A 288,358-nucleotide genomic window follows, 5' to 3' on the forward strand; every position below is an offset into this window, starting at 1 on the left:
ATAGTGCTGTCCTGCTGTGCAGCAAAGAACAATACATAGTTCCTATCCATGTGAAAAGGCTAAGTTTACTTTTTGTAATGAACACAATGCTAAGGGAGTTAGTACATGTTGTAAGAACTCTTGAGGGGCGCCTGGGTGGCTCAGTTGATTAAGCGTCTGCCTTCGGCTCAGGTCATGATCCCAGAGTCCTGGGATCCAGCCCCATGTTGGGTTCTCTCTCTCCCTCTGCCTGCCGCTCCCTCTGCTTGTGCGCGTGCTCTCTCTTTTCCGTCTGTCAAATAAATAAATAAAATCGTTTTAAAAAGAAGAAAGAACTCTTGAAATAAAGGTGTTCTCTAAATACAGACTGCCCCCCTTCTGGGTACATAGGACTGATGATAGAGCACTGTGGGTAAGAAAGAGCCTGGAGTGGGACACCTGTGTGACCTTGGACAAATCACTTAATTTCTCTGTGCCTTAGTTTCCTAATCTGTAAAACAGGGGTGATAACAGGACCTACTTAGAATTATTGTGAGCTCTAAATTTATTAATTATGAAAGGTAGTAGAACAGCACCTGGCACGTGGTAAGCTATATATTAGTATTAATTTTTGGTGGTAATTATTTGTGTTTCTTTTGTAGATTGCCTATTCCCCATTTCTCTCTTTTTTTCTCCTCTTGATTTATAAAAGCTTCTTTACTTTAGATACTTTGACCCTTTCTCTTGGAAGTAGATTTTATCATTTGCCTTTTAATCTCTTTGTTATACTTTGTCATACAGAAATATTAAAACTTTATTGTAAGTTTTATTAATATATCTTTGATAGCTTCTAGATTTTTACATCATGCTTGGTAAGGGCTCTCCCAATAATTATAAAAATATTTCTTGTATTTCCTTGTACTTTTATAGTTTGTTTTTTTTTTTTTTTAGGTTACGATCTTTAATTTTACCTTTGATTCCCTTTTGCTTATGGTGCCAGGTGGGTGCAAACCTTTTTGTGCATGTGGTTCTGAAGATTTTATTATTTATACAGACGTTTATCTTTTGTTGGCTACCTGGTAGCACAGAAATTGCATGTAATCAAATCTCTGACTTGTTCCTAATAATAACATGTTAGCAGTCACAAGAATGTTTATTCAAAGTTGAATATGAATTTTGAGCACATATATCCATCTCTTTTAGGTTGAAACAGATTGAGACAATTTTTAAATACCAGTAACAGGTACTCACATGTATGCACTTAACAAATACCAACATTTTGCTAACTTTCTCTAAGTTGCCTTTCTGTTGTAGAAACTTAGCAAATTTATATACGTTTTTAAATTGCTTTCACTTACTGTATAACAATTTACTACATTAGAGTGACTCCTAATTGTTATGGCAGAGACACCATATGCCATCCCGATCTTGTAGCTTCCTATACTTGACCCCCACATGCCCATACAGCCTTGAGTAACTCCAGAAGTGTAGGCATTATGCCAAGATAAAAAGGGTTTTGTTTTAGTGAGTTCCAAAAAGCTGTATTATCTCTTTTATTTGAAGATGTGGAGAGGAAAAACATTTTTATTTAAAACATTCAGTCTTGGGGTGCTTGGGTGTCTCATTCGGTTAAGCGTCGGACTGTTGGTTTCGGCTCAGGTCATGTCTCATGGATCAGAGGATCGGGCCCTGCATAGGGCGTCTTGCTCAGCAGAGTCTGCTTGAAGATTCTCTCCCTCTGACCTACCGCCACTCACTCTCTCTCCCTCTCAAATGAATAAATAAATCATAAAAAAACCCAAACATTCAGTCTTCTCAATAAGTTTATGAGTGAAATGTTCCTTTTCCTACTTTACAGCTCAGAAAATTGTGGCTCAGAAAGATTAAGTGATTTCCAAAGTCATAACTGGCAGAGCTGGGTTTTAAACTCTGGTGTAATGCTAATGCACTTAATCATTATCTCTTTCCCAGGAAATAATAACTGGTCATTTTGGTTCAAAATCATTTATTTATTTAGTTTGTCAAGTGTGGAATATTGACAAGTATTGGTTATCACATTGGTTGTGTGATTTGGGACAGGTCATTTGACTTCTGGGTGCTAATAGCTTGCATGGTAAATTATTAGATTCAACTAGGTGGTTCCTAAGGTTCATTGGGGTTCCTCAGAACTGAGTGTTTACCTCTTTATATTGTGCCTCGTCCTCCTTACTCCTTGCAGCTATTGCCTTTTTTAGTTTTTTTTTTTTTAAGATTTATTTATTTTAGTGAGAGAGAGAGCACATGCAGGGGGAGGGGCATAGGGAGAGGGAGAGAGAGAATCTCAAGCAGGCTCCATTCTCAGTGTGGAGCCTGACATGGGGCTCGATCTCACAAGCCGGAGATCATGACCCCAGCCAAAACCAAGAGTCAGACACTTAACTGACTGAGCCATCTAGGAGCACCCCCCGCCTTTTTTTCTTATATGGATTATAGCCTTGCTTTGCAATTTCAAACTTAAGGGATTCATGATTGAATCACAAGTCCTTTACTAAAAAAAAACCACACACATAATAATTTGGGTGCTTAGTGGGTGCTGCCATCTTGTGTCTACCATTTTATGAGACAAAAAGTTAAAAATTAGAAAAATTAAATTGAAGTATTTTTTGTTTTTGTTTTTTATGAAAATTAAACAAAACAGTTATTTGATTTAGTGGCTTAGCAGCCTCGATGAAATAGAGAGGACGGTGTCAGAAGACAACTTGGACATTTGTTGATCCCTCCTCTTATCTCTTAGTCAGTGAAATTGAGATGTGAAAACTAATGTGAATCTATATCAGGGTTCTAAATTATTATATTTCAAATTAGTTTTTGAAGAGCTAGTATAAGATGTGAATGGTTCTGTGATGCATGGTTGGCAATATTATCTCTTGGTGCTTACACCATTCTATATTCAGTTGTTTCACCTTAGAACTGTACTGATCTGTTTATTGACAACAGCACTGTCAAAGGAAAATGGAAAAGCTATGTAGGATTTTTAGAGCTGTTTATTTACTATAATATATTCATTTGCACCAGAGAAACATAAAATGAAACTGACTTTGAAAACAGATGACACTGAAAGAATTTTGGCATTTCAGGTGTCTTTGAAAATGGTCATTCTACCCTTCATAGACATTTGCTTTTAACAGACCAATGTGGGTTTCTTTGAAGATGTTAAATGACTTATTACAGCCTTTTGTTCTTTTGTACTCTTAAAAATCTAGAGTGTGATCATTATTCACAACTTCAGTCTTCCCTTAAGTCCATAGAGTTGTAGCTCTGGAAGAAAACTCTTCTTGGTAGTTAAGCATTCTCGGTCACAATCTTAGGCAAACCTTTTTTTCCTTTATCTATAAAATAAACAGTAATCTCCCTTACAACACTGACCACATACTAAATTCTTACTGTATGTTAGTTCCCTTTTTTCTTCTCCCCTCTGCTTTTACTGATAAATTCTCTGTATGCCCTGAGTGACTTCAGGCTCACAAAATACATGTCATAACTAAGCATTCTGACTTGTTTAGGACAAGAAAATAATAAATTCACCAACAGTAGCATTTTTAATTTCTAAATACTATGTAGTGTTCCATTTCTCTTGGCTATTTTGTTAAAATATTTCCTTTTGTTTTAATTTTAGGCCACTGAAAGGTATGATATATTTGATCCACAACAGTCCTCAGCCCAGGAACTTACAGTGGTGACAAGGACATGGGACTCCTCCTGCCAGATTCCAGATGGTTCAGTACACTTGACATCCTGGCTGACAACTGCGAAAAAGAACCTTGGATTACTTTATTTTATTTTTGTGGGACACCACAATCCCAGTTCCATAGGATACGTCAGGTAACCTGTCTGAACACTTGAGAAAAACACATCCCTTTTTCTTTCAAAATCTTACAAATAACAAGGAACCAGAGTACTTTAAGAAATGCCCTATCTCTTAATAACCTTATTGTTTTGAGAATGAGCCAATTAACTCTGGTATGGAATATAATTAAGGAAGACTTTTAAATTCAGTTTAGTCTACCTGTGACTTTAGAATCTATTTCTCCCTCTTTTTTTTTGTTTTTAAACCTTTTCAGATTGTTTATGGACTTCTGAAATTTGTGTTTAGATATTTTTTGTTCTTCTGTTTAGATATTGTTATTATGTTAAGTGATACATTGTGGCAATCATTTCACAGTATATGCGAGTATCGAATCATTATGTCATGTACCTTGAACTTACACATTGTTATATGTCAATTATATCTCAAGCTAGGAAAAAATATAAGTTGTTGACATCAAGTTCTCCTTTTCAGCATCACATTTCTCACAGGATCTAAATTGATACCTGTCCCTCATACATTCCTATCTCATACCCAGTATAAAGTCCCTAGTGTTTTCTTAACCTCACTAAAGATATGAAATATATTAGCATCCTATGGATTTGATTTCCTCAGTGTCTGGTAATACATGTTGTTAGGCACTGAATCACATTAGTCAGGAGAGTTTTCAATGCTTGATTCCTAATGCAGACTATTAATGCACATTCCCAACTGTATTTGGTATATAATGTTGCTGTTTATTATTTTTTTAATTATTTCCTTTTGGAATTGAAAGAAAATTTAAGAATTTTAGAACTTTAGGAATAAGTGAAGACTATAATACAAATACATTTTTCTTACAGGATGATACTCCTGAAATCCTTTTAGAAAAAAAAGATTTCTCATATCATCTAAATATGTATTTTTTATAACTCTGCAACCATTATCTTTTACTTTGATATGGCTCACTCCTTAATGTTTAAGACCCTTTAAAAGTGAAATGTACGGGTACCTGGGTGGCTCAGTCGGCTAAGTGTCTGCCTTTGGCTCAGGTCATGATGGGATTGAGCCCCGTATCGGGCTCCCTGCTCAGTGGGGGGTCTGCTTCTCCTTCTCCCTCTCCCTCTGCCTACTGCTACCCCTGCTTGTGCTCGCTGTCAAATAAATAAAAATCTTAAAAAAAAAAAAAGTGATATGTAAATCAGAATTACCTGGTATCCTTATTATAGCTCGTATCTCGTTGTATTATGCTTTTTTAAATTTGTATATGTCTGCCACTAAGCTCTGTACTCTTTGAAAGCAGGAATTTTGCTTCTACCTGTGTAAACTCAACATTATTCCTGGACCATAGAAGGCACTTAGTCAATATTGTACAGTACCCGAATTTAAGAAATGTTTCAAACTGAATTTAAATTTTTTTCCTTTCTTGCTAAGGCTTCAAGTTCCCTGTAGAATTCTAAAATAACCTTTGCTGATGAGGATGTCTGATACTGTTACTGTAAAAAATGAAACTGAAACAATGAAGGATTTGGAGGCAGAAGTGAAAGATACAACCAGAGTTGAAAATCTTATCAAATCAGAAAACTATGGGAAGATTTTGGCAGAGAAGAATGAACGTTGTATTGACAACAATATTGATTTGCAGGTAAACAGGATTTTCTCTCTGGCTACAAATACTAAATACTCAAGATAGAGTTATACTCTTTATACCAAACTCACTTTCAGAATTCTAAAAGGTTAAGTTGACCCTTTGGGACATGTTGACCAGCTGGATTTTTAGCGGTCTGGATTAGCTTGTTGAGTGTAGCTCTTTGAATTGCTTATATCTTTGATTTGCTTTGTATTTACTTGTAATGTAATTGCTTTTATTTGTATGTGGCCAATATGTTTTTTATTGGCTTTCTACTTTTTCATACCATTCTGCACCTGTTAGTGTCGTGAGAGTTCAGAGTCTAACCTAAGAGCCCTTAAAAGAGAGCAGAATAAGCATTGAAAACTATAATTCTCTTGGCAAAAACAACCCTCCAGGGAAGCAATCATCCATGACTAAGAAAAGTGGTTGGTGGGGAAAAAAGAAGTCACTTGAGGCTTTTGTCACTACACATATATGATGACAGAATTAACCGTGGAGAAGGCTTTTAATTCCAGGCATAGATGGAAATTGATGAGTTGGTCAACAGATTCAAGATAGGTAAAAAATTATTTCAGGTAGTACATACATTCACTTCTAAGTGTTCCAGTTATCTTCTTGCTATAAAAGACATTACTGCAAAACAAAGGGTTAATAATTTTTAAACACCATTTTATTTTTTAATATTACATGATTTATGAGTCCAAAAGAATAAGGCCTTGGCTTACTGAACTTTCTATTGCACAAGGCATCAAAAGTGGTTTTTGCTAGTATTTAACTGACAGATGGGCTGGCGTGGAAGGTCCAAACTGTTTCACCCACATATCTGGCACCTTGGTAGGAACAGCAGAAATGTCGTCTCAGCTGGAACTGGGAGCGCCTACCTATGGCCCTTCCAGCATGGGAGGCCCAGGGTAGTTAGACTTACCGTGTGACAACTCAGGGCGTCACAGAAACAGTGTTCCAAAAGCCAAGCACAGCTGCAAGCGTTCTTTTGACCTAGGCTAAGAAGTCCCAGAATGTCTCTTCCACTGTTGTCTTTTTTTTTTTTTTTTAATTTATTCATTTGAGACACAGAGATAGAGAGAGAGTGCATGAACAGGGGGAGAGGCAGAGGGAGAGGGAGAAGCAGGCTTCCCGCTGAGCCAGGAGCCGGATGTGGGGCTCGATCCCAGGACCCTGGGATCATGACCTGAGCCGAAGGCAGATGCTTAACCGACTGAGCCACCCAGGCGCCCCCCACTGTTGTCTTTTGATGACATGTGTCAGTAAAGTTAATCCAGATTTAAGGGAAGGGGAATTAGAGCCTGCTTCTCAGTAGGAAAGACCTTTAATCTGCCACAAAAAACTTACCTTAAAATACTATTTTTAACTCATTTGTTTTAGTTTAGCCCTATGGATAAAGAATTCTACCTTTGGAGAAAATATTTTATCATTACTCTATCATTCTTAATACATCCTGGAGATCTTGAGGGGTACATGAGGGCTACTTTGTTTTGTTTGTTTTATAAGTAAAGAAGATACTTTTGAAGGTTATTTCATACCTTCGTTCAGTCAAAAACTTTGTTTATTCCCCAGTATATGCCAGAAATGTGTTAGAAAATGAAAGCAACTCACGCAGCTATAAAAAAGCATTTAGGCCCCACTTATTAAGTATAGTCAAGTGGTAATTACCTAAGAAATTGGGAGAAATCACATACTTTTCCTAGGCATTTTTAGTAATAGCACTTTTTAAAACAAAAAATTGCCAAGCCTGCAGTCACTATACTTGGTGATGGCAGTATGCCAATATCCTGATTGAATCAGAGAAAATCTGCTAAAATTCTATTTTATTCATGATTGAAATAGTAGAAGATTTCATTTTAGTCCCCTTTTTACACCTAATGTTCACTCTTCTAGGTCATGCTTATAAACAAGCGATTAATTTGGATTACTGCATTTCCAACTGTGTCTATTGTGTTGCCCTTGGCAATAAGCACAAGAGCATTCTGATGATGACTATCGAATCATGGCCCAATTGTTGATATTATAGGAAAATTTCATGCATTACCCAAACGCTTATTGAAGGCCTATTCTATGTCAAGGAAATACTATAGTAAGCAAAAATGGCATGGTCTCTGATACCATATTCCATATAGCATCGTGACTGTAAAAGTTAGGAAGAGGAACAAAGAGAACATGAGAATTCATTTAATCCATTGAATGCTATATTCACAGTTTATTCAAACATTTATTAAGAATTTACTATGTGTGAGAATATTAACTCTGCTTGGAACAACTGTGTTAAGAGAATAGAATCTTGTTAACAAGAATCTGGCTAATACGAAGTTACCTTTTAACTTAATACGGAATTACTCTTTATGAAATGCCTTTCTTCTAACATACTAGTAGACAGTTCATCTTTCTTTGGTACCTCTAAGATACTGCCTAAAGATTTAATTGTAGTAGCAACTATTATTAGGGGCACCTGGGTGGCTCATTCGGTTAAGTGTGCAACTCCTGATCTCAGCTCAGGTCTTGCGTTTGAGCCCCACGTTCATGGGCTCGAAAATAGCAGCTGTTTTTACTCAAATTTAGGTGTATGTGCGAACTAACATAGGTTTCCCATTAAGAATTTTGAATAAACCAATATATTCTCTACTTTCTTCTGTATCATTTTGAAAGTGAACTACCATGAATAAACTTATGTCCAGTTGTCTTGCTTCAGCACAGTAATACTTGAAGTGACCTAGGAAAATGAAAATGTTTTCCTCAACAATCATACATTTTATCCATTTCCAAGTCTTAATTTCCTGGCCATCCCCTTAGTATTTTATTTAGAAAAAGTCTTTTTTTTTTGAAAGATATTTATTTATTTATTTGAGAGAGAGAAAGCAAGAGACAGAGCACAGAGCACAAGTGGAGAGGAAGGGGCGGAGGGAGAGGAAGAAGCACACTCCCCGCTGAGCAGGGAGCCCAATGCAGGGCTCCATCCCAGGACCCTGGGATCATGACTTGAGTCGAAAGCAGACATTTATCCTACTGAGCCACCTAGGCGCCCCTAGAAAAAGTCATTTTTAAATGAAGGGATATATTAGCTTCTTTAATACTATGAAGAAATCTTACGATTTTCTACTATCTGTTAAAGATAGCATTTACATGAAAAATTTCATCCAACTAGGGAGAAGCCAGCAAACATTGGACATCACAGTGGATCATTACAAGTAGAGACTCTCTCATAGAGCTCCTTAACCTTTGCTTTTATACATAGTTCTACTTGCATGATTCTCTACTTTTAAAAAATTTTAGTTGTGTTTTTTATTCAAAGTTTTGCTTCAGGTTATAATCTTTTACAGAATTTTAAGGATTACTTCCTTAAGAATACTTTAGTGCTAATTCAAGCAATCTGTGTGCATTAATATCGAGAAGTTAACTTACCCATGTAATTGCTGTGGAGTTGCTCTGAACTATTGATTATGGTCCCAAATAATTGTGCATAATTTTTGCTTAGTAACTTTTCTACTGCCACATGCTAGTCCTATTGCAAATCTTAAGTTGCATATTGGACTTTCTATGGTTATGAAGTATTTAGAAGATAGAGGTGATGAGGAGCCAAGTTTCTAAATTTTGTTTGACTACAACTAATATGTAATATGGGGTGAATGGTGGGGGCAGGGGAGGAAGTGTTTGCTTTGGTTTTCTTTGTATAACTAATTTATGTGACGTCTGGTGTTTGGTTTTTCTCAGCCATAGAATTTTCAGATTAAATTTAGGGTAAATTAATTGTGTTGATTTTTTGCAATAATTTATTTGAAATGTAAAATTAGGAATCTTGTACTCTGCTTACTTACTAATGGGTCATACTCAACTTTCCCATTCTTATACAGTTGTATCTTTTTACTTGACAAATGTTTTGCCTAGGTGTATTCATCCGTGTACATGTGTATGTAAACACGATCCAAAACATATTTTAGAGCAATTTAAACAATGGTCTCTCGACAAACTATTTATTGAACAATAGGATGGCCAATTCAGTTTGTGTTGGTTACCTTTGTTGTGGAGGAAATAACCGATTTTTGTGAACAACTAGGCCTTTATGTGCCAAAGTGCATGAACAGCTTCTGATATATATGAGTGAATTTTCCAGACACAGAATCAGTTGAAGTAGGTGTTTAGTATATTCTCAGTTTCTGTAGCAGGCCCTTTGATAATCAAGATGAGACTCTTACATCTTGTATCACCTAGTTAGTTCCAATGCATATCTTTAAAAAGGGGATGATGGGGCATGTAAGAGACAAGAAAGCAATGGCAAGCTAATAAGGTTATCAGAAAAATTCAAGGTATAGGTAATACCAATCCTTCTCCACTTTTCCAAAAAATTACAGAGAAGAAAACTCTTCCGAACTTATTCTGTTTTTTAACAAATGGTGACTGGGACAGCTGGATATCCACATGCAAAAGAAGGAGGTTGGAGCTTTACCTAATGCTGTATATAAAAATTAACACAAAATGAATGAAAGACCTAAACTTAAGAGCTAAAATATGAAACTCTTAGAAGAAACAGGGGGAAAGCATCATGACATTGGATTTGGCAATGATTTCTTAAATATGACACCAAAGGGACCAGCCAAGAGGGCTTTTTCAGTTCCTAACTGACCGTACCTCCAAGACACCCCAGTCCCCAGGGATGCCTTCTACAATCTGCATATCTGAGAGAGAACAGGCCATGGAGCTGGGGCTGCCAGACCTGTTAAAAGTTGACAACTTTAAGGAGGTCAAAGGATAAATACTACAGAACCACAGAACATACTGAACAAGGTGTGGGTTGATATCCCCAAGATTCTGCATCTCAACAACCTCCCAGCTGATGCCAGCATTGGCTGTTGACAGGCTAATGGGCTGTACTTTGAACAGTGAGGACATAAGATGCCTAAGAGAAAAGCAACAACACTAATAAAGGAAAACAACCATTAAGCTATGGAAGCTACGCCAACCAAATGATTAGTCACAGCAGACTCCTTGACCCTTGGGTGTTTCCAGCAAAAACACACACAGCCCAGAGCAGTGATACACTGATCATGGCCCCACAGACAACAGGAGGAAAGCCACTAGGCTGGTTCAGTATTACCAAAGAGGGAATGTGGCATTCTCAAGAAAAGAGTCGAAGCTGAGATCTGAGACAAGACTGTATTAGTCTTCTGGTGCCAGACCCAATACCTGGGAACTTGAAAGTATGTGTTTGGGTTCAGAGTGGATGGGTTTCCTTTTGAAAACCATGGACCTCCTGAAAACCTTAAGAACTTGGGGAAGAAATCCTTGGAGGAGAGGTGCCCTCTGTTAATCCCATTGACATTTCTTCCCAAAAAAGATCCTGAGTTGGCAAGAGAAGCTCAAAGTAATGACCCATCATTTTGGAGTTAAATTCATTAAACTCAAAGATTCAGAGCTAAAGTTTCCAAAGTTCAACTGAGCACTCCTTCCGTTTTCCAGATACCTACGCCAATGGAAATGAATTACACAGGGTCACCTGGGGAGCCAGTGGCATAATTGAGACTCGCCTCTAGCCTTCTACCTCCATTTGTTTTTTCCAGAGCAGTGATACCTCATTTTTGCCCAACTACCCTAAAAGCAGCATCTGTGTTTCAGTGCATTTTCCAGCAAACTCAGGCTCTTTTTGCCGAGTCTTGTAGATGTTACAACATTGCAAAAATGAGGACACTCCAGGGGGCATCCCTGTCGGAGGCTTTGACTTGCTTCCTAATTTGTGAGACTTGTCTGATGAGAGTCAGATAAGATAGGGTGTTCTCAAGATGGATGGGTTTTAGAAAGGGAAAATAAAATGCTAAACTCACATGCATACATGCCACAGATTGGCTCAGGAAAGGTATTCAGCATCTCTATCAGGCTGATGAGGGGAGACTAGGGACAGATGAATCTTGCTTTAACATGATTCTTGCCATAAGTAGCTTTTCTCAGCTGAAAACTACCATGGAGCCTTATTCCAGGATGGCTAATCAAGATTTGTTAGGCAGTGTTGACCTTGAGTTAGAAGTGGTTTGAAGACCATCTTGCTGTGTGCCCTGAACCACCTTGCTTTCTTTACTGAGGGGCTCTACTAGTCCATGAAAGGTGCCAACACAGATGACTCCACCCTAATCAGGATCATGGTCACTGAAGATTGATCTTGTACAAATAAAACAGATGTTCAGTCAGGTGTTTCAGAAGACTGTAGGCACAGTGATTGCAAGTGACACTAGTGGAGATTACTAAAGTCTCCCTCTGGCCTTTGTGGGCCAGTAGGAGGTATTTTTTAAATGAATGAAGCCATTCAAAGATTATTCTTCAAAGCAGCGACTGACCCCGTGCAGCAAGATCAATTATCACCTAACCAAAAGAGCTTGTTACTAAGGGCTGTGTCAGAGTAATGTGCTTGGTTTGCACCTGTAGTTATTGCCTTAATTCCAATGTTAATTTTTCTCCATATACAATCAATGTAAAGCCATATCTCATGGCATTTATAAAGCATAATTCTCACTGGTCTTACTCTAATCAGAGTATCAAAGGGAATATAAATCAAATCTCTAAAAGGGGGAGGGGAATTAACTTGGGACAAAACATTGGATTTAGCAATGACTTCTTGGATATGACACCAAAGGCCCAGGTAACAAAAGAAAAAAAGACAAATTGGACTTCATGAAGATTCTTTTAAAGTGTGCATTAAAAGCCATTGTCAACAGAGTAAAAAGGCAATGGCAACCCATAGGAGGAAACAGTTGTAAATCGTGTATCTGACAAGTGATTAATAACCAGAATATATAAAGAATTCCTAAAAACACAACTATGAAACGACTGTATTCAAAAATGGGCAAAGGACTTGAATAGACATTTCGCTAAAGAAGATCTGTGAATGGCCAATAAGTACATGAAAAGATACACATCATCATTAATCATTAGGGAAAAGCAAATCAAAACTACAGTGAGATACTACCTCACACACCCATTAGGATGGATATCAAAAACCAAAAACAAGTGTTGGCAGAGATGTGGAGGAATTGAAACCTTGTACACTCTTGGTGGGAATTTAAAATGGGACAGCCATTATGGAAAACAGTATAGCAGTTCTTCAAAAAATTAAAAATAGCATTACCATATAGCCTAGCAATTCTACTTTTAAGTATATAACCCCAAAAAAACTGAAAGCAGAATTTTGAATATATATTTGTATGCCCTTATTCTTAGCAACATTACTCACAATAGTTGAAACATTGAATCAACCCAAATGCATCCATCAACATATGAACGGATGAGCACACTTTGGTGTATACATACAATAGAATATTACTCAGCCTTAGAAAGGAAGGAAATTCTGCAGTATGCTATAACATGGATAAATCTTGAGGTCATTATGCTAAATGAAATAACCCAATCACAAAAGGCAAATACTGTATGATTCTACTTACATGAAGTACTTCAAATAGAACATTAAGACAAAGAAGAATGGTGGTTGCCAGGGACTGTGGGGAGAGGAGAATGGGAGTTATATATAATTAGGTATAGAGTTTCAGTTTTACAAGATGAAAAAAATTATGGATGTGGATGGTAGTGATGGTTGTACAACATTATAAATGTATTTAATACTACTGAACTGTATACTTAATTGTTAAGATGGTAAATTTTGTGTGTATTTTTCTGGTTAAAAAAATGGGAAAAAGTTAAAGCATGCTTTAAGTAATAAGATACATTTTTTAAGAAATTGTATTCCTATTACAGCCAAATCTGGCTGCCAAATTGATACCAAAATATAAAACAAAGACTATTTACTTTAATAAACAGAACTTGTTTTCTCTGCTTTGTTCTTGTGTATATATTATGTAATTTCAGTTCTTTGCTATTTGAAGTGAAATTATAACTGATTTTTATTGAGTAATGCCACTTTGGCAGGTTATAATCTACTTATGTAGTAGTGTATTAGTTTTCTGTTGCAGCATAGCATATACTATAAACTTAGATGCTTAAAAGAACATCCCCTTGTCAACTCACAGTTCTGTAGATTAGAAGCTAAGTTGGGCTCAGCCAAGTTCTTTGTCTAGGGTTTCACAACGCCAAAATCCAAGGTGTTGGCCAGGCTGGGCCCTCATCTGAAGACTTGGGAGAAGAATTTGCTTCCAAGCTCATTCCAGTTGCTGGCATAACTTAGTTCCTCACAGCTAGCTGTAAGTCTGAGATCCACGTTTCCTGACTGACTTCTCAGCCAAGGGCCACTCTGCTCCTAGAGCCTGCCTACAGTCCTCCCACGGCCTCTCCATCTTGGCAGCCAGCAATGGTGTGTCATTTCCTTCTCACCCTTTATTTCTGACTTGCCTTTCTGCTCCCAACTAAAGTAAACTTTCGACTTTTAAAGGGCTCTCCTGATTGGATCAGACCCAACTGAGTTATCTCTATATCTTAACATCAATTTATTTGGGATTTTAATTACATCTATAAAACCCCCTTCACAGCCTTACTTATACTTAGATTGGAGTTTGATTAAATAATCAGGGGATGGGAGTTTGGGGAAGCCATCTTTAGTGTTCTCTCTGCCACAGAGAGTATTTGATCCACAAGAAGGTTTTTTATAGGTCTGATGTAAAGTGTACTAGACTGAGGTTCTGAAGGTCTTGGGTTCTGCTTGACTGTTTAGTAATTCTGAACTTGGACTATGAGATTCTTGAGACCAGAACTGTCTTACTTATCTGTGTAGCCCCAGTGCCTGGCAGTGTCTTGTATATAAGCAGGAACTCAGAACATGTTAATTAAATGAAGTCACACTGAGATAATTTTACCTCTCTATTTTCTTTTCATCTTCATTGTCATTAGAGGTTCCTACAGAATTAAAACTGAGCTGGTGAATGCATGTATAAGTCTGTGAAAACTATAAATCATTACTATAGGAGTAACATACAGTACCCTCACTTAATTTTTTTTTTTTTTTAAGTTAAATCTTATGGCTAGTGAGCAGAAGTAGGACATTGGTCTTCTGACAGGCTAGATTCCTAACCTTTAATAACCTATTACATATATATAGTGCTTTAGGTTTTACAAAACCCCTTTTTTAAATCTGCCTTTTAATGAACCTATTCAAGAGCCTTGAAAACTAGTACAAATACTATGAGCTTTTATACAGATGAGAATAAACTGAAAAATTTGACCAGGATCACCTACTTATAAGCAAAGCTAGAGATTTAAATTCAATCCTCCTGCACAGGAAATACAGCTTGTATTTGCCAATTCCTCATCTCTTTTATTTTAAAATTTTTTAATAGAAAGTTTTATACCCCTGATATTTAGAATTATAAGGAATGACCGAGGATGGGAGTAAGTTACAAATTCTTTTTTCTTCTAATGCCTTGGAACTCATTTACTTTTGTGCATTTTCTAGTATTCATCTTTTGATTTCTCCCACCTTTTTGCCTGTAAGCCCTCACTCCATTATGTAGCATAACTTTTTAAATTGGGGGGTTTAGACTGTTAGAAATCCTCTTGACCAAATTAAAGAAAGTAAATGGGAACAGAGGACAGTCCTGACATGTAGAAGCTCTCGTAGGGAGCACTGATGTGTGCATCTGAATGCACTTACGTGCTGCTTCCTTCTCTGTAAGACATGGAAAGTAATTTTTCTTTATTTTATCTATTTTCCTTTTGTTGTCACTGCTAAATTTGTAGTATGCATAATCCAGGGACAAAATCCCCAAAATACAATGCTGCTTATCTTTCAAGAACTTTGGGCACAAAATGGGGGACAGGACACACTGTTACTGCAGATTCTCATTTCTGTTGGTTTTACAGAAGGCTTTCGTGGATGTTAGAATGAAATGGTGGCTTTTTTTCATAGGTCAAGCATGCTAATCTAGATATTAAGGACTTTTTTTTTTAATGTTTCATGTTTGGTACCAAGCTAGCTTCTTGCTTTTAATATGTATGAATGATAGATACCTGTCTGGTATTGGGGTTAGAGAGGTAGATTGGAGGTGGTAAAGTGTGTTTAAAACCTATCTGGCTCTATTTCACAGACACTTCAGCTGCTTTCCCAAACCAAAACCTGGTATCACAAACTACAGCTGGTTGCCCCAGCAGGTGTCCCAGTCATGTGATTGACAATCTTACAGTCATGCTGAATGAACATGCACATTGTAACTCTGCCCTCTTTTCTTCATTTCTGCTTCACTGTCTTACCCTAGACCAGGCAAATAGGATTCCATCACTAATAAACTGGTGGTGAACTTCTTACAGTGTTGAAAAGACGCCATAGATAGATGGTTGTACTCTGACTCGATGTGCATTTGAAACATTCTTCTTAATAAGTTTGGAACTTTTCTAAGTGCAGCTACTTAAAATGCCTCAGGGTTTTGTGTGTGTGTGTGTGTGTGTGTGTGTTTCCTAATCTTAAAGTATCATGTGTTATAAAATAACTTAAGAAGTGTATTTGATTTTGGTACTACCTAAGTTACCTTACAAGTTCCATTTAGCTCAGTTAACATGAGAATTGTGGCCATTTGCTGACTTAAAGAAAATACCAACCCACAGAATGATTTTAGAGAATCTTCCGCAAGTGTACTTCTGGGAGGAATCAATACTTTTTTACTTAAAACCAACTTTGATTTCCTCATTTCCAGTACTTTGTGCAGGTAGTTTCTCTGTGGTTTAGGATTATGAATTAAGCAACAAACTCTCTGTTTCGGTATGATATTTAATACAAATCTTTCTTGTGTGTTCAGCGGCCATTGCAGTCATTTGGACAGACAGGAAAAAGGTCTAAGGTATAGTAAATATTTTGTGCTGGCATGCCAAGGGCCTTCCTTCATGCTTGATGAATTCTTGTTTTCATACAGCACTGCATTCAGTTTAGTTTTGTCATATTTTGTTTGGGGCAGAAAGCTTATTTTGTTTTATTTGGGATTTTTGTCTTGCCTAGTCGCTTTTGTGCATTGCTTTTATATCTTTAATGGTTCTCTATAGAGAAAATGGCTTTCTTACCATTCTTTGGGTTTTGAAATTAGAATTAGTCCCATTCTTGCTATTGCTACAGTTTTCGAAACTGCAGTTATTTGTTTTCACTTTTAACAAAGGGTTTTGTGATATTTAATGATATATTTAACTTGTACATTTCACCTACTTTTATACATGGCAGAAACTATAAAGAAACTTTCTAAGAAACTCTAGGGGGCTTTTGGATATGCCCTAGATTTGTGAAATGTAGTGTTAATTTTAAATACTTTTCTTTAGTCAAGCTCAAAGTTAAAGCTAGTTCGGAGCCTTGCAGTGTGTGAAGAATCTCCACCACCCCCTACAGCAGAGATATCACAGGAGAACCAGGTAAAAAAAAACAAAAACAAAAACAAAACAAAACAAAATTGTTATTTAAAGACATGGTGCAGTAACCTGCTTCCTGGAGAATACTTTTTCATAAGGTTAAATAAAAGTTGTATATGCATGTGTGTGCATTATGTATGTGTTTTCATTCGTTTGTTTTATTTTTAATGAGTGAAACTGATTTCATAATACTTGCTACTGAAGATACACATGAAAAGGTGGAAAAACCTTATTACTTCAATCTAAGGCTTAGTGCAGTAGCTTCTCTCTGGAAAAATGTAGGGATTATATACTTAACTGGGAATATGACTTTAAGGGATTATAAATTATTATTGAAAAGTTATAAAATATTAAAGTAGTACTTAGACTGAATGTAATTGTGGTGAAATTTACCCTTTTGATTTTGGCTTTTATAAATTTGTTAAACACTTACTGCTTGTGTGTGAAGAGGAGAGACTACCCAAGACTTTGGCTTGATGTATTATTTTACTTATTAACCTGAATGCATGGTGAAGCCAGTTTTCTAGTTAGGTTGGCTGTAATAGTTTAATACTTCTAATTTCTCTTCTGTTTGTGCTTGTAAAATACTGAACAACTGAGGTTCAAGCAAATGGTTCAGTTTGCCTTTTGTATTCTTTTTAATGCTATGGCTTTACTTTTCTAATAATCTCAGCTATGCTTTGATCTTTGTCTCATGTTACCTTTGGACATTTATAGATAAATATTTTAGGACCCTCTACCAATGCTTTTATCAAGTGTGATAATTTTGCCTGTTTGTGCTTTGTTCTACTTCTTAAGGATATATCATGTCTGATATCCCCTTACATCCCAATAATCCATTTTCAAAGAACTAAAGCAGCTTCATGGTTATTTAAGAAACTATGACTAAAAAGAGGAAGGAAAAAAATGACCATGGCAGGTTGTACATCTTTTTTTTTTAAATAAATGCCAATTGTACATTTATTCAAAAAAAGACTGTTGTGCTTTACCTTGATTTAGAAGCTTATACCCTCAAAACCCACCTATAGATACTGAAGATAGTTGTCACATATTTAGAATGTGTTGGGTTCTTTAAAAATACTTCACTTCTTTGTTTCCAAAATACAAGAAAAGGAAGGTTTTGAAAATAAATTATTTATTGTCAATGAAGAATATATACAAATTCGTTTCCTTTGAAATTTGTTCAAGTGTCAGGAACATGGGGTTCAAAATTTGTGATTTTTATTTAAAATTTAACTACATGGTTAGAAGATAACTGTATATTCTATAAAGTAGATACACTTTAGTAATAAAATAATGGACTTTCTAGCAAGAAGCTGAAATATAATCAAAATACTTTATTAAGAATTATTGCCTGGAGAACATTTTTAAATGTTAACCTTTGGCTTTTACATGGTTGTTGACAAGGCTGAAGAGTTATGGCACCCTTTGGAAGAAATGAATGAAATTTTTTTTTAATAGCAATTTTAAAAGTTATATTGTACAAGTCAGAGTAAACAGTACACCTCTACAAGGTGGAGCAGTGGATATTGTAACGTTTTTTGAAAATTCATTTCTTCATTCCGCTGTCCAAAATGTTTCATCATCTTAGCCTCATGGAATTAATCCAAGGATATTGAGAAAATGAGAAGGGTCAGGCATTCATAAGACTGTTAATATGGAAAAAGTACATACTTTTTGAGAAAAAGTGTAATGTGATCTTAGGTCTTATTCAGTACATTTTAACCTGATCTGAAAAATATTAGAGGGAAAATTCTCACAGTGCTACATAAATATGCCTAGTGAAAATTTATATGAGAAAAAATATCAGGATTGTATGTTGTATATTAATACATATATTATTGATCAGAGATAATAATTTTTGTGTTTATATAAAGTTCAAAAAGCTGAGTTTATAGCATGTGAAAAATGAATAAGGTATTTATGCCAGAGTTCAGTATTCCACTTAATAGGTTCTTTCTCAGTTTCTCTTGGATACAATAAATTTTTTCTTTTCAGATAATAATCCATTATTATTCTTTCTGAGCAAAAGATATTCCTTTTAGTAGAAAGTTGTCTTCTTCCAAGCCTTGAGTTAACTAAATTGCACCTGAACAGGAATTAGAAAATGAACTATTTCTCATGAAATGTGGTAGTATCTAATTCTTGGCAGTAGAGACACTTTCCAACTAATAATGCCTGCTTCAGAATGTGATTTTTGAGGAATTAATTTGGAATAAAACTCATTATTCAAAAGATTGAGAGGCAATTAAAAGAGAAATGTCACTTGTGTCTGATGAGAGCTTATGAGAGGCAAGTGACCTCAATAACAGATTTCAATGACAGAGTGAAGAGTAAAGGAGTTACAGCTTCCTATGGAGATGTTGCTATCCTTCCAGTTATTTATAGTCAGAAGAGTTCATTTAAAAGGACTACTGAGTTTAAAATATGTCTCATTTGCTACTAAAAACAAGGCCTCAGTACCAACCGAAAACAAGGCCTCAATGTATGAAGCCTACTGGATTTTTAAATACATTTCATCTTGATAAAATAATTTAGTATCTGTAATTAAAATGTAGGGCTTTGGGAAGGGAATTTAGCAATGAAATTTGATAATGGAAGTTCCTTTTAGTGAAGGTCTGAATGTGAAATCTTTTCTTCCAACCTGTATTCCATAGATTATTCTTGAGTAGGAGTAGAATTTATAAGTCAGGAAAACTTCTGTAATATTCTACTTCTGAAACATAGTTCTGGGATTCGTTTTTAAGTATCTGTTTTACATTTAGGAATAGAATAAGGAAAGCTTAGAAAACGAGTTATAATGAGAAAAATGACTTACCAGTTGATGAATATATGAAGTTGTTTAATATATGAAGTTTAGTAAGCAAGATAAAGGAAGGGCATAAAGCAAGTATTCCATCATTCTAATAAAAATTGCCATGCAGAGCTTTTGCCCTGTATTCTAAGTACAAATTTGAACTGAAGTAGAATGGGAAGCAGAAGTAAAAGGAGATAAAAATAGCAGTCACCAACCCTATAGGAAAAAATACATACATATATATATATATGATCTGAAATTCTGCCAAATATTATTTCAAAAAAATTATGTGGGGGGAAAAAAAGGTTAATAAAATTCTTGTGGTTTCAAGTTCAACTCCTGAAATTTATATCCCCTTTGATGTTGACTTATTAGACCTATTTCCACCACAGCTATCGCCCAGAAAAGTGAAGTAATTATCTGATCAGAGTTTTTCATCACTAAAGAATAGTATCATTTAGTCTACAAATAGATCATACCTCTAGCATTAGTAGAACTGGTCTGGAAGTGATTCTACCTTTATAACTTTGCCTGAATAAACAGAGCAATGTGATTTGATTTTTTTTTTTTTTTTTTTTTTTTGCCTTTTTAGGTTATGTGAATTCATTTCCAACAATTTCTTTGGGTTCTGAAATTATATGTAATGACACTATTTTTGAAATGGAATGTAGAATTCCTTCTCCTTTTCAGTTTTATAGAATGTGATCACTTCACAGTTAAATATTACATATCCAGGAGGAAAACAATCTTGTTTGAAACCTTTCTAAAACTTTGTGGTGATTGAAGGAGGAACAGTAATGTGTAAATCATAAATTAAAGATAATCAGTTGTGTGGATTTGGTTTTGGAAAGTTTTACTTACATTTTTATGTTAAGAGAATGGAGGAGTATGAGATAATAATGGATACTCAAAAAATTATTTTTTAAGTATTGACTTGTCATTTGTTCGTATTGTCATAATTGATGATAATTATTTCTTTGTTTGGCTGTGGCTTCTCCAGTACAAAAATAGGTTAAGAAGACCTTGCTTCTGACTCTCTAGGGGTTTCATAAGTAGATATCTTCAGAGTAATGTGGAAAATACTTACGTTCTCTGAAGTAATTTTGAGGATATGTTTCAATTGATATATTCAACTCAAAACATTGTTACTGTCTAGACTTAGATAAAAATAAAAATATTAAGTTGTATTCCAGTTTGAAGAATCTAATTGGATAACATAAAAACTGTGTCCCTTTCCTCCTATACAGTTTTGTGTTACTCAAGAAATAAAATGTATGGTATTAACTAAATTGCTTTATATTTTCATTTATAACTGATTTTGCCTTCCAACAGGAGAAAATTCAGATCCAGTTAACGCAATCATTTGAAAAAGAGGAGAAGCCCTCAAAAGATGAAGCAGAAAAAGAAAAAGCCAGTGATAAGTTGCCCAGAAAAATGTTATCAAGAGGTTTGCGATTTATTTCTGTTTTCAAACAAAATTTTAATTTTAATATCAATAATTCCATCCTTTACCCCCAGAAAAATTAAAAATAGTATATCTGTAGTAAAAATGCTAACAGAACAGACTGAAGGGATGATTAAATATTTGTTCATCTGGGCAAAATGGCAACACAAATCTGAACATCAGTAAGATGCTTCAGCCAAAAAACTGCAACATACACCAGAATCACTGAGGCAGGTAACTGTCTTGACCTCTTATTGGTCTCATAATGGAATACTGGAATCACTATAATTTGAATACTTGATTCCGCTAAAAATAATACTACTCTTTAATTCTTTATGATACAACGATCTGATGCCAAAATATTCAGTATCCAGTAAGAATATTCTTGGAAACCCAGAATGTTTATCTTTCATAATCAGTTTCAAGGAACTCCACCATCATCTAGCATTGCAAGTCAATAAAAATGCTTCTTTGATTTATAAACCCAGTTACATTGGCTGGTATTATAAACAGCATAAGTATATTACATTTAGGGGGAAGAACTTAAATATGCAAAACTATGCATGCGTAGTCTGAAAAACTATTTTGAAAGCAAGCCTTTGGTGATAGACTTGATCAAATCTAATTAAATATTCTTTCAGAACTAGAATTCCTACCTAACTCCAAATTATTGCCTCTACGTATATTCATAACTGAACTAAGCTGTCTTAATTTGCACTAATTGTAGATGATTTAACTCATTCTAATTTTTCACTCAAGGAGGCATTTTTAATCACGAGAATTGTGTGTATATAAAAGGGTCTTTAAAGAATTTAGAGTAAATTAAACTGGCACATATGAGAAAAAATTTTAAGAACATGCATGTACATGCAGTTATATAAATCGATGTCATGTTTATTATATGGGAATAGAAAGCTTGTGGTCATCTGAGTTCATCATAAATTCCCTTTTCCTAATTTGTCAGTTTTTTTCCCATGTGGGGCATCTCATTTAAGATTATGCATCATGTGTGAAAGGGAAAGGGATTTGTTTTCAAACAGCTTTATACTGGGTTTTTGTGTTGTTGTTTTTTAGATTCCAGTCAAGAATACACTGATTCAACTGGCATAGATCTACATGAATTTTTAGTAAATACATTAAAAAACAATCCCAGGTAAAAATTAAATTTATAAGGTTTACATTGCTTAGAGTACCATAATTTTGCTATGTTTGTTTTCATTACTGAGTTAGAATATTAGAATAAGATTACAGTGTTTGAAGAACACCAGAAACATTTTAGTTTCTTAGGGCTAAGATGTTGTTGGTCTACTATATGAACATGTATAAATAGTTCTTTGCATTATTCATGTCCCATGATATAAAAATAACTCATCCTTTTTGTAGGAATTTTTGGAAATACAGAATCACCAAGATATTTTGGCTCTTAATTGAGGTAGAGAGGTAATCATGAATCATGGAAAAGAAAAAGAAAAAACTTCCCTTGTAATAATACTCTCAACCACATAAGAACTTGGTGTATTCATTTATAATGGTTTTTGAACTTAGCTAAATGCAGAATTTTTGTTCCTTCTCAGGTGTTAACCTTCAACCCATAGATTTTTAAGGTCCTTATGTGGGTCACTGTGAAACCCTTTGTATTGCCATGGTACTAATAAATAGACTCTAACTTTCTGGTAGGTCATTGACCCCTTTGTGGCATTCTCCCCACAAAAAGGCTTATCTACAAAATACACGTCCATGGGGTAGAAGACTCCAAGGTTGAGAATCCCTCTTCTAGATGTTAGCTTCCTGGAGTGATAGTTTTTTAACATACACTAAAATGAAAGTAAAACAGTTTCTTTGGGTATATGCACATGGAAGAAAACAGGAATAATTCTCTTTAGTCTCACTGAGGCTTATGTCATGCTTCAAGATAATCTTTATTTTCATTCAGGATTTATTGTAGTCAGTATCATCTGGGTTTTCTATTTTACATTTAACATAAATGCCAAAAAGAGAACCACCAAAATGAAAAGTGGTCTCCTTGTAAAAAGGGCTGAAGGAATATATAGTATGGAGTGAGGAAGAAGATAAGACAAGTCTACATAACTTCTTCAGTTCAAGTTTATTCCTCAGTGGTCCCAATAGAACAATTAATTCATTAGTTCATTAAACGAGCATTTACTGAGCATCTGTCATGTTCCAAACATTGTGCTAAAAAATAGTAGATATAAAGATAAAGAAGATATAATCTCTACCCTAAAGTATTCACCATTTCTGAGCTAGAAAAAAAGACATGATATATAATTGAAATAGAATTGAGGTGTGGGGAGCCTGGTTCTGCCGCTCCGACTGCTTGTGTACTCTCTCTCTCCCTGTCAAATAAATACAGAAAATTTTTTTAAAAAACAAAAGAGAATTGATGTTGTTCAAGAAGTTTTTGGAGTTTTATAAAAATCCAGGGAGGAGGCCTCAACCTCGTTTTGAAAGGATATGGGAAGACTTCACTGAAAATGTATGCCTGAGCTGAGCCTTGAATTCACAGTGCTTTAAGTAGAAGCTCTCCGTATAGAGAAGCATGAGAAAGGCATTCTAGATTAAGTAGAAGCTCTCCGTATAGAGAAGCATGAAAAAGGCATTCTAGAAAGGCATTCTAGGCAATGCGTCTACACATGCATTGACAAGATACAGTAGTGTGTGAGTAGTATACTTCCTTTCTCACACACTACTGTGCGGGATTGTACATTCTGGCTCCAGCAGGGAGGCATATAGCAGGTGATTCTAGAAAGTGATGGGGAAGGTGTTGGTAAGGTATGAAGACAGCCCGTTTCCATTTGTCCTTGACCTAAGATTGTACCAACATTATGGGGTGGTGAGTCCCAGTGAGTGTGGAGTGCTACTGGGAAGCCAAGGATGCTAAAAAAGATCTTTAAGACAGTAAGGAACAGTGAAAAATAGTCTTTTTTGAAATGTCAATAGTGTACCATTTAAGTACTGAGTTTGACATGCTAAATTGAAGAATAATTAATGGATTTTGTATAGGGTAATGCCATAATCAGATGTGCATTTTAGAAAGATTACTTTGGCAGTGAGGGACCAATACCACAAACAAGGAGTGTGGCTAGGAGACCATAGGGAAGAAAAGAGAAAGATACTTAGCAAGTACCATGGTAGTGGTGTGATATGGTAGAACAGAATAGCTACTAGGTTTCTGGCTAGGCTGACAGCCCCATTAACTGCGAAAGTGGGTAAGGAGCAGGCCTGAATGGAATAGGGCATGTTCTGTTATAAATAAGTATAGTTTGAGGTGCCTGATGAAAAATCAGGAGATGAGATCTGTCCAAAATTAAAAAGCTCTGGTTTTCAAGTAAATGGGCTTGACTCAAGTAATAGATTTGGGAGTCACTAGTAGAGATGGAGCTTGAGAAGGATGTGTTTGCCCTGAGAGATGGATTAAATGACAAGGATAAAATTCTGTGGAAAGACAGCATAAACAAGGTAGATGAGAAAGGAAGAGACTTAAGTCTTAAAAGCAGAACAATCATGAGAACATTTGTCTTAGCTGGGGCAGGGAGTGGCGGCCTGGGTGACTCATTCGTTAAGCATCTGACTCTTGATTTCTGTTCAGGTCATGATCTCAAGGTCACGAGGTTGAGCCCCTCGTCAGACTCCACCCTGGTTTTGAAGCCTGCTTGAGATTCTATCTCTTTCTCCCTCTCCTGCTGTCGTTCCCCGCTCCTCCCCCCCCACCCTCTTTTTCTGTCTCAAGAAAAATGAAGTTAGCCAGGGGGTCAGAAGCCAGGAGCTGTTTCATGAAAGATAAAATAACACAGGGACTTGAAAATAGAAGTACCAAAATCAGCCTACTAGGTTGAGAAATTAGGAAATTGCTGGCTATTTTAATAAATTGTTCCATTTGCGGTGGGATGGTGGAAACCAGAACTCAGCGGGTTGAGGAATAAGGGGGAAGGTAGAAAACGCGTAGCTAATTTCCATGAAACAAAATAGGATGCTAGAAAGGCAGAATTTTTCTTTGCACTGAACCTGTAGGAGAGACCTTGGTAGGGACAACAATTAGAAGTCTATTTTTATACATCCCAAAATATCTTTCTATTGTAAGTTCTCTGTTTTCTTCTACAAATGCAAAAATTTTAAAGTTATCTGCATATATATTTTTAAGTATACAATTTAATGGTTTTATTATACCCACAGATATATGTAGCCATCACTACAGTCAATTTTAGAATTTTTTCATCTTTCCAAAAACAAACCATGTATTCTTTAGCTCTCATCTTCCTATGCTCTGAGCTCTAATCTACTTTATATCTCTATAGATTTTCCTGTTTTGGATATCTCATAGGAATGAAATCATGTGTATGTGGTCTTTTGTGGACTGGCTTCATTCACGTAGCATAATATTTTCAGGTTTCCTCCATGTTGTAGCATGTATCAGTACTTTATTTTTTTTCTGTGTATGCATTTATATTTGAATAAACGTAAGTGAATAATTCATGTAATGGCTAGTGTATAAGTTATTACTAATGTCAGTGTGGTTTAGAAAGTTGTAGCAAGGGCGCCTGGGTGGCTCAGTTGGTTGGGCGACTGCCTTCGGCTCAGGTCATGATCCTGGAGACCTGGGATCGAGTCCCACATCGGGCTCCCTGCTCGGCAGGGAGTCTGCTTCTCCCTCTGACCCTCCTCCCTCTCATGCTCTCTGTCTCAAATAAATAAATAAATAAAATCTTTAAAAAAAAAAAAAAAAAGACTTTTAGAAAGTTGTAGCAAATGTTAAATTTTTGTGAGAAATAAAATTTGCTTAATTAATGACTCAGTGTTCTCTCAATGAAACACACAATTATTATTGCCAGATGTACATGGTACAAAAGTAGTAGTAAGTATGACAGGTTTCCAGTAAAACTTTCAAGATTCAATATTGCTCAGAGAGTTCTGCTAGATTTTAAGCAGATTTATTTTTAGTAATATAAAAATTCAATGTTTCATTTCAAAATTTTTCTTCTGATCATAAAATTTTTATCTTATTCTTAGCCAAATAAATAAACTTAGCTCCAAATGTAAAATAATTTATCAGTAATTCTTATTGCAAAAAGTATTTGCAGAGGCTATGTTAACTAGTCATTGCTGAATTAGAACCTAAGAACCTAAAATTGACTTTGATAGAAATTATACTCAGTGACATGATCTTCTACCTATTTTTGTATTGATTTTATACCATTTTGTGTAAATTCCATGTGTAGTAAAGAAATATGGATAATACAGGCAACTGTGTTACATAACTAATGGAGGGGAGAAACTTTTGGATTAATCCTGAGAATGGGTATTTTAAAAGTAATTTGGTTTGCTCTGGGGAATGTCATATAATAGTTCTGTTTTAATTTCTAAAATTGCTTTTATTGGAAGTAATGTTTATTTTATTTATTTACTGTAAATGTTTGGCCAGGCTCATGTGGATATTGGGAAAGGGGGTGGTCAGATAGAGGCATTATTGTTTTCTGGGTTTTTTTTTATTTGCCACTGATATTACCAGCTGTGTACAGTTTCTCTAAAGTTATTTCTGGTATAATGGCTAGAACACTGATAACTAAAAGATTTTTTCCCCTTCATTTTAACCTTAGGTAATAGCTTATTGATTGGTTTGATTGAGATCCCTGTTCTTCTTATTTTTAAAATAATAGACAGCATACAGGGGCACCTGGGTGGCTCAGTCGTTAAGCGTCTGCCTTCTGCTCAGGTCATGATCCCAGGGTCCTGGGATCGAGCCCCGCATCGGGCTCCCTGCTCTGCGGGAAGCCTGTTTCTCCCTCTCCCTCTCCCCCTGCTTGTGATCCTGCTCTCACTGTGTCTCTCTCTGTCAAATAAATAAATAAAATCTTTAATAAAATAAAATAAAATAAAATAATAGCATACATTGGTTCCCTTTAAAAGAGTGTACAATAATTTCAATAAGTATGCCCACTTTTAGGTTCATGTGCTAAAAACCTTATGCCTTGGGAAAAGTATTTTGTGCACCTGTTAGTTTGAGTCCTGTATGCAGTGCTTCTCTAAAGGGTTATCAGTTTTTTAACTTACAGTCATTACCAAAATATCTAACCTTGATTACATATTACAGGAAACATATACTAAGCTGTAGTGGATAAAAGGCAGGAAGTATAAATCTTAAGAATTTAGGAAGATTACCAGCCTTATTTTTCTAATAAGTTATACTTCTTAGTAACTAAGAGTTTAGTAAACTAAGCAGGGAGGCTTAGTTTAAATAGTATGTGGTCCAGATAATGATAAAAAATGCTCTGCAAGACATCCAAACAGCCAACAGACATTTGAAAAAGTGCTCAACATCACTCAGCATCAGGGAAATACAACTCAAAACCTCAGTGAGATACCACCGGACACCAGTCAAAATGGCTAAAATGAACAAGTCAGGAAACGGCAGTTGTTGGCGAGGATGTGGAGAAAGGGGAACCCTCCTACACTGTTGGTGGGAATGCAAGCTGGTGCAGCCACTCTGGAAAACAGTATGGAGGTTCCTCAAAAAGTTGAAAATAGAGCTACCCTATGACCCAGCAATTGCACTACTGGGTATTTACCCCAAAGATACAAATGTAGTGATTCGAAGGGGCACATGCACCCCAATGTTTGTAGAAGCAATGTCCACAATAGCCAAATTATGGAAAGAGCCTAGATGTCCATCAACAGATGAATGGATAAATAAGATGTGGTGTATACACGCACACGCGCACACACACACACACACAATGGAATATTATGCAGCCATCAAAAAATGAAATCTTGCCATTTGCAACGACATGGTTGGAACTAGAGGGTATTATGCTAAGCGAATTAAGTCAATCAGAGAGAGAAGTATCATATGATCTCACTAATATGAGGAATTTGAGAAACAAGACAGAGGATGATAGGGGAAGGGAGGGAAAAATGAAACAAGACGAAACCAGAGAGGGAGACAAACCATAAGAGACTCTTAATCTCAGGAAACAAACTGAGGGTTGCTGGAGTGGAGGGGGGTGGGAGAGATGGGGTGGTTGGGTGATGGACATTGGGGAGGGTATGTACTATGGTGGGCGCTATGAATTATGTAAGACTGATGAATCACAGACCTGTACCCCTGAAACAAATAATACATTACATGTTAATAAAAAAAAATCCTCTGCAATCCATAGATCTACATGTGAAAGAAAAAAAGAAGCCTGAATTTTTATTAGTAGCTAGTAAAATTGTTAGAATTTTTTCTTTCATGGAGACAACAGTAATTTCTTTTCAGTAGCAATATATTCACTGAAGAACATTTCACAGATCTTTTGCCCACTGTTCAAAAACAGAAAACCATTTTTTTTTTCTATCTTGTATGATACAAGTATTCTTAACCTGGCTTCCCTCCCCCCCCCCCCCCCCCCCCGCCCACCACTCCCATTTGCATGGTAAATGTTTTTCCATCCCTTCACTTTCAATCTGCATATGTCTCTAGGTCTGAAATTTGTAGATAGTATATAGATGGATCATCTTTTTTTAATCCATTCATTCACCCTATATCTTTTGATTGAAGCATTTAGTCCATTTAAAGTAATTATTGGTAAGTGTGTACTTATAGCCATTTTGTTACTTGTTTTCTGGTTGTTTTATAGTTCTCTGTTCTTTTCTTCTTCTCTTGGCTCTCTTCCCTTGTGGTCTGATGAGTTTCTTCAGTGTTATCCTTTCTCTTTTTATGTGTGCATCTATTTTAGGTTTTTGATTTGTGGTTACTGTTATGTTCGTGTATAACATACGTATAGCAGTCTATATGAAGTTGATGGTTGCTTAAGTTTTAACTACGTTAAAAGCACAAAACTTTTACTTCCCTCCCCCATGTTTTATATATATATGATACCACATTTTACATCCTTTTATTTTGTGTACCCCTTGCCTGATTTTTATAGATATAATTTATTTTACCACTTGTGTATTTTAACCTCCATATTGGCTTTATTAGTGATTAATCTACTACCTTTATTATAGGTTTGCACTTACCTGTGAAACAGAAGACCAACTTGAAAGTACTATTTCATGAATGCTTAATGAATTGCCTGCCTCAGATTCCTTTTTTTTTTTTTTAACAATAAGTATATAAAATACATCAGGAAAGTTAGAATTATTTCATCTCAATATACATTGTACTCAAAAGGTTAAATGAAAAGAGGGTCTTATAGTTACATAAATTGGTCCTTTTGTCGGGAGGAGCCATCTGAAGTAAACCTTCCCAACCGCCCCAAAAAACTTCGGGGAAAAAATGTTAAAAGACTTTATGAGTGAAATAATTTGATTAATAGATTCCGTGCGGATACATTTGTTGAGCTCCTCTATATAGTCCAAATAAGTATACAATGACAATTGTGATAAATGCTTTTAAAGAAAAGTGTGAAAGAAACAGATTCTAAGAAAGAATATAGAAAGTTGTTCTAGGCAAAGGAAACAGCATGTTCAAGTAACCAGAGACAGGAAGAAGCTTGGCAAGTACAGAGATAAGCCAAAATGGTAAGAGTTTTGTGATTAAGGGGCAGAAGATGAGGCTGAAGAGGTAGATAAATGTAGGCCCCATTACAGATACTTATTTTTAACCTAAGAGCAGTGGGAAGCCTATGATAAATATTTAACCAAGGCAATAACATGTGGTCACATGTGTGTTTTTAGAAGATGGTTATGGATGTTCCAGGTAGAATAGATAAGGAGGGAACAAGGGAAGACACAGAGAAACAATAGACGACGGTTCTAGTAGTCAAGCCAGAGATCCTGCTTGCTTGGATCCAGGGTAGCAGCAGTGAGAAAAAGAAGAAAAATAGAAGGCAGATAAAATTTGCAGTAGTAATTAACTGCATAGGAGGATTAGAAAAAGGATTATAGCAGGCCACAGATGCTTCTAGTACAGTATGCTGGGTGAAAGAAAGTGCCACTTACTGAGATGAGGAATACTAAAGGTAAACCAGGCTTGGGGCAGAATTGAATGTTGCTAGAATTTGTGTTAAAGTGTAATCCGGTTTTCAGCTTTGGGTTTAAAGTCACCAGGTAGACATGTTTTTCTCTTGAGTTTTCAACTAATGTATAAATATATATATATATCAAATATTACTCGGTTTTTATGAGACTTCCTTGCAACTAGAGGGAGGGTCAAACTCAGGGCTGATGTATAGTATAGACTTTCAGGCAGCTTAAGCAGGAGCACCACATCCTCTGTCCTATTAGAGTTAGAGGATTCTACTCTGTATTGTTTATTTGAGAGGGAAACATTAAACTTCAGCCTAGTTTTCTTGATCTCTAAAAATTCAGGGACGGAACTGAATGATCTGTAAAGCTACTTCTAGTTTGAAGATTCTCAGAGTGTTTGTTTGTTTCACATGCACACGAAATTCCCAGTGAGCACAAAAACACTCATTTGAGCCATGTCCTTGGTATGTGAGCAAGGTGGTCCTTTTGGGAGTAGTGATACCGTTAATATTCATTACAGCATATGTGCGTTAAATAGGACCCTAGTGGTCTAAAGGAGCACATGCAGGTTCTCCCTAGAGTCCTTATTTATTTTTCATATTGGAAGCCTTGAGTTCATTTTTATTTTTATGGCAAAAATTTCCAAAGTCTTAAAAATGTATGATGCAAGTTTACAGAATGATTTGAAAAGGCTTCTCCTTCTGAGTTAGAATTAGTAATGTAATTCATACTTCTCTGCTATAATTCCATCTGTATACTAGCATTAGATTCCCACAGGAGTATTCCTGTTATTACTGGCATTGCATGTTCTTTAGAGTACTGTTTCTATAGAGTTCAGGATAACAAAGTCATGAGCCTAACTAAAGATGTCTGTTCCTGCTATTTCTCAGCTTTATTAAGGAAGTAAAGATTAATATGCTCTTATTATCCATGTATCTACAGAACAGACTCCAACATAGTGATACTTAGCAGATCAAAATATATCTGTTTTAAGAATGGCCACATGTTGGTAATTGTTGAAGTTGGGTAAAGGCTACATTAAAATTCATTACACGGTTCTCCGTACATTTGTGTATGTGTGAAATTTTCCATAATAAAAAATTAAACTAAAAAAAGTAATCTCTTATTTTTTTCTAAACATTACTTTTTTAGAAATCATGTATATATTCTGGCATCAAGTTTGTGATATTCCTCAAAAATGCAGTTTTTAGGGAAAAATTTAGCCATAATAATTCAGTATTTATGATTATTTCAGTGTTAAGTTTTATATATGAGTCTTCATATTTTGTTTCAGGGACAGAATGATGCTGTTGAAATTGGAACAAGAAATTTTAGATTTCATTGGTAATAATGAGTAAGTCCTGACATTTAACAAGAAAACAAATTGTCATCATAGTTCTCCCTGACTTACTAAATTAGTTTTTCTTCTACTTCTAGGTCTCCACGTAAAAAATTTCCCCCAATGACATCTTACCATAGGATGCTATTACACAGAGTAGCTGCTTACTTTGGATTAGACCACAATGTTGATCAGAGTGGGAAGTCTGTCATAGTAAACAAAACTAGTAATACAAGAATGTAAGTATCAACAAATGTAGGCATTTGTTAAGTATGTATGTGACCATACTTCATCTTTCTACAGCACCTTTCATCCGAGGTTTTCCACGTTTTAGCAGCCTAATTAAGCGTTATGACAACCTTATGTAATAGGGCCAAAAAATACATAAAATGTATTGTAGCACACTAGATACAAAATGAACCAGTCTAGACTAAAATAAGGCAATCGATAAGGACTGGTTTAAAAGCGCAAAAACAAAAAAACTTGAGAAGTCCTAATGTTTGAAAACCATTCACTTGGATTTTTTAGTTAATGTAATTCAGAAAGCTGTGGCCAACTTTAAGCAAATTTGGGGTTTTTTGCTTGTTTTTTTAATTCAAGTTAATACAGTGTAAAAAAAATCTTTTTAAGGCAGATTTTGACACCCTCACATTCAATTAATCTGCCGTCATGTTACCATCCTTTCAACCTCTAGTTTTGCATCTTTATCCCACAAATCTCAAGAAGGTGGGACTGTTGATTAATACAGTATTATCCATAATGTTGTATCCCCCTTCTGAGCTATGTATAATTGACTGAGGTAAAGTTTTTAAGGAGTTAAGAGGAGCCATTTGCTTTAAAAAGTGATAGCCTTATAGTGTTGCTGAATTATATCATCAGTGTTGGTATTTGGAAGCAAAAGGCCCAATGCAGAGGTACCTAAAATTTTAACATGTACCTCTTCTGCCTATTTGTAAAACTAATCCTAAAGCACCTAGTTGATTTCAGCTAATATTTATACTTTGATGGTAATCTGCTTATCGGGAGCATTTTCTATATCAATTTCATATGTGGCAGCAGTGGGTCTGTGGTAATGAGCAGCAGTCAGCTTCAGACGACATAGATAATGCTAAAATTAAGTATTTTTCTGCTTTTCTTGAAGCTATGTTTCTCTTAGGGTCTTATCTATGAACTATTCAATTTGCATGGTTGTATTTAATTCACTTACATCCCTTCTGTTATAATGGCCTTTACTCTTACAGCTGCCATATTGTTTACTGGAACAAAGTTGGTTTTCTTCCATTTCATATGGTGTTTTGTCAACTAAATATATAACAGTGGTGGAACCTAGTATTTTTAAATTTTTGTTCCTACAATTAAAATTAGTGAAGATAGATGTCTTTGAAAAGGATCTTGTCTTTCTTTAGAGATTATATTTTACCTACTGCAAATGTGAATCTGATTTAATTTTCCTCTACTTGTCCCTTACTCTTAAAAATATCCTCATCAATTAGTTTTTGCCCAATTCGTTATATCATAGCTCAAGTAACCATAAGACTTGAGCTGAATTGAAGGTGAATAGAACTCTAATTCATTTAGCCAATACCTTTCAACATTACTCAGAGCTGCTGGATACCCAACCACATGTACATTAGCAGGCATTTTGTCTAACATTTCGACTGATGACTCTAAGGTTTTCGATACAGTGTAACCTCAGTTATTTGAATGCTATGAATGGTGTCAGAAAGCTTTAGGATTCTCTTTATCAAAGTCATCAAAAGTTGAGCTAAACACAGATGTTCATGATGTACTTAAAGAAGAATGGATCAGTAGTGTAATTATAACTAGACATTCAGATCATTGAAGTTACACTGTATTCTTATTTTATATCTTCTGAAATATGAAGAAGGTTGTAAATCAGAAAACCTTAGAGATCTGCTCCACATTGAATAAATGCAAACTTACCTTTTCCTCATAGGCAAATTACCCGCTCCAGCCTTGAACCAGTGGTGTTGTGGATGTCAACAACCCGGTGTCCACTGGGGTGTCTCAATGGAGCGGGAAGTTGGCGATTGCAGGGCAGTAATATCAGGCATCTATAAAAGAAAGAGGTAAGACAGTCTTAAGGTTAGCTGAAATGCCTGCCAATGCTATTTGGTGTGGGAATCCAGCTGCTTTAGAAAAGTTACCAGGCCTTAGGTCAAACATTATAGTTGACGTTGGAATAAGAATCTCTCACCCAAGTATAGACTCCTTCAAGAAGAAAATATGACTTTGAACAGCTACAAAAATAGTTGATAAAAGTAAGCAGGGTAATCATGTGACAGAAATAACATACTGCCATCTTCAGAACTAAATAGATAATCTTTCAAACTCCTACTAAAGAAAGCAGTCTTTTCCTCCTCATTTTGGTCATGAAATTGTTTTTACTCTTTTTATTGTTCTTCCTAGTTATGTACATAGCTCTGTGTGGAGATCTGCTCTTGTTTCACTTATCTGAGTATATTTTAAAGTAGAGATTTCTTCAGCTTACTTAGATAATTCTTATTTTTAAATCTCCTTTTGCATAATTTGACAGGATGTAGAAACAGTACTTTAAAAATTCACTAGGTTAAAACAAATATTCAGAAGAGTTACTTGAATATTATGTATAATATATATATGGTCACGTTTGCTGAAGATATCATTACTTAGGTTTATTTGGTTTAGATATTTACTTGGAATATTCACAATACATTATGTCCCTATATAATACATATTTAAACTACATGTAAAAATCTACTCGGGTTCGGTTAGACTTCTTTGTGCCTCTAAATATATTTTTATGTATCATGTATTTCAAAAGAATAATTCCAATTTTATAATAAGATGTTATTAAGTCACAAGAGTATTAAATAAATTAATTTGTTGAAGCTGACAATATATTTTAGAAAGTGAAGTTTTACATCATTTTAGTTTTCCACAGAACATAACCTTATGTCTGTCTTCTGGATCTCATTAGAACTTGAAACATTTCTATAGAGGAAAGACCATTCAGCCATTGTTATGATTTCATAATTATTCCTTAAGGTCCAAAACTTTAATGAAGTTTTAACCTCCAAAAAAAGAACTATTTTTTAACCTGTTCCGAGTAATATAAAACAAAGATGTACCCTGCTATAATTAAGAATTCTTGGTAACTTGGTAGCATTTTGAATTAGCCTCCTAGGTTTTAGGTAATTCAAACACAAAATATTTTATTACTTTAAATTATGTCACACCAAACCAGGTACTGTAAGAATATAACATAAGATGAAGTATTATATACTTTTTTCTTTCTCCTGGAATTTTTTCTTAGATTTAGAGGAGGAAATGCAAAAAGGATAAATAGACTTTGAGTATGACGTACCAGCACTCCAACTCAGCCATGCGCTTGCCCTTGACCCTGGACAGTTGCTTAAGTCATTTTACCCTTAGTTTTTTTTAGTATTATTTATAATAATAACAAACTTCTGTTGAGTATTTCCTGTTTTAAGTGCTGTTCATCTATTAATTCATTTCCTTTTCAGAGCAAGCCTATGAAGTGAGTATATTATAATTCAGTTTATAAATGAGGAAACTAGGGAACAGAAAGGTTAAGTAACTTGTGCACATCCTGAAGCAACTAAAGTGGTAAAGCTGAATATTTGAACCCAAGCAGTCTGATTACAGAGCCCACAGTGTATTTTTCATAATGGCCTTTCAATCGTAACATAAGGTGGTTAATATTTTCTCATAAGATTATTATGAAGAGTGAATGAGATAACACAAGTATTAATTATTAGTGGCACTAGCGAGTGGGAATTTTTTATTGCTTTTGATTACATAAAATATTATATTTAACTTTACTGTAAATAATGTGTACTATCTCTTCTGTTCCCGTGGGGTTTTTTTAGACCTGATCAGAAATTCAATGAACATATTAAGGATGATAAAGGTGAAGATTTTCAGAAACGATATATCCTCAAGAGAGATAACTCCAGCTTTGACAAAGATGATAATCAGGTAATCTGTGACAGTTGCAGCTTTTTTCTAGGTCCAGGACTTATACCAGTAGATCATTTTCCCAAGAATTAATTGTCCTTGTTTCTTTAGATGAGAATACGTTTGAAAGACGACAGAAGAAGCAAATCTATAGAAGAAAGGGAAGAAGAGTACCAGAGAGCTAGAGACCGAATATTTTCCCAAGATGTATGTACTGACTTAGATTTAGATCTCACTGTTAGGATATATACTAATTGCATTACAGGAATTCATTCCTTCTATCATCTATTGATCATTTATTTGTAACCATATTTGTTATGTATAAAGTCACTTATTAGAAATATTGAGATCTCTCTTGTTCATATTAATGATTTAATAGCTTATAAAATGCTACATTGCAGCAGTTAGATAAATATTTCAAATGTTGCGTGCAGATAACCTACAGGAGCAGTATATCAGACTGAGTATATAGTTTGTGTAATTTTTTTTTCTTCCAGACCTCTCACAGACTTGAGATTTTAAGAGCATTGGTCATAGTCTACAAAATCATGTACTCTAAATTCTTCTCGGTAGTAGACTTTTCTCGATAAGTAACGTGTTTCTTCTTTTAAAATAAAACTAATTAGGGGCAGCTGGGTACCTTCGTCAATTAAGAGTCAGTCTCTTGATCTAGGCTCAGGTCTTGATCTCAAGGTTGTGAGTTCAAGCTCCGCATTGGCTCTACACTGGGTGTGGCACCTACTTTTAAAAAAACAAATAAATAAAACTAATTAATTTTTAGATTATATTTGTTTTCTATTTTTAAGTGATTATATGAAAAATCTTTCAAGTGGCTAATTATTTTATACATGTATTTGAGAAGAGATTCAGTTTCGTTTTACCTGTGTCTATTAAGTACCCATTCTGTACAGTACTAGGTATTATTCAAAGACATATGAATGCATGTAATTTGTGTTAACACTGCCAGAGATAAAAATTTCCTCAATATTAAAAAAAAGAGTAACATTAAAATCTAAACTATCAGTTAATATTCATACAAACCTTACTGAGCACCAGTAGTAAGTGGTGTGCATACCCAACAAATATCAACGACAGAGTTGAGATTTTAGCCCAGGTCTGCTGCACTCAGAGCCTAAACTAGATGTATTTGTCTCTCTAGTTTATAAAGTCTCTACGCCAATAAATAGCCAGGTAATGACAATATGGTGTATGATTTGTGCAGAGACATGACAGTAAAATAAAGGACACAGCTGAGAAGCACCACAAACCAGAACTGAGGCGTGAGGGGGAGAGTTAGCTTCCAAGAGGAGACCTAAAGGAACCCTCTAAGTAGAGGGTCAGTATTTGCAGAGGCCCAGAGATAAAGGAGAACTTGACAGATAAGGAATTAAAAGATTCAGAGAAGCTGGACTATAGCCTAGGTGACAGAGGAAGTGAGGAAAGTTTAGATTAGAGAAATAAGCAGGAAGCAGATGACTTGACCATGAAAGCTGGTTAAGGTGGTTGGGCTTTTAGTTAGAGCAGGAGTCAGCAAACTTTTTCTGTAAAGGGCCAGATAATTAGTATTTTAGGCTTTTAGAGCCATGCAGTCTTTATTGCAACAACTCACATCTGCCTTTTTAATGTGAGAGCAGACCTAGAAAATACATAAATGAATGGGCATGGGTATGTGCCAGTAAAACTTTTATTTGCAAAAACAGGTGGCTGACCAGTTTGCTGACCCCTGTGCTAGAACATGAGGGAGCTATTAAGGAGGAAAGAGGTGTGATCAGATTGACATTTTAGAGAGACTGCTGTGGCTTCTGTTGTTTAAACTGGATGAAAGGGGCAAAAACTGGTAGCGGAAAACTAGTTAGAAGACTGTCGTAATAATAGAAGGAAAAATGGTGGTTGCCTGAGCTAGGTTAATAGCATTAGAAGAGTTTGGCTATGATCTGCATTGAGGTAGAGCTGCTTGTTCATTGCTACAGCCACAGCCAAAGCACAGGTGATGAAACTATTTGTTGAGTGAATGAGGTAGAATCTACAGATTGGTGTATACCTTCAATATATAATCATGAAAATGAGTTCACTTGTTTGGAAGAGAATATTTGAATTTCAAATGAATCTGTACCACAAAAATGAATGGCTTCAAGATGTGTATCTGTTAAAAGAATGCATGTATCTCTAAGCCAGAAATAATTTCATTATTATTTATTTTGCATCCTAATCACCATTTTGGATTTTGTGGGCAGGGTGGGTGATACTTTTTAAATATTATTATATATGATTTTGATTGTCATCATTGGTTTACAGATGCATGATGTATTTGACAAAAGCTCAACTTTTTATATCTATTCTTTCTTTCTAGTCCCTGTGTTCCCAAGAGAATTATATTATTGACAAAAGGTGAGGGAATTTATAACGTTCATTTGTTAACTATCTGACTGATGCTAATAAAAATTAAAATGTCTTATTAAAATGCCAACAGAATCCAAGACGAGGATGCTAGTAGTACCCAGCAGAGGCGTCAGATATTTAGGTATTGGAAGCATGTTTTCATGCTATATTGAAAAATCAAAGCATTTTCTTCTCTATTCTTTCCCCTTTTGTTCCTGTTAGCTTCTTAAAGTTGTATTTCTAAATTACAGAGTTAATAAAGATGCTTCAGGGAGGTCAACAAATAGCCATCAAAGCAGCACTGAGAATGAGCTGAAGTATTCTGAACCACGACCCTGGAGCAGCACAGATTCTGACAGTTCTCTCCGAAACTTCAAGCCTGCTGTAACTAAAGCCAGCAGCTTCAGTGGAATCTCAGTCCTGACAAGAGGTGATAGTTCTGGAAGCAGCAAAAGCATAGGCAGGCTTTCAAAAACAGGTATAAGTATTTGTCTACAGCTGTGCAATCAACTGTTGTCTTACCCATTAATCATGTGGCTTTTGCAGTTATCCTAACATATAAAATTCTTACCAGCAGTGCATTGAGCACCTCCACAGTACTTAAGAGGTAATATATGTATCAACATTAAGACTCATTCTCTGTTGGAGAGAGACTTACAAACATCAATTAAAGTAAAAATTCTCTGTTGTGACATAAACTTAATCAAGTTAGTTCAGTAAAATGTCGTCTCTTATTTGAGTCCCCAGAGGTGGTTGGAAATTTTTCATTGCTTATTTATAATTGGAAGGCCTCATTTCTCACCCAGGATTATTTAACATTGATTGCATTTTCAGCTAATACTATCAATTATTGATTGCATTTTTCATGATAAAGTCCTTCATTTGCTATTCAAAACATCAATAAAATTGTCAAGAAGTTTCTCAGGAATTTTAAACTAAGGAAAAATAATGTGATGTAATTATTGTGAGTGAGTAAAAATTTTAGTAACATCCTCATTTTCCTAGTTTCTTTGCTTTTACAGTGCCTGACATTTAGGCTCATACATTTTCTCTTCACCTTCACCAACTGGGTTCAGTACTAGAGAAGCTCACGTCTCTCTTAGAATCCTTATAGATCTTTATTTTTATCCCAAAATAAGCATTGAAAGTTAGCAGAAATGGCTGTCTTTAGCTTATTTGGGTTAGCCTAGACATACGGTATTATACAGGTAACAATCAAAGGGAGAGATTTGAAGGTAGCCGAGTATTTATTTTTTAAACCTTATCTATTAGTCAGTGCTTTAAATTGTTAAGGCTTATGAATTGCACTTGTCACCTTTTCAGCTTATAATATGGATATTAAAAATGTCTTAGTGTGTATGATAGAATATTGCTAGAGATAGGTAGATTTTATTAATATAAAAAATATGCATGTGTACAAGATATGCATTTATTTGGAAAATGGCCACTCAGTCATCACAACAGAAAAAAATTATTTATGAGAATGTTACTTAGGCACATACTGCTGAATAAAAACATTTAAGATCATCTACTGTTTTTAATTTGTATTCAGAGATGAAAAGAAACATCGCCTCTTTTAATAGGGAAAAATTATTTTTGATAGAGTTTTTATCAGTAGTCATTTGGCACAATTTAAAATAGAAGTTATCCTTCAGAAGGCAAATCTGTATAGTGTATCATATTTGTTGATTTCATTCATTAAAGATTAATTCTCCATCCCAGAGTCAACTCTTATTCAAAACCTAATTAACTTTATACATTTTCAAAATCTTTTCCTTTCTTTGTCTTATTTATTATCCACTTTCAGCTATTATCCTGAAAGTCAGTGACATTTTCAGTCTCTGGGTAATAGAAAAGGAAATAAGATTGCAGGAATGAAAACAGCTAAAAATAAATTATCAAATTTACTAAGTTTAGTGAAAATAAATTTTAAACTGATGCTAATCTAAGTACTTAGATTATTTTTCATGCTGTCTTTGTCCCTTGATATAAAAAAATGCGAAGTTGACTTTACCTTATAGGAAGATGCTATGATTATGAGCTTAAAATGGAATTCTGCGGTGAAACTTCACAGTTGTTTCTCTTGATAGAGAATTTATCATTTTTGTTATCTCCTACACTATTCTTAATCTTTCTGTGTTCTTATAGATAAGGGGTTTCTGATATAAGAGGTTTTGGGCATTTGGCTGTGCTATGTTCTTTTTCCTGGGGGAAAATTATAATCTGTATATTCCTAAGTATTAATCTAAAAAGGTAAAATGTACATAACCTTGTGCTTTGGGGAATGTGGGTAATGTGCTTTTTGTGGCTGTCTGTGGCTGGTGGTATTATAAACTTGCTTAAGTTGCATGCTTTGGCTATGATATCTCTGATAACTTATGTGATCAGTTTGCTGTATTAAACTTGTTCATGATGGGGAGGGGAAGCAAAATTACACAGTAAATCAAAAATACCCAATGCTTTTATGTGGTAACCGCATGTTATGCAATGTGAATTTTATTGTTACGTATTTAAAACCTGCGTTTTTATATGAGGTTTAAAAAATCCATATTTTTCATTACTCCTCCCCTAGGTTCTGAGTCTTCTGGTAGTGTAGGGTCATCTACGGGCTCTCTTTCTCACATCCAGCAGCCTCTTCCAGGTACAGCTCTCAGCCAGTCTTCTCATGGCGCACCTGTCGTCTATCCAACTGTCAGCACTCATAGCTCTCTTTCCTTTGATGGTGGCCTAAATGGGCAAGTCGCATCTCCTAGCACTAGCTTCTTTTTGCTTCCCTTGGAAGCGGCAGGCATACCACCTGGCAGTATTCTGATCAACCCACAAACAGGTTGGTATCCAGAAAAAGGTGTTTATTTCAGTTGAGATAGCAGGAGTTATTGAAAATTAAAGAATGTACTAAATGTATTATTTGTATATGTGTTGTCAGCTTTTTATTTTTCATGAGTAATTAGCATTTTCCCTAGAACTTTAATAAAACATTTCTGCTAGAAAATGTTCTAAGACATATTTATATCAGAAAGTATTTTTCTCTTTGTAACATCCAGATGTCATCTTTTAGGCCAAATAATGGCCTAACCATAATTGAAAAAAACAGTTCATTTCCTAGAAATAAGACAAACACCATTGAAAGAACTTTATTTGATTTAAAAAAATAAAAATTATCCTGGGGAAAATAGTATGCGTTTCATGAGGAGGGAGAAAGTAAGCAGCTCTTACTCATTATAGAATGAAGGAAAAAGAACCTATAAGTAATTTTTCTCCTGAATATGGTAATTGTTTTCTCCTGAGGAAAAGGTAAGGGACTTATTATTAGAAAAAGGAACTAGGTAGTCTTTATGAATTAATATTGAAGACACCTATTCTTTCAGTTAGGTAATAATTCTCATTTATTCAGCATTTACTATGTGTCATATAATGTGTTAGGTGCTTTAAATACATTATTTATAATCATTATAGCAACCCTATTAGGTAGGTGAAGTCCTCATTTACAGATAAGGAAACTGAACCTCAGAGACTCAGAAACTGTAGTCATAATATGTTTCATTATGCATGCAGTATGAGCAAATATGGAAAACATGATCTTTTGAAAGATCACATGAAGTCTTGGTCTCTATTCACAGTATTATAGTCCAATAATTTTGTGAGATAATGAGAACAATCTTATACATCATTTGATAACCTTCCTTAGAAATTCTCACACTTAACTGATGTGGTCACATCAGTACAGTAGTAGCTGGGCAAGGTAGGTACAGGTGGGAGTATCAGGGTCTCTGTGTGCTCCTGAACCTTTCCTTTTGTTCGTTGTAGAGAAGACCATGGCTTGGAACTCGTTACCTTCAGATTTCTTTGCATCTCTTTTTTAAGATAAAGTGTTGAGACTATTGTTTCTATTATAAGCATTGAATAACTGACTATTCAGAAATTCAGTTTTTGCTTAATAACCATTATCTTACTATCCTTCAGATCTATTATATTACTAAACTTCTTGTTTTCCTGAAGCAGGATATAAGATGACTTAATTTACTGTTTACTATTATTTTTCATTCAAAACATCTTAGTTAATGAGTTTTTGATAATATGAAAGGTTTAACTGAATAGGAAATGATAGAGTGAGCAACTGATCAACCTGAAATTGAATTGTAGTCTTAATGTGTCCAAAAGTGATCTCTTTGCTTTTTGAGAACACCATGACAACACATCCAACTTTTTTCAGACAATCCTTAAGTTACTTTTAAAACATGCTTCCACCCAAATCTTCTCCACCATTTTTTTTCATAATTATTTAACCATCAATAAATACCCAGTATGACTTGAATTTGAAGGAATTTGTCCTCTTGGTATCATTGGAGCAGTATATTCTTCTCTCCCCACAATTATTTTATTTTATTCTATGTCGTAAGTTCCAAAAAAAAATGGCGTGGGGATTTATCATGGAAGAAAGGATATTATGAAAACAATTTTAAGAACTGTTTTTCAGTCAGATTTCTCTTTCTTCTGTATTCCTTCCATTCTACATGGATATATCATAGTGTATTTCACATAGTCCTTTTTGTTTGTTTGTTTTGTTTTGTTTTTAAGATTTTATTTATTTATTTGACAGAGACAGACAGGGAGAGAGGGAACACAAGCAGGGAGATTAAGAGAGGGAGAAGTAGGCTTCCTGCTGAGCAGGGAGCCCAATGCAGGACTCGATCCCAGGACCCTGGGATCATGACCTAAGCCAAAGGCAGATGCTTAATGACTGAGCCACCCAGGCACCCCGTTTTCTTTTTTTTTTTTTAAATAATATACTATATAGGATAAGGAAAAATACTAATTTTTGTGAATTTATTTACATATGCGTTGAAAAAAAAGTCTGGAAGAAGGTATCTAAATTGTTAACTATAAGATTGTTTTCTTTTGATCTCTATTTTTTGGTTATTTTCCCACAATAAAAATATTACTTTCTATAATAAAAAAAAAAGTTGTTTAGAATGTATGTATAGAAAAGAGAATAGAATTTATTTACTTGGGCATTTAAGATAACCCCCGTAATTAGTAAGCAATAACAACAAGCCACAGAATCAATACAAAAGTTTTCTCTCTTACCTATGAATCAAGCTCACTGGAATTAAAAAGAAATTATTTTAGAAAAAATTATAAAATAAGGACTCTGCCATCGAGTCCATGATTTGAAATTTGAAGCTATCAACCATTTTTAATTTTCATCCAGTGTTAATTTCACTACTCAAGTATATGCAGTGTGGTCTATAAATTAGCTCTTTCTCACCACCTAATACAGGCTAATTAGTAATATTCCAGTTATCCCAAAGTCAAGAATTTTTTCTTAAAACTGAATTGTGTTACAACACTACAGGACCACAATCCTATACCTGAGTCCCTGGAGCAAAAGATATGTTTCGGGATTCAGAGGTTTTCGAAAAACACTACATATTATTAAGTAACTTCAGTAGGTTTTGGAGCAACACCCCCATAGTAAAATGCTGCGGCACAGTTTTCAAATATTTACACTAAGTGAGAAAAAGAGTATTAAAATAACCTCTTGCAAGGTCAGACTTTGTTTCCCCTGCTGAGTAAATCTTTTGGTTTTCAAAACTTGGGTCTTTAGGATTGTGAATAAGGATTATAGACATGTGTTGTAAATTATTCATAGAATGAACTATGTTCGATCTCTATTGTTAAAGTATTTTTTCCCCTCCTCTTTTAATTTTTCAGGTCAGCCCTTCATAAACCCAGATGGAAGTCCAGTTGTGTATAATCCTCCTATGACTCAACAACCAGTTAGAACCCAAGTGCCTGGACCTCCACAACCACCTTTGCCACCTCCACCACCTCAACAACAAGCAGCTAATCACATTTTCTCACAGGTGCACATATCCATGATTACATAATGCTAAGTTCATCTGCTTTTGCATATTTGGGACTAAACTCACTAATTATAATTGGGTAGCCCAAGTATTTCTTAGAACTTTAATATTCTGTACCAGTGACGTCCCATTCCCTGCTTGTAGGAAGAAAGGTTAATTTCACAGGATTTTCAGCTAATAAATATAGAATGTATATTGGAAAGAAGGAAATTTTGTGTGTTATGAGCCTATGTGGTGAGTATGTTCTCCCTATTCTACAACAGCAAGAAATGGAGAAAAGGAATAAAAAAAAAAAAAAACAACTAAGACTATCCCGCTGAGCAAAGTAAGTTCCTCTAAGGTTCAACAGATCAAGAAGATAGAAGAAACTGAGTTGAGTTGCTCAAGTTCTGCAGGTTACCCTCCATCCCACCTACCCTATGAAAGAGAGAGGCAAAAACATTCTGAATTAGAATTCGCAGAAGCACTCTTAGCAGTGTCTTGAATTTGTATAAATGTTTAGAGTTTACACATACACTTTCACCTTTTTCCCCTATAGATGTGTTACTCATCCTTGGGGAACCTGATTATACCAGTGTAAATTCTTTTATTTTATTCTATCTTTTAAAGGTTGTGTAACATCTCAAAGACAGTTTGTACAGTTAGTTACACCTCTTTTTCCCCATAAGACTATCTAAATATTCCACTGGTGAGAACTTGCAGAATACTTTCTGATGATATATGAAAGAAGTATGGTGAGAAACTTGAACTGGAGAAATTTCATTAGTTTTGCTCACAAGTTATATCGTTTGTATTGCAAGGGTGAAGAACATATGAGCAGTTTGATAAGATTATCAAATATTTTGAAAGTTTTGTAGGTAATTGTACCTCTGGCAATTAAAACTCCTAATAGGCAAGGCAGCTTATATAAAGTAGAAGGATTTCTAGGTTTCTGCTGTGCTTCTAAGACAGTACAAATACATGTAGAGGAAGTTGCCTAAACCTGTTTCCAAAGACTCCTGTATCTGCTTCGCAGCCCCATTTAATTACAAACTCTCAGGTACACGTTAGACTACGTAAAACTCCCTCTCTGGCCTTCTGTGCCTTGCCTTCATTCGGTTTGGTCCTAAAGTGTTTTTCCTTCATCGTGCTGTCACGTAATTGTCTTTGTAGTGCTATGTATTTCACCAGGAGCTTTATAGTCCTGATTTTCATTTCATTCAATGGAAATAATGTTTGTCTGGCAGCTTCAAAAAAGTCTAAAGCGTTTATCTGTGGTTATATATTTCAGATTATTATCTCTTAGAAATAGTTTTGTCTGATTCACAGATGAGACAATCCTAAATGAAGGTGTAGACAGCTTACTTTAGAAATAGAGCCTTAATGGACTGTAATTTGAAATCTTGGGATATGTGTCAAACTTCATGGCTGATTTTCCTGGTATTGCCTCAGGTGTTTCAGGTAATTCACCATCAGATACCAGGAGAGAGTATTGACGAACAAATGATACTCAGTAACCATTTTTTGCACTGAGATAATCCATCCATGAAGTTTCAAATAACCAAACAAAATAATACTGTGATTTCCAAAGCCTTCAGATGGGCTACATGTCTTAAAATCAATCACTTCAAGTGGTTGTTGTTTTGCAGCCAGTTGCAATTTAAGTAGGGAAAGGAAGTGCTAAGGCTTTTTCTTTTCTAAGTGGTGTCAGAATTTCACCTTGATCAACCAGTGTTCTCGCCCACATTTGTCTCATTACAACTTGACACTCTGGGAGACGTTAATTCATACCATTGGTGCTCATAGGACTCCCCTTTCTTTTATCCCCCAGCAGTCTAAAGCTTTTGTTTCATCTGACACTTACATAGTAGGTCAAGATGTCTGGAAGAAAGTTATGTCTTAATGGTTGTCTGACTTAATAACAGATCGAATAGCCTGTACTTTGGAAATTCTAGAGCTGCTGTACCTCATTTAAAGGTATGTGGTATGTGCTGCCATCCATTAGGAAGCTTGCTAATTGCTGATCAAGAGGTTAGTGAGGGACCAGTAGCTCTATAGATCTTTCAGCTTTTACCTTTTGTAGTACTTTTACTTTAATTTTAGATTTTTTGTGGGATTCTGATCTAAGACTTTCACTTTTTAGAAACTCTGGCATTGATTTTGTGGTAGAAGTGCAACTCATCATTACACATCTTAGTTGCCAGAACAATTTCTCTGTATTTAGATTATTTCCTGGGCAGTCTTATTCAGTTCATTTATTTTGCATTTGTAAAGTATTCTAGAAAATACTGTCCAGAGGGAGATTCATGAATGTACATTTTAACCAAAAGTAAGAGTTTTCACTGGACAAAATTACCTGGGTTCCTCCGGTGTTTGCTTTACCTGACTGTCTACAGGTCACTTATCTTAGCCTGATTGCCACCTGTAATGTGGATGACCAGAGTCTTTAAGCCGTATGCCTATTACCCCTTAGGAATAAACTAGATAATATAAATGCAAGACTGGGAAACTAAATCAGATGCCAGTGTTAGCCTGCGGATGACCAGCTGTGTACTCCTTAAGGTTTAGAAATGATTAAATCTTTTTTCATTTTTTTATAACACCTGTTTTTGATTGTCCCTGGGAAACATAAAACTTATTTTATTTTCCTGAAATGCAGGAGTATTTCATTACCAAAAAAAATTTCAAGTAACTAATTTTTTAGCTCCTGGCATCTACTCTCTCGATAAAAATTTTTAGTTGCAAGAAAAATGTGTTTATCTTCCTTGTGTAAAAGAGATATGTTTGTGCGTGTGTGTGTGTGTGTGTGTGTGTGTGTGTGTGTGTGTGTGTGGTTCTTTAGGTTGTTATTCTTAATGGTACCCACAGTATATTTTTCTTTAAAAATTGCAAAAAATTCAGGCACTTCGGTCCCCAAAGAGTGTTTAATCATGCCTTATCAAATAGAGAGGGTAATTGGCATACATATTGTGTAAGTTTTTATTGTCTGATAAGGAGTGAAGTTTTCTTTTATTATCTAGTGTCATAATGCTAAACAGAGCAACTCCTCCATCAAACGAGGAAGTAAGAATGAGTGGTTTTGCTTTTACTGACTTAACCTGGGGACTTTGGTTAGATAATAGGATTTGAAATGTCTAAATTACCTGTTTCTGTGAATCTAAGAGAGAAATATTTTTATGAAAAAATTACTGTATATTAAAGCATAGGTATTTTTAAAAAATTTTTACTATGCAGTTTCTTCATTTAGCATCATTTTTGTTGTTTCCTATATCATTGTATAAGATGACTTTATAAATGTAGTTATAAACTATTGCCAAAAAACTGTAACTTTCCATTTTATGCAACTCTTGTAACATTTTATTCTGACATTAACATTGTTTGCCAACCTGTTATTCCTTAGCCTGTTCGTCCTCTGCAGTCCTCTTCACAGCCTGTTCAGTACTCTACAGCCCCTTACCCATCCCCGCTCCTGCCAGTCTCACCCACCCAGCAATATTCCGTGGTACTATATCTCTATTCACCTCCTGCATTGTTTCTGTGGGCTGATGTGTGATGGATGCTCATGAATGTGATTAATGTGATACGAACTTCTGTGATTATTTAAAGTCTTGGACACATATATACTGAAAAGGTGTTTTTGACCTGTATTAGAAATAATTTAATCTCTACTGTATAATATTGGTTATATTTGCATATTACCATGATTATATAAGTCCAAATCTTTTCCTGCCTTTTCATAATGAAATGATTTTCAGGTTGAGTATTCTAGTCCTAAGATAGTTTAGCTACTTTTCTCACTGAGGTCAGTGCTATCTTTGCAATCCTGGAGTGGCAGGTTTCATCTGGGTTTAAGGCTTTCTGTTCTTTCCCCAATACCTGGGTCCATTAGACTACATACCAGTTATTAGGGTGAATTGGACCTTACAGCTACATAAGACATTATGTATATTTCCAAAGAAGATCCCTAGATATTTAATCTGTGACTGTAAAGAAGTGATAACCACCTTCAATCCAAAGTATGCCCTAAATTATACTTCTCAGTAAGAGCTTAGAAGCACCAGTGCCGTGTATTCTCTGTGTAACCTTCTCTAGTTACTAGTGACTTCTCTAATAACCATGTAAAGTACTTCCTGCTTAGTGCCTAACATGAAATCAGTATTCAGTAAGTTGTTACTTTCCTTCCCTTGAAATGAGTCTCAGCCTAATACACTTTTCCCAGTGATGCTGTTATTTTGCCAGACTATATGGCATCACATTTTGACATTACTTTTCAAGTTAAAATGTAAGCTATATCTTAAAGTCACTTGACACTTTTTAGAAGCGTTTTCTTTAATTGGGAGTGTTTTTGTTTTGAGCTGGCGGCAACCTTATTTAACAGCATCTGCTCTGAATGATTTTCAAAAATGACTTCCAGTCTGAAAAAAATAAAATTTTGCCGGCATTGAGAAGATTGAAAGCATCATTAAGAATAGCATAATAGCCTCAAAAATGTTTTGAAAAATGGTGGATAATTGGAATAAGAAAATGACTTTTTTTTTTTTTTGAGATGACTCTGATGGTGGTGTATAGTTAAAATATTTGGCCAGATTACTATGTAATTACAGCTAATAAGTATATTTTGGTACATTTTTCCCTTTTGAAAGTATTCACTGAATTAGGCTCATAGTGCTAGAGTATGTCAGAGCAGCACTGGAAGAGTAAAAAAACCACATATTTTCAGTCATTGAATCAGGTTCCCCTTTTCGATCCCTTGTCTTCTCCGTAGCCATAATGTACTTTGCAAAAACCAGCAGACTGTGGAAATTGCAGACATGTCAACTTTGAACTGACAACTCAATTGCCACAATTTTTTAAGTAACTTTTTCCAAAATTCTCCTCTTAACAAATTGTGATATATATTGTTGCCAATCTGTGTCTCTTTGGGAGCAAGGGGATACCATTTTAACCCCATTTTTATCATTTCAGTGATATTGTCTAGACCAGTCAGAACTGGTCCTTATGCTGTTGAGTCAGAGAAAACATTTGTCAGATGGCATGTAAATCATAACCCTCTCGTGGCTGGACACCATTGCCTGCTCACCAAGTAGCAAAAGCAGTAGGAAACTGTCATTTGGATTAAATTTGTGTTAACATCTGACTTTAAGAAGAGACTGAAAAACACTAGGGAAGAATGGAATTTATGGCCAAATTATTTTTGAGAGATTAGAAGACTGGGGTGGATAGATTTTATATATTTATTTCATTTCTACTAGTATATTCAACAGGTATGCTAAGATATACAGAGGTCATAGAAGCAGAATCTTGCCTTTTAGGAAGAGAGGTAAAGAGTGTAAATTAGTACCATGCCTTGCTAGTTACCTGGTCCTTGAGGTCTCTTCAGAAAATGTTAACTGTATAATATAAATATGTCCAGTTTCACTTCCACATCCTAATGTGCCTTTAATCGTCATTTAAATAAGTGTCTTTTCATTTTCTATTGTGAAATGTTGTTACATCCTACTCTTCTGCATGCTATGCACTCTACTAGATACACTTTATAAATAATTTGTAATGACAGCATTGTAATATTCCTACTTTCCTGCCTTAGAGTTCTAATTTTATTGAAGCTGTTCTATTAAGTCATATCTGTTGTAGATGTATGATATCCATAATGCATACTACTGCAAATCATCTTAAAATATATGAAGTGGGGGTTTTTCAATAAGCTTGGTTGATAAGATTTTGGTAAGTATGTATGGAAGGCTTACTGATTTCTGACTTTTCCCTTTTTTAGCCGGACAACCTTGGGTCTCAGTTTAGCCACATGAGTCTTGCCCGCCAGCCATCTGCAGATGGTTCTGACCCTCATGCCACCATGTTCCAGTCCACTGTTGTTCTTCAGTCCCCACAGCAGTCTGGTTATATCATGACGGCAGCCCCTCCACCACCGCCACCGCCACCGCCGCCACCTCCCCCCCCTCCCCTGCCACCCGGGCAGCCAGTCCCTACTGCTGGCTATTCTGCCTCTGGCCATCCTGTCAGCCAGCCTGTGCTGCAGCAGCAGGGATATATTCAGCAGCCCTCACCACAGGTACGGTGCTTTTTCATCTTTTCTCTCCCGTGGAAACCTCTTCATTTAAGATCAGTTTAACCCTAACTAGAGAGCTTACTTTTAATTTCATGTGGAGAGAATTTGTGACAATGTCTAAACAAAGCTGGTCATCATCTTCCCTTCTCTGGAGATTCTCAAATATATGCTAGACAACCACATGACTGGTAGACACTTCAGTTGGCTGGATGGTTAAAAATATGCGACCTTTGGGTTTCCTCTTGACTGATTTGTTTTAATTGGCTTAAGAGAAACACAATAAGGTAAATACACTGTAAAAATAAAATGATGCATTTCAGGAAGAAGTAGGTTAATTTAGGGAGAATTAATAACATTGTAATACTAATAAAGCTTTATTGTTATTTCTCTACATTTACTTAGATATTCCTTAATTTTTCTCAACAGTATTTTGTAGTTTTCATTATATAAATATTGCATATATTTTATTAAATATATCTCTAAGTATGTAATGTTTTTAAATGCTTCGTGGGGTGCCTGGGTACTCAGTCGGTTAAGCATCTGCCTTTAGCTCAGGTCATGATCTCAGGGTCCTGGGATTGAGCCCTGCATCAGGATCCCTGCTCAGCAAGGAATCTGCTTCTCCCTCTCTCACTCTGACCCTTCTCCCCTCCCCCCCACTTGCACATGCTCTCGCTTTCTCTCAAATAAAGAAAATCCTTAAAAAAAAAAAGCTTAGTATTCTAAAGGAGATTATTTTAAAATTTCATTTTCTATTCATTTGCTCATATGTAGAAATAAGGTTGATTTTTGTATATTGATCTTGTATCCTGTAGACTTTCTAAATTTAATTATTCTAATACTTTTTTCATAGACTGCTTAGGATTTTCCAATACATATGCCTTTTATTCCTTTTTCTTGCCTTATTGAATTACCTATGAGCGCTGATGTTGAATATACACACAACACAACAGGGAGAAGTGAAATCCCTAGAATTCATTTATTAACTTAAAGCCAAATTTTGAAAGTACATATTCTTCCTTGTTTCCAGTCTTAGGAAAAGCATTTGGTCTTTCATCATTAACTATGATATTATCTGTGAGTTTTTTGCCCTCTATCAGGTTGAGAAAATTCTCTTAGTTTGGTGAGAGTCTTTACCATGAATTGAGTATTAAATCTTATGAAATCTCCTTTTCTGCATCTGTTGAGATGATCATGTGATTTTTCCCTTTTATTCTATTTATACAGTGAATTACTGTGACTTTTGAATGTTAAGTTAATCCTTTCATTTTGAGACTACACTCCCACTTAGTCATGATAGAATATCTTTTTATATATTGCTGGATTCATCTTGCTTATATTTTCTTAGGGATTTTTGCATGCATGTTCATAATGGTTATTGGTCTGTAGTTTGTGTGTAATGTCTTTTTCAGGTTGTAGTATCAAGATGGCAGTGATACTGGCTTCAAATGAATGGGATATTGTTGCCTGCTTCATTTCCTAAAGCAGTTGGTGTAGGATTCTTCTTAACATCCTTCTTAAATATTTGCTAGAATTCACTAATGCATCTGGACTTGGAGTTTTTTGTGGTGAAGATTTTAAAATTACAGAGTCAATTTTTTAGTGGATATAGAGCTAATCCAATTTCCTATTCCTTCTTGGATTGAATTTTTTAGTTTTTATCAATTTAATTATCACATTTATTGGCAAAAGGTCAGTCATGATATCCCCTTATTATAATTTTAGTATCTTAAGGATCTCTAATGGTGTGGCGCCTGGGTGGCTCAGTCGTTAAGCGTCTGCCTTCGGCTCAGGTCATGATCTCAGGGTCCTGGGATGGAGCCCCGCATCGGGCTCCCTGCTCAGCGAGAGCCTGCTTCTCCCTCTCCCTCTGCCTGCCGCTCTGCCTGCTTGTGCTGTCTCTCTCTGTCAAATAAATAAATTAAATCTTAAAAAAAAAGAAAAGAATTTGTATTCTATCATTTTAGTGTTTTGTGATTTCTTTTGGTTTTGAGATAAAGTTCACATAACATAAAATTAACCATTTCAAAGTGAGCAATTCAGTGACATTTAGTACATACACAGTGTTTTCCAACAATCACCTCTCTCTAGTTCCAAAACATTTTATTTTTATCACCCCAAAAGAAAACTCTACTCATTAGGCATTTACTACCTATTCGCCCCAGCCCCCAGCCCCTGGCAACCACCAGTCTGCATTCTGTCTCCAAGGATTTGCCTGTTTTGGATACTTCATATTAATGGACTCATGCAATATTGTTACCCTTTGTGTATGGTTTCTTTAGCTTAACATGTTTGATGGTTAATCCACGTTGTAGCATGTATCAGTACCTCATTCCTTCTCCTTCTTTTGTCCGAATAATATACCATTGTATGAATATACCACCATTTGTTCATTCCACCTTTTGCCCATTGTAAACAGTGCTGTTATGAACATGTAGGTACATGTTTTTATTCAGATACCCACTTTCATTTATTTGGGTATATACATAGGAATAAAATTGCTGAATTATATGGTATATCTATGTTTAACTTTTTGAGAAATCGCCAGCCTGTTTTCCACAGTGTCATTTTATATTCCCGTCTGCAATGTATAGAGAGGTTCCTGTTTCTCCACATTTTGACAAAGTAACACTTATTATTTACCTTTTTAAAAGTTGTTATTATTATCTCAGCTATCCTAGTGATGTGAAGTGGGTATTTCATTGTGGTTTTGACTTGTATTTCCCTAATGATTGGTGGTGTTGATCATCTGTTCATGTACTTGTTGGCTGTTGTCTGTCTTCTTTGGAGAAATGTCTCTTTTAAGTCCTTTGCCAATTTTTTCAGGAGATTGTCTTTTTGTTGTTCAGTTGTAAGAGTTCTTTATATATACTATATACTAGACCGTCATCAGGTGTGTGATTTGCAAATATGTTCACCTGTTCTGTTGATTGTCTTTTGACTTTTTGATAATGTGCCTAATGTACAAAAATTTAACTTTGATGAAATCCATTTTATCTCTTTTCATTTTACTGCTCATTGCTTTTCTAGTCATATCTAAGAATCCATTGCCAAATCCAAAGTCATGAAGATTTTATCCTTATGTTCTCTTTTAAGAGTTTTGTGGTCTTTAGCTCCAATAATTAGATCTTTTATCCATTTTGAGTTAATTTTTGCATATGATAATGAGGCATAACCGTCCAACGTCATTCTTTTGCATGTGTGTAGCTATCTGTTCTGGCATCATTTGTTGAAGCATTCTTTTCCCACTGAATGATTTTGGTACCTTTGTCAAATATCAGTTAACCATAAATGTAAGAGTTTATTTCTGCACTCTCAGTTTATGCTATTCTCTCTGTTTCCACTTTTATGCCAGTACTACCCTATTATATTACTATATCTTTCTGGTAAGTTTTAAAATCAGGGATTGTGAGTGTTCCAACTGTTCTTTTTCAAGATTGCTTTGACTATTTGCCTATATGGCTTGCGATTCCATGTAAATTTGATGGTTGGCTTTTCCATTTCTGCAAAAGAGGCCATTAAAATTTTGATAGAGATTGCATTGAATCTGTGGATTGCTTTGGATATTACTACATCTTAATATTAAATCTTCCAGTCTTAATGAACATGGGATGTCTTTCCATTTACTTAGGTCATCTTTAATTTCTTTCATATTTTACTGTTTCTTGCATTTAGTATTCTCTAAGTATTAGTTGAGCCGATGTGGTTGATTCGTGTCTTTCAGATCTTTTATCCAGTTCTACCAATAAGTGATAGTGGATTTGTCTATTTCTCCCTTAAATTCTGCCAGTTTTTTTAATAATATTGAAACCTATATTAAGCGATTTATATTTATCATTTCTACCTGATATATTGACTCCTATCATTATGAAATGTTTTTCTCTCTCTAGTACTGTTTCTTGTCTTAAAACCTATTTTATCTGACTTTAATATAGTGACTTCAGCATTTTTGATGAGCATTTAAGTGGTATGCCTTTTCCATCCTCTAATTTGTGACCTTAATATTTAAAGTCTGTCTTTTGCATATAGTTATATAGTTCATCTTTGCTGTTCTATCTAGTCTCATTGGACTGTCTAGTCCTCTTAGCTTAAATAGATCTATTGACATGGTTAGAGGTAGGTATGCCACATTGCTATTTGTTTTCCATTTGTTCTATCTCTGTTTTATTCCTATATGCCTCCTATCCTACCTTTTGTATTATTTGAACTCCTCTAGTGTTCTAATTTATTTTTTCTTTGGCCTTTTTACTACAGTCCTTTAAATCTCATGTTTGTATAGTTTCTTTAGGGATATGATCTGTATCTTTAGGTTATTACTATCTATTCCAAGTTCATATGAAACTGCAAGTAAAATATAGTAGTCATATTGACAGTATAATTTTATTTACCTTCCATTGTTTGTGCTGTTGTCATATACATTGCATGTGTATACATTATAAATAAAATATATCGTGGTTATGGGAGGCTGGGTGGCTCAGTTGGTTAAGCGACTGCCTTCAGCTCAGGTCATGATCCCGGAGTCCCTGGATCGAGTCCCGCATCGGGCTCCCTGCTCAGTGGGCAGTCTGCTTCTCCCTCTGACCCTCCCCCCTCTCATGTGCTCTCTCTCATTCTCTCTCTCACAAATAAATAAATAAAATCTTTAAAAAAAAAATACATATATATATATATATATATATACACCGTGGTTACGAATTTTGCCTTAAACAATGATGTCTTTTTTTTAATTAAGTGGGAGAACAGTGTATACTCTTATTTATACACATACTGAAAAGTATAATAATAGATTAAGATCTGAAATTAGGACATATCTATTGCTTGCTGATACCTCCAGGAACAATTAAGGGATCACAAATGTATTGCATCTAATGGTTCAAAAACAGAAGAATGTTAACAGTAAATTTAGGAGATTCTTGGCTTATAACTGATCTAGAAATTCTGTATTCAACTGGTTTCCAGATGAAATAGGCACTCTTTAAGATGTCTACAGATGTCTCTTCTTTTAGAAGTAACCCGATTGGAAGACAGAACCTGAAAGAGCTTATGAAGCTAATAAAGTTAATTTACCACAAACTTCTACATCACTGAATTGATTGTTTATTCCTTATTCCAAACTAGGTCAGATTACTTTAAGAGAAATGCACAACTGATATAAATAGCTCTGGAAGGAAATAGAATTAAGCTAGTCTTACTGGGTTTTTCCCCAGCTTTATTAAGATATAATTGACAAATAAGATTTGTATTGGCATTTTAATTTACATTAGAAGTATGAGAAAAAGAATGAAACCAGCGCAACTGTGTATTAGTGTGAGAATAGATAGATAGGCTGATTTATACAATGACTGCAGTTCAGCATTCAGATTGAATGAGCATGAGTGTACATGTTTCAACCAAGATAAGTCTCGAAAAAGAATGTTAATTGCAAAATAAGTTGCATGGAGTTTTATGTAGTAGAGTACCATAAATGTAAATTTTTTAAATCCTCAACAATTTTCTTTACGGAATCATATATACCAACTATAGGATAATGGTTTTTCTGTTGAACATAGGGCAAAAGAATGTTGGAGTGAGCCCTTAGCTATTTTAATAGTGTTTGGTTTTATAAAAGAGGGAGAAAAATCTGAAACAATTATGCCCCAAAACTTTAAACCTATTAAATCTAATTGATGGGCATATTTGTAGGTGTCTTTTGTTACATATACTGCATGCTTGAAATTTTTAAAAAATTTTTCAGTTTAAGCTAAGAAAATTTTTTTTTAGATGGCATTAAAAAAAAGAATTACTCATTACACTCTGTTGTTCCTCAGAGAAGACATTTCTATTGCAAGTGAAATGGACTTTTTTTTCTTTCAATACTTACCCTAGATGCCAGCCTGTTACTGTGCTCCAGGCCACTATCACTCCAGTCAACCTCAGTACCGCCCAGTCCCTTCTGTCCATTACAATTCACATCTAAACCAACCACTGCCACAGCCTGCACAGCAGACAGGTGAGTAATATTTCTGAGGCTATGATCTCTTAGCTACAGATACTGCTTTTTTCATTCTGCTTTATTTCAGTCTTACCATTAAGATATTGCCACACTCTGCCTGTCAGGGGTCTCAGATATGATCCATATGAATATACAAACCACTGAGATTGAAAGAGTGGGCAAATCTTAGCACCTGCCAGAAAATAACTCTTGCCAGGTTTATATGGTAAAGTGTTTAGAGAAGACTGTACCAGGTCAAGCATAGTGGTGAGCAGCTGCATGTTGCTCCCTGCCATTGTAGTAAAGCCTCCTTTGGGGACCAATAATCCACCTCTGTTAACAACAAAAGAGAGACGAGGCAAGCTACGATGTCTCCTGAACAGCTAACTAGAAGCAAGGACCCAAGTGACCCAACTTTGAGAATTTAGCCTGGTGAAGATGTTTTGATGTCTTGGTCTCAGTATGCTTTTAAAAGGAATGATGTCCTTAAATATCTTTTTTGTGTTTTGTTTTTCGGTTTGCTGGTTGTATAGTGAAAGGTATTTTTAAACCAAATGCAATCTAATACTAGGCATATCTCATATGTTAAAACTCAAAAGATTCTTTTCCTTTTGCCCCTCTTAAATTTTCTTTAAGCTTTCAGTGAAAACTGCTGTGACCTCAGTGGAAAAAACGATCTTGACTGAATTCATTTCTTTCTGTGCTTCCCACCTAGATTTGTATTTCTGCCCTAGATGTGTAGTAAGGTACTTTTCAGCCTTCCATACCTCTAGCGGTTGAAGCGGAATGTTTATTGGTATCTTTGAGGCCTTTTTAGCTGGTTGTCACTGTTGGAGGCTCTCACACTATATCAGCATGACTCACTGAGGCCACAAAACCCTCCACTTAGGCAGTTTCTTGCTCTTGATATTATGTGCAAGTCTTAAGGGGAGCCACAGTTTTAGGAGAAAGATGCCTGCACCAGGCAATCTGAAGAGAAGTATTCTTGCTTCTCCCCACTTGAGCAGTCTTCGGTGATCATTGTGACTCACCAACTTCCTTAACCAGAGAGGATTCTTACTTATCACCCGTGTAGGGGAACTTTCAGGTTCTTAATCCATTGTTCCTAGGAGTCATCTTACACTTAGTATAAGGTCTTCCCTTTTTTGTGGCAAATGTTCTTCCAAAGGATATTGAGTACAAACATTGTTCATTTTAGCCAACTTAGAATTTGTCTTCTGTCTTAGTTGTGACTCCCTTTAGTTCAAGTTTTCGTGAAGTTTGATAATACAGTCCGCTTCAAATTAGTACATGCTCTAATTTTGAAAGTCATCAAAAGTTGTTCTTTATATGAGAATATTCATTGTGACACTGTTCATTCATTAACTTTAAACACATTGTTGTTTTATTCTAATAAAAATTATTTTCTGAGTTTTCCTGGGCCACAGTGACTGATGTTTCATATTGTTTTGTCTTGATTTTTTTTCTTTCAAAATTATAATACAGACTATAGTTAATGTCATGATAACAAAAAAGAAATTTACCTTTACTCTCCCAATTCAAATATCTTCTGTGTGACTTCGTTTAATTGAGGCAAGCAGAGATCCTTTGTCTATATTTGTTTGAGCTTATTAGTTTCATTCTTTTCCATTGCTAAACTTTTATTCCTCTGCATTGTCAAACTGCCTACAGAATGAAAACTTTCAATCACAGGCTGGACCAGTGTGCTTTTACAAATGCATCTCAGCAAAAATATTCCCACATAATGGAAAACAACTGAATATGCCACTCCTCCCAGTTGAAGGCCAAAATATCTATGTTATAGGTAGTAGGTGTTTTTATCATCAGTTACTTTAATTGTGGATTTTTTTCTAATGCTAATTATGGTGAGAAGGAAGGAAACGAAAGTAAGTTAGATTGCATCCATATAGAACAGGCACAGAAAAAAGTACATCTGAATAGTTTTTGACATTATGTTTAACTCTTAAAGTCATCACAATATAACTTGTTATATAAAATTTGTCCTTCCAGTTATTTTATGCACTTTGCTCTCAGTTTACAAGCGTAAGTTAGTTGAATATCATTCAGTGTGAAGAAAAAAAAGAGAAATTAGTCCTCAAAGCATCCTTACCTGAAAGGGAAAGGAATGTTATGTCAGTAAGTACAATAGCAAATTCCTCTTTAAAGAAAAGTTCATAGTGCCAGTGGCAAGTATTGTGTTGGTAATTTTAACCTTTTAATGGAATTAGTAGTATTTTAACTACTAAAAAAGTTATCATCTAAAAATTTGTAGTTAGCTGATGGTTATTTTTTATGTTAAAGCATATAGAAAAGTGTGCATTTATGTTTGTGTATATCCTAATAGAAAAGTAAAATGCAGTGGGAAATGGACAAGGCAGTTTTTTCTGACTTTTTTTTAACAGATTTATAGCAATTTCTCCTTCCATAATTTACGTTTTGATATGTACACATCATACTTTTGTATTTCATTTTTTTATTCTTTTCCTATATTTCCTTATATACATTCCACCATCCCAGTCTGATTAAAATTAGAAATAATTTGTTAATGTCTCTTACATTTTTGTTTCTTGTCAAACAACATTAAGTGAAGAAACATATTTTCTTTTATTACATAAAAGGGTAAAACTAATTGTTCAACCAAATAATGAAAACAATAAATTTGGAACAGTTCTTCACTGGGGCACAAATAAATAATTTTTAAATGTTTGTATGTGAATTTAAAGAAATTGTCCCCTAACTTAACAAATCCAATCGAATTAAGTGGTTTTTGGGGTTTTGGGAGTTTTGTTTTTTGGGGTTTTTTGTTTGTTTGTTTTTACCTATTGAATTAAGTATTCTTAAACCAGGGGATATGGCAAGAGAAATAAAAGATTTTCTGTTATTTTCCTTTTTGGCGGCAGGAAGAAGGTTGGGGAGATATCTCAAGGATAAAATGCTTTGGTCTTCTATCCCACATGCGTGTCAGAGGTTCACAATAGTTATTGATCCCCTTAACAACAAACCTCTCATCTCTTATGGGACTTGAATTGAAAACAGTGCTAACCCTGTTGCTGAGGAATGAATATATGTATCTTGTGTTATGAATATGAGACTGTCATGGTCATTCAAAACAAGGTTAAGTCAACCCCAGTCAACAGAAGCAGAAGAAATTCTGGCTACGTGAGGATTTTCAGACAATGGAATGTATAGTGTGAAAGAAAACAAAATAGGAGTAAAATCCTGACAGCCCTTTTTCATTTTTAACTGGTATTAGATCTATCACTTAAAGCTTCTGGGTTTCAATTTACTTGCTTGCAAATTAAGGGAGGTTTACTGTATAGTCTATTGAAGTCTCTGTGTACTCTAAAATTCCATGATTCTGGTTTCTATCTTATGTGAGACCCCTTTAGTTCAGAAAGGTAGAATATTGGAAGACTGGTTTGCAATAGCTTAGTGACTTAATGTCAATAACTGGAGTCACACAAACAACTATTTCAAAAGATACGGTTATTTGCCACTTACAATAGTAAGGATTTATTAGCTTAACCCTTTATCATAAACTTTACCGCTTGAATACTATAAAGTATACTACATGTAAGGAGCTTGATATAAAGAAACCGTTCCTGCACATAGTACTTATAGCAAAGATTTTGGGTTTATGCGGCCCTGGCTGTTTTCTGTGTAGCTGCTTTCATTCTTATGACTCTTTTTTGAAAGGTTTGCAGCTTTACCATATATGTTTAATATTTTGCAATAATTGGCCTTGTTGCTGAGCTGTTGGATTCGGGGCCGTAGCACTGTCTGAGAGGTTTACATTTCTCACAGTGAACCGGTCTCTTTTTCAGCTGCTTCCTGGCTTCTTTTTACTCAGGTTTCCACTGCTTTTTTTCTTTCTTTTTTTTTTTTAAATGCTGTATTAAGGTATTAATATTTGCTTATATTTTCCATATAATGCCTTTTAATCATGCATCATACTCAGAAATAGGGATTTGAATTTAAATGACAACTTTGTCTTAATATAATTTACCTTTTAAAAATTTGTGAAAGCTATTGCTTTAATTTCTCTTCCAAAGCAGATTTGAATGACAGATTCAGTTTGGTTTATAGCTTTTCTTAAAAATCTAATGTCTTAAGCATGCCAAACTCATTAGCAAAAGTCTATTGCTACATAACTTTTAAGGAATATTAGTGTGCATTAATGAATGCCATCTAATGGACCTAAGACACCTAAAAGCATCTGAAACTACTTTGGCTCTGACCAAGGATAGAATTCAATTTTTTTCCCCAAACTGTGATATTTTATGCATGTGGGAAGCAAAATGACTTTGTAAAATGAAATGTCATTTTAGTTTTGCTGCCAGTTGATAAATGCAAAGAATATCAATGCATTATATCATCAGTGTTAGCTTTTCAGGTAACTCAAACTATGTGGTTCCAATTAAGCTTCGTTACCAGCAGACTATAGTAGGTTCCTGATGAACCACACCATAGAAGGAACATTTTAGGATAAACAATCTGTAACACGTGGAGAATATTGGCAGCATTGCAGAACACAAATTTAAAGTTGACTTGGTATAAAAGCAAGGAAGAAATTGATATATTGGATAAGCATCAGAGGGATGATATTAACAGGGGACTTAGCTGTGTTAAATAGGGACAAAGTTAGTTTCTTTACTGGCATCTTTTGACTCAAGTAAGAGGAATTTTGTAATGATGTTACTTCGTGATGGCCCTGGTTATCCTTGTTTTTTTCATTGATTCTATGAGCTTTTCTGAGTATTGTGTAACCAGCACAGATTCAGACATTGTGTAATACCTACAAATCCACCTATTTCCCTTTTCCCTTCTCCATTAACCTGCCGCCACTGAAACTTGGAGCCAAAAGTATCTGGTAAGTACCCACAGATTTCCTTGAGCTGTACAGACTCTTCCATAGGGTCATCATTTAAATAGCCACGAGTTATAACCACTACGTGGCTGTTTTTATTAGATTCGATTTTTTGTGTTTGTGTTTATGTTTATTTCAGGCACAGAAATAGTGGAGCAGAAGGTGATACAGGAGAAAGAATAGTGAAGGTGTGCTGGTGTTTGTGTCTTCTTCTAAATGCACCAAAGATGCTATCCTTAGTTGAACTTGCCTGCTCACTAAAAATGTGCTGCAGGTGTGTAAGACAGACCAGGATTACAAACTTGAGGCTTTGAGGATTTGGAAACAGTTCATCTAAATTGCACTGTAGATACCTAGTTACATATAAACTTAGAGTTGGCAAAAATGGCTTATCAAAACAAAAACAAATCTCCCCTCACACTGCTTCTGCTATACAAGTTTAGTCTTGAAAAACTTAAATGAAATCACCTTAGATTTAGGGCTGTTCTGACAAAGCAGTTCTTCGGTTCTTTTTATTATCTTTCTTATTATATCTAATTCGTATTACTAAGAATGCTTTCCTTTAACACAGATGCTGTTCAGGTCACCTGCATAAAGTAAAATGAGCCTGTTAAAGCCTGTGCAATACTTTTCTGCTGAGCACTGTGTTTCCTTCTTGCTCTCTTCTCTGTTGAAGTGAGAGAGAGTTAAAAATAGAATATTCTTTGGAGCCCTCCAGGGAAGTGCCTAAGCCATCAATTTATATTGTCCTAGTTCTCTTTGCTTGCAGAATTGATTGTACTCTTCTCTGAAAGTGCTGGAAGAAATGGGGTAATATTGCAGCAGTGCAGTCCTTTAACAAAGGAGAATGACATTGTTAAGTAACACCTATGTTGAGATCTGGAGGTTTTTTTTCTGTTGTTTGGTATCACTTTTATTGGCATTGCTTACTTTACAAAATACATGTTTTCCCACAATATTGACACAAATTTCTACAGATGATATAGATCCTATTTTCCTCTGACTTCCAGGTTAAACCTAGATAGATCGAAGGAATGATTTGTGTTTTTTTTTAATTTCTGATATATTGAAACACTTATTATTAAAGGAAGAATAATTTAGGTGTAGCCAAGTTGGTGATATATTGCGTGTTAGAATACTGGAAATACTCTTAGAATTTTTTTTTCTTCTTCCAAGTTTTTATTTAAATTCCAGCTAGTTAACATAGAGTGCTATATTAGCTTCAGGAATAGAATTTAGTGATTCATCACTTACATACAACACCTGGTGCTCACCACAACAAGTGCCCTCCTTAATACCCGTCACCTATTTTTTTTTTAAAGTTTATTTATCTAAGTCATCTCTACACCCAACGTGGAGCTGGAACTTACAACCCCGAGACCAAGAGTCACATGCTCTTCTGACTGAGCCAGCCAGGTGCCTCTACCCAGTCACCTATTTAACCCATCCCCCTGTCCACCTCCCCTCCAGCAACCTAATGATACTTTTCATTCTCTAGGAATCTACTTCCTCTTTCCAGGTCTTCGGCTTTCTCCCTCTTTTCGAGATCACTATTTTTTTTTTACTCATACTTGGCAGTCTTCAAACTATACCATCTAAACTATCAGAACTGTGTCCCTTCCCTTCCTTTTAGACTGAATAATTAGATAATGAACTTGAACCACAGTGCCACTTCTCTACTGCCACTCTGTAACAGTTGACACTTAGCAGCCTGAGATTCCTTTGCTTAAACACAGGTTCAGAGGAATTTGTGAGTAACTTGAACAGTTCTTTTAAATGTAAATTTTATTTACCAAGTGTGCATAAAGTGAGGCATACTTGTGATTAGATGATCCTTTATATTATGTTGCTAATAAATTATTAATGACTTTGTCTTGCATAGACAGTGGTAAGGTTCTCATCTTTAATTTGATTAGTAGAATGATGTGGTGGATTTTTCTGTTTTTAGTGCTTTTGAACTGAATATTTCTAGTTTTCCCTGTGGTTATAGTAACTTTAACCAACATAATTCCCATGGTCTTACGTCACCCAAAAAAGTCGATTAATCTTTTTTCCAACTTTTTTTTATTTTTATTTAAGTAATCTCTACACCCAACATGGGGCTCGAACTCACGACCCCAAGAACAAGAGTCACACATTCTTCTGACTGAGCTAGCCAGGTGCCCCAGTCTTTTTGCAACTTTTAATATCCTGCTCTTTAGAGAATACACTCCAAAATTAGATACTTTTGGGGTGCCTGGGTGGTTTAGTAGGTTAAGCGTCTGCCTTCGGCTCAGGTCATGATCCCAGAGTCCTGGATCGAGTCCCACATCAGGGTCCCAGCTCAGCAGGGAGTCTCCTTCTCCCTCTCCCTCTGCCAGACACTTTCCCTGCTTGTGCGCACTCTCACTCTCTCTCTCTCTGACCAATAAATAAAATCTTTTAAAAAAATTACCTACTTTTCAACTAGTTACTAGGTTGTGGGTTTTTTGTTGTCATTATTGGAATGAGTGGTCTGGCATCTCATTGTGACTTCTAGAAAAAGGTTTGGGCACCTGTCCAAATTACCCTAGAATTCACCTCCTGAGGTGCTAGTCATACAGAGTATCAAATGTTAAATGATAACTTTTTTTTCAGCCATAACAGGCTTAGAGTTAAGAGTCCTTAAGCCCTGGCAGCTTCCTGCCCAGTGGGGTTCATACCTGGTGAGTTTTCCTGCCTCAAATATAAACGTGAATGTAAAGCTACTCTGTATAGAAAAAAAAATCATTGCTTCACAAGCACTTAAGACTTAACCCATGATACAGAACATTGCCCTTTGTACACAGGCATCCAGGTTAAAGCTAGCTTTGCCCCACCAGGTAGAGTCTGATTTCTTGGCAAAACAAGTCAACTTTGCAGAGAAGAGATCCAGATAATGAAAATTCTGTTAAATCTTGTGTGGATTCATCTGAGATATAGAAACAGTATACATTTTGAGCAAAGTCAGCCTTTGAAGCAAAATAGCAAAGCTAAACCCCAACAAGAAACATTGAAGATTGGCATGAAAATACTTAGGTTGAGAGACACAGATCAAGGGACATGAACCTGAAACATGTCACCATTTGAGCCTCTTTTTCCTCTTCCAACTGTTTCATGTACATGTGAGATCTAATTATAATAAGGCAAGGAAGTGTAATCTTGAAATACAGGAGGTCACAAACCACGCACCTTGAGAGTAATGGGCAAAACAAGTAAAGAAGAGTCCCTCCCAAGGAGAGGACATTATGGGCTGATCGTTTAAACTCTTTGATATATGGTCTTTTTTTTTTAGCTCCAAGTTCATATAACTACCATCTGCACCAACTGTTCAGCAACTTTTCACTCTGATTCCTATTTTGGATAACCATATTTATACATACAATCTTAAATTCAAATGAAAAAGGTTCCCTTGTTGTTTGACTATTTGCAATAATTTTTTTCCTATAATTAAACTTATCTTGAGACAAGTATTTTAAACTACAGTAAAAGTCTTCATTAACCAAAATACTAAAAAAATGGAAGGAGACTGTAATACTGCTTATTTGAGCAGTATTACTCTAATACTCTTTCTACTTCAACATTTGTCCCTGAGAAAAGTAAATTTTAGAATCAGACTACTTTGTGAAAATCCCAGCTACAACACTTACGAGGAGGTAACCTTGGGCAATGTGGTGTGAACCTCTCTGTGCTTTTGTTTCTTCATCTCACTTCATATATAAAGTGCTTAGAACAGTGCCCAAAACCTAGTAAATGTCATGTAATGTTAGCTACTAATGTTACTTTGTGGTACCATAAAAAAAAAAAAAGGAACATTATGTAGTATCCTAAATGAAAAGGCATAGGAATTTTGGGCTAAATTTGTGTTTGGTCTGAATTCCAGAGTGGCCAGAGGAAACCGACATAGTTTGTTCTAAAATATTTAGTCTTTTTGTCTTGTTAGCTTCTTAACATATGCCCTTTCCTTAAAGTACAACAGAGTTCACATCAATTGACTTCTTTTCTCATCCTTGAATTGTTAACTTGAGGTCTAAATATGTTCTAAGAAAATTTACTTAAATAGTTCCTTCCCATTTTTTTTGTTTTGTTTTGTTTTTATTTAAATTCAATTAACATATAGTGTATTATTAGTTTCAGAGGTAGAGGTCAATGATGCGTCAGGCTTATATAACACCCAGTGCTCATTATATCACATGTCCTCCTTAATGCCCATCACCCAGTTACCCCAGCCCCCCAGCCCCCCAGCCCCCTTCCCTCCAGCAACCCTCAGTTTGTTTCCTATGAATAAGAGTCTCTTACGGTTTGTCTTCCTCTCTGATTTTGTCTTGTTTTATTTTTCCCTCCCTTCCCGTATGATCCTGTTTTGTTTCTTAAATTCCACATTTGAGTGAGATCATATGGTAATTGTCTTCCTCTGATTGACTTCCCATCATTTCTAAAAATTTCTGTTAATCTATCTATCCATAGCTATGGAAACATTACATGGAAAAGGTTTTAAAACAGTATGTGTGCCATTTCTATAAATAGTGTAAGTGGATATTTGTATTATATCTGAGCATAGAAATAGGGCTATCTATATATACATGTAAATTGTGATTATGAATAATTGTTTTACAAAAATGGATTTTTCTGTAGTGGCTTTTTCCTTTTTTGTATTTTCCAAATGTTCTACTATGAAAACCTATAGTATAATCAAGTAAGGCTTTTTTTAAGAGATGTTTTAAATGTCCAGACTTATTCAGAAATATTGAAATAAAACCTTTGTTTCAAGCTTTATGTATTAAATGTAAACTAAAACAGTTTGGTGTTACTCCTTATCAAGTAAACACTTCGAGATTAATGACATGAAATCTGCATTTCAGCTGCAGTGCAGATTCTAAGGAGAGGATTTATGAGTGACCCAAGAATTCATGAATTCACTGAGGTGCTTTGTAATCATGCGGTCAAGTTTCATTTTAATGAAAGGGCAATTTAATGTGTTTAACCGTATTTTAAACATGTTACCTTAAAACTTAAGTTCAGCTTTTGCTTACAGAGCCATTTGCTGAACATGAAGAGTGAAAAATGCCATTCTCGGGGCGCCTGGGTGGCTCAGTCGTTAAGCGTCTGCCTTCAGCTCAGGTCATGATCCCAGGGCCCTGGGATCGAGCCCCGCATCGGGCTCCCTGCTCGGCGGGAAGCCTGCTTCTCCCTCTCCCACTCCCCCTGCTTGTGTTCCCTCTCTCGCTGTGCCTCTCTCTGTCAAATAAATAAATAAAATCTTTAAAAAAAAAAAAAAAAAAAAAAAAAAAAAAAAAGAAAAATGCCATTCTCGGTCGGCCTGTCAGCATGCATAGTAAGCTTCTGGTTTCATGTAGAAGCATATATTATTTTGATTCTCTATTAAGAATATGTTTTTCTCTATTATCTATTCAGTGAGTATAATATTGAATGCCTGCTTACTGGCTTAGCCCTGCAATAGCTGATACAGGTTTCTTTGTTTTTAATGGGGGTGGGGAAGGGAGATGTTAAAGTTTCTAACCTTACTCTTAAAAAGCACACCATTTAATTTTTTGTTTTTTAAGGCATACATCATGAGAGAACAATTAAAGAGATCAATTTTATATTACCTGTACAGTGGAGTTTCTTTAAGTATAATTAACATACAATGTTGTTAGTTTCAAGTGTACAATATAATCATTCAGCAATTCTGTACATTACTCAGTGTTCATCAGGATACCTATACTCCTAATCCCCTTCACCTGTTTCACTCATTCCTGCCAACCACCTCCCCTTTCATAACAACCTGTTTATTCTTTTTATTTAAGAGTCTGGGTTTTTTTTCAATCTTTCTGTTTGTTCCTTTGTTTTGTTTTCCAAATTCCAAATATGAGTGAAATTATATGGTATCTGTCTTTCTCTAGGTGTATCCATGTTGTAGCAAATAGCAGATTTCATTATTTTTTATGGCTGAGTAATAGTCCATGGTGTACATATATTATACCACATCTTCTTTATCCACTCATCTATCAGTGGACCCTTGGATTGCCTCCATATCTTGGCTATTGTAAGTAATCCTGCAGTAAACATAGAGGTGCATATATCTTTTTGAATTATTGTTTTCATTTTCTTCGGGTAAATACCCAGTAGTGGAATTACTGGATCATATGGTAATTCTGTTTTTAATTTTTTGAAGAACCTCCATGCTGTTTTCCACAATGGCTGCACTGGTTAATATTCCTCCCAACAGTGCACAAGGGTTCCTTTTTCTCTACATTCTCACCAACCCTTGTTATTTCCTGTGTTTTTTGATTTTAGCCATTCTGACAGGTATAAGGTGATATCTCATTGTGGTTTTGATTTGTATTTCCCTGATGATGAGTGATGTTGAGCATCTTTTCATGTGTCTGTTGGCCATCTGTATGTCTTCTTTAGCGAAATGTCTGTTCATGTGCTCTGCCATTTTTTAATTGGATTATTTGAGGGTTCTTGTTGTTGACTTGTGTAAGTTCTTTGTATATTTTGGATATTAACCGCTTACCGGATATATCATTTGCAAATATCTTTTCCCATTCAGTAGGTTACTTTTTTGTTTTGTTGATGGTTTATTTTGCTGTGCAGAAGCTTTTTAGTTTGGTATAGTCCCAATTGTTTAATTTTGCTATTTCTCTTACCCAAGGAGACCTATCTAGAGAAATGTTTCTAAGGCAATGTCAAAGAAGAAATTACTGCCTGGGGGGCGCCTGACTCAGTCAGTAGCGCATGTGACTTTTGATCCCAGGGTCGTGAATTCAGGCCCCCTGTTGGCTGTAGAAATTACTTTTAAAAAATGAGTAAGCTGGGGTGCCTGGGTGGCTCAGTTGGTTAAGCAACTGCCTTCGGCTCAGGTCATGATCCTGGAGTCCTAGGATTGAGTCCCACATTGGGCTCCCAGCTTAGCAGGGAGCCTGCTTCTCCCTCTGACTCTCTCCCCTCTCATGCTGTTTCTCTCTCTCTCTCTCTCAAATAAATAAATAAAATCTTAAAATAAAAAATGAATAAGTAAACTCTTAAAACTAAATTACTGCATATGTTTTTTTCCAGGATTTTTATGATTTCATGTCTCACACTTAACGACTCTAATTCATTTTGAGTTTATTTGTATATGGTGTAAGAAAATGGTCCTGTTTCATTCTTCTGCATGTAGTTGCCCAGTTTTCCCAGGACCATTTGTTGAAGAAACTTTTTCCCATTGTATGTTCTTGTCTCCTTTGTCATAAATTAATTGACCATATAAATATTTATTTATGGGCTTTCTATTCTGTTCTGTTGATGCATGTGTCTCTCTGTGTGCCAGTACCATACTATTTTGATTACTACAGATTTATACTGTAGTTCGAAATCTAGGAATGTGATACCTCCAGCTTTGTTCTTTTTCAAGGTTGTTTTGTCTATTCAGGGTCTTCTCTGGTTCCATACAAATTTTTGGATTGTTTGTTCTAGTTCAGTAAAAAATGTTTTAGGTAGTATAGACATTTTAACAATATTGATTCTTCTAATCCATGAGCATGGAATATCTTTCCATTTGTTTGTGTCATCTTTGATTTCTCTTACTAATGTTTGGTAGTTTCAAAGTACCTTCTTGATTAAATTTACTCCTAGGTATTTTATTCTTGATGCAATTACAAGTGAGATTGTTTTCTTAATTTCTCTTTCTGCTACTTTATTATTAGTGTATAGTAATGCAACAGATTTCTGTATGTTAATTTTGTATCCTGTGTCCTTACTAAACTCATTTATCATTTCTAGTAGTTTTTTGGTGGAATTTTCAGGGTTTTCTATATATAATATTATGTCATCTCCAATAGTGAAATTTTTACTTCATCCTTTCCAATTTGGATGACTTTTATTTCTTGTCTGATTACTGGGGCTAGGGCTTCCAGTACTTTGTTGAATAAGAGTAGTGAGAGTAAACATCCTTGTCGTGTTCCTGCTCTTAGAGGAAAAGCTCTTTTTCACCACTGAGTATGACATTAGCTGCGGGTTTTTTGTATGTGGGCTTTATTATATATGTTTGTTCCCTCTAAACCTACTTTGTTGAGGGTTTTGGTTTTTTTTTTAAGATTTTTATTTATTTATTTGACAGAGCAAAAGAGCACAAGCAGGGGGAGCAGCAGAGGGAGAGGGAGAAGGATGCCCCCACTGAGCAAGGAGCCTGATGCAGGGCCCCATACCAGGACCCCAGGATTATGACTGGAGCTGAAGGCAGATGCTTAACCATCTGAGCCCCCAGGCGCCCCTGTTGAGGGTTTTTATCATGAATGGATGTTGTCCTTTATCAAATGCTTTTTCTGCATCTACTGAGATGATGATGTGGTTTTATCCTTTCTCTTGTTAATGTGATGTATCACATTGATTGATTCACAAATATTGAACCACGCTTGCATCCCTGGAATAAATTTCACTGCTACACTGGTGAATGATTTTTTTTAATGTATTGTTGGATTTGGTTTACTAATTTTTTTTTTAAGATTTTATTTATTTATTTGAGAGAGAGAATGAGAGAGAGCATGAGAGGGGGGAGGGTCAGAGGGAGAAGCAGACTCCCTGCCGAGCAGGGAGCCCGATGCGGGACTCGATCCCGGGACTCCAGGATCATGACCTGAGCCGAAGGCAGTCACTTAACCAACTGAGCCACCCAGGCACCCTGGTTTACTAATATTTTGTTGAGAATTTTTGCATCTGTGTTCATCAGAGATATTGGCCAGTAGTTTTCCTTTTTTGTAGTGTATCTGGTTTTGGTATCAGAGTAGTTCTGGCCTCATACAATGAACTTAGAAGCTTTCCTTCCTTTTCTCTTTTTTTTGGAATAGTTTGAGAATAGGTATTAACTTTTCTTTAAATGTTTGATAGAGGGGCACCTGGGTGGCTCAGTTGGTTAAGCGACTGCCTTTGGCTCAGGTCATGATTCCAGGGTCCTGGGATCGAGCCCTGCATTGTGCTCCCTGCTCAGCGGGAAGCCTGCTTCTCCCTCTTCCACTCACCGCTGTTTGTGTTCCCTCTCTCGCTGTCTCTCTCTCTCTCTCTCTGTCTGTCAATTAAATAAATAAATAAAATCTTTAAAAATAAATAAATAAATGTTTGATAGAGGTCACCCAGGTGGCTCAGTCAGTTAGACTTCTGCCTTCAGCTCAGGTCATGATCCCAGGGTTCTGGGATTAAGTCCTGCATCGGGCTCCCTCCTCAGCAGGGAGTCTTCTCCCTTTACCCCTCCCCCCTGCTTGTGATCTCTCACACTCTCTTTCTCTCGCTCTCAAATAAATAAGTAAAAACTTTTAAAATAAATAAAGTTTGATAGAATTCCTCTGTGAAGCCATCTGGTCCTAGACTTCTGTTTTGGGGCAGCTTTTGGATTGCTGATTCAATTTCATTGCTAGTAATTGAGAGATTCAGATTTTCTATTTCTTCCTAATTTCATTTTGGAAGATTATATGTTTCTAGGAATGTATCCATTCTTTCCAGATTGTCCCAGTTTGTGGCATATAATTTTTTATAATACTCTTTTATAATCCTTTGTATTTCTGTGGCTGTCAGCTATTTCTCCTCCTTCATTTCTGATTTTATTTAAGTCCTTTCTCTTTGTATCTGTCTCTCTCTTGGTCTTTATGAATCTGGGTAATGGTTTGTCTGTTCAGAGAATCAGCTCCTGGTTTCATTGATCTGTTCTGTTGTGTTTTTAGTCTCTATTTCATTTATTTCTGCTCTAAAATTTATTATTTCCTTCCTTCTACTGGCTTTGGGCTTTGTTCTTTTCCTGGCTCCTTTAGGTCTAAGATTAGGTTGTTTATTTGAAAATTTTCTTGCTTCTTGAGGTAGGCTTGTATTGCTGTAAACTTCTCTGTTAGAACAGTTTTTGCTGCATCCCAAGGATTTTGGACCATTGTGTTTTCATTTTCATTTGTCTCCATGTATTTTTTGATATCCTCTTTGATTTCTTGGTTGAGCCATCCATTGTTTAGTAGCATGTTATTTAGCTTCCATGTATTCGTATTCTTTTCAGATTTTTTCTTGTAATTGATCTCTATTTTCATACCATGTAGTCAGAAAAGATGCATGATATGTTTTCAATTATTTTCAGTTTACTGAAATTTGTTTTGTGGCATAACAAGTGATGTTCTGGAGACTGTTTCATGTGCATTTGAATGTATGTTACACTGTTTTTTGAAAGAATATTCTGAATATATCTGATAGGTCCACCTGATCCAATGTGTCATTCACAGCCACTGCTTCCTTGTTTTCTGTTTGGATGATCTATCCATTGATTGATGATCTATCCATCATGATCTATCCATTGATTATCCATGTAACATTGGAGTGTTACAGTCCCATACTATTATTGTATTACTATCAATTTCTTCTTTGATGTCTCTTAATAGTTACTTTATGTTAATTTAAGTATTCCCGTGTTGGGTGCATAAATATTTACAATTGTTATATCCTGTTGTTAGATTGTTCCCTTTATCATTATGTAGTATCCTTCTTTGTCTCTTGTTATAGTCTTTGTTTTAAAGACTATCTTGTCTTAGGTAAGTATTGCTTCCCCAGCTTTCTTTTCACTTCCATTTGCATGGTAAATGTTTTTGTATCCCTTAACTTTCAACCTGCATGATTATTTAGGTCTGAAGTAAGACTTTTTTAGACATCACATACGTGGGTCTTGCCTTTTTTTTTTTTTAAGATTTTATTTACTCGTTTGTCAGAGAGAGAGCAAAAGCAGGTAGAGTGGCAGGTTGAGGGAGAAGCAGGCTCCCTGCTAAGCAAGGAGACTGATGCGGGACTTGATGCCAGGACCCTGGGGTCGTGACCTGAGCCAAAGGCAGATGCTTAACCACCTGAGCCACCCAGGCATCCCAGGGTCTTGCTTCTTTTATCCATTCATTCACCGTATGTCTTTTAGTTGCTACATTTAGTCTATTTACATTCAAAGTAGTTATTGATGGGTATATATTTACTGCTATTTTGTTAACTTGTTTTATGGTTGTTTTTGTAGTTCTCTTTTCCTTTCTTCTGCTCTCTTCCATTGTGGTTTGCTGGCTTTCTCCAGTGAAATGCTTAGATTCCTTTCTCTTTATTTTGTGTATCTATTGCAGATTTTTGATTTGTGGTTACCATTAGGTTCATATGTAACATCTTATGTATTAGCCGTTTATATTACATTGATGTCAATTTAACTTTGAACCTGTTGTAAGAGAACAAATTTATAATCTCCTCCAACCCACAATCTATGTATATGATGTCATATCTTACATCGTTTTATTTTGTGGATCCCTTAAACGCTTTTTATAGATATAATTTAATGTACTGCTTTTGTGCTTTAACCTCTGTAATGATTTTATAAATGATTAATCCACCACTTTTATTGTGTTTGTATTTACATATGAAATTTTATTCTTTCATAATGTTGTTACTCCTGATTATGGCCTTCTTTCCACTCAAAGAGTTCCCTTTAATTTCTCTTGTAAGTCTGGTTTAATGGTGGTGAAGTCCTTTAACTTTTGTTTGCCTAAAAAACTCTCTCTTTCTATTCTGAATGATAATCTTGCCAGTCATAGTGTTCTTGTTGGTGGTTTCTTTCAGTACTTTGAGGTATATCATATTACTCTGGCTTGCAAAGTTTCTGCTGAAAAATCAGCTTATTGTCTTCTGCGATTTTCCTCCTAAGTAACTGTTTTCTTTTCTGTTGCTGCTTTTTAAATTCTCTCATTATCACTGCTTATAATTACTAAGTATCTTGGTGTGGACCTCCTTGGGTTGATTTTGTTGGAGGCCCTCTGTGTCTTCTGGATTTGGATGCCTGTTTCTTTCATCAGATTCAGGAATTTTTCAGCTATTATTTCTTCAAATAAATTTTCTGCCTCCTTTTCTCTCTCATTTCTTTCTGGGATCCCAATAATGGAAATGTTATTACACTTGATGATGTTGCTGAGCTCCCTTAACCTATTCTCATTTTTTATTATTATTTTTTCTTTTTGGTTTTCATTACCCTGCCTTCTAGATTAGTGGTCTGTTTTTCTGCATCCTCTAATCTGCTGATTCCTTCTAGTATATTTTTCATTTCAGTTACCGAATTCTTCATTCTGACTGGTTTTTTGTTTGTTTTTTTTTTCTCTTTGTTGAAGTTCTCATTGAGTTTGTCCATTTTTTTCCCCAAGTCCAGTTAGTATCTTTGTATCATTACAAAGTATCATTACTTTGAATTATTTATCCAGGCATATTGCTGATCTCAGTTTCATTTAGCTCTTTTTTTTTGCAATTTTTGTCCTGTTCTTTCATTTGGGACATATTCTTGTCTCCTCATTTTGTCTAACTCTCTGTGTTTGTTTCTGTGTATTAGGAAAGTCAGCTATGTCTACTGATCTTGAAAGTAGTGGCCTTAGGAAGACGGGTGGTGCCCTGTAGCACAATGTTTCCTGTTGATCTGAACCCGGTTCTTCAGGGTGTCTCCTCCATGGGTTGCGTGTGCGCTGCTACTGTATCTGAGCCACATTTGCCTTCAGTCCTCTTAACTGCAGTGGCCCACCTTGCATGCTGTGGACAGGATTTAGTCCCTGTGCTGTTTAGGGCCACTGTGGGCCTGTAGTTGGGCAGTGTCAGCAGTCAGACCAGATGCCTGCCCTCATCCAGTTCACTGGGTCTACAGTAGCACTGCCCTGCAGGGTCCCCTGAGAGGCTTTTGTAGGTAGGTGGGGCCAGCAGTCAGACCAGATGCCTACCCCAATTTGTCTGGCATGGCTGCAGTGATCCCAAACTGCACAGCTCTCTTCCTGTGCTGCCACTTGAGAGCTTTTTGTTGGTGGATGTGATTGGCAGTCAGATCAGCTGTCTGCCCCCAGTCCATCTGCTGGGGCTGCAGTGGAACTAGTTTGTGTGGTTATCTTGCCCTCTCCCCAGGACAGGAGTCACTTTGGAGTGCCTCCCATCCCTGTCCACGCTGCTTGCAGGATGTGATGCAGCAGGTGCCACGTAGGAGGGTTACTTACAGCTTTTAAAACATCTGGAAATAAGGCAGTGAACAAAATTATGTTAATAAGAGCTTCTTAGGAAATATATTTTCTTTTAAAGTGCTTGACATTCTTGTTTTTAATAGCTCCACTATTGTTTTAAGAATATGCTACCAGGGGCGCCTGGGTGGCTCAGTCCTTAAGCGTCTGCCTTCAGCTCAGGTCATGATCCCAGGGTCCTGGGATAGAGCCCCGCGTCGGGCTCCCTGCTCCACGGGGAGCCTGCTTCTCCCTCTCCCACTCCCCCTGCTTGTGTTCCCTCTCTCGCTGTCTCTGTCAAATAAATAAAATCTTTAAAAAAAAAGAATATGCTACCAGTGTATTTATGCTACTTCTGAATGAAGTACTAACATTTAGTCATTGTTCTATTTTCCAAGTCTTTCAAATCTAGAACTTCGTGTTCTCACAACTCTTCTACTTCTACTTTTCCCCACAGGTATTATTCATTTTATACTTTTTTCTGACTTTTTTTTTCCCGTAAGTCCAAGCTCAGATGTCTACCTCTGTCAGGATTAATTTCTGCCTCCTGCTTTCATAAGTCCTATTTATACTACTATTCTAATATGGTGTCAGGGCTAAGCATACCTAATTCAAAGATAGGGACCTTATTCATCTTTATATCACCCGCCAGTCATATCCTGGGTTTACAGCCTACTACCCTCTGTTACAAATGATGAGGTGCTGGAGTCACATGTTTTAGATTTCGTGTTATGTTGTCACATTTTGAAAATGTGCATGATGTTTGTGTGGAGATACCCTGTGACATGGATATTGATTGAGATTAGGTTGCATTAGGGAATCTAAAATACCATTGGAAACTTACTGATGCAAATTCCATAACGCAGTATTCTCTGACATGGAGTCTATAACTATTTATTGAGAGTTTTCGCTGTCAGATGTTTTTTCATAAGAGAGAATTTTTAGGCTGGGAGGCTCCAATGTGAATCTCCAAAAATTAGTGAATTTAAATAAAGGAAATCGGAGCCACATCTGTCCATAAATTGGCATTTTTTTCCAAAGTTGTATTTCAAGATAACATAACTTTGAAAGTATTTTGAATAAACTAAAAAGTAGTATGAGAAATAGTTGAAGTTCCTTGGGGGGATGTGACTATATAAGTCAAGGTATTTGAAGTCAGGTTATGTTGCAGCAAATTCTGCCAGGTTTCTACATTTTTCTTGTCAATTGTAGTGGACTATATTCTTACAAGACCATTGTAAGTTACTTTTCCAGTCTATAAAGAGCTGAGCCCAAATTCTGACACTGCGGTCTATGCTTCTGTATGTGTATATTCTGAGGTAATATTTCCAACACAAGAAAAGGTTGTATCTTCACTTCCCATTTCCATTCCTGCCCTTTATGTTCCTAGGAGTGGAAATGTGTCAATGTATGCTTTGATGGTGTTTGGAATTTAGAGCATGAATTTGAAGTACATGTGATTTGATAAACTGAAAAGAGGATTGACTGTTAATTGTTAGACTAAAGGGCAAGAAATAAGCTTCCCCTTGTCCTTTATCTGCCTACAAGTTTTAAGTATTACAGAAAATTCATTCACAGAGAAGTTGAGAAAATAGCATATTATCAATCACTTCATTACTGACTAGGATTAGAATATAAATTTTTTGTACAAAGTTAGATTACTCAGAAGTCATTTGTAACATGGCCATAAAGCACTGTTGCCATAGAAATAGCATAATTTTACAAAACCTTTCACTTTTAACTAGTTCACTATAACTGGATTTTTACTTTTTTGGTGTTAATATGTTGATTAGTTAACAAATATGCTTTGTATTTCTATCTTTAGAGAAGGTTAATGCTAGATTTTATTCAATTATTTAGTCATTGAGCAGAATCATTGAGGCTGAAAGGCAACTGCAGTGATGCTGTTGTCTATAGTCAAATACCTGAGATGCGATCTTTGCCATTTCTGTTGCTTTAGGGATTAATAAGGATAGAAATGAAAACTGCTATTTATAGGATAGTGAAATATATTTATGGTATTACCAGAGAAATCATTTCACTGACGTTTAGTTGTGGGAGTTTGTATAGGCAATACTATAGTTTGGTTCATCTTTGTGGAAACTTTTTAAATACCCTGAAGCTGGATGGTTAGTTATTTTTATCTGGTTTCTTTTAAAAAAGAAAAAAATGATTTCTGGTAACTTCTAGTAATTTACGTAAGTTTTGAGATAGTTGGTTTACCTAAAGGAATCTTCTTGGGCTCAAGAAGCAAAACCACTTCCTATTTTCTTTTTTTTTTTTTTAATACAATTCTTATTCACTACTCAAAGCTTATCATTGTGGTTATTTAAGTAACTGATGAATTCACTTGGTAAAAGTAAATGTATACTCTTAATTTACTACTTAAGTTACTAATAGTGCCTTTAGTTTAGAGAAGAGTTGTCCCTTAGGTGTCTGATTTGTGACTGCAGTCAAAGTATTTAATCTCTTTCATGATCTGTTTCTCTGTCAAGTGACCTTAATAATATAATAAGGAAATAATCTAAAAATTTGCTAAGTGACTCCATTTTCCTTGTGCCCTTGACACATTCCTAGTATAAGGATTCCTATTTTAGTATGACAACCATTCTATAAAAGCGATTCTCCTCTCTCCTACTTTTGGTCTTCAGAAGGGCCAGCTTCCTTGGCATGCACCCTCTGATGTAACACAGGGTCCTGTGTTTGGTTTAATGTTCTGCTATTACCAACTCAAAATTCTCAATAATTTTTAACAAGCACCCCTGCATTTTCCTCTTGCCCAGGGACCAGGAATTATGTAACCAGTACTGATCCTCAGACACTAGTTGTCGTAACAGATTGTAATATACACTGAAAAGTAATTGTCTGTAAACCAAGCCTGTGACCATATAAATTGCCTCAACTATAAAGGAAATCTTTGTACACAAATTTTATTTGAATGTATTTTAAGCGGAGAAAAATATAGCTGGGAGTTACCTATGCAGTAAACCCTTTAAATGTTAGCTCTCATAATAGAGGGTTTTTAAGATTTGCTATTTTAACAGAATTTTGTCATTTCAAAACACAAAAGTATTTGTTTAAAACACAAAACATTCTATTAGATGAAGAAGAATAAATTCAAAGCAGGGTTTAACTCACTGTGCCATTACAGGTTATCAAGTTATACCCAACCACCAGCAAAACTACCAAGGACTAGTTGGAGTTCAGCAACCCCAGAGTCAGAGCCTAGTTGGTGGCCAACCCAGCAGCATTGGAAATCAGATCCAAGGAGTAGTCATCCCATATCCTTCAGTGCCATCATACCAGGTATGTGGTCACTATTGCCATCTTTGGATGGAGGAGATTTTGAATAAATAAAATGTATAGCCACAGTTCATCTCCTCTCTTTTTTTTATATAGGGAAAATGCTTTTGTGATGTATAACTTTATAGTCTTAAGAGTTTTATTAGTTACAGCAGCTTTGTTTTATCCTCATTGTATTGCTTTATTCATTCACTTTTTCAATTTTTATAAATAATTAAATGTGAACTACAATGTTAACCACATTGGTAGTAGCAAGTAAATTTTGTTTGGCATTGTCTGTGTTTCCAACGATATAAGTATATAATAAGCAAGTATCTTATTCAGTTCTTCAGCTTCTTAGAAAGTCTCTTTTGAGGAAAGAGTGGAATGAGAGGGAAAATAATGGTAGAGGTAGGTACCTAAAAGAGTGAGGTAGAGTACAAACTATAAATCAGTGTTTACGGAATAGAGAAGAATGTTAAGTTTTCCATGCTGGAACTCATCTTTTTCCCCACCTCACTCCCAGAAAAGAATGGCATATCATGTATTTAAAATGTTGTGGATTTTAATCTGTAGTTCTAAAGTAGAAGTATCTATTGTTTTATAAATAAATCAAATATATCTAGTATAATACGGCACATTTTCAGAAATTTGTTTTACCCTTCCTTCATCTTTCTGAATAACTTGCAAGTGACTTTATTAGCCTCATGGTTTTCCGTAGCTGAGCCTAATGTTAAAAAATCAAAGACCATTTTCATTCATCTCAACAAGGTAAAGACAATCTAGTTAGGAAGATAAATGTACATATAAACAAGTTGATGATAGTGCACAGACCCATAACTAAAAGGATTATGCAGTAGAGCCATGAACAGATTAGGAACTTATATGTAGAAGTTCTCTGGAAAGACAAAAACCTTTAACTAGCTCTTAAAAGAAAATTATGGGCATAAATTGGTTAAGAAGAAATCTTGGGGATGGGGAAGGATATGAGTAAAGGTGCTAGCATATTTCATATAATTCCAGAGATTTTAAATTGAAATTAAATGTAAACTATGGAATTGTCAAGGACTAGTGAGCACTAAGATATATTTAGGAAATATATATATATATATGTCTAGTTTTCTAGCTTCTTGATAATAGAAAGCAACTAAGGAAAAAAGAAAAGATTAATCACAGATCTGTACCTCTGAAACAAATAATGCAATATATGTTAAGAAAAAAAAAGAAGAAGAAGAAGAAGAAGATAGCAGGAAGTGAAGAATGAAGGGGGGGAAATCGGAGGGGGAGACAAACCATTAGAGACGATGGACTCTGAAAAACAACCTGAGGGTTCTAGAGGGGAGGGGGTGAGGAGATGGGTTAGCCTGGTGATGGGTATTAAAGAGGGCACGTTCTGCATGGAGCACTCGGTGTTATGCACAAACAATGAATCATGGAACACTACATCAAAAACTAATGATGTAATGTATGGTGATTAACATAACAATAAAAAAATTTTTTAAAAAGATTAATCATAAAACTAGGTTTTACATCTTTATTTTCTCTCCCATCCCCATGCTTCTTCCTTATCCTCTGTGCTTGAGCCCAGGCACATGGGACTGCCCATTCCCTTCTTCTCCATAGATAGACATTAGAGAGAATCAATACCAGGCCAGGAACTCTCTCCTGTCAAGGACCTTGGTTGTGCTACCTAACCCAGTACATTGAGCACCTGTTAGATGTCTAGGCACTGTGCAAATAAGATCTGCCCTTTACCTCTAGGGGCTCACAGTCTAGTGCAAGTAATACAATTTTTAAATAAATTACAGACTTGTTAGTGTAGTTTTTGGGTTTGTTTAAGCTAGATACTGGAAATGTGTCAGAGCTAAGACAGTAATTACAATTTCTATAGCATACTTTTTTATAAGTTATAAATCATTTCTCAAGGTATTTTATATAATCCTCATACTGGGTAAAAGACTAGGAGAAGGATAGCCCTGAAGAGCAATTAGAGCCTGCTTTATATTCCTGCTACCTCTGGTAGAGAGACTGAGTGGGAATAAAGTGCTGTCCAAAAAATAAGTCAGAAAAATCATCTGTCCTCAGTAGACTGTATTTGGTGGCCACGTGTCTCAAATACTGTTCCCTCTCTTTTGCTACTTTAATTTTTCTTTACCACTAGTTGTAGATCTGTTCTATAGTTTAAATCATCTAGATTGAACTGTGTTGTTTTCCCTGGATCTGCTTTGAGTATATATTAACTTAGATACAATCAGAAATAATAATCTTAGAATGTTATACTCCCTTAATAGGCAAAAACACTGATATATATTATGTTATACAGAGTTGGATAAATCAAACCAGTAGCTTTCTCTGCAATAATTGAGCCAAATTGAAAGTAATTAAGGGATTACTGTGTATTTTGAAAAGACTAGTTTGCATTTCAGAAGTTAATCACCTTCTAAATCATGGAAGCCACGTATAGAGAATAATGAAATGGTTAAAGAGCTGAAGCTCTGGAGCCAGAGGGCATAGTATCAGATCTTAACTTCCCTACTTACTGGCTATACACCCTTGGGCAAGTTACTTAACCCCAATTTCCCCACCTATAAAACGGGGGTGATAAAAGTACCTTCTTAAGGTTATTAGGAAGACTTAATATTATATAACACACATAAAGTTATTAGAACAGAACCTGATGCATGGTGGTAAATAAATACTTAGTAATGTTAATTTGCATTATCATCACTATTACTACTATAATTGCTACTGCTGTTGCTAACATCATCATCATCATAACCGTCAGAAGCTTTTATATTGGCCTTATTTACCAAAATCAGTATAATCCACCTGTAATGTTGTGGCACAAGAACCCATTACAACAGAACAACAACAACAGAAGAGTCCATTGTGTCTGTGGTTTCTATTTTAGAAACCAGAGACCTGAAAAATCCATTGTGCTCATGTGGGTTCTATGTAGATAGTATAGAAAACAGAACTGAAAGATACACTGTTCACCAGACGTCTACTCTGCTAGATCCTGCAAGTAGAGATTACAGTGGAGATAATGCCTCCCACGAGATGGAGGTAGCATCTCATTTTTTCACATAAGGAGCTGTTGGGTCTCACAATAGTTAAGTCATTTGCCTAATGTCACATAGATAGCTAAAGGATGAAACCAATACCACATCTAGATATCTTAAGCTCTAAAACTCACACATTCTGATCCAGTTTATCTCACTGGTGCCCTACCTGCGTTTTATTTAGCTCTGTCTGAGATGTACTGTATTATTTACTCTTTCCACGTCAAATGATCATCCTTATTTGGAAACCATTTCTTTTTAAAACAACTTTTACTTAAGGTTGTAAGTCACGTTTCATTTTTATAATCTAATGCATCTAGCCTATTGTTTAGTTGATAAATGCTAGCCAAAAACAAAAGCTGGCTGAAAAGGGCAGAAATAAAGTGGTAGTACTGTGGCTAACTTATCATGACTATTGGCAGTTTAGCTTATTCTTAAATGTTGATATTGGAAAAGTTTATGGAGGCTGGAGACATTATCATTTGCAAGGTTTTGAAGAACGTTTTTCCCTTTAAATTGTCTTTCAAATTCTAGGTTTCACTGCCTCAGAGTTCTCAAGGAATTGCCCATCAGACTTATCAACAGCCTATTATGTTCCCTAATCAGTCTAATCAAGGATCTATGCCCACAACAGGAATGCCAGTTTACTATAGTGTCATTCCGCCTGGCCAACAAAATAATTTAAGGTGAGTACAACTAAGAAACCTAATCTTATAGCTGCTCATTGTTTATCAGGATTATGATCTGTTACTAATTTTAAAATTGATTAAGGAGCATGACCTGAAATCATTATCTAATATAGAATAGAAAAAGTAGGATACAGTCTCCTTTTCTCATAGTTTTTCTAACAAAGTCAGGATAAGCCAGACATTTCATATGTAACCTAAAGAAGAGTCACATCTTCTCTCATTTGCCTAAAAGCAGACCATTCTCCTCTTAGCCAGATGGAATAGTAGTTGGCCATGGACCCTGGAGTTGGAGCATTTACTATTTAAGATTTTTGTAGGAGTTGGGGGAGAATATAACCTCAGCAACAGAATTTCTTGCTAAAATTTTTCAGGCTCTAGGGAGCTCAGTTTTCATCAGTAAGAAGAAGGAGACATATAGGAGAAGCAAATGATAGTAGCTCTATATAAAAGCAAGTCATGAAGCTACTTCTTTAGCTACTTCAACTTGGAAGAGCAGAAGCTCTTCTGATAAGCCGAATGTGATACAGAGTAATCTTCCTTTGAATTGGGTAACTTTAGTCCATTATTCAGAAAGTATTACAGGGGCTCAGTTCAGTTAAGCATCTGCCTTCAGCTTAGGTCATCATCTCAGGGTCCTGGGATCAAACCCCATGTTGGGCTCTCTGCTCAGCAGGGAGTCTGCTTTTCCCTCTCACTTTCCCTCTGTTCTCTCTCTCTCAAATAAATAAAATCTTAAAAAAAAGAAAAAGAAAGAAAGAAAACAAAATATTACAGTCTTTCATTATTTCATGACATCCCTGTAAGGTTGCCAGAGGGACTACAGTGCTCTTTTTAAGAAAGAGGACCTATGTTCTAATTGCTGATAAGAGGTTGGCACTGGTTATGGTTACAGATAATGGTATTTAGGGGTGAGAAAGTGATTGACAGACTTGCTTCATTGAATCTACTTGGGAGAATGGAAACTTGGCTCTCATTTTATTTGTTATCAAACACACACACACACACACACAGGAACTCACATATTTCCTCAGCCTTGATTCTCATTTTATTTGTTGTCACACACGCACACAGGACTCAACATACTTCCTTGCCCTTCCCAGCTCTGTGGTTTCACAGATTGAAGAGGCCCAGGCTTTTTAAACAGTGAGTTGGTTGTGAATCATAGGCAACTTTGGAGTTTTAAATTCTAATGAGCCCAGCTCTTTAAAGGTAGAGGGACTACACAATGAAAATAGAAATGTGTACTGTGTTAAATTTCCCATTTGTTGTTTAAGTTTAAAATCTCTAAATAAGGGGAAGATACTCCCAATCTGAACCTCTTTTTCCAATTTAGGTAAATTTGAGGTCTGTAATGCCAGTTCAGGTTCAGAAGTGTCAGAAGCAGAATTCTGTGCTAAAGCAGGTGAAATAGATGGTGTGAAAATGGCTGGGTTATCTGCTTCTTGAACCAAAGTATAACCTTTTATCTGAGAGAAAATTACCAAAGAAATCATTCCAGTGTAGAACAGAGGCTAAGAGAAGTTGGTATTAATTCAGTGACTTGTTCAAGATCAAAAACACCTGTTTTTATAAGTTAACTTATGTAGACCTACCCCATGCTGGGTAGAGGAGCTTTCTTAAAGGAAGATCAAGCCTAAAACGACCTATATAAAATGACTTAGACTTTAAACTTTCCCGTGTTTGTTATATTTATCAATACCTTAAACAGAAACAATTTTGTCCCCTTGATTTGCAAGAGAACTGACCCCAGGAGTGTGTGTAGAGGTGAGAGCACAGCTTTGTCCTGTCCCCCCACATTCAACTTTAAGTATGACAGCAGGATCTAAAAGCTGTCATAACTACACTTTGGAAAGAACCATACCAACTTTTAGTCCCTGGGCCTGCTTCTGCAAGAAAATAAAAATTTGGTGAGCTAGCCTTGGCTGGAGGAATAGCTTGGAAGCCCAGCAATTAAATGAGAAGTGAGATTCCCCTCCAACTTGAATCTTGAGAAAAAGTTTTGGGAATTACTCACAGGTTAGGGCTATGACCTAAGTGAGTCAAAGAAATTTGAAATAAGCTAGCTGTTACTTGACAGTAGAGATTGTTACTATGTAACAAACTAGCATTGATCTCTTCCAACTACCAATTGCCAGTGTGAGAAATGGAATGAATGAGTTGCACATAAAGCAAGAATGTATATTCTGGGGTGCCTGGGTGGCTCAGTTGGTTAATCAGGTCATGGTCCCAGGGTCCTGGGATTGAGTCCCATGTTGGGTTCCTTGCTCAGCAGGGAGCCTGCTTCTCCCTCTGCCTCTGCCCCTCCCCCTGCTCGTGCTCTGTCTCTCTCTGTCTCTCTGACAAACAGATAAAATCTTTGGAGGAAAAAAAAAGAATGTGTATCCTGTCAGACTTGTATTCTGGTACCTTTTATGCTAGTTATTAGGTAGGAATACAAGTTATACAGAATTAATTAAGGATACCTTTGAGTGAAAACCATTTCTAATTAATGTTATTTTTCAAAATATAACAGCATTTCTTACAGAAAATGTTGTTTCTGATTCTGGGCAATATTTAATAAGCAAATTGCCATAATATTTCAGATTTCCAACTTAAAAATCAACTGTTGGCATTTATTAACCAGATCATTACTATCCAAGGGTCAATACTAGAGAGACCATTCCTTCATAAATCTAGATTTACTAGCTTGTATAAATTATATTTTATCTTACATATTCCACTGTGTTTACATGCAGAGCAGAGGTTTGTCTGAATATTCCAGCATCTAGAACAGGGCCCAGTCCAGGACAGAAGCTTGGTAAATGCATACTGAATGAACACACTTCCTTAGTGGTAAAGGCCAACTTACACATATGTGTTGGTACATATATGTTATTCATTCTTGTTTATGTAGTATTATTGGCCTTAATATTATTATTTTGTTTCTGTAACCTCTCTATACTTTTTAAATTTTTCATTTTTTTACTACAAAATAAATTATGCTTGTTGACACAAGTTAAACAATCAAGACAAAATTGTGTAAAAACAAAGCTAATCATCATGCCCCACTCTGCCCTCACCTCCAGGTAACCAGTGTTCATATGATAGTATGTGCATTCTGTCACATTAGCCTCCTGACCAAACAAACATATACACATATAAAATACACATATACTGAAATTAGGTGGTAAATTCTAATGAAATAGACATTATCTTGCATTTTTTCTTTAATAGTGTATTGTGAATATCAGATTAGTAAAATTCCATCTAAGACATTCTCGTTTTATGTGTGGTTTTTTTCCTCATTTCTTCACAAACATAATTTTACATAAATGAAATCATGTCATACGAGCAGTTTTCTATTGTTCTAACCTCCTTCTCTCCCCCGACCCTTTCAGTGAAATCATTCCCCATATACACACATGCTGGGTAACCCATGTTTCTATCCTGGTTTATATCCTTCCTCACTTTCCTCCTTGTACCTAATCACATGCTAACATAAATAATAGGTATGGAGACACAATTAAGATTAACACAGACCCAAAATGGAATTTATAAATAATTTTAAATATGAAATGTCTACAGCTTGGGTTTTTTTTAATACACAACCATATGATGTTTGAAATATGATGAGAGAATTTAATCTTTCAAATTTAGTATTACAAATGATACAGTAGTTTTTTTCCTGTAGCTTCATTTGTTTATTTTATGACACTGTGCTTGTAACCTCTGCCATTTTCTCAGGAGTCCAAATGTATGCATTATTCCTTGAGGCTCTTCATCTTGGAATCTAACTGATTTGATATCAGGTTATGAAATGGTCTAACAGGTACTTTTTTAAATAACTGAATCCTGTGCCTTTAGTCATTAATTGATGGGGGAGCATGATATGGTTAGAAAGAAGATGAGCTTTGGAATCAAACAAAACCTGACTTCAAGCCTTTGTGACTTTAGGCAAGTTACTTAGTCTTTTTGCACTTTGGTTTTCTCATTTGTAAAATAAGAACACCTTATAGGATTGGTGTGAGGAATTCCATGTGTAGGACTTTGTGTATGAAAATTATTCTAAAATATAGGGCGCCTGGGTGTCTCGGTTGGGCAACTGCCTTCAGCTCGAGTCATGATCCTGGAGTCCTGGGATGGAGTCCCGCATCGGACTCCCCGCTCGGCGGGGAGTCTGCTTCTCCCTCTGACCCTACCCCCTCTCATGCTCTCTCTGTCTCATTCTTTCTCTCTCAAATAAATAGACTCTTTAAATAAATAAATAAATAAAATATATACTTGCCTGTGTCCTTAAGTAGAGGACACTAAAAATAGTTAAACTTTTTATTGCTGATTCGGAGCCATAATCCTGAGCATGTTGGAGATATTTTCATTTACATTCTGAACTTAGGGTCTTTCTTTGTCAGTTATTGTCAGTGTAAGTGCTCTAAATCCGCAGTGGAGTTACCAGAACTAAGTTTTTAAAAAGAAAGGCTGTGAGTCAGATGCTGGAGGGCTCTACTTTGAAAAAAGGTTGTGATATCTTTGAGGAATTTGTGACTTCTGTTTTAATAGTTCCATGCCTTTACTGCTTACCTGGTTCAGAGCTCTCTTCCCCTTCATTGTGGTGGCTGCACACTTCCCTGAAAAGCAGTAAGAAAGCTGGAAGAAACCATAGAATATCATTAGTCTTTCCTTGAAGCAGAAAGTATTTTTGAGTGTTGTTCCCATGTAGACTAAATATAGTAAAATGTTCATTTGTTTTCCGAATTATTTGTGTTTTCTGTGTGAACAGAATTTACATATTTGTTCTTTTCTGGTAATGCCAAGTCAAGACTTCTTAAAAGACACTCCATTTTGTAGATTTAAAAAAATTTATCTCTATTTACTTCACTGAATTTCAAACCTGTATTTTTGCCAAAACATTAAGCTGAGGAAAGAAAAAATATATTACATTATCTCTTCAGAGTCACTTACATAAAGAGAGATCTGTAAAGTTGATCACATTGTGGATTTGTATTTGCAAATTTGTGTATTCCCTATAATTTATTTGTAATCCCAAAATAGATATTTGCAGGCTTTTTCAGTCATTTGCGGATATGCAGAGAACAGTGAAAAATTTGAGTCACCCGACGAACACATTCTCAGCTGAGGTCAAACAAGTTGACACTCCTCCTCCTTACTTCAGTTCTCATACTGTAAATATTCTTTTCAGCCTGTTTGGTGCCACAGTTTTGGCATTTTTGTGCTATTATTTGGTGATGTTGCTGCTTAAAATGGCCCCCAAGCATAGTACTGAAGTTCTAGTGTTCCTAATCACAAGAAGGCTGTGTGACGTGTCTTATGGAGTAAATATGTATGTTCTGGCATTAATTATATTGTTGCTAGCCATCAGATTAATGTTAAGGAATCAACAATGTGGCATATCCAGAAAAAGGAAAAAGAAATTCACCAGTCTGTAGGTTGAGATCGCTCCAGAAAATGCTAAAGTAACATCTAAAGTGCGTGATCAAGCTATGGAAAGGATGGAAAAGCAGATAAATTTGTGGATTTCTGGGCTGACAAGCAATAAAAAAAAACATAGAGACAACATTGTTCTAAGGCCAAAACCAAAGAGATTTATGGTCAAATTACTCTGGGTCAGGAAAATGTTAAAGCCTTCTCAAGTAACGTTTCATTATAAAGAAATACCGCATTTAATTAATTATTGTAAGGAATCTATATTAAATAAAATATCTTTAAACAGAAACACATAAAAACAGGTTATGTATTGAACAGTTGATGAAGATGTTGTGACCAGAGGCTCTCAGTAACCTAACCCTGTATTTCCTGTAGGGACAATGGCTCGGTATTTGCTAATTCAGTGTTCGTATGACTTTTAGAACATAATTGTCAGGAATAACAAGAACCAACTACATCTTATGCCTCATACTGTGTTAGGTACCATAAACGCATGCAGAATGCAATAGTAATATAGAGTTCATATTGTTACTGAGTTTTAATTATTACTACTGCTAAAGCCTACTTAATCTTAGTAAAGCATGATGGTCAAGTAAAGACTATAAAATTTGACAAATCTGTAGCCTTTATTTTTCAGGACACTAAAAAGTTTGCTTTCCTCTCTAATGCCAAAGACTCAATCCAGCAAGAATTCATACATTTAGATAAGGAAGAACGATAGGACATAATCCTTGTCCTTAGAGAGCTATAATTTTTTATGGAAAGCTAAATTTATACATAAGGAACAAGAAGAAAGTCATACAGAATGCATATAAGGAAGGGATAATTAGGGGCACTTGGGTGGCGCAGTCGGTTAAGCTTCAGCCTTGGGCTCATGTTAGGATCCCAGAGTCCTGGGATGGAGCCCCACATCAGGCTGCTTGCTCAGCGGGGAGTCTGCTTCTCCCTTTCCCTCTACCCTTCCCTGCTGCTCATGTTCTCTCTCTCTCAAATATATAAATAAAATCTTTTAAAAAGGGGTGGGGGGCGCCTGGGTGGCTCAGTTGGTTAAGCGACTGCCTTTGGCTCAGGTCATGATCCTGGAGTCCCGGGATCGAGTCCCACATCAGGCTCCCTGCTCAGCAGGGAGTCTGCTTCTCCCTCTGACCCTCCTCCCTCTCATGCTCTCTGTCTCTCATTGTCTCTCTCGCAAATAAATAAAATCTTAAAAAAAAAAAATTTTTAAAGGGGGGAAAGGGATAATTTGAGAGTATTAAAATATGTATAGATACTAAGCATTTTGCTAACCAAATGGTATATAACCATATTATCATTTGAGCCCTACCTATCTGGTCAACATTTCTTCACCTTCAGTTTCATTCCATCTAAAATGGTGTTTTTATTCCAGAAAGCTTACAAATGCTGATAAAACCTTTCTTCCAAAATTTTTTCTTGTCTAAACATTTTACTTTTCTAGACGCTTGTCCTCAGAGTGTCCTCTGAAAAGAATAAGAATGTGTGTTTGTTTTTATTTTACATATAGACTATGAAACACGAAAAGGTTAACCATAGAATTTAACCTAAAGGCCTTAACTCTTGGGCCCTGATTTGTAGCACCCTACCTTGTTAACTATCTACTCGTGATTCCTAATCTTATCAGCATGTTAGAATCACTTAGAGGGCTCTGTTAAAAGTGCTGGTCATAATCCCTAGTTCTCCACATTCTCCTTTCACTGGCATGGGCCTGCTCTTAAGCCTGAACATAATTTTTTTGAAGCCTTCAGGCAACAAGAGCTAAGACCCATTCACCTACACCTAACCAGCCCTTCTTATCTTTATCCATAGACGTGAGCTGTGTGTAGCCATAACCCAGTAATATTTTACACATTTGCAAGAAAATTATGTCTGTCACTATTTATTTGCAAACTTTCATCCAAGACCCAATGTTTGAAGATAAAACTGTGTAAATTACCCCATACCAACAAGTATACTCAGTTTTAGATGGGAAGTATATGTTAAACTCTGAGCTTACAAGGTCCTCATCCAAACATTCTTTAAGTTTTTACTAAATGGACTGTAATGAGCTTCATTCCGTTACCAGATTATAAGAAGAGAAGATTTCTGTAAAAACAATAAGTGAGACTTTGTTTTAAAAATGTCTTCCTTAGCTTGAGTTGCTTAGCAACTTCTTCTTTTTTTTTTTTTTTTCTTTTTTTTTGGGGAGAGACTCCTTATGCGGAAAAATAGAATTTGAATTATTATTTTTACTTCCCGCTCAGCCTTCCAGTTATCACTGAGGCTACTTTGTGTTTAGATTAGATTGTGTTGTTATGTATACTGTGAAGATTTGGCATAGCCTGATATACGTTACATGTCTTGTCACTTTCAGCAAGCCATATAGTGGTCAGAGAAACTAGTTTTACAACTAATCATAGGATTTCTGTCCGTTTTTGGTATAGAGAGAAAATTAATTCCATTCCTACAGTGTCTTCAAAAGTGGCAAGCTAGTTGGATAAATCTTCAGAATGCCCTCATTTTTGGTGGGTTTTTTCCTCCTGTTTTACCTTTCATTTTTCATTTTTATCTTGAAACTCAAAAGGAGAATATATACCTTTGTTTTTGATCTGTCATCTCAAAGGGTTAGCATACACAGAGAGAAACTTGAAGAGATTGTAACCTCTATTTTTCAGAACTTGCTATAAAAATGCTTCACAGTATCTTTATGAAATGATGAAAAAGAAAACCTACTTTTAAGTCTTTTCCCTTTTTCCTCCCCACAGTATATTTTTCCCCATTTTTATCTTCTGCTATTCCTGTGGTATCCCCTTTGTCCTACTTCTGGAACCTGTCTTGGATTAATTTTATTTCTCCTAAACTTCTGGTTTTGCATTTTAATTTTTTCATTTGCCTCAGCCATCCTTTGAAGTAACTGTCAATAACAAAGTGGCAATCTGAGCCATACCTTTTAGTGAAGTTTTGCTTTTGTTGTTATTAACAAGGAAGTTAACACCTAGCCGAGAGAAATAAAATGGAATAAGAAAATGACTTTTGGAGCTAAAACATTGTCTTTCCATAACATTCATTTTCTCTTCACTGAATATAAAATCTTCTTACTATTTTTGGAAGCATGAATTTATTGCAAATTCATTAGTAAACTAAATTTTACTGACATAAATGATGTTAAATGGGAAGGAAAGAGGGTGCTATAGCTATTTGATTTTTTGTGAATTCACCAAAATGACTGATAGTAGTAATATTTTAGATTAAAATAATAGTACTTCATAGGTACTTAAAGAATTGGGAGGAGTGGTAACCTTTCATGCAAAAATCTCTTCATTTTATACATAAGTAAACTGACCATACTTGTGGCCCTCCCTCCTCTCAGTGGGTATCTGTCAACAACAGAAAATATTTCTTCTACATCTGTATTTTGTCTTTAAAACAGTCTTTTCTCTATTTCTCATTATATATGATACATAGTCATTGTAGAAAATTTGAAAATATAGAAGAATTACAAAGTGTGAAAAAGGAAATCGACTACAGTCTCAGTACCCAGAAATAATTACTGTTAAATTTTGGTGCAGGAGCACCTGGGTGGCTCATTCAGTTGAGTGTCTGCCTTTGGCTCAGGTCATGATCTCCGGGTTCTGGGATCAAGCCCCACATTGGGCTCCCTGCTCGGTGGGGAGTCTGCTTCTCCCTCTACCTACCCACCCCCACTTTGTGTGCTCTCTCTCTCTTTCACTCTCTCAAATAAATAAATAAAATCTTAAAAAAAAATTTTGGGGTGCACTTCTCAAGTCATTTTTCAGTGCACACATAATATGTAAACTTTATTGGGAATTAAATGTTTTAAACATTGTATTTTCTGTATTTTTAATTGTATTATTCATCAGCTCTGGTTTAAAAATTAAACCATATAAAAATACAAAGTAAAATTTTAAAACTCTCCCTTACCCATTGCCCTTTGTGCAAAGCAATTACTATTCACCAAAATAATCACCATTTAGACTTTGGTATGTACTTTCTAACACTTTTACTACTTTTAAGTAGACATGTAAAATAGTTGTGGTTTGAAAAGAGAGCATCACCGTTTTTGTTTTTGAGGTAAAGAGATTAGGAATGTTTTTGTTTGTTTTTACTGTGAATTTTTTTTGCATATGTGGGATTATTTAAATGTTTTATTCTGCAGCTTGTTTTTTTCATTAAATGTTGCTTTTGAACATCTTTCCAGAGAGTATTTGAATTTTTCTTTTTAGGTTAGAATGGAGAGAAACCAGCTTGTAAGAGGTCAGACTAAGGAATTTGTGTTTTAGACTTTTAATAATAGCAAAAAATGTGGTTTCTGAAGTATGAAATTGATGTGATAATGTGTTTGTTTTTGTTTGTTTGTTTTTTAATTAGTTCATAGCAATTGTTGAGATACATTTGAATTCAGCAGAGACCACAAGCATCAAGTAGCAGGATCCCTGGTTGTGGTGGTCCCAGTAGGAAAGGGATACATTTAGGTGGCCCTTTGAAAGAAGGTACAAATATTTGGTGATATTGTAAGTGAGGATTAAAGAAAAAAATTCAGATATCTTGATGGAAAATGTTTCACTAGCAACAATAGAATGCTAGGGTTGGAGATTAGTGTAATTATTATTTGAATATCGTTTACTTAAAAATACCTACTAGAGGGGCACCTGGGTGGCTCAGTTGGTTAAGCATCTGCCTTTGGCTTAGGTCGTGATCCCAGGGTCATGGGATCGAGCCCCACATTGGGCTCCCTGTTTGAGGGGAAGCCTGCTTTTCCCTCTCCCATTCCCCCTGCTTGTGTTCCTGCTCTCGCTCTCTCTCTCTCTCTCTGTCAGATGAATAAATAAAATATTAAAAAATAATAATAATAACCTACTAGATCTAGGGTCAACAGACTTTTCTGTAACAGGCCAGAAAGGAAATACTTTAGGTTTTAAAGGCAAGAATATAAAATTGTGGATACTATTTTAGGTATTTATATAATAATAGAGACAATAAATTTCCAGGGGCGCCTGGGTGGCTCAGTCGTTAAGCATCTGCCTTCGGCTCAGGTCGTGATCCCAGTGTCCTGTGATGGAGCCCCACATTGGGCTCCCTGCTCAGCGGGAAGCCTGCTTTTCCCTCTCCCACTCCCCCTGCTTGTGTTCCTGCTCTCGCTCTCTCTCTCTCTGTCAAATAAATAAATAAAATCTTTAAAAAAAACAAAAGAAATTTCCAGGGGCACCTTGGTGGCTCAGTAGGTTAAGCATCCAACTCTTGATTTTGGCTCAGGTCATGATCTCAAGGTCCTGAGATCGAGCCCCACATCAGGCTCCCCACTTAACAGGGAGTCTGCTTGTCTCCTCCCCTTGTTCGTGTGCTCGCATGCTCTTTCTCTCTCTCTCAAATAAATAAATATTTTAAATCAATAAATTTCCAAAGAAATTTTATTGACAATTCAAAATATAGCAATAATTGAGCATAGTGTTTTCTTTTTTAATACAGGCCTATTAATGAGAATAGAATTACTTTAGGTAGGGAGATAGCATTTCATTTAATTGGGGCTCAAAGTGAGTGTTCTCTATCATCAAATTGATTGCAAATATTTATCAGTAAACACCATTCTTGGCATGTGGGCTGTTCAGAAGCAGACATTGGGTCATAATTGGCCCAGTGGCCATAGTTCACCAGTACCTATACTAGATGATTAATAGCCAGCAAAAAAGACCAACAGGAAGTGGTCTGACATGAAGGCTGATCATATAGGAAAAGAGGGAAAGAGAAGCCAACATACAAGGAGATTTCAAAGATTAACAGTCAGGTGTTGCTGGGGAGCATGAAAACCATTAAGAGGGAAAGACATTGGCTGTAAGAACCTGGAAGGTCTGCAACCTTCCAGAAGGTATGTAGTAGATTAGAGAACTCTGAAAAGGAAATGACAAGTTTAGACAGTTCATGAAGTCTTGTGTGTGAAGGGTCCAGAGTATTTATTCAAAAATAGATACTACTTTTTTGAAAGATAGAAAGGAAAGAACTTTTATATAAAGGAAAAATTCAGATTAAAAAGTATATTTTTTAAACATTAGGGGAAAAGAAAATCTCTTAATCTCCCCTATCTACTTTTTGAATCATTAGATTTTCACTACTTGTTTCGCCATGTACATTTTAAGTTTTTCCAAACTGTTTCTAAATATCCACAGTGACATTCTGCACAGCCCAAGATTTTGAATGGCTTTCCATTTTATTTGGTATTTTTCCAGGCCATGGGTAACCTAGATAACATGCAGTCCCCTGAAATAGACCAAGTTTAGGAGGCAGAAGAGGTTTGTCTCGGAATGCCCATCTGGCCCCATGTATTTTATATTGCCAATAATTCCGGTGGCTTGGGAGTGTGCTGACTTTGTATTTTACTTACTGCTGTTGGGAACAATATGTGGCAAGTTGATGAAATGATCTTAAAAATCTACATCCTCTTGTCTTCCATTTCTAGCCAAGATAGGGTGTTAGGGACTGAATTTATCCTCCTACCTTAACTTAAAAACCAGAGAAATATATGAAACAAGTTTTCTTTAAACAGGGAAGGACTTATAAACCCTGAGAGAAGAACATAAAATGAGTCATCAGTGCCCCAGCTTGCTACCTTGAGAGAGTTTCCCAGCTACCACACAGGGAGGGGTCCCCAAGAGAGCCTCTCTCTAAATTAAGGAGATGAGGTTAGGAGTGCAAGGAAGCCAAGGTGGCTGGAGTTTACAGGGCAGAGTGCTGAAGAGAAGAGGCTACCAAGAAAAAGCTGTGGAGATCTACAGAGGGACACTTTTGAGTCTAGTTGATTTCTGCCTGGTGCTTGTATGTGCAAAAACCATACAGGGCCAGGAACAGGACAGTCCCTGGAACTCACACAAGGACAGGAATAGTTTATAGTCCTAGCAGCCAGAATATAAAAACCTCATAATATATGAGGCATTGAGTAGAGGACCTAAAAGGATGTTATCTCAGTAGTGGGGGAACATTAGTCCTGGATTATAGGCTGCTCTGGTCATGCCTAAAGAAAAGAAGGACTCAAAAGGATTAATTTGTTTCTAGATAACTGTGACCCAGAACAAAGCTCAAAAGTACTGTTAAAAAATACAAGAATACCCAACACTCAACAAGGTTAAATTTGCAATGCCTGCCATCCAACCAGAAATTACCAAGTATGGAAAGAAATAGGAAACTAAGGCCAATCATGAGGAGAGAAAACAGTTAATTAAAACTGATTGTGAAACAATGTAAATATAAAATTCAGAGAGAGAAAAAAGATGGGAGAAAAAATGAATAGAGCAGCAGTGCTTTTCAAGGGGCCTAATACTTGTGTAATTGGCATCCTCAAAAGAGAGAAAAGGAGAGAACAAAAAAAATTTGAATAAGTCATGGATGAAGTTTTTTTAAATTTGATGAAAATTATAAACCCACAGTTTCAAAAAGTTCAACAATCTCCAAGCAAAAGAAGCCTGAAGGAAAAAACTTCTAGAAAAATGGTACAGAGAATATTGTAAAAGCAGCCAGAGAAAAAAAGACATTAGATATAAAGGAACAAAGGTAAGAATGGCAGCACACTTCTTGCTCGAAACAATACAAGCTGGAACACAGTGTCACACATCTTTATTTGAAGTAGTGAAAGAAAAAATCTAGAATTTTGTACCAGTAAATATGTTTTTCAGAAACAAAGGTGAAATGAAGACTATTTCAAATGTACAAAAATGGAATTAATAATCACCAGCTACTTCCACTGCAAGAAATGTTAAAGGAAGTCTTTCAGATAGAAAGAAAACTGTATCTGGTGGAAACTGGCCCTGTACAAAAGAATAAAAATTAAAAGTCAAGCAGTACACTGCTCAAAAAATCAAATATCTTAGAAAGGACTTGTGGAGAATATATCAAGAGTCCTCAAACCTCGGTCAAAACAAAAACACACCTTGGGAAGCAGTTTGTTTAAAAAGTTAAACTTAAAACTTGCTGTGTGACCCAACTATTCCACTTCTAGGTATTTAACCAAGAGAAATGAAAACTGGGACCAACCCAAATGTCCAGCAACATCTGAATGGATAAACAATTTGTGTTATATTCATCAATGGCATATTATTTAGCAAATAAAAGAATGAACTGTTGATATATACAACAACATGGATGAATCTCATAATTATCCTGAGTGAAGAAAAGCCAGACAAAGGTATATACCATATGATTCCATTTATATAAAACTCTAGAAAATGCACCCTAATATTTTTGGTGACAGAAAGCGGATCAGTGTTTGGCCAGGGAGTGGTTAAGGGGGAGTTGAGGGGGACGAAAGGAGGGAGGTACTACAATGAGGCATAATGCAATTTTGGGGGTTAGTGAAGGTTTCATGGTATATACATATGTCAGAACTCATTAAATAATACACATTGTGTGCAGTTTATTTTCTGTTCAGTTAGTACCTCCATAAAGCTATAAAAAAATGATCTTGGTCTCCTTTTCTAAAAGTTTGAGCGAAGACTAGTTTTATTTAAAACCTACAGTCAGTTCAGTGTCTGTCCAACTCTTGATTTCATCAGCTCGGGTCATGATCTCAGCATTGTGAGATTAAGCCCTGCATTGGGCCCTGCAGTCAGCAGATGGTCTGCTGGAGATTCTCTTTCTCCCCCTCCCTCTGCATCCCCCCCACCCCGTTCACACACTTTCTCTCTCTCTCAAATAAATAAATCTTTAACAAAAAATATAAAAAAATAAAATGAAGAGAAAAGCTGCAAAACCAAGAAATCTTTAAAATCGAGTTTTTAAGGAAACGTAAATACTGCAGAGCAGTTAACAGAGGCATAAAAGTAGACTCACAATAATTAATTTTAAAACCTTTTACAGAATCATTTTGAAGATGAATTTTTTTAAAGATATTTATTAGAGAGAGCATGGGGGTGGGGCAAAGGGAGAGGGTGAAGCAGACTCCCCACTGAGCAGGGAGCCCAATGTGGGCATTTATGCAGAAAACAAACATAGAGAGAAACTAAACATCTTGTGATATTGAAGATGTGCATACCTAACTGTGGTTTAGCAGTTTTGCTACTAGGTTTATACCTTAAAATAGAAGTCATCAGAATCCCACAGATCAAATATGATGCACAAGCTAAGAATGGTTTTAAAATTTTTTTTATAATTTTTTAATTTAAATTCAGTTAATTAACATATAATGTATTATTGGTTTCAGAGGTAGAGGTCAGTGATTCATCAGTCTTACATAATCCCCAATGCTCCTTACATCATGTGCTCTCATTGTCCAGCACCCAGCCACCCCATCCTCCTTGGTTTTTAAATTTTAAAGGATAATTTTAAAAATGAAAGAAGACTAGGCAATGGAGACCATACATATCCCATAGAGCCTAAATATGTATACTGGCTGGTCCTTTACAAAAAAATTTTCCAGCTTCTGCCTTAAAACCTTAACAGATATGTACCAGAGACCTGTACATGAGTGTTTGTAGCAGCAACCCAAATAGAATGGATAAATGTCTTTTGGTGTATTCATTCAGAGAACAGCCATACAACAGTTAGAGGTGCATGTTAGGGGAGGTTTGGGGACTACTAAGATATTAGTGATGTTTTGTTTCTTTATTTGAATGGCGGTTCAATTTATAATTCTTTGAACTGTATAACGTATTTCTGGCCATTCTTGTCATATAAATATTTCAAACCCCAAAAAAGGTAATAAAAGCACTTGAAGAGGGACTTAACTATGTGGAAAGACTCTAGGAGTTAAAAACCAAGTGAATGAGAGGAGAGGAAGAAATAGAGACAGCTTTTGAGGAGGATTGTTTTCATAAAAAGGAACATTGAATTTCGATCTTACATGGGAAGGGAAAAGGAGGTCAGGAAAGAATGTCCTTTTCTTAATTGGAAAAAGAAGTGTTACTATGTTGAAGGGAAAGAGAGTAGAAAGATTTGTCACTATAGGAGGAGGGGGGAGTTGTAAGGTCCCCAAAGAGGGGGTGAGCCAACATTCAAATGTAAGTATGTAAGCCTTAGCTAAGAATGCAGAGGATTTACATATGGTAATAGAGGAAAAGCCAAGTACACAAGTTAAGATATTGGTAGGGGGTAGGTGCAGTAAGGAGTTTATGAAAATTCTTTTCTCATGGCTTTGTTTTTTTCACTGATTTAAGATATGAAGTATATTGTCAAAGAGTAGACGAATACTGTAAAGTGTTTTAATGTAAAGATCCAGTATGGTAATATTAAGACATTTCAAAAGGAAAGCAGCAAGATGTGAGGAAATGTGACAATTATGTCTGATAAAAGTTTATTATATAAAATACTTTTGTCACTTCTGTATGTTCTAGAATAAGAACAGTGAGACTTGACAAACAAAAACTAATAGTAAATTATCACATGAGAAAATGTTTACTCTCACCAGCAATCTAAGAAATGAGAATTTAAGGCAACTTTAAACAGTGTTATACATAAAGACAAATATTGCTGGTTGCTAGGCATATGAAAAGCCCACTTTTCTATAAATCAGTCTGATGACATTTAACAGAACACAAAATTGCTATACTTGTTTATTCTGTAATTCTATCTCTAAAAGTTTACCACATATATAATCCACTCATAAAATTAAAATTGCTGCAAGACAAGTTACAACAGTGCTGTTATTAATAAGAAAATCTAACAAAAAAGATGCAAAAGAAATATATGGAGTGGCATTGTCATAACATTGTACGGTGACAGATCTACGCTTGTGGTGACGTAGCATAACATACACAGAAGGGGAATCACTGTGTTGTGTATCTGGAACTAACAGAACAGTCTGTCACCTATACTTCAATTTGAAAGGGGTTTTTTTTAAGTCTAAAAGAAATATGGAATAATTTTTGATAGTTTATTTTTTTTAAAACCTTTTATTTATTTATTTGAGAGGCAGCAAGAGAGCACAAGTGGGGAGAGGGGCAGAGGGAGAAGCAGACTCCCTGCTGAGCAGGGAGCCTGACCTGGGGCCTCAACCCGGGACTCCCGGACTCTGGGATCATGAGCCACCTGGGCCCCCTGAATAGTTTATTTTTTTTAAAGATTTATTTATTTATTTTGAGAGAGAGAGAATCTCAAGCAGACTCCACAATGAGCATGGAGCCTGAGACAGGCTCTATCCCAGGACCTTGAGATCATGACTTAAGCCAAAACCAAGAGCCAGACACTCAACCAACTGCACCACACAGGCACCCTGGCTTTTGAATAAACTATCAATTTCCTATTTTTCTGCTAGGCCGATTAAGTTTGGTTTAAATTTATAGGGGCGCACCTGGCTGGTTCAGTCGCTAGAGTGTGCAACTCTTAATTTCAGGGTTATGAGTTTAAGCCCCACGTTGGGCATGAAGTCTACTTTAAAAAAAAAAAAACTATAATGAAATTTGCTTCGTTGATACACATGGTGTATGTCAGACATTGGTACCAATGGGTTTCAAAGTGTTTGTTCTTTGTTAACTGCTTTAAACTTTTTTTTTTTCAAGATTTTATTTATTTGTCAGAGGGATAGAGCACAAGCAGGGGGAGCGGCAGGCAAAGGGAGAAGCAGGCTCCCCACTGAGCAAGGAGCCCAATGCAGGACTTGATCCCAGGACCCCGGGATCATGACCTGAGCTGAAAGCAGACGCTTAACAACTGAGCCACCCAGCATCCCAATGTGATAGAACTTCTTTGTGAATAATTTTATATATATATATATGTACACACACACACACCATTTTTGTCCATTCTACCATTTCCTTACTTATCTTTGTTTGCAACAGTATTATTGAGATAAAATCACATACTGTATAATTCAGCTACTCAAAATGTAGTTTTTAGTATATTCACAGATATGTACCCATCACCACAGTCAATTTTAGAACCTTTTCATCTCTTCAAAAAGAAACCCTGAGGTGGGAAAAAAGCAAGTGTCCATCAGCAGATTAGTGAATAAACAAAATGTGGGGTATTCCATACTATGGAATATTATTCAGCCTTAAAAGGAAGGAAATTCAGACATGCTGCATCATGGATATATCTTAAAGACATTATGCTATATGAAATAAGCCAGTTACAAAAAGACAAGTATTGTATGATTCCACTTATATGAGGTAACTAGAGTAGTCATATTCACAGAATGGTGGTTCCATGGGCTGGGGAAAGGAGTGGGGAGCTGGTGTTTACTGGGTACAGTTTCAGTTTGGCAAGATAAAAAGAATTCTGGAGATGGATGGTGGTAATGATTGTACAATAATGTGAATATACTTGGGGCGCCTGGGTGGCTCAGATGGTTAAGCATTTGCCTTCGGCTCAGGTCATGATCCCAGGGTCCTGGGATCGAGCCCCACATCGGGCACCTGGCTCAGCGGGGAGCCTGCTTCTCCTTCTCCCTCTGCCCCTCTCCCTGCTCATGCTCTCTCCCTCTGTATCTCTGTGTCTCAAATGAGTAAATATAATCTTTAAAAAAATAATAATAACGTGAATATACTTAATGACACTGACCTACACACTTAAAAATGGCAAATTGTAAGTTATGTGTATTTCACCACAATTAAATGTTTTAATGTGAATATACTGATGAAAATATAAAGGAAATAAACTCTACTCTTTAGCTATCACCGTTTAATACCACCACCACCATCATTTCCCAGCCACTAATCTACTTTCTGTCTCTATAGATTTCCCTGTTATGGACATTTCATATGAATGGAATCGTAGGTAGTCTTTTGTGATAAGCTACTTATATTCGGCATAATGTTTTTAAGGTTCTTCTATGTTAGCATATATCAGTAGTTCGCTACTTTTATAGATGAATAATATTCCATTGTATGGATCTACCACATTGTGCTTATCCATTTGTCAGTTGAAGGACATTAGGGTTGGTTCCACACAGTACTGCCATAAACATTAGTTTGTAAGTTTTTGTGTGGGCATATGTTTTCATATTTCTCGGGTATATACCTAGGAGTGGAATCACTGGATCATGGTGACTTTGTTTAATTATTTGAGGAACTGCCAGACTTTCCAAAGCAGCCACACCATTTTAAATTCCCTTAAGCAATGCATGAGTGATTTAATTTCTCCACATCCTTGCCAATACTTGTTAATTATTTGACTTGTTTATTATAGCCCTTCTAGTAATGTCTCATTGTGATTTTGATACTGATTTCCCTGATGACTAAGATATTGAATATCTCTTCATGTGCTCATTAGCCATTTGTACATCCTCCTTGGAATATGTCTGTTCAGATCCTTTGCCCAGTATAATTGGGTTATATGTCTCTTTATTATTGAATTGTAAGAGTTCTTCCTGTATTCTGATAAAAGTCCCTTAGCAGATGTATGACTTAAAATTTTTTCTCCCATTTTGTCGGTTGTCTTTTCACTTTATTCATGTAGTCCTTTCAAATACAAAAGTATTTAACTTTGATGTTCAGTTTATCTATTTTTCTATTGTTGCTCATTCTTTTGGTGTCGTATCAAATAATTACTAACTCCCAAGATCACAAAGATTCCTGTCTATATTTTCTTCTAAAAATTTTATAGTCTTAGCTCTGACATTTAAATCTTTGATCCATTTTTAGTTAATTTTTTTATATGGTAAGAGACTAGACCTAACTACAGTCTTTTGCACATGGCTGTCTAGTTGCCCCAGCACCATTTGTTGAAAAGACTATTCTTCTCCCATTGAATGGTCTTGGAACACTTAACAAAAGTCAGATGATTGGGGCGCCTATGTAGCTCAGTCCGTTAAATGTCTGCTTTCGACTCAGGTCATGATCTTAGGGTCCTGGGATCAAGCCCAACGTTGGGCTCCCTGCTCAGCAGGGAATCTGCTTGTCCCTCTCCCTCTGCACCTCCCCCATTCTTGTGCTCTCTTGCACAGATGCTCTCTCTCAAATAAGTAAAATCTTTTTTAAAAGATCAGATAATCATAGATGTCTGGGTTTATTTCTGAATACTCTTCTATTAATCAATATGTCTATCCTGTGCCAGTGCCGCACTGTATTGATGAAATTTGAAATTAGGATATGTGAGTCCTCCCAACTTTGATCTTTATCAAGATTGTTTTGGCTATTCTGGGTCTTTTGCAATTTTATATGAACTTTACAATCAGCTTGTCAGTTTCCATAAAGAAGTCAGCTGGGATTCTGGTGAGAATTGCATTGAATCTGTAAATTAATTTGAAGTATTGACGTCTTAACTATGTTAAGTCTTCCATTCCATGAATATGGGATGTTTTCCAGTTATTTAGATCTTTTATTTGTTTTAACAATGTTCCTGAGTTTTCAGTCAATTTTATATTTCTTTTCTTAAGCGTATACCTAAGTATTTCATTTTTTTAATGATACTGTAATGGAATTGCTTTAATTTTATTTTGCTCATTCATTGGAAATGTATAGAAATACAATTTATTTTTGTATATATTGTATTTTGTATGTATTTTTATTTTGTATTGATCTTGTATTGTACAACCTTGTTGAACTGATTGACTAGTTATAATACTTCTTCAGTGGATTTTTTAGGATTTTCCATATATAAGATCATATCATCTGTGAAAATAATAATTTTGCTTCTTCATTTTCAACCTGGATGCCTTTTCTTTTCTTGCCTAATTTCTCTGTCTAGAACCTCAGCACAATGTTCAGTACAATAATGAGAGCAAACATCCTTGTTTATGAATTTAGCAGGAGAGCACCCATTCTTTCACCTTAAGTATGATGTTAGCTGTGGATTTTTTATTGATACTCTATGTCAAGTTGAGATAATTCTCTTCTATTCCTAGTTTGTTGAATATTTTTATTATGGAAGAGTATTAGATTTTGTCAAATACATTTTCTGCACCTACTGAGATCATGTGATTTTTGTTTTTTATTCTGTTGATATGATATATTACATTAATAGATTTTTCAGATACAAAATGGCCCTGGCATTCCTGGGGTAAATCCTATTCAGTCTTAGTATATAATTATTTTCATGTGTTGCTGGGTTCACTTGCTAGTATAGTATATTAAGGATTTTTGCATGTATATTCACAAGAAATATCAGTCTGTTGTTTTCTTGTGATACTTTTGTCTGACTTTAGTATGGGGTAATACTAGCCCTATAAGAGTTGGAAAGTGTTCTATTTTTTGGAAGATTGTATGAGGAAGTGTTAATTTAAATGTTTGATGGAATTCACTGTTGAAGGCTTCTATGCTGGAACTTTTGTGTTTATAAGTTGCTTTTTGATTACTACTTCAGTCTCTTGATTTGTTTTAGGTCTATTCAGATTATGTCTCCTTGAGTTCATTTTGGTAGTTACATATTTCTAGGAATTTGATCTAATCTGTTGGTATACAGTTTTTCAGTGTTCCTTTATTATGCTTTTTATTTCTATAGAGTCAGTAATATCCCCTCTTTGTTTCTGATTCTAATAATTTGGGTTTTCTCTTTTTTTTCTTTGTCAGTCTAACAAAAAGTTTGTCAGTTTTGTTGATATTTTCAGTGAACCATATTTGGGATTTGATTTTTTTCCTGTTTTTCTTTTCTGTATTTTATTTCCATTGTAATCTTTATTATTTACTTTCTTCCACTTGCTTTAGGTTTGGTTTGCTCTTTCCCCTTCCCCTCATTTCTTTTTTTTTTTTTTTAAGATTTTATTTATTTATTTGAGAGAGAGAGAATGAGAGAGAGCAAGCACATGAGAGGGGGGAGGGTCAGAGGGAGAAGCAGACTCCCTGCCGAGCAGGGAGCCCGATGCGGGACTCAATCCAGGGACTCCAGGGTCATGACCCGAGCCGAAGGCAGTCGCTTAACCAACCGAGCCACCCAGGCGCCCCTCCCCTCATGTCTTAAGATGGAAATGTAGGTTACTGCTTTGAAATCATTCTTTCTTGAAATAGGCATTTGCATTTCCCTCTAAGCACTGCTTTAGTTCTCTCCTTTAGTATGTTGTATCTTCATTGTCATTCATCTCAAAGTATTTTCTGGTTACCCTTTTGATTTCTTCTTTGATCCATTGGTTATTTAGGGTTGCATTGCTTAATTTTCACTCATTTGTGTTCCCAGTTTTTTCCTATTGATTTCTTTTTATTTTTCCTATTGATTTCTAATCTCATTCCATTGTGGTTGGAGAACATACTTTGTATGGTTTCTATCCTTTAAAATTTTTGAGGTTTGTTTCATTGCCTAGTATATGGTCTGTCCTGCAGAATGTTCTGTGTGCACTTGAAAATTATTGTGTATTCTGTTGTCATTGGATTGAGGGTTCTGTAGATGTCTTCTAGGTCTGGTTGGTTTATAGTTTTATCCAAGTCTTCTCTTTCTTTATTAATCTTCTGTGTTATTATTTTATCCATTATTGAAAGTGGGCCATTGCATTCTTCACATGTTATTATGGATTGTCTATTTCTCCCTTCATTTCATCAGTGTTTGTTTCATGTATTTTGGTGCTCCTTTATTAGGGGCTGATATGTTTATAACTGTTACATTGTCCAACTTACACTTTTTCATTATGAAATCTTTATCTCTCAAAACGTTTTTTGTTTTAAATTAAGTCCATCTTATATTAATATATAATCACTCCAACTTTCTCATGGTCACTGTTTGCATGATATATCTTTTTCCATCCTTTTATTCCTGTGTGTCTCCTATAGACAGTGTATGATCATTTTTTTAATTCTTATGACAATCTCTGTCTTTTGATTGAATTCTTTAATCCATTCACATTTAATGTTATTGATGTAATTGACTTATGTCTACCATTTTGCTTTGGTTTTCTCTTTCTCATGTGTTTTATTTCTCCATTTCTACTTTTCCTGCTTTATTTGCATTAAGTGAATATTTCCTAATGTCACTTTTTCTTTAATGTTTTTTTTTTACTTTTTTAGCATTTTTTAGTGATTTTTCTAGGATTTACCATATACATCTTAACGTATCCAAATCAACTTCTTATTTATACTAGCTTAATTGTAGCGTCACATAGAAAAAAGTACCCGTTCTAATTATCACGTTCCCATCTATAGGCATTTCCTTATCCCACTGTAGATTTGCTCCTACCTATTTCCTTTGTGCTATTATTGACAGATATATTACATTTCTATATGCTATGGGCCCAACATTATATATATATATATTCTTTTATACAGTTTTTTTTTTTAAATCAACTAGGAGAAAGGAAGTAAAATATGCATTTCTCCTGTCTTGTACAATCACATAATTTCCCGTACTGGTTATATCCATCCACTTAGGCTGCCATAACAAAATACCGTAGACTACTTGGCTTAAAAACAGAAACGTATTTTCTCACTGTTCTGGAGACTGGAAGTCCAAGATTGATTAAAGTACCAACAGGGTTGATTCTCCCCTTGGGCTGTCAGCAGCTGCCTTCTTGCTGTGTGCTCACATAGCCTTTCCTAAGTATGTGCAAGCAGAGAGAGTGAGAAGAAACTCTCTAATGTCTCTTCTTAAAAGAATACTAACCCCGTTGGACCAGGACCCCACCCACACGACCTCATCTAACTCTAATTACTTCTCAAAGGCCTCACCTCCCAATACCATCACATTGGAGTTAGGGCTTCAACATGTGAATGTGAGGAGGGGCAAACATTCAGTCCATGATCCTGGTACTCTTTATCATTTTATGTATATTCTAATTAGTATTTACTGTAAGGTGTGTCTGGCAGCAACAAATTCTCTCAGTTTTTATTTACTAGGGAAAGTTTTTATTTTGCCTTCATGTTTGAAAGAATAGCTTTGCTGGATATAGGAGTCTTGGTTGACAGTTTTTTCTCTTTGACCACTCTGAATGTGTTATCCTACTTCCTTCTGGCCTCCCTCCCATCTGCTGAAAAGTCAGCTGTTAATCTTAATGGGGTTTCATTATAAGTAGCTAGTCATTTTTTTTCCTTGCTATTTGTCTTTGATTTTCAGCATTTTTATTATGATGTCTCTTTGGATCTTTTTGCCTTTATCCTGTTTAGAGTTCATTGAGGTTCCTGATGAATAAGTCATTGTTTTTCAATAAATTTGGCATATTTCCAGCCATTATTTCTTGGATTTTTTTTTTCTCTTTCTCTCCTCTGATAATCCCATTATACATGTGTTGGTGTACTTGATGATGTCTCACATTTCTTTGAGGCTCTTTTTTCTCTTTGTTCTTCTTCTCTTGGTTCTTCAGCTTGCATGATCTATCTGTTCACTTATTCTTTCTCTTGCCAGTTCACATCTACTGTTGAGCCCTTCTGGTGAATTTTTTATTTTAACTGTTTTTCAATGCCATAATTTCCATTTGGTTCTTTTTTATAATTTCTTTGTCTTTATTAATATTCTCTGTTTGTTAATGTGATATTGTCACCATTTTTTCTTCCTTAAACATGGTTTCCTTTGGTTCTATGAACTTGCTTCTAATGATTACTTTATGGTCTTTTTCTGATGAATGTGTGAAAAATCTGTTCTTTTTTGTAGAAACTGTCTGTTCCCTGCTTTTATCTAATGTATAAGTCATACTTTCCTGTTTCTTTGCATGCCCTGTATTTTTTTTTCAATTATTAGATGATATATTTTAGCAACTTTGGGTACTTGACATTTAATTTTTTTCATCTTTTTTTTTTTTTTTTTAGTCTAAAGTAAGCTCCATGCCCAGCAGAGTCCAGTGCAGGGCTTGAGCTCACAACCCTGAGATGAGATCAAGAGTCGGACATTTAACCAACTGAGCCATCTAGGCACCCCTGTTGTTTATTTGTTTAGTGACTTACTGGATCATTTTAGTGAAGTCTCTTTTACTTTCTCCCACCCCCAATGTTCAGCCTCTGATCTTCCTCAAGAAGGGAAAGCTTTGGGTATTCTCACTGTCATTCTAGGATGACAATGTTTTTAGGACTGTCTTCCTCTCTCCCTTAGAACACCCAACTGTTAAACTCTACTAACTGCCAGCTCGCTGCTCTGTTGTTTTTAACAATGCCCTGGTGCATAAATTGCTCTACAAAGTAATCCTATCAAAATCTGGCTCCTTTGAAGGTAAAGTGTCTGGGGTCAGTGTTTGATTTTTATTCTGATCTCAAGAGGACTCCTTCCAGCCCTTTTTTCACCTGATGCCCTCCTGCAAACTAGCAGGCCTACAGTTTAGCCTGAATCTCCCAGTTGTCTTTACCACAACCTCTGCTGTTCTTGACTGCACATGTAGGCTTGAACTTCTTCCCCTTCTGTTGCAATTAAGATAGTTCTTTTGGGAGGAAATTAGGTGCTGTTTTATGGTGTTTACTCCTCAGAAAAATCTCTGAGTGAGAGCTCTGGATCTGGAGATGTGGACAATCATAAGCTTCTTTCAGAATCACACCCTAACTCCCCATGAGCTGAATATTTGGTGGAGAGTGAGGGAACCACAACCTAGGGTCCTCAGCTTACCTCTCCTGGCATGGAATCACCATTTAAGGAGCTGGGGCAAGAGTGATCATGCCAGGGCCCAGTACTTGCTCAACATGTCATACCCACAGTAGACCCTCAGTTCTACAAATGGAGGTTGGGGGAATAGGAGTTTCCACCTCTCAACCTCACTCACACTGGACTTAGCTTCAGCACAGGTATTTGAGGGCAAGATGAGAAAGCTGACATACCACTCCTCCTTGGAAGAAAGCCCTCCATCTGGGTGCTTCAAGGAGAAGGAGCTCTCTGTTCTTGGCTGCAGCTGTCTGGAGTAGTCTATCTCTCACTAAACTGGGGGGGCAAGGGGGAGCAGTCTTGGTTCAAATAGCAGACTAACCTTTCTTGCCAAATTTTTGTAGATGTTCTTAAGATGTTTCTTATTTACTAGTCATCCTTAGAACCATTTCCAGAGGCTTTAAGTGGTTGCTTTTTTTATAGTTTCACCAGTTCCACTAGGGAGCAGTTTAACAGAATTGCTGTCATGCCAGAAATCAGTTTCTAATAGGTGAAATACTGATTTAAAAAATATGAAATTACACTATTCTGGCATCCCATCTTTTGAAATTATATTTAAAAGATTTGATGAAGCTGTTTGAGGAACAGGATCCATGTTCCTTAGCTTATCCCTATAGGTGTATAACCATCATCCTCAGTGTCAATGGCAATATTATGGTGTCACACTAAGAGCAGATTTAATAAGTAGCTAAATTATTTCCAGAAAGAGCAACTTAAGATCAACTATAATAAAGCTAAAATTACTGCTTGGCCTATGTTTTCTACCACTTCACTGAGCTACTGAAGTGATGTATCCAACAGGTCAAGTAACACAGCTGCTTAATGATAGCAGGTTCATCCTAGTGAGTTGGTCAGAATATGGTTCTTCTCAAAATCAGTCATTCTCCCAAGAGCACCAGAGATATATTTATGGTTGATTGTGTTTGATAATAGCTGCCCTTACAGTGCTCAAGCCAAAGACATTTTTATGTGAAATATTATAGTGGACTTTTGGCTCTCGTGCCAGTAATTGAAAAATTCAAAGTTCATTTGTAAGGAAAATGTTAGCCCTTACTACAGGTACTTTTGCAGCCTACCTGTTTATTTAATGGGAAATAATCCTGTCATAAGGCCAGTTTTCCACCCCAGTCCCTCAGTTTCATAGTAAAATATGAACTGTGTCTCATATCGAAAGACTGGATTCTTCTATAATTAACTACATGCTTTAAATTCATCATAGAACATAGTTATGATATGTCTGTAATCCAGCACCCGCCAGAGGCTTAAATGCTTCCTGCTTTTATCATCCTGGCAGAGTTTTATCATCTGGGTTCACCGTTTTGTCTTAGCTGCCAAGAAACACAAAGCTAGATTCAGTGCTCAATGAAAGCAACAATTTTATCTCAGGTGGCCTTATCCCATCTTTGTTTTATTTGTCTTTTAAATATTTTCTTTTCTGTTTTTTAGTCTATTGAGTTTTTAGAAATAGTTTACATTTGGGAATAGGTAAGCTGTAAATGAGTATTTGTATAAATATGAACATTTAACCAGAAAGCTAAGGAAAATTGGCCATTCGCATTTAAGGGAAAACCTAAAATATTGTACCGTAAAAATTTTATTTGATATTTATTTTTAATTGAGCATGTAGTTTGGTCAGATTCTAATTAGTTGAGAGTTTTATTTATGTTGTCCTAAGTAAGTACCATCATCACAAAAATATATAAGCAAAAAGGTTATAAGGCCAAAAACTAATATTTTCTTCTAGACACAGCAAGCTCAGCTGAGCGGCTGACCCTCAAATGAATTGAAGGTTTATGTTGCAGAGGATCAGTGTTAACGGTCTCCATCCAGATGGCCTCACTCTGACATTTGCTGAGGAGTTCTGAGGAGATTCAGATCAGTCACTGAAATTAAATCCCTAAAACAACATTTAAACGTCAAACTTTCCAGGCAGTTTTCATTGGATATTTTTAGTGTTTATTTTTTATACTTATATAATGTATGCATGCCTTTTTGGAAAATACCAAATAGTATAAATTGTCAAGAATCAGCTATATTCCCACAACCCTAAGTTGACTGTTACTGTCACATTCATATTTTTCCTTTGTCTTTTTTCTGTTCATATAGTTTGAAAAGAACATATAGTTTGGGCACCTGGGTGGCTCAGTCCGTTGAGTGTCCGACAATTGATTTTGGCTCAGGTCATGATCTTGGGGTCATGGGATCAAGCCCCTTGTTGGGCTCCGAGCTCACAACAGAGTCTGCTTGTCCTTCTCGCTCCCCATTTGTACCTCCCCCTGCTCACACCCTCCCTCTCTCTCTCTCAAATAAATAAATCTTTAAAAAAAAAAAAAAAAGAACATACAGGTTGTATTCATCTTTTTCACTTTATTGAACCACTTAGTGAGCAATCTGAATTTCTTTCTTGGCATAGAGTCCTTAGAGGGAAATTAGTAAGTTAAAAAATATGTCTGTTTTTAAGGTCCTTAAGTGCATTTTGACAAAATCTTCCTTTGATTTACAATCCTTGTAGGTACTGACTTGTTTTTGTTGTTTTCATGTTTCATAAAGACGTATCTCATTTTAATTCGGTTCTTTGGTCATTAATGAAGATGTACATTTTTGCATTTGACTATTTGTATTTTGAATTATTTGGCCAAGTCTTTCCTCATATTTGGTAAGGTAAAGATTAATCACACATTTACTGAAGAGAGAGCTGAAGTTCAAAGACATACTACAAATAAATGGAGTTTGAACTCAAACCCATGCTGCCCTCTGACACCCAGATCCATGGTGCTTTCCACTGTATCAAGTATTAAATGTCAAAAGCCATTAAAATAGAGAGCAATGTAATATCACTTGAATTTGCAAGAATATCCAATGAGTATATCTTAATAAGAATTAATTTCCACTCATAGTGTATCAAATAGATTACCATGATCTAATCAAAGAGGCATCAGGAGTACTCCTTAAAAGGACTGTTTTAAGCATTCATAAATGGTTATAGGACACTTTTTTTAAAAAAAAGATTTTTATTTATTTATTTGAGAGAGAGAGAATGAGAGACAGAGAGCATGAGAGGGAGGAGGGTCAGAGGGAGAAGCAGACTCCCTGCCAAGCAGGGAGCCCGACGCAGGACTCGATCCTGGGACTCCAGGATCATGACCTGAGCCGAAGGCAGTCGCTTAACCAACTGAGCCACCCAGGCGCCCGGTTATAGGACACTTTTTAAAATTCTTCATACTTTGGTAGACTACAGTAGGTTTCTGATTTTTAAGAATACATAATGTGTTTATCATTTTTCCCATTATGGCTTTGATTCCAAAATACAGTAAGAATGCAAAAACAAATGACTAGAGGAAAGAGGAATTTTTACCTATGAATTATCGTGGAACATTGTAGGAATAAGATGCACATTATAGAAAACCCAGAAGAAGAAACCTTTCAGATACTTACATCATTTATCAATCTCTGCTGATCCCATAGACGCAATTTTCCAGCAATTTGACCTGGCTGTACCAAAGAATGGGAAGGGACAGCTCCTAAAAAATAATAGCAAAACAATTGGTGTAAGTGGCAAGGCCAATTTTTGTTAAAATGAACTCTAATACCTTTGAAAGTTGATATTATTAGTTTTAATTTACATTCATGGTTTTCAGGAAGCTTGGGACCAAATGGATTCATGGGACTGATGTTTTATTTTCCTGTTCAGTGGTAGTGTCTGAACTTCAAGAACTAGGAGTGGTGTTTTGCTTCAAAGTCCCCTTTCTGGGACGCCTGGCTTGGCTCAGTTGGTTGAGCATTTGCCTTCGGCTCAGGTCATGATCCCAGCGTCCTGGACCGAGTCCCACGTCGGGCTCCCTGCTCGGCAGAGAATCTGCTACTCCCTCTCCCTCTTCTTGTGCTCTCTCTCTCTGTCAAATAAATAAATAAAAGTCTTTAAAATAAAATGAAAAATTAAAAGTACCCTTTCTGTTTATACCCTGTCTTCTAAAGGAAAAATTTTTGAAATTACTACAAAACGGTTTTTCCTTTTTGATATATTATTTAAATATTTGTATTTTTAAAGTGAGAGTGTTATTTAAAAAGCTGACTCTTTTGCTTTTCTTTTTCTTTCTAACCTATTCTAGTTCTGCCTTTGTAAAAGACAAAATAGATGGTAATTGAAAATAGACCATTTAAGAAATTTAAGAGAGAGATTCATTGCCCAGTCTATATCCCTGGAAGTGTCTCCATGTCTTTTGGAGGAGATCAGTTAGTCTTGGAACTCGGTTTTATAATTCATTTACCTAAGGGATAATCTAGGACTAGAAAACCAATTTATACTAACTATATAAAACTAAAGCCCACTACAGTGGTAAAGGGAATGGCAATTTGCAGTTTAGTAGTTTGGGATAGATCACTCATCTCAGTGGCCTGAATATTCTTATTCCGATTCTGGGTGGCTTCCTGTCACTCGGGTGCTTCAAAACTTGGATAAGCCATTAGAAGGTGCTTAGTGAACAAGACCAGGGTGAGGGGTCCTGTACGGCCCAAGGGGACATGTATCCCAGTTAGAACAGAACCTAAAAATCCTTCCATCCTGTGGTGAAATTTTCTGTTCTCCTGGTAGCAGCATGTTTACAAACCATGTCTTGGGCTGTGTTATTTCCACAGCTTAGCTAAGACTCATAATGCATCCCAATCATAATTAATATCAATTTCAGGAAGTACTGTTTTTACATTTTGTCATACGGTCCCAAATCACCTCTTGTGAAATCCTCCCTTTACAGCCCTTTCTTTTTCCTTTTTATTGAACCACAATGAGTTACTGCCACTGAAAAACAATAAAACTTTATGAATTTTTAGTAATTGGAGAATTGTCAGCCTAATTTAGAGAAACATTTTTAACTTTTTATTATAGAAATTCTTCAGTGCACATAAATGTAAAGTGCACTGAACCCCCACGTACCCGTAACTTCTACAGTTATTAACTAATGACCCATCTGTTTTCCTCTAAAGCTCTATTTCACCCTCGTCCCATATGATTTTAAATAAATTCAGATATCATGGCATTTCAATCATGAGTATTTCAGTTTAGGAATCCCTAAAAGTTGTTTTTTTGGTTTTTTTTTACCCACAGAACTACACTTCTTCATGTTAAAAATTGTAATAGTTAACTTCTTAGTTATATCAAATATCTAGTTAGCATTTTTATTTCCAACTACCCTACAAATATTGCTTATGTTTTTACACATTTGTCTTTTTGAGTGTCCCATAGTGTGAATTTTACTGATTGTGTCATGGTGTTGAACACATCTTCCTATAGTCTTTATAATAATTCAGTAGTTGGATCTAACATATTTTAATGCAAAAAGTTGTTAAAGCTAGACTAAGAAATTACACTATGTAAGGAAAGTTTTTTTAAATGATGAAAAAAGACTGGTAACTAATGGGGTTTTATATATAAATTAAGACTGATTACTTGAGGGGTGCCTGGCTGGCTCAGTCAGTGGAGCATGCAGTTCTTGATGTTGGAGTTGTGAGTTCAAGCCCCACATTAGGTGTAGAGATTACTTAAAAAAAAAAAAAAAAAAAAAAAATTCTGATCACTTGAGAATTCTCAGAAAGAACTAATAGTATCACTCTCTAATTTGAAACTGTTTTCCTCAGGACGCCTGGGTGACTCAGTAGTTAAGTGTCTGCCTTCGGCTCAGGTCATGATCCCAGGGTCCTGGGATCAAGCCCCGCATCGGGCTCTCTGCTCCGTGGGAAGCCTGCTTCTCCTTCTCCCACTCCCCCTGCTTGTGTTCCCTCTCTCGCTGTCAAATAAATAAATAAAATCTTAAAAAAAAAAAAAAAAAGGAAAGAAACTATATTCCTCAAAGAATTTGCTAAACAGAGAAAACTTTAAAGACATGTTGTGACAGATTCCATGTTAGTTTGAGTCTCAAAGATTAACTTGAAAAATAAAGAAGGGTGCCTGGGTGACTCAGTCTGTTAAGCATCTGCCTTCAGCTCAGGTCATGATCCTGGGGTCCTGGGATCGAGTCCCATGTGGGGCTCCCTGCTCGGCAGGGAGTCTACTTCTCCCTCTGCCTCTCCCCTCTACTCCTGCTCTCTCTCTTTCTCAAATAAATAAAATCTTTTTAAAAAGAAAAATCCAGGAAAAACTGAATAGTTTTATACTAGCAGCCTTTAATTTTGTCAGTATTTATGTTAGAATATGTCAGAATTATGTTTTACTATTTCCTTTATTCTTAGTACATATTTTAAGCAATAAAACAGGGGCACCTGGGTGGCTCAGTTGGCTAAGCATCTGCCTTCAGCTCAGGTCATGATCTCAGGATCCTGGGATCAAGGCCCAAGTTGGGCTCCCTGCTGAGCAGGGAGTCTCCTTCTCCATCTCCCTCTGCTGATCTCCCTGCTTGTGTGCTCTCTCTCTCTCTCTGTCAAATAAATAAATCTTTTTTTAAAAAAGGCAGTAAAACATTTTTCTCTTGAGTCTCATTGTTGTCAAACTGCGTATCTTTTCTAAAATATAGCTTAGTGAGATCCAAGTAAGTTAATTTTTCATTTTGTAAAGTTAGTGAGTTATTTTTCTTCTTTTTAAAATAATTATTTGAATAATAAAAAAAAAGTCATATTTAGAATACGTTGTAAAGGAGTAAGAGCAATGAAATTAGGAGTGGTGTTTCCTGATTTTTAGAAAAATCAGTATTACTGTCATAACATAGATTTTTGTCCAAAAAGTAATTGTTCATAACTCTTAGAGAATAGAGGTAGATTTTATTTTTACTCCTAATCAATTTGAAAAATAATTTCATTTAAATAAATTTGTAGGTTTGTTCTTTCAAAGAATCTTTACAGTCCTCTCCATCTCACTGTGCTGTGTTTTTGTGTTTGTCTGATTTTTCCCCCATAGCTCATCAGTAGGTTACTTGCCACATCCAGGATCAGAACAAGTACAGTTTCCTCGAACTACTTCACCATGCAATTCCCAGCAGCTTCAAAGCCACCAGTGTGCAGGTATGAATATAATTGGAAAATAGGTAATGGTTTGTCCATTTGAGAAATAAAGTTCCTTAGGCATTTCTCAAATGCGGTTTTCAACTTGTTATGTGCTGAGATATAGCCAAGATAATTAGGGTGCCTTGCAAATTCAGAGCTAACAGTTCCCGTCCGCTCCTTCCTTTTCTGCTGTTATTACTCCCACACTGCTATTCTGTTTCTCTTCCTCAGACTCTCCTTCCTTCCCTGCCTCATAAACATTGATGTTCTCTGGGATCATATCCTTACTCTTCATGCTCTTCCTAGCGGATGCATCTACCTCCAAGGCTTCAACAACTGTTTTTTGCCAGCACGCCTCTTAAATCTTCTTTTGGCTGAGAAAAGGCAGATAGCCAACTGCCTACTGGGCATCCCTATCTGGTTGTGCCAGAGGCACTTTAGATTTAATACTCCTCCCTCTTCCTGCATCCCTTACCTCACCTTCTCTCTAGGGACCAAAAAGTTTTCAAAGTCGTAATCACCTCTCTTCTTTCTCTCCTTTCACATTCGTGATGCCACCATTCCTTCAAATATCATGCCTTCTTTCCTTCCCCACTGCCACCGTTCTTGGTCAGTCTTTTCACATCTTATTTGCAGCAATCTCCTGAGTATTTTGCTGGTTTCATGTTTCCCCCACACCCAGCTTCCCACCTCCCCAAAACACACACACACACACACACACTGTTCAAGAAATACTTTCCTGAAACAAAAGTCTCTTTATGTCATTCCTCTGAATCAGGAATGTGCATGGATTCTCTGTCTAAACTCCCTAGCAAGTAAGCCTCCTATTTATATTTACATGTTCAAGTCAAACAGAACTGTGTTTCGAGAAAGTACCATGCTTTTTCATGCCAAAGACACTTTTGTACCTGTTCCTCCCTCTGCCTGAAATACCCATCCACCATTATTTGCCAAAATCCTGCTCGTGCTTAAGGTTTGACTCAAAAATCACCTCCTCTACAAAGGCTTCCCTAGCACTTAAAATAGACTTTGTTGCTTCTTTTTTTGGCTTCTGTAGTGTCTTAATCCTTTATCATGATGCCATATTTTATTATAATGATTTATTGACATATGTAAATCTCTGAGAAACAGAGAAACAGTAAATGATTATCAAATAAATGGCTAATAGTGTGCATCCAGCATGGCTGCTGTTGCTGAGGAGAACTTTGAGGTGTCCCTAAGCAGTCAGCCCTCTGTGGTTTGCCTCGCTGGTCAGCCTGGCTCTACTTCTAGGGAACTGGAAACTACCATTTTGGTTACTGCAGCGAGAACTAAGGCCCTCGAGGCATAAGAATCCTACCTTACCTTACGCTGAAGGGGTGGGTGGCAGGAAACATACATGCCTAATACTAGTAGTGCTGCAGTCTAATACACAAGAGAAATAAATCAGATAAGGAGACAGATAAAATAGACTATTTATCTCTGCTATACACTTAACAAGTGTTTGTGCATGCATGTGATCAGTACAACTTTTTAAAGTTAGCCAAAGAGGGGTGCCTGGGTGGCTCAGTTGTTAAGCATCTGCCTTCGGCTCAGGTCATGATCCCAGGGTCCTGGGATCGAGCCACGCATCGGGCTCCCCGCTCCGCGGGAAGCCTGCTTCTCCCTCTCCCACTCCCGCTGCTCTCTTGCTGTATCTCTCTCTGTCAAATAAATAAATAAAATCTTTAAAATAAATAAAGTTAGCCAAGGAAGTCTTTGCTGCTGTTTCAGATGAGAACTTGTAATAAAAGAGGTTAAATGATTTTCCCAGAGTCCTAGAACATTTCAGAGTACTAAAATTGTGCTTTCTGATTCCCACATCCCAAACTTTTTCTTCTCTGTGTATTTAATGCCAGTGTTAAAATTAGTTTATTTTTTAAATTAATCACTTTTATAGATAATGTCTCAATTATGCTACTCTCTACTAGGTCTGGTAGTAGGTAATTGGACTTCCCTGAGTAACTGTGGAACTGTGTTATTTTCAGAATAAGATGTTTAGGCCTACAGAGTCCCATTTTAATGCCTTTTTAAACACACATGCTTGTAGCATGAAGCTTTAGGGCTTAAATCTGGCTCGCATATATGATAGTAAAGTTTCGTTCAGAAGTGTAAAATTATTGCCATTTTCTTAGTGTTTAAAGATACCAGCTAGTTGGTAAAGTATACTGATTGCAGTGTCCCAACTCTGATTTCCAGCTGTGCCACCTCCGCCCCCTGGTGGAGGAATGGTGATGATGCAGCTCAATGTACCAAACAATCCACAATCTCGTGCCCACTCACCCCCACAATGGAAACAAAACAAATATTACTGTGATCACCAGAGAGGGCAGAAGTGTGTGGAATTTAGCAATGTAGACAATATTGTTCAGGTAAGATGCTTCTTTTGTTTATTGTAATTTATAACTTTCTACATTTTAGACACATGTGATAGGCCTTATAAGGCTTGACTTTGAATTTGAAATCCTCTCAGATTAGTAAAGAAGTTTGAACATTCTCTATATCCACACTATTTCTTTCAATATGTAAATATTATTTTTCAACTTTTGCATATTCAAAGTATTTTTAATTTAAAAAAATCAGAAGATGTACTAGATCTAAAATTTGATTTAAAAAAATTAAGTCATTTTCCTACATTTTCCATATGAACTATTAGTGTAACCAGAAGGTTGGTGCGAGAACACTCTTTATTGTAGAAGAAATACAGTTAATAAATGTAAAAGCAATGGTGGACTTTTTGGAATTTCACTAAAATAATGGATCAAAGAAAATCATCAGCACATGTCAGGAACATTAGGAAAAGGTTTATGGGGGAATTTAAAATGGATAGATTAGGCAGACAACACATGAAGCAACTGATCAATTATAAGATCACTGAAAAGTGGGTCAACCAAATATTACTTGCCTCCTAATGTAGTGTAGAAGGAAGTACACAGCATCAGTATAATGTACTCTTATCAAAAACATGGAGCCTGAATCGAACCAAGCCTCTAAATCTAGCTATTAATTTACAGAAAATATAGGAAGGGGAAAAAAACAACTATACCATGGAATATTTTACTGGACAAATTGGCCTCCTTTCTTTAAAAAAAAAAAAATAGCATTTTGAAATGAAGGGTGAGTCTTTCATAGATTAAAAGATACTCAGTTGTTATAATCAGATAAAACATGCAGATCTTCCTTGGATTTTGAACACTCAGAAGACATTTTTCAGCATAGAGAGGATATTTAAATATGTTAATTTTGTTAGTATGAGAATCATGTTTTGGTTTTTTTTTTAGAAAATAATAGTTCCTGGGGTGCCTGGGTGGCTCATTTGGTTGGGCATCTGACTCTTGATGTCAGCTCAGGTCTTGTTCTCAGAGTCATGAGTTCAATCCCCACATTGGGCTCCACACTGGATGTGGAGCCTACTTAAAAAAAAAAAGTAGTTCCATTAGATAAAAATATTTATATATTAAAATATTTGCAAGTGAAATCCTGTGATATCTGAGATTTGCTTAAAACTCTTTAGGGGGAACAAAGCAGGGGAGAACACAGTCAAAGTTGGGTGATGGGTCCATGGAAGTTCATTATGTTCATGTACATTGGGTGTAGAGATTACTTAAAAAAAACTAAAATAACATCCTGAGAGAAAATATTAATAAATAAATATTTTTTAAAGATGAACTGAATAAGGGGCACCTCGGTAGCTCAGTCATTAGGCGTCTGCCTTCGGCTCAGGTCGTGATCCCAGGGTCCTGGGATTGAGCCCCACATCGGGCTCCCTGCTCTGCGGGGAGCCTGCTTCTCCCTCTCTCCCTCCCCCTGCTGGGGTTCCCTCTCTCACTGGTTTCTCTCTGTCAAATAAATAAATAAAATCTTTAAAAAAAAAGATGAACTGAATAAATATTTTAATGCACATGACAAAATCAGAATAAAAAGGGCAAAGATCAATTTATAGGCTAGCTCACAAAATAAATGGCCATTAATCAGATGAAAATATAAAAATATTTTTATCTATATTGGGGAAATTTAGGAAGACTAAAATTTGCAGTGTTGGCAGAGATGTCCAGTTACAAACTCTCTTGTACATTCTTGATGATACTACAAATTGATAGAACTCTTCTTGGAGGCAGTTTAATGACATTTTTGAAAATGTAGAAGGCACATAGCAACTCAACACCAAAACCACAAACAATCCAATTAAAAATTGGGCAGAGGACTTCAATAGACATTTTTCCAAAGAAGACATGCAGATGGCCAACAGATACATGAAAAGATGTTCAATATCACTCATCAGGGAAATGCAAATCAAAACCACAATGAGATATCACCTTACATCTGTCAGAATGGCTAAAATCAAGAAGACAAGAAATAGCAAGTGTTGACAAGGATGTAGAGGAAAAGGAACCCTCATGCACTGTTGGTGGGAATGCAAACTGGTATAGCCACTGTGGAAAACAGTATGGACTTCCCTCAAAAAATTAAAAATAGAAATACCATGTGATGTAATAATTCTACTGGGTATTTATCCAAAGAAAATGGGAACACTAATTCAAGAAAATTTAAGCAGCCCTGCATTTATTTCAGAATTGTTTACAATAGCCAAGATATGGAAGCAACCTAACTGTACAATGATAGACGAATGGATAAGGAAGGTGTGGTATATATAAACAATGGAGTATTACTCAACCATTAAAAAGGATAAGATCTTGGGGCACCTGGGTGGCTCAGATGGTTAAGCATCTGCCTTCGGCTCAGGTCATGATCCCAGGGTCCTGGGATCGAGTCCCACATCGGGCTCCCGGCTCAGCGGGGAGCCTGCTTCTCCCTCTGACCCTCTCCCCTCTCATGCTGTTTCTCTCTCGCTCGCTCTCTAAAAAAATAAATAAATAAAATCTTTAAAAAAAATAAAAATAATAAAAAATAAAATAAAAAGGATAAGATCTTGCCATTTGCATCAGCATGGATGGACCTAGATAGTATTATGCTAAGTCAAATAAGTCAGACTGAGAAAGATAAATACCATATGATTTCACTCATATGTGGTATCTAAAAAACAAAACAAATGAATAAACAAAAAGCAGAGTCAGACCTATAAATACATAGAACAAACTGATGGTTGCCAGAGGGATGGGAGGATGGGGAGGTGGACATAATAGATGAAGGGGAGTGGGAAATACAGACGATACATTCATATGGAATGCATAAGTCATGGGGATGAAACATTCATCATAAGGAATATAGTCAGTGATAATTGTAATAGCATTGTGTGGTGTCAGATGGTAGCTATACTTGTGGTGAGTATAGCATAATATATAGAGAAGTTGAGTCACTGTGTTGTACACCGGAAACTAATGTAACTGTCAACTGTACTCAAATTAAAAAAAAAAAAACTTAACGTAGAAGGTACATAGCCTTTGATCCACAAATTTACTTCTAGAACTTTGTCCAATAAAAACTGTGGAACAAGCATATAAGAATACGTGTACACGGATATTTCTTTCTTACCTGTTGTAACCTTGAAAAGCTAAAAATATCTTGATATTCAACAGTGGATAACCGATTAAATAAATTACTATGCCGGGCGCCTGGGTGGCTCAGTCGTTAAGCATCTGCCTTCGGCTCAGGTCATGATCCCAGGGTCCTGGGATCAAGTCCCACATCGGGCTCCCTGCTCGGCGGGAAGCCTGCTTCTCCCTCTCCCACTCCCCCTGCTTGTGTTCCTGCTCTCGCTATCTCTCTCTGTCAAATAAATAAATAAAATCTTTAAAAATAAATAAATAAATAAATAAATTACTATGCCATTTAGGAAAATATCTTAAGTGTAGGTACTAAAAAGAATGGGATATACCTACTACCCAAATGGTAGTTTCTAAATACCATTCTCCAAACTAAAAGCAACCAGGGCTCCTTAGTGAAATGACTGTCGCCAGGGTTCATTCAGGGAAAAGTAGAAGATGATTCTGGAACATGTTGCTGTGCCAGAAGGTAATGAAGTACTTAAAGGATGATGGAGATGTGTCAAGGGACACAGGACCAGGCTTGAATACTTTAGGAATAAAATAAGAAATGAATGATCACCCATAAAATAAAGAAGAACCCATGAGTCCTTACTGATATAAATGAATGAATGGGGAAAAAGTGAAGCTCTTCTTTACAGTAAAATGTGAACTGTAAAAAATAGAAAGAATGATAGAATTAGAAAATCACCACCTGCAAACCACCAGGCAAGAATCATCACTGGAGGAGAGAGGATTCTAGGAAAATGGCAGAGTAGAAGCATCAGGAGTCTCTCTCTCCACCTAGAAATAATTGCACTGGTAGAATCTGTCTGATATAACAATTTTGGAGCTCTAGAATCTATTGAAGGCTTGCAACTGCCAGGAAAAGCTTGGGTGATAAATTGTAATTAAATTCAGTTAAATTCGGCTTTTAGCCCAGTAGCAGCTACCTTTCCTTACCTCCGCCCCCAGACAGGCAACTGTGCACATCGTTACTACAGCAGCTTACAGGAGTCAGGGTGGGCAAAAAGGACCCTGTCCTCCAAATACAAAGGATTTGTGTTCTCATCATGGGTCTCTGCTTCTGATCACAGAGGTGTAGACAAAGGGGCAGTAATCACTGTTGGTGCACCTCCCCACATTGTTGCAAATCTCTCCCCCTGACACTTCTAGGGGACTTAAAGGGACAAAACCCTGTTTTTCCTCCCTTCATTGTTCTCTTGGAATCCATTTTGGGAGCCACACAGTAAGCCTAGGACATTCAAAAGCAACTGAATATATAGGGCACATGCCAGGGAAAGGCACAGGCCAAACCCTGAGAAGACGTCAAGGTTATACCTCAGGCCGATCTTTGGCACAGAGACAGGCTGCAACAGTCAATAAACAAAAACCATAACAGCAACAACAAAACACAACAAACCCTGGGAAGGAGGGGAGATTTCCAGTTACCACATTGTTAGATCCAAATGTCCAATTTTCAACAAAGAGTCACAAGGCATGTAAAGAAACAGGACAGTATGGCCCATGCAAGGGAAGAAAAAAGAAGTCAACATAAAATTGTGCCTGAAAAAGACCTGATTGACACATCTCCTGGACAAAGACCTTAAAACAGCTGTCTTCAGGTTGCTCAAAGAACTACAGAAAGATACGGAAAAAGACAAGAAAACAATATATGAACAAAATTGAAATATCATTAAAGAGATAGAAAACCTAAAAAGAAGCCAAAAAGAAATTCTGGAGCTGAAAATATAGTAACTGAAATGAAAAGTTCAGTGAAGGAAGTCAGTGGCAGATATGAGCAGGCTGAAGAGAGAATCAGAGAACTTGAAGACAAGACAGTGGAAATGATCAAGTCTGAGGAACAGACAGAAAAAAGAATGAATAAACATGAACAGAGCCTAAGGGACCTGTGGAACACCATCAAGTTGACCAACATACATGTTGTGGTTGTCCCAAAAGGAGAAGAGAAATATTTGCAGAAATAATGGTTGGAAACATACCAAATTTGATAAAAGACATGAATGTAAACATCAAGCAGCTTGACAAACTCCAGGTAAGAACTGCCAAAATACCCACAGTGAAATACAATATAATCAGTCTCAAAAAATAAAGACAGAATATTAAAAGCAGCAGGAAAGAAACAACTTGACACATTTAAAAGATCCTCAAAAAGATTATCAGCAGATTTCTCATCAGAAACTGGAGGCCAGAGGCAGCAGACCAGTATATTCAAAGTGTTAAAAGAAAAAAAAAAATGTTAACCAAGAATCCCATACCTGGCAAAACTGCCCTTCAAAAGTGAGGTAGAAATTAAAATCCCCAGATAAAAGCTGAGACCTACACTGTAAGAAATTCTCAAAGGAGTCCTGCGGAGTGAAATAGAACACTAGACAGTAAGACAAAGCTATATGAAGAAATAAAGTTCTCAATTAAGTTAAACACATGAGCAGTTATAAAAGCTGGTTGTACCAATGGTCCATAACTCTACTTTTTGCTTTCTACATAATTTAAGAGACTAATGCACTTAAAGGGATTACTGGTTTATGTTTTGGGGCACACAATGTATAAAGATGTGGTTTTATGACATCAGCAACCAAAGGGGTGGGGACAGAGCTGTAAAGGAGCAGAGTTTTTGTATATTATTGAAGTTAAACTGGTATAAATTCAAATTAGAGTGTTGTGACTTTAGGATGTTAGGTGTAATACCCAAGGTAAACCACACCCCCCCCCCCAAAAAAAACCTAGGGAATATATACAGAAGGAAATGTGTAAGGAATTTAAACATTTCACTACAAAAAATGGAGTAAACACAAAAGAAGACAGTAATGCAAGAAATGAAGGGTGAGGAGGAAGCTGGAAGGCATATAGAAAACAAAGCAAAATGACAAAGGTAAGTCCCTCTTTATCAGTAGTTATTTTAACTGTAAAGACAGAGATTGGCAGAGTGGTTGAAAACACCCGATCTAACTATATGCTGTCTATGAGACTCACTTTAGGTCCAAAAACACAAATCAATTGAAAATGAAAGATGCAAAAAGATATTTCATGAAAATAGTAACCAAAAGAGAATAGGGGTTATTATTGCTAATATTAAACAAAGTAAGTCTCTAGATCCAAAAAATTTTCAAGATACAGAAGTTCAATACAGCAAGAAGATAAAATAGTTATAAACCTGATTATATGAACCTAATAATTACTTACCTGATAACAGACCATCACATAATAGTTGGGAACTTTAATGCCCTACTCTCAATAAGGGATATCACAACCAGGCAAGAGGTAAGTAAGGAAATGGAGAGCTTACACAACAAACCAACTAGATCCAACAGAGGTGTAGAGAACACTCTCCCTGACAACAGCAACATTTGTACTCTTCCTGTGTACATGGGACATATTCTTGGATAGACTGTCTATATGTTAGGCCACAAGTTAAATCTCAGTAGATTTTAAAAGGTACATATCAGCCAACATTGTACTGGCAGTCCTACCTAGAGCAATTAGTCAAGAAAAAGAAATAAAAGGCATCCAAATTGGAAAAGGAAGAAGTAAAATTCTCTGTTTACAGAAAATATGATCTCCCCCTAAGACACTTATAACGAGAAAAGAAAAAATAATAACTTCACAACATAGAAACCTGGCAGACACCACCTTAACCAAGTGATGGAAGTAAATATCACCAGGACTGTGTTGACACGTGGACCTCAAGTTCCCTCTCCTGATGCACTGAGAAGGACACATTGTCCCTTCTCTAGTAGTCCTTACCCAAATGTACACTGTGAATTTGGGCATGAGGAAGCAGCAGGCAAACCCAAATTGAGGGACATTCTACAAAATAACTGATCTTCAAAATGACCTTCAAAAATGTCAAAGTCATGAGAGAGAAAAAAGACTAAGTCTGTGTTCCCAATTTAAAAGAAAAAGGAAAAAGGAGGACCTGGGTGGTTCAGTCAGTTAAGCATCCAACTGAGCATTTCAGCTCAGGTCTTGATCTCAGGGTTGTGAGTTCAAGCCCCAAGCTACTTAAAAAAAAAAAAAAAAAAAGTTGAAAGAGACGTGACAACTAAATGCACCATTTGATTCTGGACTAAAAAGGGAGATTTTTTTTTTTTCTTTTTTTTTGGTTATAAAGTATGTTAGTGGGACAATTGGTGAAATTTGAATAAATTCTATAGATTACATAATATTGCTGTGTTGTTAATTGCCTGATTTTGATAATTCTTTGATAATTCTAAGGACTTTTCTTAGAAGCATCTTTATTTCAATGTTCTTAAACACTCCACTACATACAGAGTAGAACCACTTTTATTTAGATTTTGATGATCCTATTCTGGTTAATTATATAGGAGAATGTCCTTGTTTTTAGGAAGAAGACACTAAGTTATTTTGGGATGGGGGTATTGTAAGCAACTCATTCTCAAATGAAAAAAATAACAGTATATACAGAGAGAGAGAAAGATTTAAAAGTATGTAGAGAGAGAGAAAAAATATAAGAAAATAACATTTGGGAAACCTGAGAATTCTTTGTACTATTTTTGGTAATTGTTCTTTAGGGATGAATTGTTTAAAAACAAAATGTTAAACAGTTAACATGACAAAAAGAATCAGATAAATGGATATTTTTTGTCATGGAAAAGTATCTACAATATTACTGTCCAGGTACAAAAGCAAGATTCAAAAACAGGGTGTATAGTTTACTTCTGTTTTTGTAAAACATAGACATATGGATACATATGCATAGAAATAATCTTCCAGTGTGTATCTTCAGAAGTTGAAAATTATAAATTTCTGTTTTAATTTTTTTAATAAATACGTATTTGTAATCAGAAAAAAAATAAGAAATCTGTCCAAAAGTTAATTTGCAAAGAGCATGACTAAAATGCTAACCTGCTTTTTTGATGTGATTACAGCACAGCCCTCAACTCAGTAGTCCCATTATTTCACCAGCTCAGTCGCCAGCACCAGCTCAGCTGACCACCCTCAAAACTGTCCGTCCCTCTGGACCACCCCTTTCCATCATACCTCAGTTTTCTAGACCTTTCATTCCAGGGCAAGGTAAGTGTACGAAACTAGCCACAGCTTCAGAGGATTGTAGGGCATCCCCCTCCGGGTGTTGAGTGGAATCACTGTATTGTACACCTGAAACTCTTACAACACTGTATGTTAACTACACTGAAATTAAATTTTTTTAAAAAATTAAAAATTGAAGGTAAAAGACATCCCTTCCCAATTACTTTGTGATTTCCCTTGGTACTGTTTTCAGTTCTCCACAGAACTGCATTTCCACCTCCACCCAGGCATATGTGTTTGTTACCATATACTGTCCTAACCTTAATGTTTCATCACTAGTTAATAATTACTATCTTAGTAACTACTTCCATTTAATAATTACTTATGTGATAGAGTTAAAATGACCATAATTTACTATCCTTAGACTCCATTTCTCTATCGTAGTAATAGGCAATGCTATAAATTTGTTTTTTATTTCTAATTTTTATATCAGAGTAGTATATGTCAAGACGTTATTCAAAAGCATATTCAGCAGTTACTGAGTCCTCAATGTGCCCCTGACATACAAAGATGAATAAGGTGAAGTCCTCACGCTCACTGACCCTCAGTCTAATTGGAGGAACAGCAAATGGATGATTCTAAAATAATACGGAAAACATTAATTATATTTTCTGGAATTTATCCTAAGGATAATGCACACAACGATTTATCCACAGAAGAGTTTGGGTCTATAGCAGAAAAATGCAAAACAACCTAAATGTCCATCAGTAAGGATTAGATTTGGTTTATCTATATAAGGAATACTACACAGTTATCCACAAATCATTTTTAAAGAATCGTTAGAAGAAATATTCACAGTACAGTGAGTGATTTCAAAAAAACAGTTACATAAAGAGGAGTGGGAGATACAAACTTCCAGTTATGGAAGGAGTAAGTCCCAGGGATGGGGAGCCCAGCATAGGGGAATATACTCGGTTGTATTATAATGGTGACAGATGGTAGCTGCACTTGTGGTGAGCATAGCATAACGCATGAGTTGTGGAGTCACTGTGTTGTACACCTGAAACTAATGTGATATTGTGTGTCAACTATACTTCAATTTAAAAAGGCAGCACTTGGTGGGCTCAGTCTGTAGAGCATGTGACTCTTGATCTTGGGGTCATGAGTTTGAGCCCACATCGGGCATAGAGATTACTTAATTAAAAAAATGTTTTTAATTAAAAATAAAAGTTACGTGGGCATTTCAAAAAAGAAGATATACAAATGTCCAGTAAGCCTTTGAACAGGTGCGCAACATCATTCATTATTCATTAGGGAAAGGAATATTAAAATCCGAATGAGAATGGCTATAATCAAAAAGATTAACACAACTGAATGTAGGTGAAGTTACAGAGTGACTAAAATTCTTGCACATTGGGGCACCTGGGTGGCTCAGTCGGTTAAGCGACTGCCTTCGGCTCAGGTCATGATCCCGGGGTCCTGGGATCGAGTCCCGCATCGGGCTCCCTGCTCTGCGGGGAGCCTGCTTCTCCCTCTCCCACTCCCCCTGCTTGTGTTCCCTCTCTCGCTGTGTCTCTCTCTGTCAAATAAATAAATAAATAAATCTTTAAAAAATAATAATAATAAATAATAAAATAAAATAAAATTCTTGCACATTGGTGTAGAGGTGTAAAATTTTAAAACCGCTTTAGAAAAAGATTTGAGTTTCTTACAAAGTTAATCACTTACCTTGAAATGCAGCAGTTCCACTCCTAGGTATTTACCCAAGAAATATGAAAACATGTCTATGCAGGCTTGTACCACAGCATATATAACAACCTATTTTATTATAATAACCCAAACTGGACACGACCTAATGTCCACCAAACGAAGACTATTAGATAAACAAATTGTAATGTATCCTTAAAATGGAATACTGCTCAACAATTTGAACAAAACAGACTGACTGCAGTGACATCAATGAATCTCAGAGTCAGGTTAAGCAAAAAACAAGTCAGACACAAAAAAGAAGACCTACTATATGATTCTAATTAATTGAAATCCAGTTATAGGCAAACTAAGCTATGATGTTAGAAATCAGGTAGTGATGTGGATGGGATATGGAATTGACTGTTAAGGCGCTTGAGGGAACTTTTCAGGGGATGGAAACGTTCATTGTGTTTTTTGGGTTGTGATTACATGAACTTTTATAATTGTTAGAATTCATCAAACCCAACACTAAAGATATGCATTTTATTTTACGTAAATTATATCTCAATTTTTTAAAGACTTATGGGGTGACTGGGTGGCTCAGTTGGTTAAGCATCTGCCTTCGGCTCAGGTCCCTCTGTCCCTCCCCCACCCCACTCATGCTCTCTCTCTCAAATAAATAAAATCTTTAAAAAAAAAAGACATAAGATACACACATGTACATATGTGCAAGCACACATACGTAGAACAAAGACTGAAAAGGTACATACCAAAATGTTAGAAGTAATAGAATTACCAGACAGGTTTTTATTTTCTCCTTTGTAATTCTATTTCCAAATTTTCTACAAAGCCACATACCTTAAATTTAAACAGCATATGGCAATATAGTAATATTGGGATGCATGGTCTGGTATGAATGCCCCAAGAGGAGCACATAGCATGGCTTATAAGGAGGGGTCTTTGATTACTGCTGTCTACAGCTCATCTCCATATTTCAAAAGAATACTGCTCCATGATGTAAACTTAACTGACTTTCTTGAAACTGTTTTTTATGCATCTTCATGCTTCTCTGATCTCAACGTTAAGCCACCATGGCATATCTGCCCTTCAAGTAGTGCTTGGGAAGGAGCAAGTGTGTCACAGGTGTGTCCTGCCAGGGAGCTGCCCTAGCACCTTCACACTGTTCATCTGAAAAGAGCTCCATGGAGTAGAGAGAAGTCTACACCTTGCTTTTTCTCTGTTAGGAAGCTTTCAGGAGAAGGGACGTATGGTTCCCTGAAGTGCTTTTCTAGCACCTATGCATAATCCCCCTCCAAATACAGAATGTACTGAATTGGGGAACTTATGGTTAAAAATAAAATGAGAAATTTTTTTTTTAAGATTTTATTTGTTTATTTGACAGAGAGAGAGAGCACAAGTAGGCAGAGTGGCAGGGAGAGGGAGAAGCAGGCTCTCTGCTGAGCAGGGAGCTGGACATGGGGCTCAATCTGAGGACCCCAGGATTATGACCTGAGCCGAAGGCAGCTGCTTAACCGACTGAGCCACCCAGGCACCCTGAGAAATTTTTTTTTAAGATTTATTTATTTTAGAGAGAGAGTGCACATGTGTGAGCAGGGGCGGGAGGAAGAGGGAGAGAGAATCCTCAAGCAGACTCCCTGCTGAGCATGGAGCCCAATGTAGGGCTCAATCCCTGGACCCTAAGATCAAGATCTGAGCCCAAATCAAGAGTCAGAAACTTAAGCAATCGAGCCACCCAGGCGTCCCTAAAGTGAGAATATTAACAAATGAAAACATTATTCTCCAGGACAAGGTTTTTACCATCAGCATTTATTAATCCCTTTAAAGAGTGTTCAAGAGCAGACCCAAGACCTAAAGTATAAATATACCCATTGGTTAAGACTATAAAAATCTTTGTAATGGGCACTTGGCTGGCTTAGTTGAAAGAGTTTAACTCTTGACCTCAGGGTCATGAGTCCAAGCCCCACAATGGGTGTAGAGATTATTAAAAAAATAAATAAATAAACTTTTTTTTTCCTTTTTTTTCTTTCTTTTTTTTTTGAGAGGGAGACAGAGGTGGTGGGGAGTGACAGAGGGAGAGGGAGAGAGAATTTTTTTCCCCCAATGTCATTATCTTTTTTTTTAACTTTTTTTATTTAAATTTAATTAATTAACATATAATGTATTATTGGTTTCAGAGGTACAGGCCTGTGATTCATCAGTCTTATATAATATGCAGTGCTCATTACATCACGTCCCCTCCTTAATGTCCATCACCCAGTTACCCCATCCCACCACTCCCCTCCCCTCCAGCAACCCTCAGTTTGTTTCCTATGATTAAGATTCTCTTATAGTTTGTCTCCCTCTCTGGTTTTGTCTTGTTTTATTTTTTCCTCTCTTGAGAGAGAGAGAATCTTAAGCATGCATGTGGAGCCCAATGCCGGGCTTGACCCTGAGATCATGAGGTGAGCTGAAATCAAGAGTCGGATGTTTAGGGGCGCCTGGGTGGCTCAGTCGTTAACCGTCTGCCTTCAGCTCAGGTCATGATCCCAGGGTCCTGGGATCGAGGCCCGCATCGGGTTCCCTGCTCAGAGGGAAGCCTGCTTCCCCCTCTCCCACTCCACCTGCTTGTGTTCCCTCTCTCGCTGTCTCTCTCTCTCTGTCAAGTAAATAAATAATCTTAAAAAAAAAGAGTCGGTTGTTCAACCAACTGAGCCACCCAGGCTCCCCAAAATAAATGAACTTTTAAAAAAATGTTTGTGGGTGCCTGGGTGGGTCAGTCGTTAAGCGTCTGCCTTTGGCTCAGGTCATGATCCCAGGGTCCTGGGATCGAGTCCCGCATCGGGCTCCCTGCTCGGTGGGAAGCCTGCTTCTCCTTCTCCCACTCCCCCTGCTTGTGTTCCTGCTCTCACTGTGTCTCTCTCTGTCAAATAAATAAAATCTTTAAAAAACAAATAAATAAATAAAAATAAAAATAAAAAATGTTTGTAATGAGTGTATATAAATGTATTCATGCATATATTTTTAGTAATTAATAGTGACTTTGGGGAGGGGAACCTGGCTGGCTCAATCAGAACATGCAACTCTTGATGTCGGGGTTGTGGGTTTGAGCCCCACATTGGGTGTAGAGATTACTGAAAAAAAAATTAAGAATACTTTTTTTAAAAAAGCAGTAACTTTGGGGAGATAGAGAGCTTAATGTTTTTCCAGGGTATTTTCCTTCTCCTGAAATGTAAGTTATATCAATTTTTAATCATCATAGAAAATGTGGATTTTAGCATCTCAAGTGGGTGGAATGGGTATTACAGTTATTTTGAAGGATTTCATATCGAATGTTAAGGTAAATTAGGGAACTTTCTCTCCATCCTATCCCCTTTCCACCCAGTTCCCACCGCTTACCTTCCTTCATAGCCACTGTTAGTCTTAATTCCTCTCATAAATTTATCCCAGCTCTTTAAAGGAAAAATGGAAACTTTTAATCCTTTTTTTTTTTTTAAAGATTTTATTTATTTATTTGACAGAGAGAGAAACACAGCAAGAGAGGGAACAAGCAGGGGCAGAGGGAGAGGGAGAAGCAGGCTTCCTGCAGAGCAGGGAGCCCGACGCGGGGCTCGATCCCAGGACATCGGGATCATGACCTGAGCCAAAGGCAGACGCCCAACAACTGAGCCACCCAGGCGCCACTTTTAATCCTTTTTAAAAATACGTCAGTACCTGCATTTTTTTTATTCTACCAAATGTGTTTCCCCTAGTCATCTTAACTATTTTGGACAATTTAGAAAACTTTGGAAAGTACTTTGATAAATGAGCAGAGAACAATGTAAAAATGTTTTCTTACTGACTTTCAGGAGATGCCAGATATCCATTACTTGGCCAGCCTCTGCAGTACAACCCTCCTGCTGTTCTGCATGGACACATTCCAACCCAACAGGTGTGAAAGCTAGCTGTCTGACGACCTAGGCTTTGTTGGCAGAACATCATACTTGGGTTGCAGAGAGTGTAGGGGGCCCTGGGCCCACTCGTGGGCACTGCAAAGGGAGACCTGTGTGCCTCAGCCAGCTGATTTATCAGTGTCATCTGACTGCATTGAGTGTGGGTCTGGCCCCACTGAGAACAGACAAAGAGAAGGTGGTGTGCTGTTTGCCTGAGCAGTCATGCACTAGCGCTCTCCAAAAGGGGGGGCAGAGGGTGACTGGGGCGTCAGGGCAACCTTGCTTAAGAAAGACAAGTGACTGGTCATAGTGAGGGACAGAAATGCCATTGCCACAGGAGCCTGGGATTGGATTTTTTCTGCTGAAGTACAAAACCCAGACTGAGTATGTTTAGGTGTTAAGTGTCTAAATATTACAGTCACATTTTTCAGCACTATGAACCTTATTTCTCATCTGTTTGTGGGGTTTCAGGGTCAATCTGGCAACAGACATGGAAACCGAGGAAGGAAACAAGCTAAAAAAGCTGCGTCCACTGATCTTGGTGCAGGAGAAGCAGGTATGTCCCTGAGAGGCAATTGGATGTGGTTCTACAAACTGTTGGCCAGTTCAACAGTCTTTAAACATAAATGGGCTTTCCGCTGCATGAAGTCTTGCACAACCTTACAAGAAATTATGCCATCTGTAATGTAGGGCTCTTAAAATAGATTCTTTTAATTGTCTCATTTCAGATTTCAGAGTACAGCAAGGTCAGGTGGATTTAGGAAGGATGAAGGGACCAAAGGAAAAAGTTATGTGTGAAAGGAACAGGTAGAATGACACTCTTTGCCTCTCTATTTTTGGAGAAAGGAAGTAGTCCTTACACCCACGTAGAAATAGTCTGATGAACAAATAACTGCCTTTATTTGGCAGTTGGGCGTTCAGGTATGCACTCAACAGCCTTGGGTGGTTACAGCAAGTGCTCTTATGTTTATTTTACAATGGGAACAGGAAATTCAGGAAACAGCCCAAGATCACACACCAAACTTAGAGAATCCACTATACAATGCTGTGTTTTCTATGTACAACTGTCAGTCAAGACTGAGACGGGTAATTTAGTACCATTAGCTCTACATCCCCTGCCTTAGGGGTAAGTAGAAACGATTTAAAAGATGGCCATAATTATAGTTTTGGGGGTTTGAATGGTTTCACAAAAATCCCATTCGTTTCTTATGTCATATTTGGGTCTTCAGTACTTTTTGCCCACCATCTTGGTAACAGGGATTATTAATTCTATACCTTTTCCATTCTAGTTGTTGGGAAAGTCTTGGAAATTACTGAACTACCAGATGGAATAACTCGCATGGAAGCCGAGAAGCTTTTTGGGGAACTCTTTAAAATTGGCGCCAAGATCCGGTGGCTCCGGGACCCTCAATCCCAGCCCCAGCTGCGTCGTCACCCCCTCTGCTGTGGCAGCGGGGACAACACCGTCAACCCTGAACGCTCTAAACCCAGTGACTTGGCCTCCACATATACAGTCTTAGCCACATTCCCCTCCATTTCAGCTGCACAGAATGCATTGAAGAAACAAATTAACTCAGTTAACAAGTTTAAGCTGAGAACGAGCAAGAAGCACTATGACTTTCACATTCTGGAAAGGGCAAGTTCTCAGTAACAGAGCCACCTTGGACCCTTGGCCTTTATGATTCCCCTGTCCTCACCCATCTTTAATTGGCTTGGTATTTGGAGCTTCTGTTAACATGATAGAGACTCCTAGGACGTGTGGTCATGGCGTTATAGCTTTGAAGACAGGCCAGTGATCCAGCAAAGGGGGAAAATTACACATTTCACCCCAAATGACTGTAGGAATCCACATCGGAATGATAACAGAGTTAGCAGCTTTTTCTGAGGAAATGCTGTCCAAATGCCTCCTAACTTTTATAGTTATTTTGTTTTATATTTCTGAATTCTTGTATCAGATCCAAAGCTCTATTGTACAGCAAAGTCTTCTTCAAAATGATTACAACCAGTTGCAGCCTGTGTTTCTTTTTTGCAGCCAGCACAATGTGAGCCAACATAGAATCTGGGGGGAAAAGAATGCAGGAGTGGAAGAACCAAGTCAAAGCCGTGTACTGTCTTTTGGGGGGGCTGGAGGGTACCTAAGGAGAGCCCACAAATAGAAGATTACTCTTCCCCTGTATCTCTAAACATAGAAACAATTTTCAGAAAACGCAGAGCTCTCTCATAAGGTGTTTTCCTTATTCATTTAGGTAGTATGAACATTAGATGTAAAGTAAATTATGTTCTTAACACTTCTTAATCAAACCACTTAGATTCAAAGGGGAATAGGAATCATTTTAGGCAATAAAATACTTCCACTTTTTTTTTTTTTAAGTGTCCCTCTGATAACTAAATGCCACTTATTTGCATTCCCCTCCTTGTGGATTTTTTTGTCACCTAAGGAAATGCATTTGATGAGTGCTGGAAACTTCTTAAGTGGTTTATAATTTGTTTTCATTGTTTGCAGCGGATCACTGGACATCAAAGATTCATTGCACTTATGAACAAGGAACTTTTTTTCAATTTCTGTGTAATTTGCAAGGCTGTACAATGTGTGCTGATGCAAGCCTTTTTCAGTTCAAGAGAATAAATGTTTACAAATATAGACCCATTTTGTCTTTTGTAAATTAAAAACACCTTTTTAAATGAGTATCAGTATTGAAGACTTAACCCGTCTTGAAGATTTCAATTTTAAATTTACAAAAGATGGTAGACAGTAAAACCAACTAGTTTTACGAAAGTCCTACAAAACATCGCTTTCTCTGCGGGAGTGATTGCTATGGGTATGATTCATGTCATTTTGTTCTATCATAAAGTTAATACCAATTAATTAAAGACGGTTTTGAGTATGAATATACTTAAAGTCAGACAACTGAAAATAGAACATTATGTTTGTTTGGACAAAGAATCTGTGGTTTTAGCTAGTATATTGAGCACCCCATTGTCCAGTTTAGCTCAAGTGCTTTATAGAAAGCTTTTTCCATTTGTTAGCCAAGCACAAACTCGTTGTGAAACCCAAAGGTGGGAGTGTCTGCCATCTACAACTTGCCTGGAGCCTGGTTTGCTTCCAACCCAGACTACGGGTTTACTTTGCAACTCAAGATCAACAGGTGTTACCAGACTCTGGCGCAGATGCTCACTCACTCTAAAGCTTTTGCAAAGTCCCACTTGGTCTCAGGGAATCCCAGGCCTCCCCGCAAGCTAGTACATCCTGATGGTGAATATTTTACTCCTGGGAGAAGTTGGAGCATGCCTCAGATTAAGGAGCCACGCACAGAGGAAGAAGTAAGAATGAGCACTGTGAAAGTGCCTCACTTCCAAGGCCAGCTGAATTTTTATTAGTTTTGACTGGAGAGAGTCAAAGGAGAGGATACACAGTTAGGGCCAGCACTGCAGCAAGAATTATTACTCAAGTCATATATGGGGGATGGAGACCAAAAACCACAACCTTTTGGTTTATTTCAATTCTCTGAACATTTAACTCCTGCAATAGGATTCCTGGTAAACTAAGTGGTTTGGTTTTTTTTTTCATTGAGATATAATTGACATACAACATTATATTAGTTTCATAATGATTTGATATTTGTATGTGTTGCAAAATGATCACCACAATGTCTAACTAACCTCCATCACTTCATATAGTTACCAATTTTTTTATGTGATGAGAACTTTTTTTGAGAGAGAGAGCCCACGCATGTGGTTGGGGGGGTTGCGGCGCAGAGGGAGAAAGAGAATCTTAAGCAGGCTCCACACCCAGAGCAGAGCCCATCACAGGACTAAGTCTCACAACCCTGAGATCATGACCTGAGCCCAAATCAAGAGCTGCTTGACTGACTGAGCCACCCAGATGCCCCTTACGTATGATGAGAACTTTTAAAACATACTCTCTTTAGCAACTTTCAAATATACAATACAGTATTATTAACTATAGTCACCATGCTATACATTAAAACCTGTTTTTTCTTTCAACACTTGGTATACCCTGCCCAGAGAAAATAGGTCAGAAACCAGAGCAAAGCTGTTGTGAAGTCAGGTCTTAGCCACCCCACCACCACCACTGCAATTCCCTGACAATCACATGGGAATATTGCCAACCCCCCACATACAAAAATATGCATACATTCCCTAGGCTATATTCCCCTGTTCTTTTTGATCTTCTAGAATCTGATTTCACCTACAGAAAAATGGTGGGAGGAAGAAGCACACACAGGAAGCTTTTAAGATGTGATTTGGCCCAGACTTCAAACCTTCTAAAGACAACTTCAGATGTCCCACGGCGTTGGCTGTGGATTCTCCCAGAGCACTGGCTGTATTTAGGGACAGATACTACTTTTGCCAATAAAACAGGCCATTCTTACCTATGCCAATAATAGCAGCTCCAGCAGCCCCTTCTTTGGGAACGATAGAGATCACTTTATAAATTTTGGTCCACTTCTGCTACTTTATGTATTAGAAAGCTGAGAATACAGCTTAATATTTTTGAGCCCTTGGTCCATGAAGAACACGAATATATTGGGTATGTGTTTGTGAATCTAGAGCACAAAGCATTTGCCATGGTGCCAGCAGTAATCAGTAATTAGCTTGTCATCCGAACTGACAGAATAGGTGTCTGAACCCTCAACCAAGCTAGCCATTGTTCTGATCCCACCGGGAGGGACCTGCAGCTTGGGAATAGTATGGAAACACAGGTCTCAGTGAACCCACATTGCCTGAGTGGCTTGAGAAGAGTCAAAGCCAGCCTCAGGCAGCAGCAAAAGTTGGGTTCTCCACATGTCACCAGCAACAGAAAAAATGCAAGCTTAAGACTTCAGCAGAGGCCAGCCACAGGGCCTTTGTGAAGGCGGCCAGAGCCCCTCTCCCAGTATACTACCTGCCCACATAATGAAATACAGTATGTCTAGTCCTCAACAGCAGAGAGCACAGACTCCCATCTCCTGCTAGGGGCCAGTATGGCAGTAGCATCACGGGGCTCTATGCATGCTGGTGTGATTCAAATCTAGCCCCACATTGCTTGGAATTCTGGAAGTCTTATGAGTTGATGCTGAAAACCAGAGCTCACATGAACACATGCAGCCTATATGTAGCCCTTCACCAGTCTAGAGACAGGCAGGTATGGTTGCCCTTTAATCTAGCCCATGCCTACATATGCTCAGGCTGCATATTGCATATCAGTTCTTTTCCCCTTTAGTGTCTATCATTTTGGTTTGATTTCACCAGCATAAGAATATTCGAAAAGTATAATGAAAAGACGGTAGGAATTTCTGAATCAGAAAACAGAAGTTGGTTCTTTGCAAAGGGAGGGGGAAGCACTGAAATAGATAAATCATTAGCTACATAATCTTCCCAATACCCCTCAAAAAATCCCAGACTGTTTCAGTTATCTCTTGCTGTTTAACCAACCACCCAGAATTGAGTGCTTTAAAGCAACAATCCTATGGGTCAGGAATTGGGGGAGCCTCAAAAAGGGTGGCTTTGCTCCTCTCTACCTGAAATTAGCTGCCCTCAGCTCAGGATGGGCTGGGCTGGAAGTTCCAAAATGGTCTCGTTCACGTCTGAGGTCCAGGGGCTGACTCCCCACTATGATACCTCAGTTTTCTACGTGGACACTCTCTTCTTGAGGTCTTGGAGCCAGCCCACAACAGAGGAAATAAAATCCACCTCTTGATGAGAGAGGGGGCCAAAAGGCATGTAGGATGAAAGATGTGGCAGCAACCAATTTTGGAAACAATTTACCACAAACACAAATAGACAAAATAGACAAAAAAAAGTCCCATTGACTCTGCCTCCCAACCAATTCCTGAAGCTGACCACTTCATTTCCATTACCCCCACCCAATCCAAGCTATCAACTTCTGGTGTTTGAACTACTGAAACAACCTTCCTAACCAGTCTCCCAGCTTGCATTCTTGCTCCCATGTCCTCACATTCCCAGAATGACCTAAAATATAATTCCCCTGCCAAAATCCTTCAATGGCTTTCTAGTATTAAATAGCAAATGTTTATCTTGGCTTACAGAACACTACTACATGATCTAGCCCTGTCTAGTCTCTGATCTTACCTCATACCAGGGTATCTGTACTTGCTGTTCCCTCTACCTGGAATGCTCTTCCCATGAACTTTGCCAAGCCAACTCCTTTATCTCTCATATAGGTGTCCCCAGCAGAGAGATCTTTATTAGCCAACCATTCACAACCTTCTAAATCATTTTATCTCAATTTTCTGCATATTATTTACCACTATTAGGTCTTTTCTTTGTTTTCCGTCTACCACTAGAATATAAATTCCATGAGATCAGAGATCTTGCCTGTCTTGCTTGTGGCTTTATTCCCAAGCACCTGTTAGTTGTTCAACAAATATTTGTTGACTGCTTCATGACAAAGAGAGGACCAGAAGAACCCTAGCTTCCAGCCATGGTCATTTTGCTGGTCTTGAGCTCTCCTACTAAGTGATGTCAGGAGATGGCAGGGAGCTGGAGTAGAAGGATGATTCACATACCGTGCTCTGGCTGTCTTGGCACTTAGTTCAGTTCCTTAATGACTGGAGCTACAGCAGTGCTGCTTGGTCACAAGAGAAAGTGGAACAAAATATGCATATAAATCCCCTGGGTAATCTTTTAAATTGCAGATCCTCATTCAGTAGGTCGGGGATAGGGCTTAAGAGTCCCACATTTCGGGCGCCTGGGTGGCTCAGTTGGTTAAGCAACTGCCTTCGGCTCAGGTCATGATTCTGGAGTCCTGGGATCGAGTCCCGCATCGGGCTCCCTGCTCGGCGGGGAGTCTGCTTCTCCCTCTGACCCTCCTCCCTCTCATGCTCTCTGTCTCTCATTCTCTCTGTCTCAAATAAATAAATAAAATCTTAAAAAAAAAAAAAAGAGTCCCACATTTCTACCAAACTTCAAGTCGATGATGCTGCTGGTACTCAGACCACACCTGGAGTAAGCACTAAGGCATCCCTATTTTCAGAGAAATCACTCCAAGCACATAGCTAGAACTGGGACTTGCCTGGACGTCCTGAGAGGAAGAGGCTATTATTATTCCAGGTGAGGAGAAAATTCCTATGAGTAGTTGAAAATCATGCAGCTCTGACACATCATTAGCGTCATTAACCCCACATGTAAACAGAAGAAACAAGCATCTTCAACTAACATGGATGAAAGCCAATAAAGTATTCATTTTATACTTTGGCCCCCACAGTATCACATCAGTACAAATATCTATGAGTTATTCCTCTTTAATTGTGGTCTACATTATCCTATATTCCACTGTCACCAAAACATCACTCTTGGTGGAGGACATCTGTCAAAGTTGGACACCTTTTGAATATCCTTTATATTTCTATATTTGGGGAAAGTCCCATATTACAAGTCCTTCTTCCCCAAAAGAGTGGCCAGGATGACTCAATTCCTAGCTTTCCTTTTGCTCAGAAGACCAAGGCTGTGATAGGGCTTGTGATCTGAGTCTCCACCAGCCACATTTACATCCAGGAGAATGGGATTAGGAAGAGAACAAAGAGAGGAAGCAGGTATTGCACAGAATTCCTTGTAGTTGTATTGTTTCTGTGTATCTATACTACATACCTGATCTCATTTCATTCTTAAAATAATCCATGGAGGTCAGTATGACTAGCTACATTTTATCGAAGCTTGGAGAGATTAAACAAGCTAATAAGTCTTTTCATCAGTTTTAAGATTTTATTTATTTGAGAGAGAGAGAATGAGAGACAGAGAGCTCCAGAGACTGTGCCCTAAACTCTGTATCCCTTTCTTAATTGTATGTAACACAGTTTATTCTTTTTTTAAAAGATTTTATTTATTTATTAGCAAGAGAGCATGAACAGGGGGATGGGCAGGAGAGGGAGAAGCAGACTCCCCTGCTGAGCAGGGTGCCTGATACAGGGCTCGATCCCAGGACCCTGGGATCATGACCTGAGCTGAAGGCAGACATTTAACCGACTGAGCCACCCAGGCACCCCTAACACAGTTTATTCTGTATTATGTGACTTATTTGGTTTTAAATATGTACTGCCAAGAATTGCTAGTTATCCTCCCATTTTATTCCAACTCCTGAAGCTCTATTATCCAAAATGGTAGCTACTAGACACATGTAGCTAGTAAATGAATTACATTTAAATTAAATTAAATATAAATCCAGTTTCGCAGTTGCACTGGCCAAATTTCAAATGCTCAATAGCCACATGTTGTTAGTGGCTACCGTACTGAATAGAGGAGATATAAAACATTCCCTCCATTGCAGAAAATTCTATCAGACAACACTGTCCTAAAAACTGATAACATCTCATACATCCTTGATGTCCAGTAAAATTTTATATACAGTAGACATGTTGACTAGACGAAGACTGCAAATACAGTATGGATTATACAGTGGTGCCTGGCTGGCTGAGTCAGTAGAGCATGTGACTCTTGATCTTGGGGTCATGAATTTGAACCCCATGTTGGGTGTAGAGTTGACTTTAAAAAAAAGTATGGATGGGGCACCTGGGTGGCTCAGTCGTTAAGCATCTGCCTTCAGCTCTGGTCATGATCCCAGGGTCCTGGGATCGAGCCCCTGCTCCTGCTCAGCAGGAAGGCTGCTTCTCCCTCTCCCACTCCCCCTGCTTGTGTTCCCTCTCTTGCTGCCTCTGTCAAATAAATAAAATCTTAAAAAAAAAAGTATGGATTGTATGATTTGAGAGTATAAGCTCAAAAATATGCAGACATGCGGGGTAGAACAGTCAATGTGTCTTCTATCTTTGGTAGCATAGGAGAGCAGTGTAGTGTCTGAAGACCCCTGCCATTTCATACCTGCACAACTGCAATAGGTTCTGAGTGCTCTCTCCTCATTCCCCTCACCATCTACTCTCCACTCTGCAATCAGGGTGAACTTTTCATTTTTTAAAAATTATTTTTAAAAAAGATTTATTTGAGAGAGAGCATGAGCAGGAGAAAGGGAGAGGGAGAGAGAATCTCAAGCAGACTCCCTGCTCAGTGCAGAGCCTGACATGGGGCTGAATCCCACAACTCTGAGATCATGATCTGAGCTGAAGCCAAGAGTTGGATGCTTAACTAAATGAGCTACCCAGGTCCCCTGGGGTGAACTTTTTAAAACACAAATCATATCATGTCACTTTCCTGTTTAATACCTTTCAGTGACTTTCCACTGTCCAAAATCCTTAACATCACCTCCTAGGTCTTGCATGCTATGACCCTTGCCTACCAACCTCTCTAGGCTTACCTGGCGCTTGCCCTCTCCCTTCCTAGGTTCTGGTCACACTGGACCTCCCTAAGCTTCACAAACATGCCAAATTGTTTTGTCTCCAGAGTTCTGTACAGTGGTAATCTTCTGCCAGAAACTGGGGCTCTTCCCCATCTATGGCAGAGATCAGTTAGTTTTTCAGCAAATTACGAGGAGGTGGATATGTCTCTCTCTTCTCCGGCACATGGCCAGATTAGGATTTCCTGCTCTCTGCACCTAGATGGCCATGTGACTGAGTTTTAGCCTACAATGTGAGCAGAAGTACATGCCTGGCCCCTAAACCTTCTGAGACATTTCTTTTGTCTTTGTTAATCAGAGTGGGGGCTAGAAGCTAGCTGTTATCAGTATCATCAGAAGGCTTGATAGAAGTGCAAAATCTCCGGTCCAACCCCACACCTACTTGAATCAGAATCTGCATTTTTAACAAAGATTTCCAGGTGATCTGCAGACACTGAAATTTGCTTGTTGGCTGCATGTGGAGGATCTAATGGAGATCTCCAGGGTGTCAAGAAAAGGAGCAGCCACTGGATGGGAAGATTCAAGAGTTCTTGACTATACGGAGCAGAGCCCCATGCACCAACTCCCCTTTATACCTCTGATTGGCATAGTCTGTGAAGTGAATGAGAAATAAGCCTTTCTTGTGTGAAGCCACTGAAATTTGAGGATTTTTTCCCCATGTAACTTACCCTCTGCCCGGAACATTTGTTCTTGCCACCTTATACCAACTTCTGGTTAATCTGTGCTCACACTTCAGATCTTACCTCAAATATCACTTCCTTCAGGTAGCCTGCTCTTCCTTTAGAGCTCCCTATTTCAGTCCTCCAGACTAAGTCATTTCTGCCAGTATTAACCCTAATAATATCCTGTCCTTTCTCTTTGAAGCATTAATCACAATGGTAATTATATGAGTAATTGGTCAGTTGGTTGCTTAATGTTTTTCTATCCATCAGCATGTAATTTTCAGAGCAGGAAAAATGACTACTCTTTTGTTTACTAATACATTCTCAGATCCTACCAGGGCCTTTCTCAACAAATATTTGTCCAGTAATCAAATGAAGAAATGATCTAGCTGAGTCAAATGCTTTGAATCCTGAAAGGCACACATTTATTTTTCTTAAGTATGGTTTTGGCAGGCAGGCAGAAATAATAGCTAGCATGTATAAAGCAGTTAATTACTATGTGACTAGCACTTGCTCAACACTTACAAAGGTCCCTATTTTATGACAACAGCCCTAAAAGGAGAGTTTCTATTTTTATCCCAGTTTACTAGTGAGGGAACTGAAGTGAGAGAGGGGTGAAGAAATTTCCGAAGGTCACACAGTAACTGTTGGCTGTATAATTGAGCCAGGAAAGCCTGACTCCAGAGTCCATGGGCTTAATTACTTACATTACTGCCTTAAGCTTGTTAATAGAGTGACTGCCACTTTTATTGGTCTTATTCACCTGGATCTCTATGAGAAGTGGGAAAAGAATGCCATCCCATCTTTACTCATGAAAATTTGATTGTTGTGAGTGAAGTTTGGAATATATTTAAATGTTCCTTCTCTCCTTTTAAATTCATATGAATCCATAAGCCTTATATCGTAACTATTCTCTCACTGGTCTATAGGCAAGTGATTATCCTTTGTATAATCATTTTAATTTCTTTACACTTTTCCCTCTTTCACTCAAGAAAAAACAAAAACAGAGAATATTATTTTCCCTTTACGTGTTTTTTATATAAATGGCTTTGCAATATGTAAGTCATATAGCCTCCTCTGGTGGTAAACAGGTGCAAGCTTCTATGGAATAAAAAAAGGCGGGTGGGGGGGGAGGTTAAAAAAGCAGGTGTAGGACTTTATATTTCAAGGTGATATTACCAAGCCAGCTTTGACTTCTTTTTCAAGCAATGGTAAAGGGCTGGCACTGAATCATCCACCTTCTTGTGAATATTGGGTATCTTGAAACTTACGAATGGATTTAGTCTAAAGTTATTTTTTCCCCCCTCTTCCTGTTAAAATGGAAGGGGTATCTCCTCTGCTTCTGCTCTGGGTCCCATTGCAGCTTGTTTAGAACCGTGGTGTGTACAATAAGCAACATTTGACTTACAGTAACTGTCCTAGTTATTATCTCACAAGACTTGTGTCATCATAGATACCAGTGCTTTCCATATTCCATTTTGTCATTCTCAGAGTGTTGGCAATGTCGTTCCTCATGGCCACAAGATAGCTGCAGCAGTACCAGGCATCATATGCACACAACCACATACAGCAAAGAAGGGTTGTGCTTTCTTCCATGTGTCTCTTTTTATTAGGAAAACTCCTCCTAGAAGTGCCACCCTCCCTTCCCATGAGGCCCTGGAAGGAAGGGGAGGTTGAAAAAATAAGTGTCTGGCAGTTTCCCCTCTCAGTGGGGAAACTCTGGCAGCAAGGGATAATGGGGGCATGGAAAAAGAATGATTGTCAGGTGGGCTCTTAGCAGAATTTGCCATATACCTCATATTCCTTCCAATCTTCATAGCCCTCCCTCTTTCCTGTGTTTCCATAGCTCTTTTCTATCAGTACTGAATTGTGTACACATTTCTTCAATCATTTAAAAAGGCTGTTCTTTACCATTCCAAATACCTGTACCCCTTTCTTCCTTCCCTTCACACTTACTGACATCCCTTCCTTACTTCCCCCTTCTCTCTTCAACCCATTGCCATCTAACTTACACAGAGAATCCAAAGCCCCTCTTGCTAAGTTGATAATCACCTCTATGTTGCTAAAAACTATGGACATTTAAAGATCTTATCTAAATTGACCCAACAGTAGGATTCAACATAGCTGTTTTCACTCCCTTCTCAAAACTCTCTCTACCCCTGGTTTCTTTGGTATCACATTCTCCCATTTTCCTCCACACAGTCCCTCTCCCTCCAACCCCACCATTTTTCCTGGGTTTCCTTTATTGGTTTATACTTTTCTATACAACCCTGTAGATGTTAGAGGTTGAGACTTCAGTCATATACCCTTGTCTTCGCCTGACTTTGCATACTTCATAAGTGATAGCATCCTCCAGAGCCTCAATTGTCCCATGTAGAAAATCCCTACCTCTAGGTTTAAGAACTGTTTTCTGAGCTCCAAACCTAGTATTTGCCTACTATCTCCACTTTGTGTCTCCAGCACTCCAAAAACATGTCTAATTTTGAACTCACGTCTTCGTACACTCCTCCCCCTAAACCCGCTCGTCCTTCAATGTTCTCCCTCTCAGTAAGACCTTCTATACAATTTCTCAAGACAGGAACCCAAGATTTTTTCTTGACTCCTCCTTCCTCAAATTCTGTATCTAATAAATCAACAAAACTGTTGGGTCTGCTTCCAAAATATCCAAAGTATCCACTTCTCCATTTCCCTTACACATGGACAGTAGCCTCTTAAACCAGTCTCTTCACATTCACCCATCCCACTTCCAGTCCAGTCCATTTAAACTGTAGCATAGTTAAATGTTAAAAACACAAGTCTTATATGTAACTCCTCTGTTTAAAATTCTTCAATGGCTTTCTGCAACTTTTAGAAAAATGTCTCCAATCTTTAACAGGACTTCCAAGGCCTTGTATGATCTAATTCTTGCCTTTCTTTCCAGCCTCATCTGCACCGCACTCCCCTTTCTATGTTTTAGCCACACTGGACATTTCAGTTCAAGTGCTGTTCTCACTGGCTTCAGAGCATTCACATTACTGTTTCCTCTACTTTGATTAGTCTTTTCCTTCACCTGGTTAGATTTTCCCTGACATGTCATTTCCTCAGGAAGGGCTTTCCTTACCCCTGCTATCCATGTTTGGTCATCACACATTTTTGGTCATCATCTCACATTTCTGAAGCACTTAGAATTTCCCCTTTGTGACATTCATCCTCACTTACAATCACTTGTTCAGTGTCTGCCTTCCTCTTTAGATTGTGCAGTCACAAAGGCAGGGCCCTGTCTGATTGCCTCACTGTATCCATGCCTGGTATGTATGTCTAGCTCATAGTAGATGAGCAATAAACATTTGATAAATGAATTAAAGGCTATGAATGATTCTTACATTAGAAATAAAGACATCACTCTACTGAAAGAATTTACAGATCAATTGAATTTTTTTTAAGACTTTATTTATATATTTGACAGAGACACAGCGAGAGAGGGAACACAAGCAGGGGGAGTGGGAGAGGGAGAAGCAGGCTTCCCGCCGAGCAGGGTGCCCCATGTGCAGCCCGATCTGAGGACCCTGGGATCATGACCTGAGTCGAAAGCAGCGCTTAACGACTGAGCCACACAGGCGCCCCTAGGTTAACTGAATTTTAAGACATCCATTTAAAGTTGATATTGAAGAACAACTCTTAATTCTTCTTGAGAAATGATGTCCTATAGAAGCAGCATTATGTTTCCGTGTATAAGAACACTATATAAGAGGCCTGATTGGAAAAAAGTAAATACAATCAGAGTGCAATCTGTTAACTATTTTTAGGTAAAATATTTATAGGGAAGAGGTGTTTTCAGATGTAGCACCTTAATCCTGCAAAGATTGTCAAATGGTTGTACTGCTGAGAGGGCAATTCAATTGATAGAATGTATAATATAATAACATATGCAACTTTAAAAAAGCCATATAAGTCTTAGCTAATAGTTATTAGAGACTGTGTAATTCCAGAAAGTATTAAGTATAGACCAGTTTTCATGTTATTAAAAAAAATTTTTTTTAAAGATTTCATTTTTAAGTAATCTCTACACACAGGGTGGGGCTGGAACTCAGAACCTAAGATCAAGAGTCACATGCTCCACCCACTGAGCGGCCAGGAGCCCCGGGATGGCAACCGAGCACAAAAGGCCATATCTTGATTATAGAACATTCACATATAAAATTGTAAACAAAAGCATTATCTGTCCTCCTCCTTTGGATTACCATGGAGAATGAATGATTATTCTCTGCTTTTAAGTCACTTTAGAAAGCAGCTGTGGCACTAGCAGAGCCAATGTTCTGAGGTTTTGGAAACGCCTAGGAGACTGCTGGAGGCTTGCATTCTACCAACACCTCCCCTCAGGTACACGGGCTGTACGGTATTACAGAGGTTGACGTTGCGGCTTTTACCCTTTCTCTTCAGGGTTGGGCTGCTACGTTCAGCAGAAGTCGAAGCGCACTTAGTTCCATACAGAGGAACACCTACCCTATCACACAATGGCCACTCATCATAATAAAGAATTACATCGTCCACAATTAGGGTTTCACCCGGGGCGGGGACGACTTCCTCCATACTTACCGTCTCAGGGAGGCGGCGCAGAGCACCTCCTCGACAGTGAGCCCCGCGTCCTCTCCTCCCCTTTACAGATTGGAAAAAGGCTTTCTCATTGCTGCCCCCTTCAGCTGTGCCCCGGAAACCACAGTTACGTTTTCCACATAGGAGGAAAAGAAGCCTAAGAAGACTACAATTCCCGTCATGCCTCATGAAGGCGCCGCCGACGCGCCGTAGAGGTTAGTCAGCTTTCCCACTGGCTCTTTCCACTTCCGGAACTGCAGGGTCTGAGGCCTAGCGGCCGCGCGCACACACCAACTTGCCAACGAGACAAGGCCCTGGGGCGCGGTGTCAACGGCGACGTGTGGCGTCACGGGACGCAGGGCGCTCCTGGTTCGCGCGCTTGCGCGCGTCCTAGGGGACTGCTGACGGGATTGCGTGCTTGCGCCGAGGCGGGGGGCAGACCAGCTGGGGCTGCGGGGGCCGCGGGGCCAGACGAAGGAGAGGGCGGGGCCAGCTTCGGGACCGCGGCGACAACACTCCGAGCGAGCGCCTGGGCCCGAGGAGAGCGATGTTGTGGTTCCAGGGCGCCATTCCGGCCGCCATCGCGTCGGCCAAGAGGAGCGGCGCGGTCTTCGTGGTGTTCGTGGCAGGTGAAGGGGGCGGGGGCCCGAGTTGTGGCCGAACACCCCTCCGGCCTACCTCCAATCCTAGGATCCACCAGCCTTTCCTCCGTGCTCCGACAGGCCCAGGCTGCCGTCCCTGGCTTCTCAGCGCTCCCCCCTTCCGTTTGGGGCATGCCGAGCCTGCCTAGGCCCCCAGCTCCCGCTTCTCCCAGCACCCCGGCGGGAGGCACGGTCCCCGCCTCGCCCCCAAAGCTTGCTGAGCCCCGCCTACAGCTCTGGCGGGGCACCGGACAGCGTCCGGCGGGCCCTCGCCGCCCACCGCCGCTGAGCCCCCTAAGGAGTTGGCGCACTTAGACCCCAGCAGCCCCCTCTCGGGACCTCAGTAGATCTCTCTGTCCCCTGGGACCCACCTCGGGATGCCTAACGTTTGTGTAGCGTAAGTGTTTAGGTGGGGATAGAGACAGGCCTTTCGACAGGGAGTTGGGTTCGTAATTAGTTGTGGACTGTCAGGAAGAAAGCTGTGTCATCGGTGAGCAACAAAGAGAAGCCACCTGATGTTGACGGCTACTAGCGGTCGTCACGTTCCTGAAACGCAAACTTTTGAGATTTATATAGGTTGGATTTTTTTTTTTTCAATTGTAATGGGGGGAGAGAGTCTAATGTGGAATATTTGCTTTGTTGCAAGTTGTTTTTTGTACCGTTTGTTTAGAAGAAGACGTTCAGTCTTTGGTTCGTTTTGCTGTCTACCTAGTCTAATATCTACAGTTTCGAGAACCTGAGCTAACTCATTTATCCGTGTTACTCTGGTTTATTTTGCTCCGTCTTTTATTACCACCCTATTTTATCACAGAAATCATCTAGATTTATAGTAGACCTAAGCCTCTATGGTTTTGCTGTTCTCATTACATGAGCCAAATTAGTGTTTGTGACTTCTATTAATTTGAGGTGTATTATTTCAGCAATTTGTGCTTAATAACGGTGTACGCATTCACTTATGACTCGTGGGAGAGTAGATAACAGCTCTATAACTTTATGCACTGCAGTGAAGAAATGCTAAAATACGAGTTTCACTTAACATAAAATTTGAAATTTATAATTGTTTTAAGTTATGCCAAATTTTTAGTTCAGTGTTGTTAATTAGAAAAGCAGTTTGATCCTCTTATGCTGCTTTAGAGTTGTATTTTACATACATAACTGCTATAATCTTGTAAGGAAAAAAAAGTGGGATAAAAAAGGGATTACAAAGGAAAGGAGAATTAAATGATACTTAACTATGCTCATTAAGAGTATATTAATAGTTTTATGACATTTTAAGTTGTTTTTCATATAAAATTTTGGTTGATTCTTTGGTAAGTAGAACAGGTATTATTATACCCATTTATAGATGAGGAAATTTATGTCCACAGTGGTTAAGTGACCTGCACCAGGATCACAAAAAGTATTTCCATCTTGTCTTGACAAATTTTTTTTTTAGCAGCTTCAGGTGTGTTTTTTTGGTTTTGTTTTGTTTTGTTTGTTTGTTTCTTAAGAAAAAACAAGAACTGTAGACTTCATGTATTAATGAAATTGGTGTAGAAGTCAGGAAATCTAGGATTATGGTAGTCATTTAAAAAAAAAATTATTTATTTTAGGGGGGAAGGGCGGAGGGAGAGGGAGGGAATCCTCAGGTAGACTCCCAGCTGAGTGGGCAGCCCAATGCTGGGCTTGATCCCAGGACCCTGAGATCCTGATCTGAGCCGAAATCAAGAGTCAGACACTTAACCGATTGAACCATCCAGGCTCCCTGATGGTAGTCATTTTTTAAACAAAAAACACAACTGATGGTGTCTAAATGGTCCTAGAAGATCTTTTTGGGCTAAATAGTTAATTTGAAATAAGAAATTCTAGAACAAACATAGGAAACAGTAGTGGTAGTTATTACTATAGCAAAATAAGGTTAGAGGTCTTTGGGACTCTGTGTGTGTGTGTATACATTCTTCAGTTAACTTTTTACGGATGAGTACATATTATGTTTGTAGAGTATCAATGAATGTTTGTTGAATGTTTGTAGGAACACCGTTAGCAATCTGTCAAAGGAGTTTGTCCCTTGACCTGTTCAAAATACTGTTGGCTTTCCTAGAGTTTTTAGGAATTTAATCTCCAACACTAGGTAGGATTAGTTTCACTCCAGGAATATGTAGATATTGGGGTCTTGAAACTGCAACACTTACATATTGCCTAGACCTTTGTTCATAGCCAGAATTTATGATTTTCTTAGATGGGATACCTTTACAATAATAAACCAACTCAGTAGAAAATTAAAAAGATATCTTAAAGGCTGGAAGAAGTGGTCTTAAGGGTATACTTTGTTTCATATAACCCCTCATTTGGGAAGCACTTCACGCAAGTTGATTTCATGGATGAATTAAAGAAAATTGTAGAATTAAAACTGGAGAGATTACTACTAGTTCAGAGAAGAACTTAGCAAGTATTTTCAAGGTATTATGTCTTTGTAAAGGTATTATGTCTTTGTAAATTGAAAGAAATAAAACTGAAGATTTTGATTCTGTTCTTGGGAAGGCAGAATATTCTGACAAGGATCCTGAAGCAAAGGTGTCAGTTCACAGACTAGTGTTGCTAGTGGGCTAAACTTTTCATGACAGACACTATTTACTGCCCTTTTAGGTTCAAAAAGACCACAAAAGCTTTTAGATTTTGACTAGTTGACGTTTTCTGGATTGGAATTCCTGGCTGTACTAAGATCTGCAACTCTTTGCTTCTGAGTTTGTATTGTTCTTTTGTTTGTTTGTTTTTAAGATTTTATTTTTTTAAAAATCTCCACAGCCCATGTGAGGCTCGAACTCACAACCCTGAGATCAAGAGTCACATGCTCTACCTACTGAGCTAGCCAGGTGTCCTTGTATTGTTCTTTTTAAGTGTCTTTACTTTGGGTACTGCTGATACTACCAAAGATACAACATTTTCTACTAAAATTTTAGGCTGACCTAACTCCATAGCATAGTTCATATACTGATTAATAAGAAACTAAAGATACTGAAATCAGCAGTTAATAATCTTACTCCGTAGAGTTAAGGTAGGTCGCAGTGAGTTAAGTAATTCCATTCAACCTTACGTCTCTTGTTAGTTAAGAGGTGTTGCTGCCACTAGGCTGAGCTATGGACAGACACTGCTAACGGGGATGTGATATTTGGGACCCTCCCCACATGGTACAACATAGTAAGAAGTACCAACCTCAGAAATAGGAGATCCATACTTCTAGCTACCCAGTCGTCATCCCCACTTAGATGCCTCACAGGATTCTCAAGTATAAAAGTATGTTTACTGCCTGAACTTGTGTTTCTCCCCATCAGTGTTGTACATTTAGTATATGGCACGACTTTTACATTCAGGTGGATAAACCGTAGTGTGGGAGTCATCTTTGAATCTCAACTCTTTAGTCTCCTCTTGTCTCGTGTTCCCTGTTGTTTATGACATTCCCAGTCACACGGGCCTTTTCCTACACGTAAATACCTTCTTAGTGAACTGTTCAGACTCTTGGCCCAGCTCAGCCTTTTCATCCTTTATGTCTTCCCTTAAATGCCACCCTAGAGAAGGCTTCCCTGACTGATCTAAAAAGGTCTCGTTATTTTCTTAGATCTGTTCTTTTTTTTCACCGTATTTATTACTATAATTATTTATAATTGTTTACTAAACAAGTACATTTTTTGTACCATTAGATTTTTAAACTCCACGGAGGGCAGGCAGTGTCTCATTTGTTTCACATTTAGCTTATAGTTTTCCTCATTTGCTTCCTCAACATCTGGGAGTCTGCTAATGGGCATTCTTTTTGGTCCTGGTCTGTGGATGCGTTCTACCCCCTATTTACTTTTCCATGGCCAGATTTGTCAAGCTCCTATTATTCCTGGATCATCTCACATAGAATATATTCACATATGCAGCATTAGGGGCGCCTGGGTGGCTCAGTCGTTAAGCGTCTGCCTTTGGCTCAGGTCATGATCCCAGGGTCCTGGGATCGAGCCCCGCATCAGGCTCCCTGCTCCGTGGGAAGCCTGCTTCTCCCTCTCCCACTCCCCCTGCTTGTGTTCCCTCTCTCGCTGTGTCTCTCTCTGTCAAATAAATAAATAAAATCTTTAAAAAATATGTATATATATGCAGCATTAGTCAGTTATTGTAGGTATGCCAAGATACTTACTATACCAGAAATTTAGCTGTTCATTCCACAAAATACTTACTGAGGGCTTGCTGTATGCCAGGTACTTACCATATGCCAGCTTATATCGTAGGCATTTGAGTTATATTAGTAAATAAAAAAGAAAACAGTCCTTGCTTTCATGGAGCCTGCTTTCTAGTTGAGGGAGACAGTAAATATAGTAAGTAAAACACATGGTTTATTAGAAGATCCTAAGTATTACAGGGGGAACAAAAGACCAGGAGATTAGGGAACTTTGGGAATGTCTGAAGGCTGTCATTTTGTTCTTTATTTGTATATATTTGTATATATGGGACTTGTGGGACTTGAGCTCATGACCCTGAGATCAAGAGTCACATGCTCTACTGGCTGAGCCAGCTAGCTGCCCCTAAAGGCTGTCAATTTAAAGTAGTGTGTAGTAGGGAAGGCTTTATTGAGAAGGTAATATTTGACCAAGAACTTAAAGGAGTTGAGTATTAACCATCTAAATATCTGAGGAAAGAACATTCCAGGCAGAGGAAACAACTAGTACAAAGACCTTAAAGTAAGAGTGTTTTTGTATTAGCTGAATCAGAATAAGGTAAAGAGAAATGAGGTCAGAGGTAACTGGAGGTATGAGACCATTTGTAGGGAGTTTGACTTTTAATGTGAGGGAAATTGGGAGCCATTGTAGGATTTTGAGCAGAGGACTGATGTGGTAAGACTCTTTGATGAAAGTTGCCGTATTAAGAACAGACTGAGAAGCTTTGCCACATCTACTGCAGCCAGCAGTCAGACTGTTGGCGTACCAGAAAATGTCGACATCACTGTGAAGGGATGCATAGTTATTGTGAAAGGCCCCAGAGGAACCCTGTGAAGGGACTTCAGTCACATCAGTGTAGAACTCCATCTCCTTGGAAGGAGAAAGAAGAGGCTCTGAGATGACAAATGGTGGGGAAATAGAAAAGAATTGGCTACTATTCCCATTACCTGTAGTCATGTACAGTATATGATCTGGGGGAGGGGGTGCTCCTGACTGGCTCAGTCGGTAGAGCATGTGAGTTTGAGCCCCACGATGGATGTAGAGATTACTTTTTTTTTTTAAGATTTTATTTATTTGACAGAGAGAGACACAGTGAGAGAAGGAACACAAGCAGGGGGAGTGGGAGAGGGAGAAGCAGGCTTCCTGCGGAGCAGGGAGCCCGATGTGGGGCTCGATCCCAGGACCCTAGGATCATGCCTGCCCTGAGCCGAAGGCAGACGCTTAACGACTGAGCCAACCAGGCTCCCCTGGTATATAGATTACTTTTAAAAAAAAAGAAAAAAGAACACGATCAAGGGGGCTACACTGGGCTTCCCTTACAAGATGAGGTTTTTGTATGGTCACTTCCCCATAAATATTGTTATTCAGTAGAATGGTTCTCTTGTTGAAATCTGGAATTTCTTGGTTGAAAAGCACATCTGTGGGGTTTGGATGAGGCCAAGTATTGTTTGTTCAGTGTCTCAAGTCCAGAAAGATGAGTTAATTTTGAAGGAAATGACATTGGGCTTGTATCAAACTCAGCTGCTTTGATTTAGCAAGCCACAGTAGTTAAAAACAAGGATATCAGTAAATTTTTGGATGGTATCTATGTTTCTTTTTTTTTTTTTTTTTTTTTTTAAAGATTTTATTTATTTACTTGACAGAGAGAGACACAGTGAGAGGGGGAACACAAGGAGGGGGAGTGGGAGAGGGAGAAGCAGGCTTCCCGCAGAGGAGAGAGCCCGATATGGGACTCGATCCCAGGGCCCCGGGACCATGACCTGAGCCGAAGGCAGTCGCTTAACAACTGAGCCACCCAGGCGCCCGGTATCTATGTTTCTGAAAAAGGCAGAGTTCAGCAGGCTAATGAATAAGATCTAAGTTGTCCAGCTACAGCAACAGCAAGATGCTAGATGACTTTTCAGACTTATTTGTGGTATTTTAAAAGATGTAGTAAAAGCTATATTGATTGGCGTGGGGTTGGGGGCTAGATTGGGAAGGGAGACCAGTTAGGAGGCTATTGTAATCATCTAGGTGAGATGTGGTAGATTAAATCAGGGTGGTAGCAGTGAAAGTGGTAAGAAATAATTACATTCTGGATATATTTTGGAGGTAGAGTCAGCTGAAGTCAAGGATAATTAGTTTTTAGCCTAAAAACTGAAAGGATGGAGTTACCTTAAACAGGTAACTGAGATGAGGAGGGCTGAGGGTGGATTAAATAGGGGAAAGGGGCTACACATAAGAAAACAGCTTGTGGAAGAATAGACACAGAATTATCTCATTTTTGGTAAGCAAAAATGTGACCTGAGAACTTTTTTAATCTTTAAATTGGCAGAAGTTGTTCACTTTTGAGAAAGCACTTAGCTCTGCTAAACATCAGAAGTATTTTTCATTGACTTACTTGGGTAAGTTTCCTTCTGCCCACCAGTAAGTGGTTATGTCAAAGTCTAGACGTAACAAGTCTAAAAAGGAAGTAATATCTGATAGATATAACTTTTAAAACATTTTGTTATTGAAGTATGATATACAGTATATTAAGTGAAATATATTAAGTGAGCAGCTCAGTGAATTTTTATATATTAACACACTCGTGTAACTCTCATCCAGATAGGATATAAATATTTCCAGCACCCCCAGAAGGCTCCTTCATGCTCTTTCCCAATCAGTAACACCTCCACCCAGGTAACTGCTATGCTGAATTCTATCACCATAGATAACTTTTGGATCAGCATAACTTTTTTGTTTTTAATAAAGATTTTATTTATTTATTTGACAGAGAGAGCGCACAAGCAGGCAGAGGGAGAGGGAGAAGCAGGCTCTCCGCTGAGCAGGGAGCCTGATGCGAGGCTGGAACCCAGGACCCTGGGATCACAACCTGAGTCGAAGGCAGCCGCTTAACCGACTGAGCCACCCAGGCGCTCCAGCATAACTTTTGTTTTTTTTTTTAGATTTATTTATTTTAGAGAGAGAGCACGTGTGCACGCATGTGAGCAGGGGGAGGGACAGAGGGAAAGGAAGAGAGAAGCAGACTCCTGCTGAGTGTGGAGCCCATGTCAGGGTCTTGATCTCAAGACCCTGAGATCATGGCCCGAGCCGAAATCAAGAGTGGACATTTAACCACCTGAGCCACCCAGGTGCCCCTGGATCAGCATATCTTTTAAAATTAGCATACCTATAATAAAAGGCAAGTCCAAAACTGCAATCAGAATTGCACTTGCTTCTGTCTACCTTGGAGGAATTCTGGGGAGTGATGGTGTGGTGTGGGAACATTGAGCTCGACAGAAAAGTGCTACATAAAGGAAGAATATTGTGCATTTATTTTCTAAAATCACACATACAAAAGCCAAAATAGCTGCTGTACATTTCTACTATGACTTCCAATTATTGTGATACCATTTGCTTCATAATTTGGATGTCTTTTTTTAGAAAATACTTTGTAAAATCGAGATACCTTCATTCTTTTTCATTACATCGTCATTATTTATTTATTTATTTTTAGTTGTCTAAGCTGTTTTCATTACTTTTTGTAATGTTAACAGTGCATTATCATGCTTTTCATTTTATGGGAAAATTTTAGTTTTCAAACTTGGTAGAAAATACCAATTGTAGTATTTGTGGAATTATATTTTATTTGAAATTCCATATTCTAAGGGAAAAGAATCTGCAGATATTGGCTCATAAGTATCCTTGAAATGTTTTACAGGTGATGATGAGCAGTCTACACAGATGGCTGCAAGTTGGGAAGATGAGAAAGTGACAGAAGCATCTTCAGACAGTTTTGTTGCTATTAAAATCGATACCAAAAGGTTTGCTTATATGTGTTAATTTTTTAAATATTATAACCATTGTCTTTTGTTGAGATTTATGGTGATACTCTTAGATTATAAGAATGTTGATTTTTCTCTAGGGCATGTTGGGGACTTAAATTCTGATTGCCATTTTCCAAATACATCATGATATCTTGCTGAAAAACTTTTAAGTTCTGCTGGTCCACCAAGCAGCAATGTGACATGTACCAGGAATGCAAAAGAATGTGATCCTTAGCTTCTAAGAACTTGGAAGTAACTGTAAATTATAAATTATATATCGATTATCTCTGGAAGGTTGACCACTGTTTTGGATCCTATTTTGGGAATGAAGCTGTTTATTAATTCAGTAGGAGTAAGGACTTTTTTAGGTCCTCACAGTACTTGATATCCACAAGTCTCTTTTATTTGTTAATCCATTCCTTCTCCTCCCCCCTTAAAAATGTTTTTTTATTGTAGAAAATTTCAAACATATACACAAGTAAGTGAAAGTGTAATGAACTCCCATGTACTTGTCAACTACTTCGGTAATTATCAACTTATAGTCCGTCTTGTTTGAGCTATACCCCGACCCATTTCCACTCATCACGTATACTTTTGTGGCAAATCTCAGTCATCATGTCACTTCATCAATGAATGTTTTAGTATGTCTCTAAAAAATATATTTTTTAACATTAATTAACCTAAATTTAATATGTGAAAAACTAAATTTTTAACATAACTGTAATACTTCAAAAACAAATTAATAAAAGTTTCTTAATAGCAAATACCCAGCTACTGTTCATATTTTCAGTTGTCTTATCTATGTCATAGTTGTATTCTTAATTTATTATAATTTGTTTGGTTGAGGATCCATCATGGTCCACACACTGTGATGTGTTGATCTCTCAAGTCTCCTTTAGTCTGTAGACTCCCCCCTCCCCCCCTTTTTTTCTTTGCAGTTAATATTTTGGAGAAACTAGGTCATTTGTTCTTTAGTTTCCTACAGTATGGATTTTGTTGACTGCATCCCTGTTAGTGTTATCTAATATGTTCCTCTGTCCTCTATTTCCTGTAAATTGACAGTTGGATTCAGGTTAGATTTTTTTTTTCCATCAAGACTACTTCATAAATAGTGGTAATGTCTTCCATTCTTCCATTAGAAGGCACATAATGACCTGTTGTCTTACTTTATGATGTTAGCAGCAGGCATCAATGATCAGTCCTAGAAGCATTAATTCATTAGCAACTATAAAATGGCATTTTTGTCCTTTTGATACTGATAATATCAGAATGAATGAGTGGTGGTTGAAAGTTACTGTCAAGATTAAAATATTTAGCAATTTACCTGTAAGTTTGTAGGTTTTTGTTTTTTTTTTTTAATTTTATTTATTTAAGTAATGTCTACACCCAACGTGGGGCTCAGACTCATGACCCTGAGATCAAGAGTCACGTGCTCTTCTGACTGAGCCATCCAGGTGCCCCAGTTTGTAAATTTTTTACTAAAAATTTTTCAGTATTAAAAATGTCATAAAACAAATCATAGTGGTTTGCCTCACAGCAGGAGTTATTGAACTATATATTTATTGAGCTATAATCCTTAAAAAAAAGAATCTTACCATTTTAATGTATATCCTGTCATTTATATTGTCCATTATTTCCAGAAGTACCAGTAATGGCAGGAGGAGTGTAGGGGTATATTGGAAATGTGGAAGAGATGAGAATATCAGAATTCTTGAGGTTATATACAGACTGATGTATGTAGCAGTTTTTTTTTTATTGAGAAAGAGAGAGGGGGGAGAGGGGGAGGGGCAGAGGGAGAGGGAGAGAGAGAATCTTAAGTAGGCTTCATGCCCAGTGAGGAGCCCACTGCAGGGCTTGATCTCACATCCCTGAGATCATGACCTGAGCCAAAATCAAGAGTTGGACGCTTAACCAACTGAGTCACCCAGGAGCCCTGTATCTAGCATTTTTAAAAACAAATTTTTTTTTTTTCTTTTTTAAAAACAAATTTCTAAAAGCAGTTGCAGGGATACCTGTGTATAGGATGGTTGCTGTTTGTTTCATTATGGACTGCCTGCTAATAGAATCTAATGTGTCTTAAATGATGAAAGTAGATTTTATATATTATATAATTATGAAATTATCTAATGTTTTAGTAACATTCTGGTGTGTATTTATTTATAGAGATAGCCTGTGTTGAAAATAGACTGGTAGGAAATACATCAGAAGTTAACATTGGTGGGGCGCCTGCCTCGGTGGCTCAGTGGGTTAAGGGTCCCACTCTTGATTTCGGCTCAGATCATGATCTCAGGGTCCTGGGATATAGCCCTGTGTTGGGCTCTGTGCTCAGCAGGGAGTCTACTTGAAGATTCTCTCTCTCCTCTCCTGTTGCCCCTCCCTCCCCCCAAATAAATAAATCTTTAAAAAAAGTTTACTTTGGTTAGTTTTGGGAAGGTAGGACTCTTCGTAATTTTTTTCTTTATACTTTCCCATTCTATTCTCAGATGTTTTTATGATCATGGTTTATATTCAGAAAATGAAACAAATTTCTAATTCTTGGAAATATTAATTTGATTCTTGGTATTATTGACCCACAGTGATTAGTATCTCTTACTTGTATCATAATGTAAAGTCCCACCTATCCTTGTCCCTAACCACCCAGTTCCCTTCTCTGCAGTAACCAAATCTATTTTCCTCCCCTTTCTTACATTCTTGTTTATTTTCCTCCCCTTTTTCACAAAAGTGGTAGCATTTTGATACACTTTTTTGTATCTTTTTAATGATTGCTTAGTTTTTACTGGTGGATATTTAGGTTGTTTTGAATCATTTCTTACTACAAAGTACTGTATTATCTTTTGCACAAGTAAGTTATAAGCATTAATAGCCTCTTGTTACAAGTTAAGGTATTGTATTGAGGTATACTTGCTGCTGAGGAAGCAACATGGCAGATACCTGCTTGATTTTTAGTCCCCAGATCCAGCCACGAGTTTGTGGGTTGCAAGAGCAAGTAGCTCTTTAATCCGAAAATTATAAAACAAACCAGAAAAGGTCTCTAAAATAAGAATTGCACTTTTCTCCTCCCACCTGATGACTGTGAAAGGAACTAGTACTTTCAGAAAAATCATTTTAATTGGTTCAGTACATTTTTATAAAAACAACGGAGTATTTGGAAAAGGCATGCATCTAGTGATTTTCTGTTTGATTTTGTTTTACAGTGAAGCCTGCCTACAATTTTCACAAATCTGTATCCTTTCAATAAAGAATTGGTTTGATACATATTTTGCTTGAGGATTTGCCTTTCTTTTGGTTAATTCATGACATTTTGAAATTATTCATTTTTATTTAGGAACTCTTGCATTCTTGTTTATTGAAAATTTATGTTACTAAGTGTCCTTTGAGATAATACATTGTAACAAAGGGGATCATAGAGAGTTTTTTTATTGTCAATATCTGGAAAGCAGTATAGAGCAGTTTGGTTGGAATGTTAGAAGAAGCTGTTAAGGGGCAAGATAGATGTAAAAGTGACAATAGAGGGGAATGTAGTGGATGTTCTCCACTCAGTTATACAATACAAATAAAACAAATCAGTTTATCTATCACATGCATGACAAGCATAATGATAAGGTAGTTGAAATTATTTGGTAAACATGTTAGCTGATAACATTGTGAAATTAACAAAGATTTGTTCTGCTTTTTTATCAGTAATATTTCATAAAATTATGCCCTTGTTTTTCATGAATCGTTAGACTTAATTAAATTGTACAGATCCCGTAGTGTGTGTTCCATCCAGTTTCTTTATTGGAGACAGTGGAATTCCCTTGGAAGTAATAGCAGGAAGTGTTTCTGCAGATGAACTTGTTACCAGAATTCACAAAGTCCGGCAGGTGAGAAGGAACAGAATTTCTTTATTATAAACATGGGAAAATGGTATGTCAGAAACTTGACATTGGAATATTTTTGGAGCTGCTCTGTATAATCAGGAACCTGCCATGCCATTAAACTTTTAAAAGGTAGTAAATATTATTTTCCTGGACTGGTTTTGAAAATAGCATTGTGAAGTTGTAAGTACCTGAACCTAATGAGTGACTTCTTACTCTCCCTTCTTTCCTCCCTCATGTAACTACTAATACACATCACTATTCCTTTGTTGCGAGAGAGAGGTTGCACATTAAGTTCCCAAACTGTATTGCTTGACACATTTTAAGGAATTTAGTCAATTTCTCATTCGTATCCTCTTTGGGCAAATGGCTAAGATAGCTTCAAACTTTTTTCCTAGAATTCTAATTTGAAGGAAAATCATTGTGCTTTGAAAATCTTTTTATGTTCTTGTCACATTGTAGTTGAATTCCACAGTGTGATTATACCATGTGTAGGATTACACAGTTTAGATTCATGTACTTAGAAGGTTTAGTACTTTTCCCTCCTATGGAGACAATTGACTTATATTTTGGCCTCATCTGCCAGGTAGGTTTAGATTCTTACCTGTTCATTAAATTCCAATGTGTTTTCTCCCTAGATGCACTCATTAAAAGGTGAAACATCGGTGGCAAATGGCAGCCAGTCAGAAAGTTCAGTCTCTACTCCACCCACCTCATGTGAACCTAACAACACTTCTGAAAACTCTCAGTCCAGAAATGTGGAGCTTTGTGAGACACCACCCACTTCTGATAGAAAGTCAGATTCTGCAACAGGTAATTTTTAGTGTACCCTTTTGGGTATAGGTAGAAGTACTCCATCACTTTGTTTTAAAGGCCAGGGATTAATATCCTTAAAAATAGCGTGTTTCTCAAACTCTGTCATACTCATTTAACTTAAAATTTAAAGGTTGTCTTAAATACAGGCGTTGGTCATACAGTGGCAGAAGAGAATAAAGTCAGTGAATATGCTTTTCAAATCCAAATAGGCAACAGTCCAGAATAGTTGATTTGTAATTTCTTTTACTGTGCTGTAGTTCAGGGACTGTCATTATGACACTTAACAATTTTATAAATATCTTTCCAGCCAGAGGATCTTGAAAGGTCCAAATGAACTAATGTATTTGGAATTGTTTTTATAACCTGTAAGATACCATACACATTTAAAAAATAGTATTTGCATTTTTAGAAATTAGAATTAAAAGATAAAATTGTGGAAATAAAAGATGTGACTGCAGAGGGGTTGATAGAAAAGGCAAAAGAGAAAATTTATACTGTATATTAGGGATTGTGTTCAGAGTTGCTTGGTGTAATATATCTTTGTATTGGGCAACATAGAGTTAGATAAATCAAGAAGTTAGTAGATTAGTATCCTAAAAGATAATCCTACTCTAGCATCCCAGATAGATAATTATCAAACCTCTATTTACTGACAGGAAGCTCATTACCTTGCAAGAAAGCCTACTGTCAAAGTCCTAGTTTTTAGAAAAATTCTTCTTTATATTGAGATGAAATTTGATGCCCTGTAATTTCTCATTAACTTTAGTGCTACTTAAGAAGTTACACATAACAGGTTTTGAATATTTGAAGAATAGCTGTCATGTCCCCTCTCAGTAGTCTCATTTTGAGGTTTACATCTGCAGATCATTCAAATTCTGGATGCATACAGAACGAGGGGATGCTACAGTGAATGTAGCCCATTTAACTGTACAGCAGGATACTTAATCTTTTACGTTTACCTGGATATTTATCATTGCCAAATTCTTCACTCCCTTTCGAGTATGTTTTCCTCTGGTATCATTTTCTTTCAGTGTGAAAATTTTCCCTTAGCATTTTTCTTTTTTTTTTTTTTTTTAAGATTTATTTATGTATTTGAGAGAGAGAAGGCATGCGCAAGGGGAGGGGGGGGGAGAATTTTCAAGCAGACTCCCTGCTGAGCAAGGAGCCCAATGCAGGGCTGTATCTCATGACCCATGAGAATATGACCTGAGCTGAAACCAAGAGTCGGACATATAACTGACTTAGCCACCCAGGTGCCCCTTGCTTAGTATTTCTGATTATACAGGTCTTTTGGTGAAATACTTCTCTTTGTCTCTGAAAAATGATTTTATCTTCATTCTAGAGGGGTATTTTTACCGGATACAAGATTTGGGGTTTACAGTTATTTTTTTCAACCCTTTAAGGATCTTCTGGTCTCCATAGTTTTCTGATGAGAACTTTCTGTTGGTAGCAGTGTTTCCCCATATATGGAATATATTGCTTTTTTCTCTGCTTTCAGGATTTTCTCTTTCTTTGGTTTTTAGCAGTTTGACCATATTATGCCTAGATGGGCTTTTCTTTGTGTTTATTCTGCTTGGGGTTTGCTGAGCTTCTTAAATCTGAAAATGTATGACTTTTACTAAATTTGGGGAATTTGGAGCCATTATTTATTTAACTATTTTTCTCTTAGCTTGCTAGAAATAATTACATGTATGCTAGGCTTCTTTGATATTATCCCACAGGTTCACTTTTTTCTTTTTTTCCTGTTCTTTAGATTGGATAATCTTGTTGATCTATAAGTTCACTGACTTTTCTTTATCATCTCTTTCTGTTCTGCTCTTAAGCCCATCTAGTGAATTGTTATTTTATTTTTATTCTAAGATTTTTTTTTTTAAGATTTTATTTATTTATTTGACAGAGAGAGACACAGCGGAAGAGGGAACACAAGTGGGGAGCGGGAGAGGGAGAAGCAGGCTTTCTGCTGAGCAGGGAGCCCGATGCAGGGCTCGATCCCAGGACCCTGGGATCATGACCTAAGCTGAAGGCAGACACTTAACGACTGAGCCACCCAGGCACCCCTAAGATTTTTATTTTTAAGTAATCTCTTTGTCCAATGTGGGACTCAGACTTAAAACCCTGAGATCAAGAGTCATATTCTCTACTAACTGAGTTAGCCAGGTGCCCCTAGTGGATTTTTATTTTAGATAAAATTTGGTAACATATTTATACTTTTTTTAAGTTGACCTTTTCTTAATTGACTTTTTTTTTTTTTTTTACTTTTAAGTTCTGAGAAGTATTTATTAAGTGCCACATTGTCTTTATAAGCTGATTGACAGCTTTTAAAGTTTTTCCATTATATATTTTTGCAACAAAAGTAAAATGTTCGTCTTGACAAATGAGAAGTTCCGATGAAGCAAAAATTAAAAACAAACCAGAACACCTGTTACCTCAGATAGCCACTGTTAAGCCATTTAAGTATATAAGTTTTTTCTTTGCATATTAATATAAAATATACATTTTTTACAAAAATGGGATACAACATATACTTTTTGAAAATTTTCTTTCACTTCACGATATATAATGTACATCTTTTCATGCAAATGGGTGAGACCCATGATTGGAAAAGGGAAACTTCCAGCTTGTGGGTGGGGAAAACCCAATTTTATGCCAGTTACAAGTGAAACACCTAGAATAAAGCCACGCGAAAAGTTATGATTGAGATGGGGAAAGGTATATGAGAAGATACAACCTTCAGGTGGCAATACTTATATCAGGCAAAACAGAATTAAAGGCCGAACACATTAAATAGGATGAGGACGATTCCGTCTCGCCTTCCAGTGCATAACCATCAATTTGTTGTGTACTCTTTTCATTTCTTCCATCTCCTCTGCTACCTTTATCATCTCCTCATTGCTTAAATTTCTGCCGTGTGTGTCCCCTCTAAATTGCGGGCGAGAGCGAGCCAGCCTCTCTTTAAAGCTTCCTTCTTCTAGCTTATGTTTTCCCACTCCACAAGGAGGCTGCTCCATGGGAGGGCGCTCTTCAAAAAGGTCCCTTCCAGAAAGGTGCTCCTGAGGAGGGTGCTCCTCGGATACCAGCATCTCGGGAAGGAGCTCCTCGGGAAAGAACTCCTCCTCTGAGGACTGCTCCTTGGAAGATGGTTCCTCTGGAGACTGCTTTTTGGGAGAGTGCTCCACAGGAGGCTGCTCCTCATCCATCCTGGGTGCTCCCTGTGGCTGTTCTTCATGTTCTTTGCAGGATTTTTCCGTGTTCAGGACGGTCTGGACCTCTCCTGGCAGTTTGCTCTAGGAGTCCTCGAGGCGCACTGCTGTGACCTGCAGATCTGCAGACTTCCTTCTCCTCTTCCCCTCGACCAAAGGGCAGGAGGCAGACGGTGTCTGGACAGGCAAAAAGGACCAGGAGGGAGGGACTCGGGCAGACATAGGCTCCTGGTCACATGAGGGCTGCCCGTCACCGCCAAGCTCAGATCCTGTTACCTTCTTAATAGAGTTTTAAAATATTTTTTATTTTTATTTTTATTAGAGAGAGAACTCGTACAAGTGGGGGAGGAGAAGGAGAGAGAGAATATTAAGCAGGCTCCATGCTCAGTGCAGAGCCCAATGTGGGGCTCGATCTCATGACCCTGAGATCATGACCTGAGCCGAAATCAAGAATTGGTCACTTAACCGACTGAGCCACCCTATAGACTTTTTTTTAGAGCAGTTCTAGGTTTACAACAAAATTAAGAGGAAGGTACAGATTTCCTATATACCTTCTGCGCCACTATCTACATCTTTCACGGAAGTGGTACATTTGTTACAACTAATGAATCCACATTTAACACCATTGTAATCAGGCAGAGTCCATAGTTTGTTTTCTCTTGGTGTTCTACATTCTATGAGTTTGGACAAATGCATAATATAGAACAAAGTATTTTTACTGCCCTAAAGGTCCTCTGTGCTCTCCCTGTTCATCCTTACTGATCTTTAGTTTTGCCTTTTCCAAAATGTCATATAGTAGTGTTTTCAAATTGGCTTCTTTCACTTAGTAATATGCATTTAAGCTTCCCTCGTGTCTTTTCATCACTTGATAGCTCATTTCTTTTTAGAGCTGAATAATATTCCATTGTCTAGATGTACCACGGTTTATTAATCCATTCACCTACTGAAGGGACATCTTGGTTTCTTCCAAGTTTTAGCAATTATGAATAAAGCTGCTGTAAGCATCTGTGTGCAGGTTTCTGTGTGAATATAAGTTTTTTTACTTTCTTTGGGTAAATACCAAGGTCGTGATTGCTGGATTGTGTGCTAAGAATATGTTTAGTTTTGTAAGAAGCCATCAAGCTGTCTTCCAAAGTGGCTGTACCATTTTGCAGGTAAAATGATTCTAGATTTTCTTATTCTTCCTTCCATCTCTTCCTCCTCTTTTAACTTTTTATTTTGAAATAGTTTGACTCACAGAAAGTTACAGTAGTTATTCTTGGTCCCTGAGTACCATTTACCAACATTTTATTCAATTTATCTTTTAATTCATTTCATTTTTCTTTACCTCATTGAGTTATAATGGCTCTAGCTCATCTCAGGATTGCCGTTTTTTTTGTCTTTTCCCCTGATAATGAGTCCCATTTTCCTTTTGGACCTTGTGTCAAGAAATTTTGGATTGTATCTTGTACATTGTTGTAGACACTCTGGATTCTGTTATACTCCTACAAACCTTGTTGATGCTTTTGTTTCAGTAGGCACTTAACTTTAACTCAAACTCTGCCTTACCTGAAGTGTGAGTAGAAGCTCTAATCTCAGTTCTTTGTAGCTTTTTTTTTCTTACTTCGTTATGGAAAATTTCAGACTTCTAGAAAAGTAGAGAAAACAGTGTAAGAAATCCCATGAACTCACTGCCTGTCTTCAACTCCTGCCTACTCATGGCTGGTATTGTTTCGTTGGAGCTCCCTACTCCTCTTCTCCTTCTCACTTATTATTTAGAACAAATCTCAGGCATTATATCATTTCATTTTTAAAATATTAGTATGTAAAAGATGAGAACTTTGTCTGTCTATCTATCTATCTATCTATCTATCTATCAATCATCTATAGTAGGCTCCATGCCCAGTGTGAAGCCCAGCTTGGGGCTTGAACTCATGACCCTGAGATCAAGACCTGAGCTGAAATCAAGAGTCAGTCACTTAACTGACTGAGCCACGCAGGCGCCCCTAAAAGATGAGAACTTTAAAAAAATAACCACAGGGCACCTGGGTGGCTCAGTCGTTAAGTGTCTGCCTTCGGCTCAGGTCATGATCCCAGGGTTCTGGGATCGAGCCCCGCATCGGGCTCCCTGCTCTGTGGGAGGCCTGCTTTTCCCTCTCCCTCTTCACCTGCTTGTGTTCCCTCTCTTGCTGTGTCTCTTTCTGTCAAATAAATAAATAAAATATTAAAAATAAATAAATAACCACAAATTGGTATCCCTTATGAAACCTAGAAAATTGAACAGTAATTCCTTTTTATCATTAATTATCTAGGTAGTATTTATATTACATTAAATTTTTGTTTGTTTGGAGTCAGTCCAATATATTGTTATTGCTTGATGAGTCTTCCTTTTTCTTTTTTTTTGTCTTATTTTTCATTTCATAAACAGTTTACCATTCTCACTGTTTTTTTTCTGTAACTTCCCACAGTCTGGATTTTGCTGCATTCTTTTTTTTTTTTTTTAAGTTTTTATTTTAATCACCCGGTGCTCATCACAAATGCACTCCTTAATCCCTGTCACCTATTTCATCCATCCCCCCACCTGTCCACCTCCCCTATGGTAACCATCAGTTCTCTATAGTTAAGAGTCTGTTTCTTGGTTTGTGTCTCTCTCTTTTTTCTCACTTTGCTCATTTGTTTTGTTTCTTAAATTCCCCATATGAGTGAAATCATTGGTATTTGTCTTTCTCTGACTGACTTATTGCACTTAGCATTATACTCTGTAGCTCTATCCATGCAGTTGCAAATAGCAAGATCCATTCTTTTTTATGGCTGAATAATATTCCTCTGTGTGTGTGTGTGTGTGTGTGTGTACCACATCTTCTTTATCTGTTCATCAGTCAGTGGACTTTGGGCTACTTCCATAATTTGGCTATTGTAAATAATGCTGCTATAAACATAGGGTTGCATGTATGACTTTGAATTAGTGTTTTTATGTTCTTTGAGTAAATACCTAGTGGTGCAATTGCTGGGTCATAGGATAGTTCTATTTTTAACTATTTGAAAAACCTCTACATTGTTTTCCAGAGTGGCTGCACCAGTTTGCATTCCCATCAGTAGTACAAGAGGGTTTCCTTTCTCCACATTCTCTTCAACACTTCTTTTTGATTTTAACCATTCTGATAGGTGTGAGGTGATATCACACTGTAGTTTTGATTTACATTTCCCTGATAGGTGATGATGAGCATCTTTTCATGTATGTGTTGACCATTTGGATGTCTTCTTTGGAGAAATGTCTGTTCATATCTTTGCCCATTTTTAAGTTGGATTATTTATTTTCAGGGTGTTGAGGTTTAGTTTTAGATTTTTTTTTTTAAGATTTCTATATATTTTAGAGAGTGCACATGTGAGTGGGGTGAGGGGCGGAGGGGGAGGGAGAGGGACAAGCAGACTCCCCGCTGAGCACAGAGCCTGATGCAGGGCTGAACCCCATGACCCTGAGACCATGACCCAAGCTGAAATCAAGAGTTGGATGCCCAACCAACTGAGCCACCCAGGCACCCCTAAGGTTTTATTTTTAAGTAATCTCCGTAACCAGTGTAGGGCACAAACTCACAACCCCAGGATTAAGAGTAGCGTGCTCCATTGAATGAGCCAGCCAGTTGCCCCATGGGTGTTGAATTTTTGTTAAGTTCTTTATATATTTTGGTTACTAACCCTTTATCAGATACGTCATTTGCAAGTATCTTCTTCCATTCCAGAGATTGCTTTTTAGTTTTGTTGATTGTTTACTTTGCTATACAGAGTAGTCCCAATAGTTTTTGCTTTTGTTTCTCTTGCCTCAGGACATATATCTAGAAAGATGTTGTTACAGTTGATATCAGAGAAACTACTGCCTGTGTTCTCTTCTAGGATTTTTATGGTTTCAGGTCTCACATTTGGGTCTTTAATCCATTTTGAGTTTATTTTTGTGTGTATGGTGGAAGAAAGTGGGCCAGTTTCATTCTTTTGCATGTAGCTGTCCAGTTTTCCCAGCACCTTTTGTTGAAGATTCTTTTTCCCATTGCATATTCTTTCCTGCTTTGTCGAAGATTAATTGACCATATAAGTTGTGGCTTTATTTTCGGTTTTCTGTTTTGTGCCAGTACTATACTGTTTTGATTACTACTGCTTTGTGATATAACTTGAAGTTCATAATTGTGATGCCTCCAGCTTTGCTTTTCAAGATTGCTTTGGCTATTTTGGGCTTTTTTGTGGTTCCATACAAATTTTAGGATTGTCTGTTCTAGTTCTTTGAAAAATGCTGTTGGTATTTTGATAGAGACTGTATTAAATGTGTAGATTACTTCAGGTAGTATAGACATTTTAACAATATTTGTTATTCCAGTCCATGGGCATAGCATCTTTCCATTTCTTTGTGTCCTCTTCACTTTCTTTCATCAGTGTTTTATAGTTTTTAGAGTACTGGTCTTTCACCTCTTTGGGTAGGTTTATTCCTAGATATCTCATTATTTTTGGTCTAGTTGTAAATGGGATTATGTTCCTAATTTCTCTTTCTGCTGCTTCATTGGTGCATAGAAATGTAACATTTCTGTGCAATGATTTTGTTATCTGCAACTTTACTGAACTCATTTATCAGTTTTAGCTGTTTTTTGGTGGCGTCTTTTTGGGTTTTCTCTGTATGATATCATGTCATCTGTAAATAGTGAAAGTTTTACTTCTTCCTTGCCAATTTGGATGCCTTTTATTTCTTTTTGTTGTCTCATTGCTGTGGCTAGGACTTCCAATACTGTGTTGAATAAAAGTGGTGAGAGTGGCCATCCTAGTTTTGTTCCTGACCATAGGGGAAAAGCTTTTTCCCCATTGAGGATGATGTTAGCTGTGGATTTTGTGTATATGTGGCCTTTATTATGTTGAGATCTGTTCTCTCTAGACCTACTTTGTTGAGGGTTTTTGTCATGAATGGATGTTGTACTTTGTCATATCCATTTTTTCTGTCTATTGAAATGATCATGTGATTCTTATCCTTTCTCTGTATTGATGTGGCATATCACATTGATTGATACATAAATATTGAGCCACCCATGGAACCTGTGAATAAATCCCATTTGATTGTGGCAAATGATTGCTTTTTATTTTTAATTTTTTTAACTAAACTCTACCCCCTATGTGGAGTTTGAACTCGACCCTGAGATCAAGAGTCACATGCTTTTCTAGCTGAGCCAGCCAGGCACCCCATGGTGATTTTTTTTTTTTTAATGTATTGTTGGATTCAGTTTGCTAGTATTTTGTTGAGGATATTTGCATATATATTCATCAGAGATACTGACCTGTAGTTTTCTTTTTGTGTGTTGTCTGTTTGGTTTTGGTATCAGGGTAATGCTAGCCTCATGGAATATATTTGGAAGTTTTCCTTCCTTTTCTAGTTTTTTGAATCTTTGAGAAGAATAGGTATTAACTCTTCCTTATTTGATAGAATTTGCCTGTTAAGCCATCTGGTCCTGGACTTTTGGTTCTTGGGAGTGTTTTGATTACTGATTCAGTTTATTTGCTAGTAATTGGTCTTGTTCAAATTTTCTGTTTTCTTCCAGTTTCTCTTTCAGTAGTTTATATGTTTCTAGGTATTTATCCATTTCTCCTGGGTTGTTCAGTTTGTTGGTGTATATTTTATTATAATATTCTCTTACAGTTGTTTGTATTTCTGTGGTGTTGGTTGTTATTTCTCTTCTCTTACTTTGTTGATTCTATGTATTTGAGTCCTGTCTCTTTTTTTCTTGTTAAGTTTCGCTAGAGGTTAATCAATTTTATTGATTTTTTTCAAAGAACCAGCTCCTGATTTCATTGATCTGTTCGAATGTTTTTTAGTTTCTATTTCACTTCTTTCTTTCTTTCTTTTTTTTTAAAGGTTTTATTTATTTGACAGAGAGACAGCGAGAGAGGGAACACGAGCAGGGGTAGTGGGAGAGGGAGAAGCAGGCCTCCCGCGGAGCAGGGAGCCTGATGCGGGGCTCGATCCCAGGACCCTGGGATCATGACCTGAGCCGAAGGCAGACGCTTAATGACTGAGCCACCCAGGCGCCCCTCTATTTCACTTATTTCTGCTCTATATTATTTCCTTCCTTCTGCTGGTTTTAGGTTTGTTTGTTGTTCTTTTTCTAGCTCTTTGATGTATAAGGTAGGTTGTTTGAGATTTTTCTTGCTTCTCCGGTTAGGCTTGTATTGCTATAAATTTCTCTGTTAATACTGCTTTTGCTGCATCCTAAATGTTTTGAACTATTGTGTTTTCATTTTCATTTGTTTCTCTGTGCTTTTTATTTCTTCTTTTATTTCCTGGTTTGACCCATTCATTGTTCAGTAGCATATTATTTAACTTCCATGTATTTGTGGTCTCTCCAGATTTTCCTTGTGGTTGACTTCTGGTTTCATAGTGTTGCGGTCAGACAAGATGCACGGTATGACTTAAGTGTTTTTGAATTTGTTGAGGCTTGTTTTGTGGCCTAATACGTGATCTCTTCTGGAGAATGTTTCAAAAGAATGTGTATCCTGTTGCTTTAGGATGGAATGTTCTTGATATATCTGTTAAATCCATTTGGTTCATTAGGTGCGTGTGCCCCTTTGAGTCACTGTTTTTGTATTCTTTGGATAAATACCTGGTAGTGCAATTGCTGGGTCGTAGGGTAGTTCTATTTTTGATTTTCTGAGGAACCTCCACATAGCAGCTATATCCACAATAGCCAAAATATGGGAAGAGCCCAAATGTCCATTGATGGATGAATGGATAAAGAAGATGTGGCATGCGCGCGTGCATGCGCGCACACACACACACACACAGGAATATTACTCAGGCATCAGAAAGAACGTAATCTTGCCATTTGCAATGACAGGGATGGAACTAGAGCATACTATGCTAAGTGAAGTAAGTCAGTCAGAGAAAGACAAATACCATACAATTTCACTCAGTGGAATTTAAGAAACAAAACAGATGAACTTAGGGGAAGGGAAGGAAAAATAAAATAAAAAGAGAGAGGAAGGTAAACCATAGGAGACTCTTAACTATAGAGAACAAACTGAGGGGTGCTGGAGGGGAGTTGGGGGGGGATGGGTTAAATGGGCGATGGGCACTTGTTGTAATGAGCACTGGATATTATATGCAGGTGATGAATCACTAAATTCTACCCCTGAAACTAATACTACACCATATGTTAACTAACTTGAATTTAAATAAAAATCTTGAAAGGAAAAAAAAAAATCCATCTGGTTCAGTGTGTCATTCAAAGCCATTGTTTCCTTCTTGATGTTCTGTTTAGGTGATCTGTCCATTGATATAAGTGGGGTGTTCAAGTCCCCTACTATTATTGTATTATTATTGATTAGTTCCTTTATGTTTATTATTAACTGTTTTATGTATTTGGGTGCTTCTGTGTTGGGTACATGAATATTTACAATTATTATATTTTCTTGTTGGATTGTCCCCTTTATTATTATATAGTATCCTTCTTTGTGTCATTATAGTCTTTGTTTTAAAGTCTGTTTTGTCCAATATAAGTATTGCTCCTCTAGCTTTCTTTTGACATCCATTTGCATGATAAATGTTTCTTCATCCCCTTTTTTTTTTTTTTTAAGATTTTATTTATTTATTTGAAACAGAGAGAGAACATGAGTTGGGGGGGGCAGAGGGAGAGTGAGAAGCAGACTCCCTGTTGAGCAGAGAGCCCCACTCAGGGCTTGATCCCAGGACTCTGGGGTCATGACCTGAGCTGAAGGCAGATGCTTAACTGACTGAGCCACTCAGGCACCTCATTCCCTCACTTTCAGTGCAGATGTATTTAAGTCTAAATTGAGTCTCTTGTAGGCAGCATATAGATGGGTCTTGTTTTCTTATCCATTCTGTCACCCTGTCTTTCGATTGGGGTTTTAGTCCATTTACATTCAACGTAATTATTGATAGATATGTATTTATTGCCATTTTATTATTCGTTTTGTGTTTCTGAAAATTCTCTCTGATCCTTTCTTATCTTTCTCTCTTTCATGGTTTGCTGATTTTCTTCAGTGATATATTTGGATTTCTTTTTTTTTATTCTTTGCATATTTATTAGTGGTTTTGATTGGTGGTTTCCATTAGATTTGTATATAACATCTTCTGTATGTAGCAGTCTATTTTAAATTGATGGTTGTTTAAGTTTGAACCAATTTTCCTCCCCATGTTTTAGGTATATGGTGTCATATTTTACATCATTCTATTTTGAGAGCTCCTTGACTGATTTTTTATATAAATATTCATTTTTACTGTTTTTATGTTTCTACCTTCATACTGTCATTTTTGGTCTTTCCTTTCCATTCCCCTTTAATGTTACTTGCAGGACTGGTGTAGTAGTCATGAGCTCCTTTAGTTTTTGTTTGTCTGAGAAACTCTTTATCTCTCCTTTTCTGAATGATAGCCTTGCTGGATAGAGTATTCCTGGCTGCAGGTTTTTCCCTTTCAGCACTTGGTATATATCATGCAACTCCTTTCTGGCTTGGAAAGTTTCTGGTGAAAAATCCTCTGATTGCCATATGGTGTTTCCTTTTTATGTAACTGTCTTCTTTTATTTCACTGCTTAGTATTTTTTCTTTTTTCTTTTTCCTTTTTTTTTAAAGATTTTATTTTTGAGTAGTCTCTACACCCAATGTGGGGCTCAAACCTACAACCCTGAGATTGAGTCACACACTCCACTGATTGAGCCAGACAGGCACCCCTTAAAATTTTTTCTCTCTTACTATATTTTGCCTTTTTTTTTTTTTTTGAGACAGAATGAGATACAGAGAGCATGAGAGGGAGGAGGGTCAGAGGGAGAAGCAGACTCCCTGCCGAGCAGGGAGCCTGATGCAGGACTCGATCCTGGGACTCCAGGATCATGACCTGAGCTGAAGGCAGTCGCTTAACCAACTGAGCCACCCAGGCACCCTATTTTGCCATTTTAATTGCAGTATGTCTTGGTGTGAATCTGCTTTTATTGATTTTGTTGGGGGTCCTCTGTGCATCCTGGATCTGGATATCTGTTTCCTTCCCCAGATTTGGGAAGTTTTCAGCTATTATTTCTTCACATAAATTCTCTGTCCCCTTTTCTCTCTCCCCTTCTTCTTCTGGGACCCCCTGTAATACAAATTTTATGTTTGATGTTTTCACTGAGTTCCCTAAGTCTGTTCTCGTTTTGCATAATTCTTTTTTCTTGTTTTTGTTCAGTTTGATTACTTTCCATTACTCTTATCTTCTAGGTCATTAATTCATTCCTCTGCTTCTTCCAGCATGCTATTCCTTGCTTCAAGTGTGTTTCTCATTTAGTTTATTGAGCCATTTATCTCTGTTATGTTCTTTCTTTTTCTTTTTCTTTTTTTTTAAGATTTTATTAATTTGAGAGAGAGCATGCCTGTGCACATGAACGGGGGGAAGGGGCAGAGGGAGAAGCAGACTCCCTGCTGTGCAGGGAGCCTGATGCGGGTCTCGATCACAGGACTCTGAGATCATGACCCGAGCTGAAGGCAGCTGCTGCCTAACTGACTGAGCCACCCAGGCACCCCTCTGCTATCTTATTTCTTATCTCTGTGTTAATGGTCATTGATGTCCTCTACTCTTTTCTCAAGTCCAGTGAGTATCCTTATGATCATTGCTTTAAATCCTCCATCAGGCATGTTACTTACATCTGTTTTGCTTAGATCTCCAGCCATGGCCTTGTTTTGTTCTTTAATTTGGGACAAATTCCTCTGTCCTCACATTTTGTCTAAGTCTCTGTGCCTGTTTCTGTGTGCTAGGAAAGTCTGCTACGTCTCCTGTTCTTGAGGGTAATGATTTAATGAAGAAGAGGTCCTGTAGTGCCCTGCAGTGTAGCATCCTCTGTTCCCCAGGGCCCGCGCTTCTGGGAGTGTGTCCAATGTGTGCTTCATGCACTCTGCTGTTGTGTCCTGGCTGCTTTATGCTTCAGGCCAGTTGTCTGCAGATGCTCTCTTTGTCTTTTTGTCTTTTGTGGACAGTGTTTGGTTCCTGGCCTGAAAGTGGTGTGCCCTGGTCTGCTTGTGAAATGACACCTGTCACCACCGCCACCAGAGTTGAGACCCCACTATACTCCAGGGTTGGGAGATGTGTTGTGAGCAGGGATTTGGGCTGGTCTTTCAGGGAAGGGGGCTCACCATGCTGGGACTGAGGCAATATGACTGGGAAGGGTAGTTTTTCCAGAGTGTGAGGGGGCAGGGCTTGTTCTAAGCAAGTTAGGTAGCAAGTGTGGGTGCTGTGCTGTTTCCCGCTTGTGGCTGTGTTTATGCTGAGGGGTGAGGGAGGGAAATGGTGCTGGCCAGTTCCTTTGTTTCTGGAGGGGTCTCTCTGTCAGTGCTGCTTCTCTGGGACACAGTCTGAGATGAGCAACTAACTTCCCCATTATGTGCTCCAGGTACTCTTTGGATCACTGTTTTCCATGCTGCATGTCTCTGGGCTGTTTGCCCTGCCTTTTCTCCAAGAGCAGCCCCAGTGTCCTTTGAGCTCTCCCAGAGCCAAGTACACTGACCTTTAAAACTCTAGGCTTTAAGCCCTGCTGGTTAGAAGAACTCATGAAATTTGGGCCCTCTTGCTTTCCAAGCCAGTTGCTCTGGCGGTTTGTCTTCCCTGTGCACTCCCCTCTCTTATCTGTTTCTCACCCTTCTCCACAACCACAGTCCTCTCTCCTCCTCAACATCCATGATTCGTTTCTCTTCCAAAGTGCGTCTCTGCATTTCCTACCTTCTTTGATGTGACTTCTTTTCTACTTTTAGTTGTGGAGTATGTTCTGCCAGTCTTCAGGTGTATTTAGGATAATTTGATAGTTATCTATTTGTATTTGTGGGATGAGACCAGCCTAGGGTCCTCCTACTTCACCTCCATCTTCCCCTCAATGTGGACCTTGCTGCATTCTTATGGTATTATGTAAATATTCTTCTAAGTTGTTAATTAAAATTACAGGCTTGAACAGATTTAGGTTCATTATGTATTCTTTTTTGGCAAGACTGCTTTGTAAGTGGGAGATACATTATGCCTAATTATCCAGTTATGTTTTTAAACCTTCAGTTAGAACTTTTAATAAATTTTCATTATGTTTGGATGTTTATCAGTTGTTTTAGTTTAGCATTTTTTTTGAAAATCTGGAACTTTTCATTCATTAATTACCTGTTAAATATGAGCTAATATAAGCTTTTCATGCATATAAGCTGTTTCATGCATAAAGTTATAAATGTATATTCTGTACTTTTAAGTCACTCTGCCATGCCATTGGAAATCTTACTGTATATAACATCTATCCATTTTTCTTTGTGTTTAGTCATAGATCCATCTAACTGTATTGTTCAGCACCGTTTTTTTCAACTGTCTACAAGTTATCTTCCACAGTTCTGTTAATTTTTTTGCTGTATTAAGATATGAGTGTCCTTGGCATTCATTTTATTTATTTAAGAAATTGATTTATTTCCTATTTAACACACACCAGATGTTAGTGGTTACCACTCCTTATTCAAGGGTTGCATTTAGTGATGTGCCAGTAAATATTTAAGAAGAGGCTCTGTTGGGGGTGGGGGGAGGGCCCTTATTGGCAGTATTTGCTAATTTCCAAGGTGTAAACACTCCTGCTGTGGCTGGTTTCAGATTATCTAGGTGATGCCACTGAATGCAGAGGTAGGAATAGATGTGCATCATCAGCTCTAGTTAGTAATTCTCCTATTCCACCACCACTGTGATAGCTGAAGCACTTACTTTGTGCTATCTTAGTAAAAGTGTAAGCGGGGGCGCCTGGGTGGCTCAGTCGTTAAGCGTCTGCCTTTGGCTCAGGTCATGATCCCAGGGTTCTGGGATCAAGCCCCACATCGGGCTCCCTGCTCAGCAGGAAGCCTGCTTCTCCCTCTCCCACTCCCCCTGCTTGTGTTCCCTCTCTTGCTGTCTCTCTCTGTCATATAAATAAATAATCTTTAAAAAAAATTAAATCTAAAAAAAAAGTAAAAGTGTAAGCATTTTATTTGAATTAACATAACTCTATGAGGTTACTGTTCCCATTTTATAGATAAGACCCAGATTAAGTAATTTACTAAAGTAATAGAACAAGATTTGAATCCAGATTTTGTTTCTTCATAGTCCTTGCTCTTTTTTTTTTTTTTAAAAGATTTATTTATTTGACACAGAGAGAGAGCACAAGCAGGGGGAGTGGCAGGGAGAGGGAGAAGCAGCCTCCCCGCTGAGCAGGGAGTCCAGTGCGGGGCTCGATCCCAGGACCCTGGGATCATGACCTGAGCTGAAAGCAGATGCTTAACCAACTGAGCCACCCAGGCACCCCACCCCAGTCCTTGCTCTTTCAAAGATCAAAAATGTAAAGAATCAAGTTAGTCACAAGTGGTAAGGAAAAAAATGGCAGAGGTTCTAAAGGGAAGTACCAGAACATAGCTGTTCTCTACAAGCCAAGGAGAAAATTCTGGCCTTCAGGAAACTTTTTTTTTAAGATTTTATTTACTTATTTTTTTTTTTTTGAGAGAGAGAGAGTGCAAGCTGGGGAGGAGCAGAGGGAGAGGGACAAGCAGTCTTTGCGCTGAGTGCAGAGCCCGACACAGGACTCGATCTCATGACCTGGAGATCATGGCCTGAGCCAAAATCACGAGTCAGATGCTTAACTGACTGAGCCACCCAGATGCCCCAGGAAATATTTAAAAATATACAGATCTTCCTTGACTTATGATGCGGTTACAGCCTGATACACCCATTCTAAGTTGAAAATATTGTAAGTCAGAAATGAATTTAATACACCTAAACTACTGAACATCATAGCTTAGTCTAGCCTACCTTAAACATGCTCAGAACACTTAAACAGTAGCTTACAGTTGGGCAAAGTCATCTAACACAAAGCCTATTTTATAATGAAGGGTTGACTCTCTGATGTAATTTATTGACTACTGTAGTGAAAGTGCGAACAGAATGGTTGTATGGGTACAGAATGATATAAGTGTGTTAGTTGTTTGTCCTTGTGATTTTGTGGTTGACTGAGAGCTGCCACTGTCCATTATCACAAGACAGTATCTTAGTGCATTATCTGTAGCCCAGGAAAAGATCAAAATTGGAAGTATGGTTTCTAGAATGTGTATTACTTCTGCACCATCATGAAGTTGAAAAACTATAAGGCAAACCATAGTTAAGTTGGAGGCCATCTAGTACTAGTGTAGATAAAAATAGCTTCTTTAAGGAATTACTCTGGTTTGCAAAAGCAGATCACTTGGACCAGTATAAGTCTAGAGTGATACCCAGGATCAGACTTTGCCTCTAGAACTTTACATGTGACTGTGGCTACTGTATTGGACAGCATAGATATTGGACAGTGATGCTCTAGAGTGAAGCCTACCCATGGTCAGTCATGCTTACTCTTTTTGTTATGTTCCCGAACTTCTGCCAGAATAATACTTCTTCATGTTTTCCCTTTGACTCTGACTTTGGTGGCCCTCAGCCAGGGTAACTACCTTATTTTCCACTTATATACTGTTGTATCCAGATCCAAATGCCAAAATTAGTAATTGCTCATTTCTTTCTCTCTCTCTCTCTCTTTTTTTTTTTTTTAAGTAAACTCTACGTCCAGTGTGGGGCTCAAACTCACAAACCTGAATCGCATGCTCTAGTGACTGAGCCCAGCCAGGTGCCCCAGTAATGACTCATTTCTTATCTTCTTCATTATAAGGAAAAATTTTTAATGTTTAAGAAGATTAACAAATGGGGGCGCCTGGGTGGCTCAGTCGTTAAGTGTCTGCCTTCGGCTCAGGTCATGATCCCAGGGTCCTGGGATCGAGCCCCGCATCAGGCTTGCTGCTCAGCGGGAAGCCTGCTTCTCCCTCTCCCACTCCCCCTGCTTGTGTTCCCTCTCTCGCTGTGTCTCTCTCTCTCTCTCTCTGTCAAATAAACAAAAATCTTAAAAAAAAAAAGGATTAACAAATGTAACCTAAAACATTTATACATTTTAAAATTAGGCATTAAATACAATATTCTTATTTCTTTTTATTAAATAATTAAGGAGGAGAAAGTTCAGGCCATGCCAGTCCATCTCAGGAGCCTGGTGGATGTTCAAATCAGAGACCTCCGGAGGACCTCACTGTCAGAGTGGAAAGGTTTGCTCTTATTTTTGCAAATAGTATTTTTAAAATAGAGAGTGGTTTTCAGTTACTTAATTAATTTGAATAAAAGTTAAAATTACACAAATGAAGTTTCAGAATCTTGGGTTGAAATTTTTTATTTCCTGGCCAACTTATTTGTATCCATAAAAACTATATTCTACAAATAAAGTTGGGTATCTGAAGTCATCAGTCACCTTTAGGTCTGATCAGCCTAAGAATCTCTTTCACTGGTTTTTGGTACATGTGTGTTTCTCTCCATCACTTCTGCTTTTAACACTCTATGCCATAGGATAGTAAGTTCCAGGTGGGAAGAACTTCAGCTACTTTTATGACTGTACTGAGTCTTGGTTTTGCATAAGTGGGTGTCTGTTAAATGTCATGTGTTATTAGTTGGTGTAATAATCAGATACAGATTTCTGACTTTTTGTGGTTTGTAGTTTAGTATTTTTAATAACAGAAATTACCAAATTAGAGTCCTTTATAGTATGATTCTTTTTTTTTTTTTTAAAGATTTTATTTGACACAGACACAGCAAGAGAGGGAATACAAGCAGAAGGAGTGGGAGAGGGAGAAGCAGGGAGCCCGATGCAGGGCTCGATCCCAGGACTCTGGGATCATGACCCGAGCTGAAGGCAGATGCTTAAGGACTGAGCCACCCAGGCGCCCCTATAGTATGATTCTGAAGTTACATGAATTGTAAATGGATAAAGCAGGAATATTTTTTGATCCTGACCTAAAACAACTTAGTGTTATATGGAAGTTAAAATTCCTTAGATTTGAGTTTCTTGTCCACACAGATGCTATGGGGAAACAAGTTTCAGAATGACTACTGACATTGGGCATTTGGGTTTGCTCATGACTGAGAATCAGCTTTATTTCAGCAAAACCTAGATTCTGATGGTTCTTTGTAGGAGTCACGGCAGGGCCAAGATCTTGAGCTAAAAAGGATAGATTTGCTCACGGTGGTGAGAAGAGGTAGAAGGCTCAAAGAATATTAGCAGGGAACCAAAGTTCACCCAGTGGTTCATCCTCTTTGTTTCATTCTGTTTTGCTAACACCAAGTCCCATCACTGGGCATCTTTATTTGCACCACCTTGGGGGGAAGTGACAAAAGGTCAGAAAAGGATTTGGAGACTTGGGGGGAATGAGAAGACACACAGCAGATATCCCTTCATTGTAGGGTGGGCTTACGTGCTATTTAATTGCAGTGTGAAAGGGGAGTTTCTCTTGTTTCATAATAGCTTCCAACCAGGTCCCCCTTCCATTCTTAAGTAAGAGCGTGTCTGCCCCTGTCTGCCTATATGGTTTATCTGCCTATGGTTTATGCTATAAACAAATATACCATCTTTAATTAAAAGAAACTACGCTGGTGTATATGTGTTATATATAGTATATTGAGTCAGATAAAGACAGTTTAAGACATAGAAGAAAACATTTATATTAATATCTATGAAAGGGAAATTAAGGGATTTTTTCTTTGCTTTCTTCTGAGGTTGCCAAACTGTCTTCATTGAGCATTGTTACTTTTATAATCGCATATCAGGATAGAGTGGGTCTACAAGTTGTTTGAGATCCTTAAACTGAAAAAAACTTCAAAGCACTCTTGGAGATACATACATGTATATTTTTTTAAACCATATACTGTTAGAACCCGTTACATGAAATGTATGTGGGCTAGGGCCTTTTAAAAAAGGACACTAGTGTTAAAATTGGATGAAATGTTGGCATACTTACAAATGGAACAGTTTTCATTGGGAAGTAACTGTTCTCTGTTTAAACAACTTTTGAAAAATCCAGGTCATATAATTAAACCATAAAAGCATTTCAGATTGTTGTTGAGATTAATTTATCAGACTCAGCTAACCAGTAAAGCCTAGGTGCTAATATAGATTATTTCCTACACTGTGGTCCTGTATTTTATTCATCTGAGTTGTAACCTATTAGGAGTTTTGTTTCTTTTATGGAATTGGATTCACTGACAATGACAACTAAAAAAAATAGCCTATATAATATTCCTATCCCAAATGGCATCTTAGCTCATCATTTTACCCTTCGGGTGGCCTTCATCTCCATCATCCCTTGTCATAGACTCTGTAGTGCTTTTATGCCGTTGACTTACCCATCTTCTTTTTTTTTTTTTTTTTAAGATTTTATTTATTTGACAGAGAGACATAGTGAGAGGGGGAACACAAGCAGGGGGAGTAGGAGAGGGAGAAGCAGGCTTCCTGCGGATCAGGGAGCCCGATGTAGGACTTGATCCCAGAACCCGGGGATCACGACCTGAGCTGAAGGCAGACGCTTAACGACTGAGCCACCCAGGCGCCCCGACTTACCCATCTTCTGCAGGTTATTCGGTTCTGAAACCCTAATGTACTGCTAGTTTTCCCTGGCCCATAGAACTGAGCTGCAGTGCTTTTTCGCAGCCCAGATAAATGTGACACATCAAATACCTATGGTGTAATCTGATACTTATAGAATTTTGTAATACTAAGCTGTGTGAAGCAAAATATATATACATTTTTCTCTAACTTTGAATATATTTTAAAATTTCTGTCCTACAGATTAAAAATTCAGCCTTGGGCGCCTAGGTGGCTCAGTCGTTAAGTGTCTGCCTTCAGCTCAGGTCATGATCCCGGGGTCCTGGGATCGAGCCCCGCATCGGGCTCCCTGCTCGGAGGGAAGCCTGCTTCTCCCTCTCCCACTCCCCTTGCTTGTGTTCCTCTCTCGCTGTGTCTCTCTCTGTCAAATAAATAAAATCTTTAAAAATGGTAATAATAAAAAAATAAAAACTCAGCCTTAAAATTTGGCAGGTTGGATTATTAAATATAGGATTCTCATCATCCTCTCAAGCCATAACATGTGTTTCCAGAGACCAAGTTTCTGGAAAACTAAGTACTTCCCACTAGATCTTAGGCTTTTTTCTCATCTGGCTTCAAGGAGATGGAGTTTTGTTAGGTGAAAAGGTGACTACATCAAATTGATGTCAGCTCAGAAACTCATCCTATCCCATACATATTAAGAAAAAAATCTGGGGCGCCTGGGTGGCTCAGTTGGTTGAGCGTCTGCCTTCGGTTTGGGTCGTGATCTCAGGATCCTGGCATCAAGCCCTGCATTGGGCTCCCTGCTCAGCGGAGAGCTTGCTTCTCTCTCTCCCTCTGCTGCTCCCCTTGCTTGTGCCCTCTCTCTGTCAAATAAATAAAGTCTTAAAAAAAAAGAAAAAAAAACTGTCTTAAAGGGAAGTAAACTTGATTTTTTAAGAAACAGATTGATGATTTGTAATTGTGAGATCTCAATTTTTCTTAATATTAATTAAAACGTATACAATTTTATTTTCAAAGCTAAAAGATGTGAAACTTGAATCTTTTTTTTTTTTTTTTTTAATAATGTCTATGCCCAGCGGTGGGGCTCGAACTCACGACCCTGAGATCAAGAGTTGTATGCTCTACCAACTGATCCAGTCAGGTGGCCCTGAAATTTGAATCTTTTAGCGACTCACATGAAAAGATAAATCTTTAGTTAAATTTTGCTTATGTTTTTATGTCATTATGTTTAAAAATTGGCAGAATTCTCTGGGAAAGATAATAGATATATTATCAATTAATTCTACCATCAATTCCAACCTTTTTTTGGGGAAAGGTTTCAAGCCTGAAAAAGTTGAAAGAATAGTATAATGACCTTTTTTTTTTTTTTTTTTGCCAATTTATTTGAAAGTTGCAGACATCATTTTCATTTTACCCTAAATACTTCAGTGTGTATCTCCTAAGAATAAAAACATTGGCTGAGATTTTATGGGCTCGGAGCAGGGGCTACAGCCTAGGAAGGGGCCTGGGAGTCTCTGCCTACTGATTCATGCCCTACCCCATTCCTCAGGCCAATGAACACAATTTAGCAGTGGATTCCTGGATGCAGGAGTGATGAAACAGTCAATAGTTATGTCATTGAGTAAGATGCAATGGGCTTTTCAACTAGATTAGAACAAAATAACATCTGTTTTTCTCAGAAGAGAATTCTGCAAGTGGCATGTAATTAAAGACATTTTCAGATATTAGTATAATCCCATTGTCACACTCAGATTATAAATACATGATACAGTAAGATTATCTGATAAGCAGTCATTCAAATTTGCCCAGTTATTTCAGTAATGTCCTTTATAACTTTTTTTCCCCTGATATAGGATCCATTCAAGGATCATTCATTGAATTTAGTTTAGTCTCTTTTAATTCAAAACATTTCCTTTGTTTTGTTTGTTTTTGTTTTTATGTTTCATGACTTGGACATTCTTTAAGTGTCTAGGCTAATTGTTTCTAGAATGCCTTTTTTTTTTTTAAGATTTTATTTGTCAGAGAGAGAGAGTGCGGGAGCGGCAGGCACAGAAGGAGAAGCAGGCTCCCCACTGAGCAGGGAGCCCGATGCCTGGGATCATGACCTGAGCTGAAGGCAGATGCTTAACCCACTGAGCCACCCAGGCATCCCGGTTTCTGGAATGTCCTTTGATTTGGTTCCTGTTTTATCATTCTAGGTTCAGGTTAAAGTATGAGAACATTACGTAGGTAATGTTTGTCTTTCTCATTACTCACATTAGGAGGCACCTGATATCAGATGTTTGCATTATTGGTGATGTTAAGTTTAATTATTAATTAAGATGGTGTCTGTTGGATTTCTTGATTATAAATATGCCCTTTTCCCTAATTAATAAGTATCTATAGGGTGATTCTTTGAAACAGTGAATATGCTGTTCTTCAAAAGCTTTTACCCGGTGGTTCTGGCATCTATTATTTTTGCTTGGATCAGTTATTTCATTGGTAGTTGAAAATGGTGATTTTTTTTTTCTAGTTTTATACCTTCTAATTTTATACCTTATACATTTTTTAGTTAGCATTCTTCTGTAGAGAACTGCTTTGATCCACCTCTTCCTACTTTCTTTCCCCTACCTTTTTTTCAGTAAACTTACTAGACACCAGCACCCAGATCAAGAAATAGAAAATTACCAGTGTACTCCAAACACTAGGGGCCTGAGAACCCCTTCACAATGAGTACTTTCCTCCCCAAAATAACCACTGTCCTGCATCTAACACCATAGCTGAGTTTTGCCTGCTCATAAACTTCATGATGGAATCACCACATGTTCTCTCTCTGCTCTCCTTTGCTTCAGCTCTTTTGTGCTGCTGCTTGTGGCAATAATTGGTATACTCTTGTTGCTGTATAGTATTCTTTTATTTGACTGATTCATTCTTTTTTTTTTTTTTAAGATTTTATTTATTTGACAGAGAGAGATAATGAGAGAGGGAACAGAAGCAGGGGGAGTGGGAGAGGGAGAAGCAGGCCTCCCACGGAGCAGAAAGGGTCATAAACACTTGCCAAACAGTTTTCCAGAGTGGTTGTACCAGTTTATAACTCCCCTCAGCAGTAAGACATTTTATGGATCCTTTTTTTCCTCTGCATTACAGTTCACTTCTCTTACCATTCTTTTTGGTGCACACATTACCGTTGATTTGACTAGTGACATCCTCTTCATTCTTGCTCTTCTGTTCTTTGATGTATGTCCCCATCATTCTTTGAGCACTCCCTTGATTTCTGGTTCAGGTTGTTTAACTGAGCTAAAGAAACACTTATACTGTGTAACTGAAATCCCTCTGAGAAAGTACCATTAATTTTTAAAAATTGAAGTAATTAGATATCACGAAACTCATAGTGGGTTTTAATGTATTCACTAGGTTTTGCAACCATTACTACTGTTTGCTTTCATAATTGTTTTTAATTGATGAACTTCTTAGAGTTGGGAATCAGTTTTGGTATTTTTATAAATGCTAGCCTTCAGTTTTTTGCTTTTACTTTTAACATTTGTGCTATATTGTTGTTTACTTCTGTGTGACGGTAGCATTTGTAACTCGTTAATTTATGTACTTATTTGAAGATGTGTATGTATGTTTTTAAATCAGTATCAGATATATCGGTGGGGGAAAGGAAAACTAATGGTTAAGTAGGAGGTGGAACTAGGCTTCTAAAAGGCTCCCACTGACTGATAATGGATTTCTCTTGGGGCCGGAGGCCAGGCGGATGAGTTGCTCCTTTGCCTGCAGGAGCTTTTTTTGTTTGTTACTTCATTTCCCAGTTGTTTTTAGTGAAAGGAATCTCCCATTTGTTTATTATATTAATAAGATGTGTCTCCATTAATGTATTTTTTTTTTTTAACTTTTTATATACAGACTCACTAAAAAACTCGAAGAAAGAAGAGAAGAGAAAAGGAAAGAGGAGGAACAGGTAAAGTTCACGTACATCATCATTTTACTCTTCCAGTAAGTGAGGGAATGTTTGATTCCCTGCTCAATTTGGCAGACCTTGGATGGCTTTCTGGTTACAGTTGAGTGTTGAAGCATAGTGAAGGGAATTACGTGGCTTCCTTAGTAGGATCATAGTGTATACTTTTTTGTAAATTGCTAGGAATAAGTTTGATCATCTTTTTTACCCCTGCAGTGAGTCTTTTACACTAAGAATAAAGGGAATTGAATTAAAATTGTATTATTTTGATGCAGATGAAATTCTTAGTTCCTTTTTATGCAAAAGAAATTTGTAGACATTTTGCTGAATTTTCCCTCTGGTGTTGCCACATTGTGGTACACCATTCATTTTTCTCATCGTGTGCCCCTAAACTACATCATCTCTTTGAGGTTGTAGTATCAGAAAGTTATCAATTCTTTATGCCAAATAAATGACTACCTTGTATCCTTAGAGGGTAACATTTACTTTACAAACCAAAGACCTGTAATTCTTTTTTCAAATCACATCACAAATTATATCATAAGCTTAATAGAAATGCTAAGATTTGTAAGTTGATAGACACTTGACCTTTAACTCATACTGTTAATAAATTCTCTAGACCCTTATATTTTACAAAGTTATTTTATTCCTTTAGCTGTGCCCTACAGCCAGCTCATATAAAATAATACCTAAGGTGGATTATTAAGTTGTCTTTTGGGCTCATAAGACTTACCCTCTCTTTAATTTAGAGAGAAATTAAGAAGGAAATTGAGAGGAGAAAAACTGGAAAAGAAATGTTGGATTATAAAAGAAAACAAGAAGAAGAATTAACAAAAAGAATGTTAGAGGAAAGAAACAGAGAAAAGGCAGAAGATAGGGCAGCTCGAGAACGTATAAAACAGCAGATTGCGTTGGTGAGTAGTAAGTTTATTTTTAATGCTTGACTCTTGTGCAATTGTTTTCCATGCACAGTGGTTTTGGTTTACTACCAGGCCATGAACACAAAAATATTAGATTTTAGTGACTCAAAGAGTACCAATTTTCAGCTTCCTTTTAGTAGAAATTGTATATTGGATAGCTACCGGCCAACTCTTGATTTTGGCTCAGGTCGTGATCTCACTGTTGTGAGATTAAGCCCTGTGTCGGGCTCTGAGCTGGCCTCTCCCCCTCCAAAAAACCATAAAATATAGTTAAAATTGGGGGGCATGCCCGGGTGGCTCAGTCCTTTAAGTGGCTGACTCTTAATTTCGGCTCAGGTCATGATCTCAGGGTTGTGAGATCGAGCTACACTTTGGGCTCCATGCTGGGCTTGGAGCCTGCTTAAGACTCTCTCTGTCCCTTTCCCTCTGCCCTCACCCCCTTTAACAAAAAAAAAAAAAAATTAAAAATTGGGATTGGATGAAGAAGTAGTATATATATATATGTATATATATATATATATACACACACAATGGAATATTATTCAGCCATAAAATGAATGAAATCTTTTTTTTTTTTTTAAGATTTTTATTTTTATTTGAGAGAGAGAGTGAGAGAGAGGGAGTACATGAGAGAGGGGAGGGTCAGAGGGAGAAGCAGACTCCCCACTGAGCAGGGAGCCCGATGCGGAACTCGATCCAGGCACTCCAGGATCATGACCTGAGCCGAAGGCAGTCGCTTAACCGACTGAGCCACCCAGGTGCCCAAAATGAATGAAATCTTGCCATTTGCAACAACTTGGATGGAGGTAGACAGTATTATGCTAAGTGAAATAAGTCAATCAGAGAAAGACAAATACCATATGGATTTCACTCACATGTGGAATTTAAGAAACAAAACAAATGAGCAAAGGAAAAAGAGAGAAACCGAGAAACAGACTCTTAACTCTAGAGAACAAACTGCTGGTTACCAGAGAGAAGGTGGTCGGGGGGACGGGTGAAATAGGTGATGGGGATTAAGGAGTGCACTTGTCGGATGAGCACCAGGTGATGTATGGGGTTGTTGAGTCACTATACTGTACACCTGAAACCAATATAACTATGTTAATTATATTGAAATTAAAACAAAAACTTGATAAAAGATTAAAATTGAGATGATTTTTTTCAAAGTAATTTTTCTCTATGTTATGAATTTTATCAGTAGTCAAATGTAGTTTTCAAAAATTCCCTAGGGATGTGAGGGCGATCTGGCTGCCACATCTGTCATGCTATTTGATTGCCAGGGTTGATTCAGATAATCTGGCTGGCTAGGTGTGTGTCCCCTTCCTCCATCGCTGCTCCATGTGTGTCCTTTCTGAAGCTGCGCTCCCCTGCTAGAACCTCTAAACAAGCTCCCAAGGTCCATTTGTAGAAGAACGTAGTTAGGCTTCCAAGACTCAGACACATCCAAATGAGGTGCTGCATGTGGCAGTCTGCCTTTCTTTAAAAAAAAAAATCCCTAAAAAAGAAGCTTAGAACTGGTTATGTAGCATTCTCCTGTAGTCACAACTGTTCTTTTCTGGGACATTCAAAAGATATAGACATCAAGTAGGTTAAGATGGTTTTGCAACAACTGCTTTTATTTATTTATTTATTTTAAAAGATTTTTAAAATTTATTTGACTGAGAGATAGAGAGCACAGATAGGCAGAGTGGCAGGCAGAGGGAGAAGCAGGCTCTCCGCTGAGCAGAGAGCCCGATGTGGGGCTCGATCCCAGGGCCCTGGGATCATGAGTTGAGCTGAAGGCAGGTGCCCAACCGACTGAGCCACCCAGGTGCCCCGCAACAACTGCTTTTAGAATTAAGTAGTTATAATACATACGAAAGCCATGTCTACTTAATAATATTGTTCATTTGTTTATGCAACAAATATTTGTTGATTACCTACTGTGTGTCAGATCTTTTTCTAGGCTCTGGCGATACAGTAGTGACCAAAATCAAGTCCTTGTTTGTTTAATAAACAACTTCGCTGGTCTCTGATAGTTCATAAAACTAAAAAATACCAGATCCAGAGTGATAAAGTTTACAGATGGCTTTAAGAAATCTCATATGCTAGAGCTACCCTATGACCCAGCAATTGCACTACTGGGTATTTACCCCAAAGACACAGATGTAGTGAAAAGAAGGGCCATATGCACCCCAGTGTTAATAGCAGCAATGTGCACAATAGCCAAACTGTGGAAAGAGCCGAGATGCCCTTCAACAGATGAATGGATAAAGAAGATGTGGTTCATATATACAATGGAATATTACTCAGCCATCAGAAAGGATGAATACCCAACTTTTACATCAACATGGATGGGACTGCAGGAGATTATGCTAAGTGAAATAAGTGAAGCAGAGAAAGTCAATTATCATATGGTTTCACTTATTTGTGGAACATAAGGAATAGCATGGAGGACATTAGGAGAAGGAAGGGAAAAATGAAGGGGGGAAATCAGAGGGAGAGATGAACCATGAGAGACTATGGACTCTGAGAAACAAACTGAGGGTTTTAGAGGGGAGGGGGGTGGGGGGATGGGTTAGCCCAGTGATGGTTATTAAGGAGGGCACGTACTGCATGGAGCACTGGGTGTTACACGAAAACAGTGAATCGTGGATCACTACATCAAAACCTAGTGCTGTATTATATGGTGACTAACATAACAAAATAAAATTAAAAAAAAATACCGCATATACATTTGTGTTTGTTCCTTCTGTTTAGAAATACGTGAATAGATCATTCTAGCAGTGAAAGATAATTAGTGTCTAATACCTGTTTTAAAGGACCGTGCAGAGAGAGCTGCTCGTTTTGCAAAGACAAAAGAAGAAGTAGAGGCTGCTAAAGCTGCTGCTTTGCTGGCCAAACAGGCAGAAATGGAAGTCAAAAGGGAGTCTTCTGCAAGAGAAAGAAGGTACTTTATTTCCTGCTAAGTTATCTGTGCGTACATAGCCGCTGAGGAGAACAGCAGTTGTGAGTTGCTTTTTAACACTATTGTGTGCTGTGGCTATAGTAAGTAGTTCCAGGAGGATGTAATGACCAGTGTGGCAGTTGCCAGTGATATTTGTCATTGAATGTGAGTGTGCAGTGTAACAGTACAAAATAAGTCACTTCTAAAAGAAGGCTCAAGAAATCTATTTTCAAAAGACAGAAAACACATACATTGAAATGATTATAGTGGTTATCTTACATGTATTAGGATTCTTTAGTTGTGAGAATCTCAGGTCAAATAAGATTAAGCAAAAGAGGGAATCCATTGGCTTTGCAGTTGGGATTTCCATTGATGGATTTGATTAGGTATAGCTAGATACAGGGATTTAAAAGATAACATTTTCTCTCCCTCTTTTTAATCTCCTGGGGTTTTTTTTTTGTTTTAGCTTCATTCTGAAAGAAACTTTTATGATGATGGTGAACCCAGGGCTTCTTGGCACATTCAGGATTTTGAGCTCCTGATCCCAGAGAGGAAAAACTCTTTCTCAAGTCCTATATCATTAAGTTAAGTAGGGAGAATTCTGATTGGCCTTATTTGGCTGATGCGGCCACCTTCAGCTCAATCCCTGTGTCTGCTTAAATTGGCTCCCTGCTTGGGGGAGTTCACATGCTCACTTCTGTGGTGAGGAGGTCAGGGAAATGTTACTGATAATCATAACAGAATGAATGACAGGTGGCAGGGATAAGACAGTTCCCAAAACAAAAATATGTTGTAAAGAGAAAAATACAGATTTCCAGTACATCCTAGTTGGATTATGGTTAATATTTTCTTTTCTGTACTTTTCTTTTTTTTTTTTTTAAGATTTTCTTTATTTGAAAGAGAAAGAGCACAAGCATACACACATGAAGGGGACAGGTAGGGGCAGAGGGAGAGGGAGAAGCAGACTCCACACTGAGCAGGGAGCCCAATGCAGGGCTCGATCCCAGGACCCTGAGATCATGACCTGAGCCAAAGACAGATGCTTAACCAACTGAGCCACCCAGGCAGTCCTGTACTTTTCTGTATTGGAAAATTAATGAGCATTACTTTTGTAATCAGAAAAAGTACCTTTTTTATTTTTTTAAAGATTTTATTTTTAAGTAATCTCCATGCCCATTTTGGCGCTCAAACTCACAAGCCCAAGATCAGGAGTTGCATGCTTCACCAACTGAACCAGCCAGACACCCCAGAAAAACTACTTTTTATTTTGTTTTTTCAATTTTTACCACGTTTGTTTTATAATCATGATTTCTGAGTCCTTATTAAGTTGATACAGTTTGAGGAAATAAATACTTCCTTCCCTTTTTGTTGCATAGGTACTAGTGGAGGAAGGGGAACAGAATATGAGAGAATAAGCAAAGGATGTAGGGAGCAGAAAGATGAAGTCAAAGAGAGACAGTGTTTATATAAACCCTCTGTAAGCAGTACCAACCAACAAAGTACAGAGCTTACAGCATGATTAAAAACTACTTTTTAAAAACTACTTTTTAAAAACTGTTATCCAAAAGTAATAAAATACTTAATATATTTAATGAAAGTGTAAGTCTCGCATACTGAGAACTAGAAAACATTTTTTAAAGAATTAAAGCAGACATAAATACATGGAAAGATATTCTGTGTTTATAGATCAGAGGACTTAATATTGTTAAGATGGCAGTACAAAAGGGGCTTGAGAGATGAAAAAGGGGCAAAAAATGGCTGTATTCCCCAAACTGATCTGTAGATTCAACAAAATCCCTATTAAAATCCCAGGTGATTTTTTTTTTGCCAAAATTTTTGCATAAAAATTCATATGGAAATGCAAGGGACCCAGAATAGTCAAAATTATCTGGAAAAAGAACAAAGTTGGGACACTCAGATTTTTTTAATTTTAAAACAAAGCTATAGTAACCCGGACAATGTGGTATTGGCATAAGGATGAATGTATGGATCACTGTAATAGAATTGAGTCTCCAGAAATAAACGCATGCATTTCCCCAATGTTTATAGCAGCAATGTCCACAGTAGCCAAACTATGGAAGGAGCCCAGATGTCCATGAACAGGAGAATGGATAAAGAAAATGTGGTGTCTGTATGCAATGGAATATTACTCAGCCATCAAAAAGAATGAAATCTTGCCATTTGCAACAACATGGATGGAACTAGAGAGTATTATGCTAAGCGAAATCAGTCAGAGAAAGACAAATACCATATGATTTCACTCATATGTGGAATTTAAGAAACAAAGCAGATAAACATAGGGGAAGGAAAGGAAAAATAAAAAGAGGAAAGCAAAACCATAAGAGACTCTTAACTATAGGGAGCAAACTGAGGGTTGCTGGAGGGGCGGTGGATGGGGGGATGGGGTAATTGGGTGATGGATTAAGGAGGTCACTTGATGTAATGAGCACTGGGTGTTTTATGCAACTGATGAATCATTAAATTCTACCTCTGAAACTAATAATATACTATATGTTAACTAAATTGAATTTAAATAAAAAATTAAAATAATAAAATCTTTAGAAAAAAAGGAAAGAAACTCATGCATTTATGATCGATTGATTTTTGAAAATGGTACCAGGGTCATTCAGTGGGGGAAAGAAAGGGCTCTTTCACAAATGGTGCTTGGACACATCCAAAAGAATGAATTTGAACCCTTTCTTCAGGTATAAACTCTTAGGAAAAAAATGAGAAAATCTTGTGTTGTTGGAAAAGGCAGTGATTCTTAGACATGACGCCAAAAGCACGAGGAACAAAAGAAAGCAATAGATAAGTTGGACTTCATCAAAATTAAAAATTTTGTGTTTCAAGGGACATCATCAATAAAGTGAAAAGCTAGCCCCCAGAATTGGAGAAAATATTTGCAGGCCATATAGCTGATGAGAGACTTGTATCTAGAATACAAAAAGGAGTTTTTAATAACTTAACAGTAAAAAGCAAACAACCCAGTTTTTAAATATAGGAAAAGGATTTAAATAGACATTTCTCCAGAGAAGATCTACAAATGATCAGTAAGCCACATAAAAAGATACTCAACATTATTAGTCATTAGGAAAATTAAATCAAAACCACAGTGAGATACTGTTTAATACCCTTCAGGATGCCTAAGCTTAAAAAAGCAACAACAAATCTTGGCAAGAATGTGGCCACTTTGAAACTCTCCTACACCGCTGATGGGATTATAAATATTATTCAGTAATTAAAAGGAATGAAGTCCTGACACATGGCTACAACGTGGATGAACTTTGAGAACATAATGTTACATGAAAGCCAGTTACCAAAAAGTCACACATTCTACTATTCCATATAATGGAATTTGTCTGAAATGGGCAAATTCTTAGAGGCAGAAAGTAGATAAGTGCTTGCCAAAGGGCTAGATGAGGGAGGAGTAGGGAGCAATTGCTGATGGGTTCAGGGTTTCTTTTTGGGGTGATGAGAATGTTTTGTTGGAATTAAATAGTGGGGATGGTTGCACAACTATGACTATAATAAAAACCAGTAAATTGTATTTAGTAAAAAAAATAAAGCTATTTTTTTTAGAAGATTTTATTTATTTGAGAGAGACAGACAGCGGGAGAGAGCATGACTGAGGAGGAGAGGGAGAAGCAGGGCCCCTGCTAAGTAGGTAGCCCAGTGTGGGACTCGAGCCAGGATCCCAGGATCATGACCTGAGCCAAAGGAAGACGCCTAACCAACTGAGTCACCCAGGCGCCCCTAATTGTATGCTTTAAAAGGGTGAATTAAAATTCAGTTGGTGGAGTGTGCAACTCTTGATCTCGGGGTTGTGAGTTCGAGCCCCAACTCAGATGTAGAGATTACTTAAAAATCTTTAAAAAATAAATAAAAAGGTGAATTTTATGTTACGTAAATTATATCTCAATAAAGCTGTTACTAAAAAATAATAAATGAAGAGGTCTCACATTGTGGGAAAAATCCCATTTTTATTTTGCACATTTTCACTTCATTTTCTCTTTTAATGATATTGTTTGAGAATATGTAGAAGTAAAGATGCTGATTTTAATCTTCTTTTTTCATAGCACTGTTGCAAGAATTCAATTTCGTCTTCCTGATGGTTCGTCCTTTACAAATCAGTTCCCTTCTGATGCTCCTCTAGAAGAAGCAAGACAGTTTGCTGCACAGGTAAATTTATGTCTTGTCTTGAGTTGTAGTAAAGGTAGATGAATAGGTTATTAAAATGTAGGAGGAGAAAATTTCCAAGCCTGATTTGTAGAGTGTAAGTCATGACTTATCCCCAGGAGGGAAGCACCAGACACCTCTGGGGTGTGGTGGAGCTTCCAGCATGTATTAGTGCCACATAAGGAAAGCGCATCTGTTTCTTGTGCAGAAATAGGGATTTCCTGATACTGTAAAATAGGCTTTGGAAACTTTTCTCACTGCTTTTGCAAATGATTATCCAAAGGTCTAATCTGAGGGAGTTGTCACCTGTAAAAGGATGCAGTTTTTCTTCCTCTCTCTTCACATTTTCTGCAGGTCACCTTGGGGCTGGCCATTTTTCCACCATCTGCCAGGTGGCCAGGCCTAAAGATCAGTAATCTTTATTTGGTAACAGGTATCTTCTTCCAGAATATGGCCTTACTCAAAATCTCAGTTGGTGTGAAATTTTGTATCTTAGAAAATAAGATACGAGTAATTTCCAATTACAGTTGACCCTTGAACAGTGTGGGTATTAAAGGTTGCCAACCCCCTGCACAGTTGAAAATCCATGTATAATTTTCAATTCTGCAAAAACTGAACTGCTACTAGCCTACTGTTGACCAGAAGCCTTACCAGTAACAGTCGATTAACACATATTTTGTATATTATATGTATCATATATATTGTATTCTTATAATAAAGTTAGTTAGAGGAAAGAGAATGTTAAGAAAATCATAAGGAAGAGAACATACATTTATAATGCTGTACTGTAAAAAATCCGTGTCTAGGTGGGCCCACACAGTTCACACCCATGTTGTTCAAGGGTCAGCTGTAGTTTTTATTCTCTGAATGAGTCCTTTTTCAAAAAGGATTCTAGGCATTCAATGTCCTTTAGGATCTGGGCTCATGATATGCCCCACTCTTGGTCTCACGTAGCTTTTCAAGGTTAAAATTAGGGTTCAGATCTTTCCCCTAGACCTCATCTCCCCATTTAGTCTGCTTTCTCACTTATGGATCCCAAGAGAGTACCTAAAAAGCTGTCTGCCTTCCTCCACTGGTGAGCTGGGCTTTGCAATGTAAAAACATTTTTAAGAATCTTTTTCCCTAAGCTTACAGTGGAACCAACCCCCAGTAGCTCTTTTATTCTTCTTTTGCCCTGGAGCCCCACTTGGGGCCTCCCAAAAGGGAATACTTACTTCTGGCCTGAGTCGTACCACTGCTACCACAGGTAAGTGAAGGAGGAAGCCACATGAGAAAAAAAATCTTTGCATTAGTCCTATTAGAACTTTATTTCAGTACAGTAACCTAATTTTGTATTTTTGTATTTCTTCATGTTAGAGTAAGAACAGTGAAAGGTATGTATATGACCTCCAGTTAAAAAAAATACAAAGAACAAAGGTGTTGGTCTGTTTCTTTGGAATCTTCTAGGGAGAGAGAAACACTTATCTAAGATTTTACAGGTATAGGTGACTTAAAATTATGAAGGTGATCGTGATGCTGCCCAGTGTAGGTTCCTGGATCTGGGAGTGTGTGTGGCAGGGATTAGACTATGGGCCATTTATTTTTTTGAGACAAGGAAGACGTGAAACTCCTGATGTTATATATATGAGGAAAGTTCTGGACTATTCCAGATTTTTAATAGGGAATGCTTGTAATCCAGATGTATATGGAGAGATAGTAATACAAGTTTACCAAAGTATAGTGAAAACTAATGGCAAACTGTAGGAATATTCAAAAGAGATAGACAACTGTTCATTTTTACTCAATCAATTTAGATGGCTTTAGGAACTATAATCTTGCGATTTTGTGATCATTTTTGGCTTGTAAAAGCTTTTAGGTACTATTTGGATTTGGTAGCTTTGAGCTACTTTTTGAAGCACAAAGTTTTTATAAAGGTTTTGTGAGTTTACCTTTGAATGAACTTCTTTAAAATTTATTTCATTTTTTTTTAAGATTTTTAAAATTTATTTATCAGAGAGAGCACAAGCAGGGGGAGAGGCAGGCAGAGGGAGAAGCAGGCTCCTCGCTGAGCAAGGAGCCCGATGCAGGACTGGAGCCCTATGCAGGACTCAATCCCAGGATCCTGAGATCATAACCTGTGCTAAAGGCAGCCACTTAACCGACTGAGCTGCCCAGGCGTCCCCAGTTTTTTTTTTTTTTTTTTAAGATTTTATTTATTTATTTGACAGAGCGAGTGAGCACAAGCAGGCAGAGTGGCAGGCAGAGGGAGAGGGAGAAGCAGACTCCCTGCTGAGCAGGGAGCCCAATGCGGGGCTCGATCCCAGGAACCTGGGATCATGACCTGAGCGGAAGGCAGACGCTTAACCCACTAAGCCACCCAGGCGCGCCCCCCCCCTTTTTTTTTTAAGATTTTATTTTTTGAGAGAGAGAGCACGTGCAGGGTGGGGCACGGCGGGGAGGGAGAGGGAGAGAGAATCTGGAGCAGACTCTGTGCTGAGCAGGGCCTGAACTCACAAACCTGAGATCATGACTTGACCCAAAACCAAGAGTCGGACACTTAACTGACTTAGCCCCTGAATGAACTTTAAAATTAAGGTAGTTTGAATTAAAGCAGTTGTTTTGGATGCATTTGGGTATGTAATATCTTACTTTAAAAAGGCACCTTTGTAAGGTTTTAAACTTACGTTATGTTACAGACTGTTGGCAACACTTACGGTAATTTTTCACTAGCAACCATGTTTCCCCGGAGGGAATTTACCAAAGAAGATTATAAAAAGAAATTGTTGGATTTGGAACTTGCCCCAAGTGCTTCAGTGGTACTATTGCCGGTATGTATATACGTATTTTTTTTTTTCTATCTTTACAATCCTATTTGTTCTACTCCTGATCATTTCTTAAAATCAGTGGAAGGGAAGGTGAAACATGTACTGTGTGTAATTAAATTCAGATTGTCCAAAAATATTAGATTAATTTATTGTTCCATTATCCTGTGTGTTTTATATTTCTATTGCTAATGCATTAAATAAATATTTTAATTTTCCCCTTTTTTCCTCACCTATTTTCATGTACAAAAATGACCAGTAAGAGAAGAAAATAAGAAATGCACAGTATTGGTATAATGTATGGTTTTAGTGTCTTTTATTTATGTATGACCCTACTGTTTACGAAGTTTTTAAAAAAAAGATTTTAACATAAAAGTAACATTGATTTTTAAACATATTGATCACATTTGATCCTCACAACAGTATTTTAATCTCTGATGAAGAGGCTCAGAAACTTTAAATGACTTGGCCAAGGCATCCCCTAAGTACCAGAGATGGAGAGCCTGGTCTTCTGTATTTTGATTAGGATAGTTTTCCTGGTTCTGAACTAGAGCCCCACACCTGAAACAATTAGTCTTAATCAGGATTAATTTGTATTCACTGAGGTTTTGAAACCTTTCCCTTGTTTTTAATAAGCAAGGAAGACTTTTCTTACCAAAGTTGTTGATTTCATTACAAACAGAAGGTTAGTTCTCTTAAAAATAATTGGTTCATTTCACCAAGAACTACTTTCTAGTTTCAGTGTTGTGATTACTCCTTTAAAAAACAGAGCTCCTGGAGTTCCCAGAAGTTTATATAAAATATACATTTGAAAAACAGCAGAAGATGGTAATGGTACCTTCTTGCAGTAAACTAAAGTCAATAGGACTTTGTTTTCCAGATAAAAGATTCATCTAGAACCTTGAGTGTGATGTGGTTGGGCTCATGGAGCCTTTATTGAGGTTTATTTCTTAATTTTTAGGCAGGAAGAACAACCACATCCATGGTACATTCTTCCAGTGGAGACTTTTGGACATTGTTGGGGACAGTCCTTTACCCATTCCTTGCCATCTGGAGATTGATTAGCAACTTCCTATTTAGTAACCCTCCTGCACAGACCTCTGTGAGAGCAGCATCATCGGAGTCCTCAAACCTTGCATCATCTAGCAACTCAGAAAAAAGGTATTTGTTTGTGTTTACCCATTTCAGAATGTGTTAGTAATGTTCAAATTCAAAATGAACATTTTTGTTATGGGTACTTTGCCATCTTTCTGCATAAGGGAAAAAATTTAAATGTTCTCAGGTTTTACTCTGTCATCTTTCCTGGGACGCTCACTACCTGAGTTTTCTCAACCATCTTTCTAGAACCTCCTCCACAAAAATCAGCATCACCTCCGCTGATTTTATTTATTGACTTCTCCTTATCCTGTAACTGTAAAGGCAGATTTTTTTTTTCCAGGCCTAAATAGTAGTATCTTTCTTGCTAACCATGTTTTGTCCAACAAGATATTTCATTTAATTAATTTCTCACAGTAATCTTGCATACATTTTTTTGGAGGTGTCACTGTGCTTTAGATAATTTTAATCCCTGGTAGCTTTTTGATCTGCTTCCTGTCTTCTTCTTGTCTTCATTCAGAGAAAGACCAAACTGAGAAAACTAGATATTCACTTGAAAATGGAGCCTTCTTCAGAGTGTTATTTTACACTAGTCCCCTTAAGCAAGAGGCCTTCTTTTTATTGCACATGGCCAAGGTTAGAATGGTAATTCTAAACAACACCAATGATTTTAGCTCATACCTCTGTTAAGATTCTGCATATTTGAAACAGGTTAATGGAAGTATTTTCCTGGAAGGTGGGATTGTAGCTTTTTCTAATTAAATAATAGCACGATTTATTATAATATATACCTCTTGCTGTTAAACATTGTTCAGCCATTAATACGCATTATAGCACACACCAATCCTGTGTGATAAGTAATGAAAATCCTTGCTTCGGTCTGCCATCAGTAAATAAGGTCCTTGGTCTTATATCCTATTGACTCTCTTTTCTTTTTTTTTTTTTTCTCAAGATTTTATTTATTTGAGAGAGAGAATGAGAGAGAGAGCACATGAGAGGGGGGAGGGTCAGAGGGAGAAGCAGGCTCCCTGCCGAGCAGGGAGCCCGATGCGGGACTCGATCCTGGGACTCCAGGATCATGACCTGAGCCGAAGGCAGTCGCTCAACCAACTGAGCCACCCAGGCGCCCTCCTATTGACTCTCTAGATGAAGATTTAGTGAATATTGTGATTGGGCTGATTTGGCCTTTATCTTGGTTTCTTTTGTAGCTATTAGGAAGACCAATCATATCCTTAGTACATTACTTAAGTGGGGATACAGGGAAATTCTTCTCTAGACTGGGAACGGCATTCAAACTAGGTTTTTTTTTTTAAGATTTTTATTTGACAGAGAGAGAGATAGCGAGAACAGGAACACAAGCAGGGGGAGTGGGAGAGGGAGAAGCAGGCTTCCCGCAGAGCAGGGAACCCGATGTGGGACTTGATTCCAGGACCCTGGGATCATGACCTGAGCCGAAGGCAGACGCTTAACAACCGAACCACCCAGGCGCCCCCAAACTAGGTCTTGTTAGTGCTGAATTTTAGAACTCTTACCGAGCAATGGGTAGATGCATGTAATTCTGAATTACTGTTACATAGCATAGCTTGCTATGTGGGTTTGTTTTTCTCTTTTTTTACTATTATTTTTTTTATTAAGTAAACTACCCCCAGTGTGGGGCTCGAGCTTACGACCCTGAGACCAAGAGACACAAGCTCTTCTGACTAAGCCAGCCAGGTGCCCTGCTGTGTGGTCTTTTAAAACTTTTTTCAAATAAGGGAAGAGATACTAGGTTGGGGCAAAGGATGGATGAATGTATATCTTGAGAGCAAAGCTTTGTGTTCCACTGTTGGTCCCCCCCTTCACCCCACTGACCATTGGAGAATATATTAGCTTAAATTTCACCCGTTTTCCTTTCCATTTTCAGATGCTGAAAGCCTGTTTATTCTTTTTTTTTTTTTAGTGTCATTTATGAAATACATTTATTCACTGGACAGTAAAACATATTTTCCTACAAACCTTTTCCTTTCTATTCTCAACTATTCATTTAGTCAATCAAGAAATAAAATTCATAGTCAACTTCTTTTCTCCCTTTTCCTTACCCTTCTATATCTAATCTGTCAGAGTTTCACAGATTTAATCTCCTAAATATATTTCGTTTCATTCCTTTCCACTGCCTTAGTCAAAGATCTCATAATTTCTCACCAGAATCATTGGAATAATCCAATTGATCTTCCTGCCACTAGATTTACATCTGTCCCTTGTTTTAACCAGATTATTGCGTGAGTTAACTTTTTTTTTTGATCATTAACATATATTATTTGTTTCAGGGGTACAGGTCTGTGATTCATCAGTCTTACACAATACACAGCACTCACCACAACACATACCCTACCCAATGTCCATCACCCAGCCACCCCATTCCCTCACCTCCCCCAGCAACCCTCAGTTTGTTTCCTGAGATAAGAGTCTCTCATGGTTTGTCTCCCTCTCCAGTTTCGTCTTGTTTCATTTTTTCCTCTCTTCCCCATGCTCTGCCTTGTTTCTTAAATTCCACATATCAGTGAGATCATATGATAATTGTCTTTCTCTGATTGACTTACTTCACTTAGCATAATACCCTCTAGTTCCATCCACATTGTTGCAAATGGCAAGATTTCATTTTTGATGGCTGTGTAATATCCGTTGTATACCCATTTTGTGTGTGTGTGTGTGTGTGTGTGTGTACACACCACATCTTTGTCCATTCATCTGTCAATGGATATCTGTGCTCTTTCCATAGTTCGGCTATTGTGGACATTGCTGCTATAAACATTGGGGTGTATGTGCCCCTTCGGATCACTACATTTGTATCTTTGGGGTAAATACCCAGTAATGCAATTGCTGGGTCATAGGGTAGCTCTGTTTTCAACTTTTTGAGGAACTGCCATACTGTTTTCCAGAGTGGCTGCACCAGCTTGCATTCCCACCAACAGTGTAGAAGGGTTCCCCTTTCTCTGCATCCTCACCAACATCTGTCATTTCCTGACTTGTTTATTTTAGCCATTCTGACTGGTGTGAAATGGTATCTCATTGTGATTTTGATTTGTATTTCCCTGATGCTGAGTGTTGCTGAGCACTTATTTATGTGTCTGTTGGCCAGTTGGATGTCTTCTTTGCAGAAGACCTGTCTGTTATGTCTTTTGCCCATTTCTTGATTGGATTATTTGTTGTGTGTTGAGTTTGATAAGTTCTTTATAGATTTTGGATACTAGCCCTTTATCTGATATGTCATTTGCAAATATCTTCCCCCATTCTGTCGGTTGTCTTTTGGTTTTGTTGACTGTTTCCTTTGCTGTGCAAAAGCTTTTTATCTTGATGAAGTCCCAATAGTTCATTTTTGCCTTTGTTTCTCTTGCCTTTGGCAACATGTCTAGCAAGAAGCTGCTGCAGCCGAAGTCGAAGAGGTTGCTTCCTGTGTTCTTCTCAAGGATTTTGATGGATTCCTGTGTCACATTTAGGTCTTTCTTACATTTTGAGTCTATTTTTGTGTATGGTGTAAGGAAATGGTCCAGGTTCATTCTTCTGCATGTGGCTCTCCAACTTTCCCAACACCATTTGTTGAAGAGACTTTTTTCCATTGGATATTCTTTCCTGCTTTGTCGAAGATTAGTTGGCCATAGGGTTGAGGGTCCATTTCTGAGTTCTCTATTCTGTTCCATTGATCTATGTGTCTGCTTTTGTTCCAGTACCCTACTGTCTTGATGATTACAGCTTTGTAATAGAGCTTTGAAGTCTGGAATTGTGATGCAACCAGCTTTGGTTTTCTTTTTCAACACTCCTCTGGCTATTCGGGGTCTTTTCTGGTTCCATGCAAATTTTAGGATTATTTGTTCAAGTTCTATGAAAAAAGTTGATGGTATTTTGATAGGGATTGCATTGAATGTGTAGATTGCTCTAGATAGCATAGACATTTTAACAATATTTGTTCTTCTAATCCATGAGCATGGAACATTTTCCATTTCTTTGTGTCTTCAGATTCTTTGCCTCTTTGGTTAGATTTATTCCTAGGTATCTTATGGTTTGGGGTGCAGTTTTAAATGGGATCGACTCCTTAATTGCTCTTTCTTCTGTGTCATTGTTGGTATATAGAAATGCATCTGATTTCTGTACATTAATTTTATATCCTGCCACTTTACTGAATTCCTGTATGAGTTCTAGCAGTTTTGGGGTGGAGTCTTCTGGGTTTTCCACATAAAGTATCAAATCATGTGCAGAGAGTGAGAGTTTGACTTCTTCTTTGCCAGTTTGGATGCCTTTGATTTCTTTTTGTTGTCTGATTGCTGAGGCTGGACTTCTAGTAGTATGTTGAACAGCAGTGGTGATAGTGGACTTCCTGCTGTGTTCCTGACGTTAGGGGAAAAGCTCAGTTTTTCCCCATTGAGAATGATATTCGCTGTGGGTTTTTCATAGATGGCTTTTATGATACTAAGGTATGTACCCTCTATCCCTACACTCTGAAGAGTTTTGATCAAGAAAGGATGCTGTACTTTGTCAAATGCTTTTTCTGCATCTATTGAGAGTGTCATATGGTTCTTGTCCTTTCTTTTAATAATGTAGTGTATCACATTGATGATTTGTGGATGTTGAACCACCCTTGCAGCCCAGGAATAAATCCCACGTGGTCATGCTGAATAACCCTTTAATATACTGTTGGATCCTATTGGCTAGTATTTTGGTGAGAATTTTTACATCCATGTTCATTAGGGATATTGGTCTGTAATTCTCCTTTTTGGTAGGGTCTTTGTCTGCTTTGGGGATCAAGGTAATGCTGGCCTCATAAAAAGAGTTTGGAAGTTTTCCTTCCATTCCTATTTTTTGGAACAGTTTCAGAAGAATGGGTATTAATTCTTTAAATGTTTGGTAGAATTTCCCTGGGAAGTCATCTGGCCCTGGGCTCTTGTTTGTTGGGAGATTTTTGATTAATGCTACAATTCCCCTGCTAGTTAGGGGTCTGTTCAGGTTTTCTATTTCTTCCTGGTTCAGTTTTGATAGTTTATACATCTCTAGGAATGCATCCGTTTCTTCCATGTTGTCTAATTTGTTGGCATATAGTTGCTAATAATATGTTCTCATAATTGCTTATATTTCTTTGGTGTTGGTTGTGATCTCTCCTCTTTCATTCGTGATTTTATTTGTGTCCTTTCTCTTTTCTTTTTGATAAGTCTGGCCAGGGGTTTATCAATCTTTTTTTTTTTTTTTAATGTTTGTTTATTCATGAAAGTCAGAGAGGCAGAGGCAGAGGGAGAAGCAGGCTCCCTGGTAGGCAGGGAGCCTGATGCGGGACTCGATCCCAGGACCCTGGGATCATGACCTGAGCCGAAGGCAAACACTCAACCATCTGAGCCACCCAGGCACCCCCAGGGGTTTATCAATCTTATTAATACTTTCAGAGAACCAGCTCCTAGTTTCATTGATCTGTTCTACTGTTCTTTTGGTTTCTTTTTTCTTTTTTTTTTTTTTTAAAGATTTTATTTATTTATTTGAGACAGAGAGAATGAGAGAGAGCGAGCACATGAGAGGGGGGAGGGTCAGAGGGAGAAGCAGGCTCCCTGCCGAGCAGGGAGCCCGATGCAGGACTCGATCCAGGGACTCCAGGATCATGACCTGAGCCGAAAGCAGTCGCTTAACCAACTGAGCCACCCAGGCGCCCTCTTTTGGTTTCTATTTCATTGATTTCTGCTCTAATCTTTGTTATTTCTCTTCTGCTGGGTTTAGGCTTTATTTGCTGTTCTTTCTCCAGCTCTTTTAGGTATAGGGTTAGGTTGTGTATTTGAGACCTTTCATGTTTCTTGAGAAAGTCTTGTAGTACTATATACTTCCCTTTTAGGACCACCTTTGCTGCCTCCCAAAGATTTTGAACAGTTGTGTTTTCATTTTCATTTGTTTCCATGAATTTTTAAAATTCTTACTTAATTTCCTGGTTGACCCACACATTTTTTAGTAGGATGCTCTTTAGCCTCCATGTATTTGAGTTCTTTCCAACTTTCCTCTTGTGATTGAGTTCCAGTTTCAAAGCATTGTGGTCCAAAAATATGCAGGGAATGATCCCAGTCTTTTGGTACTGGTTCAGACCTGATTTGTAACCCAGGATGTGATCTATTCTGGAGAATGTTCCATGTGCACTAGAGAACAATGTGTATTCTCTTGCTTTGGGATGGAATGTTCTGAATATATCTGTGAAGTCCATCTGGTCCCGTGTATCATTCAAAGCCCTTATTTCCTTGTTGATCTTCTGCTTAGATGATCTGTCCATTGCAGTGAGGGGGTTGTTAAAGTCCCTTAGTATTATTGTAAATGTGTTTCTTTGATTTTGTCATTAACTGGCTTATATAATTGGCTGCTCCCATGTTAGGGGCATAAATATTTACAATTGTTAGATCTTCTTGTTTAATAGACCCTTTAATTATGATATAGTGTCCTTCATCTCTTACTACAGTCTTTGGTTAAAAATCTTATTTGTTTAATATAAGATTGCCACCCCAGCTTTCTTCTGATGTCCCATTAGCATGATAAATGGTTTTCGACCCCCTCTCTTTGAAACTGGAGGTGTCTTTGGGTCTAAAATGAGTCTCTTGCAGACAGCATATTGGTGGGTCTTGCTTTTTTATCCAGTTTGATATCCTGTGTCTTTTGATTAGGGCAGTTAGCCCATTTACATTCAGGGTAACTATTGAAAGATATGAATTTAGTGCCATTGTATTGCCTGTAAGGTGACTGTTACTTTATATTATCTGTGTTCCTTTCTGGTCTGTGTTACTTTTAGGCGCTCTCTTTGCTTAGGGCTGGTTTGGTGATCACAAATTCTTTTAGTTTCTGTTTGTCCTGGAAGCTTTTTATCACTCCTTCTATTTTCAGTGACAGCCTAGCTGGATAAAATATTCTTGGCTGCGTATTTTTTCGTTTAGTACCCTGAACATATCATGCCAGTCCTTTCTGGCCTGCCAGGTCTCTGTGGATAGGTCTGCTGCCAATCTAATGTTTCTACAATTGTAGGTTACAGACCTCTTGTCCCAAGCTGCTTACAGGATTTTCTCTTTGTCTTTGAGATTTGTAAGTTTTACTATTGGATGTTGGGGTGTTGACCTATTTTTATTGATTTTGACGGGAGTTCTTTGTGCCTCCTGGATTTTGATGCCTATTTCCTTCTCCATATTACGGAAGTTCTCCACTATAATTTGCTCCAATATACTTTCTGCCCCCCCCTTTATTCTTCTTCTGGGAGAATTATTTTATTCTCTAATTATTTTAATATTGTTTCGCTTTATGGTATCACTTATCTCTCAAACTCTCCCCTCATAATCCAGTAGTTTATCTCTCTTTTTCTCAGCTGCTTTATTCTCCATCATTTGGTCTTCTTTATCACCAATTCTTTCTTCTGCTGCCTTACTTATCCTAGCAGTTAGAGCCTCCGTTTTTGATTGCACCTCATTAATAGCATTTTTTATTTCAATTTGGTTAGACTTTAGTTCTTTTATTTCTCCAGAAAGGATTCTCTAGTGTCTTCTATGCTTTTTTCAAGCCCAGCTAGTATCTTTATAATCATTATTCTGAACTCCAGTTCTGACATCTTACTAATGTCCATATTGATGAAGTCCCTGGCAGTCAGTACTGCCTCTTGTTCTCTTTTTTGAGCTAAGTTTTTCCATCTTGTCATTCTGTCCAGAGAATAGATGAACGAGAGAACAAAATACTCAAAGGTCAACCATGACCGCAGAGAAATATACACTAAACAAATCAGAAGAGACCCAAAACCGGGGGGAAAAAAGGGAGAGAATGTGATCAGGCTGGTGAATAGAACAGAGCCATACACTAGATTTTGGGTGTATTTTGGTCTGTTAGAAGAAACTGCATCTCAGAAGTTTAAAGAAAGAAAAACATATATATATACACACACACACATATATATACACACACATGTATATACACACACACACACAAACAAATAAGGTAAAATATAATGAAGGGATAGAATATGGCTGTAAAAATGAAAATTAAAGATTTTAAGAAAGGAATTGATAAGTTGGTTGGAAAAGGAAAGAAGAAAAATAAAAAAAAAAAAAAGTTGAAAGACTAAGAATCCCGGGGGATAAAAAGCTATAAGTTCTATGTGGTATATTCCCCTAGCGCTGGAGTTCTGCCGTTCTCATTGATCAGTAAACTTGGTCTTGGCTGGCTGTTCTTGCTGATCTTCTGGGGGAGGGTCCTGTTGCCGTGGTTCCCAAATGTCTTTGCTGGAGACAGAATTGCCCCACCTTTGCTGGGTCCGGGCTAAGTAATCTGCTCTGGTTTGCTCTCGTAGCTTTTGTTCCCTGCAAGCTTTCCGTACAGCTTTGGAGGACGAGAGTGAAAATGGCGGCCTCCCAGTCTCTGCCCCAGAGGAGCCGAGAACTCGGGGCCCCACTCCTCAGTGCGCCCCCAGAGAAAAGCAGTCAATCACTCCCGTCTCCCCCGGTCTCCGGCCACACTCCATGCTTACCTGGCCTTTGACCGAACATTTCTATCTCTGGCACCTGACCCTGTGTGGAGTCTCCAAACCCAGCAGATTCCTGCGGTGCGCTCCTGTGCCGCTCCTCCTGGGGGAGGAAGGGGAGTCTCCCCGGATCTCCCCCTTGTTGGGTTCCTGCTGGAAGAGCAGTGGCCTGACTGTGCCGCGAATCATGGTTTATGGCAACCCCGAGCTGAGAGCCCACGCCTCAGCTCTGTCTCTGCAGCCGGCTTCCCTGCTCTGATACCTGGGAGCTCTGCCGCACTCAGGCACCCCTGGTCTTTCTGTGACCCTGAGGGTCCTGAGACCACATTGTCCCAGCGAGGGTTCCAGCCCCGCTTAGCCACTGGAGCGACGTCCCTCAGCGGAGCCAACTTCTAAAAGTTCGATTTTGTGCTCCGCTGCTCTATTACTTGCCGGTAGCGGCTGACGGGGTCTCCCTCCCGCCACGGTCTGTCTTCCCAAATATCGCCTTGGATACGCTTCTCTGCACCTCCTGCCTTCCAGAAAGTGGTCACTTTTCTGTTCATAGCGTTGCAGCTGTTCTTTTCTTCTATCTCCTGTTGAGTTCCTAGGTGTTGAGAATGGTTTGATAACTATCCAGCTGAGTTCCTGGGACCAGACGAAATTTAGGTCTCCTGCTCCTTCACCATCTTGGACTCTATCTGCCGGTATAAATCAATCCTTCTTACAGAGTATGAAAGGATTAAAAATTAATAATTGATGATTTCTGTAAATTAGGCTAGAAATGGAGCTTGGATAAGCTCTAGGGTGCTGTGTAAGTTATACACATTTTAGTAGATAAATCAGTTTGAGTAAATAATAAAGATTAGTTAGCAGATGGCCCTATTCTCCTAAAGCTTAGAAAGCCATCAAGAGATCCATGATAATGGAGCAGGGACTGGGCTAGTTTGGCTTGGAAAACAGATGAAGTTAACCTGCCAAAAACGTGTATAGTCTTGTGCCGTGTTAGCATATAATTATCTCCCCTGGACTCTCCGTAAAGTACAGCTCCCTGTCCTGATGGAAGTGTAAAGGAAACAGCTTTGTATTACTGCTGTTTTCACTTTTTGTCACTTTCTATTTTCTCCCTTTCTCCTTACGTCAGGGACCCAGTCAGGAAAAGAGTGCTGGAGAAACGGGGGGAAGACTTTAAAAAGGAGGGGAAGATCTACAGATTGAGGACTCAAGATGATGGTGAAGATGAAAACAACACCTGGAATGGAAATTCTACTCAACAGATGTAGTGTGACAAGTACAGTATGTGCAATAATCATTGTTTCCCTTACGATTTAATGCAACTAAAATTCTACTGGAGAAGTGGGACTGCTTTTTTGTTTTCCAGCTGGTCTATAAAGTGTCCCTTTATTCTTGCTTAGTGGGTTAAAGTTGTTTAACTCCTTGGACAACTCAAGAGATGAAGTAACTGGCCACTAGGTCCTTGCATATGGTAACCAACTGCTAGAAGCCTAAAAGAATCAAAAGTTCTGCCACAGCCCCCCTTTATCAGCTTTCTTAGTATCTCATATACCCATTAGCCCCATGCTCTCAGATGACACGTTTTGTTTAGAGCTATTTTGCTCTAGAACTCTTAAGTCCACACAAAGTAACTGGTATGTCACTGAGTAATTTGACTCGGAGTCAGAGCATTTTTAACTAGCCAATCAGATGATAATTTATGTTTAACTTTTCTCTTTTTGCTCATCAGCTGCAAGCAAAATCTTGTAGTTTTTAAACACTGAATAAAAAATCTTTTCCAAAAATTGAAATGATCTTAGTTTTGCTTTAAGTTTTGTTATCCTAGCATTTTTTTGTTGCACAGGGCTCTGTTGAGGTCATGTGTTTAATTCCCCCCCCCCCAGTACTGCCGTGGAGCTATCTCAGGAAAGTGGCTGTGACTACCCTACTTGATAGAGGAGGAAGACGTTTTCTGACACACATGGATGCTATGTTACTGTCTGTCCTAAGTCAGTGAGGCATCACTTTGCGTAATGTTATGTATGGTCTTTGTTCTCCTCAGATGCAAAACAGCTGCTGAGTTATAGCTAGTTCTCTCTCGCCTTTATCATGAAGTTTTGCTCTGGACAATCACCTTTCAAAGACCTAAGGTACCTGTAGGTAGGACAGGAAGTATGGAATAAAGATATGCCTTTTGCTCATTTGGTTTATTCTTAAGAATTTTAAAGAGATTGTTAACCTGACTTACACGATACTTCATCCCTTTGTTTTTGGTAATGGAGACCACTAACTCATCATGTTTGAAAAAGAGAGTAAGCTAGACAGTTCCTCTTTTAGCCTTCCATTTTTAGATTGGAAGATAGTGCTTTTGAGTGAACTTATAGACTTAATTTTGTAACAGGAGGAAGAAATTTTCTCAGAGCAAACTCTGTTTTTCACCTATGAAATAACGATTTTTAAAAATGCTAAAGGGAAACAAGGCAAGGAAACAGCCAGGCTGTGATGTTGGTAAGAGTGAAAACTGGTATACTCTTTCCGGAAAACATCAGCAACCTTAAATGGTTCAAACTCCTTGATCATTTTTTCTAAGGAATGATCGTAAGTGTAGACAGAGTTTAGGTACAAACATAATCATTAGGTCTTACACCAACCAAATGCCTTCTGCAGAAATTAACTTTTGATGAGGAGAAATGGTACAGTACTAATTTAACAATTCAGTTTAACATACATTCATTGACTACCTGTTATGTGTTGTGGGGGGGGGAAGCAGAATACAGATTTGTACATACAGTATGATCTCAGCTTTATAAACACATTTTATATATAAATAGTACCTGTATTAACATAGTGTAAAGAAAACAACCAAACATTAACAGTGGTAAGATGGTTATATGTTCTTTTAATTCTTTTTGCACCCTAATAGATTTTCCCAATTTTCTGCAATGATCATATTACTTGCATAATTTAAAAGTGAATTTGGAAAAGAAAAACTTCCACCAGGCATCCCATTTAAGTCAAGGATTAAAATACAGCAATATGTGATTTTAAAAAAACCCACAACCTTTCAAATGGGTGTGACCCTGCTAATAACTATTAGAAATATGCTTGCAGAAACTTGGAGTATCTCAAGTCTGTTTGCTTGAAAAAAATTAAATATCAGAGAAACGGATATAAAAGAATGGTTCACAATCTTTGAGTAGGAGGATTCCCTCCTCAGCTTTATAATTTAAAAAGTATGCTTGGTAAAAAAAAATTCAAAACTATAGTATAGAAGGCTGTAAAATGAAAACGAAGTCTCTTTCCTTGCATCTTACCCCAGTTCTAGTCCTCAGAGGTAACCTCTAATAACAGTTTCTTTTGTAATCTTCAGAAAAATGTTATGTATATAGAAGCCAATATGTGATGTTTTCTAAATACGATCATATATGTACTACTCTGCATCTAGTTTTTTACTTACACAGTCTCGAAGATCTTTCCCTGTCAACACATAGCTACCTCATTCTTATTAATGTCTGTGTAACATTTTACTTGATAAATGTACCCCAACTTATCCATTCTCTGGTGGCATCTGTTATTGTAGGGTTTTTTGTTTTTGTTTTTTTTTCCCGCTTGTTTTTGTTCTTCCATTAGAAATACTGCTATACTGAGCATCTTTGGGGCGGTATCTTCTTAGCTTTGAAAATACACCAGTAGGATATGTTTGTATAACTGAGTCATGGAGTGTTTGTAGTTTGGATTATAAATGAAGCTGCCAGAGTGCCACCTCTAAAGGCTCTATGAATTTATACCTCCGACCAACAGTGTCTGAGAATGTTGATTTCCCCACATTCTTACCAAGACTTATATTTTTCATCTTTGTCAGTGGTAGATGAAAAATTGTATGCATTTTATATGCATTGTGTTGATCACGAATGTAGCTGTCTTTTAATATTATTGGACATTTCAGTTTATTTTGAGAACTGCCTGTATTTGCCAGTTTTTGTTTTTCATCTTTATTGATTTATAAGAATTCCATGTACATAAAGAAATTTAGCCCTTTGTCTAGCATATGCTATATTTTCTCCCTGTTTATCTTTTGATGAGTATGTTGACAGTAATTTTTTTGCCACAGTATTTGTGTGATCAAATTTATCAGTTTTTCTTTATGGCGTCTGGGTCCTAAGTCTTATAAATACCTCTCTTTGCAAATTAATTTTAAAAAATTCACCTATCCTACTATTCTTATGGTTTCAGTTTTTTTACATTTAAATCTAGTATCCTGGGATGGAATCTGGCTCCCTTCCTTGTGGCTTACATCCTCAGGAGCTAACCTCTTGACCCACCACCATTTATGGACTACTCTGTCTGTCCCCCTAATTTGGCATGCTCCCCTTGTCCTGGCCTTTATGCCCATATGTAGTTGTTTATGTGTACAGTCTTGTCTTTTGTTGATCTTTTCTCTCTGCTAGCTACCAAGCTATTTTTTTTATAACTAGCTCTATAATGTTTTAATGTTCTTTTTTTGCCTAGATTGTTCTGCTCTTCCTACAAGTTTATTTAATGCGAAACTATCAGTCTATGTCCCCCTCCTCAAAAAAGTTACATTGACTTTTGAGATTTTAGAGGTAATTGACAATTTAGAATACTGAGTCTTTCAGTTTTAGAACCACCCTTACCCCCATCTGACAAACTTTTCCAATCTATTGATGGAGGAAAATGTTTCTATACCATAAATTGTCGGCTGGGGTCCCCAGCAGTGAAACATTTGATAGGAATTTTCTACAGATACAACAAATTCAGGTAAGGAATGCCTGCAAGAAACAAAATTTCAAGCATTATCAGTCACTTATTTAAGTAAACTCCACACCACATGTGGGGCTGAAACTCATGACCCTGTGGTCAAGAGTAGCATGCTCCACTGACCGAGCCAGCCAGTCACCCCCATGATCACTCTTTTAAATCTAGCTGAAAACTACTATTTATAAATAACATTCAGTTCCCTGATACCTATAAAGAATGTATAGACCAAATAAGCTTTTAAGTATTCTGTACTGAGATTGTCTATTATTAGCACATTGTGGGGAATTGATAAAGACCACATCATCTTTCTGTACTTCCTACCACTACTTTGGATGTGTTTTGTGAATGAACACACAAAAGGAGCAGGTGTGCTTTCTATGCCCTGTCTGCAAAATGTGCTTGCTAGGGACAGTGAGACATGGTCCTTTATCCTCAAGAGGCTGATAGAGAAATACACACTTCCGGTATAATATGGACAAGCTGTAATAGGGGATATTTATAAGCAAAGTAGAGGAAGGAATGTTTGGGGGAATTCAGGGGAAGCTATGCAGAGGGAAAAGTGCATTATTTGAGCTGAGATTGAAGGCATTTTCAGAAGAAGGGGCATCCTAGGGGGAAGAATAGTATTTGCAAAGACACAAAGGAAGAGGGGATAGTCAAGGGCTTACACAAGGTTCAGAATTACCACAAACTGAGAGGGAAAGACGAGAAACAGGCTAAGTGAACCAAGGGCAGATTACATGGGCCTTGAAGGCTATACTTGGGTCCTTAGAAGTCATCCTGGGCAGGGGAAAGGCAGGAAGGACATAAAAGGTGGCTATGAGGGGAATAAAGGTTCATTCAGAGGTCATCTCTCTTTGGATGTTAGGGTATCTCTGCTCAGGGAATATGTAATATAAACAGAAACCATGGGTCTCGTGGAAAAGCTTAGAAGCCCCAGAGGGCTTGTGTGACTGTATAAATTCTGCGGAACCTACCTTCTCAAGGAGAAGCAGCCATAGGATATAGGATATAGCTTACAGTACCATTTTTCTTTTCTGAGCAACACAATTTGAAGAGAGGGCAGGAGATGACAGTGCAGTCCATCTACACAGTGGAGATGATGTCTTATAAAAAGGATTGCTATGGTTTTTACTCCTATTTCTACAAGAGCCAAGTACAGGGTCTTCCAGTGCTCTAATGAATTCCTGATACTGGGACAAGATGCATGTATTTCCATTTTAATTAGAGATTGAGAGCCTCCAAGATTCATGTAGTCTCTAACAGTGCAGAAGGCCGTTGTGAAGAAATCTGGCATGGGCAGAGTAGAAGGTCCTAAGGAGTTTTGTGGGCAGTGAAGGTATACAGGCAAACGGCTTGTTTTGCAGAACTGGAGCAAGTGGTAACTTGTGGGTCAGAATGCAGAAATAGTGCTCAATTCCTGTTGGCCTGCTTGTGTTTTCCCTTGCTTGGAGTGCTTACAGTACTTGTATGACAGAAACGTCACACATGAGATGCTGAGAATTGCCAGAGAAAAGAATACGTACAAAGCTGTCTGGGCTTCTGTCGCACCTAGTGTTAGCCCCAGAAACTGAACTTCCTCCTCTTGCAGGGGGCTGACGGTAGGTCCAGCATCTAGGAGAGGAAGACAGAGGACAGTTTATGCACTCATACAGATGTAGTTACCAAATCAGTGTTAACCGATATTAAACCCAAGCTAGGTCCTTGGAATAGAGTCACACAGGTATCCAGAGTGAGCTCCTGGCTGAGGTGACAGGATGCATCCCTTTCCCCGAGTTATTGAACCTCTGAAGTAGTTGTGTTTTTTTAAAAAAATCTGTCAACAATTGGAGTAAAGTGGATAATTATCTCTTTTCTGTAGTAATTAATGCTTTTTCAGTCATTCAAGTATTAGGCCCCTTACATCATGCCAAGCACTGTTTGCAGTCATTATATTAGATCCTCACATCCACCTGGAAGCATGTGCCTAGTTTCTTGCCTCAGGTTGCACAGTTAGTGGTAGGTCTGGGACAAGAATCTAGACTTGCTCTTCCCAGACCACGGTCTAGTTTCTAGATGTAACATTAATCCTTGGTTCCTTTGTTTCATCATAAGAATGTCTGGAGCATTCAAAGAAAATATTGGTTGAATGAATGAATGAATGAATGAATGAATGAAAATAAATATGAGAAAGGCAGAGAAGAGGGGAATAAACTAGAAGAAAATAGACTGAAAAGGCCCCTCTCACCTTCTGGCTTTAGTCCCTCCCAGAGCCACGGCTCACCTTCTGGCTGGAGGCAAGGGTGCGGTCCCGCAGCAGGGTTAGGGAAGCCATTGCACCTGGCTATAGAGGCGAAGAACTTGGCTGATGCTTTTGGGATTCTTGGCAGAGAAGGGTCCGTGTAGTTCACAAAATGCAGACCAAACCTCTCTGCAAAGCCTGTGGCCCACTCAAAGTTGTCCATCACACTCCAAACTGTGTATCCTCGAAGGTCCACCTTATCCTGCACAGCTGCCCAAATGCAGAGGCCACAGCATGAGCTTCCTTTGTCTTATAAGACCCCATTCCGCTGGGCCTACAGGAGCCACGCCTGCCCACAGCTCTCCCACAGTCCCCGCTTAAGAGCCATCAGCATTTTCCTAGAAAGGCTCAGTCCTGAATGGGAATCAGGAACATGGATAGGCTACATTAATCCTGCTGAGTCACGCAATCCTCTGTCTCCACATGTTGGGATACCAGTCTTGGGGAGTGCCTTAGAGTGTTAATGCTTCTTTCTAAAGAAAAGAAGTGGCCCTTGGAAAAGATTTTCACTGGGCTAGGACTTTCTAAGCATTTCTTTCCGCTGCTGCAGTACTCACTCTTTCACTCAGTTACTTACAGGCCCTTGCCCTAATCCCATCCCAGGGGGTTCTGCTGAGCTGAGGGTCTCAGACTTTTGCTTGAGGAACAAAAGACCCTACAGACAGCCCCCGCAGCCTGCTTCTCCTCCTCCTAGCCCCTGCTTTCAGCAGGTCGCTGCTGTTCAGGGACATCAGACATCAGGGATCATCTGGCAGAGCAGATGACTCTGGCCAGGAATTCAGGTCTCACTCTTACCAGGCAACGGGGTTTGCTTGCTGAGTTACATCTAGGAAGGAAAAGACTCAGAGTGCAGCCTCAAAGAAAAGCTTAAACCCATCAGGAGTGAGAAGCCGCCTTTTTCTCATGATGGGGTCTCGTGGATGCAGTATTCCCCTAACTGGAGACGTTAGCAGGTGTTTCCAGTGGTGAAACGTGCACACGGAGGAAGGGATGGGCCTTCCCTACCTTTGAGGGCTTCATTGATGTAACTGCGGAGGTAGTAGATCCTTAGGGTGTCATTGAGGTCTGTTTCTCCCCGTTGGGACACTCCATTCTCTGTTACGTAAATTGGGGGGTTGTTGTACTCCTCCTTTAACCAGTTCAGTATCTTCCTGAAGCCAAAAGGTGTTATCTTCAGCCAGAAGGAACCAGAGTCAGGCCAGGAGCGATCTGTAATGGAGGCAACTCCCCTACACAGGTTCAAACACGAGAGATTAGGTCTCAGTCTGTAAATCCCAAGAGGCCCTTTGCACAAAACACGAAGCAGGATTTATACTAGGCAAAGCCTTAGGTTTAGTCTAGACTTGACAGTCATAACTAACCGCAGAAGAGTCAGGTTGCCTCACGTTCTCCTCTTTTCATTAGTTCTAGTCGTACTGCTCATTGCTAGTGTAGCTGTGACAGGCCACCTGAGCTCTCTGTTTGCACCTCTACAGATGAATGGCTTTACTCATGGACTGAACCGTCCAAAGGCTGTGAAAGGCTCTGGGATTCCCTGATCACAGCCTCCAATAGGATCTGAGTGCTGTGTCAGGAGAGAGAATGGGCTTCCCTGCGTCAGTGACATCTAGTCAGCACCACAGGTGTGGCCACAGGCACCCATGGTTGGGGCCCCCATTTGGTGAGGGCAGGCAGCAGATAGGCTGGGACCTGCTTTAAGTGCCCAAGACCCTGCCTCTCTCCAGTGATGGACCAGGAGAGGGCAACAGCTTGTGCCAAAGCAGCACCTGCTGGGGGAAGCACAAAAACTTGAACGTCTCCAGAATCACACTTTTTTTTTTTTTTAATTTTGCCTAACCTACAGTGCAGTATTGGTTTCCAGAGTAGAATTCAGTGATTCGTCACTTACATAAAATACCCAGTGCTCATCACAAGTGCCCTCCTTAAAACCTGTCACTCATGCAGCCCATCCCCACCCACCTCCCTCCACCAACCCTCAGTTTGTTCTCTATTAAGAGTCTCCTATGGTTTGTTTCCCTCTCTCCTTTCTTCTCCCCTTCCCATATGTTCTCTGTTTCCCTTAAATTTCACATGAGTGAGATGACATGGTATTTGTCTTTCTCTGCAGAGTCATACATTTCAAATAAGGATGAATTATTTAGATCTTAATGTCCAAATCCTTCAGGAAAAAAAAAATACACTCTTATCAGTAACTGAATTTATCTTTCTCAGCTGAACTGGACCCAGAACATTTTCTAAGTTTGAACACAGGTCACGGGGAGACAGTGCAAGGAACCATGAAGCAGCAAGAGTCCAGTGAGTGCTCGGACAGGGACCAGCAGGGGGATGTTCTCAGCCCCCTCAGCGAGTCTGACTCTGGGGTTTGCAGAATGCAGTTGGGGGGGAGGGTAGGTGTTTGTTTTAAAAGAACCTAGACGGATTCACAGCTGATGTGGAAACATGCTCATTATAAAAGGAACAAGATAGTACATATATATATACATATAATCTTGGTTTTTGGTAATATATTTTTATGTATAAATACATACTACATAAACTATACTATATATCTTACATAGTTTATATAATGTATGTCCTTACATGTTATATTGATGAAGAGAAGGAGAGGTAGTATACCCCCTACACATACACATACACTTCTGGAATGACACCCACAAGAATTTCTGTTCTTGCTTTCTGATGTTTCCACCATGAGTGCATTTGTGTAATGCAGAAATAATAGTTTCACCTTTACCCCAGAAAGGGGGGGGGGGGGAGGAAACACCAACCTTACTGTTACTTTGACTGAAATACATCTGATAAGTGAAACAAATTTGACAAAAGAAGAAAACCAAGGGAAGAAAAATACTTGAAGTCTTGAACATGTTTGACAAAAACTTCAAGTATGTCTGTCTCATTGGGAAGCACTTTGGAAATGCTAGCTGGTATTACTAGCAGACTGACAGAGGTTTGATTAGGTGTCTCAGGAGTGGACTCATCTTCAAATCCCAGGATGTATGGCACCAGGAGGTAACTTTCCTGAGGCTGTGCAGTAAGAGCTGGGCAAAGAGGCACCTTGCTGTCTTCTCCAGAGATTGTTCCAAATGCCCTGTTGGCCGACTTACCTGTCTGCATCAAAGGAAGAGATCCAAGAGGCATAGTCAAGGTTGTAGGCCAGGATGGTGGTGTAGTGATTGAACCCAAAAAAGTCATAGGTGCCATTGATCCTCCTTTTCTCACTCTCCGTGAACTCTGGGAGCCTGGATGGAAGGAGCCATGAGAAGTGGGGGGCTTGAGCATCATGCTTTGGGAAGAGAATGTCCCAGGGCAGGGTTGGGAGAGCGCTCTAACTATAGGCCTGGTGGTGGTGAGGTGGGCAGCTGTCCAGAAGCAAGGAGAGGTCCCTCCAGCTGCTGCTGAAGCACCCGAGGCGAGGCTCCTCCCACCAGACCATAAATTTCCCTGCCCTTTTTTGTGACAAGGCCCTCTCTCTTCTTGTGTTGGCCAAATGAAACAACAAGTGACTTTTATAAACCACCTCTTCAGGGCCATACAGACATTATGTACACACATGTCCATATCCACAGAACATTTTTGTTTACTTCAAAAATTGACATGCAACTTCAGAGGTTTACCATCTATGATAGATTTTGAAATCAAGAACGTGTCAGAGATACATCCCTTGAGACTAATCCTTCATGGTCACCAGGTTTTAATATCATTTTTATTTCCATAATCTGCCCTTTCTAAGGTACTTTTTTCTGTTGTAGTTTAGGCTTGCCTCTTTTCTCCAAAGTCCATCCTTATAATAGGGGAAATATTTTTTAAAATTTATTGAACTTTTGAGATTTGGACTTTTATGCTCATATGATTTTACTACACTTTTTTTTTCTTTTCTTAAACCTCTTGTGGAGCATTTTCCACGTGTAGTCTAAGTGAGACTTTTCTACTGAACGTGACTGACAGGCACTTGGGGGCAGCACTTACAGGTTCTGCAGCCACATGTGATGGCATGTGTGTCCTGACAGGGAAACCGTGGGGCTGCTAGTTTAGGCTTGCTTAGAGATGACCCTGCTTGGGCAGCTGACACTTCCATTTTGATTGAGATTTTTGCTGCCACTCACCTGGTGGATCAAAGCCTTCCCCTACTGGGGTTTCTGAAATGCTAGGAGAAAACTAAAGCCCAAACCCCTCACGCCCCTCACTCTCCTGCCCAGAAGCTACTAGCAGTAGCTCCTTAGGGCTTGTGGCATCAAGGCTGAGCCCCTGTGCCTGGCACCCCCACCCCCAAGCCACTGGGCCAGTCCTCCCAACCCTCAATTGCAGGTATCCCGCTCATTCCCACCAGGCCACGCTCACGCCCTTCCCCTCAGTTGGAATGCCCTCTGCTCGCCCACACTTCATTGTCAAGGCCCAGCTTAACTGAAGTCCCACCTTGTCCATGAAGTCTCTTGGTTCTACTCAGCCCACCCTCATCTCATCTTCTGAGTTTTCTTTGTATGGAGAAATTCAGGAGAGAACTTTAGTGGTAAAGTTACTCTCTTCCCAGCTGGTGTGTCGGCAGCTTGAGGAGCCAGACTTGGAAGCCGCCTCCCCTTACGTGGACTTTACTGGACGTGGCCCTGACCTGGGCACACGGAGGTGCTCAGCAGAGTTGTGTCGGTGGACTAGAGTGCCAGCTTGCTTGGTGGAGACCAGAGTTGGCAGATCAGACCTTGACGCACAGTCCGCTCCACAGGACTTGCCCCAACCAGGGCAGGAGTATGTTGTAAGGATGGGGACTGCAGTATTGAACCTGCACAGCTGGGCTACATAAGGGAAAGACTCGCCGGCTATGTTAGGAATTCATACCTTTGGAATTCCTTTTATCCTTGAGGCCCTGCTCATGGAGGGGAGGGTCAGGTCACTCTGTCCCCTTCCGCACACCTCACCTCTAATCCTAGCCAGATGACTCTTAAACTCAGAGTGTGGGCCCTGGAGATAGCTTGGTTTCAAATCCCGACTCTTGTCACTTCAGTAGCTGGGTAATCTTGCCATAATCTTTGTGCCTCAGTTTATTCCTCCTTAAATAGGACTAAGAGTGCCACTGGAAGATGGATAAATGCTGGGTGTCATTGCTATTACTCCCTTGACAGGAAGAGGAGTGGGCCCTAAGTAGGACTGCTTTGGTGCAACCATCGCCTCCTACAGGCCAAATGACAAAAAGCACATGCCTGGCAGTCACCCACTCCTACCCACATTCACTCATAAGGTGGTGATGATAATAGTAAATAGGATGAGCTGGGGAGTTTGTCCCTGCTGGAGGTGGTGGGTTACTAAGAAGTGGGTGCCCTTGAGACATATTTCCTGGCTGTTCTACAGAGAATAACCGCATCTACCTTTTGTCAAACACATAGCAAGGCCCTGTCCTCGGCTGAGAGCTTCACATACACAATCATGTTCAGTCTCCCCAGCAAGCAGGGAAGCTCAGAGATACAGTAACTTGCCTAAGACAGGCCTCTCTGACCCCAACGGCCACACATTTACCACTGAGCTGTCTACCAGGAGCCTCAGTTTGGTATCACAGACCAGACTTCCTCCTGACCTCTCCCTGGCTGAGCACTTGGGCACCAGGACCTACCGAGACTTGCTGAGGCCTGCAGCCAAGCTTCTGTCACGGATCCGTGTCTTCATCACCTCGTTGTAATCGCCATTCTTGAAAATAGGATGTGCAAACCAGCCTCCCATAAACTGCAGGTGGGGTGGGGGTGACAACCTGGGCATTAACAGGGGGTCACACTAGGAGACAGCAGCTTTCCTGCTCACAAGTCACTCAGAACCCACCCCTTCCTTCCAGCACCTCCCTTCCCCACCCCGTCTTAAACTTGCATCTCCTCTGCAGCTGTTTGCATGTTCCAGCTTAAATGCCCACAGGTCTTCCCACATGCTACCATCTCCTTGCGGAGATTCTCAACCCCTGCAGCTCAAAAGGAGATGAACTGCACTGAGCACTGCCTCAGGACTCAATAGATGCTGCCTGGCTGCCCTTGGCAGGGTCGTGCAGAAGAGCAGGAGAGACTAGAAGCTTCCAGGCCGTGGATTTCCTTTTATCACAGAGCAGGCCCTTCTCCATCATCCTGCCCTAAGGATCAACCAGAACGGCTCTGGGGAGGGCTGAGTTGCAAGGATTTCCTGGCTGCCCAAGGCCAAAAGTTCCCTGGGGAACTTTTCAGCCTATTTTCTTGAATGGGGTCTAGACCATCCTTACCCTTAGGGGAGATATGTGGCACCCAAATGCTATGATGCTGGGGTCCTGAGAGGCTGCTTTGGTCTCTCCCCATCCCCTTACCTGCTGGCTGATGCCTTAAATGTGGGGTGAGGGCAGCCTTCCATTCTCAGAGAGGCGGCTTTGGAACACACACACCCTGGCAAAAGAGGCTTTGGCGTACTCGAGGTAAAGTGTCCCTTTCTGTGGAAGCTGATTTTAGGGTATGTATCATGATCCTGGGCCGCAATATCACAGTTGAACAGGTGGCTCAATCTAATGAGATTAGAGCCTAACATTTCCTGAGGTTTGGGGTTTTGACTTCAGGAAAATTATTGCTCTACTTTACCAGTTCTGTGAGTCTAAAATGAGAGATGCATTATTTTTGTTCCAAGACTTTTTTCCTAGCTGGCTAATAAATGGGAAAATTAAGCTCTTACTTGCATTCATTAATTTGATCGCTGTTACCAAGTTCTCTTGTGAGAAGTCTGGCAAACAAAGAGCCAGGTTGTCCCCTCAGAATGCTGCTGTCTTCAGGCTCCTCCACAGAGCCAAACGGGGGTTCAGTGTGGAGAGACCCTTGCCTTTCTTTTCTGATGCTGAAACATGGGAGAGGGTGCTTTCTAACCCCATCAGAGACACGAGCAAGAATCAGGGAAAAGCTGTGCCTTGACAAAGGCCATTCTTTTCTCTCCTGATGTCAGGGGCTCACACTGAAGGAAGGATGGGCTATTTTGTTGGCACCTGCTTACTAGTGACTCTTCTTTCTTTCTTTCCTTTTTTTTTTTTTTTAAAGAAAGATTATTTTAGAGCGTGAGCAGGGGCAGGGACAGAAGGAAGCGGGGAGAATCTTAAGCAGACTCTGTGCTGAGCACAGAACCCCATATGGGGCTAGATCTCACGACCCTGAGATCATGACCTGAGCCAAAAATCAAGAGTCAGACGCTTAACCAACCGAGCCAGCTAGGCACCCCGTAACTACTTTCTAGGAGCAAAATTCCATGACCAAAGGTGCATGTCCTTATGTTAAACTCAAAGAATTGGAAAATTATGGGCACTAATGAATTTCACAGAATCCAAAGTCCCCCAACTCCAGGAATTCTTAGGCCGAATACATAAAATTTGATGGTGAAGTGTGACATTGCAGCCCAGCTCTATCAGCTACTATAATCAAACCAGAGATTGAAGAGATGGAATTTCTGTTACCTTCAAGCCAGTATTGCATGCAGCAAGGACTACATGGACAAGTCATTTTTAAGACTTAAAACTCAACCCCAAAGAACTCTGATCGCAGCAAACCTATGATATAGACAGGTCGCCTCTGCTTCATAGATGAGAAAACTAAGGTACAAAAATGTTTAGGTGATTTTTCCAAGCTCACGAAATCAGGTAATAGCAAAACAGGGCCTTGAACCTAAATCTTTGTTTTGCAATCTAATTCCATTTCCATTAGCTGATGACAGGAGGGAAAGACAGGCAAGAGTATTAACAATGCCCAGAGGAAACACAGACCTGAACGTATCTCCTGGCGGCCTCCACATCCTCCTGGTTGGAGGGGTCTCTGGGCTCAGCCCAGTCACTGCTGATGGTGATGGAAATCACGCCACCTTGCCTGGTGCGGTACACATCATTGTACAGATGCCAGGCCTCAGCATGAGCCTTTAGGAGGTTGTGGCCAACGATGTAGGGGGCAGTGCCAGGCCTAAAGGAGATTCCTGGAAACACAGGGATGTCAACAAAGAATGAACATGGCCAAGAATATTGCTCTCTCCCTACAGATAACATCTATGTTTGGGAAAAAGCGTGTAGATTTTGGTATTAGGAGGAAGCGAATTCAAATCCTGGCTGTGTAACTTTGGTTTCTAGCTGGCTGTGTAACTTTGGGTAATTCAGTCTTTCAGATTCCTCCTTGGCAAAGTGAGCAATAAGAAAGTTCTTGTGAGAAGGAAATGGGAGTGTGTATGTGAAGCACCTAGCAGCACTGTGTCTGGTGAGAAGATGGTAAATGTTGGTTTCTGTAACATTCTCCCAAAGAGTGGCTCCTACAGATCGGGCCAGGTACCCAGCAGAGTATGTGCCTTGGGAGTGGACATCCTGGAACTCTGTGGGGACCTACAGTGGAAGTAAGGGTTGGAGAATTCGGCTGATGAAAGCAGCTGATAAGAGATTCCTTGAGAGCAAATGTCGTGAGAAAGGCCCCACCTCTCACATGTTAAAGGAAGTTGAAGGAATGGTAAACCAAAGCACCAACCAAGGACCAATGGGAGATAAATGTGGTAACGACTTAAGCTCAGAACTAGAGAAAAGGTGAATTGGATGGTTCTAAAGGCACAAGAACAGGTCCACAGTCCCTTATTCAAAACCCTTCAGGTCTATGTGGTCTGGAAGTACAAGTGTTTTGTGTCTTAGAAAAGTAATAAGTTGCAGATAACTTTACACAGCACCCCAATCAGACCCAGGAGAGCGCTCTGTAATCAAGGACCCGAATGTGGCTGCAGCAGAAATGCCCACATTAAGTGGGATAATAATGTCTGTAAGCAGCCTCGTATTGGTTCAAGTCAGGATGAGCTCAGGTGAGCCGAATCAGTTCTTGGAAACTTGGGTTTTGAAGTTGCAGAAAACACACAGTGGACCTGTACAGTCTGATGGCCTGTCCTTTCCTACATCAATTAGTCCCTGTCTCTGATCTCAGGAAGCTTTCCATCTGAGGCAGGGCAAAAAAAGCACAAAGAAATGAAGCCATTTGGAGGTACTGACCTGTAAAATCCATGTTTAGCAAAAAGTGGTGTCAGAAGGGGAAACCTGCTGTGTGTCAGGCAGCCTTGAACAAGAGCAGAGATTCAGAGGCAGCACCACTGAGCTTTCTTGGCCTCTTCTTCCAGGGCCACCTGGATTTCAAGTTTTGGTGGGGCTAAGAATGCCATGCTCCAGAGAGCTGGCAAGTTGAGCCTGGGACCCTCACCTGGAGCTGATGTCCCATAGCCATAGCCCTGGTTAGCGATGACAAAGGGCTCGTTCAGGGTGATCCAAAACTTCACCTTGTCCCCGAGCCTCTGGAAGAGCACCTCTGCATACTCTTTAAACCGCTGCACAATGGTCTCATTCTCCCAGCCTCCAACATCCTGGAGTGCCTGTGGCAGATCCCAGTGGTACATGGTCACCTGTGGAGAAAGCAAGATCAGCATCTCCATCCAGAGTGCTCCAACCACAGCAGAGAAGGAATGAGAAGACCAAACAGTTCAAAGGTTCTTTGGTGGGATAGGGAGGGCAGAAGTGTTGAAGTGTGAGAGAATCAACATCTGCGTCGGAGAAGACTGGGTTTGAGTCCCGGCTCTGCCATCTGCCCGCTGTGTGACCCTGGCTCAGGCACTGAGACCTGCACATCATGGAGTCGTGGTGGGGCCAGGGATCCTCACCACTAGTGCTCCAGAACCTCCCTGCGTAGACCATGCTGAGCGTCTGAGGCTCTGAGGCTCCGGGAGAGTGGAAGTGTTTCCCTTATAAAGGGACACCCCCGAGAACATCATCCAGTGTGTCTGCATGCTCTTCCTGTGCAGCTGGGAACCCTTTGCTGGAGACGGCCCCCCTGGCCACGTCCATGTGGCCTTCCCCTTGATGCCCTCACACACCCCATCTTGGCTAAGCGGGGTCTCCACTGTCCTCGGTCTGCACGGGGCCTGCTAACCATCTTCAGCCCAGACGCAGTCTCTCCCTTTGCCTGGCATGCCTTCCCCTGCCCACGTATCCATCCAGATTCTCCTCTCTATTCAAGCCCCACACCGCCCTAGCGCCTTTGCTTTCCACCACGGCTTGGTGCCCTCAAAGCTCTACCGTCCTTGGCCCTGAGCTGCCTGCCCTCTGATGGTGTTCAGAATTGTGTGTGATGAAGTTCATTGTCCACTCAGACCCTGGGTCCCACAGGGCAGCCACTGGCCATGTTTTCTCTCCGCATTCATGGTAATAAGTGCTGCATGGCTAGTTAGCTCCTGCCATGGTATCAGTATGGGCAAAGAAGTCCAGATAGCACTTTATTTGGGGCGAGGTGGGGGGGAGTCGGAACCGTGGGGATTACGGTCTGGCTGCAGTATGTAATCTCAGCCATACAGCAGAGGAAGTGCAGAGCTTCGTAGAAGGTGCCCTCCACCGCTTTACCACACGTGCCCAGGGCAAGAGGCAAAGCGTCCTTAGGCTCCCAAGTAAAACTCTAAAATTTTGGTGAGATCCAAGTAAGCTCACAAGTGAGCTTCTGTATCATTATTCATAATAACTCTGAGCTGAAAACCACGTGCCCTTTTGCCCCAGTAATTCTGCTCCTAGGACCACAGCCTACGGATGAATTTACAGCCAGGTGACTCACTGCACTACTGGTTAAAATGGCAAAAGACTGGAAAAGCCACAGGGAAGAGTGTTGATAAAAAGGAAAAGTAGTTCTAGAGGTAAGGAACAAACAGAATTCCACGTAACTTAAAAAGAAAAATCGACAAGGAAACTAGATACAGATATGGAATTATGGGCCAGAAACACTGTTAAAAAAAAGCAAGTACCAAACTGCATGTATGTGAGAGTTATGAAAAAAGAGGGAGAAAGGAGCAGACGTGCACACATGTATACGTCTCCTGGCTAATGGATGCAAAAGGAGGCCATGAGAACCTAGCCAACTTGACTGCCTTCTTTAAGCCAGGGAACTGGATGGCTGGGGGTCAAAGATTGCAGGCAAATCTTCATTGTGGACTCTTACACCTTTAAAATTCTGTGCCATGTGAATTTACTGACAGTTCAAAACCTGAATCTGAAAAGAGCACTTTGTGTATGGAACAAAGAGCCCCCTGGCCCAACCGGCTCCCACACGTGGACTGGATCAGAGCCCGGCCAGGGCCCGACCTCACCTGGGGCTTGATGTCGGCGGCCAGCAGCACGTCAATGAGCCGCACGTAGTAGTTGAGACCCGCTTCATTGATGTACTTGGTGGTTCCATCCGGGAGGATGCGCGACCAGGCAACAGAGAAGCGATAGTGGGACACACCCAGGTTCTGCAGGGCGACCACGTCCTCAGCAATCTTGTGGTAACTGTCACAGGCCACATCGCCGGTGTCGTCGTTGCCAACCCTCAGTGGTGTGTGAGAAAACGTGTCCCAAATACTGAGTCCTTTGCCATCTGCTCTCCATGCGCCTTCAATCTCAAGGTGACAAGACATGGTCTAGTTAAGTGCTGCAGTCAAGCCCCCCCAAGTTCCTGTCAACAGGGGTGTTGCGAGTCAGGACGCAAGGCAGAGTCACCTCCTCTGGGAAACTTCTCTGGCCACCCTCTGATTTCTGAGCTCCTGCAGCCTTCCGTACATGCTGTCTGTCCACCCCAGCACTGTCGCTCTGCGTCACGCAGTTGTGGGAGCGCTGACGGACCTCCCTAGGGGCTTTCGTCTGGGTGTCCCAGTGCTCAACACAGCAGAGTCTGGTGTATGGCAGGTGCTCACTAGAAGTCGGAATGAACAATGCCACATGCCTCCAGTCCCCATCAAGGTCAAAAAATACCAGTGGTGCCACTGTGGAGGCAGAATTTCTAATTTCTAACCCGTGTCATGGTTTCTGTGCCTCCTTTCTCTCCTCCCACCTACCTTATAGGGAAAGTGACCGTAAGCCACTGGGCAAATGCCTACTTAGAGACTTAGGTAATGGGACAGGTACAAGTTCTGTAATTTACTTTTTTTTTTTTAATTGATTTATTTTGGAGACAGAGCAAGCATGCACGAGCTGGGGTGGGGGGCAGGGGCAGAAAGAGAGGGAAAGAGCGAATCCCAAGTAGACTCCCCACCAAGCAAGGAGCCTGACGCGGGGCTCGATCCCACAGCCCTGCCATCACCACCTGAGCCGAAATCAAGAGTCAGACACTTCACTGACTGAGCCAGCCAGGCGCCCCTACTTCACTTTAAAGCACTACAGCACATGTGCTGTGATGTTATGTGACTGGCCGCCGCCAAGGTAGTGCTGGTATCCCAGCCAGGAACACCCGCCCAGGCCTGGCCTGCACAGCCCCCATGCGAGCGGTGGGCCCAGGGCCAGCAGGCCCGCACCGGTGCAGGAGATGGGCTTGGTGGCTGGGAGATTGGTGAATGCAGGGAGATGGAGAACATAAGTGACGAGGTTGAGGCTCTTCGGAGCTAGATTTTTCACCACTGGAGAAAGGAGATACAAATACGGCAATGGGAAGGCTAGCATTAAGCCTATGGAGTGGGGTTGGAAGAGGAGATATCAGTATGAACTCACTGTTTTTCAATCTACATAGAGATGGGATGGATGTAGAAATACATACAAGTGCACGTGTTTGCGTGTACACACGTGTATTTCCTGGCTCTGTCTATGCGGGAGCTGAGGAATGCAGACACCCCAGTGGTGGTGAGCACACCCAGCACCTAGACCTGGGGTTCTAAATGCCCCGTCCGGTAAAAGAGGCCGGGGCTCATTAGAGAAATAGATGGTTATAAGGCTGGGGCAGAAAAAGGCCCAAGATGAGCCTGTAGCATCTTGTACCAGAAAGAACTAAGAAAGTGCTCAAAGAATGATGGGCCATGTGAAAGGGACACAGGATCAGGCTAAAAGGCACACCCCCCGCCATGGGAAAATGTGAACATCTAAATACATAACACTAGCAAAAGTATAACTGATTGAATAAAATAGGACTCCATGAGACCATACTGCTGATGTACATTTATATAGTATAAGTAAATAGGAGAAAAGTAAAAGCTTGACCCTTCTGTTGAGTGCCACCTAACAAATACAAGAGGAATGATGAAATGAGAAAAATCAGTTTGTCGGCTATCACTGTAATAACCGATTCAGGCAAAAATTATTAACAGTTGCTAGAATAGGTAAAATTTGATGAGGAACAGGTTATTTATAGGGTCTCCAAGTAGCTCCCCACAAAATACTTATCATTTATAACTATAAAATACTAATTTTATGGTAGAGAAACCTGGAGAAGACCTTCTCATTCAAGTGATAAAATCAGTTTCATATACATATAATATCTATGTGTATGTATATACACACACAGAACATAAGGCAAATGGTAAAATTTTAACAGTTGAGGAATATGGGAAAAGGGTTTATAGGAGTCCTCTACTATTTCTGCAGCTTTTCTCTATGTTCAAAAAGATTTCCAAATAAGAGGTTTTAATAAGAATGCACGATCGGGGCGCCAGTGTGGTGCAGTTGGTTGACGCAGTCTGACTCTTGGTTTTGGCTCAGGTCCTGATCTCAGGGTCGTGAGATCGAGCCCTGCGTTGGACTCATGCTCAGCGCGAAGTTTCTTTAAGACTGTCTCTCCCTCTCCTTCTGCCCTTCCCCCATACGCATGAATGCTCTCTCTCAAATAAATCAATCTAAGAAAAAAAAAGAATGTACAATCAGGTGATATCTAATCAGGAAGCCCACACTATAAGCACTTCTCATCTGTTCTTGATTTGTACATGACACTTTGTTAATTAGACGATCTAAGGTCACAGATGACGAGAATTGTGCCTGCTAACCACCTGATGAATAGAAGTGGGTGCTTGCTGACGCCAATTTAATCATTCAAGATGTGGGTTGGCTAAAAGCTTTTTAAGACACTCCTTTCCCTTGCATGGACAGGGCTTAAGAATCCTACAGGGCCTGCAGCCTGTTCCCTAGAATCAATTCCCTAACCCTTCCTGTGTCCAGCTGTAAACCTGTGGGGTAGTGGCTCTCCCGCAGGGGCTATTTTGTCCCAGAACAGACATTTAGCAATGTCCAGAAACATTTTTAGTTGTTACAAGTTGGGGAAGAATGTCCTGATGTCTAGTGGCTACAGACCAGAGAGGCTGTTAAACATCCAGCAGGGCAGAGGAAAGCCCCAAAACAAGGAATCATCCATGCCAATGTCCATCAGGCCGAACTGGGGAAACCCTGGACAGCGGGTTCTGTTGGCTTGAAGTGAGAGTAACAGAGTATTGTCTCTGAAATCTTGGCATTTCCTCAAATGATTCTTTCATGCAAGGTGTTGGCCAGAGCACCGAAGAGGACCAAGAACTGGGGTTTCCTCCAGCCCACAGAACAGGATCCATGAACAGCTTTTGTGTTTGTACATTTACTTAATCATGTCCGGACATGGCAGAATTTGGCCTGAGACTTTGCTGTAACCTGGTAGTGCGGTCATCTGGGAGTAGCGAACCCTCACCTCCCTCCAAAACATTTTCAGCAGCTCTGGTTGTCTAGAACACACCCAAGGGCTGAGTGCATCCTGGGTCAGGTCAGCTCACAGCACTGACCCTGACCAGGTCCCACTCCCCCTACTCCTGCTTCAAAGGCAATCAGCAGAGGCAGAAGATGTAAAGCAGCGACTCCTCACTAACTGCCTGGGCAAGTCACGCTTTGTTTTTTATCTTCCATTTTTCTGGCGAAAAGCAAAACCCTTATGTTTTCTGTATCAGTGAGCTTCATTTGGCACGAATAAGCTAACACTGAGATGTGGTCAGGACATCAAAACAAGCCCAGGCCCCTGTGACAGTCATTCTGAGCCAACTGCCTGCTTGGAAGAGGCTGGGTGACAAATAGCCCCATTCCAGCAGAGAAGCTTCCTGTTTGCACGTCTCTGCCTAAGTGTCTGTGCCCAGCTTCACTGCTCCGTTTTGCCTGCCAACACCCGTCTCAGCACAGCCCTAGAAGCTGGTCTGCCTGAATTCGGGGATGTGAAGAAGCCAGGCTGTTCAGGGAAAGGACCTCCCCGACTCCCTGCATGGTACCTGTACTTCCCTCCCACAGGTCTGTGAGAAGCCCCTGCTCTTACCTGCCCTCCCGGGGGGTGCACAGAAGGTACGCAACACATGTTGCTGAACGGCCCCGGACTTCTCACCTGATAGGCGGCGGAAGCCGCACTCCAGATGAAGCCCTCGGGAAAATGTCCATAGAGAAACTCATCTTCCCTGGGCTGTGGCATGCCGTTGTTGGTGATGACCTCCGTGTAGTACCTGGCCGAGGCTCTGGCTGTGCGAGGCCTGTTTGTGTTACTGAAATCTACATGGTACAGTCCAAACTTGACTGTGTAGCCATTCAGCCACTCAAAGTTGTCCATCAGAGACCATGCAGAATAGCCTCGAAGGTCTACACCATCCAGTCTGTAGGCTGGGAACACCCCAAAGGGAGCAGAGAAGAGCTTTACACCAGGAGGGTGAGGTTCCCCAGGAAGCCTAGCCAAGACTGGCCCCTCATTCAAGACAGTAGTCCTAAACCATTACCTCCTACACACAAGTAATGTATGCCCAGATAGACATATCACCTTGTCTTTTTTGCCAGCACTGATGCCCTCACAGCAATAATTAATGACCGATCTTTGCAAAATCAAATTCTTTTGTTGGGGTAAAGGGACATGCCTCAAATCAACAGTCTCAGCCCACTTTAGAAGTTAAACATACAAATGTGAATTAGAGAAGAGTTTCTTGTTCTGGGGTGCATGGAACTCACCAGAATATAAGCTCCATGTTATCTTTTTGTTCACTGCACTTAGAATAGAACTTGTCACATAGCAGTTGCTCAGTAAGGAATGGATGGACCCATGAAAATACTCTTTATTTGTGGGAAGATGACCGTAGCTTTTTTTCAGATTTCTGAAGGGATATGTAACCCCAGATAGGAAAAGAATTATGGAGTTAGGGCCTAAGAGAGACTTGTTGATGGTTTGGAATCCACTCCGCCAAACTATGGATGCTGGAAGATTCTGTAGAGGGGACATGAATGCTCACATACCTTTCAAAGCTTCATTGATGTAGGTTTTGTGGTAAAATATCCTATCGGTATCTTCCACTTTCGGATTACTCAGCCCCACTCCGTTTTCAGTGATGTAAATGGGGATGTCCCCATACTCTTCCTTGATCCAGTTGAGTAGTCTTCGCGTCCCCCAGGGCGCAGCTCTGTTCATTGCTGTGGAAGGCCATGAAGAGTCCTCCTCCTCGGTTTTCTCCTGGTCATCTTCATAGGAGGGTGGGTTTAACCTGGGCGTTTTGTGCTGCACAATTCTGGAGTAGTAGGTGTTGAGGCAGAACACGTCGGCTGTAGCCCTGATGTACCTCTTCTCTTCCTCAGTGAAGCTTGGCAGGCGGGAGGTGGCTAAGTGTTGAAGTTCACTCCTATTCCCCACTTTCCACTTCATGGCATCGGGATAGTCTCCATTTCGGAAAATGGGGTGGGCGAACCAGCCCAGTGAGAACTGCAGTGATCGGTCAGCTGCCTCCACGTCCCTCAGGATCTCCGGTGACTTGGGCTCTGCCCAGTGTGTACTGAGGCTCAAAGAGATGACCCCCTTCTGTTCCTGCCTATATTTCTCATCATAAGTGTGATAGACTCTGGCATGAGCTTTGATGATTGCATGGCCAATCCTGTAAGGTGCCCAACCTGGGTCCTTCACCTGTGGAGGAAACTCCCCTGAGCCATAACCTAACCAGGCCTGGTATGTGGGCTCATTAAAGGTCATCCAGAACTTGACTCTGTCCCCAAAGGTCTGGAAACAAAAGTCTGCATAGCTGTTAAACAACTCAATCAAGGAAGGATTTTCCCAGCCTCCAATATCCTGGAGGGCCTGGGGCAGGTCCCAGTGGAACAGTGTCACCATGGGTGAGATGTTGCTTGCCACCAAGCCATTGATCAGCCTGTTGTAATAATCAACACCATGTCTATTGATAGAACTCTTTCTCCCTGTTGGGAAAATCCGAGACCAGGAGAGAGAGAAGCGATAGGCCTTCACCTTCAAAGCTCGAAGCATATTCAGATCGGCATCCAATTGGTTATAGCTGTCACAGGCGATGTCTCCAGTGGCGTTGTCTTTCACACTGCTCCCTGGTGTGTGGGTGAAGTTATCCCAGATGCTGGGGCCTTTGCCATCAGCATCCCAAGCTCCTTCAATCTGATAGGCTGATGAAGACACGCCCCACAGAAAGTCATCCCTGAAAGTGCCATGGTAGAACAGATCTCTTTCAAACTTGGGTTGGTTGGAGAACTTTTCCCAAACTACTTTAGCCTTGGAGGGCACATCAGATGGAAAAGTGAAGGCTCTCATTTTAGGCGGAAAGTTTGCTGTACTGGGTGGTGGCAGTCTCTTTACTACCTTGGGAAGGAAACCGTTCTTTTCAATGATGCTGGTGAAAAAGTAGGCAGACTTCCTGGGAGTCCTTGGCTTGCTGCTATTATTGAAGCTGACGTGGTGCAGCCCAAACCTCTGGCTGTAACCAGAGGGGCCTTCGAAGCCATCCATGAGGGCACGAGCGATGTAAGATCGAACATCCACCAAGTCCTCCTTAACAGCTACAGAAAAAAACAAAACTCAGGATTATTTTAATGTCTCTGTTACTGATGTTGCTATTTAAAGGTTTTCTTTTGATATGCACACTTTGGAGGGGACTTGGGTTACCCCAAAAATGCTAACCCTTTTTCCCTAGAATGAATAAAAGAAAAATTCCTAAGACCCTACAAATCATCAGGCCACATCTATGGTCATAAGTCTCAATCCAGAGGAGTCTCATGAATATGAGAATGTGTCCCATCTGCTATTATCAGGGCTTCTTAATTTTTTATAGAATGCATAAATATTTACAATGTACTTTTGTTTTTCCTTATGTTTAGCAATACGGACATAAAATGATCACACAGCCCATCTTTAAAAAGAGAAATAAAGCCTACAGTAAAGTATTCCCTGGTACAGTGGGTTGAATAGTGATTCCCAAAAAGATATGTCCAAATCTTAACTTCCCATACCAGTGAATGTAATCTTATTTGGAAAAAGAGTCTTTGTAGATGTAATTAAATTAAGGATCTTAAGATGAGATCATCCTACATTAACTGGGTGAGTCAGAAATCCAATGGCAAGCATCCTTAAAAGAGAAATAGAGAAGGTCCACATGAAGATGGAGGCAGAGATTGGGGTGATACAGTCACTAGCCAGGGAATGCCTGGAGCCACCAGAAGCTGGAAGAGGCAAGAAAAGAGTCTACTCTGGAGACTTTGGAGGGAGAGTGGCCCTACTGACATCTCCATTTTGGACTTCTGGCCTCCAGAAATATGAGAAAATATGAAAGAAAGAGAGAGAGAGAGAGGGAGGGAGGGAGGGAGGGAGGGAGGAGAGAGAGAGAGAGAGAGAGAGAGAGAGAAAGAAAGAAAGAAAGAAAGAAAGAAAGAAAGAAAGAAAGAAAGAAAAGAGAGAGAGAGAAAGGAAGGAAAAGAAAAAGAAAGTCTAGTGAGTCAACCAAAAACCAGCATCAGAGTAAAGCAATGGCTTTGGGCTCAAACTGGGAACCAGCAAAGTATTAAGCCCTATTTTTAACAGATTACACAGCCTCTCAACAAGCACTAACTGTATAAGAGGCAGGTAATTCATATATTTTGTATAGTTCATTTAATCATTCAATAAATAATTTAGTAAGCACCTACATTGTCCCAGGCTGTAATAGGCTCTGGAAACAAAGAGGAATAGAAGCCTCATAGGTTTGTGGGTATTGCTGAGACAGAAATAGAAAGGCATACTGTTTCACTCACTGGCTGTTTGGGCACATCATGTAATTTCTCTGAGCATCAGTTTTCACAATTGTTCTATGAGGATATCTGCTTACTGTGCCTGGGTGGCTCAGTCAGTTAACCGTCTTTGGCTCAGGTCATGATCCCAGGGTCCTGGGATCGAGCCCCGCATCGGGCTCCCTGCTCAGTGGGGAGCCTGCTTCTCCCTCTCCCACTGCTGCTCCCCCCTGCTTGTGCTCTCTCGCTCTCCCATTCTCTATCAAATAAATAAATAAAATCTTTTAAAAAATTATTAGGGGCTCCTGGGTGGCTCAGTCGTTAAGTGTCTGCCTTCGGCTCAGGTCATGATCCCAGGGTCCTGGGATCGAGCCCCACATCGGCTCCCTGCTCCGCGGGAAGCCTGCTTCTCCCTCTCCCACTCCCCTTGCTTATGTTCCCTCTCTCGCTGTGTCTCTCTCTGTCAAATAAATAAAATCTTTAAAAAAAAAAAAAGATATATGCGCCCTGTTCATTGCAGCATTAGTTACAACAGCCAAATTATGGAAGCAGCCCAAATGTCTATCAAAAGATGAATGGATATAGAAGATGTGGTATTTATATATACAATGCAGTATTACCCAACTGTAGAAAAGAATGAAATCTTACCAATTGCAACAACATGGATGGATATAGAGGGTATAATGCCAAGTGAAATAAGTCCATTAGGTAAATACAAATACCATATGATTTCATTCATATGTGGAATTTAAGAAACAAAACAAAGAATACAAGAGACAAACCAAGACTCTTAACCATAGAGAACAAACTGATGATTACCAAAGGGGAGGGGGTGTGGGGATGGGTGAAATAGGTGAAGGAGATTATGAGTACATTTATCATGAGGAGCACTATGTATAGAATTGTCAGATCACTATATTGTATACATAAAACCAATATAACACTGTATGTTAACTATACTGGAATTAAAATTTAAAAAAATTTTAGAAGACATACATACAAAAGAATGATTCTGTAGATATGAATTAATTGGATCAAAGTGAATGGTGTGGAATGTAGGCGTTATAGTTAAAGAAGATGGAGAGGAATGTGGCCAGAACAATGAGGGAAGATTTAATGGGTTGGAGTCCCATCTTATAATGCCATTGTCATCCTATATTGTAATTTTCTGTGTTCCTCAGTAGACTCTGAGTGTCCTATGGGAAAAGATGATATTTGTTCACTATTTAACCCCTATGGTCTTGTGCAATGTGTGGCACATAATAGGCACTGAATACGTTTTTATTAAATGAATGCATTAAAAGATGATGAGTCTTGATCAGTGGATAAGACTCAGATGGGCAGAATGTAGAAGGCATTATAGGGAATAAGAACATAGGAACAAAGACTTGAGGCTTCTGGGGGAGACAGGAGGGTAATGTTCGGGATTCATGATATTACTACTACTACTACTTTTGGCTTCATTTTCCTGGAAGACTGTCTTTGTCTCATTAAACAAAACTCTGAGGCTTGGAGAAATACCAAGTACCAAGTACCAAGAAGTACCAAGAAGTTCCAATCACCAGCATATCCACCATTCTTACCCTTGAGCACCTCGTTGATATATTTTTTGAAGTAGTCTACTCTCAAGGAATCTTCAAAGAGATCTTCGGTCTCCCCTGTGGGCATGCCATTCCCAGCCAGGTAGATCGGAACTGTTCCTCTTGTATATTCCAAATATGCAAACTGCAACAGTCTCCTTATACCCCAGGGCACCACATAAATCCAAGGGGATGAGGTCTGGGGCCAAGCAGGGTCCACATGTTGGGAGAAGCCTCCAATGGTATCATAGCTGGGGATGCAGGAATCTTCTTGGGCCTTGCTGATAAGGCGGGAGGTATAATGAGACAGACCCAGAAAATCAGCGGAGGCTTTGAGGAGCTGCTTCTCTGCCTCGGTGAACTCAGGGAGCTGGGCCACAGGACTGGGGCACTGTTGGTTCATCTGTTGGATCTGGGCCTTCAGGGCAGCAGGGTAGTCTCCATCCACAAAGATGGGGTGTGCAAACCAGCCCAGCATGAAGTGCAAGAAGCGTTCAGAGGCTCTGAGGTCCTCAGGCCTCTCTGGAGACAGAGGTTCTGCCCAGTCTGAGTTCAACACAATGCCCACGCGTCCCTGCTGCCGTGGACGATAGTGGCTATTATAGTGGTGCCAAACTCTGGCATGAGCCTTGAGAACCAAGTGAGCCACCTTGTGAGGAAGAAAGAAGGAAATACAGTGCTTAATAGCAACCAACAGTAAAGCCAACAACCATAAGCCAAGAGCAAGTCTACGACAACATCAACAAGTTAACACCAATGTCAATGTTACCAATGTTAATGACAACACTAACACTGAAAATGTCCACGTCAATAACAAGAGTAACGTAAACAACATCAGCAAGTCATCAACAAGTTAATGCCAGTGTCGGGGCGCCTGGGTGGCTCAGTCGTTAAGCGTCTGCCTTCGGCTCAGGTCATGATCCCAGGGTCCTGGGATTGAGCCCCACATAGGGCTCCCTGTTCAGCGGGGAGGCCTGCTTTTCCCTCTGCCCCTCCCCCTGCTTGTGTTCCCTCTCTTGCTGTCTGCAGAATAAATAAATAAAAAATCTTAAAAAAAATTAATACCAATGTCAACAAGTCAGCAATATCAATAAGAAGTTAAGACAGATGCTAACAGTGTCAGTAAATCAACGGCATGGACAATGTTGACACGGACAACACCATCAACACAACACCAGTGCCAGCAACATCAACAATGCAGACAACAGAGTCAGTAAGTCAACGACAATGTCAACGAGTCACCACCACTGACAGGTCAACAGCAGCAGCATCAATAACCATATTTCGTAGTAAACACTGTTAATGAATTCTCTCACGAATTTCTTACAACCTTATATGGGAAGTATAATTATTATTACCACTGTACAGAGGAGGGAAACAAGATCCAGAGAGATGTAGAATGCAGGAAGTCTGACTCTAGGCCTGTACTGTCCCAAACAATGCTATTCTGCCTTTGTTCTCAGTAATCCTTATTGACTAATTCATCAACAACGAATTTGGGGGGTCATTTCAGTTGACATACAAGGGATGGGACAATTCTTTCTAACCTACCGGTCTTCCTTTCTACTTAATGAAATCTAGGAAGAAAACCCATGACCAGGAATCTCTTTGTAGACTCAACTCAAGGTCTTACAAAAGTCAACAGCTTCCTTTGGCAGAGCACCGTGGGAAAACGGGCAAAAGCGGGGTGCCTGGAGTATAACAAACCTAGATTTGAATCTTGACTTTGTCACTAACTTGCTGAGTAAACTCAAACAATCTTCTCATTCAGTTTCCTTGTCTGTAAGAAGTGGTAATTACGGATCCATTTAGGACAAAGTAAGATCATGTATATCAAGCACCAAGCAGGAAGCTGGAGTGCAGGAGGGAGCTTGCTGCAGTCTAGCTTCCTTTCCTTTTTCGTTATCATCATCTGAAGAGGACGACACTTATTTTTGAAGAATTTATTATCAAAATATGCTCTAGGAAGTGAAACTCCTCACTGCTTCTCATGTTCCAAATGTTAGTCCTTAACTGGGTCCTCAACTCCATGGCAAACTGTGCTCCTTTCCAAAAAGCAGAAATGCTTGCCTTCTAAACCAGTCCGCGTCAGGCAGGGGGCTCAGTGGAGGATCAGACAACTAGCAGAACCAGCTACTTGTAAGAACACGGAAAAGGGTTAATGAGATGTCAGGTGAAAAATGCACACTAGGGTGATTGTGATGTGTCAGTGCAGGGTCATCAACTGAAGCAAATGTACCATGCTGGTGGGGAGGGGGTGTTGATAATGGGGGAATCTAGGGGGAGGGGCAGAGGGTATATGGGAAATCTAGGTAACTTCTGTTCAATTTTGATGTGAACTTCAAACTACTGTAAAAAAATAAAAGTCTACTTTAAAAATATGCACTAAATTGAGTGCACTCTGAGTACACTGTGAATGCAAGGGAGCCAGGACTGGATGGAAACAAGGGCAGAATTAGGAGAGACACTTTTTCTTTGAAATTTTCCCTTGATGGTATTATACTATTTTAACTAATACATAAAAGCAAGACGTGAAGGAGCAAAGTGAGGTGGACTTTCTAGGAGCCACACTTGTAGGGATAAGAAGCCAAAGGAGAAGCCTAAGGAGAAGAGATTAGGATGAGTTTTACAATGAGGAGACAAATAGAAAGGTTTCAACCTTCCATTTTCCGAAATGTTCTCTCTGTGTATACGGTCACTTTGCTGAACGAGAGCAGAGTGGAAGCCTTGACTTCAGTGTTATAGGGATTTTTGGCATTTCATCAAGTCACTGATTCCGATTTTTCTAGTGCATTCTGACTGTGGACATTTTGGACTGTTCTCTAATTTTCTTATATGTATTTGTATCATCTCCTCCAAAAAGTTTTAAATCTCAAGGACATGGGCCATGCATCCTCCTTAACACCCAGCATGGGGCACAGCAAAGACTCCTATTTCTGAACAGAACCCAAGTGCGGCAGGAGAAAGCCAGACTAAAGGTCCATCCTGGAGAAGGCTGCCAGGGGAAGCGGAGATTCTGAAGAAATATGGAAATGATGGGAAGGACCTGTATTAAGCCATTTAAATTTTTGTCTCCAGTATATACATCCCCTTCTTGTGGGAATGATACGCTGACTAGGCTCTGGAAAGCCAAACCCTTTCTCCCGCCCCACCTCTCAGCCAGTGTGTGAAGGGTAGAGCTGGGATCGGGACCCAGACCAGTGCTGGCATTCCAGTCCCCTAGCCTAGACCCAGTGACCGGTTCAGGGATGGGCACGCCACCCGTGCAGCAGCCCGGAGGCCCAGGCACGGGTTTGCTGGGAATGCCACAAGAGAGGCAAGCTTTCCTGCTCGTCTTGAAAGAGGGTTTCGCAGGCAGCCCAAGTAGAAAGCCAGTAGGGGGGCAAGAGAGGAAGAGAAATCGAGTACTAGTGGCAGCGTTTTGGGTCTGATCAGGCTCCACTGAGACCAGCTAAAACCCAGACTTTTCCATTTCCTGAGCAGCCAGATTCCCTCTTTGCTTGGGTCAGCCTAGCTTTGGTTTTCTGTCACCTCCACTAAGAGTCCTGGCTGATGTTGAGAACTTGCTGTGGAGTCAAGTAGACTTGGGCCCGAACTCTGGCTTCAAACGGCTGCCCGTCTACAGATGCCATCATGAAGCAGTTTCTGCTCTCTGGGCCCCCAGTTCCCTCAGCCACCAGCGCCGTTCCACGGATGCCATGACTTTTGCAAGTGCCAGCATGGTGTCTGGACAAAACAAGGTGATTAACAATTTCCCGCGCCTTCCCTCCCCCGCTCTGGCTTTCTTTAAAGGACGGGAAGGAGAGGCCTGCTGAAGAGAAGAGAAAAGGACTTTTCTCCCAGAGCAAGGTCTCCCCCAGTGAGGCGGCCCGACGGGGCCCAGAGGTACCTTAAAAGAGGCCACCCCCGGGTCCGAGATGCCCGGCGCGTGTCGGCCAGTGCCATAGCCGGCGTAGCTCATCACCCACGGCTCGTGGAAGGTCACCCACAGCTTCACGCGGTCCCCGAAGGCGGCGAAGCAGAAAGCCGCGTAGTCCAGGAAGGCGTCCACCACGCTGTCGTTCTGCCACCCGCCGTGCTCCTGCAGCGCCCGGGGCAGGTCCCAGTGGAAGAGCGTGGCCATGGGCTGGATGCGCGCGTCCAGCAAGCTGTCCACGAGCCTGCTGTAGTAGGCGACGCCCCGGCGGCTGGGCCGGCGCCCGCGCCCGCTGGGGAAGATGCGGGACCAGGAGATGGAAAACTTGTACACCTGAGCTCCGAGGCCCCGAAGCAGGGCCACGTCGGTGTCCACCTTGTGGTAACTGTCGCTGGCCACCTCCGGCGTCGCGGCGCCCTGGGCGGCGTTCGGGCGCCCCAGTGGGTCCCAGACGCTCGGCCCTCTTCCGCCCTCGGCCCAGCCGCCTTCCACGTTAAAGGCTCCCGTGGAGACGCCCCAGAGGAAGCCTTCGGGGAACACATCCCGCAGGAACGCGTCTCTTTCGGCCCCGGACTGGCTGGCAAACGTCCCCCAGACTCTCCGGTAGGCCGAGGCCCGCGGCGGCCACACGGCCCGCTGCACCGCTGCCTGAAGGGGAGGGCCGGCCGTCGGCGAGCAGGGCCCGCTGCGGGATTGGGAAGACAAGGGGACACGGGAATGACTCTGCGGGTCCTCTGCCCTGTGACGGCAACGTGTGTCATCAGTTAGGGCTCCAGGGACACGGAGTCAAAAGCCATCCGCACTAGGTTGTGGGCAGGAAGTGACTGAGGGGTGGGAAAATTACTATTATTGCCCCTCCTTAGGTACATTGTTATTGCTCCTGCAGGAGTCAAAACAGTGTGCCAAGCCTCCTGTTCCCTGTATTAGCTTGTCCTTGAGTACCGGTTTTGGTTCTGATGCCATGCTTTTTTCTTATTTATTATTTATAAAAAAAAAAAACACAAAACATAGCTAATTGGGGCCCCTCGGTGGCTCAGTGGGCTAAGCATCAGACTCGATTTCTGCTCAGGTTATGATCTCAGGGTCCTGATATCGAGCCCTGTGTTGGTTTCCTGATTAAGAGTCTCTCTCTCCCTCTGCCCCTACCCACCTCGCTCGCTCGCTCTAATTAAATAAAAACAACATAGTTAATAATAATGATGGCTTTAATTCATTCTGCCTTGATTCTGTGCTGGCCACTGTGATAAGAATGTAGGTCTCATTTAATTTTCACAAATTTATGAGATAAGTACTATAATTATGTATTCTTACCCTGCAGAAAAGGAAACGGAGACTTAGAGAAATAAGTTCTGGGCATCAGGGGACCAGCACCTATAAACCAGCTGGTACAGAAGTAGTTCAATAATTGAGCTATTGCTATAGCTCTACTGATATGCACCAGCTAAATATTAACACTAGCTCTTCCACCGAGACCTGCCCCGGGGCACTGCAGGAGCACGGTGAGTGGCAGTCCTTTCTTCATGCTGCCTCGATTATGGACATAATGGCAGGATCTCAAGCATCCATCCTGGACCATAAGGTAGAAGATAGGAGCCTTGATTCCCAGTGATTATACCTATTCTAGATTATCCATCTCCAGTCTTTTTTTTAAGATTTTATTTATTTATTCGAGAGAGAGAACCAGTGTGGGGAGAGGCAGAGGAAGAGGGAGAAGCAGACTCCCCGCTGAGTAGAGAGCCTGACATGGGGCTTGATCCCAGGACCCCAGGATCATGACCTGAGCTGAAGTCAGACGCTTAACTGAGCCACCCAGGTGCCCCCCATCTCCAGTCTTTTTAATGTAAATGAACTCCTATCTTCTTTTTTTTTTTTTTTAGGATTTTATTTATTTGACAGAGAGAGACACAGCAAGAGAGGTAACACAAGCAGGGAGAGTGGGAGAGGGAGAAGCAGGCTTCCCGCCAAGCAGGCAGCCCGATGCGGGGCTTGATCCCAGGACCCTGGGATCATGACCTGAGCCAAAGGCAGATGCTTAACGACTGAGCCACCCAGGCGCCCCTCTTATTTTCTTTTAAATGAGAACTTCTCCGTGATCACACAGTTTGCAAATCATTGAGCAGTCTGTGGTATCACTATATTTGTGTGTAGACATTTATATATATATTTTTTTTTTAATAAAGATTTTATTTATTTGAGACAGAGAGAATGAGAGACAGAGAGCATGAGAGGGAGGAGGGTCAGAGGGAGAAGCAGACCCCCTGCCGAGCAGGGAGCCCGATGCGGGACTCGATCCCGGGACTCCAGGATCATGACCTGAGCCGAAGGCAGTCGCTTAACCAACTGAGCCACCCAGGCGCCCGACATTTATATATTTTTAATATTTCATATATATTCAGATAAATATATATGTGAAATAAAACAATATAAAAATGCTATCCTGCCATGAATGCAGTCTATTTTCTATTTTATTTTTAATCCATTTCTCTCCTTCTGTCTTTCATTCTTTTATTTTTTTTTTTTAAATAAAACAGTTTTTTCTAACATTTCAAAACAAACCCTAAATTGGTTTCCCAATCTCCAAGTCCTGGCCTGTAGGCTGGAAAGCACAGTTCAATAGCATGTGGCAGTTCCACCAGCAGAGGACAACCTTGAGGAAGGGTCTGTGCAGGTGGGTGTGTTTGGTCTGGGGAAGAAAATACATGGGGTGGGGGTGGGGGGTACAAGGAGGTGCAGTACAAGAGCATCTCCTGTCCAAGGGCCATCATGTGGAGAGAGGATGACGTTTGTACTAGGTTGGCCCAGAGCACAGAACTGGTAGAAATGACAGGGACTCTGCAGAGGGGCCTCCATCCCATGGAGCAAAACCTGGGTCTTCCAAACCTAAGCACCTTATGTTTTATGAAGCATCAACTAACACATTTGCTAAAACAGCAGTAGGGGTGAAATGATCTATAGTTATGGATTATTCATAATATATGCAGGTCTCTGGAGCACAATCAGGGACACAGGTGACACCCACTCAGTGAAGAGCCTCAGCTGCTCTGACCCAACCCTCCTGACCCTGACTGTCCTCCTGGCTTGGAGAAAATGAGGTCTTGAAGAAATAAACAGCCCCTGTCTAAAATACAATTTGCTCTAAAGGCTTTTTTTTTTTAAGTTTAAAAATTATTTATGTAAGTAATCTCTACACCCAACATGGGGCTAGAACTCACAATCCTGCGATCAAGAATCACGTGTTCTTCTGACTGAGCCAGCAAGGTGCCCCTCAATTTACTCTAAAGGTTTTAATGCTGGGAGTCCTGGGTTTGCCTAACTTGGGAAGAGATTTAGCACACAAAGCCTCAATCCCTATGCCCAGGCCTTCCAGGTAGCCCTCCTTCAGCTGTCCCTCCCCGGCCCCCAGCTGCCTCAGAGCATCCCAGATAACGCTCTTTCTCCCCTGTCTGGGGAGCAGTGCCTTGTTTCCTGCCACAGTCTGGTGTCAGAGTCATTTGTGGGCCTCTCTGTCTCCCCGCTGAGGTCTAAGATCCTCAAAGGGAAAACCATGTTAATCCTGTTGGAAACCCGCCGCCCGCACTTGCTCCTGCCCCCAGTGGGCTCTCCACCAATGTCCACCTGAGTGAGGACCCCTGGCTGTTAGTTTGATGTTAGCCAGCGTTGGACCTTTGCTTCAGGCCAAGGTTTAGAGGGAGAACCTTAGAGCTGGTGTCACATGACTTCTTGTGGTTTTACAATCACTGAGCTTTCAGGGCAACCCTTCTTTTTTTATGGCCTCTTGAGTTCTATTTTCTGAAAAGACGTGGCCCAGCACTCCTCTACTGACTCTAAGTGTGGTAAGGGAGCAGTTCTGACCTGTCTCCTCTTTCCACCGTTCACAGTCCCAGGACAAAGCCTTACATGTAGCAGCCGCTTCGGGCTTGTTGATTTGACCTGCTGGCTTGAAGTGAGTTGAGAGGATTGAACAACAGAATGAAATATACAAGTGCTGGAAGAGGAAAAGGACAAAGAGGTGGTAGCAACTGAAGCGTAGGACTTTGGACAGAGCTGTCCTAGCAAAGTCTAAGGTGAAGGGCAAGGAGAGCTCCAGCTGAAAGTCTGGGAAGCCCAATGATTCTTTCTGGTCTTTGTCCTTTGTCCAAACATGGTGCATGAAGCTCATGCGTGTAACACACCCATGGAAGGCCGAGGGTTCTGGGGAACAACCCATGCTGGTTTCCACACCATCTTGTCTTAATCACTTGAGAAGCACATTAGATTATGAGTGTGTGAGGGTGTCATTATGGGGGTAATCTCAAACCTGCTCTAATTTTTTTTTTTAATATGCCATTTACAAATGTTGTTACTTCAGTTGTTCAGTAAGAAATTATTTGCAACCCCACCATAGATTAAAACCTTTCAGAGGCCCCTGGGTGGCACAGTCTGTTAAGCATCTGACTCTTGGTTTCGGCTCAGGTTGTGATTTCATGGGTTGTGGGATCAAGCCCTACATCGGGCTCTGTGCTCAGTGTGGAGTCCGCTTGGGTTTCTCTCTCTCCATTTCCCTCTGCTCCTCCTCCCTTGCTCTCTCCCTCTCTCTAAAATAAATAAATCTTAAAAAAAAATTAAATAAAACCTCTCAGAACACCACTGATTTAGGCTTCTGCCCCACTGCAACAGCTGAATCTCCAACCTACACTGTCTCCTTGTGGGAAAGATGTTTCACAGTTCACAGGAGGAAACAGGTGCAGAGAACTCACCTCACTTACTCAGGTCATGACTTCAGTGGGGTGGTCAGATCTATCTTTAACTCAGCCTTCCACAAACTCACACTACCCGCAACAAGATCTTAAACTAGAAGGCAGGGGTTCAAATCCCAGCTCAGCTTGCTGTGCTCACTTGGGCAAAATGCAAGGCTCCCAAGTGCAGAGTGACAAGTGAGATGCAGAAACACGTGGGCCCAGAGTCAGATGCAGTGGGAGCCAGGCTCTCTCGCTGCCTTCCCCTCTGAGCCTTCATTTCTCACCATGATAAAAATCACTGGCCAAGAGGCAGTGAGCCAACATCGTGGCTGGAACTAGCCTAAGCTAAGCAAAATAAGTCAGTCAGAGGCAGATGACAATAGTCCCCTGAGAGTACACATGTGAAAGAGTAGTCTTCAAATATCAGCTATTTAATAGATTTCAACAGGAAATCTAACATTACCTTGTCTTGGAACTTCGTGAACAGCTTAGGAGCGTATTAAGATCAAACCCAATGGTGAGAACCTGGTGTTCACTTATGGCTGTAAAAGAAGAAGTTTAATTAACACTCCCTGAAGCCCAACCAACAATATTCATGACTCCCATCAATTGTTTTCTTACTTATACAACACACCCAAGCTCCAAGCAATCATTCTAAGCCCCCTGGAAAATACCACAGGCCGAAGATGTAAGGAGCTCAGGAGTGATTTCCATGTACCTAGAACAGTGGTTCTCAAACTTCTGTGTGCATCCGAATCACCTGCAGAGCTTGTTAAACACAGCTTGCTGGGCCCACCCCATAGTTTCTGAAGCAGTGCACTGACGTGGGGCTCAAGGATTTGAATATCTACCAAGTTCCCAGGTGATGCTGATGCTGCTAGTCTGAAGACCACACATGGAGAACAACTGATTTAGAAGAACTCAAACAGGGCGCCTGGGTGGCTCAGTTGGTTAAGCGACTGCCTTCGGCTCAGGTCATGATCCTGGAGTCCCGGGATCGAGTCCCGCATTGGGCTCCCTACTGAGCAGGGAGTCTGCTTCTCCCTCTGACCCTCCCCCCTCTCATGTGCTCTCTCTCAAATAAATAAATAAAATTAAAAAAAAAAAAAAAAGAACTCAAACATCAGAAAGAGATGGAATTTTTTATAATTGTCGTGAACTACGCATAAACAATAAATTGACCATTTTAGCCATTTAGAAAGGGGTGGAACTTAAGAACAGAAATCATTATGCCATCAAAAGTGAGTTAGGGTGAGGGTTATTAAGTTGTATCTATGGATGAGTGTCATGAGGTCTTTGAAGCTAGCTCAGCACTGGTTACAGGTAGTAGAGAGGGCACTAGTGACTTCTACCATACTCTGCCTTATAGGGCAACTGGAATGAATATCAGGACACCCAGGAACCTGCCCCTCCCTAGTAGCCCTCAGCTCCTGATGCCTTAACACAATCCACCTTTCCCTTGATGTGACTGGACCCTGAGTGATCTCTTGATCCATGGCCCACCAATCAGATTCACTCTCATGAATTTGAAGTAAGAGACACAGAGAAGATGGTCCATGAGCTGTGGGTCTTAGACCTGAAGGCTTCAGTGAGGTGCGCACCAGGGCCATGTGTGAGCTGAGGTAATGGGGAAAACAGCAAGGGTAAGCAGAGCAGGGGCAAAGGTGAGAGATCTTGGAGGGAGCGGTAATGAAAAGGGACACTCAGGCACAGAGCAGTGCCCATGCTTATACCTGAACCTGGAAGCCTGATGGTCTTTATTTCCACTAGACCAAAGCATCTTTGTCATTTTTGTACAGAACCTGTCTTCTTTCTTGAGTCAATGGGAGCTAAGGGACCAGTAATACAAAGGCAAGGGACATTAAACCTGTCTGGCATGGGCTCTCAGACCAGCCCTCTTCTGGTCCCTTCTCTTACTGGAACCCCAGACTTCTAAAACTGCTACTCCCCAAGCCAATGCACCAAATGTCACTGAAAACCTCTCCAGCAAAAGGGGAACCCTCCTACACTGTGGGTGGGAAGGCAAGCTGGTGCAGCCACTCTGGAAAACAGTATGGAGGTTCCTCAAAAAGTTAAAGATAGAAATACCCTACAATCTAGCAATTGCACTACTAGGTATTTACTCAAAGGATACAAAAATAGTGACTTGAAGGGGCACCTGCCCCCTCCATGTTTATAACAGCACTATCAACAGCAGCCAAATTATGGACAGAGCCCAAATGTCCATCAACTGATGAATGCATAAAGAAGATGTGGTGTAAATATGCAATGGAATATTACTCAGCCACCAAAAAGAATGACATCTTGTCATTTTCAACATCGTGGCTGGAACTAGCCTAAGCTAAGCAAAATAAGTCAGTCAGAGAAAGACAAATACCATACGATTTCACTCATATGTGGAATTTAAGAAACAAAACTGATGAACATAGGGGAAGGGAAGGAAAAATAAGATAAAAACAGAGAGAGAGGCAAACCATAAGACTCTTAACTATAGAGAACAAACAGGTTGCTGGGGGGAGGTGGGGGGGGTGGGCTAGATGGGTGATGGGCATTAAGGAGGGCATTTGTGATGAGCACGGGGTGTTCTATGTAAGTAATGAATCACTAAATTCTACTCCTGAAACCAATACTACACTGTATGCTAGCTAACTTGAATTGAAATAAAAACTTGGAAGGACAAAAACAAACCTCTCCAGCAATGGTCCACTCACCCTCGAGAAGGCTGAAGAGCAGCCCGGTTGAGTTCTTCCTGGTGGAAGGGCAGTCCTGGAATCTCAGATTGAAGATGAAAATTTTCACTTTTGGCTCAATAGTCTGAAAAAGATCAAAGCCAGCAAGTGAATGGAAGCTGCCTAGACTAAGTGATTTGATAACAGGGACAGATCTTCAAGATGAGAAACTATGAACACTCTGGTTTGGGAAATGTTCTCTAGCCGGGTCAATTAATAAAGGGAGCAGACTCTAGACCCTGAGGGAAACCAGTCTACACTTTTCAGTAACATTAGCCACCCTCCCCATTGACCCCCAGCAAAGAGACAGGTTCCACATGCTTACAAGGCTCCTCCTAGAACCAGGCACTAAGTGTTGGGACCAGGAACAAGGCCATCCACTCATGTTAGGGGCCTTTGTTACTACAAGAAGCTTAATCAGGTGTCACCATAACAGTATTTATGAATGTCTGGGGTTTGCTTCAAAACAATCTGGCTTGAGGGGCGCCTGGGTGGCTCAGTCTGTTAGGTGACCGACTCTTGATCTCAACTCAGGTCTTGATCTCAGGGTCGTGAGTTAAAAACAACAAGAGCAACAACAAAAAAACCCCAGTCTGGATTGAGAAGGGAAAGGTAGGCAATAGATGGAACAAGGTCAGCCATGAGTCAACAGCTTTTGAAGTTGGGGATGGCGTCATGATACTTTTCTTTCTACCTTTGGATATATTTGACATTTCCCATGATAAAAAGTTAAAAGGAGTGGTCCTCATTCAAATGGAACAGGTGTGACTTTTCTCCCATTTCTAAACCATGTCACTGTGGAAGGAAACATTTGTAGGTTGACCTGTCATTTGACTTCACCTTAAATTACCTTTTTTGGGGAGGCTGGGTTTGGTCATTTTCCCCACACCAAGTTTCTCCTCTTCTGAGGGGCTAAAGGCCACTGAGAGATACCAATACCACCACTGCCAAAGAAGGCAGGCACATTATTTTCTGAGTCACCCGCAACAGTGTCCCTTCTTTACAGATAAGGTGCCTTCAGCTTTGAGAAGCTAAGTGGCCCAGGACCACAATTAGTAGAGTTGCAGCTCACACACAGCCCTTGTCCTTTCCCTTTGCTGGGTCAGTGTGGGAAAGCCCAACTATTAAGGACACAGAGGGTTTTCTCTTTCCTGCAAGGTCAATACACAGTGGGGGCAGCCTGTGATATCATAGGATGGGAGAGCTGGAGGAGTCTTCTGCTGGGTGGAAAATTCCCTGGGTGAGCAGAGCCTTTCCTGCTAAGACGATGTGGGAGGCTGCTCATGGACCTCCTGCAGAATTCAGAAGTGCTGTGGCTCTTTATCGAGGTGCTGGGCCTGAGGATGCCCTCCAGCCCTAAAACACCGGTGTGCTGGTGGGAGGTGCAGCAGCTTAGGGTCCCTGAGGCTCAGAGAGGGACAGGCAAGTGCTCTGGGGAGGGTGGAGGGAAATGGGAAAGGAGCGGGCACCTGCTCCTCGCTGCCCTGCCTTATCTTCCCTGCAGCCCCAGGAGGACGCAGGGAGGCTGGGCTGAGGAGGGACGGTAGGTATGCTGGGAAGGAAGCTGTGGGTGGTGTGATTTGGGTTCCTGGGGAGAACTCAGCTGTTCTTCCTGTCCTGGGGGTGCTAACTGTGTGGGAAAATGCCACAGGCTCGTAACCGACAACCGCAGAGAGGGACAGTCTCCTCTCCAGCTCGGTTCTCTCCTCATAGCTGGTGATCGGGGTGGTCATCCTGAATCTCTGGGGCTGCCTCTGAGCTGTCACGTGCAACATCTGGAATTTAATTCCTACCTAAGGAAATAAAAGGAACAAAGAATTGCAGCAGGGCATAATCAATGGCTGCCAAGTTTGTCCAGGGAAGGTTTTACTGTTTGGCTGGCCAGCTATTGACTGAGGGTTCACAGCTGTATCCAGGCACTGGTGGGAGCAAGTCTTCTTGAAAATGTTTTGATATAAAAAAGGAAACCCGATAAACCACATCCTTAAGCAGAAATTAAGCCCAAGCTCTGTTGACGGGCTCTCCGAAGCATGCTGCGTCTGCATAACCCTGACAGTTTTAAAATGTCAGCTTTTCTGAACCCATTAACTGAGCAACAAGCTCAGCTGGTTGACTTCCTTAAGGATGATAAAAGACAGGTTTAGTTATCACAGGCATTGGAAGGTCTTGAAGACACTACTTAAGTGCCGCTGAAGGACCAGAAATCTGGCTAGCAAGCCCACCAGGGCAGGCTCTGGGTCAAGGCAATTTGGGTTCAGGTAAGAAGATATTTACTAAAAAAAAAAAAAAAAAAAAAAATATATATATATATATATATATATATACATTTACAAAAACTAAAATTATGTGATTTTCAAAAATGCCACTCTCATTATAATGTCCCCAACACCTTGGAATTACTTTTGTTTTGGAGAGGCAGTGTGGTGTCATAAGAAAGTCTGCTTCCAATCCCAGTTCTGCTCCCCACCTAGTGTCTGACCTTGGTTATGTTTCTTGCGTGCTGGGGTCTGCTGTGAGGGGAGAAATATTGTGAGGATAAAGTGCCCCACGTGGTGCTGGGCACAGAGCAGCCACGAAAATCACAGTGGCTATCACTCAAATGTCTTGCAACTGCATCTGCTGGCTTTATGAGATCCTATTACTTATAGATAATAAAAGTGGTGGTGCCTACAAGGGGCAGCAGGAAACCCACAGACCCCAGGGGTGGGACTGACGCTAATTTGTCCGTTTCCAGCTTCCAGCCTCAGGTCGAATGGAGAGTCCACCTAGCTGCAGCACTGAGGGTTTGACACTGAGGAGCTTGGCCTTTCAACAGATAATTCCTCTAACTATCCATCCGGCTTGGGGGTGGGGATGCTGGGATTCCAAACCAGGAGGCAAAGGGCAGAAAGAAGAGGGGAGCGGCTTTGTGCCCACCCCTGCAAGAGCAACAGGAAGGCACGGGTGAATGCTGGTGACCAGGCATCCCCAGAGAGGCCTGTGAGAAGGCAGCTCTTCAGGGGTAAGTATGGAAATGCTGCTAGGACTCGGAAGGTACAATCCGTTCTACCCTATCAGGAGGTGGGGGGAATAGTCAGGACTCCAGGGAATTTGGAGTTTGTCGTCCTCAAGGAAGTTGCTCAGCAGTGACCAAGCACAGGGGAGAAAGCTAACAGGTAGGTAGGTGGCAACCAACATACTTTCTCTAACTAGTCACAATCATTACCCTCGAGGAAAACAATACTGGGAACAGGAAGAAAGGGCCTAAAGTTACAGGAAGGTTCCCAGAGCTGGCCTCTGATTTAGCAGACCTGGGTGTGAAATGTCTTTTTTTTTTTTTTCCCAGTTGTGGGGAAATACACATACAATTTACCACCGTAACCATTTTCACGTGTATAGTTCAGTGGCATTAAGTCCATTCACGCTGTTGTATAACCATGACCACTGTCCATGAAATTCCTTCTTAAATCTTAGAAAGAACACTGAAATTTCAATTCTCAGATTTCTACACAAGAGATCACATAAATATTTAACATGATAACCCTCCTGATCCCTTCCAGGGAAGACTGCCTGACCACCACCCCCGCCCTGATGTTCTCCAACAATGCATTCAAGGGCGATCTCCCCCAGTGCAACTCTATATCTCTGCCAACTGTGGGGGCAAGCTCAGTTTACCCATCAGCCAGGCCATTAAATGTCTACCATGCTGTTGGGAACTTCTCCATTCATCACCAATATAGGAAATGGCTCAAATTACCTGCAATTTACTCAGCTTCTGTGGCAAACTTGCTTCACTTTGGCATTCATAAGACAAATCAAGAGAGAGGAAATCGACAGTGCCCTAGAAATAAATAGGGTTGTTAGAACGTAAGCAATTTCAAGGCAAACTACTGTTCAGAAATAGCCTTTTTTCTTTCTCCTCCTATTCCTAAACTGATACTCTGAAGTGAGATTTTCCAAGGGAAAAGCAGGCAGAGGACAAGCTGGGACAGCATGAGAATGTGTGTGTGGGATGTTCTGTTGGGAATACATCACCAGAGACTTAGCAAAGTGCTTGGCATACAGTAAGTGCTTGATCAATGTATATGATTAAATGAGTGAATGAATGAAGTACTGTATGCCAGAAATTGTGGGCTCCCACCAAACAGGTGAGCACTAAGGGAGTCAGAGGCCAGAGCTGCCCTGGTCAGCAGCCCTCCCATTTTGCCAGGATGGAGAGAGTGGAGCCCTCAGACACCCACAGAACCCTCAGGGATCTCTCCAGACCCTACGGGGATTTGGGGGATCGTTTTTAATTGTAGGCTATAGTCACTGGCTACTGTCAGGCCACAGATTAAAGTCTGCCCGAGTGGACCCTAGCTTGGCCCATAGTATTGGAGAACACAGCTCTCACGGTCCTGGACATACCACCCTGCATACATTCTAAGAACTTCAGATTCGCAGAGTAAACCCATAAAGATACCACTGGGATTCCCTCTCTGCCTTTCTCAGAAGTCATTCTATCCTTATCAGGACTAGATTATCACCTGTCATCTCTCCTCCACAGATGATCTGTTCTTTCAGGACAAAGACCCTGGATAATGGCATCCGATGACAACCAAGGGCGTTGTGGACCTTCGATAACTGACTCACCAGTGGTTCCCTCTGGCTTTTCTAATCAAGTCGTCATCAGTGTTTACCAAATAGTCCACACCTTGCTCCACTTTCCTGAGTATCACTCCAACCCTTCTCCCCTCACCCTCTCAGCTCTTACTTTGGTCTGTTGATTCTGTACAAAACATATAGTCGTTGAGTTCCTACCCTTAAAATCACTGTGCTCAGTGCAGCAGATGAGGATTCGCATTTAAAGAGTAAGAACCACAGAAGCTTACCAATTAATAGAGTGTTAGCAAATGCACCAATGACATGAAAAAACAGGAGAGTTAGAAATGTGATAAGCAAAGTCCACACCAGTGGTCTTCAAACACACCTGGGAACTGAGGAAGCCTATGAAGCCACATTAAGCCATGGCCCTTATGTGCCTTACTAGCTCTCCAGGTGGTTCTGATTCACAAGGCTTGGGAAGTGCTGGTCTAAATAAAGGGCTAAGTGTTCCAAGTGGAGAGAGAGCACATCAGGTTGAGCAAGGGAGTATTATTAAATGAGGCCTCCTGATGGAGAGCATATGCGCATGTATGTTGTAAATGGGTAGAATTTTGTTGAAAGAGATTTGAGCAAGGCTAGGATAGGAAACTCACATGAGTGCCCATGCAAGTGAGCAGGAAGAAAGCATAGCATACACACTGGGAAAAACAGGAGGGGCAACCTGAGAGAGAGCAAGACAGCCCAAGTGAGCCACACTCTGGAAGGCCCTGAGGAATTTGCACCAATTCTTGCAATCTGTGGCAAAATACACATTACATAAAATTTAGCAAGTTCAGTGTCATTAGGTGCATTCACATTATTGAGCCACCATCACCACCATCCATGCGATGCATTTTTAAGTCTCAGAGTGAGCACTGAGTGTAGCTTCCCAGTAGGGAACTGATAAAGACTGTGCTCTTGGAAAATCCAGAAGCCCTGGGTGGCATGGACTGGGGCAAAGAGACCAGTTCAAAGGCTATTGCTCAACAAGCACTTTTGTGATCAGCACTTTGGTCTTCTGGGTTCATGACCGATAGTGGTTATTACCCCTTGTAAATTAATTTAGATGGCATTCTGGCCATACAGTCAGCCTCGGAGCTGGTTATTCAGAACCTTATCACATCTGCATTTTAAGTTCCTGAGCTGGTAAATCTGAGGGCTGGACCCTGACCCACGGAGCCTCCATGGACATGGAGACACTCGTGTCTGTCATCCAGCACCATGCTATCTATACAGCACCCTGTCGAATGCCACAGAACTACAGAAATCAGCTATTTTGTCTGATGACTTTCCACACTGCCCAGCAGCCAAGCTTACAGAGGCCAAAGCTGTTTAATTCTCAGATTTTTTTAAAAACTTTTCTTATTAAAATTGTAGTTAAAAAGTTATGTTTAGAGGAGGCAGGAACCAAGATGGTACTCCAGGGAGCACATTACTTAAAAAACAAAACCCTTTACTCTTCCTTGTATCTGTTTTGCTACAAACTGGCCTCTCCTCTAATAAGCTATTTTGGACTCGGACTAAAAAATCAGAGCACACAGAGGTGTTGGACTTTTTTGCATAGACAAAAGCTTGGGCTGCAACAAATGAGATTTTGTTTGTAAACATGAATCTAGAGAATGGACCGCACTCAAAAGAGGCACTTACAAAAATGTCAAGCTGACAGATGAAAACTTCTCTTGTGCTCTAAAATTAAAATCACAACTTTCCTCAGATGTTACAAATACTACTTGGGGCGACTGTCATCACCTTGGCAAGCAAAGATGCGGATGGTTCCAGCAGGAGCTCCGAGGCGACGACAGCTCGCAGGACCACAGAGAGCTTTCCACCTAAAACCAACCAGAGGAACCAGCTGCAGGTGAGCGAGGCAGGACTGGGACCACGGAAGCTGCGTGGGGACTCTTTTCCTGTTCCGTGTTCATCGACTTTAAAAAAGGATTTCTTTTTAAAAGCCACCTGGGTGGTGGCTCAGTCAGTTAAGCGACTGCCTTCTGTTCAGGTCATGGTCTCAGGGTCCTGGGATCGAGTCCCGCAACGGGCTCCCTGCTCAGCTGGGAGTTTTCTTCTCCCTCTGCCCCTCCCATGCTTGTGCTCTCTCTCTCTCAAATAAAATAAAGCCTTTAAAAAAGGGTGGGGGAGGATTTCTGAAGAAATCACTTACATCCCTTTACTCCAGCTGGAAGATTTTGGATAACAAGGTGGCTTTAAAAACATCACTTACATCACTTTACCCCAGCTGAAAGATTTTGGATAACAAGTTGGCTTTAAAAACATCACTTAACATCACTTTACCCCAGCTGAAAGATTTTGGATAACAAGGTGGCTTTAAAAACAAAAAAGTCCCTTTACAGAATGTTCCATTTAAAGCAGGACTCTGAAATACAGGACACCTGTAAGTCTTTTAGAAGAATAAAAGCAATTACCATGCCCTGCGCCTCCACAGTGTAGAAGGCGGTGTGGGGAGAACTGCTTCCTCACCCGCTTAAAGGCAGGGTGCTCTCGGGAAGCTACTGTTCCCGGGTCCTCACTCACTGGAGGAACAGCTGTTCAGACCCTACTGCGCATGCCCAGAGGGGAACCGAAGGCACTGTGAACACCTGCCGCGTGGACCCACTTGCTTTGATCTTGGATTACCTACAGTGGTGCTGGTACTTGTGTGCCTCGGAATCCCCCGCGTGCTTGTCCGCGGACTGGGCTGAGCCGCACAACAAGGGCACTTTAAGGAGCCTCCCAGGTGCTCTTGACCACCCTTTGAGAAACACTGCGGTGGGGGAGGGCTTCTTCAGCGGTTTGCATTGTGCTCTAGGATTCTTTCTTGCGCCTGAGTGTTTCTCTCCCCCTGGATTGTGTGCTTGCTGAGGAGCAAAATTTAAAACATCTCCTTAATCCCTCCAGATATCAACTTCAATACTGGATGCATAGCGGACCTGGGGTTTGGAAACACTAAACAAAAACCGAAAAAAACCGGAGTTTGAGAGTTAAACTGTAAGGCTGTATTCCTGACTTCACTTTCATCCAGATTCTCTCAGGAGATCTCCTGAGACAATGAAACCACCACTGAGAACTACAAGAGTGCTTGGCTTTGTTTGGCTTTGTTTTAGTAATCTCTATGTCCAACGTGGGACTCGAACTCAGAACCCCCAAGATCAAGAGTCGCTCGCTCTTCAAACTGAGCCAGCCAGGTGCCCCCAAAGGGGCTTTATTTTGATAAACATGATAGAACTTTGAAATCTTCTGAGTAAGGAATATCAGAGACATTCAGTCCTCGTTCTGATAAGATAGCGCCATTATCTAGTTACTCAGTGATTGTGCCGGATGGTTCCGTTTCGCCTTTCACAGATTTCCGTGCTTTGGTCCATCATCATGTCAGCACACATGGAACATACAGCTTGTGCTTAACATTTTAAGATGTACAATTTAGTGTCATCTCTAGACTAATGAAATGAAACAAGACTACAGTTAATCCCTAAGCAGAATGAACTCACAAAGCATTTCTATTTGACTCTGCAAGCTGCTTTTAGAATTAGTGAACAAATGTACTTGAAGTTCCAGAAATTCTTACACAAAATAATCAAACTTCCCCACCATGGTTGCCAAACTTTTCCCAGTGCAAGCATAAACTATACTTCTTAAAATGCTGCAAAAGGCAGATTACTCAAAACTATCCCTTACAGGGATGTCATGAAATAAATGAAAGACTTATATTTTGTTTTCTTTCTTTTTTTAAAGATTTTATTTATTTGAGAGAGAGAGAACAGAGGGAAAGTGAGAGGGAGAAGCAGACTCCCTGCTGAGTAGAGAGGCTGACGTGGGGCTCGATCCCAGGACCCCGGGATCATGACCTGAGCCGAAGACAGATGCTTAATCACTGAGCCACCCAGGCGCCCCAGAATATAATTTTTAAAAATTTTTGGTAAAATATATATAACAAAACTTACCATTAAATTTTTATTTTTACTTATTTTTTTGAGAGAGAGAAAGAGAGGATGGGGTCTGGGGAAGGGGAGAGGGAGAGGGAGAGGGAGAGAGAATCTCAAGCAGACTCCCTGCTGAGTGCAGAGCCCAATGTAGGGCTTGATCTCATGACCCTGAGATCATGACCTGAGCTGAAATCAAGAGTCAGATGCTTAACCGACTGAGCCACCCAGGCACCCCTACCATTAAATTTTTTTTTTTTAAAGATTTTACTTAGAGAGAAAGTGAGAGCTCAAGCATGGGGAGGAGCAGAGGGATAGGGACAAGCCGACTCCGTGCTGAGTGTGCAGCGTGACAAAATGCTTGATCCCACAACCCCGAGATCACAACCTGAGCTGAAATCAAGTCAGAAGCTCAACCGACTGAGCCACCCAGGTGTCCCACCATTAAATTTTTTAAGTGTACATTTCAGTGGCATTAAGTACATTCACTTTGTTGTGCAACCATCACCACCATCCATCTTCAAAACTCTTCCAACATCTCAAACTAAAACTCTGTATTCATTGAACAGGTAACTCCCCATTTCCTGTCCCTGGTAACTACTATTCTACTTCCTGTCTCTGTGAATTTGATTATTGTAGGTCCTTTGTGTATGTGGAATCCTACAATAATTGTCCTTCTGTTACTGGCTTATTTCACTTAGCATAATGTCTTCAAGGTTCATCCATGTTATGGTATGTGTCAGAATTTCATTTCTTTTTAAGATCGAATAATATTCCATTGTATGTAAATAGCACATTTTGTTTATCCACTCATCCATCCATGGGTTATTTCAAACTTTTGGCTATGTAAATTAACACTGCTATGAAGATAGGTGTATAAATACCTGTTTAAGTCCCTGCTTTCAGTTCTTTTGTGTCTGTTCCCACAAGTGCTAGATGATATGGTAATTTTATGTTTAATTTCTTGAGGAACTGCCATACTCTTTTTCCATACTGGCTACATTATTTCACACTCCTGTCAGCAATGTATAAAGATTATAATTTCTCTGTATCTTCACCAACACCTGTGATTTTCTGCTTTCTAAAATAATAGCTATTCTTATGGATGTGAAGGGATATCACATTGCGGTTTTGATTTGCTTTCCATAATGGCTGAGCATTCTTAATGATTGAGGTGATTTTTGTATATAGTGCAAGGTTAGGGTCCAACTTTGTTCCTTTGTATGTGGATGTTCAGTTTTCCCAGGAACACTTGTTGAAAAGACTCTCTTTTCCCCACTGAAAGTTCAGTCTTTGCACTTTTGTAGAAAATCATTTGACCATATAGGCAAGGGTTTATTTGTGGGCTTTCTGTTTTATTCCATTGGTATATATGTATGTCCTTACACTAGTACCACACTATTTTGATTATTGTAGCTTTGTAGTAAGTTTTTAAATCAGGAAATGTGAGTCTTCCAACTTTGTTCTTTTTCTTTTCTTTTCTTTTTTTAAAAGATTTTATTTATTTGAGAGAGAGAATGAGAGAGAGAGAGAGAGCATGAGAGCAGGGAGGGTCAGAGGGAGAAGCAGACCCCCCGCCGAGCAGGGAGCCCGATGTGGGACTCGATCCCGGGACTCTAGGATCATGACCTGAGCCGAAGGCAGTGGCTTAACGAACTGAGCCACCCAGGCACCCCTACCTTGTTCTTTTTCAAGATTGTTTTGGCTATTTGGGGTCCTTTAAGATTCCATACATATTTAAGGATGGATTTTTCTATTTTTGCAAAAACTGTCACTAGGATTTTGATAGGGATTTTATTGAATCTGTAGATTGCTTTGGGTAGTACTGAAATCTCAACAATATTAAGTCTTCCAATCCATGAACAAAGGATGTCTTTCCATTTATTTTTGTTTTCTTTACCTTCTTTCAGCAATGTTTTAAAGTTTTCAGTGTACAAGTCTTTTGCCTCCTTGGTTAAGTTTTAAAAATAACTGTTTTAAAAAAGATTTTATTTATTTGGAAGAGAGAGAGAAAGAGAGAGATGAGCAGGGGCAGAGGGAGAGGGATAAGCAGACTCCCTGCTGAGCAAGGAGCCTGATGCAGGGCTCGGTCCCAGGACTCCAGGATCATGACCTGAGCTGAAGGCAGATGCTTTACTGACTGAGCCACCCAGGTACCCCTAGAAAATAACTTTAAAAAACTACTTGTTAGAGGGAGCATAACTTGGGGCATCTGGCTGGCTCAGTCAGTAGAGCATCCAACTCTTTTATTTTAAACTCTTTTTAAAAAAGATTTTATTTATTCATTTGAGGGAGAGAGCACAAGCAGGAGAGGCAGAGGGAAATGGAGAAGCAGAGCGAGAGGGAGAAGCAAACTCCCCGCTGAGTTGGGAGCCCAAAGTGGGGCTCAATCCCAGGACCCTGAGATCATGACCTGAGCCGAAGGCAGATGCTTAACCATCTGAGCCACCCAGGCACCGAGAGCATCCAACTCTTAATCTCAGAGTTGTGAATTTAAGCCCCACATTGGGCATGGAACTTACTTAAAAAAAAAAAAAAAATGAGGGAGCATAACTCCCCAGTCATTAAGTGTAAGCTGTGTATGGTGACTTCTTTCCAAAGAGTGCAGGTTGGAAAGGAGGAAAAAAGAGTAACTTTACCCTAGAGATACCTGACAAATACAATCTCAATTAGGTGATCAGGGTCAACTTCAACAGTATAAATCATGTTGATGGTATGTGCCCTTGATATGATATGATGAAAATAGCACTTTATTCTCTAATCTTCCTTCCTAAAACTCATAATCTCAGCCTATCCATGAGAGAAATATCCAACAAATCCCAATAGAGGTAGTCACAAAAGACCACATATTATATTATTCCATTCATATGAAATGTTCAGAACAGGGAAATCTATAGAGACAGGAAGCTAATTAGTGGTTGTTTAGGGCTGAGGTGAGAGAGGGGAATGGGGATAGTAGGATGATAGTTGGAGCCCCATGTTGGGTACAGAGACTACTTAAAAATGAAATCTTTAAAGTATACAGTTCAGTGGTTTTTAGTATAGTCACAAAGCTATGCAATCATATCCACTAATTCTAAAAGTTTCATCACCAAAACCAAAATTTCTTATCCATTAGCAGTCACTTCCTGTTCTCTCTCCTAGCCCTAGACATTGCTAATCTACTGTAGTGTCTCTATGCCTATTTTGGAGATTTAATATAAATGAAATCATATAATATGTGGTCTTTTCTGACAAGCTGCTTTCACTTAGCTTAATGTCTTCAAGGTGCACCTGTTTTGTGGCATGTATCATTCCTTTTTGGGTAATTAATATTCCATTTTATGTATACACCACATGTTGTTTATTCATCAGTTGAGGGACATTAGGGTTGTTTCCACTTTGGGTTATTATGAAAAATGCTGTTATGAATGTTTGTGATAAGTTTTCGCCCGGACATTTATTTTCATTGCTCTTGGAGATATACCTAAGAGACGAATCATTGAGTCATAGGGTAACTCTAAAGTTTATCTGTTTGACAAACTGCCAGACTGTTTTCCAAAACAGCTGCACCATCATTCATTCCCACCAGTGGTGTGGGTTCCAAATTCTCTACATCATTGCCAACACTTGCTTTTGTATGTTTTGTTTTTATTACAGCCATCCTAGTTGACCTGAGGTGGTATTCTATTTTAATTGTTGGATTGAGAAGTCACTCACTGGGTATTTATTATAGTATTTTGCTTTTTTTAAAAAACAGTTCAGTAATTTTTTATAGTGTTTTGCTTTTAACCAATATATTTTATACAACTTTTTTGTGTATATTAGGTGATATATTTTGAAAAGAACAAAAGGCTATGGGATTGAACTAAAAAGGGAGAGGAGAATAAGAGAGAGAAAGAAGAAAACCACCTTTGGGAATAGGAAGGAGACTGGAAAAAGAATTTATTTTGTGTCCTGCATTATATTGGGGTAGAAAATCTAATGATATTGATGAAACACAAAATGAAGGATGGGAGGAATGAGCAGCAGAAGAAAAGGAAAATATGAGCTTAAAAAGCAGCCTTTAGTAACCTGATGAAGATGAAAAATGGAATCTGCAAACATTTTAATAAACATGTTTATATAGTTTTATAATCAAAATAAGTCTATGGAGTCTGTCTTCAAAACAAGATAGATTTTCCTTTGTTTGAGATGAACCAAGTTCAGTCTTGCCTTCTTTCAAAGTTCATTTACCCAGTGCTTCTCCAGTAGAATTATAGCCAACAAACATTTACTTGCTCACCCTCTCCAAGGAGGGTTCTTTCCAAAGAATCCAGTTTCAAATTCAACCTCTCCTCATCTCCCACCCTCTACTCCCAGCTCACTAAAGTGACTGCTGGGCTTGTCGCTGTCCCCCTTCAGGGGCTCTTCTCTCCACCTGGAATCCTCTTCTCCAATCCATTTGCTAGATCCCTCCCTTGCTGTCCTTTCTGAGACAATCTTCCCGACACCCCCGTCTGAAATGGCCCTGTCCACACTCACACTTTCTTCCCTTGCCCTGCTTTCATTTTTAACATAGAAAAAATATTTGATCTCTTTATAATCAAATACATGCAAATGAAGCATATAAGAAGATAATAGTTTTCAGCTGTCAAATTACCAATAACAAAAATGATTACATCATTGAAGACAGGCTGAGTCGGGTCAGAGCAGTTTTAAAACTGTTGGTATACACTGGGGCGCCTGGGTGGCTCAGTTGGTTGGGCAACTGCCTTGGGCTCAGGTCATGATCCCAGAGTCCTGGGATCGGGTACCACTGTCGAGTCCCATGTCAAGTCCCATGTCAGGCTCCCCACGTCGGGCTCCCAGCTCGGTGGGGAGCCTGCTTATCCCGCTAGCCCTCTCCCCTCTCATGCTGTTTTTCTCTCTCTCTCTCAAATAAATAAATAAATAAAATCTTTTTAAAAAAACTGTTGGTATACACTATTAAAACTTTTCTGGAAGATAATTTAGCAACATGCTTTAAAGTCTTAAAGAATGCATATTTTTTGACCTAGTACTTTCAATTCCAAGAATCAGAAAGAATTCATCAGAAGGTAGGCAAAGGTTTATATATAGGAACATTCATTGCAGTGTAATTCATAATGGTGAAAATTAAATAAACCTATGTATAAAATAATATATATGGGGCACCTGGGTGGCTCATTTGGTTAAGCCTCTGCCTTCGGCTCAGGTCATGATCCTGGAGTCCTGGGATGGAGCCCCGCATTAGGCTCCCCGTGAGCAGGGAGTCTGCTTCTCCCTCTGACCTTCGCCCCTCTCATTCTCTCTCACATAAATAAAATCTTTAAATAAATAAATATTTCTCTCATTTATATATATATTATTTTATTTATATTTTAAAGGATTTTATTTATTTATTTGAGAGCAAGAGATAGAGATAGCCAGAGAGAGCACAAGCAGAGAGGAGAGGGAGAAGCAGGCTCCCCGATGAGCAGGGAGGCCGACTCGGGGCTCGATCCCAGGACTCTGGGATCATGACCTGAGCTTAACCAACTGAGCTACCCCGGCACCCCATGAAAGAAATATTTAAAACTCTGATCCCTTTATATGATGAGAATCTGTAAGACCATTGAAAATCATGCTCTCGGGACACCTGGGTGGCTCAGCTGGTTAAGCGTCTGTCTTCAGCTCAGGTCATGATCCCAGGGTCCTGGGATGGAGTCCCACATCGGGCTCCCTGCTCAGCGGGGAGCCTGCTTCTCCCTCTCCCTCTGCCTCTCCCCATCTGCTTGTGCTCTCTCACTCTGACAAATAAATAAATAAAATCTTTAAAAAAAAAATCATGCTCTCTTTCAATGAATTTTTAATAAAATGAGAATATACTTATAAAATATCTTAAGTTTAAACAGTAGGATTTACAAGTATGGCATATATGTTACATACTATGTATACAAATATACATACTGCCCAAACCTACTGAATCAGAACCTGAATCAAAATTAGCTTTGAAGCAGGAATATGGACAATTGCAATTACGCTCTTCTCACTACCTATCAGTATATCCCTATTTTATCTGTCTTCTTTGCTGGAATGAAAACTTCAGCTAGAATGCATAACTTGCTTTGCAGGAGAGAAAGGGGAGACTGAGGGAGGACGGGCAATCTTGAAGCCTTGGAGAGTCGGAGGCAGGACTGGAGAAGGAAGGGCAGAAAGATACTCTGTGGTGGCACAGACTCAGGATTGGGGAAGGAGTGCTGAAGAGAGATTTTCAAAGGAAATGCTGGGCACTCTGCAATATGAGCCACTTGTGCCCCTCTCCATGGGGAAGTTTTCAGTACAATGTTATTTTCTCACTAATGAATACACATGACAAGATTATTGAAGGGGAGTGAGAAGAAATGCGAAGTCCTGCTGTAAGGAGGGTAGGGGAAGGTGGGTGATGAAGATGGCCAGTGGGTCAGCCATCAGGGTGGTGTGCACTTACCTTGAGAAGCATATTTTTCATGGTAAATCTCGTAGGCTTTTCTGTGGGCATCAGTGAGGGTCTGGAGACGTGAAGATCTTGATTCCTGTTGGGGAAGTTCTTTTATCACCTCCTCCAAGTCACTAAACGTGAACCAGATCTCAACCAGGTCCCCAAAGGAGTGGAAGGCGAATGTGGCATAGTCTGCAAAGAGATCAGCAAAGACTGCACCTCTCCGGATGGTGCTGGCAGGGAGGGTCCGTTGATGCAGAACGACCAGGGGCTGAAGCTGCGCTGTCTTGAGGGTCTCGAGGAATCGCCGGTAGCACTGCACTGTCTTGCTGTCTGGGTTCTCGGAGCTTCCTGCTGGGAGAAGTTGTGCCCATGGCAGAAATACTTTATAATGGGTGATCTCACTGGCATGAACACGCCTGAAGTACTCCGGCAGGGAAGAAGGCAGTGGTTGTTGACAAACATAAACGCTTTTGTCCTCTGCTGCAAAGTTAGAACCTTGGGTTCCTGGTGGACCACCCAGGTTGTACAGCAAGTCATTGGTGAGAGGACCAGCAGCTGAAATGAAGTTTCTATCAGATTCCCAATCTAACCCCCAGCATGAAAAGCTTAGGAGGACAATAAACACTGAATTCCAAGCCAGCTCCATTTTCAAGGACCTGTTAGGAAGTATGTGGAATCCTTACTTTTATAACAATAGCTAGGTTGTAAAATGCTAAGTGATTATTAACACTTAATATTTAACTGGGTTATCTATGGTAATGAAATCAGTGCAGGCTTACCAGCATAATATCAAAAATTTAAAGACCATAGAGATAACACGAAAACCTCAAACATCTCACATAATTTAAGCAGATGAGCCTGGAAAATGTATGAAGGGGAAAAGTAGTCCACATTTTTCCCTGAATTATGAATTATTTTAAAATTCGTTTACATAATAGAACAAAGGTGAATCCTTGTCAAGCCTTTCTCCCCCCTTAAAAATATGTAAGTAGGGGTGCCTGGGTGGCTCAGTTGGTTAAGTGTTGGACTCTTGGTTTTGGCTCAGGTCATGATCTCGGGGTCCTCGGATCGAGCCCTCCATCGGGCTCTGCACTCATCATGGAGTCTGCTTGAGATTCTCTTCCTCTCCCTCTGCCCTTCCCCCTGCTCTCTCTCTCTAAAATAAATAGAGAAAATCTTTTTAAAAATTATAAAATGTAAAGAAATATATATAAGTAAATGATGAACATTGTGTAAAAGATTCAAATATAGAAACATATGAAAAACCTGCAAATTCCCCTTCCCCAGCCCCTCTTGCCTTCCTCAGGTAAGCACTCTCAACACTGTGCTTCCTTCCAGTTTTCTTTCTTTCTGTAGTTCAATGATTATTCAGGAGTCAGAATGCTTGGGTTTAAATCTTATCTGGTGAAAGTTACTTAATTTCTCCATGTCTGTTTCCTCATTGGTAAAAATAGTGAATAGATAAGTTGTGAGAATGAAATGAGATCATTCTTTAGCATGTTTAGAACAAGGCAACTCAATGAAAACTATTACTAAATATATACAAATGCAAACATATGTAAGTGTATAACATTTTAAACGTATAATTTAACGTATATGGGATTATGCCTTATGTATTGTTCCTCAGGTTTCTTTTTTTCCACCTAACAGCTTCTGGAACTCTGTCTATATCAGAATATATAGAACCACTTATTTTTAACAGATGCATAGCATTCCACATAAGAATGTACCCTAATTGAATCTCTAGCATATAGAACACTGGTTGATTCCTAATTTTAATGTGTTGCAAATGAATATCTATACCTATACATCTTTGTCTAGATGTATGACCATGTCTTTAAGACAGAGTCTTAGAAATTAAGTTCTGGACTCAATGTTATACACATTAGAATTTTGATTGAAATCCAAATAGTCTTCCAAAACAGGCTTCTTGAAATTTAAATCCTACCTAACGTTAGGAGGATGCCTAAATCTCTACTTTGCTAACACCTGTTACAAAACTTCACATTTTTCACACTTTGAAAGATGAAAATATTATCTTCTTGTTGATTTCTCATTTTTCTGCTTAAAGGGGATAGCTAGCTGTTCATGTTATACCATATATGTGTGGGTTTATTTCTGGGCTATTTTCTTCTCTTCACCTATGTGTGTTTTGGGGGCAATACCATACTATTTTGATTACTATAGCTTTGTAATATAGTTTGAAATCAGGGACTTTGATGCCTCCAGTTTTGTTTTTCTTTCTCAAGATTGCTTTGGCTTGTCAGGGCCTTTGTGGTTCCATATACATTTTAGAATTATTTGTTCTATTTCTATGAAAAATGCCAATGGAATTTTGTTAGGGATTACATTAAATCCATAGATTGGGTTGTATGGACATTTTAACAATGTTAATTCTTCCAATTCATGAGCATGGAATATCTTCCCATTTATTTGTATCTTCTTCAATTTACTTCACCAATGTCTTACGGTTTTCAGTGTACAGGTCTTTCACATCTTTGGTTAAATCTACTCCTAGGTATTTTCTTCTTTTTTTTTTTTTTTAAAGATTTATTTATTTATTTGAGACAGAGAGAATGAAAGAGACAGAGAGCACATGAGAGGGGGGAGGGTCAGAGGGAGAAGCAGGCTCCCTGCCTAGCAGGGAGCCCGATGCGGGACTCGATCCCGGGACTCCAGGATCATGACCTGAGTCGAAGGCAGTCGCTTAACCAACTGAGCCACCCAGGCGCCCTAGGTATTTTATTCTTGATGCAATTGTGAGATTGTTTTCTTAAATTCTCTTTCCAATAGTTCATTGTTAGTGTATAGAAATTCAACACATTTTTGCATATTGATTTTGTATGTTACAACTTTACTGAATTTATTGATTCCAACAATTTTTTTGGTGGATTCTCTAGAGTTTTCTATATGTAATATCATATCATCTGCAAATAATGACAGTTTACATCTTCCTTTCTGATTTGGATCCCTTTCATTTCATTTTCTTGCCTAATTGCTCTGGCTTAGACTTCCAATACTAGATTAATAAAAGTGGTGAGAGTGGGCATTCTTATCTCCTTCCTGACCTTAGGTGAAGTTTTCCAGCTTTTCGCTATTTGAGTATGATGTTAGCTGTGGGTTTGTTGTATATGGCCTTTATTATGTTGAGGTACATTCCCTCTACACCCACTTTGTTGAGTTTTTATCATAAATGGATGTTGAATTTTGTCAAGTGCTTTTTTCTTCATCTACTGAGGTGGTCATATTTTTGTCCTTCATTTTATTAATGTGGTGTATCACACTGATTTGCAGATGTTGAACCATCCTTACATCCCTGGAACAAATCCCACTTAATCATGGTGTATGATCCTTTTAATATATTTTTTAATTTGGTGTACTAATATTATGTAAGGACTTTTGCATCAATGTTCATCAGAGACATTGCCTGTAATTTTTTCATTTGGTGACCTTGTCCGATTTTGGTATTAGGGTAATGCTGGCCTTGTAAAATAAGTTTATGTGTTCCCTCCTCTTCTATTTTTTGGAAGAGTTGGAGGACTGGCATTAATTTTCTTTAAATGTTTGGTAGAACTCACTATTGAATTCATATAATCCTGTACTTTTGTTTGTTGGGAGGTTTTTGATTATTGATTCAAACTCCTTACTAGTAATTGGTCTGTTCAGATTTTCTATTTCTTTACGACTCAGTCTTGGTAGGTTGTCTATTTCTAGGAATTTATTTCTCCTAGGTTGTTCTATTTGTGTACAATTGCTCATAGTAGTCTCTTACCATCTTTTGTATTTCTGTGCTATCAGTTTTAATGTCTCCTCTTCCTTTGGATTTTGAGTCTTCTCTTTTTTTCTTGGTGAGTCTAGTTAAAGGTTTGTCTTTTGTTTTTTCTTTTCAAAAACCAGCTGTTTCATTGAGCTTTTCTATTGTCTAATTTTAGTCTTTATTTTCTCTTATTTCCTTCCTTCTACTAACATTTGTTCTTTTCTAGTTCTTTGAGATGTTAAGTTAGATTGTTTATTTGAGATCTTTGTTTCTTGATGTAGCTATTTATCCCTGTAAAGTTACCTCTTAGGGGCGCCTGGCTGGCTCAGTTGGAAGAGTGTGTGAGTCTTGATCTAGGGGTCATGAATTTGAGCCCCATGTTAGGTTTAGAGATTACTTAAATCAATAAAACAAAAAATAAGTTCCCTCTTTGAACTGCTTTTGCTGCATTCCATAAATTTTTGTATGTTGTATTTCCATTTTCATTTGTCTCAGGTATTTTAGAATTTTTTTCTTCTTTGAAATTGGTTGTTTGGTAGCATGTTTAATCTCCACATACTTGTTGATTTCCCAGTTTGTTTGCTTAAGGTTTTACTTATTTGAGAGAGAGAGATATTGAGAGAGCAAGTGGGAGGAGGGGCAGAGGGAGAAGCAGATTCCCTGTGGAGCAGGGAGCCCGACACGGGACTCAATCCCAGGACCCTGGGATCACAACCTGAGCCGAAGGCAGATGCTTAACAGACTGAGCCACCCAGGTGCCCCCGTTTTCTTCTGTAATTGATTTTTAGTTTCACACTAGATTATGGTCAGAAAAGATGCTTAATGATTTCAATCTTCTTCAATTTATTGACTTATTTTGTTGCATAACATGATCTACCCTGGAGAATGTTCCCTGTGTGCTTAAGAAGAACATGTGTTGTTACTTTTGGATGGACTATCCTATATAGGCCTGTTAAGTCCATCTGGTCTAACAGGTCATTTAAATCAATGTTTCCTTATTAGTATTTTGTCTGGATTATCTATTCATTGATCAAAGTGGGTACTGAAGTCTCCTACTATTATTGTATTACTACCTATTTCTCCCTTTAGGTGTATTAATACTTGCTTTATGTACTTAGGTACTCCTATGGCTATATTTGCATTTTTTTCCATGTGTCCTGGAGGTAATTTCCATTTCAAACATGTAGGTTTACTCCATTTTTGTTTGTATATCCTACAGTACAGTTGTACCACAATTTATGTAGTCATTTCTTTATTGATGGATACCTGTGGGGATTTTGTGGGAAATACATTATAGCTCAATTACCTTAAAACATTCAAGTCTTCCCATTCAGAAACATGTTACATCTATCCATTTACTAAACACGTGTCTAATTTCTCCATAAGGATCTTATACATGCTCCATCATCCATTAGCCACTTCACCTCCTTGACAAGTAACTTGTGCAGAAGGGTGTGTGGAAATATAAGCACACTTATTCAGACATGCAAAAACTGGGGATTTATTTATAGTAATGACCTCACCTTTCTCTGGAAGCCCCCACTCAAATGGCAAAATTGGGAAGAGGAGGAGTCACCAAAAAACTCATCTTTCCTATGCTTCAAATTTCCCTTTAGGTAAATATTTATCAAATTAAAGTTCAAATTTGTCAGGGTGTTTCTTTCAGGACCTCCCCATCTCATTTCATCATGTTGGAAGTCAGTGCAGAGAGGGGCTTTCTTGCTGTCCCGAGTTTTCACTAGCCTGTTAACTGAATGTCCTGCCTGTTATTTGTGCCTTATGCTAGCATCTCCTAACTCCCTCAACAGGAAGCTTGGTATCCTAAACCCTGAGGTTTCCTCTTCCCAACAGCTTCTACCTTCATTAGTTAGGAACATACTTTTGACAGAGGAGTTTATAGTCTGTATCTGCTAACCGCACAATTTCTCTATCCATTCCCAGTCCTCCTCACTCTACTGTTTTCAAGCCATTGGAGAATGAACTCACATAAAACATATAAACATTCCCTAACCGGTCCTGCAGGGCCCCAAATGCCATCTGTTGTTAAAAGGTGCAAAAGTGTGAACTGCTACATCATGAACGTACTAATGATGAAAAAGTATAATAAACGTTTCATTTTTATAAACTGTCTGAAAAAATAAAACACAGAACTGGAATAAACCTTGGAAAGTAATCTCCAAAGCCCCTTATCCGTCATACTAATTCTAAGAAGGACTCCTCACAGGAACCTAATCCTAGAGGCTTATAATGCTATAAACTTCCACCCACCTACCCATTAAACAAAAAGGGAAAGACTCATGTTTGTGAGTACAGATGCCCCCCACCACCCTGAATAATTGAAGTTTGAACTGTGTGGGTCCATTTATACATGGATTTTTTCAATAAATATATTGGAAAATTTTTTAGAGATCTGCAACAATTTGAAAAAACTTGTAGACAAGACTTATAGCCTAGAAATACTGAAAAAATTAAGAAAAAGTATTACTTTAAGAATACAATATGGGCGCCTGGGTGGCTCAGTCGTTAAGCGTCTGCCTTTAGTTTAGCTCAGGTCATGATCTCAGGGTCCTGGGATTGAGCCCCCTGCTCAGTGGGGAGCCTGCTTCTCCCTTTCCCACTACCCCTGTTTGTGTTCCTCTCTCACTGTCTCTATCTCTGTCAAATAAATAAAATCTTAAAAAAAATACATTCAACTCTTTATATTATCAGTAAGGCTTCCAGTCAACAGTAGGCCATTAGTTAAGTTTTTGGGAAGTGAAAATTAATACACAGATTTTTGACTGGACGATCTGGTGCCCCTGACCTCCACGTTATTCAAGGGTCAACTGCAGATGAAAGCAGTAATTAGAGAAGGGAGGAAATAAATCCAATAGACAACTGAAGAACATATTATTTTATTTTTTATTTTTTTTTAAAGATTTTATTTATTTGAGAGAGAGAGAATGAGAGACCGAGAACGTGAGAGGGAGGAGGGTCAGAGGGAGAAGCAGACTCCCCGCTGAGCAGGGAGCCCGATGCGGGACTTGATCCCGGGACTCCAGGATCATGACCTGAGCCGAAGGCAGTCGCTTAACCAACTGAGCCACCCAGGCGCCCCCATATTATTTTATTTTGATGAAGAAAAGCAGTCATTTACAATTATAAAGTGATTCATACCATAAAAGTACTGCACCTTTTCCTATATATGTGAAAACAAGGTCTTGGTTACAGAGACCAAACACTGGGTTCCAACTTCATTTAGACAATAAACATAGCTTATGTTAATACAAAAGCGTATTACAGGAATGTGACATACAGGACACCAACTAGGTTCTTACTCCTCAAAATAAATTTTACTGAAGCCTTGCTCCCAGAAACGTTTCTCTTGCTAGTAGAGCTACATCTGTACTCCAGGCCAGGACGTAGGGGCCACAGTCTCTCGGTTAGTTACTTTCAGTATCTCAATCTTCAAGCGAGTAATTAGGGTTAACTACCAAGTAGGGATCTTCTTCATAGCTCTCACTTCCTTCTGTGGAGCCTTTCAATCCAGCTTGGGTGAGCTCAATTAGAACATGATCCTGTGAACACAAACATTTGTCCTCACGTCTCCAGCGGTATTGTAAAAATGCCCCCATCCATAGAACTTGATCCTTCTGAGTGTTTGCTATTAGCGTTTCTTCCATTTCCCCTTCAGAAGGACTTAGAAAAAGGACTACCCCTTAAAATCTTTACCAAGGTTCTGTTAAACTCCTTTCCCACTAGGATACAGACCCTTTCATACCATAAACCTCTTGAAAAATTACAAAATACATAGATGAGCTCAACAACATTGTGATTTCAGTAAGGTTTCCTGGCATACTACAGCCTATAAATATAATTTCAAAAAAGATAAGATGGGATGCCTGGGTGGTTCAATCAGTTAAGTGTCTGCCTTCGGCTCAGGTCATGATCCCAGGGTCCTGGGATAGGGCCCCACATCGGGCTCCTTGCTCAGCGGGAAGCCTGCTTCTCCCTCTCCCCCTGCTGCTCCCCCTGCTTGTGCTCTCTCTCTGTCAAATAAATAAACAAAATCTTAAAAGAAAAAAAAAAGGTAAGATATAATGCATGAATTTTAAGATTATGCAACTGTGTAAAATCGAATGATAAATATGCTTATCATTCTGTTTATCACTCTGATAAAAGTGTTTTAATGTCACTTATGTTAACTTCTAATTACTGGCCACTGAACTCTTTCATATACCATCCCTTCATAATTCAGTTAGAAGCAGAATCTAAAGATAATCAACATGGAAAAATTTTCACTCTGAGCTAATAAAAAAGGGTAGAACATGCCACATGTACCTGTAATTCATTCTAAAATAACCAAACAAATGAAGGGCACCTGGGTGGTTCAGTTGCTTAGGCATCCGACTCTTAATTTCAGCTTAGGTCATGATGTCAGAGTTGTGACATCAAACCCCTGCATCAGGCGTGGAGCCTGTTTAAGATTCTCTCCTTCTCCCTTTGCCCCTCCCCCCGGCTCCCCAGGGCACGTGTGTTCCCTAAAAAAAACAAGACTAACCCACAAAGGAGAGGGACTTCCAGCCAAGCCCATAGAGAACTCAGGAAACAGTGATTTGATCCAAAGAAGGCAGAAATGTCCCATACTAGGAGCACTATTGTCACTAAGAGGGATTGAACACTTTCAAGAGATCACTTTATGTACTAACACACCCTCACAGGGAGAACACCTTATCAGCACAGTATAATTTCTCTAGTATTCTGTAGTGAGCTAGCTCAGGTGGTGTAAAGTTAAAAAGTTAGCCCCAGTTCAGATCAGCTAATTTCACCAGGTGTCCCAATGTGGATTTGTGTGGGTCATTTTATCTTACACTGATCCCAGGAGACACTAGGGAGGGAAGGGCTTGGCCTGGTGCAAACACTGCCCAGCACTAGAAAGACCTCTGAATGCACACCACCCCAATTCAGCTTTATCTTCATAGATATTATTTATTAAATTCTGATCTGAGTAATTGTTCTCAACACCCCGCTCCAACAGACACCACCTGTAATCATACACTCACATCTACTCCCACAAGTAAATGACTTTTCAGATGACACAACACTGATATGTGACACCCATAATATTCATATAGTGGACACTGTAAAGTGAACTGCAGGATGGCTGAATCTGCTGTTTAAACAGAAATATTCAATCATTCAACAAATATTTGACCTCTTTATGTGCCAGGCACCACTACAGATCTTGGGGATATAGTAGTTAACAAAACAAAGTTCCTGCCCTCTTGGTGCTTGCATTCTAATGAGACAAACTGAACAATGATAAGCACTATGAAGTAACGTGAAGCAGGTTAGGGAGTGATACCAAGGAGGTTCTTATTCTGACAGGCCAGGCAAGAACCACCTCTTTGAGAAGGTAACATTTGAGCAGACATCAGAATGGAAGAGGGGATTTGGGTAAAGAGACAAAGGAGGAAGACAAGTGAAAGGTCTTCATGTTTGGTGTGTCTAAGAATAGTGACAAGGCCAGCACCACTGAGTAGCAACATGAAGAGTCCTACGCAATGAGGTGAACAAGGGATTTGATTGTGTAAGTTTTGCAGGCTATGGTATGGAGACTAGATTTTATTGCAAACATGAGGGAAGGACTGGAAGATAGGGCACTAAAACATTCTGATTTGTTAGAAGCTCTGTCTGGCTGCTGGACACAGAGCCAGTACAAAGGAGGACAGTTAGGAGGCTCCTGTGAAAGTCCATGCATGGGACCTTAAGATGTGAAGGTAGGGAGAAGAGAACACAGAATACACATACTGAAGGCAGGGCTCACGGGGTTTGTTGCTAAAAGGAGAAGCTATGAGGGAAAATTGGAATCATGGATGATTCTGAGGTAGAAGGCTTAGAACAAGTAAGTATATGGGCACAGGGGAAGAAATGTTTTGAACACACTGAGTGTGAGATGCCTGTAGTTCACATGTAGGCAGCTGGCTAGACATGTGGAGTTTAGAGGAGAGGTGAGAGCTAAATCTGGGAGTCATCAGTAGATGGGTTTAAACTCATAGAACCCAATGAGATCACTCAGGTAATCAATGTAAATAGAAAAGAGGTCTGAGGACTGAGGACAGTACTCCATTTAAAAAGTTACAAGACTCGAGAAAAGAGACTAAGATGAAATAATCAGAGAGATAGGAAAAGAGCCAGGAAAATACGGTGACTTAGAAGGAGCAATCAACGTGACAAATGCTAATGACAGGCTGAATACAGAGAATGACCAACTGATGTAGGTAGGGAGGAATATGCCTGTAATGGTCCGTAAGAGAGTGGGAGAAGTCACAGCACTGCACAGCGTCATTGTGAGGTTGGTAAGACGCAGTAAAGAATGATCCGCTTGAGATTAGTGGTCATGAATTTAAAGTAGGACATGGCCCGTGGTGGTATGCCTTTCTCCAGATACTTTTAACTGCCTGGATGCAGGATAGTTAAAGAATTATGTTTAACCAAGGCTGGGGTTTTACCAATCAAGTAAAACAGAGAGATTACAGCTTAAAGTTTGAGAAAAGAGTGATCACTGGGACAGAACATATGTAGGCTGGGTGATGTGGGAAGTGAGGATATGGAGAAGAGGAAACATAGAAAACAGGAGATAGGGGTCAGAATGCTTGCAGGTTTATGGTTATGGGAGTAGAAAACAAAGGTTAAAAACACTCAAGACAGGGGCGCCTGGGTGGCTCAGTTGGTTAAGCGACTGCCTTCGGTTCAGGTCATGATCCTGGAGTCCCAGGATCGAGTCCCGCATCGGGCTCCCTGCTCAGCAGGGAGTCTGCTTCTCCCTCTGACCCTCCCCCCTCTCATGTGCTCTCTCTCTCTCTCAAATAAATAAATAAATAAAATCTTAAAAAAAAACAAAACAAAAAACTCAAGACAGTAAGACCCTAAATCCACCTTCCCAGATTTAACTTAGGTTCTGCTTGTTTCAGCAGAGGAAAGAAGTCAATTAACTGCTGTAAATTCTTTTTTACAATTCATAATTCTAAGTAGATCCCAAGAATTCAAAATAAATGAACATGAGGCATGGACTCCCTCCCCCATTAATAATCATGCAGGAGTAGTTCTGTACGTACATAGTGGGTGAGTCGATGAATGACTTTCTCTATGATTCTCTTTTTATTTATAAGTTCCTCTTCGGAATCTATTTCTGATTCGATTTCCTTCAAGTACCAGTTAACAAGCTCACTCCTCTTTAATGCCGACTCATCCTCTTCTGCAACAAAAAATACATTTCAAAAGGATTAAATTTTCCTTCTAGCAAATTGTATTGCCAATCCTTGGGGTTTGCATACACAACAAGATAATGTACAGATTAGATAACCATCAACCTGTCAGAAAGTGTATCTGCTGAAATAAGATTTGCAATGTTCCAGCGTAAGCCTGAAATAACCTGTCATATTACTTGTATTAAAGTATGCTTCACTTTATCCTGAGGAAAAAAAATCTAATAAATAGAGATTATAAGAAACAAGTTTCTTAAAGCTATTAAGATTTCAAAGTATGAAGGTGTTTCCTCCACCTTCTATGCTTCATCACCCATGGGAACGTTTGCCAATAGCAACTGAAAGCATAAATTAGCAACAGCAAACAAAACTTCTTAAACATAACTTTTCCTCTTTGGAACACGGAAGATTTCATGCAGCTGAGATCAACCAAGAAGTGAACCATGGGCTTTCACTCAAAATAAAAAATTACCAATTTATTTCAGTAAGGTCTATCTATACTGAATGACTTTCTACTTCTTAAGACTCCAAAGCAGAACTCTAAAGTCACAAGAAAAGTTGGAACTTGGATAATACAACTACTACAGAAAGTATAATAAAAGAAAACTACTCAGTCTTGACTCTAGCTATTGCTAATAAAATACAAAATCAAAAACAAGAAAATTCTAGCTTTACTGACAATGCCTTTGAAAAGTTTTATTATGGGTGTACTGAAACTTCATTATCTAAATGTTCTTGGTAAGTGACCTTCTTGGTTTAAAGTTGTGCTCCCTGTGGGGGGAGCCTAGGTGGCTCAGGTCATGATCCCAGGGTCCTGGGATGGATCCCACATCGGGCTTCCTGTTCACCCTCTGCCCCTCCCCCCAGCTTATGCTTGTGCTTTCTCTCTCTAGCAAAAATAAGTAAAATCTTAAAAAAAAAAAAAAAAAAGTTGTGGGGCGCATGGGTGGCTCAATCAGTTAAGCATTTGCCTTCGGCTCAGGTCATGATCTCAGGGTCCTGGGATTGAGCCCTGCATCGGGCTCTCTGCTCAGCAGAGAGCTTGCTTCTCCCTCTCCCTCCTGCTCTGCCTACTTGTGCTCTCTGTCAAATAAATAAATAAAATCTTTAAAAAAAAAAAAAAAGGTTGTGCTTCCTGCGCTAGACTAGAGAACAGCTGTCTACCTGAAGACTGAGAATTCACAACTTACTTGACTGGGTGAATAGTATCTTTTTTTTTTTTTTAAAGGAAGACCTAGCAGAATTTGTCTGTGGAATGCAGATAGTGTCTGGGTGCTAACCATACCTCTATTCCATTAATGGTTTGCCATGTTTAAAATTCAGTTGCATGATAAAGAGAAAAATGAAATACAGTGTGAACATACGAACATGTAAGCTCCCCAATGTTTTTATGTGAGAAGAGGGTGGGGCTAAACCTGTCTGTCCTAGTGGCCTCTTTATTGCCTTCTCTCCTTCCCGCACCTGGCCTACAGTTCCAAGGAAACAGGGGAAAAACTACAGGGCTGAAATCTTTAGTAAGCTAAGACAATCTCTGCTGTTCTCTTCTTCCATCACAGACAGCACACTGTGATGAGAGAATATGTATGGAAGCCAGCATTTGGGGATTTTTAAGTAAGAACTACCTGATGGGTAACCACCTAATGAAAGTTTAAGTTCGACCCCTTGACTTCATCATTTTTCCTTCTGCCTTGTGGTTAACTATAGGCATGTTAGAATAGCACAGTAAATCAGTCAAGGTAGGAAGTGTACTAGTGTCCAGGTATCACACTTTACCTATGGAGAAATGAGGATTTTACTTCATTTCTAGTACAGAATAACCTGGGCTAATATGGTCCTTTCAGTTCAATTACTTGGTTACGAGATATAAACAACCTAGACTCCATCCATTTGAAGTAAAGCTATTCTAAGGAACAGTGATTTTGCATCTGCATAAACATTTGCTAAGTGCTTCTTTACATATTATCAGATCCCAACTTCTGCTTCTCAAAAACATTGAAATAGGCCAAGGACATTAAACAAATGACCTTTATCTGGCAATGAACTTACGGGTAAATGTCTAGACTGTCATCTATACTGATATCCCAAAGACTTTCTTTGCCAAAGCGAGCTTGTGTAACGTTTATGATCTCTTCTGACAAAACAGAATCTTTAGCAACAGAAGTGGTTTATGCAAATACAACCTACATAATGACTGAGCATGTGCGCACACTAGGTACAGCCTTACCTTCCTCCATCTTTCTGAGGTGAAGTACAATAAGGTTGGAGATTCGGCAGTACTCGGGGAAGCTCAGCCTTAAGGAGGCTTTAGGAACTAAATCTTGGTTTATGTCTTCACTGTGGCCATTGATTCCATTCACAGGAGCAGGGCTGTCAACATGACCTAAGTAAATTATCAACCATATGAATCAAATGTTTGTAAGTATACTACTTCTATTTTATTTTATTATTATTATTTTTAAAGATTTTATTTATTTATTTGACAGAGACAGTGAGAGCAGGAACACAAGCAGGGGGAGTGGGAGAGGGAGAAGCAGGCTTCCCGCCGAGCAGGGAGCCCGATGTGGGACTTCATCCCAGGACTCTGGGATCATGACCTGAGCTGAAGGCAGCCGCTTAACGACTGAGCCACCCAGGTGCCCTACTACTTCTATTTTAATACTAACTTCTAAATAAGCATTTAGTTATACTCAGTATTTAGTAATTTTACAAATAAATTAGAAGCAAATTTGTAAATGCTAGTAGTGAAGACAAAAACTAATTTGAAAGCAGGTGCTTGGGTGGCTCAGTTGGTTAAACGTCTGATTCTTGATTTTGGCTCAGGTCAGGACCTCAGGGTTGTGAGGGAGCCCCACGAAGGACTCCATGTGTGGAGGGAGCCCCACGAAGGACTCCATGTGTGGAGCCTCCTTAAGATTCTCTCTGCCCCTCGTCCCTCCTTGTGTGAGTGCACTCTCTCTCTCTCAAAACAAAAAACAACCCAAAAAAAACTAAAGTGGAAGGAATGGGAAGGATGGCAGATACAAAGATTTCATGATCTAAAAGTTCATTTGCAATATTATACACAAAATCTAAAAATCTGGTATTTGTCTGGAACATGTGTTTAATTCAAAAGCAAAATAATGATAAATAAGGCCGGGGAATTAGGTCCAACTCTTACCATTTTGGTATATTTTCTTTCAGTCTTTCAAGCATATATATTTTATATTAACTATTTAATTGTATTTTACTTTGTAAATAGTACAATATCCATTTTTTCCCTTTTGCTATACAGACTTCAAAACTATCAACAAGTACACTTTTACCGTAACATCTCAGAGAACATTTTGGTCCCTAACTCCAGAACAGTAAACAAGTGTCTCACCATTGATGCCATCTGGGCCCTCATCTACCTCCATCTGGGCCTCTTCTTCTTGATCTAGATTAACATCAGGTGTTTCTACACGGATGATTGACTTATTCAGTAGCCTGAAAGCTTCCTTCACATGTTTAGGCTGGACCTAAACCAATCAAGATGAAGTAAATCAGAAAGTCAGTGTTCTTGATACACCACACAGATTTTCTCCACACCAAATCACAGTGGCATTTTAGTTTTCTCTCACACACATAGAATATGAGTTAACACCATAAATTCACCAGAATGGCTTATAAGGACCAATAATATATAGTACTGGAAAGAATGTAGAACAACTTTCATTCACTGCTGGTGGGAATATAAATTGATACAACCACTATGGAAAAGCATTTTGGCAGTCTTAACACACCTACAACCTGTGACAACAATTCCACTTCTAGGTGTATACCCAACATAAATGTACACACACATATATAGACCAAAAGATATGTATATCCCATGAGAACCCAAATTGGAAACTATCCAAATATCCATTAACAGAACAGGTGAATCACTGTGATGTATTGACAGAATATTACAAAGCAATGAAAACAGGCAAACTATTGCTACACAAAGCCTGGATGGTATCTTATAGTGTTAATGCTGTATAAAAGAAACCAGACACAAGGGGGGACATACTCTATGATCACGCTTATATAGAGTAATGGTTATCCTTAAATCCTCACATATATGGTCAAAAGTTTTTTTGACAAGGGTGTCAAGACCACTCCTTGGGGAAAGCATAGTCTCTTCAACAAATGGTACTGTGGAAACTGGGTATCTTATATAAAAGAATGAAGTTAGACCCCTGCCTTACATCACATACAAAATTAACTTAAAATAGATTGAAGACCTAAAACTATGAAACTTTTGTAAGAAAACACAGGAAAAAAGCCTCAGGACATTGGATTTGATAATGGTGTCAAAAGCACAGGCAACAAAAGAGAAAAATGACAAATGAAACAGTATAAAATTCCAAAAACTTCTGAGCATCAAGGTCATCAACAGAGTAAAAAAGGCAACCTACAGAATGGGATAAAGTATCTGCATGTTATATATCTAATAAGGGATGAATATCCAAAACATATAAATACCCATGTTCATCACAGCATTATTCACAACAGCCAAGAGGTGGAAGTGACCCAAATGTCCACTGATGGATCAACGGGTAAATAAAATGTGGTACACAGTATCTCCCTTTATTCTCAGGGATTATGTTCCAAGACCCCCAGTGGATGCCTAAACTGCAGATAGTACTTAACCTTACATAAACTGTTTTTTCCTATTCATACATACCTATGATAAAGTTTATCAACTAGGTAAAGAGCTTAACAATAACTAATAATAAAATGGAACAATTAGAACAATATACTGTAATGAAAGTTATGTGAATGTGGTCTCTCTCTCTCAAAATAACTTATTACATTGTACTCACCCTTCTTGTGATGTGATGATGTCGCTTTAGGCTACTACTGACTTTCTCACAATACTTCAGGAGGATCATCTACCTCTTAATGGTAACTCACCTCTATATGTACTCTATAATCTATGACATGATTATTTCATCATATTAATCTAACTATGTTTAATGAATGTTTACCAGCAACCTTCAAGTGACAAATCTTAGCATCGTGTATCCTATGAGCACTCAACGGTCATACCAAAGATAAAAACATGCTTATAAACCAACAAATCAATTGCTCTTTCCTCCCGTTATGTTAAGGTGACTTTGATACCTCGTCACAGCAGTGCATCCGAGCCATTGCTTCAGAGAGACGGATCATGCTCTCGAGCTGTCGCACTGTAATCCTCCATGAAGACTTGGTTACCCCAGAGCCATCCCTCTGGCGGAGACGTTTATACTGTTCCACAATGAAGTCCTCTGACTCTTTAGAAATCTGTTTCAGAACATCACCAAAGTCAGAGCTTTTCTACTTGATGGGAGCTGCATTAAACATAAGTTTAAGAGCCTTCCAGGTAGAGACACTCTGGGGAACTGTGAGGGTCAAAACTCTGTAGTCAACAAAGAATTAACACTGAAATGCATTTCAAAAGAAATTAAACTGGGGTGCCTGGGTGGCTCAGTTGGTTAAGGGACTGCCTTCGGCTTAGGTCATGTTCCTAGGGTCCTGGGATGGAGCCCCACATCAGGCTCCCTGCTCAGCGGGGGGCCTGCTTCTCCCTCTCCTTCTGCTGCTCCCCCTGCCTGTGCTCTCCTGCTATCTCTCTGTCAAATAAATAAAATCTTAAAAAACAAACAAACAAACAAAAGACACTAAACTAAGAATGCCTGTGAATTTCATATACTAATTTTGTCAACAGGAATACAGCAGGGTATTTAAGCAAATGCCATTTCTAAAAGACACAGAACAAGCTAAAGCAGTGGAACAGGATGTAATGCCTTTTAAACCCAAGATGCCAAAGCTCATTAAAAAAATTAATGCTCAAACTGTTCTTGAAACTCAGTTAATTAACTTATGCTGTCTTTGAGAAAAAGAGAGGTCCACACACACACACACACACACACACACACACACACTCCAGCTATTTCAATAAACCTTATTATTTGTTGAATAATAACAAAGTGAGAATACTAAAAAGAATATTCAGTTTTTCAGAGCGAGGAACTCAGCCCATTAAGGAAGCCTGCCAAGGTCAAAGGACCGGTACACAGTCATAGAGAACAAAAGCCTCCTTAAACATATGTGACCAGTAACCCTTAGTTTTAAATGCCTCATTAAGCTTCTTTCAGGACAATGAGAATCAATCTCAATATTACATATAATCAGTGAAGGTGATAGATAATTAAAATCTAAGGGCAACTCCCCAAAGTTGAGCCAGACAATAGTGTAAAAACCTCAACCAGAATCAATTTTTTTTTTTTTGGTATTCTATTTTAGGAAAATGTTAAACAAAACAAATGGATTACAAAGTTTACTTTAAAAATAAATGTCCTGGGTGCCTGGGTGGCTCAGATGGTTAAGCGTCTGCCTTCAGCTCAGGTCATGATCCTAGGGTCCTGGGATCGAGTCCCGCATCGGGCTCCCTGCTCGGCGGGGAGCCTGCTTCTCCCTCTGCCTCTCTCTCTCTTATGAATAAATAAATAAAATCTTTAAAAATAAATAAATAAATAAATAAATAAAAATAAATGTCCTGGATCCAGTACAGATTCAATTAAATGAACTACATCAATTACTGTAAAATATTAAGCCATGTTCATCACAATGACCTAAAGGAATCCAAATTTTTCCTTAAAGATTCCAGAACATTCAGTAGACTACTGATTGAGCTCATATAATTTTAAGATTCTTAGGAATAATGGCTGAAATAAAAGTATGTCCGACTTTATTTGGTTATCCAAAATTCTTCACCCATAAAAATCTTTTTATTAGCACCTAACAAGTAAAAGAAAATTATTCACATTTTTAGAAAATTTCCTCTTCCCAATTTTCTGAAGAAACATTGTTCTCAAAACAGAAAAACCTCAAAAAGAAAACAAAACAAAAACAAACAAAAAAACCCCCAAACAAGTATAGGTTAATTTCCACAGAACCCTTTTTAATGCCCTCTTCAATGCCCTATGCCAGTACAAAAGGGCAAGTTACCTTGGGTTTAAACTGTCTTGCAAAGAGAAGATACCTCCTGATATCATCAAGGGAATAGACACGATCAATGGAATCCTCAATTCTTGAATGCAAGTCTACTATACGTCTGGCAATAGCATAATCTGTAACCTAATTCAAAAGAAGAAAATCACTTTGGTCAGTCACAATAATATCCACTCCAGATTATTCCTGGCATTACAAAATTATTTATAGCTAAAAACAAGCTCTAATATGCCAATGAAAGCTGTATCAATGGGTACCAAGTTTCTGAGCAAAGTTTGGTACCAGTTTCATTTAAAATCAAAAGTTCTTTTTTTTTTTTTTAAAGATTTTTATTTATTTATTTGACAGAGAGAGACACAGTGAGAGAGGGGACACAAGCAGGGGGAGTGGGAGAGGGAGAAGCAGGCTTCCCACTGAGCAGGGAGCCCAATGCGGAGCTCGATCCCAGGATCCTGGGATCATGACCTGAGCCGAAGGCAGACGCTTACTTAACGACTGAGCCACCCAGGCACCCCTAAAATTAATAGTTTAATGCATACCTTTGCCCCACGCTAAGAATATTCCTGAAGGAATTAATGGATTTTAATAACACCACCAGAATTAAGATTTCTAGGGTGCTCCGTATATGCCAGGCACTGTTGCCTTAAGTGTGTCTAGAAGCATTTAACTCATGCAACCCTCACAAAAATCTTATTAGGTAGGTAATATTATCCCTATTTTACAGATAAGTAAATTGAGGCCCAGAGAGGTAAAGTAGCTTTTCTGACATCACAATACATAATGGAGCCAGGATTTGAACAGTCTAGCTTCAGAGTCCATGCTCTTAGCCACAATATTATATTGCCACTTGTGAATATATGAAGATAATCAAAGAATTGTTATTCACATTGAAAAAAAAGACGCCTAGGTGGCTCAGTCGGTTAAGTGGCTGCCTGCCGCTCCCCCTTGCATGTGCTCTCTCTTTCTGACAAATAAATGAATAAAATCCTAAAAAAAACCACACTAAAAATAAGCAATTTTCTCTCCTATAGTACAAAAAAACCATAGATATATAGAGAAATGTTAATATGTGAGTAAAGGGTACATGGGTGCTACATGCACTATTCTATTTCTTGCAACTTTTCTGTAAGTTTGAAATTATTTCCAATTAAAAAGTTTAAAAACTAAAGAATCACACACAGGGGTGCCTGGGTGGCTCAGTCGGTTAAGCGGCTGCCTTTGGCTCAGGTCATGATCCCATGGGCTCTCTGCTCAGCAGGGAGCTTGCTTCTCCCTCTCCCTCTGCCTACCACTCTATTTGTGCTCTCTGTCAAATAAATAAAATCTTTGAAGAATCACACACAAACACAAATATATGAAAATCAGACAACTCCCAGCTATGAGGATGGAGATAGGGAAGGGGGAGGACTGGGTTAAATATTTATATGGATTTGTGAAGGGAAAAAACAAAACATAAAGAACTAAAAATCCCCCCAAAAATCTGCTGTTCCATAGCCTTCACATAATGGAAGGCAGCTTTTATTTAGATAATAAAGTTTCGCTATAAGCAAGAGGTAATCGTTTTGTCTAATGTAATGTAGGGACTTTCATGCTCAGCAATTAACTGTATAGCCTAGAATGTTAGCTTCCATATAATGTCATTTTGTACTTCTGTGCACATCTGAGCTGTGCAATGTGGCTGAATATTTAAGTCTAGGTATAAATAACTTTAATAACTAACATGTTAGAATCCAAGTAAATCTACAAGTTTACAGTCAACCTTAAAACTGTTACATAATTAGGAAAAAAGTGTGATATACATTCAACAACTGGATGGGAAGATATAGGAAGATAAATGACTCATGATTTGGTGAAAAAAAACCAATTTTTTCCAAGCTTACTAAAAAACAAACAAACAAAAAACAACACCCAACAAAAAAAAATTCCTGTAAAAATCTTTGAGTATGGCTGGGAGTTAACCATGTTTCCTTTTATCTCTTCAGAATTAAAAAAACAGTAACAAAAACAACAAAAAACTCAATATTCCTCAGCACAATTAAGTGGAGCCAGCAATTAAAGTGACTTTATTTTGATTTTCTTAATAAACCTTTTGCCCAATCTTATGCCATTCTGAGAGAAATGAAAGTCAGTGCAAACACATGCACCAGCCGTTCAAGAGTACATCCTACAGTCTTGTCTCCTTCAGTTACTCAAACTGGAAATAACAAAGGAACCCAAGAGCGACAGTTCACACAGTTACCTCATTACATTCATCCACAAGTATAAAGAAGAGATCAAATCGGGACATGATGGGAGCTGACAAATTTATATTTTGTTTCAAAGATTTTGATCTGTCATAGTGTCCACTGATTGGGTTTGCTGCTGCCAAAATGGACGTCCTGGCATTCAGAGTAGCCTGACCATAAAAGAAATCATTGTTATAGGTTTAAAAAGACATCTGGAATGGTCAATAAACATAGGACAAAATGCTCAATCTTACTCATAATTAACTAAATGCAAACCAAAATATTAAGGCATCATTTTTCACCTACTGAATCATCAAAATTAAAGTCTGGTAACGTATAGCAAACAGGCACTCCCATATTAATGGTGGGGTTATGACACACACATTTTTTAAGCCAGCAATTTGTTAGGAATTTATCTTGCAGCTAGGTACAGGAAGATGCATGTTCAAGGATGTTTACTACAATATGGCTTGTAATCAAAAGGCTGAAAATGACCAAATGTCACTCTATGGGAATCTAATGAGCCAAACTGGGGGACACAAGACTTGAAAACCATGTAGTAAAATAAATACTAAAATGGATCTAATATGTGCTGGTATAGAAAGATTGCCAAAACAAAATTATGAAGTTAAATGAGCAAAGAACTAACTTATATGTATTATGCTTACTTATATATGAAAAATTTCTGAAAGGGCTATAACTTCTGAGCATTTATTGGTGATAGGAGTTGCAGGGGAAGATTTCACCTTTTAATTTATATTTTATTCTACTGCTTAAATTTTCCTTACCTATTTGAATGCATTACTTTTATTTAAAAAGTCTGGTTTCTCTCTAATATTGGTTACAATACTGTACTTATTATTTTCATTTAAATAATCTGTTGACTCTGATTATTTTTTGTTACAACTGGAAGCACACATTATCAAAGAATATAGAAGCTTGGTGGAAATTCTGAGAAGTGAAATGCTAAAAATTTTACCAATGCTTTCTCTATTTTCTGTCATAGCAATACATTTTCTAAGTACCCCAAAAAGCGCCTATAATTTGGATTAATAATGCTCAGGGCTATGTTTCCCACTTCAATGATCAGCATTTCATGTTGAAATAACGCATTTTATCCAAGTGAACGTTTCTAGAGCTACACTAATCTTTAAGGCTAAGGCATGATGCAGCAGAACAGAAGTGAACATACATACCTTCACTCCTGCTTTAGTGATAGAGATGGTCTGCTGTTCCATAGCCTCGTGAATAGCAACTTGATCCCGCACATCCATCTTATCAAATTCATCAATACAACATACACCCTTGTAACCAAACAAATTAGCATAAGAAATTGCCTTTGAGATGTCAAATGCCAAGTATAAACTCAAGTTTGCTACTACAGAGATCTTTTCATTCTCTAAATAACTCTAAGGTAGGTAACTAAGCAATCTTAATTTCCCCTACTAGATAGAGGAGGATAGTTCGACAGATTCCAGAGCTAGAAGGAACCATACATGTTGACTCATTTTAAATCAAGAGCAGGATTAAAAACATACAGTTACTTACTGCATCCTTATTCAACATCAGAACTTTGTGTAAATCTCTAGGTCAAATATTCTGGGTCACCTTAGCATTCATTTTAGGCTGGGGTAGTGAAGGGTAAAGTTGGAACAACATTTATAAACGTATAGCTATGGCTTATATGCTTTCACAGATCTAACAGATCTATGTCAAATACATGTAAAATGCAAGAGACATACTCATAGAGGTGTCATGGTCTGGAAAGGAACAAATGCTGGGAACTACTAGTCAGAGCAAACACATGCTCAGGGCAGGCAATACATTCTAGAGAAGCTCAGAAACCAATTAATGATGACTATCTCAAATTCTAAGCTAATAAAACTGAATTATTTACTAAAAATGGGTTTTTTTTTAAAGGCTTTCTCTTTAATAGAAATTTATAGGCCTTTTTGATAGGGTAGGGGCTATTCTGATTTCTTTAGTAAAGTATAAAATGTTCTTACATTATCAGCCAACATCAAAGCTCCAGCTTCAATGACAAATTCATGAGATTCTTCATCTCTTACAACAGCTGCTGTTAAGCCAGCAGCACTGGATGCTTTGCCACTGGTGTAGACAGCTCTGGGGCTGAACTCCTCCACGTGCCTGTTCAACGTTATCATATTCATTAACACATGACTACAAAAGCATCTTTTCTAGAAATGTCAGCTGACAGGGCTTATGTCAATCAAAAACTGAAATTTCTTTTTTTAAGATTTTATTTATTTATTTGACACAGAGAGAGGAAGATAGAGCACAAGCGAGGGAGCGGCAGGCAGGCAGAGGGAGAGAGTGAAGCAGGCTCCCTGCTGAGCAAGGAGCCCGATGTGGGACTTGATCCCAGAACCCTGGGATCACGACCTGAGCCGAAGGCAGCCACTTAACTGAATGAGCCACCCAGGCGCCTCCCAAAATTGAAATTTCTTAAAGAACATCTGAGAGAGATATTAAACATAAGCATTTCATAAAGACATATGTCACAGACTGAACAGAAAGCCTTATATCTCCTTTGGCCTTTTAAATCAACTTAAATCCATTCCTGTCAAATGGAAGATGAAGTTCATACATGACAAGAACATCATTTTTTCCCCTTTTTTTTAATGTTATGTTAATCACCATACATTATATCATTAGTTTTTGATGTAGTGTTCCATGACCCATTGTTTGTGTGTAACACCCAGTGCTCCATGAAGAACGTGCCCTCTTTAATACCCATCACCAGGCTAACCAATCCCCCCACCCCCCTCCCCTCTAGAACCCTCAATTTGTTTCTCAGAGTCCATAGTCTCTCATGGTCCGTCTCCCCCGACAAGAACATCATTTTAAAGAAGTCTTTAATAATTAAGTTTGGCAACAATGATCTATTAGAAGGCCTTGCACTTAAAAAACAAAACAAGACAAACCTGTATCTGAGATTTATTCCAAAATAATAGATTGGTTTAAGATCTAAACATTAATAATATGCCATAGCAACAGAATAAAGGATAAGAACAATCTCGATAGACGCAGAAAAAGCATGTGACAAAATCCAACATCCTTTTATGATAAAAACTAGAAATATAAGAATTTCCCACAACTTAATAAGGGCATCTATGAAAACCCACAGCTAACATCATACTTAATGGTAATAGGCTGAATGCTTTCTCCCTAAGTTCAGGAACAAGATACAGATGTTCGCTCTTGTCATTTCTGTGCAACATTATATTGAAAAGTCTAGCCAGGGCAATTGGGGAAGAAAAACAAAAAGGCATCTATATTTGAAAGGAAGAACTATCACTATTCCCAGATAACATGACCTTATAGTTAGAAAATCCTATGGAATCCATTAAAACAGAATAAATGAGCACTTGCAAGATTGCAAGATAAAAGATCAACAATCTATTGTATTTCTATACACCTGCAATGAACAAGTAAAAAATGAAAATAAGAAAACAGTTCTACTTACAATAGCATAAAAAAGAATAAAATACTTATGAACAAATTTAAGAAGCACAAGCTTGTACTGTGAAAACTACAAAACACCATTGAAAAAAATTAAAAACCTAAATAAATGCAAAGATATCCCATGTTCATGGATCAGAAGACTTAAAATTGTTAAAAAGATAATATACCTCAAATTGATCTACATATTAATGCAATCTCTATTAGTATCACAACTCGCTTTGTAGAAACTGACAAAGCAGATCCTAAAATTCATGTAGGGGACACCTGGGTGTCTCAGCTGGTTGGGTGTCTGATTCTTGATTTCAGCTTGGATCATGATCTCAGGGTTGTGAGATCGAGCCCCACAACTGGGCTCCACTCCGGATGTGAAGCCTGCTTGGAATTCTCTTTCTCCCTCTCCCTCTGCTCCTCCCCCTGCCACTCATATGCACTCTCTCTAAAACTAAAAAATAAAAAATTAAAAAAAAAATAAATAAAATTCATGTGAAAACTCAAGGTACCCAGAATAGCCAAAACAATCTGGAAAAAGAAGAGTTGGATGACTCACATTTCTGATTTTGAAACTTACTACAAAACTATAGTAATTAAGATAGTGTGATATTGGCCTAAGGACAGACATCGAGATTATGAAAATAACCCAGAGTCCAGAAATAAACCCTGACACTTACAGTCAACTGATTTTCAACAAAGGTGCCAAAAACAATTCATCAGGCTAAAAGAATAGTCTTGGCATTCAAATAACTGGATATCCACAGGCAAAAGAATAAAGTTGGACCCCTACCTCATACTATATAAAAAATTAACTCAAAATGGATCAAGGACCTTATTTATTTATTTGAGAGAGAGAGAGAGAGAACGCTAGTGGGGGGAAGAGCAGAGGGAGAGGGAGAAGCAGACTCCCCACTGAGCACAGAGCCCGATGTGGGGCTGGATCCCAGGACTCCAGGATCATGACCCAAGACGAATGCAGATGCTTAACCAACTGAGCCACCCAGGCGCCCCAAGGACCTAAATTTTAAAAGCTAAAAATAACCCAAAGAATTGCAAGCAGAGACTTGAACAGATACTTGCACATCAATGTTCACAGCAGCATTATTCACAATAGCCCAAAGGTGGAAACCCAAATGTCTATCAATGGATGAACAGATAAAACAAAAGGTGGTTAAGTCCATACAATCGATTATTATTCACTCTTTAAAAGAAAGGAATTCTAAGATATTCTACAACATGGATGACCCCTCACTATTATGCTAAGTAAAATAAACCAGTCACAAAAGGACAAATACTGTATGATTCCATGTATATGAGGGACCTAGAATAATCAAATTTAGAGACAGAAAGTAGGATGGTGGTTGCTAGGGGCTGGGACAGGAGTAAATGTGAAGTTACTGTTTTAATGCAGAGACTTTCAGTTTGGGAGATGAAGGAGTTCTGAAGATGGATGGTGGTGATGACCGCACAATTTGAATGTACTTAATGCCACAGAAATGTACATATAAAAATGTTTAAAATGGTAAATGTGATGTGTATTTTACAATTTAAAAAAAATGGTGAAAGCTTATTTGCTAATGTTCATAGCAGTATTGCTTATAAAAGCCAAAGTAAAAACAATCCAAATGCCCATTACTGATAAATAGACACCTAAATGTGGTAAATATGTATGATAGAATATTAGGTAATAAAAGAACATGAAATACCAGCATGCTCCAACATGGCTGAACCTTGAACACATTATGCTAAATAGAAGAAGCCAGTCAAAATGAATCACATAGTATATGATTCCATTTCTAGGAAACGTCCAGATAGAGACTCAAACATAGATTAGTGGTTGCCTACGGCCAGTGGGGAGAATGAAGGCTGCTAGTGGGTATGGGATTTCTTTTTGGGTAATGAAAATGTTGTAAACTTAGTTTGGTGATGGTCATACAACACTGTGAATATACTAAAACCACTGAACTGTATACTTTGAAGAGGTGAATTTTACGATATGGAAATTATATTGCAATAAAGATGCTAAAAGATATAGATATAAAAGGCTATTTCTAAGATAACTGTGTACAACTCTGTTACCAACAGCAACACTGTGGCACATCTTTTTGTGGTGGTGGAGGGGAGGTGGGAACAGAGGACATGAAGAGAGAAGGCCCCCCCCCCCCCCCCGCTTTTTAAAGATTTTATTTGACACACACACAGAGAGAGAGAAAGAACGTCAACATAAGCAGGGGGAGCGGCAGAGGGAGAGGCAGGCTCCCCGCTGGGCAGGGACCTGGACACAGGGCACGGATCCCAGGACCCTGGGATCATGACCTGAGCCGAAGGCAGACACTTAACAGACTGAGCCACCCAGGCACCCCAGACGAATTCCTTTCAACCTAGGACTACTATTTTCAAATCTAAAGCCTAGTCCTTGATATATGTGAAGGAAATAATACTTACTTATAAAATTCCAAACCAACTAAAAATGTTCTCTGTTCTAGAACAGTGCCATTTTACAAATTTCCCAAACAAATAAAGGAAAAGCAGCTTGATATACTATGAAGAGCAAAAGCTTTGCAGTCAGATACATCTGAATTCTAATATTCATGGCTCAGCAGTCACTTGTTAGCTATGAGAAGTTGGGTAATTTACTAAGTTTCAGAGAAGTTTTGTTTGCCTCCCCCCAAAAAGATGATTATTTTACATGCCTGTCTGGGTGCTGCTAGGACAAGATGCATATACATATACAGCACCAAGAACACAGCAGGTGTTTCAAAACTGGTTGCTTTTATTTTGACCTCCAAGTTTCTTAAAAGTTTGAAACTAAGCAAGTATTTGCTATAGTTTCTAAAAATAAGCAAAACTGCTAAAACAGTACACATACTGATAAGGTTAGCATAACGTGTCTCATCCTTATTGCACTGCTATTGGAAAGCAGTTTCCTAGTTAAAAACCTTAAAAATGGGGGTGCCTGGATGGCTCAGTCATTAAGTGTCTGCCTTCGGCTCAGGTCATGATCCCAGGGTCCTGGGATCGAGCCCCACAACAGGCTCCCTGATCTGCAGGAAGCCTGCTTCTCCCTCTCCCACTCCCCCTGCTTGTGTTCCCTCTCTTGCTGTGTCTCTGTCAAATAAATAAAATCTTAAAAAAAACCCCAAAAACCTTAAAAATGTTTGTATCCTTAGTCTCAGCAATCCCATGTTTAGGGATTTTCCCAAAGGAAACAAAACAAAATAAAATAAAAATTTATACAAATCATGATGTTCACTGTATCGATATCCATAATCATTAAAATAAATGAAGACAGGCTAGGAAAATAATTTTTAAGTTATGGTACACCAATAAGAAATGGTGAAAATAAACATGGAAATTAGGGCAAATTAAAATTAAAAATTGCTATGCTGGGGTGCCTGGGTGGCTCAGTCGTTAAGCGTCTGCCTTCTGCTCAGGTCATGATCCCAGGGTCCTGTCATCAAGCCCCGCATTGGGATCCTTGCTCCACAGGAAGCCTGCTTCTCCCTCTTCCACTCCCCCTGCTTGTGTTCCCTGTCAAATAAATAAATAAAATCTTAAAAAAAAAAATAGCTATGCTATGATTTATAACCATGAAAATACATATTCATGTATCCAAAGACTTATAAAAAGATTATACGAAGACATTATACAAGGATTAAAAGAATTCTAAATGGGATTGAGATTATAGGCAATTTTTCCCTGTTCTAAAAAATTGTAAAATGTTGTCACATTCTGTTAAACAAATTAAGGTGATTTAATCTAAGCAAGTTATATTTTCAACAATCATAATCTATACTCCTGCTTTAGTAAAGGCACACTGACTGCATTCTTGACAGCACAGAAAACCTGGAACTCTACACACTGTTTTTTCCAATGTGCTACCTCAGGCAAACGCTTACTTGAGAAACTGGCTCTTAGCTGTACTTGGGTCACCAACAATGCAAACATTTATGTCCCCTCGAAGAGAGGTTCCTTCCCCCGTTGTCTTTGGAACACCACCAAAGAGCATCAGCAAGACACCCCGTTTTACTTCATCATTGCCTAAAAGGAAAACACAAGGTATTTTTCAATATGAGGCTAAACAATTTCACAAGAAACTACAACACGTTTACTAATCAAGAGCCAAGAGAGCTGAAGTGAAGTGTAAGACTGAATAAAAGTATCTGGCCTCTACTCTCGGTTCTTGCTTTGTGAACTTAAAGCCAGCTAATCACTGTCCCAGTGTTCTCACCTATACCACAGATGTCACCAGTGGTGATGCTCACCATCCTAAGAGTCTTTCCTTCAAGTCCTACTTCCTCATAAAGCCTTTTCTGATGTAGTACTTCTCAAAACAACTCCATAAATAAACTATGTCCAGCACAGCACACTGCACTTACTAGTTCTAACAGCAGATCTTGCTGTTGTATCCAGAGTTTGAGGAAACAGTCCATGATTTACTTCTTTTGTATCACCAACAGTGAATAGTGCTAAATACAGAAACACTCTAAATGAACTGCTATGGATTAGATAAGATGCTGATTGTGATTTATGGCTGCTTCTACAAGCTTTTTATGAATCCAATATAAGAAGGAAATGTACAGAAAAAAAACCTGGATCTTTACAAATGTGCTGTTAAAAATCCAGGTAACCTCTTTCTATTTTGTGTCCCTATGAACGTGCCTATTCTAGGTACCTCATTTTAAGTGGAATCATGTAATATTTGTCTTTTTGTAAATGACTCTAACACCCCTTGTAACTCCACTAAAAAACCTTTTGATCTGATTTATGTGCTGTAAGAAATCACTGATTGCTGTTTTAAAAAAATTTTTAAGTTCCAGTATAGTTAACATAGGTATTCATTGCTATTTCTTAATCATCATTTTGATTTCAAGTTTATGCCACAAATGGAAAGAACTCTTACCATGTATAGTAGGGAACAGGCTGGTACAGAGATTGTGGTACAGATTTTTATCCTGACTCATTTCAAACACTTTCTCCCACTCCTTCACAGTCATTTGGTTCTTAATGCTCTCAGCGGTCTGTTCCTCATCTCGGAGCTCTTTCCCTCCAAACTGAGGGGTGGAGAAGAAAGGAAAATATACTTGCATGGAACAGTCAAAGTAAAGTGAAACAGAGAGAGCTTCATTACAAACAAAAAATAGCCTGGGAAGTCAACTTCAGAATCTCTTGACTACAAAGGTTTTCAAAAAAATCCCCAAACTTGTAATGCCTAAGTTAATCAAGATACTGAAGAGTTTGTCATTTCTCCAGTGAATTGAAAACAAAAAAGCTAACACTGTTTTATATTGCTATCGAAATGAATCTGAACGCTCAAGAGATGAGCCATAATAAGATGTTAATCACTGATACGAACATAAAGTAACATAGTATTATATTCACCCCTCTTCTTCCAATACTGGACTATTTTCCAAACTTTTTCTCACTGCTTTCCCACTAAGGACACAGAATCAAGTTTTACACAACTATTAATACCAGGAATCCATCGCTCACAGAAAGATCAAGTTACTTTACTTCCCAGATTACTAAATTTTTCTATTTGTACTTTCTCCAGGAGCATGATAGAGCAACTGTGTTAATTAAAAAAACAATAAAATTATACCATGGATAATTTTTATCAATGCTGTTAAGGCATTGAGCTCTTAAACATGAAAACAGGTTTTTCCTCAAGGTCAGAAACACATGAAAAGATTTGAATCAGGGGTGCCTGGGTGGCTCAGTTGGTTAAGCGACCGCCTTTGGCTCAGGTCATGATCTCGGGATCCTGGGATCAAGCCCCGCATCAGGCTCCCTGCTCCGTGGGAGTCCTTCTCCTGCTGCTGCTCGCTTATGTGAGCTCTCACAAATAAATAAAATCTTAAAAAACCAAACCACCAAAAAACACAAAAACTGAAGAATCCTCCCACCCCACCATTAACACTGACTAGATAACTCAGCAGTTTCAGAAGCCTATATTGTTGTGGCAGCCCCAGGGGACGTCTTTCTCAACCTTTTCCATTCTATTAAGACTCACCCTTGGGTTGGTGGGTGCAACACAGCAGGCAAGAAAGACCAGCCTGTATGAAAGATCCCTAACACCAAGAGCCCGGAGTCCTCGAATGCCTTCCGTCTCATATCCATCAACACCACTTACACGGGAATTAGTTTCTGCACGTGCTCCTGAAAGAATGAATGACAGTTTGTTTCACAGCTCAAATATCAAAGGTGCTGAGACTCAAAATTGCTTAAATAAACAAACCCCATAAATCCAAAGATTTCATTTAGGCCTTGAAATTTTTCAGAACTGTACTTTTTGATGCAAAATCAATTTGTCTCTATTCTTACCATATTTCCTTGGTCACCCTGATGGATAGCCAAAAATAAGGAAGATTCAAGAAGCTGAATGTTCTGTAGCTTCAGGTAATGAGAATTTGTTAGATTTGAGCCAAAGATTACTGACCTGGTATGCTAAGCTTAGAGACATCAGGCACAACAATTAGAGTCCCTGTAAAGTCACACTTGTCACCAGCTTGAGCTGACTCCACAGCTTCAGCTCTCAAGATCACCTCTAAACTTCGGGGGATACTCCCTCGAGGAAGTTCAGCTTGAGTCTCTTGAATACGAACCTGTAACAATGGCCAAGAAGAAGAGATTATCTTTCAAATGCCATATAATCTAAATTAATGCCACAAATATCAACATATTCCAAATTCTTACCATTTGCAGACTTTTGACATTTGTCAAAATTCACTGTAAAAATTCTCTACCCTAATACTCCTCGCAATTTGGTAAGCGATAACATCTACTTAAAAACTTCACCTTTAGGGGGCACCTGGGTGGCTCAGTTAAGTGTCTGCCTTCAGCTCAGGTCAGGATCCCAGGGTCCTGGGATCAAGTCCCACGTCAGGCTCCCTGCTCAGCGGGGATCTGCTCTTCCCTCGCCCTGTCCCTCTGTGTGAGTGCTCGCGTTCTCTCTCAAATAGTGCCTAGAGGTGAATTATTAGCATAAACTGAATCTGAACGCACAGGAGATAATACCTTTTGAAAATCAACAAATCTTGATTTATTTGTATCCAGCAAGAATCTCCTTCTGTTGGCACAAACTGGATTTCGGCAGATATTCGGCTGTGTGTATTTGAACTGCTGTTCTACATCCTTGATCACTGTCTGACAGTCCAAGCACAGGAATGTTCCACTCACAAGCTCTGGGTGAACAGGATGAGTCCGTACTACCTGCCCACTGATGCGAGTGAGCAAACCAATTCTGGATGATGTGAGTTCTCGAATTCTGTTTAAAGATAGATATCTCATTAGTAAATATTCATTTCCAAACTAAGAAATGTTTCTTTTTTTTTTTTAAAGATCTTATTTATTTATTTGACAAAGAGATAGAGAACACAAGTAGGCAGATCAGCAGGCAGAGGGAGAGGGAGAAGCAGGCCTCCCGCTGAACAGGGAGCCCAATGTGGGGTTCAATCCCAGGACCCTGGGATCATGACCTGAGCCGAAAGACGCTTAACTGACTGAGCCACCCAAGCACCCCGAAATGTTTCCATTTTAATGATAGGGTATTCAAGGATAAATTTATGTTACAACAAACAAAAACAAAACAAGAGAAGGAATTCTTTGGACTTCTCCAAGAATGATTTAGTCAATGTGCCCATTCCTAAATTAGACAGTGTATATGCATTCACAGCAAAAAACATCAATATGAAAACTAAAGGACACCAAAGAAATGAAATTACAACTATAAAACAGATGATCCTAATTTATTTTATATGCAAATATTTTCTGCTTACCTATAATTTCTAAATAATCATGTATTAGTTTCACAATAAAATTATCATAGGGAAAAAATGGTATACTCAGAAGTTCAGAAACACTTCCTTTACCTCACAAACCCATTTTATATTAAATAACTTGTTAATTTTACAAGTAATTTCAGTAGTTTAAGTTTTCAAAATATCACTTCAATTTCTTCCAGTAAATTTATTCTTTAAATAACTGCTAACAGGAAAACATGTTTTAAAGTTATGCCATTTAAGCTCTGACAAAAATTTCCAAAGATTCATGATTTTCTGTGACTGTTCTCAGTTTTCGTATTTTCTCACTTGACTGATTTTTCCCCAGATGTCCCCTGAAAGGCGTCCTGAAATATGACAATCCCCAAAAATGGCTTGATTTAACTTACTTCCTATTTCATCTCCCTAGAAAAATGTATTTCTCCAAAACCAAACTTTCTAGATAACTAAGCCTAACTCTTTACACATATAAAACTAAACCTATGGGTGCCTGGGTGGCTCAGTCAATTAAGCGTCTGCCTTCGGCTCAGATCATGATCCTAGGGTCCTGGGATCAAGCCCTGTGTTGCTCCCTGCTCAGCAGGGTGTCCGCTTCTTCCTCTCCTTCTGCCCCTCTTCCCTGCTTGTGCTCTCTCTCCTACTTGCTCTCTAAGTAAATAGATAAAATCTTAAAAACAAAAACAAAAAACAACTAAACCTCCTGAGTTTTTTAATCATTAAATGATGCCTATACTGTTTGGTGAATTCCTGTTCTTCCAAAGAAGGGTTTCTTACTTGTGTCGGATAGGTAGGTCTTGGAATGCAACATAAAAATCCTTGGCAAGAGGAATCTCTTTTCGGTCTTTGACGAAGGTTTTCAAGGCCCGACACAGGTAAGGGTAAACTCTGAAAAGCAAACAAACGAACAAAAATCACACGTCCTCTTCAAGAGGCCTACCAAGGCCTTTCATGCTTATAAACAGCTGAGACTAAGCAATTTCATCTGGCTACAACCAAGCCTTAAAATTTAACTATGCAGGACACTTATATTGTCTAGTCTAGGTTTATGAGCCTCTTCCAATCCCTCCTATCCACCATAAATAGATCTAAGACAAAAGAAACACAAAAGATAAAATGTTATACCCAAATATCCACTATCTTTAAATTAGCACTTAGCACTAACACTGTAGGCCACTCCTCTGTCCAAGATGAATCTACCTGAACAATCTTGGTGGTTTACAATCCAGCAAGACAGTCTCCCATTTGATGTCAAGGCCTGGTATATTTTTCTAGGTATAATTTTTGACTGATAAGAAACGGATGAGGGGAGAAATTTGTGTACTGACATGAGAGCAAACTGGCAGAAACATACCACTTGATCGGTTAGACTGAAGTGTCTTGATACAAGTTCCCAATAGTTGTTACAGCTTGGTTTGTTTAAGCAGTGGGATCTGGAAGTCCTCTGAACAATGAGCTACCTTCAGGAGACAGAACTGCTACATGGCCTGTGCATGAGGTATGGGTATAGGTATTTCTACCACCTACCACCAGCCTGGATTTTCTATCTCCCTCACTTGTCAATACAACTTTTCCAGCTGTGTATTCTTACAGTAAACTCTGCTGCTTATTCCTGAAACTATTCCCGATGATCAGAAACACTGAAACAAGTCATCCATCTCCAGCCCACCATGTAAAGGAACAGGGTTGTCTCTCCTTACTTCTGGGTCTTCATTTCTCTTTCACAACTGTCCACAATGTTTATTTTAACCTGGTTTTATTTATACAGATTGTCACATTTATTTATTAATGTTTATTTATATGTATTTACATAATGTTATTTAATTTATTAATCCAAATGCTGACAAAGATTTGTTTAAAGAGATGTTTCTTATTTTATACAGCAATTAAAAATAAAATGAAAGACTAATTAATGTCTAGTTTCTACCCAAAAGAAATACCATTCAGCTATTAAAATGTTTTCAAGGGATTTTATAGGATATGGAAAATTACGTTATACTGTTAAGTGAAGGCAGGCGACTATATCTACAGTATGACCTCAATAGTTACATAATACCCGGAAATAAAACAAAATGTGCCAGAAGATCCTTGGGAAACTCCACATTTGCAGACCTGCTAATGATGGGTTATCTATGGATGATGAGAATATATTTGTAATCCCACTATCCACAGATATGTATGTATTCCCTCTACTTATCTCTACTTTCTACCTTTCCTACAACATACACATTACTTTCATAATCAGAAAAAAATTAAACTTTAAGGACAATGTCATACTTTAAAGACACCCTGATCAAGAAGAGGATCCACACACTTTCTCAAATATCTACTTCTGGGGGCAAGGGAAAGGATCAAATGAATGACACAGCAATAGCACTGAATGCCTGAAAGAAAGTAAGCGATCCTCTGAAACCTACATAGAAGGCGTAGGTTTTCAACATTCGCATGTGAAAAATATTCGGCTCCACAAAGGCCTAAATTAGTTCAACTAAAATGACCACTGGCTCTATCAAAGGGCCTCTGTGACAGCTGGCTTCTGCCTCACAAATGAACACTTGGCAGTTCAAGAAGATCTGGATTCACAGGCTCCATGCTTATTTAAAGTAAAGAAGATTGATACACCATACCTATAGAACTCTTCTTGAATGGTGGTAGAAAGTTGTTGGTTAAATTGCTCCAGGTCCACAAAACTCACAACCAACGTGTTTCTCTCGGGACGAATGAGCTCCTCTGCTAACTGTAAGTACTTAATTTCTCCATCACTGTTCTGGAACCTGCAGGTACATGCAAGTCAGATTAAACTTAAGAATTAGGTAGTAAAAAGAAGAATCTAGATGCCTGATAACTCAGTGTATTGGTTAAAATTCATCAGCTGTAGGGTCAGATAGGCTCACTTTACTAATTGTGTAACTTGGGGCAAGTTAGTTATCCCCCTTTTTTGAGAAAAAATAAATAAATTAGGACATTGCTTTATCTCAGAGGATTACTGTGAAGTTTAAATGAGAATGCCTGTAAAATGCTTTGCACAGAGCCTAGAACACAGAAAAACTAGGCCTTCCAATTTTAATCTGCATTTCTTAA

At 38.9% G+C, this 288,358-nt stretch overlaps 5 protein-coding genes and 2 long non-coding RNA genes across 19 annotated transcripts in view; 3 read left to right on the plus strand and 4 right to left on the minus strand.

The window, feature by feature from the left end:
• Positions 1-3,679: 3,679 nt before the first annotated feature.
• R3HDM1 (R3H domain containing 1) lies at positions 3,680-130,997 on the plus strand. 10 transcript variants are annotated; one of them, XM_045868950.3, is made up of 26 exons: positions 3,680-3,819; positions 5,216-5,426; positions 16,145-16,186; positions 16,653-16,742; positions 20,869-20,983; positions 22,055-22,133; positions 31,242-31,301; positions 31,385-31,525; positions 35,180-35,288; positions 35,379-35,474; positions 37,618-37,655; positions 37,738-37,788; positions 37,898-38,124; positions 40,219-40,473; positions 43,362-43,513; positions 46,893-46,994; positions 49,266-49,562; positions 55,425-55,548; positions 76,544-76,698; positions 80,271-80,422; positions 112,140-112,243; positions 114,443-114,615; positions 122,637-122,781; positions 128,271-128,353; positions 128,826-128,910; positions 129,644-130,997. In XM_045868950.3, exons 2-26 carry the CDS (start codon positions 5,256-5,258, stop codon positions 130,003-130,005), a joined length of 3,408 nt encoding a protein of 1,135 aa, XP_045724906.1. In that variant the 5' UTR covers positions 3,680-3,819; positions 5,216-5,255; the 3' UTR covers positions 130,006-130,997. The 10 variants fall into 10 exon arrangements, with proteins under 10 accessions (XP_045724906.1, XP_064442525.1, XP_045724909.1 ...); XM_064586455.1 differs by having other exon boundaries at positions 40,219-40,287; XM_045868953.3 differs by lacking the exon at positions 46,893-46,994.
• A 10,718-nt stretch (positions 130,998-141,715) lies between these two features.
• On the minus strand, positions 141,716-143,148 carry LOC135363871 (uncharacterized). The gene is made up of 2 exons (XR_010410126.1): positions 142,896-143,148; positions 141,716-142,052 (listed from the first exon to the last, which is right to left on the minus strand). It is a non-coding gene; the product is annotated as an uncharacterized LOC135363871 (long non-coding RNA).
• A 136-nt stretch (positions 143,149-143,284) lies between these two features.
• UBXN4 (UBX domain protein 4) lies at positions 143,285-201,908 on the plus strand. 4 transcript variants are annotated; one of them, XM_064586458.1, is made up of 14 exons: positions 143,395-143,521; positions 150,633-150,868; positions 151,388-151,490; positions 154,688-154,716; positions 155,238-155,356; positions 155,989-156,163; positions 173,361-173,454; positions 179,667-179,721; positions 180,468-180,632; positions 183,440-183,567; positions 187,641-187,743; positions 190,416-190,547; positions 191,503-191,702; positions 201,248-201,908. In XM_064586458.1, the coding sequence occupies exons 3-14, from the start codon at positions 151,411-151,413 to the stop codon at positions 201,384-201,386; spliced, it is 1,419 nt and encodes a 472-aa protein (XP_064442528.1). In that variant the 5' UTR covers positions 143,395-143,521; positions 150,633-150,868; positions 151,388-151,410; the 3' UTR covers positions 201,387-201,908. The 4 variants fall into 4 exon arrangements, with proteins under 4 accessions (XP_064442526.1, XP_064442528.1, XP_064442527.1 ...); XM_064586456.1 differs by lacking the exon at positions 150,633-150,868 and having other exon boundaries at positions 143,285-143,521; XM_064586457.1 differs by lacking the exons at positions 143,395-143,521; positions 150,633-150,868 and adding an exon at positions 143,695-144,109.
• Positions 158,886-169,029, minus strand: LOC123838407 (transcription elongation factor A protein-like 1). Its single transcript, XM_045867405.2, has 2 exons — positions 169,003-169,029; positions 158,886-159,450 (listed from the first exon to the last, which is right to left on the minus strand). The coding sequence occupies exons 1-2, from the start codon at positions 169,027-169,029 to the stop codon at positions 158,947-158,949; spliced, it is 531 nt and encodes a 176-aa protein (XP_045723361.2). The 3' UTR covers positions 158,886-158,946.
• Positions 201,909-202,966: 1,058 nt separating the features above from the next.
• Positions 202,967-255,194, minus strand: LCT (lactase). The gene is made up of 17 exons (XM_045868949.3): positions 253,801-255,194; positions 245,185-245,264; positions 242,570-242,653; positions 238,816-238,918; positions 236,568-236,646; positions 231,360-232,071; positions 227,474-228,119; positions 223,137-224,687; positions 222,247-222,515; positions 218,267-218,557; positions 216,343-216,541; positions 214,893-215,095; positions 212,757-212,866; positions 210,262-210,396; positions 208,163-208,386; positions 207,140-207,367; positions 202,967-206,490 (listed from the first exon to the last, which is right to left on the minus strand). Exons 1-17 carry the CDS (start codon positions 254,438-254,440, stop codon positions 206,270-206,272), a joined length of 5,775 nt encoding a protein of 1,924 aa, XP_045724905.1. The 5' UTR covers positions 254,441-255,194; the 3' UTR covers positions 202,967-206,269.
• LOC123839460 (uncharacterized) lies at positions 243,157-246,505 on the plus strand. The gene is made up of 2 exons (XR_006789646.3): positions 243,157-245,293; positions 246,331-246,505. It is a non-coding gene; the product is annotated as an uncharacterized LOC123839460 (long non-coding RNA).
• Positions 255,195-257,326: 2,132 nt separating the features above from the next.
• The window catches only part of MCM6 (minichromosome maintenance complex component 6), a 34,760-nt gene continuing 3,728 nt past the window's right edge, over positions 257,327-288,358 (minus strand). Inside the window, exons 2-17 of the mRNA XM_045868948.3 lie at positions 287,905-288,051; positions 286,055-286,165; positions 284,517-284,766; positions 283,939-284,104; positions 283,513-283,658; positions 282,403-282,553; positions 281,399-281,540; positions 276,029-276,170; positions 275,219-275,326; positions 274,037-274,192; positions 271,795-271,923; positions 269,926-270,087; positions 268,160-268,295; positions 267,023-267,178; positions 264,649-264,788; positions 257,327-261,108 (exon numbers count right to left, since the gene is read on the minus strand). Coding sequence (XP_045724904.1) covers positions 260,992-261,108; positions 264,649-264,788; positions 267,023-267,178; positions 268,160-268,295; positions 269,926-270,087; positions 271,795-271,923; positions 274,037-274,192; positions 275,219-275,326; positions 276,029-276,170; positions 281,399-281,540; positions 282,403-282,553; positions 283,513-283,658; positions 283,939-284,104; positions 284,517-284,766; positions 286,055-286,165; positions 287,905-288,051 — 2,359 coding nt within the window. The 3' untranslated portion in view covers positions 257,327-260,991. The remainder of the gene's footprint in view (positions 261,109-264,648; positions 264,789-267,022; positions 267,179-268,159; positions 268,296-269,925; positions 270,088-271,794; positions 271,924-274,036; positions 274,193-275,218; positions 275,327-276,028; positions 276,171-281,398; positions 281,541-282,402; positions 282,554-283,512; positions 283,659-283,938; positions 284,105-284,516; positions 284,767-286,054; positions 286,166-287,904; positions 288,052-288,358) is intronic.

Source organism: Mirounga angustirostris, unplaced genomic scaffold, assembly GCF_029215605.1.
Source record: "Mirounga angustirostris isolate CCGP_5_RB_7025 unplaced genomic scaffold, mMirAng1.0.hap1 SCAF_3, whole genome shotgun sequence".
In the NCBI taxonomy this organism is placed as follows: domain Eukaryota; kingdom Metazoa; phylum Chordata; class Mammalia; order Carnivora; family Phocidae; genus Mirounga; species Mirounga angustirostris.

Coding starts and splice junctions, on each gene's coding strand:
- R3HDM1 (XM_045868950.3), top strand. CDS start 5,256: ATGAGGATGTCTGATACTGTTACTGTAAAAAATGAAACTGAAACAATG. Junction 16,743..20,868: donor AGATATCACAGGAGAACCAG/GTAAAAAAAAAC, acceptor GCCTTCCAACAG/GAGAAAATTCAGATCCAGTT. Junction 43,514..46,892: donor CTAATCACATTTTCTCACAG/GTGCACATATCC, acceptor GTTATTCCTTAG/CCTGTTCGTCCTCTGCAGTC.
- UBXN4 (XM_064586456.1), top strand. CDS start 143,440: ATGTTGTGGTTCCAGGGCGCCATTCCGGCCGCCATCGCGTCGGCCAAG. Junction 173,455..179,666: donor CTCACTGTCAGAGTGGAAAG/GTTTGCTCTTAT, acceptor TTTTATATACAG/ACTCACTAAAAAACTCGAAG. Junction 190,548..191,502: donor CTTCAGTGGTACTATTGCCG/GTATGTATATAC, acceptor CTTAATTTTTAG/GCAGGAAGAACAACCACATC.
- LOC123838407 (XM_045867405.2), bottom strand. CDS start 169,029: ATGGCTGGAGATCTAAGCAAAACAGAT. Junction 159,451..169,002: donor GAGATCTAAGCAAAACAGAT/GTAAGTAACATG, acceptor GAGGACTCCTAG/AGCAAACTGCCAGGAGAGGT.
- LCT (XM_045868949.3), bottom strand. CDS start 254,440: ATGGAGCTGGCTTGGAATTCAGTGTTTATTGTCCTCCTAAGCTTTTCA. Junction 224,688..227,473: donor TATCAACGAGGTGCTCAAGG/GTAAGAATGGTG, acceptor TTTTTTCTGTAG/CTGTTAAGGAGGACTTGGTG. Junction 206,491..207,139: donor CCCTTGCCTCCAGCCAGAAG/GTGAGCCGTGGC, acceptor TTCCTCTCCTAG/ATGCTGGACCTACCGTCAGC.